Genomic DNA, 288,358 nt, shown 5'->3' with positions numbered 1-288,358 from the left:
ACCAGACAGGATTTGCGGAGTACATCGAAAAAGTTCAAAGAAGAGCTGCAAGTTTTGTATTATAGCGAAGTAGGGGAAAGAGTGTCACTGACGTTATACGGGATTTGGTGTGGTCATTACTAAAAGAAAGGCGGTTTTCTTTGCGTCAAAACCTTCTCACGAAATTTCAACCAGCAACTTTTTCCTCCAATTGCGAAAATATTTTTTTTAACGCCGACATACATAGGGAGAAGTGATTATCATCATAAAATATGGGAAATCAGAACTCGCACGGAAAGATATATGTGTTCGATTTTTCGCGCGCTGTTCGAGACTGGAATAATAGAGAATTATTTTGAAAATGATACCATGAACCCTATGCGAGGCACGTAACTGTGATTTGCAGAGTATCCATGAAGTGTAGACGTAGATGAAGGACTTTTCTGACAGTTTCACATGGTTGTATGAACGTTCTGTGCATTGTCTTCTGGTAGGTGAGGGGTGGAGCGGGGGGGAGGGGGGGGGGGACTTGGAGATTAGAGACTATGTAGATGGTTTTTTGATCACTGGAATTAACTTGATTTTACAGACTTAGGTAACCTGTATGTATAGCGGAATATCAGAAGATACTTCGCATGGTAAAACAGGGATGTTGCCACTACCTTCACAACAGTAGACAAAAGCGTGTTCCCATATAATGAATTGGCACTAAGCATTTTGGTTGGATAGCTGTTCAGTTGTAGTATAATTATCAGCTCAAGCCATTGACTTAAGAGCAAATAATTTCTGAGAGCTCTAACAGACTCGTTAATATACTTATTACACTTCAGTTGTAATTCACTTTCACGTTTGTGAGGAGTCCTTCGGGTCAACCCGCAACTGCTTCTATGATTTCTCGTAATTTCTAGCGTAAGCGAATGGGGAGTTATAAAAGGATACAGATTCTACGTGTCATGTATGGAGGGTTCCGCTGCTAATTTGGCTGTAGGAGACCACAGGAAATAGCTAGCCACTGAGCAAGGGCCAGACCCATCGGAGGCGGCAGCCAACTTGACCTTGGGGTGATGCGGGTCGCCGCCCACCAGGCGCCACTGGATCCGCCGTAAAAGGAGCGCCGCAGAGCCACAAAGAGTTCGCAGCTCCGAGTCACTGACTCAGCCCCCTGGCGCACGTTGTCGGCACTACGCCCACCTCCCAACCCGTGCAGGCGGAGCAGCTAGCGGCAGCAGTCCTCTAGCGCCGGCTGCATATTGAAAGAGTGTTAAAATATTGTCCCGTACAATCCGGAATCAAGTAACGGTTACTACTGCAAGTACGTCAGGAACTACCACTTCATTCATAAAGCACTTACATCGAGTTTATATGACACTATAGACGGAGCTGACCCGCATGCCTCACGTGACACGGTCTTGGGCTTTTATCTGTACAGTCATGTAATGTTACAGTAAATTCCAGTATTTTGTAAAAAGTACGTCCCCAGACCATTCAAGAATTACAAATATTAATAGACAAGGAACTGGAGAAAACAGGAATTAACTGGTGACTCGCAAGTCTCAAGCCCGCAGCTAAGACTGCGGTGGACGACGTACTTCAGGCGAGAATACGAAGCGAAGCTGCGCCTAATAAATGAGGCCTTGAATGCAGCTTAGCGACGAGAACTCCTGGATGCTTCCTGCGCTTTCAAAGCGAATGGCATGAAAGTCTCATCTTCAAAGTTTCTAATCAGGTGGTTCCAGTAACACATGTCCGTCTTTTCTGGTACAGATCTCAAGGAAGAAATCCTTCGTATGCGTCCGCATGTCATCTCTTCACATCGCAAGATGCAGTCTTAGGTGTCGTGAAGGTAGGCGCTGAGGATGAACTTCTCTTTTTACAGCTTACATGTCACTCACAGACGGAAAGCAGCTCATACTGTATATAGATGAAAACACTGGTCATTAAATTAGCCTATGGTTTCAAGACGCCCTTAATCGCATAGTCATCTCGGCCCTGAAATGGCACGTGGCTTACATCGTTACTGTCAAGCTATTTTGTACAATCGTCGGAATATCCCAGCCAAAGTACAGTCCCTTCACGTTCATGGAATCCTGCTTTATTTAGGCGTCACGGACTCTCGATGAAAGATATGTCATAAGGTGAAGGAGGAACTGAGAATTAAGGCTCTAGGTCGCATGAAAAATATTTTCATTAAAGGTAGGTGGGTTTCATCAGTCCTTTGATTGAATTAATTCGGCCCGCTCTATTTCCACGGCACCTTCATCATCTCAGAGTCTAATGCCAATAACCATTTCTGATTCTTCCAGGTCTTACGTATAGTTCCCCATCCAAAGAAAAACGCTGTACCCTTAATCACTATCCGCTCATATGAACTGATTTGGCATGATCCTTGGTATGGCTCATTGAACCAAAAGACATCCTCAATTGTACACTCTAAGACGAAGAAAACGGTGCACACCGAAGAAATTATGCTAATGGAACGGACGTCGGTATAAATATGACATACATGTACAGGCAAACAAATAATTACTATTTCACAAAAATTGAATGATCTACATAAGAGAAAGATCTTCACAAATAGAGCAAGTAAATAACATGCTGGTCCATTTCTGGCCCCTCTGCATTAACTGATGTAGTTGTATGTCCTCCGGAGGGATGTCATGAGAAATTCTGTCCGATTGGCGCGTTAAATCGTCAAAATTCGAAGCTGGTTCGGGGGGGGGGGGGGGGGGGGGGTCCTGCATATAGTACTCCAAACGATCTCTGTTGAGGAGAGATCCGGCCACCTTTCTGGCAAAGGTAGTCTTCGAAGGAAGAACTTGCGAATTCACGACATCCAGTAACAGGTGGCCCCAGTATGCCAAAATCGATAAATTTTTAGAGGTGTACATGGGGACTGAAGATGACATATTGAATTGCCGAAAATAGTAGCGAAAATTAAATAAAAGGACTTTTCAATCTGCACGGCTGTTTGGCGAATTTCTTTGTTAAGTAAAGACTCTTGATTGTTGAACTGTGCGGTAGGCAATACTTAGGTTGGAATCCCAGAGCTGTCCAGGGCCTCACCAGGCATGTCTTCGACCTTAAATCTCATTGGTTGGAGTACAATCGTCTTCAGTGCTGAATCCCGCTTCAAATTGAGACCAGGATCAGCGAAGACGTCTGTGGAGACGTTACTAACAATTGTGGGATACCAAGTCGCCCGCCGTACCGTCCGACAACCAGGAGTGGTGGTCTGAAATGTCATTTCGCTTCACAGCAGGACCGCTTTGGTTGTCATCTGTTGCACCTTTCTCGCACAGCGGTACGTCGATGATATTGTACGCTCCGTTTTGTTGCCCTTCGTGGAAAGCCATCCTGGGCTCACATTTCAACAGGATAATGCCCAACAGCACACGGCGGGAATTTATACAGCTTGTCTTCGTGCCTAGCAACCCCTACCTAGGCCAGCAAGTTCGCCGGATCTCTCCCCAGCTGAGAACGTTTGGCGTGTTATGGACAGGGCGCTCCAGCCATTCCGAGGTTTTGACGATTTAACGAGCCAGTTGGACAGAGTTTGGCACGATATCCCTCAGGAGGACATTCAACATCTTCATCAAACAGTGCCAAGCCGAATAGCTACTTGCGTAAAAGGCAGAGGTGGGCCAATGCGTTGCTAACTTGCTCAATTTGTGAAGCTCTTCTTCTTGAATAAATCTTCCAATTTTTACTGAAATTGAAATCATTTGCTTGTCTGTACATGTACATCACATCTACAGATTTCCATCCCGTTCGAATGACTCCTCCGTGGTGTGTCGTATTTTTATTTTATTTTTGTCTTAGAGTGTATGTTGAATATATTCCAGTCTCTTTCTTCCTGCACTCTTGTTCCTCTATAGCTCTCTCTAGTAGCATGGATGTTAGTCCCTGACGTCTTCACACATGTCCCATATTTCAATTAATGTTCTCCACAATTTTTTTTTTTTGTCATCGATTCGGATGTAAACCTCATTTCCTGTTTCTTGTCCGCATCCATCCGTTATATCACATCTCAAAAGCTTCAATTTTATTCTTCTTCTCTTATTCACTTCTATGTAATGCTTTGCTCCAGGCGAACATTCACAGAAATTTTATAAAAGAAAGCATGTTTCGTAGAAGACTGTATTGTTTTTATTTTTTATTATCTGTGCTATCGTCCGATTTCGACAATTTCGTCGTAATAAAGTATTAGTGGATGAACGCTACATGCTGCATCTAATAAGATATGGCACCTAATTGATATTTTTCTTCAGCATACCTTATGTGTTGCAGCGTGTGATCTTCATCAATGTATACTTGACAACGACATAACGACATAATTGTCGAAGTAGAGAGACATTGGATGTTGCTACGCACCATGCTTTCCTTCATGAAATTTCTAGAGGTTGTGGCCCGGTACAGAAGGATAATTACTCTCAAAAAATGTCTTCTTCAAATTAATGCACATGTTAGACACTGTGTCTTATAGTTCCCTTGCTTTGTCCACCGTATATTATTTTGCTTTCAAGATATCAGCGTGCTCCCCAGTTTTGGAGTTAAATTTATTTCTATTCTCTTTTCTTGTACTTGTCGTTACTTCGGTCATTGTTTGATTTCTTCTCAGTCTGTAATCTGAGCTCAGCTGACTTTTCATTTCATTGACTGGGTTCAACCACACTTTCAGAGAGGATATCAATATCAGCGAATCTCATCACTGATAGCCTTTCAGTCTGAATTTCAATCTCACTCCTCAATCGTTCTTTTACGTCAGCAATAGCTTTCTCGGTGGACACTTGAACAGTATGGGTGAAAGGCAGCAACCCAGCCTTAAGCCGCTTTCAGTGAGACAATTTTGTTCTTGCTATTCCATTTTATTATTTCCTCTTGGTTCTTGTAAATGTTGTATATTATCCGTTTTCCCATATTTCTATTTCTGTTTTCCCTAAGAATTTCAAACATGTTGCTCCACTGTACGTTTATGAAAACTTTTTCTACGTCGCCAAATGCTATGAAAGCGCCTTGATATTTTATTCTACATCTTTCCTATATTACCAAGCACGTCAGATCCACCTTGTGGTGTTTGTGTCCGAAAGAAAAAAAACTTTGCGACTGGGTATGCTCACATAGCTAACAACAATGGAAATTTATTGAGTCTAAAAAACAAATTATGTTAACAGTTTCTTGGAACGGGAGTCTACACTACTCGGTTCAGTGTGATGGTTAATCTCTGAAGCACTCGAGTGTCCTAGCAGGTAATCACTGATGAGGCTATGGACTATCTTAACGGATAATAATTGACATTGACGAAGATGTTCTTATGTGGAAGAAGCCGATGATGATAGTGTTACAGGAGGCAGTGAGCTCGTAAGCGCATCAGTGATCTGTCAGGGACTCCAATGGTTGGACCGTTAAAGATGGTTGGCATAAAGCCCAAAACATAAAGTGTGCTCGGTGAAAATTGCAATCGAGGAACCGCTAGGTGCGTTCAGCATAAAGTCCACAGTGCAAACGACTGCAGAACAGTCATTCGGCAGCCTAAACAGTCATCTAGTGAAAGGTTACCGACGGAGGCATCTGATCGCGGAAGCGAGGTAGTGCCACAATGACAGCGCTGTTTGTGACGATTCTTCTGCCTCTGACAGTAAGGCAGGAGCCACACCATAATAGGGTGGCAGCTAGAGGTTCGCTCGTAAACAATCCAGTGCATTTGTGCGTTGCTGCGAATTGGTTTTGTGTGACCTCCAGAGCAGCAGTCTGTAGCTGCATCAACCCACAGTACACAACTGTAGCGTTGATGGTTGTGTCACCAGAGGGTACAGTATCCCTTCACCTCCGAGGGAAGAGATGGCGTAGCCATCTCGAAGAAAACATGCCGTCGAAGGTAGGAGGTGTCGCAGAATCAGGGAAATGGTCCAGGGGATGGATGCTCGTGAAGGTGGAGGCCTGGACCCAGGAAGTATTGGCTGAAGCCAGGTGGCTTGACTGTGGCAACAACGGATGGATTTGGTTCGGGCGAGGACAGATAGGAAGAAATCCTAAAAAGAGAAATATGCAGTCTAGTCATCTTGAAAAGTCGATCCGGGTGTGAAAGGCAGCGACGGAGACCGTACCTGGCGTGGTCTGAGTTTGCTTCTATATTCCAGTAGTGAGGCCGGCCGGTGTGGCAGAGCGGTTCTAGGCGCTTCAGTCTGGAAATTCGCGACCGCTACGGTCGCAGGTTCGAATCCTGCCTCGGGCATGGATGTGTGTGATGTCCTTAGGTTAGTTAGGTTTAAATAGTTATAAGTTCTAGGGGACTGAGGACCTCATATGTTAAGTCCCATAGTGCTCAGAGCCAGTTGAACCAGTCCAGTAGTGAATACATGGAGGGTCGGAGAAGTGATGCAGATGGCCGCAATGACGTGTACAAAGGAAGAATTGTTGCAGAATACTGGGATCGCACGCGGTATCACCAGTGTGAAGAGGCCTGGGAAGGAGATTAAGCAGGGACAGCAGATGGTGTGAATCGTCAGAAGGCTTCTTGCGTCTTGCGATGCTGCTCTTTCGAAAACAGTGTAAAAGCATGAGACTGTGATCTATCTGGGAGCAAGGAGAGTGGGATCGTAGGAGAAATGTTTAAGATCCGATCGAATGGTGTAGAAGGGACTCACCAAGGATAGCTCTTCGACAGTGTAACCATAGCTAGATGGCTTGTGACAGGCAGACTAGAGGCGCATACGGTCTGAGGCATGTCACCAGAGGCGATAGTGCCATGGGAGTATTGTTCCCACTGGAGGTGACGGTGCTGCTACATCTACATCTACATCTACATTTATACTCCGCAAGCCACCCAACGGTGTGTGGCGGAGGGCACTTTACGTGCCACTGTCATTACCTCCCTTTCCTGTTCCAGTCGCGTATGGTTCGCGGCAAGAACGACTGTCTGAAAGCATCCGTGCGCGCTCGAATCTCTCTAATTTTACATTCGTGATCTCCTCGGGAGATATAAGTAGGGGGAAGCAATATATTCGATACCTCATCCAGAAACGCACCCTCTCGAAACCTGGCGAGCAATCTACACCGCGATACAGAGCGCCTCTCTTGCAGAGTCTGCCACTTGAGTTTATTAAACATCTCCGTAACGCTATCACGGTTACCAAATAACCCTGTGACGAAACGCGCCGCTCTTCTTTGGATCTTCTCTATCTCCTCCGTCAAACCGAACTGGTACGGATCCCACACTGAAGAGCAATACTCAAGTATAGGTCGAACGAGTGTTTTGTAAGCCACCTCCTTAGTTGATGGACTACATTTTCTAAGCACTCTCCCAATGAATCTCAACCTGGTACTCGCTTTACCAACAATTAATTTTATATGATCATTCCACTTCAAATCGTTCCGCACGCATACTCCCAGATATTTTACAGAAGTAACTGCTACCAGTGTTTGTTCCGCTATCATATAATCATACAATAAAGGATCCTTCTTTCTATGTATTCGCAATACATTACATTTGTCTATGTTAAGGGTCAGTTGCCACTCCCTGCACCAAGTGCCTATCCGCTGCAGATCTTCCTGCATTTCGCTACAATTTTCTAATGCTGCAACTTCTCTGTATACTACAGCATCATCCGCGAAAAGCCGCATGGAACTTCCGACACTATCTACTAGGTCATTTATATATATTGTGAAAAGCAATGGTCCCATAACACTCCCCTGTGGCACGCCAGAGGTTACTTTAACGTCTGTAGACCTCTCTCCATTGATAACAACATGCTGTGTTCTGTTTGCTAAAAACTCTTCAATCGAGCCACACAGCTGGTCTGATATTCCGTAGGCTCTTACTTTGTTTATCAGGCGACAGTGTGGAACTGTATCGAACGCCTTCCGGAAGTCAAGAAAAATAGCATCTACCTGGGAGCCTGTATCTAATATTTTCTGGGTCTCATGAACAAATAAAGCGAATTGGGTGTCACACGATCGCTGTTTCCGGAATCCATGTTGATTCCTACAGAGTAGATTCTGGGTTTCCAAAAACGACATGATACTCGAGCAAAAAACATGTTCTAAAATTCTACAACAGATCGACGTCAGAGATATAGGTCTATAGTTTTGCGCATCTGCTCGACGACCCTTCTTGAAGACTGGGACTACCTGTGCTCTTTTCCAATCATTTGGAACCCTCCGTTCCTCTAGAGACTTGCGGTACACGGCTGTTAGAAGGGGGGGAAGTTCTTTCGCGTACTCTGTGTAGAATCGAATTGGTATCCCGTCAGGTCCAGTGGACTTTCCTCTATTGAGTGAGTCCAGTTGCTTTTCTATTCCTTGGACACTTATTTCGATGTCAGCCATTTTTTAGTTTGTGCGAGGATTTAGAGAAAGAACTGCAGTGCGGTCTTCCTCTGTGAAACAGCTTTGGAAAAAGGTGTTTAGTATTTCAGCTTTACGCGTGTCATCCTCTGTTTCAATGCCATCATCATCCCGGAGTGTCTGGATATGCTGTTTCGAGCCATTTACTGATTTAACGTAAGACCAGAGCTTCCTAGGATTTTCTGTCAAGTCGGTACATAGAATTTTACTTTCGAATTCACTGAACGCTTCACGCATAGCCCTCCTTACGCTAACTTTGAAATCGTTTAGCTTCTGTTTGTCTGAGAGGTTTTGGCTGCGTTTAAACTCGGAGTGAAGCTCTCTTTGCTTTCGCAGTAGTTTCCTAACTTTGTTGTTGTACCACGGTGGGTTTTTCCCGTCCCTCACAGTTTTACTCGGCACGTACCTGTCTAAAACGCATTTTACGACTGCCTTGAACTTTTTCCATAAACACTCAACATTGTCAGTGTCGGAACAGAAATTGTCGTTCTGATCTGTTAGGTAGTCTGAAATCTGCCTTCTATTACTCTTGCTAAACAGATAAACCTTCCTCCCTTTTTTTATATTCCTATTAACTTCCATATTCAGGGATGCTGCAACGGCCTTATGATCACTGATTCCCTGTTCTGCACTCAAAGAGTCGAAAAGTTCGGGTCTATTTGTTATCAGTAGGTCCAAGAAGTTATCTCCACGAGTCGGTTCTCTGTTTAATTGCTCGAGGTAATTTTCGGATAGTGCACTCAGTATAATGTCACTCGATGCTCTGTCCCTACCACCCGTCCTAAGCATCTGAGTGTCCCAGTCTATATCTGGTAAATTGAAGTCTCCACCTAAGACTATAACATGCTGAGAAAATTTATGTGAAATGTATTCCAAATTTTCTCTCAGTTGTTCTGCCACTAATGCTGCTGAGTCGGGAGGTCGGTAAAAGGAGCCAATTATTAACCTAGCTCGGTTGTTGAGTGTAACCTCCATCCATAATAATTCACAGGAACTATCCACTTCTACTTCACTACAGGATAAACTACTACTAACAGCGACGAACACTCCACCACCGGTTGCATGCAATCTATCCTTTCTAAACACCGTCTGTACCTGGAGGCAATGAGGCCACTGGAGGTGATGCTGTGGCTGGACATGGTTGTGGCATTGGAAGCGATGTGTTGCTGGATATGATAGTGCCACTGGAGGCCAGGTATCGGTGGTTGTGGGCATGGGTTTGTAAAGACTCCCCTGGAAAGGGTTAATTCCTGAGCCACAATATCTTCATCAGCATTATAGTGGGAGCGATAATGTTGAAGCTTTGACACTTGATGGTGGAGTTTGTGATAAAATATTGCAAACATCGATTCTCATCACCATTGCAAAGACGAGGAGTGCACAAACGTAGATCCTTGTCGTCACTCTAGTGGGATAAGGAAGGAGCAATCGGTGATCCATGTCACTGTTGTAGTGATGGTGGGGAACACACAGGTAGCAAAGAACAATGGAAACTTATTGTCTAATGTTTTCTTGGAACGAGAGTCGGCACTGATCGGTTGTTCACTCTGATGGTTAATCTCTGAAGCACTGGAAAGTCTAAGAAGGTAATTACTGAGGTGGCACTGGAATGTCCTAGCTGGTAATCACTTGTGGTGGTGTTCATATGTGGATGAAGGGAGTGGTGATAGATGAGTTGGTGAGTTAGGAGGTGAGTTGGAGACGAAGCCCTGCAAAGCATTGAGGTACGATGGTGTCTGATGGGTGAACGCCTAGGCGCGACAGACGTAGAGGGAGTGCAGAATGCGGTCATAAAATAACTCTGGTTGAAGGACTGCTGGTTGCGACCATCTCATAGCCCGGAGCATGCGATGTGCTTGTGGAGAAAACTCTGACTGAGAAACCGCTAGGTGCATTCGGCATATCCTGCAGATAGAACTCAACACGTCGCTCTAAACGGAACTACATCGACAGATGTAAAGGTAATATCCGGAGTACACAGAGAAGTATGATGGGACGGTTGCTGTGCACAATATATATAAATAATCTAGTAGAAAGCGTCGGGTGCTCTTTAAGGATATTCGCAGATGATGCAGTTGTTTATGCCAAAGTAGTAACGCCAGAATGTAGTAAGACTTTGCAGAACAACCTGCAGAGAATTGATGAATGGTGAAGACTCTGGCAGTTGACTCTGAAAGTAAGTAAATATAACATATTGCGCTAACATAGGAAAAGAAATCCACTACTGTACAGCTAAACTATTGATGACAAACAGCTGGAGACAGTGACTGCCGTAAAATATCTAGGCGTAGCTATCAAGAGCGACCTTAAATGGAATGACCATATAAAACAGATAGTGGGAAAAGCAGACACAAGACTCAGATTCATCGGAAGAATCTTAAGGAAATGTAACTCATCCACGAAAGAAATAGCTTATAAGGCGCTTGTTCACCCGCTTCGTGAGTATTGTTCATCTATCTGGGATCCCTATTAGGTTGGACTGATAGAGGTGATAGAGGAAATCCAACGAAAAGCTGCTCGTTTCGTCACGGGATCGTTTAGCTGGTGACAGAGCGTTACGGAGATGCTAAACAAACTCCACTGGCATACGTTACAAGAGAGACGTTGTGCATCACGCAGAGATTTACTATTGAAATTTCGGGAGAGCACTTTTCGGGAGGAGTCAGACAAAATATTACTTCCCCTCACATACATCTAGCGTATTGACCACGAGGAAAAATTCGAGAAATTAGAGCCAAAACAGAGGCTTACCGACAATTATTTTTCCCACGCACTATTCGCGAGTGGAAGAGGGTTGGAGGGATCAAATAGTGATACCGAAAGTAGGCCCCGCCACACATCATTAGGTGGCTTGCGGAGTATGATGTAGGTGTGGATGAGTGTGAACTGTCTACGGAGTGGTCGGGTGGTGACATAACCACTCGTCCGGCAGAAAGGTACCATGTGACGTGTTGAACAATGGTATCGCTGCGATGGTGGCACTGTTTGCAATATGGTTCAGTCTTTATTGGAGAGGCTGGCGCCACACAGTTCCATGGTCGCTGCTGTAGGTTTGTTTGCAAACAATCTGGGTTGTTCGTGTGTTGCTGCGGATTGTTTTTGTCCGAGCTCCTTATGAACTGTCGCAGGCGATCCGGCGTAGCGGCAACCCGTGTTACACAACTGTATGGTTGGTGGCTGTGTCAGCAGGTGATACAAGCACTACTCTCTGGTGCTTTTTCCTGTAAGACAAATGTCATGTAATTTTTATCAACTTTCTTTACCATTCTCCTGTAAATTATTCTTGTAATCAACTTGGAGTCATGAGCTGTTATACTGATTGTACAATAGTGTCTTTAGTACCGGCGCTTGCTATCTCTGTGATTGTGTGGTTGACATTCCTCCGGCCGACCGCTGTGGAGGAGCGATTCAAGGCGCTTCAGTCTGGAACCGCGTGACCACTACAGTCGCAGGTTACAATCCTGCCTCGGGCATGAATGTGTGTGATGTTCTTATGTTAGTCAGGTTTGAGTAGTCGTAAGTCTAGGGGACTGATGACCTCAAATGTTAAGTCCCATAGTGCTCAGAGCCATTTGAACCATTTTGATATTCGTCCCAAAAGTTCCATTATATGTCTCCAGTCACATACATTCTGTCCACGAAATTCAATGTTTATTGGGATTTGGTTGCCACTCTTTCCACCACCGTCCCTCCCGACTCCCCCCCCCCCTTCACCCTCCTAAATGATTTTAGAAATCCAGGGCATCTATTCTTCTAAATTTCTGTCAACACTGACTATAATCGTATATCTCCCATGTCTGCCAGATCTGCACCCATCTGTTCTTTCAGCCACCAGACGGTTCCTCCACTTTCTAGAGGTTCTCAATGTACTTTTTCCACTTAACACTCTGTGTTTGACACTGGAGTTCATTTTGTGCTCTTAATGTTGACGCCTTCGCTTTCAAATTATTTCAAAGTTACTACCACTTTCGTATATGCTGAACGTCTCCTTAACACAACTACTTCCTTTCAATTTTTCGACATTGTCTCTGCACTTTTCTTGCAGTTTCTATAGGTCACCTTTGTCTGTTAGGTATACTGCTGCATTCCTTTATCTTCCTGAACGTATTTGTACTTCCTTATTTCATTAATCAATTGAAGTTTATTGCCTATTACCCACAGTTTCTTCATAGTCAGCATTCTTATCCCTCTATTTGTTTCTCCAGCTTCCTTGATTACTTTCCTCAGAGCTGTGCATTCCTTCTCATCTTAATTGCATACTGTGTTATTCATTATGGCAATATCTAGATCCCAGAGACCATCGAAAGCATATCACCATTCATTAACACTTTATTACACTACTCTGATTTTCCCGCATCAGCCTACTTTTCATCATTACTAAATTAGGATTGGATTTCACGCATTCTCCTGGTTACACCTTACAATCCATTGCTAATTTTGAATTCCCTGTCTCGGCATGATGTAATGAAACTAGTATTTTGCTGTTAATTTTTGAACATTGTATCTGTTTTTATATATGTAGACTGAAGCAGCAAGTAAAAATTTGTTCCAAGGCCGGAATTTGAAACCAGGTCTCCTGCTTACTAGGCAGGTGCGCTAGCCACTAAGTTACCTTGGCACAGCGGTTCACACAACTGCACAGATTACTCTGACACTCATGCTTCCTCTATCCAAATCCTCACTGCTGCCCCCGTCTACTTTTAATGCCCCCATACACACAAACAGTAGAAGACCGGGGCAGCAGTGAGAATTTGGATCGAAGAGGGATGACTGTCAGAGTAATCCGTGCAGTTGTGTGAACCGCTGTGTCAAGGTAACTTAGTGGCTAGCGCACCTGCCTAGTAAGCAGGAGACGTAGGTTCGTTTCCTAGACTTGGTACAAATCTTCACTCGCCCCTTCAGTCTATGTACGTAAAATCACATATTTATGACACCAGTAAAGTCTCTGAAGTTGCTGAAAGGTGCTTACACTGAGTCACAGCGCCAGAGATTGCCCCAAAGATTATTATTCCGCCGCCTCCACTGATGCAATAGTAGTTGAGAGGATGTCGAGGGCAGTTGCTGTTCTGTTGGGCGAGAGAGTAGATGCTGTTCGGTTGGTGTAATGTATAGATGGAAGAAGTTGCAATTGTCAGAGTGCATTTCAAGAGATGGGCTTTTGATTTATGATGCTGGTGTAATGGAAAATTTTCGTCATTATATAATGAGGTAATAAGGTATTACAGTTTTCTTTAATGACGATGCCTCTTGCTCACAGGTACAGTCAACAAGGCATCTGACTCGTGTTCATTTATTAGACTTGTAATTCTGCTTTCTATGTGCAATTATAGTATTTCTGGTTTTTCAATTAGTTCACTGTAAATGGTGTTTAAAATATTTTGTCGTATCGAGAAAGAACCGAGCCAAATACATGTACGTTGAGTCACACTACCACACACAGAACAGTTACACTTGTGCTTTGTTGTTTCGTAGCTTTTATAGTTGCAGGGGACTTAATTAATCAATTGTGTTAATGGAAATTCCTTGTCATTCTTTATTTTTATTTTATGCAGTCACATTGCGTGCAAATACTGGTCAGGGCCAACCGGTTACGAGACTTCGTAACCGGTCATTTATTCACTAATATTTTTAATTAGGCCCCCATGCACGTGGCGACCGCTGCTTCGGATCGTCCCTTGGAATTCTTTTGATAGTAAAAATAGTAGACAGTAGTATTGTTGTAGTAATTTGTAGTTTAGTGATTGTAGTCTATATTGCACGTGTAGATTTTGTAAGTGAACATTTGTAGTTGTCTTGTCATTCTTCTGATGGTATTTTTGTAGAATTTAATTTCTGATGTGCCGTATACGGGTTTGACAATTTTGTGCAATTGTGGAGGTTTTAATTGGTCATTAATCGTGTTTGTCGGGAAGCATTTCGTGTGAATGGTATTGTTGGTGATAAAGTGTTATATTGTGTGTAATTTTCGTATAGTGACAAGTTTTGAATGTTTTGTAAATGATTACGCGATCGATGAAGAAGGCAAGAATGATGGATGGTTAGAATAACGAAATTGTTAACATGGCGAACTCGCCAACACAGGAGAACAGTGTAGTAAATAATGAAGTAGAAAACAATTTAATAAGCCGGGAAAATAGTCCAGAACCAGTCAAAATTTTTCATAATTGAAAAATTTTCAGAATACGAGATTGACGATAGAAGATTCTGGAATAGTATCGAACACAGATAGCTTTACAGCTATGACGAAGGAAGTTAGTTTCACGGGAAATGTTAGGGGCGAAAAGAATTTCGAACCAGTTAATATGGAGCAGTTGATGACTGCAATATTAAATTTTGGATCACAAATGGGAACAATGGAAACTCGGATAGAGTCACGAATAGGGATATGTTTTGAATACGTGAAAGATGAATTAAAGAAAGAAATTAGAGAAGAAGTACAACAGATTTTGAATGCTCTCAATAAGAGATTAACTTCAATAGAAATTAGACAAAAGGAACAGGATAGAGAACAGGAAGAAAGAGATCGCGTGATAGTACAAAAATTTTCAGAGTTAAATTTACAACGTGCACACGATAAGGAAGAAGTATTTCAAAGAATCCGTACCAAATGACAGAATAAATAACCTAACACGACAATATGAACAGTTAACAGAAAGAACAAATAGGTGACTTATCGGAAAGAGTTGAGGAGATTTCAAATAAATTGACAAGTTTTAGTTTAAATGTGGACAGAGATTCAGATGATACAGCTCCATTGCCATTTGCAGAAACAGAAGAGTACCAGAATATAAATAAACATGTTGAAAATCAGGGAAAATTTAATGAACGCGTTAAAAGGGAATTTGAAGCTTTACGAAAGCAAGTTAAACAAATTGAAAGCGAAATCGTAGGAAAAGACAGTAGAAGAAATTTAGAATCACCGATAGCGAGGGGTTTTGAAGAAAAGGATTTATTTCATTTACGGGATGCAACAAGAGAGCGCCAGGCGCGCGAACTTGACAATAATCGACATTCGGACTGGGACAGACGCGGTAGGTCTTTGTCAACACGAGGCGAAAACTTTGACTATAAACACTTTTTAACTGTTCGGAAATTTAAGATCTTTTGCAATTCTAATAATGGCATACATCCATGTTCATGGTTAGATCAATTTATGTACGCACTTCCGCCAAATTGACCACTAAGTCACAAACTGGAATTTATGTGAGGATATTTAGAAAACGAACCGGTGACGCGCATGCTCACACTTATTAGAGATTGTAATAATTTAAATGATTTTTATCATGCATTTCTATCGGCATATTGGTCCGAAAACACGCAAGGCAGAGTCAAACATAGTCTTATTATGCAGCGTAATTTTAAACAGTCTGAGTTCCGCACGCCGGCAGAATACTTTGAACACATGATTCGAAAGAATCAATTCCTTTCCAACCCTTACAGCCCGACTGAATTAATTCGTATTTGTTTAACTAAGCTGCCACAATCGATAAGACACATTGTTAGCCGGAAGATGTAAAGACGACATTGAAACTTTTAAGACTTTGCTATAAGAACTTGAGTATGACAACGACGACGGAACTTCTTGTAATTTTTTCAGTAACGGTAATCACAATAGATTTTCAGAGGAAAAGTATAATGATCGGAACGGACGTTAAAGAAGTAATTTTGAAAATGACAGACGAAACAGACAGGATAATAGATACCAGAATTATGACCATAACAGACGTTCTAACAGAAATTACACAGACAATTATAATAACAGAAATTCTTACCGGAATGATCAATCATACGGAAACAGTAATCGGTGTCATCAAGACAGAAATGATGCATACAATAATAGGAATTCTTACTACAGAAATAACCAGGGTAGTAGGCCTAACAATAATTTCAGAAGCGACAGTCGAAATTACACAAGAAGTAGTCATGCAGATAGCCAGGAAAATAGAAATTTTAATAACAGACACAACCAAGGTTTTACATCTAACAGGCAGGAGGGACCTAATTGACATCCTCCACGTGACAGAAATTCAGGGAGACAAGTGCAAATCGTAGAAATTGATCCACGAAATGACGCGAATAATCAAAGACGTGACGCAAACAATCGACAATAACTTGTAGCTTCGGCTTCTGGCAGCAATATAGACGGTTGAGAAAGTAATGACACTACGACTTTACACTACGTGCGCTTGGAAGACATGAGAGATATTTTGCTAGACGAAAAGGAAAATAATGTAGACGCATTTTTACATCCTGTTATTGAAGTATGTGTGAGTAAGAATAAGTTCACTGCGGTTTTAGATTCTGGGAGCCTATTGAATGTTATTAGTGAATCAGTTTTTCGTATATGTGTAAGAACTATTGCTTGTCCTGTGTTACCTGTTTCTAAAACTACAATTCGAGGAGCTATTCCTGGAAAAAGTGTGGAAGTCAAACAACAGACCAACTTAAATTTCATTTGTCAAGGACATGAATTTTCTGCTAATTTTATTATTGTTCCATTACTCAGTACACAAATTATGTTAGGTATGGAGTTTCTTAACGCATAAAAGACAATTTTAAACTTTAAGGAAGGAAGTGTAAACTTGATTGTTGCCGGAATGCCGAGATGTTTGAAATTTTTCGAGTGTGTAACGAAATCTGATTCAGACACAAATTATTTTAGGTTTCTTACTTCTGATGTTTTCGCTGAGTATTATGACGACAATGTGTTCATTCATGACACCGACAATAGATACAGAGACGCGATGGATGATATGATTATTAGTGAAGATTAATTAATGAAAAGGTTAACAAAGCTGAAGTGACAGATGACGTTGCAAGAGAAGAATGCACCAAATTTTGACTTCACATGCTACAGTATTTAGTCATCACACAGGAACTATACAAGGCTTACAATATTTATTTAAAGTAAAAGAACACACACCATTTCGGGGGAAAACGTACGCTAGTCCTTTGGCTTATAGAGACAAGGTTAAGAGTGAACTTCAATACATGTTAGATCAAGGCGTTATTGAGCCAGCAGTCAGTCCTTATACCAGCCCATTACATGTCGTTCTTAAAAAGGATGGGTCAATTCGTTTGGTTCTGGATTGCAGACAGATAAATAATACCAACGTTCCTAAAACTGACCGTCCACAAAATTTAGATGAACTTCTTCAACATTTCCATGGAATTAAAGTTTTATCCACAGTTGAAATGAGCGCAAGTTTTTGTTAAATTGAACTCCACCCTGAATGAGATTTTCACTCTGCAGCGGAGTGTGCGCTGATATGAAACTTCCTGGCCGATTAAAACTGTGTGCCCGACCGAGACTCGAACTCGGGACCTTTGCCTTTCGCGGGCAAGTGCTCTACCAACTTTTTTTTTTTTTTTTTAAGTAAACAAATAAAAACCTCTTGGGTATGAAAATAAAAGACGACGTTCTTCATAAATAACACAATATCCTTTGAAAACGTAAAACATAAAAGGTAGCTATATTTCCGCCACGGCCTTCTTTTGTATTTGTATGTTTTTTTTGGTAACATAAATGAGTGTACAGTCTCACCATCAGCAGCATTTTTTTTTTTTTTTTTTTTTTTTGGAGCACAAGAGAAAGAAAACAAATAGGCTGCAGATAGAGAGCTATGTGTGAAAGGGATAAAATGTGTAAGGAGAAAAAAAAACTTAGAAGAGGAGGAGGAAAGAGAACTGAAATAAAATAGGAATACTTTCCGCGCCATGCTCCACTTTGGCGCGCCAGCAGAACAAAATGCATTCTATCATTGACCATTGAAGGGGAACGTGGGATCGTCCAGCCTTGGCTGGCACGGTTCGTTGAGATTCCAGCTTTGAGGCGGGTTCGTGAAAACGCTCTGTAAATAGTTCGCGAAAGTGGCCCGATAGTGTCGATGCCGGCGAAGGGTGTGGTGATACACTTGGAGGCGTGTCCAAAAGTCCGCCGGATCGACGATATCGTCTCGGAAGAGGTAGTCGACAGCCATGCCACTGATCCATGTGATGGCGTGCCACTTAGCCGATGGAAAGTAGGTCGTGTCGGGATATATCATCATAGTGGGAGAAACGTGATGTGGTGGTACTCGGAGGTAGAAAGCCACAACCTTCTGTACGAGGGTCCAGACAGCTGCTGCTGGCCCACACTCAAAACGATGTAAATCTGTATCTTCGACATTGCACTTGAGGCACAGGGGTGAGTCCACCAGTGCGATGCGATGCAGTTTCTGTCTTGTAGTATACTTGCCGTTGACGAGAAGGTACCACATAGAGGTGGTGTCAGTGGTGTGATATGGTTGGTGGATCGTTTTCCAAACTGTAGGCCATGAAACCTGAGGGTGACGTGTTTCGACGGGGTTGCGGGGTGGAGACTTTCGGAGAAGGCGGTAGATGTCGCGGGTGGTCGTCTTCCTGGTCCTGGGGAGCTCGGTGCATATGTAGCTGTACTCCAAAAAGAAACGGCCGATATGTGACATCGGAGGTGGGATGTGTGCCAAAGACGTCGGTGGGCGTCTCGAAACAGGCGCGAGCTCGGTGGTCAACATTCCAGTAAAACTAGCATTTTGGCTTTTCCATAACCGGATCATAGCATTGGTGTAAAGTGCCGTTGTCCTGGCTCTCACATTAACCAGATCGAGGCCACCGTCCCGCTTCGGTAAGGTGAGAGCTTCATACTGGACTTTGAAGATGTGTCCAGAACAAATGAAATAGCCGAATGCCGCCTGTAACCTGGCCGCCATTGTCGCAGTGATGGGCAGAATCTGCGCTATATGGGGTATCCGAGCTGCCAGATGGGTATTGACGAAGGTGACTCTCTGGCACATATTCAGCGGGCGTAGTATGTGATTTTGTATGTTGGCCCGGATGCGTTGCAGCAGCGCACGAAAATTGATCGCCGAGGTGCGGCGAATGTCTCGCGTGTACACCAATCCGAGACAACGAATGGTGTCTACCAGTTGAAATGGAGCTACGCTGTCTGCGGGAAGGCCGCGGCCGATCTTCATGGCGCATGATTTTGCCACGTTCATAGCGCTCCCTGCCCCTGCACTGTAACGGGTAATCCACTGCATCGCAGCTTGTACTTCAGCCGCTGAACGTACGACGAGGGCCAAGTCGTCCGCGTAAGCTCGGCAGCGGAACATATGATCCCGGAGTGGAATACCTGTCAAACGTCGCCGTAATCCGCAAATGAGTGGTTCCATCGCAATGGCATAAAGTACCGTCGACAAAGGGCAACCCTGCCGTACTGAGCGTTCAATCCGTATAGGTTCTGTAAGTCTGCCGTTGACGAGAAGTCTGGACGTTGCTCGACGAAGGAGCCGCATAATCACTTGCGTGAACGTCGGGGGAATTGCCATTCGGTCCATCACTGCGTTGAGGAATGCATGATTTACGCGGTCAAACGCTTGTTTGAAGTCGATGGAGATTAAAGCGCCTGGCAGTCGCGAGTGTGTTGCCACAGCGATCACATCTCGATATTCACTGAGGGCCGTCTGTATATTACGATCGCCGCCTAAGGATCTTTGTTCGTGGGAGACAATGTCCCGTAATACATGTTTGAGTCGCACTGCCAGAAGGCGTGTGAAAATCTTGAAGTCCGAATTGAGTAACGTGATCGGCCGATAACTGTCGAGTCGTGTTCCTCCTGCGGGTTTCGGGACTGGTACAAGTAAGCCCTCCATGAACATTGGTGGCGGGTTCACCGCGCTGGACAAAAGTTCCCAGTACATGTCCCTCCATCGTGGCATCATCAAATCTTGGAAGGTTCTGTAAAATTCGAGAGGTAAACCGTCCGGGCCGGGAGATCGATTCAGAGACCCCTTGGCCACAGCGCCCTGGACGTCGTCGGTGGTCACTTCAGCAGTCAGGAGGGTTGCAGCTGCTGCGTTTAGAGTACCAAGTGTCTCATGGGCAACCTCAGCAATGGCCTCTGCACCGGCAGGTACTTCTTGATAGAAAAGTCTATAGTGCGTTGTGAATGCATCCGCAATGGTAGCTTGCGAAGTCAGCCGTCGTCCATCAGGTAAGTCTAAAGTTTTCATTAAAGCCTGTCGGCGTCGACGAACATTTTGAACAATATGATGCATAGAAGGTTCTTCACCATGAATCCTGTCTTGGCTGCGGGCTCGTACAATGGCTCCCTCTAGACGGCATCTGGTCAAGGATAGAATTTTTGCCTTGATGCGTTGAGCTTCTTTGAGGCGATCCGGGGATGGAGGATGATCCATGAGTTCACGTAGAGCGCTATAGTAGAAATCAGTTGTATGGTGATTCCACCTGGCTTTTGCTCTGCCATAGTGTGTCAATGTGCGTCGGATGGCCGGTTTGGCGCACAGCAACCACCACTGCAGTGTGGTCTCGTAACGCATAATGCGTTGAACACAGGTGTGCCACGTGTCGGTGACCTGTTGTCGACATTCAGGGTCCCGCAGTAGCGCGACATTGAGTTTCCAGGGTCCTGCACTGCGCCATATAGATTGTCGACGTAGGTTCATGGTACAGATATAGATGTCATGATCCGAAAAGGCAGACGGCCAACGTTCCGCGTCGAGGAGTACTGATTTTAGACCGTTAGAGATGTATATTCTATCAAGTCGGCTGGCGGAGTGGCTCGTGATGTGTGTATACCCCGGGCGGTCGCCGTGTATCACTCGCCAAGTGTCGAGGAGACGAAGGCGGCGGACGAGGAAGCGAAGTTCGGGACATGTGGTGAAATGGGGGTATTGGTCTGTGCGCTCGAGAACACAGTTGAAATCTCCACCTACGATGAGATGATCGTATCGACCGAGGAATAAAGGCGTGATATCTTCTGCGTAGAACTGGGAGCGATCCCTCCGTTTATCAGTGCCCGATGGGGCGTAGAGATTTATGATTTTGAGTCCTTCAACTGTTATGGCCACCCCTCGCGCTGTTGGGAGGTATGCGACATCGGAAACTGCAATTCCTTCTCGGAGGAGGATGGCTGCGCCTGTGTGTTCCATAGCTGCAGGGGCGGCGTACGTCTCATATCCATAACACCCAGTCCAAGTCGCTGTCCTCAGTTCTTGTAACAGGGCGATGTCGATGTCCGCTGCTCTTAGCGTGTCACGGAGCAGTTGAAGTTTAGCATGGGAGCCGATATTATTAGTATTGATAGTAGCTATTCGGTACGCCTGATGGGAGATCCGTGCTGTTGATGGGGTCGTAGCTGGTGAAGATTGTTGTTGTGGATGCTGGAAGTCCATAGAAGTCGCAGGATTCGCCGTAGAAACTTCCCCCATTTTAGTTTTGGTCGAACGGAGAAACAGATCTCATTTCCGGATCAGATGGAGGTGGGAAATCCGTGTCATCCGCCCATGAAAGGTGTCCGACAGGTTTGACATCGGCGAGAGGTGGCAGCGCTGGCCGAGTCGGCTCAATGGCGTCGGTGACAACAGGCGTGCTATGTTCCATGGCTTCTGGGCGCGGGGCTTGCGCACGATCTCTGTCGGACGGTTCACCGTCTTGTGGATGACGCGTCTCCGTGGCAGAGGAGAAAGTGTTATCGTGTTCTCCGTCGGAGTGATGTGGCATTTCTTCGTCCTGCGGAGGGGGCTCAACGGTCGATTCTGATGTCTTGCGGCGTTTTTTTCGTCGTTCGTGCGACTTATGCTTTCGGCAATGAGTTTCGGTGTCTGAGGAAGGAAGAGATTCACGTCGTTCCGGTACAAAAGCCGCGAGTGCTATGATGCGGTCTTCATTCTCCAGAACACTCTCATTGGTATCCTTGTGATCTTCTAGCGTGGGTGTGTCCGGCTGTTGGACATGTTCACGGGCGGCATCGCCGGTGTCAAGGTGCTGGGACGCCTCCGGGTGTAACGGACCAGAGAGACGCTCATGAACGGCGTCTTGTGAGGGCTGGACGTGCAGTGTCGCCGCATAGGTGACTAGAAGGGTGGTCACGGTTCTGTCGGTGTTCGTATCGTCGGGCCTTAGTTGTGTGATGCGGCGTTGCAGGCATTCATTACGGACGTGGCCTTCTTGGCCACAACCGGAACATGTTCGAGGTTGTCCGTCGTAAATGACTACCGCACGGCAGCCGCCGATAGAAATGTACGATGGAACGTGCCGTTTGAGATCGATTCGGACTTGTCTCACACCATTAAGCACCGGATACGTCGTAAACTGTGCCCATGTCTCGGCTACGTGGCTCTGGACTTTTCCGAACGGACTTAGCGCCGCGATGACTTCATCTTCAGCCACCTCGAAAGGCAGTTCGAATACACGGATCGTCCGAAGGCCAAGTCCTGCATGGTCGACATCCACAGGCCCGACGTTTCCGTCGGAGTGCCGAAATTTTAGTCCATGTCGCGTCCTTTGAATGATCTCGTTGCAGGCAGCGTCGGAAGTCATCTTAACATAAACGACGCTGCTAATGATCGATAGGTGTATGCCGATGAGTTCGTCACGCGGGATCTTCACGTCTTCGCGTAGGAAGCGTTCGACGGCCAGTGCTTTGGGTCGTGCGTATTCGTTTGAGAAGGTGAACTTAAGAGTGTTCTTCCTGTAAGAGTTGGCCATTACAGCTTGTTCGACTGAGAAGCGCTGTGACGAGGAAGTAAACAAAACACTCCGCGCGCGCAGCGGCGTGGACGGCCGAGCGCGGTGCGCACTGCTGCCCTGCCGAACGCAGACTGTTCAACTGAGCTACCGAAGCACGACTCACGCCCGGTACTCACAGCTTTACTTCTGCCAGTACCTCGTCTCCTACCTTCCAAACTTTACAGAAGCTCTCCTGCGAACCTTGCAGAACTAGCACTCCTGAAAGAAAGGATATTGCGGAGACATGGCTTAGCCACAGCCTGGGGGATGTTTCCAGAATGAGATTTTCACTCTGCAGCGGAGTGTGCGCTGATATGAAACTTCCTGGCAGATTAAATACACTGCCTTTTTAGCCTTTGGTAACTGTTATCAATTTCGGAAATTACCGTTTGGACTTACTGTATTTTCAGCAGCATTCATTCGTGGTTTAAATGAAATTTTACCTGTTTATCTTCGTAACAATATTACTTCATATGTTGACGATATTCTTATTGCTAAACGTTCTTGGAGTGTGCATAACAGAATTTTGGATTCATTATTACGTATTTTTGCAAGAGTTGGCATTACAGTGAACTTGAAAAAATCTGAATTTGATCGTTCAGGTGAAATTTCTTGCTCATATTATTTCTACAGAAGGTATTCTTCCTGATTCAGAGAAACTAGACGCAATTCGTAATTATGCTGTTCCTACTACTAAACGTGATGTTCGTAGTTTCCTTGGTGTCTGTAATTTTCTTAGACGCTTTGTTAGATTAGACAATTTGGCCACACCTCGTTTATGTGAACTTTCTGGAAAGAGTTCTAATTGGTGTTGGAATGAGGAAGCTCAATTAGAATTTGAACAACTTCGTGATGCTTTAGCTGCTGCTCCACTTCTTTCACATCCGGCTTTATCTAAAGATTTTTGTTTGGCGACGGACTCATACAAAGGCCTAGGTGCACGCTTATTTCAAGAGATAGAAGGAAACGGCGTTGTAGTACAGAAAACTATTGCATTTGGAAGTCGTGGTCTCTCTAAATCAGAGAAGAATTATTCGATTACGGAACTTGAAGCTTTGGCTGTTGTTTGGGCTTTCACAAAATTTCGCATCTTTTTGTGTGGCAGACGTACTAAGGTTTACACCGATCATCGAGCTCTGGAATTTCTTATGTCAACAAAATTAACACATGGAAGACTATCACGATGGGCACTGTATCTACAGGCATATGATTTTAGTATTGTTTACATCCAGGGTTCTTCTAATATTATTGCTGATGCTTTATCACGTGCACCTGTGGGTTTGAAACAAAGTGCTGAGGAGGACTGCAAAGAAAACAATTATTGTTTGATGTATATTCAAGGTGTTGCGTTTGAAAATTTCATTTCGTCTTCGCTCCAGGGCATCGCTAAAGAGCAAAACAACCATCCAATCTGGAAGGGCATTAAGGAGAAGTGGAGGAGAAAGGAAAGCGTAGCGATTAGACAGTATTATTTAGTTCGCAATGATATTCTTCTTAAACGAAAATCGGTTGACAACTCTGTTTGGTTAGTTTGTATTCCTGTTGAGTGGGTTAATAAATTGATTTCGTATACACATTTCAGCTATACACACTTTGGTCCCAGAAAATGCTTTCATAAATTACAAGAAAATTGTTACTTCAGTAATATGGAAAAACGTATTCGATTTGTTCTTACTAAATACAAATTATGTCAAAAGGGTAAGTCGCCACCTATTTCTCACACAGCACCGTTGTTTCCTATCATTCCAGCGAGATTATAAGAGATGGCTGCAGTCGATTTGTTCGGTCCAGTGGTTCGTTCTACTAATGGTTTTGCGTACATTATGGTAGTAGTAGAATTGACATCAAAATATGTGTGTTTTACACCTTTATGCAAAGCAACAGCTCGTTCAGTATCTAATACTTTCATCAAACATTTTCTTAAAGAATTGGGTCATGTTGACAAAGTTACATCAGATAATGGATCACAGTTTCGCTCTAAAATTTGGCTTCATACTCTACGGCGTCGTAAGATTAAACCAATTTTCATTTCACTTTTTCGCCCTCAATCTAACGCGTCAGAGAGATGAATAAAGGAAATTAATAAATTGTGTCGTCTTTATTGTCATCATAATCACAGAACGTGGGATCAGCATCTTCATATTTTTCAAAACATTCTGAATGAACTTCCTAATGATTCAACTTCTTTACCGCCTATATTGAGATTAAAAAATAAAGCACCGACAAATCGAATTTTTGAAATCGTTCCTTTTCCGCCTACACGGAAACTGCGGCATTCTGAAGTTGTCAACCTGGCTCTAAAAAATATTGCATCTGCGGCTGCTAGAAGAGAGAAATCAGTTAAACGTCCTGGTCGTTTAAAAACTTTGTCAGTTGGTCAAAAGGTGTTAATTAAGTCTCATCGTTTGTCTCACAAAGGAAAAGGCTTGTGTCGCAAATGTTTTCTGCTTTATAACGGTCCATATAGAGTTCTCAAAATTATTCATGATAACACTGTTGAAGAAGAAACTCTTAAATCACGGCGCTCTACATCGAACGTTAAAATTTTTGTGGAATGACATACTTTTGAGAAATTAACAGTTACACGTAAACACGCAGAGAATACAGGGATACCGCGCCGTGTTATAGCGGCAGCACATACACAAAGCGACAGTCAGTCCGCGCGCCGCACAAGGTAGCCGTTGACCGCAAATAATTACTTCCTACGTCAAGCTTACGTACAGCTGATCTAGCGCTCAGTGCGAATGCACTGACAGCCGTAGGCAAATACACAGTCTAATTTCTCCGATTAAATTCAGTATAAAGCTGTAGTGACTTGATAACTATTAACGTTCAGTTTTTCCAGGATACAGTTGTATAAAATATTTGAGAACTTCAGGTAAATTATCTGCGTGTCCGACATTAAGAAGACTTGCTATCGAGAAAATTTAATGAAGAATGTAATTTCCAATAAGAAAGTAATAATCTAAAAAGGTAACTAATAATTGAGTTTATTTTTAAGGTAATATATTTCTACTTAGGTAATTTGCTGCTTGCGATCACGTGATTTATACTTTGTGTTAAATTTTATGCTCTATGAATTTACTTGTGAAGCGATATGCTTGCATACATTTGCTGATTTTGACAATGTTTTATTAATGAACGGGATTGTTACTTGTGTATATTATGCATCGCTTGGTTGCTATGCCATTTCACTGATGTCATATTTTCTATTATGTGACTGCCGTGCCTATTTATTTAAATTATATTTGTCACCTGATTAGTTGTGCTGATATGGCTATGCATGTAAGCTATACTTTGTGATTTATCTGACCTATTTATTACGTAAGATATATACTTGCTGCTTTGCGTATGGAATGCATATTTACACATTTCTGTTTTGTTGTCGTAACTACTCTTTAATTTAGTATATAGACTTATATACTGTGTATGAATATAGAGCTTAGGTTACACTATGGTATTAATTACAGATTGTTCACTTGACACAGCCTCGTTGTAGGGATTGTGCTGCATCCACTTGTTGACATTCTGCTCTCTATTGGTATATTTACTCGCTATTGCATGTTTTGCTTGCGCCCAGTGCTTTACATTTTATGATAAGAAAATGAACTGCTATAATTCTACGAACTACATGGGTACAAGAAATTTCGTTGAAGTCACATGAACTGGAGGTTTTATGGAAGCTGTATAGATTTACTATAATAGAAAGGAAGCTGACGACATGAAATACCAACACTACCTTTAGACCATTGACATTTATTACACTGCATTCTTCGTGAGAAATTGAAATAGCAAGTGACACTTGACACAAAGAAATACTCCACATGTTTGCGTCTGTGGTGTACACAGTGTGAAATATTACGATTTATTCATTCAAATTCTTATGCGATCATCAACACTGGGTACTCGCACCTACTTAGTGAAAGTTATTCAAACTGAAGGCTGTTAAAGGCCATGTATGCGTTTCTTTTATTTTATGATGGACATGATAACCAAAATGTATTTTATAATTCATAATGAGTAGAAGATTTGGCTCAGGTGGGTTACACAGAGGTTGCGTGTGGACATTGTGTCTTCGGATTGTATGGGATGATGAACTGAAGTTTGCAATCGGATTTTATCTATACTTGTTCGAGGAGACTGACTAGAGGAAAGAGTTGTTATGGAAGTGAAATGATATTGGTGATAAGGTTTATATGTATCGACGTATTGAAGAGGTATTATTGAAGTATTGAGATTGTGTGATGTTGATGATTATTGGAGTTTTGGTGGATGAGAGGTAAAGTAAGTGAGGAGCATTTTTTTTTTGTTGGTTTATATGGAACAAGAAGGATGAAGATAGAAAACTAGAACACTCCAGTGGAAGGAAGATTGTCTACACACACGCATTGTTAAATCAGTATATACTTTTTTGGGGGGGAAGGAAGTATTTGCTTATCTTGGCAAACTGACAGTTGTTCAGCAACCGTACATTTTGATGTGGCTTGGCAAACATTGATCTTGACATGATGACTATGACGTTGACTAACTATTATCGACTATTATACACTGCTGCCGCTACTAATTGATACACATGTTGAACGTCAAATTTTGACAGAATTGCATTTACACAGTTAACACTATTCAATTAGACAATAGTACTTAGTATGTGGATGAAAGATGACTGTGTTTTGTGTGTTTTCCTTTCCTAATCCCAAATAATTGGTACCAAACTACCTCCTAAATATTATTTTACTTATTTTTTGTGGCTTGCACTGACACCCATAAATGTTATTGGTTTACTGATATTTGTGTATTTGTAATAGTTAATATGATAATTATCTGATATCATTTGTGTGTTTATTATAATTTGTATGTTTAGTGTAAGAGCATTGACAACAATTTTGTAAACGCAATTGTGTGTGCATTCAAACTGTTGTTCGTGCTTACCCCTATTATCATTGGTGGGTGCCACTTGGAAATGTTTGATTTCTGCTGATAAGATCTGATGAACTGTTTAATTATTGCTATTGAATATTATGGACTGTTACCTGCACTTGTTCAACATTGCTGGGTGCCACTGTTGGAGCTGCTCTACCACTGATGAGATGTCACTTGTTGGTGTCTGCACCATTACTGGGTGCCACTGTTGGAAATGCTGCTACTGAAATTATGTCACTTGTTGCTGTCCGCACCTGTTCAACATTGCTGGGTGCCACTGTTGGAACTGCTCAACCACTGATGAGATGACACTTGTTGCTGTCTGCACATGCTCGCCATTGCTGGATGACAATGTTGGAGCTGTTCAAATACTGCTGATGAAATGTTATGAGACTCTTATTTACATCTATTCGTCATTGCTGGTGCCATTGATTGAACTGTTTAACTACTCTGAGAAATGATACTTGCGTAAACTATTCTATTGGCACCTGTTGACAATTGCTGGGTCCGACTGTTGGAACTGTCAACTACTCTGAGGAGTGCTACTTGTTTATTGAACTATTGAAAAGATTTTATGTGAATATTTGTGTAAACTGATTTAATGTGTATTTACTGTTCATGAAATGTTAAGAGACTCTTATCTGCACCTATTCGTCATTGCTGGTGCCACTGATTGAACTGTTTAACTACTCTGAGAAATGATACTTGCCTAAAATATTTTGTAAAATCACATTATGCAAGCCTTTGTATTCCTTACTGTATTTTTATATATTAGGTTATTGAAGCGTCAGTGCAAAGCCAAAATTTATTTAGTTATGTGATCTTTACTTAATAATATCATCTCTTATTTTGGTCTGTGTCTTTTGGACGAATTTGGTGGTATTTTCACCATCAATGCTGGCAAAAATATCACCAAATTCTAGCCCATAGAGGAGGGGCATATCAAAGGTGGCTACACTGAGTCACAGCGCCAGAGACTGCCCCAAAGATTATTATTCCGCCGCCTCCACTGGTGCAGTAGTAGTTGAGAGGATGTCGAGGGCAGTTGTTGTTCTGTTGGGCGAGAGAGTAGATGCTGTTCGGTTGGTGCAATGTATAGATGGAAGAAGTTGCAATTGTCAGAGTGTATTTGAGGAGATGGGCTTTTGATTTATGATGCTGGTGTAATGGAAAATTTTCGTCAATGTATGATGAGGTAATAAGGTATTACAGTTTTCTTTAATGACAATGCCTCTTGCTCACGGGTACAGTCAACAAAGCATCTGGCTCGTGTTCATTTATTAGACTTGTAATTCTGCTTTCTATGTGCAATTATAGTATTTCTGGTTTTTCAATTAGTTCATTGTAAATGATGTTTAAAGTATTTCGTCGTATTGAGAAAGAACCGAGCCAGATACGTGTACGTTGAGTCACACTACCACACACGGAACAGTTACACATGTGCTTTGTTGTTTCGTAGCTTTTATAGTTGCAGGGGACTTAATTAATCAATTGTGCTAATGGAAATTCCTTGTCATTCTTTATTTTTATTTTATGCAGTCAGATTGCGTGCAAATACTAGTCAGGGCCAACCGGTTTCGAGACTTCATAACCGGTCACAGCTACTAAAATTATTGCATTTATTCATTAATATTTTTAATTAGGCCCCCATGCATTGTGTCATTTCAGTGTATTTGTTGATACTGAAATTTACTCAATAGCTGTAGTAATATTCCCACCCTCTCATTTTGCCGGAGCTTTGGCTTCTGTTTTTGCCTCTCCAAAAGAGTTTCATGCTGATTATTAGACTTTCATCTGTCATCACATACTATATTATTTCAAACACACTATTCTGTCATCTTCCAGTTGTGACGTCAGCATGTATACTGGAACTGTTGTTCGTAGCCTTGATTGGGTTTGTTTCAATGAAGTTAATTCTCTTAATCACATTAATTTACTCATTCCTTCGCCTTCCAGTACATAATGACTCTTACCTTCCTACTTCCCGTTATGCCATTTTCTGTTGCTGTAGATATTATCCTCTATCCGTCTGACGAGATGTTTTCACCCACTGTTTTAGTCCACTGATTGGTACAATACATTATTCAGCCACTCAATTTCCCTTTTCAAAATTTTCTAGCTTCCTTACTTCATTCGGAGTTCTGAATGGTAGTCCTCTATGTTTCTGTCTTTTAGATTTTTTGTCTTGGTCATCTTCCAATTAGTACTCCACTCAGTGATCCAATGGAGGACTAACCCGAAATCTTTTGCCAAAGGAGAGGTCGTAACTATTTTTTAATATACAGTCCTTATCAGCTGTCGATAACCATCACGTAACTTTAATGGATTGGGTTCCCCCATATTCTGTATTTACATTCTGTTCACCATGGCTGATTCTTCCAGATTTCAGGGACAATTTCGTATACTAATGGGGAGAGGGTCTCAATTTGCCCTTCTGTCCCCATTTCAGTATGCTGTTGGCAGAATGAGAGTGACTCCCTATGTCATCAGCTTTTGGCCTCAATTATTTACACTAAGTGATCAAAAGTATCCGGACACCTGGCTGAAAACGACTTAGGTTCGTTGCGCCCTCCACCTGTAATGCTGGAATTCAAAATAGTGTTGGCTCACCCTTAACCTTGATGACAGCTTCCACTCTTGCAGGCATACGTTCAATCAGGTGCTGGAAGGTTTCTTGGGAATGGCAGCCCATTCTTCACTTATTGCTCCACTGAGGAGAGGTATCGATGTCGGTAGGCACGAAGCCGACGTTGCAAAACATTCCAAAGGCGTTCTATAGAATTCAGTTCAGAACTCCATGCAGGCCAGACCATTACAGGGACATTATTGTACTGTAACCACTCCGTCTCAGGCCGTGCATTATGAACATGTGCTCGATCGTGTTGCAGTATGTAATCGCCATCTCCGAATTTCTCTTCAACAGTGGGAAACAAGAAGGTGCTTAAAACATCAGTGTAGGCCTGTGCTGTGATGTTGTTGTTATTGTGGTCTTCAGTCCTGAGACTGGTTTGATGCAGCTCTCCATGCTACTCTATCCTATGCAAGCTTCTTCATCTCCCAGTGCCTACTGCAGCCTACATCCTTCTGAATCTGCTTAGTGTATTCATCTCTTGGTCTCCCTCTACGATTTTGACCCTCCACGCTGCCCTCCAGTACTAAACTGGTGATCCATCGATGTCTCAGAACATATCAAACCAACCGATCCCTTCTTCTAGTCAAGTTGTGCCACAAGCTCCTCTTCTCCCTAATTCTATTCAATACCTTCTCATTAGTTATGTGATGTACCCATCTAATCTTCAGCAATCTTCTGTAGCACCACATTTCGAAATCTTCTATTCTCTTCTTGTCTAAACTATTTATCGTCCATGTTTCACTTCCATACATGGCTACACTCCATACAAATACTTTCAGGAACGACTTCCTGACAAATCAATACTCGATGTTAACAAATTTCTCTTCTTCAGAAACGCTTTCCTTGCCATTTCCGGTCTACATTTTATATCCTCTCTACTTCGACCATCATCTCAGTTATTTTGCTCCCCAAATAGCAAAACTCCTTTACTACTTTCAGTGTCTCATTTCCTAATCTAATTCCCTCCGCAACACCCGATTTAATTCGACTACATTCCATCACCCTCGTTTAGCTTTTGTTGATGTTCATCTTATACCCTCCTTTCTAGATACTGTCCATTCCGTTCAACTGCTCTTCCAAGTCTTTTGCTGTCTCTGGCAGAATTACAATGTCATCGGCGATCCTCAAAGTTTTATTTTTTCTCCATGGATTTTAATACCTACTCCGAACTTTTCTTTTGTTTCCTTTACTTGCTCAATATACAGATTGAATAGCATCGGAGCGAGGCTACAACACTGTCTCATTCCCTTCCCAACCACTCCTTCCATTTCATGTCCCTCGACTCTTATAACTGCCATCTGGTTTCTGTACAAACTGTAAATAGCCTTTCGCCCCCCTGTATTTTACCTCTGCCACCTTCAGAATTTGAAAGAGAGTATTCCAATGAACATTGTCAATAGCTTTCTGTAAGTCTACAAATGCTAAAAACGTAGGTTTGCCTTTCCTTAATCTTTCTTCTAAGATAAGTCGTAGGATCAGTATTGCCTCACGTGTTCCAACATTTCTACGGGATCCAAACTGATCTTCCCCGAGGTCAGCTTCTATCAGTTTTTCCATTCGTCTGTAAAGAATTCGCGTTAGTATTTTGCAGCTGTGACTTATTAAACTGATATTTCGGTAATTTTCACATCTGTCAACACCTGCTTTCTTTGGGATTGGAATTATTATATTCTTCTTGAAGTCTGAGGGTATTTCGCCTGTCTCATACATAGCGCCACATAAAACAACAAGGGGTGCAAGCCCCCTCCATGAGAAACACGATTACACCATAACACCACCGCCTCCGAATTTTACTGTTGGCACTACACGCGCTGGCAGATGACGTTCACCGCGCATTCGCCATACCCACACCCTGCCATTGGATTCGGCACTCCACAAAATGTTTTTCCACTGTTCAATCGTCCAGTGTTTACTCTCCTTACACCAAGCGAGGTGTCGTTTGGGATATACCGGCGTGATGTGTGCCTTTAATGTGCAGCCACTCGATGATGAAATCCAAATTTTCTCACCTCCCGCCTACCTGTCATAGTACTTGCAATGGATCCTGAAGCAATTTGGTTCAAATGGTTCAAATTGTGCTGAGCATTATGCGACTTTACTTCTGAGGTCATCAGTCGCCTAGAACTTATAACTAATTAAACCTAACTAACCTAAGGACATCACACACATCCATGCCCGAGGCAGGATTCGAATCTGCGACCATAGCGGTCGTCCGGTTCCAGACTGTAGCGCCTAGAACCGCACGGCCACTCCAGCCGGCAAGTAATTTGGAATTCCTGTGTGATGGTCTGGATAGATGTCTGTCTATTAAATATTACGACCCTCTTCAACTGTCGGTGGTCTCTGTCAGTCAACAGACGAGGTCCGCCTGTACGCTTTTGTGCTGTACGTGTCCCTTCACGTTTCCATTTCACGTTCACACCGGAACCAGTGGGCCTATGGCTGTCTAGTAGTGTGAAAATATCGCGTACAGACGTATGACATAAGTGACACCCAATCACTCGATCACGTTCGAAGTCCGTGAGTTCCGCGGAGCGCCCCGTTCTGCTCTTTCGCGATGTTTGATGACTACTGAGGTCGCTGATATGGAGTAACCTGGCAGAAGGTGGCAGCTCAATACACCTAATATGAAAAAGTATGTTTTTCAGGACATCCGGATACTTTTGATCACATGGTGTATAATTTGTATTCATCGCCTGGGATCAACGACATTTGGATTAATAACCCAAGGCACATGCCCTAGACCATGGATGTTATCGCAAGAAGCTAAGAGTGCTGAAACACTAATTTCACACTTGTTCTATCACGTTCCTCTCTTCATAAAATATAGCTTACAGATCTGACATTTATTTCTTAATTTATTGTAATATACTCATAATCGTGCTTATTTCCACCGAGAGCTGTTGCACTCATATCATCCCATGCACTGTTAGGTGACAATGAATATTGTTTCTAAATCATATGCGGAGTGCGCTACAAGTAAAGTGCTTGAACCTATACAGTTTAGAGAGATGAGAACCTTACAAGTCGTAGAACACAATTCGATGAAGTCACTCACTTTTCCGTTGATTTACAGTTTAGTCCCCTACCGCTCCAGTTCCATACGGAATTAGCAATTTCATTGAACTGCGCAAGTGAAGGCCTTGCAATATAATGTTCCGCATCTCATTAACACACTAGTGAATACATTATCTGAACAAATGTATACGATCACCTCTACGTAATGCGAAATTGACAACTAGAAACCACGAGAGGTCACCCTTCGTTGTCAGTAGAGATGCAACAAAAGCATTGTGGATCGGTCATGATAGCTCAGTGACTTTGAACGTGGACTGCTCACATACTCCGCACACCACCTCACGGTGCGTAGTGAAGGATGCCCTGTACAAATACGAGACATTTGCTTTTCTGTTCCACTCGCAAATACTACAGCGAAGAGAAGACGACTGTCATTTGCCTCCATACGGGTTCTAATTTCCCTTGTGTCTTTGTGGCCCTTACCCGAAACGTACGTTGGTGACAGTACAATCGTTATACCGCGAGCTCTGAATGACTGTACTCTAAATTTTCTCGGTAGTCTTCCTAGAAAAGAACGTCGCCCTCCCTTGAGTTTCTGAAGCATCTCCGTAAAACTTACGTGCTGTTCGACCCTACCGGTAACAAATCTAGGAGGACGCCTCTGAAATGCTTCGATACCTTAATTTAATCCAACCTAGTGGGGGCCCCAAACACTGGAACACTACTCGGGAATGGGTCTCACAAGCGCCCTACATGTGCTCTTCTTTCAAGAAGAAATACACATTCCTAAAACTCTCCCAATACATTGAAATCTGCCATTCCTTTTCCCTACTACAGTCCTTATAATCTCATTCCATTTCATATCACTTTGCAGTGTTATGCTTAGATATTTCATTGACATGACTATGTCAAACAACACACTGATAACGCTGTATGCCTTCATTTTTACTACGCATCCACATTAACTTACATTTTTCTACATTTAGAGCTAGCTACCATTCATCATACCAACTAGAAATTTTGTCTAAGCCATTTTGAATTATCCTACAGTGACTCAACGAAGATGTCTTCCCGTACATCGCAACATCATCAGCAGACAGCTGCTGATTCTTTCGCACTCTGTCCGGCAGATCATTTATGTATAGAGAGAATAATAGCAGTGCTGTCATGCTTCCTTAGGGCACTGCTGATGTTACCCTTGACTCTGATGAACACTCGCCGTCGAGCACAACGTGCTGGGCTCTGTTATTTAAGAAGTCTTCCAGCCACTCATGTATCTGGGAACCTACTCCGTATGCTCTTACCATCGTTAATTCGGCAGTAGGGCTACGTGTCAGGTGCTTTTCGGAAATTTTAGAATATGGTTTTTATCTGTTGACATTCATCCATAGTTCGCAGGATGTCATATGAGAAAAGGACAAGCTGAGTTTCGCACAATTGAAGCTTTCTAAAACGATGGTAATTCATGGACAGAAGCTTTACGTCTGAAGGAAATTTATTATACTTAAAAATATTGATTGTAATTTTTCGCGTCCGTTCTTTTACCCTCATTATATACAGAATTCACCTGTGCCTTTATCAACCATTTCGGGTTCTGTGCTGGCCGAGAGATAAAACGATAAATGCGAGCTAAGTAAGGGGCTATTCTTTGTTAAATCGAATTGGGATTCCATTCGAACCTGGCGACTTACATGTTTTCAATTCTTGCAGTTATTTCTCTGCGCTATTACTACGTCCTCCATACTTCAGTCTGTTCGAGGGTCCAACAACGCTATGTTCGTACGATTCTCCTGCATGAGCGATTTCTTAAACGTGAAATTTAAAAATCTGGCTTTCCTTTTACTATCTACTACTGCGACACCAGACTGGTCAACGAATGACCTGATAGAAGCCTTAGACCCGCTTGGAGAGTTTAATTAGAACCGTAATATTCTCGCGTTCTCGGCAAGATCTTTTCCACGGCATGACGGTGGTAGTTGTTCTATGCTTCGCGCGTAGATCTTCCTTTAGACCCACGAATTTGTGTGTTTTCTTTTGAATCGAGAGTGTTACAGCTTTTGCTTCTTCAGTATTTTCCGAATTTCATTGTTAAACCACGGTTGGTCTTTTCCGCCCTTAATCCACTTACTAGACACATGCTTCTCCTGAGCGCGATATACAATCCGTTTAAACTTGGCCAACAATTCCTTTACGTCCGTCGTTCTGGAATTACATGATGTCAGGTCATTGTCTAGGTGGGATGCTAACAACCACCTATACGCTATTTCTAGCAGAAATACTCTCCTAACTTTTTTGATTGATTTCTTAACTTTAGTGACTATAGTCGCTATGATGACGTCATGATCACTAATCTGTCTCTATATTGACGCCGTTGACAAAGTCAGGCCGTTTTGTAGCTACCAGGTCTAATATGTTTACATTGTGTGCGGGCTGTAGAACCAGCTGCTCAAGATAATTTTCAGAAAACGTGTTCAAAGGTACTTTTCAAGACTGTCTGGACCCCCTGCAGTGAATGCATAGACGTCCCAGTCTATACCCAGTGGGTTAAGGTTGCCTCCAACTAATATTAGATGTTCTGGATGTTTGCACGCTAGTGACTGTAGAATTTCTTTGAAACTGTCACAGCGGAACCGGGTGACCGGTAAAAACATCCAATAATTAACTCGATTTCACCTAGACATGGTAAAAGCAATGAGATAATTTCACTATTACACTCAATTTGGATCTTAATAGAGAATATATTTTTTATCAACTGCAACGAAAACTTCCCCTCTTATGGCATCTGACCTGTCTTTCGCATATAAGTTCCATTATTCACTAAATATCTCAGAGCTCTCTGCTTCGTGTCTCAGCCAGCTTTCGGTCCCGAGAAGAATTTGATCGTGAGAAAATTGCTGGAGGGCAGTAAATTCTAGAACATTATTGTGAATAGTTTAATTTACTGATAACATTTTGACAATTGAAGAGTGCTCTGAATGCGGCCTAGTCTAAAAAGAAACCCATGCGTACTCCACTAGTACTCTGCTACCGAAGTAGCTGCTTACTTTGTGTAGTGCATACCTCGGCTGTCAGTAAGGGTGTTACAAATTTCCACCCGGTAATGCTGGTCCAGAAATCTGCAACCAAGACCTTCACAGAGTCGGCAAAGCTTTTATTTGAGACGCTCCATTAAGCTCCAAACTAAAGGACCGCGACAACTCTGGGAACAATGCTATGAATCGTGAGCTCTGCTTGCACCGTGTGCGCGAGGCCAGCAGCCTACACCATTTCCGGTAGCCACCTGTATGTATTGAGAATAGCCTTAGAACCAAAGCAGCAGGCATTGTTGGAGTCGATGTGAGCCACAATTTGCAGATCACTCCAGCCTGCACAATCTGTAGGCGTAGGCAATGCCTCCTCCACATTTCGTCGTACATTTTGGACGTACGTAAAATCCATGAACGCTAAAAATAATTCAATACCTTCTCTTGCTGAGAGTATGGGTAATGTAACTGATGATGATAAACAGAAGGCCGAAATTCTAAACCTAGCTTTCAAAAACTCGTTTACGATAGAGGACTGCAGCACCATTCCCCCTTTCAATTATCGAACAAACGAAAGGATGGCTGACATAGTGTTTAGTGTATCTGTGATTGTGAAACAGTTAAGATCCTTAGACGCCAGAAAGGCATCTGGCTTAGACGGTATCTCCGTAAGATTTTATGTTGACTATGCTACAAATATAGCACCATTCTTGTCCGTCATCTATCAGATATCATTGGAAGGGCGGAAAGTTCCAAGGGACTGGAAGAAGGCCCAGGTCATAACAATCTATACAAAGGTTAGAAAATCGGATGCACATAATTACCGACCAATTTCACTGACATCTATTTGTTGTAGAATCATGGAACATATTTTGTGTTCAGAAATAATGACCTTTCTAGACTTTGAGAAGCTCATCTGCAAAAGCCAGCACGGTTTTAGGAAACAGCGGTCATGCGAGACACTGCTGGCCCTCTTTGTGCATGATATACAACAGGCTCTAGATACCGGCTCCCAGGTTGATGCCATATTTCTCGAATTTCGAAAGGTGTTCGACTCAGTTCCACACTCTCGCTTGCTACAAAAAGTGCGCGCTTACCGTCTATCCAGTGACACATGCGGTTGGATAGAAATTTTTCTACCAGACAGGGAGCAGTATGTCATCCTGAACGGGGTAACTTCAACAGAAACAAGAGTAACTTCAGGTGTGCCCCAGAGCAGCGTAATAGGTCCTCCACTTTTTACGATTTACATAAACGATCTGGTTGATGGTATTGACAGCAGTTTTAGACAGTTTGCCGCTGATGCTGTAGTCTACAGGAAAGTAGTATCATACGAAAGTTGCGAACGAATCAATGAGGATTTGCAGAAAATAAATGCCTGGTGTAATGACTGGCAGCTATCTCTCAACATTTGTAAGTGTTACCTACTGCTTATAACAACGCGAAAATCCCCGTTAATGGACGAGTACAAAATAAATGATCAGTCTTTGGAAGCGGTAACATGTCAATTATCTGGGTGTGACTATTCGAAATGATCTCAAATGGAATGATCAGATTACAGAAGTAACGGGTAAGGCGAACTCTAGATTGCGGTTTATTGGTAGAATCCTGAAGCGATGCAGTCCTTCAACAAAGGAAATAGCTTACAATACGTTAGTTCGCCACTTACCAGTTGGGTCTGATTCAAGAAATTGAGAAGGTCCAAAGAAGAGCGGCAAAATTCGTGACTGATACATTTAGCCATCGTGAGAGCGTTACAGATCTCATAGAAAGTTTGAAGTGGGACACACTTGCAGGTAGACGACGCGCTAAACAGAAGGGGCTGCTCACTAAATTCCGAAGTCCAGTCTTCACCGAGGATGTAGAGCGTGTATTATTACCACCAACTTTCAAATCGCGTAATGATCATCATTCAAAGATAAGGGAAATAAGAGCTCGTACTGAGGCGTTCAGACAGTCGTTCTTCCCTCGCACGACCCGCGAGTGGAACAGAGGGTGGGGGGGTGGGGGTGGAAGGAATGACTGTAGCGCGAATTGTGCCCTCCGCCACACAGCGCTTGGTGGCTAGCGAAGTATATATGTAGATATAGAGTGCACATCGATTTTTTTTTCTTGGCCCTAAATGTAATTCCCAAAAGGGCTCCACAGCAAGCCTCCCGCTAAGTAGAAAACGCCTGCACCCATACGCCTGCTCGGACCTTGATGGAAGGGCTGAAAGGCGAGTCCAGACGCCCAGACTCCACACTGTCCCTCCGCCAAGGGTGACGCAAGAGCATTATCAATTGCGACTCACATTGGATGTCGACTGAATAAGAAATCCCTCAGAGACATTTGAACTCTCCCAAAATGATCGTCTGTTGCTGATATAACTGTGAAACATAAACTGCAGTAACAACCGCAGCTAAACCGAGACCTTATAGACCTCATGTACTGACTGGCAAGAACCATTGAGAATTGTGGAGGGTAGCTGTAAAAAATCCCGTGAAATCAACTGACGAATTCACTCCCTAGCTGTCCGTCCCAATAGATGAACGGTCAGAGCTTTGGAATATCACGCACGGGGTTCCGGGTTCCATTCCCGGCTGGGGTGGAGGATTTTCTTTCCTGAGGGACTGGTTGTTGTGCTGTCCCCATCATCATTCCATCCCCATTGTCGACGCGCAGGTCGCCCAATGTGGCGTCGCACTCAGTAAGACCTGCACTTGGCGCCCGAACTGCCCGCCTGGGAACTCCCGGCCACTGACGCCATACGATCAGTTCCACTCCCTAGCTGCTACGTGCTACCAGCAGTCCATCTAGGACAATGCATGTTCATAGAGATTTATAAAGAATGGGTTACAATGGTCGAGCAGCTCATAAGCCACACGTTTCTATACTCAACACTGATACTTGAGGTGGCGTGTAGAGAGACGCAGCTAGACAGTGGATGGCTGGAAACGAGTGATTCGGGGTGATGGATAACGCTACACCCCATGGCAATCTGAGGGAACGGTTTGAATTTTGCCGAAAGCTTGAAGAACGCTACCTGTCGTCACGTGTATTTCCAATATTGAAGTACGAAGTAGATGCTGTTACGGTGAGGAGGAGTTTTTCGTGGCTACGGCGTGGTCCGCTAATCGCGCTTAAGAAACCGCTAAAGGCAAAAGAGTATTGTAACGTAACCTAAATTTATGTGCAGTACTTTTCACAGTTTTTCATAATTTTCACGAGAAATTTCTGGTACCAACCATGCACTTGTACCAGGGGAAACCATGACACCTATGGAGCGGCGTCATATCCTAATTAACATGCGCGATGCAGTAATTGTTAGTAGTTTTAAGTTGATCATTAGTTGCCCTTTTGTAAAAGAAAATGACTGACACTAAGTCAGGTTTAATAGTTTTCGATCAGTAAAATCAGGTAAATGCAGCTGTGAGGGGAATCCACGTTGGGTTTCCCTTTTCGCGGATAAGGTGACCTTACGACGCTGAACTACGTGCAAAACGGTGGAAAAGACAGTTGTTGAGAGAGCTCCGTACTCACCGTAGTAATGTTGAGAATTCTGAATTAGTGCGGCCAGTGCTTGTATTCGAAAATGGCAGCAGCAGATAATGGTAAAAAGTCGTCTCTGTTGTTTAAGTTACTACAACTAATGTGGTGCTTGGGTGCGGCTACCACGTGCATAATGGCATTAACGAGCACAATGGCTTATTGCCATAATAGGCACCCATATTGAGACGTGAAGACATCAGTCTCCAGGAATCGCATCTCAACAGCACCAGCTTAACATCTACATATTCAAGACAAGAAAGTTGTTACGTTTATTAACCGTTTCCAGAGTTTTCTGAGACCTTAGGCAGTATTCAGAATATTTGATGCACTTTTGGAAAACAGAGGAGGTTAAACTAATTGTTATTTAGCTTAACAAGTTCAGTTTCCAGTACTCAACTAAATTTAAGCCATAAGTTTGGGTGTATAAATGTTTTTCAGAAGTTTATGACTGCAACAAAAACTTGTCATCCTAAGAACTTGATGTTGAATGCTTCTTCAGAGCTGAAGTATTGTTAATGCATTCATTGGTAGCTTTCATTATTTACGTTTGCTGAGAAAATATTTCAGTTAAAGTAAAGTTTTTTGACAGCATTTTGTAAAGTAATTATTGACATGATAACTTTCTTTGGTCACATTGCTCATCAGAATCTGCATTGGTAGCAAGTGTGTTACAGTTAAATTAAAGTCAGCTTATCCAACTTGCACTTCAGTTACAGAAAGATTATCGCAGGATGCGTAATTATTTGATTTAAAAGTAAAGTCATGTTACCTAAACAAAGAATTCAGAAAAATACAAGTTTCCCAAATTTAATTATATTCACGTTTCCTTCAGAAACTTTGAATGAAATTTGCCTCACCTCAGCTGGTTACCTATTCTCGTATTCTTAGTTCGATTTTGAGGGGAACTCTTACCGTAAGCGACCACAACTCTCGTCGAGTTTCACTGAGGCCAGCCGATCTTGCGGAAGATGACTAGAACCACAAACACACAAAATCTGTGCCTCAGGTAGGTAGTGAACTATTTCACGTGGCTATTAGGACATTGTTATATCGCGGATTTAACCGCCCGATTAACTCTGCACTTTGTTGAGAAAGTTCGGCATTATACGGTGCCTCATCCAAATTAGGAAATTCGTTCGGAACACTGCTCAAGAGTTTAATAAATATTTTGTAGCATAAAAGTCGAGAATGATTTATTTTCGTCAAATGTAGAAATACATATACGCTCAACTGGGTAATTGCAAATGGAAACATGGCGTAACCGGCCTCAGCAGCAGAGAGCTGCTGGACACGCTGGTAAAGTTTGTAGTGCGAACCCTCAACTTCTTTTGACTTCCTCCAGTGCAGAGAAAAATTCATCACTTAATGGAATCCTATAATTCAATATTGCAACAAGCGCACAGGCGAATAAATTACTGTCTTTTCATAATTTGACGTAGAAACAGGTATTACGAAAGGAAAAATTGACTCGCACAGTCATGAACTTAAAAATGCTAACCATTCAGGTACGAGTTCACATGGAGTTTATAGGCATGCGTCACGCAAATATGCTTGGCTGTTACATGTGGCATTATAGTCTAAACGTGAAGACGAAAGGTTTCATTAAATATGAACACGTTTTACATCACTATGTGGCGTGTACAATAAGGGAACAATTCGGAATGACGATCGATTGTACCTGCATCACATTTCTCTGTAACGAGAGTACCACGCGTCCGCAGGGAGGCTACATTTCTGCTCTTTCTCAGCTCCAATGCTGCTCTTGCGTCTGGCCAGCCTGAATCGGAGAGTGTTAAACGGATTGCCGGTCTGCAAGGGCCTAGGAAGTCGTAATGGGTTGTGTCTGTACAGGTGAAATTTTAAAATTCTCCATAAAGCTGGGCGGGTGCCAAGGAGGGGTTTGTCGAAGTAGGGGATTATAAGGTTTCTTTGTATATTTTTGGTACTCAACGATGTGGTGTGAGCTCTATATTTTCATTCGATGGGCCTTATAATTTATTACTGTACACTGGCCATTTTTGAAACAATAGTCTTCAGTAGTCAATATGCTACGCCACAGAGGCTCTGAGTAGAAGCACTGTGGTCTTTGGTTGCCAATAGCATTCCCGCTGCTGTTGCAATCTGCGGGAAGTAAGTGGGTGAATCGAGCGCTGCGCCGGCCGCTGTAGCCGAGCAGTTCTAGGCGCTTCAATCCGGAACCGCGCAGCTGCTATGGTCGCAGGTTCGAATTCTGCCTCGGGCATGGATGTGTATGCTGTCGTTAGGTTAGTTAGGTTTAAGTAGTTCTAAGTCTAGGGGACTGAAGAACTCAGATGTTAAGTACCATAGTGCTTAGAGCCATTTGACCCATTTTGAATCGAGCGTTGGTCATGCTGCTGAAAAGTCTGCAAATTGATAACAGAGCATATAGATACAAATGCAGAGGATGTTGAATTCTGGGAATATGACTTGACAAAGATTAATTTGAGAAGCAAAGATTTTCGTGTGGTGTTGCTGCTGCGATGCTTGCCTGCTCATTATTTATGATGTGTTTGGGCAATGAGAAGTTTTAGTGCAATTTTTCTTTGTTGCTTTTGGTAGTTTGATTATTGAGACGTGATTAAGTAATCAGTTCACATGTCTTGCACTCAGAAGTTATAGATTTACCACATCAATAATTAATTTCACTTCAGAGACGTATTTTAATAAGAAGCAATTTTTGTGAAGAAGTTTGTAATTGTCAAGAATGAGTCTCATTATTCACAATATCGTTTCTAACTGCTAGTATTTCTTCAGTCATTTGTTAGGTGAAATATCTTCGACAGTCTCCTCACGAAAATTTGGTTTCGAAAAATGTGTGTCGCTGCATTGTACTTCGCGGAAAACAGTGGTCGTAATTCAAGCACGATCTGTTTAGAATAGCTCGAAGACCTTACTTTTCACTAAGGATTTCTCTCCTTTTAGCCAGTTTGCTGCTGCCCTGCATTTTCATCCACCGAGTTTACGTTGTCACAGGTAAGCCATGAAAATGTTAGGGCCAATTACATTACAGTAAAGACAATAACACCGTTCAAAGAGAGGTGTTGTATTTCAAAATTAATACCTAATTTAGTTGGCATAAAGTTGAGTTTGCCGGCCGTGTGGCCGAGCGGTTCTAGGCGCTTCAGTCTGGAACCGCGCGACCGCTACGGTCACAGGTTCGAATCTTGCCTCGGGCATGGATGTGTGTGATGTCCTTAGGTTAGTTAGGTTTAAGTAGTTCTAAGTTCTAGGGGACTGATGACCTCAGATGTTAAGTCCCATAGTGCTCAGAGCCACTTGAACCAAAGTTGAGTTTAAATTGTATTTCTTGTCAGACAGTCTCATTCTTTCACAGCAGTGTTACAATCGCATGTGTATCACTCAGCGTGTGGATTTTTATTTGGTCAGCTGCTCATGTAGAATCACAGCGCATTCTTTCGGCAAACCTTTTTGTTATTTATTCTTTCAAAATTCGTTTTTTAATTTCACGAACCATTTTTATTTTGTTTGTTTTTTGTGGTGGAATTGCAAGTAAAGCACTGTAGCACTATCCAATGCACTGCACAATAAAGAGTAGCACATTACAGCTTATGTAACAGGTTTATGTTTTCTAATTTGGTAAATATTAATTCAAATACAATATGAGATTGTTTTGGCGACTCTTTCTTGTCAGACAGCGTTCCCGTAATCGTATTACTTGTGTTTTTCAGCATCACAACGCAGAAATACACACAAGAATTTCAGTATAAGAAACCAGTTCAGTACACGTTTTTTAGTTCACAACAGACTACATTTATTTTTATTCAGGGTCTTACGGGGACCGTTTCCCGTTTTATCCATACATATGTTAACATCGCATCCCCCCGTGAACACGTCACAGGAGGACGGAAAATAAGAGGTGTGGAGAATCATTAACTCCTTAGCTGCTTTGGATCACGCTAAAATTTTGTGAAATTGTTTTGAATGGTCCCTAGTGGCACCAACCTGTACATGAGAGCAGAAAGTACGGTCGCGGTGCGTTCCAATGAGGTGAGATCGTGTATTAAGGGGATACAGCCCCTTAATGTCCTTAGAGAGGGTGGAAACGTCCGAGGGTGTCAGCATTGTCGAAGTTCACCAAGAACGTCCCACTGCCAACTGTCCTTTTTGACAGCGAAATGTGAGGGAATCAGCGCCTCAGTGACAGGAGTGGTTTCATTATTTTTTATGCTACTCCTTGCGGGCTGTTCATGCCGATTCTAAGCGGCAGTGTGGCTAAAATGTTTTCCCAGGCCACTCACAAGTAAACCACGTGGTATCAACCCCGGGCGACGCAGTTGTGATCTCTATCGCAGGGGCTTCAAAAAAGGTGAGATGTAAGATGATGATGACGAGGCTTGGTTTGTGGGGCGCTCAACTGCGCGGTTATGAGCGCCTGTACAAAGTCCCAACCTTTGCTCAGTCCAAACTCTCCACTTTCACGAATTGTGATGAAATTATCAGCTCAACACAAACACCCAGTCATCTCGAGGCAGGTGAAAGTCTCTTACCCCGCCGGGAATCGAACCCGGGTCCCCGTGCTCGGGAAGCGAGAACGTGACCAAGAGACCACGAGCTGCGGACTGTTGGTGAGAGGGGGTGTGGTGACCTTCCAATCGTATGACACGTCCATGGTGTCACTGGGCAAAAGTGTGGCGAAATTTGCTGCCAATGTGCCCTCATTAACCCACCTTACGTGTTACACCTTTGAGCTGTGACCATTTTTTTTTCACAAGTATGGACACCTTGCTGTGTGAAGCGTCGTGAAGACCGAGGTTGACGCTTTTGCGCTATTACAGAGAAACGCTGTACACACGTTTGAGCTAAATTTCAAAGTTAGGCGTCGCAAACGGTGGGAATTGCTGGGTTTCGAAAAGGTGATCCCTTAATTCTGCTGCACGGTGTACACCTCCAAGCCCTGCGAGGAACACTATACTACGAGTAGTGTGGGTAGTTTCACACTAGAAGACAGAAAAAAAGGTTGCATCTGTCTTATTAGCCTACAGCTTATCTCATATTGAGGCAACGTAATTTTCACAGCTTCGCCTGACTGATCCGCGTCGCCAGTTCGTTTGTCAGAACATGAGAGAATCTGAGGACCCATGTTCTCCAAGTAATCGTTAATCTCTGCTCTAAATTTGCACTGTTCTCCTGGAGGCAGATACAGTCTTATTCCCTAATTGTGATTATTTAGATGAAGAAACATCAACGCTATAAGCCAGCTTTGCGCTGGCCACTTACATACAAAAGGGTTGGGTGCAGCTCAGTTAAAAATCAGAAGATATTGTCTACGTCCATTATCACTGGTTACTTTGAAAATCGAGACTGACAAGAAAGACAGAAGGAAAAGTGGTGTTTATCGTCTCATAGACGCCAAGGTAATTAGAGACGAGCTATAGGCTCGAACCCATCAAGGGAATCACCCTTGGTTTTTACCTCCAGCGATTTAGGGAGTCCTAAATCTCTCTTGGTAACGAGTTTGGGAAGCACAGGTAAATTACGTGCGAGTTTCTCTCGGGCAGAAAACCAGAACGACACAGGAATAGCAGGGGCCTTGAAACCGAACAAAGTCACAGCCGAGTGTTCAATGAAAAGAAACGTGTACAACTACAGCTATAATAGCTCAAACTTTAACCTGTGAAACAAGTGGACATACTAGATGGCTAAATACAATTAAACCAAACAAGAAACTCTCAAACAAGCGGAGAATGGATAAAGAATGATTATGTAAAGAACACTTAGTGTCAAGAAATGTGTAAGACGAAAAGCCTTTCTGTAATAAGAAACAGTTACCACAATCCAAACCTATAAGCCCTGAGACTTGAAGAAGTTAATGAAAAGCTTCGTCTGGAGGAGAGTTTGTATTAGAGTGAAACACAGGAAAGACAGAAGTGATTAGAAATTCAGATATTTCAAGTCTGAAGACTAAAATGCCGTTATTGACAGCATATCATATGTTTTAATTAGTTTATCCTTCTTCTTCTCCTTATTCTATTCTATCGTTTGCGCCCTTGTCCCGCATTGTGCGTGGGGTTGGCGTGGTTAATTCGGATTTGGCATGTTTATGTGAAGGGGTGGCCGGATACCCTTCCTGCCGCCACCCCGTAACCCCCCAGGACGGAATCAGAGCGCCCCATCTATCTGCGTCCAGTGTAAATCATGGAAAAGTGCGGATTTGTTTCAAATGTCTGTGAGTCGTGTAACTGAGGCGGGATGTGGGGACCTGCCAGGTATTCACCTAGAGGGATGTGGAAAACCGCCTAAAAACCACATCCAGGCTGTCCGGCACACCGGCCCTCGTCGTTAATACGGCAGGCGAATTCGATCCGTGGCCAGCGCGCCTACCCGAGTCCAGGAAGCAGCGCATTAGCGCTCTCGGCTTCTTCTTCTTCTTCAGCGTTGCCCCCCCCCTCCCACTCCCCCTCCCACTCCCCCTCCCACTCTACCAGTTCCGCTTCCGGGCACACGACACGCTAACAGCTAAAATATCATGACGGACATAACCAACTTCATAGTATTCACAGACAGACGGCACACACGGCTTACCTCCCTCGGGTAACTGACCTCTGTAACAATGGAAAGGGCATCCGGCTGTAGAGTTATATAAAGCAAATTTTCCAAATCGCTTGTACAGTAGAACATGTAGTAGACCGGATTAACGCTAACTAAAACAATAAAACGGAGACGAGTTTTATCATTGTGTCAGACCTATATCCAGCCACACGTGCATTTCAGTGACGCACTAAATACTTCTTTGTGCCAGTCAGTGTGCAGATGTGGTTGGCCACTTGTTTGTCTTTATCAACATAAGGTCGTACCACCACACATGTGCGAGGACTTACTTTAGTTTGTAATATGTGTCATAAAGAGTGTTCTTGTGGCTAGCTGATACTTACAGTGCTACTACTTAAAAAATGTCCTGAACGTTCGACGCCTTGTTCATCTTCAAAAATAACGCAAGATATCCTAGCGGTTTCTGTTTTCTTTTTTTATCATTGAGCCATTCACTCAGTTTGTTTGCTACAGAGGGCAGCTATCCCTCTAACCGAACACACTGAGCTACCGAGCCGGCCGCGGTGGTCTCGCGGTTCTAGGCGCGCAGTCCGGAACCGTGCGACTGCTACGGTCGCAGGTTCGAATCCTGCCTCGGGCATGGATGTGTGTGATGTCCTTAGGTTAGTTAGGTTTAAGTAGTTCTAAGTTCTAGGGGACTGATAACCACAGCAGTTGAGTCCCATAGTGCTCAGAGCCATTTGAACCATTTTTTGAGCTACCGTGCCGGCAGCCATACATCACACTGCCATCGCAGATCTCACACCACCACGGATTATTTTCGTAGGTTTCCCTTCCCTATACAAATTCCAATTCGCAACTCAATACGTTCTATTCCTTACGCTTGGATCATTATCGTAAATAAATGTGAGACTGAATATGTCTCAGGAGTCTAATCTGTATCTGAGTAATAGCAAGTGTCTTTCATGCATGGAGAATATCTAATGCGTAACCGTGAACGATATTTCGCATTCGTCGTTGTGCTTCTACGTGGAGAAAACACAATGCAATTTCGCTTAAGTAGAACATTGTTTATAATAGAACGCACTGGTTGTAATACAGAGACCACCGAATGAAACAAGTGGTTCCGGAAGAAAATGACAGTGGAGATCGTGAAACAGACAGATAGTAAAGTCGACTAAAGTGTACACAGCAATACAGGGAGCAATCCAAATCAGAAACGTAACTCGGGCAAACTCAAGACTCTGCTAATCAATGGCGCGTCACTAAATCCTATAAAGACTAGAAAGAAAGTGTCTAGCCAGAACCGGGCTGCGGTATGTAGCAGTAAACACTCGGCAGAGGGCGGCGCCACCTCAGTGCTTGCCGCGACTGCAGTGCCTCGAGTGGGCACAAGATGTGGCTGTCGCCTGTAGCCGCAATATCTATGACGTGTCCTCCCTACCAATACTAGGGATAGGAGGTGATGAGAATCACCATCACATGCTCCTTGCCCGTAGCCCCTGTATCTGTTCCCTGCAACCCCGGTATCTCTGACATGTCCTCTCTACCGGTACTCGGCATAGGTGACGACCCGAATCACCATCGCATACTCCTTGCCAGTAGCCCCTGTATCTGTTCCCTGTAGCCCCAGTATCTCTGACGTGTCCTCTCTACCGATACTAGGGATAAGTGGTCACGCGAATCACCATCGCATACTCCTTGCCTGTAGCCCCGGTACCTCACCCCTGTATCCCCATATCTCTGATGTGTCCTCCCTACCGATACTAGGGATAGGTGGTGACGCGAATCGCCATCGCATACTCCTTGCCTGTAGCCCCTGTATCTATTCCCCGTAGCCTTGGTATCTCTGACGTGTACTCCCTACTGATACTAGGGATAGGTGGAGACGCGAATCACCATCGCATACTCCATGCCTGTAGCCCCCGGTACCTCTTCCCTGTAGCCCCAGTATCTCTGACGTGTCCTCGCTACCGATACTCGGGATAGGTGGTGACGCGAATCACCATCGCATACTCCTTTCCTGTAACCCCGGTATTTCTTCCCTGTAGACCCGGTATCTTTGATGTGTCCTCCCTACCAATACTTGGGATAGGTGGGGACGCAAATCACCATTCCATACTCCTTGCCTATAGCCCTGGTATCTCTTCCCTGTAGCCCCGGTATCTCCGACGTGTCCTCCCTACCGATACTAGGGATAGGTGGTGACGCAAATCACCATCGCATACTCCTTGCCTGTAGCCCCTGTATCTGTTCCCTGTAGCCCCGGTATCTCTGACGCGTCCTCCCTACCGATACTAGGGATAGGTGGGGATGTGAATAACCATCGCATACTCCTTGCCTGTAGCCCCTGTATCTGTTCCCTGTAGCCACAGTATTTCTGACATGTTCTCCCTACCGATACTAGGGATAGGTGGTGACGCGAATCACCATCGCATACTCCTTGCCTGTAGCCCCTGGATCTATTCCCCGTAGCCTTGGTATCTCTGACGTGTCCTCCATACTGATACTAGGGATAGGTGGAGACGCGAATCACTATCGCATACTCCTTGCCTGTAGCCCCCGGTACCTCTTCCCTGTAGCCCCAGTATCTCTGACGTGTCCTCGCTACCGATACTCGGGATAGGTGGTGACGTGAATCACCATCGCATACTCCTTTCCTGTAACCCCAGTATCTCTTCCCTGTAGACCCGGTATCTTTGATGTGTCCTCCCTACCAATACTCGGGATAGGTGGGGACGCAAATCACCATCGCATACTCCTTGCCTATAGCCTTGGTATCTCTTCCCTGTAGCCCCGGTATCTCTGACGTGTCCTCCCTACCGATACTAGGGATAGGTGGTGACGCAAATCACCATCGCATACTCCTTGCCTGTAGCTCCTGTATCTGTTCCCTGTAGCCGCGGTATTTCTGACGTGTTCTCCCTACCGATACTATGGATAGGTGGTGATGCGAATCACAATCGCATACTCCTTGCCTGTAGCCCCGGTACCTCTTCCCTGCAGCCCAGGTATGTCTGACGTGTCCTCCCTACCGATACTCGGGATAGGTTGGCACACGAATCACCATCACATATTCCTTTTCGGTGTACAAATTCACTGACGTGAGAGAAGCAGTGAGATACTTCCTAACATCGTGGCGGACCTTCTTTTGCCCGGCCTAGTGCAGCATCTCGACGTTATCATTGACTCAACAAGTCGTTGGAAGCCCAATGCAGGAATATTGAACCTTACTACCTCTACTGCCGTCCATAATTGCGAAACGGTTGACAGTGCAGGATTTTGGTGCACGAACTGACCCCTCTATTACGTCCCATAATTATTCCATTGGATTCAAGTCGGACGATCTGGGTGGCCAGATGGTTCGCTTGAAGTGTACAGAATGTTTTTCAAAACTATCGCCATCAATTGTGTCTCGGTGACTTGGCGCATTGTCATCCATAAAAATTCTGTCGTTCTTTAGGAGCATGAAGTTCACCAATGGCTGCGATTGGTCTCCATGTAGCCGAACATAACCATTTCAGGTTAATGATCGATTCAGTTGCACCACACGATCCAGTCCATTCCATGTAGACACGGCCCACACGATTATGGATCCGCTGCCACCTGACATTGCCATGTTGATAATTCCATGGACCGAGCGAGGAGGCGGCGCTCTGGTTTGCACACTAGACTCGCATTCCGCGGACGATGGCTTAAACCCGCGTCAGGCCATCCTGATTTAGGTTTTCCGTTATTTCCCTGAACCGCTTCAGGCAAATGCCGAGATGGTCCCTGTTAAAGAGCGCGGCCGGCTTCCTTCCCCATCAATCCCTAATCAGATGGGACCGATAACCTCGCTGTTTGCTCTCCTCTCCCAACCAACCAACGAAGCAATCAACAGCTCTATGGTCAAGAGCCCATGAGAGGCCCTGCAGGCGATGTCGTGCTGTTAGCAAAGTCACGAGCGTCGGTCGTCTGCTGCCATAGCCCATTAACGCCAAATTTCGCCGCATTTTCCTAACGTAAACGTTCGTGGTATGTCCCACATTGACTTCTGCGATTATTTCACGTAACGTTGCTTGTATGTAAACACTGACGTCTCTAAGCAAACTCCTCTGCTCTCGGTCGTTAAGTGAAGGCCGTCGGCCACTGCGTTGTTCGCGGTGAGAGGTAATGGCTGAAATGTGGTATTCTCCGTACACTCTTGAAGCAGTGGATCTGGGAATACTGAATTCCCTAACGATTTCCGAAATGGAATGTCCCATGCCTGTAGCTCCAACTACCATTCCACGTTCATAGTCTGTTAATTCCCATTGTGCGGTCATAATAACATCGGACACCTTTTCATATGAATCACCTGAGTACAAATGACAGCAGCCAGCTGCGGTGGCCGAGCGGTTCAAGGCGCTTCAGTCCGGAACCGCGCGGCTGATACGGTCGCAGGTTCGAATCCTGCCTCGGGCATGGAAGTGTGTCATGTCCTTAAGTTAGTTAGGTTTAAGTAGTTCTAAGATCTAGGGCACTGATGACCTCAGATGTGCTCAGAGCCATTTGAACCATTTTTTGAACAAATGACAGCATCGCCAATGCAGCGCCCATTTATACCTTTCGAAAGCAATACTGCCGCTCTCGGTGTATGTGTATATCCATATCCCAAGACATTGTAACCTCAGTATAATTCTTTCGGTAGGTAAATTCCTGTAACAGTGCTGTTGAAGCTTTAATGAAACCTTCTTGGTTACTGAACAGAGCCGATTTTTCCGTAATATTTATGAATCCGCAAATTAATCTATGCGAGGAACTTGATCCACAAATTCGGAAAAAAGTGAAAATTGAATATTTTTAGTCCAAAAATCTATGAAATGAGATGCCATTTGAGCAAATATGTGATTAATAAGTAACTTCATCTACCTCTTTTGGATCCTCAAATTATTGAGGCAAAATTCTGTAAACGCTGGCGTTCTGACTTTGTGGAAGTTCTAAGTCATAAACGTAAGGAAAATTTACAATTGTAATGTTTGCTAAGGAAAAAGGTTACAGGATTGTATCTAGCGCTTTTGATTGTACAGACATTAGCAAGTTGCGTGAAATTTTGAAAAATGCTAGAAGATTTTATGCGCAAAAAAGGGAATATGATATTTTTATTTTCTTGCAAGAGGACACGACATGCGGCCGCTTTCACGTCAAATACTGACACAAATGGCTCTGAGCACTATGGGACCTAACATCTGTGGTCATCAGTCCCCTAGAACTTAGAACTACTTAAACCTAACTAACCTAAGGACATCACACACATCCATGCCCGAGGCAGGATTCGAACCTGCGACCGTAGCAGTCCCGCGGTTCCGGACTGCGCGCCTAGAACCACTAGACAACCGCGGCCGGCTACTGATACATCTGAAGTTGTAACCGCGCAGCCAAGTCGTGCTGGGACAACACAAAAATACGGTCTGGAGAACACGACATGGTAAATTTTCAGCGGATGAATTCACTGCAGTGTCGATACCCATTTAGGGCTTATAGATTCTTTGTCTAGTGTGATAGCTTATGGAGCTGTGTTGTTTTGATTGCATAACTTTCCGTACATTTTGCTATCCATTTTTTAATTCTATCGCTTGTTGCTACCTCCGTCTTGGATAACTGATAGCTCTTTATCTTTTTCTTGTTTGGTCGCAGGTATCTTAATCAGTCGCGTAACGTGGAGTGGCTTTTTTATGTGATTTAGGATGACGTAAAGTTTTGTGGATGGCTCTATTGTTGTTGTAGTTTTACAATACGTGGCGAACTGCTGCCTATGATCTCTATTCGTTACTTTTAAATCTGAGAAGCTGATACTCTTTCCCTTCTCTGGATCCATGGTAAACCTTATGTTTAGATTCATATTAATGAGTTGTGTGAACAATGTAGGCAGCCGTTAAACAGAATTAGTGTGTCATCGACATAGCATTTGTAACATATAACCGTGTTCGGTGTAGTGTCGATACCCATTTAGGGCTGAAAGATTCTTTGTCTAATTTGATAGTTTATGGAACTATGGGCCTTGCCGTTGGTGGGGAGGCTTGCGTGCCTCAGCGATACAGATAGCCGTACCGTAGATGCAACCACAACGGAGGGGTATCTGTTGAGAGGCCAGACAGACGTGTGGTTCCTGAAGATGGGGGTAGCAGCCTTTTCAGTAGTTGCAGGGGCAACAGTCTGGATGATTGACTGATCTGGCCTTGTAACAATAACCAAAACGGCCTTGCTGTGCTGGTACTGCGAACAGTGAAAGCAAGGGGAAACTACAGCCGTAATTTTTCCCGAGGGCATAAAGCTTTACTATTTGGTTGGACTTATCTTAGAAAATAGATTAAGGAAAGTCAAACCTACGTTTCTAGCATTTGTGGACTTAGAGAAAGCTTTTGACAACGTTGACTGGAATACTCTCTTTCAAATTCTGAAGGTGGCAGGGGTAAAATACAGGGAACGAATGGCTATTTACAATTTGTACAGAAACCAGATGGCAGTTATAAGAGTCGAGGGGCATGAAAGGGAAGCATTGGTTGGTAAGGGAGTGAGACAGGAATGTAGCCTATCCCTGGTGTTATTCAATCTGTATATTGAGCAAGCAGTAAAGGAAACAAAGGAAAAATTCGGAGTAGGAATTAAAATCCATGGAGAAGAAATTAAAACTTTGAGGTTCGCCGATGACATAGTAATTCTGTCAGAGACAGCAAAGGACCTGGAAGAACAGCTGAACGGAATGGGCAGTGTCTTGAAAGGAGGATACAAGATGAACATCAACAAAAGCAAAACGAGGATATTGGAATGTACTCGAATTAAATCTGGTGATGCTGCGGGAATTAGATTAGGAAATGAGACGCTTAAAGTAGTAAATGAGTTTTGCTATTTGCGGAGCAAAACAACTGATGATGGTCGAAGTAGAGAGGATATAAAATGTAGACTGGCGATGGCAAGGAAAGCGTTTCTGAAGAAGAGAAATTTGTTAACATAGAGTATAGGTTCAACTGTCAGGAAGTCGTTTGTGAATGTATTTGTATGGAGTGTAGCCATGTATGGAAGTGAAACGTGGACGATAAATAGTTTAGACGAGAAGAGAATAGAAGCTTTCGAAATGTGGTGCTACAGAAGAATGCTGAAGATTAGATGGGTAGATCACATAACTAATGAGGAGGTACTGAATAGAATTGCAGAGAAGAGAGATTTGTGGCACAACTTGATTAGAAGAAGGTATTGGTTGGTAGGGCATATTCTGAGGCATCAAGGGATCACCAATTTAGTATTGGAGGGCAGCGTGGAGGGTCAAAATCGTAGAGGGAGACCAAGAGATGAATACACTAAACATTTTCAGAAGGATGTAGGTTACAGTAGGTACTGGGAGATGAAGAAGCTTGCACAGGATAGAGTAGCATGGAGAGCTGCATCAAACCAGTCTCTGGACTGAAGACACACCACCATTAACCTTGTTCACTGTTTGTTTGTAATTCTAAAAAATTGTTTCTCAATGTAAGCCACATTCGTTTACACATTTCAATACACGAGAACCATTGAACAAAAATCGTACTGACCAATTTCAAGATGCCTCAGACGAAGCGCGGAACGAAGCCGAGATCCACTTCTACAGCTCGGCACGACTTCCTTCCCCGTGCCAGATTCATGATGGATACCATTTATATCCAACATCTTTAACAGTTTTTTTTGTGCATAAAACTCTTTTCTTTGTCTTCCTATACAGTTTTCACCTACTACAGATCCCTCTAGTATTCTGGAAGTTATTCCTTGATGTCCAAACAAAAGCCCATTTTCTTGTCAGTTTCTTCCACTCATTCCTTTCCTCGCCAGTTCTGCGGACTATCTCATCTCTTATCTTTTCAGGCCATACCTGTTAGAAAAAATTTCACACATTTCGATTCATTTCTCTTGCTAGTTTCTCCCAGTCAGTTACGCGTTTCCATACATCGCTGTGCTTAAACGTTCTAGTAGATCTGTTGGCGAGTAATGACTTCTTAGTCAGTATTAGGCTGCTTACCTCCACTTTCTTCCTTCCGTCAAGCCTTTTTTTTTGTTTCCAGGGTAGCAGAATTTCTTAACTTCGTCTACTGTGTAGTCTCTAGTTTCAATTTTAATCATATCGCTACTCTCCATTCTGCTACTCTTCGACACTTTCGTCTTCCTTTAGTTTTCTCTAAATCCATAATCTTTATTCAGTAGACTGTTTATTTCACCCTACAGGTCATGTCCGCCCCGATAGCTGAGTGGTAAAAAAAAAAAAAAAAAAAAAAAAAAGTGGTCAGCGTGACGGATTGCCCTCCTACGGGCCCGGGTTCGATTCCTGGCTGGGCCGGGGATTTTCTCCGCTCAGGCACTGGATGTTGTATTATGTTCATCATCATTTCATCCTCATCCGGCTCGCAGGACGCCCAATGTGGCGCCGAATGTAGTAAGACCTGCACCAAGGCGGCCGGACCTGCCCGTAAGGGGCCTCCCGACCAAAGACGTTTAACGCTCATTTACATTTACCCAAGAGGTCCTAAAATTCTTTGTCACTTTCGCTGAGGATAGCAGTGTCATTTTCACCTCAAATTTTAATAATTATTTTAACCTTTCTTTTATTTCTTTCGCTGTTTCTTCGATAAGCAGATTGAATAGTAGAGTAGCAAGAATGCACCCCTCCCTTGTTTCCCTTTGAACCAACCACTTCCCTCTTGAACTTTCAGTGTTCCAATCCTCCATTCTTCAGGCAAGCAGCACCTAATAACAAAAAGGGCAGCATAGAAACTTTTATGTTTCAGCCTATTCACCAAATAGGGAACCGCCCACCTTTGAAAGTAGTTTCTGTTATAAAGTAGATTGCTTGCACCCAGGAACTGTACAGCCTCATCGCAGGTATACGAAAACTAGGGCAAAATTGAAAGTAACACAGACCAGCAACAATTTAAGATAATGTATTAAGGTAAAAACTTAAATTCCGTATCTTGAGTGTGAAGATGGTACGAGGCAATGTTCTAAGGTTTCTACGTTATTTTTGGTGTTCAATGAAAGTGACGTGAGCGCTGTTTTCATCTGATACGTCATGCTTCATATCTGAACGCGGAATATTTTTCATAAAGAAATCTTCAGTAGTCCACATATATCCGACAGAGGTTCTGAGTACAAGTAATGTGATCTTTGGTTTCCAGTAGCATTGACGTTTCTGTGAGAACGCTACTAAGCCCTCTGGAAATTGTTACCAGACCACTGAGATAGAGATGTAGAGGATGGTAATTTCTGGAAATATGTTTTGTAAACTTTCATTTGAGAGGTGTGAACATATTCAGGTAATGAATTACTTTCTTACGCGTAATTTGCGCGTGTTTTAAAAGGGGACCCTTTTAGTGATATTTTACTTTATTGGTTGAAGTTAGTTAGTTTAATTATCCAGACGTAACTAAACAAAGTTATCTGTTTACATGGATTATTCTCAGAAGTTATAGATTTACCACTACTCTACCATTCTATTAACTCACTCCACAGCAGAGTAATATTTTTCACAGGCCTATAAAGAGTGATTTTTGTAAATCTGATTGCAGTTGTTAGGAAATCAGAGTTTGAATATAATTTTTGAATGCTAGTCTCTTATTAATCATTTAGTAAATGCAATATCTTCGACCATCTCGTTACAAAAATTAGGTTTCTAATAGTGTGTCGACGCACTGCACTAAGCGGAATACATTTACGCAAAAGTAAAACTGAAGGTTAACGTTCTTAGCGTAGCCGCTCGTCCTTGTGTTGCACAGCCCAAGGCTTTCTTTCTCTTTCGCTGGTTTTCTGCTGCGCTGTGTTTTAATGTTCATCACTTTTGAGCAGTACCGAGTTTCCGTTCCCACTGCTAAGCCACAAAATTACAGTCAGGACAACAAAGTCACTCACAGTTAAGCAATGAATTTCAAAATTAATATGAGGTTCAGTCTAGGTGGTCAGTTCATGCCTCTTATGCAAGCAGTCTTATTCCTACAGTGCGATGTTATGTTCGCTTGTGCGTAACTTAGTGTTTGGAATTTTCTTTGGTCAGTTTGGTCCTTAAATTTACAGGTCATTTTTATACAAGTATTTTGAACATTTATTTTTTCGAAATTCGATTTGTAGTTTTATATAGAATTTTTGCTTTGTTCATTTTATGTGTTATAACTGCGAATCACGTAGAGTGACGTCACGCGTTGTAACGCAGGAGATTAATGTTTAACGTCTCGTAGACAACGAGGTCATTAGAGACGTTGTCGCGGTGAGAGGTAATGCCTGAAATGTGGTCGGATTATGGAAGGAAGGGAAAAAAGGAAGTCGGCCGTGCCCTTCGACAGGAACCATCCTGGCATTTGCCTATGGCGATATAAGGAAATCACAGAAAACTTAAATCAGAATGGCCGGACGCTGGTTTGAACCGTTTTCCTCTGGTTTGCGAGTCCTCGTTCGGTTCCCATTATAACTCTGTTCATTGTACGTATACAGTGTGGCTATTGATAAAACCGACAAACTATAGGACGAATTTCTGACTGGATATGGAGGAAAAGAGGTCCTATGAACACGTGGTCGGAAATGCATCATTACTACGGTAGATGGCGCGAACGAAAGACAGTTCCTCTGACCACGTGCCATGGTTTCCGTGTGTGTGCGAGCTGTGTGATTGACGCAGTGAATTGTAAACAGCAGAATGGTCCGGAATTCACGTCGGGAACAGGGTGAGATGGTGTTCGAGTATGGACAAGCAATGAAAACGGTCGAGAGACAGCACGGGTGTACCAAAACAAGTACCGTTACGGACACCAACTACATCGCTCAACATATCAAGTCCTTCGTGGGCGTTTGCATTATCTTGGGTCTTTCAGTCAGACGAACGTGGAGGGAGGCGGTGGACTGTGCATACGTCAGATGTGGAGGATCGGGATCTATAGAATGTTCAGACGAACCCTAGTGCAAGCTTCAAATCTGGTGTCCGCATAGTTCACCGCCTCCCTGCACATTCGTCTGTCTCATAGGGCCCATGATAACACAAACGCCCAAATTGTTGTTGTTGTTGTGGTCTTCAATCCTGAGACTGGTTTGATGCAGCTCTATCCTGTGCAAGCTTCTTCATCTCCCAGTACCTACTGCAACCTACATCCTTCTGAATCTGTTTAGTGTATTCATCTCTTGGTCTCCCTCTGCGATTTTTACCCTCCGCGCTGCCCTCCAATACTAAATTGGTGATCCCTTGATGCCTCAGAATATGTCCTACCAACCGGTCCCTTCTTCTTGTCAAGTTGTGCCACAAACTCCTCTCCTCCCCAATTCTATTCAATACCTCCTCTTTACTTATGACATCTACCCACCTAACCTTCAGCATTCCTCTGTAGCACAGCATTTCGAAAGCTTCTATTCTCTTTTTGTCTAAACTATTTGTCGTCCACGTTTCACTTCCTTACACGGCTACACTCCATGCAAATACTTTCAGAAAAGACTTTCTGACACTTAAATCTATACTCGATGTATACAAATTTCTCTTCTTCAGAAACGCTTTCCTTGCCATCACCAGTCTACATTTTATATCCTCTCCACTTCGACCATCGTGAGTTATTTTGCTCCCCAAATAGCAAAACTCATTTACTACTTTAAGCGTCTCCTTTCCTAATCTAATATCTTCAGCATCACCCGATTAATTCGACTACATTCCGTTATCCTCCAAATAAGGACCTGAAATGTTGTCTCATGTGATTGGTGTTTATGAGGGTACTTGTTACGGTATAGCCGGCCGCGATGGTCTAGCGGTTCTGGCGCTGCAGTCCGGAACCGCGGGACTGCTACGGTCGCAGGTTCGAATCCTGCCTCGGGCATGGGTGTGTGTGATGTCCTTAGGTTAGTTAGGTTTAAGTAGTTCTAAGTTCTAGGGGACTTATGACCTAAGATGTTGAGTCCCATAGTGCTCAGAGCCATTTGAACCATTTGTTTCGGTATAGTCGTGCCGCCTCTCTGCTGTTTACATTGCTTGGCCGTAAACAAACACCACTTCAGCTTGTTCCCGACGTGATAACGAACCGTTCTGCTACTTACAGTTCACGGTGTCAATCACACAGTCTGCAACACGCAGGGAACACACGACACGTATCAGAAAAATTATCATTCGCCAGCGCCATCTACCGCGGCAACGAAGCATTTCTGGACACATGTTCATAGGACGTTTTCTCCTCCATTTTCAGTCAAGAATCCGTAGCTACAATTTTGTCGATTTTATTCATGTTCACCCTGTAGAATTTGACAGGACAACGTATTTAGTATGCAGTATACGTTTTCTTGCGGTTTCGATAAAAGTTAATTGAAATACAGTTCCACAGTTTCAGATACATTTGGCAGTTCATTTTATCACGTAGAGTTTTCGTAGCTACACCACTTGCATTCATCAAGATCACAATACAGACACACGAAGCTAAACAATGCGAACAAAGTTAAGTTTAGTTTTTAGTACACAGTAAAAAGGCAAACCTTTTCTTTTATAAACAAGTTGCAATGTTGTTAAAAGTTCATTTACAGTGACACAACTTTGAACGTTTTTCTGGTCCTGAATGCAATGAATGATGACTAATAAAACTTGTAGAATGTCCAGCTGGTCTCTTCTGGGCTGCAACTATTGATACAGTCTTCATAAAGTCTTGGATTCTTATTGATACTCCAAATACTGTCGCTGATGCTGAGCATAGATACTGACTGATTTGAGGCGGTTGTCCGCCTATATCCGCGGTTGGCGGGTAGATGTCCACATTGAAACTATTTGAGTGACACATGGCGGAAACACAACATAGTCGGTGTGGCCTCTATGGCTCCTCACCGTAACAATGTTGCGCCTCTCTGTGACGTCATCTCTATGTAAGGTCGGGTACCATATTTTATGGAGGACACAGCAAAAACGGCCAATGCAACTTTGCTATGGGCGTCAAGTCTCCTGAGATGAGGAGAGGTGAATGACCGCACCATCTGCTGATGGCAAAAGACCGTTAGTTCTCAGTGTTAGGGCACCAACCGCGTTGGGTGTGAGGACCGGTCCACCTACAACAACTTCCCACATCTTCTATGTCCGCGCGTATCAAGACATAACTGCTACGTAGCAGAATGTGACCGTCGTCCTATGCTGTGAGCTCAGCGAAATCCTCACGTAAGCAAATTGAAGCAAATATAACGTGCCCAGACTCGCGGTAGTGCTATGTCTCTTTGTCCATAATTACTTTACAAGTCATTACGGCGTGGTATTTCAGTAAACGCTTAGCTTTTTCTATTTCACTAATGGCGAGAAGCGAGAAGCGACGTGCTTAATACGGTGAAGAAGGTAAGATTTGTTTCGTAGTTTGTGGAGAACATTCAATCACTGAATGCAGTTTTTCGCCAAACGCCATCGTTAGCAGGTCTACACATTACAATATACAGAAAGAGAATATTCTGCCTTCATGCTCTAAGGATGAGTAATCAACAGTCAGAGCATTAATTATGCAGATTCGTAAATCGAGGAAACTACCTTGAAGTGTATTACTATGGAAAATAACTGTCCAACCTCCAGTTGTGATGACTCGAAATTTTCTTTTATTATTCCACTAACTCACTGGGCAATCACAACATCTGAAATTGATTGTATGTCCATTTTCTGTTGCTAAAATGAAACATTAGAAGTTGCCGATAAGCTTTCGGGAATGTGCAAAGTAAATCACAGGGAAACAGAGTCATTGTAGTATTATGATATATGGTATTCCAGTTGCGTTGGGTGCGTTCTTAACGTTATGTAAAAGTTCAAAGATGTGTAAACGACTACTGTATTTGTATTGTGGTACAAATATTGGTAACAGCCCTCTACTAGAGAACGGTCTACAGGTTTAAAAAAATTGTATACGTACCCCTATGTTCGGACTATTTCTTTCGCAATTAATGTAGCGTAAAGTACATTGGTCCACAAATCTGAATTATTATGTTGCAACTTTCGATTCATAAGTCATAGAGTGCTTTCCAGAGCTCTAAACGTACGAGAATAAACGAACCTATTGCGTATTCTGGCAGCAAACCCCTGTATTCGTCTTGCTGAAGTACGAATCACAAATGCTCGGACAGTGCTCAACAAATGAAGATTGAATTGAACATGCTTGCGAGAAATAATCTACCTACACCCGAGAGACAGTTTCTCATAAATTATAATAGAAGTCTGTCTTTACGTCTGTCTGAAACTGAGCGAAGTGCAGAGAAGTGTAACAGATAACGAGAAATTACACATATGCGAGGGCCATTCGGAAAGTAAGGTCCGACCGATCGGGAAATGGAAACGATAGTGAAAATCCGATGAAACTTTCCACAGATGTGTTGGGCAGCGTCTCTAGTTTACCGGTCGACCACGTCCAGCCACTTTTGTCAGTTTTGAGCTCACAGTGAGCACTTAAAGACGCCTAGAAAAAAGTGTCTCCCTCCAAGTATGAGGATCTGGTGAGAGATTTCGCCTGATGTCATGCACCCAACATAACACAACTCTGATGTGTTTCCTTCTTCATGAAAGTTCTCGCCTGCTCTTCGCAGGGGCAATAAAGGTGCTCCTGCAGTGTTTTCGAAGGGAAGTGTTTGATTACCCACAATACAGACCGTAACTGGCTCCAAGTGAGTTTCGTTTCCGCTCACATGAACCGCTGGCTATGAAGACAACATTTTGGCACAGCCCACGAGCTGTACACTAGAGCAGAGATTTGGCAGAAAGCACAAGCGGCTGCCTTCTATGACGAGGGCATTGAAAAGTTGCTACAATGCTACGACAAATGTCTAAGTCGAAACGGCGACTATGTGGAGGTCTATCTAACTGTTGCAAATAAAAAATTTTTGATTTTCATAGTGGTGTCCGTTTCGCGAACGATCGGGTCTAACTTTCCGAATAGCCCTTGTATCCCTTCATGTAATAACTACTAGATGCCACGATAAATGCACAAGAAGAATATTACAACAATGAATAACTATGCTGAAACGTAGATCGTACCATATAGTGATTCTTTTATTACGCGAATTTATCCTTCATTCGAAATGATTTGGTACTGTGATATTCGCTCGTTGTAGTGAGCTCATTTTGATAGGTGTCAAAATCATTGCAAGAGCATTTTCACGCTACATAGGAACGTACAGGGGTCGCGTTTATGACATCTGTCATATTATATCGTTCCACGGGGTGGAAGAGATTACACAATACGTAAGAGGAAGGGCAGACCCGTAATTCTGGAATGAAAGCCATACAGGTTTGTTAAATTATTTATATGACGTAACCGTTTATCTGCTGGACCGTTTGAACACAATTGTTCTGGCAATCTGAGTGAGCAGTAAAATACGAAAATATAAAACAATAGACAAAATTGTCGTCAACAAGCTTCTCTTAAAGAATCAGGTCGGATTCAAGAAAAACGAGTCGTATGAAACCCAGCCAACTGTCTTCATAGACGGCATCTTGCAAACAACAGATGCAAGTTGAAAAGCCTGGACTAGCAGGACAGAGCGGATGAGGTTATATTTGTGGAAAGGGGCCAAAATATGTTACTGTCAGTCGCACTCAACATATAAACCTTATTTCTTAGAACAGACAATCACACAAGCAAGAATCAAAAACTTTCAAGGTTTTAACGAAAGATCTCATTTGATTTAATTTAGATCGGCTGAAGGCCACATCAAAAATCGAAGGCACAAGGCCTAAGCAAGGAATTGAGCTACAGGAGTTCTTCTGGAGGTTCCATTTCTTTAGAAAATTTTTTTATCTTCAATATAAATAGTCTGAAAGCCTTAGCTTAAATTTTTCCCACAGAACTTGACTGAAGGGTACATATTAATCAAGAACAATGTTACAGCTTAAGGCTGAAGCAAAGATTTTCAATGTTTAATATAAATTGGCTGAAAACTCAGCTGAAGGCCGCATATCAACAAAACAATTTAACGGCTTAAGGCCTAGTAAGAAGAGCTTTTAATTTGAAAAGGCTGAAGGCCTTATCTTAAAATATAACTCGGCTGAAGGACTCATACTAAAGAATAACAATCTTATGAATTAAAGGCAAGACAAGGATTTTGAATTTTTAATTTAAGAGATTAAAACTGAACTGAAGGCCGCACACCATGCAGAAAACAATTCTATGGCTTAAGGCCTAAAGGGAAGAGTTTCTAAATTTCAACTAAAATAGACTAAAGGCTTTGTCCTAAAATGCTTCACATAAAATTCGGCTGAAGGCGACATAAAAAACCCAAACAATCTCATGGCTAAAAGCCCAGACAAAGAAATTTCCAATTTTTAATTTAAGCTGGAAAACTCGGCTGAAGGCCACATACAAACTAAAAAATATTTCTTACGACTAAAGGCCTAGACAAAATTTTTCAACTTATGATTTGAAAAGGCTGATAACTCGGCTGAAGACCACATATCAAATTGAAACAAATTTATGGCTTAAGGCCTAGGCACAAGGAATTTTCAGTTTCAATTCTGAAAGGCTGAAACTTGGCTGAAGGCCACATACCAAATAATAAACAATTTTTTTTACGGTTTAAGGCCTAAGAAGAAAAGCCTTGCAATTTTAACAACCTAAAACTCGGCTGAAGGCCACACAGAGTACTTAAGACTAAAAAGGAAATCACTATGTAAAACACAAGGAGAGGCGATCAGAAGTTTCCAAGGGTCGGCCTGGGAAGTAAGACTAACGCACGTTGAGATGAGACTGGCAGCCAGACTGATAACCTCTTAATCGGAAGGCAACCCAAAAGCCAGCCTACGAACCAACCAATGAGATCAGTTCTGCTCCACCCGACCAACAGAACGACAACAAGGTGTCAACAGCACCAAGTTCTGGACACTGGTGCCCAATCCAGCCAAGTCAGAATAAACACCCAAAACTACCAACAACACCTCAGCTGTCGAACTACACGCCGTGCTGGACAGCATCAACACAACGAGGAAAATACACTGCCAAAAACTTCTCAACGACCAGAGTAGGTCACCGGAACATCAAAGGCCACAAGGCAGAAGATACCGCTGGTACACTTCATTAATGGAGGAATGAATTAAATTAAGTTAAACACCAAACAGGAAGACGGCTGCAATTCAAGCCGACTTCAATGCACACACGTTGATGCTTGCGGGAATCTCCGAGAAAGCGACAACCAGGATCAAACGAAGAGTTGTGATAGCAGTTGAGGCTTGATAGTAGGTTAAGTGACCACTCAACTTTAGTGTCCAGGAACGGTGGGCGACGAACTTCGTAGCCCTCACAAGAAGCTCTTTACAACTCAACCGCGCGTGCACGCTGCCAGCGGCTCCAGTCTGACTACGCGCCACGGAGACTTCCTCGCTGCTCTGCCCCACCAGACCGACTACCTAGGACCGGAAATACTGTCGGTCGCTCCAGAGATAGTACGACAGTGCACTATCGATACACGCTGCTGCTGCCACTCACAGGCAAGTAAGGCAGGAAGTTAGTGATGCCAGTAAATGGAAAAGAAAACGAGGCTGCAGTACCATAATAGAAGATGACAAACAATAAATGGCATGAACACGAGCCATGCACTGCTCACAAGTGAACAGGGATACTCCGTCTTCCCAGGTTTCCGAAACCTGTTCGGCACAGTACCGCTTCATGGACTACTAACCAAAACCTGATCACCTCTTCGCAGATAAGCGATTTATTCGCTGAATACTTACTGAGGGAACTCAGTAGGATACACTAGACGGAGAATGTTCTACAGAATAGAAAGACATTTTGGCTGTGGCAAAACGAAGCATAATCGGAACTGTAACCTACTCCGTAATAATAGATTTATTGTATACAAGCGGCAGCACAACAAAGACTGTTCACTGGCGATGCTATTGTCGACATGGACACAGAACCTTCTACACCGGCTATGTTAAATATAAGGAAATTTACTCTTACACTACATGCTCTAGCAAACACATTTTTTAAAGAAGTAGCAAGGTGGATATCTTTGGCAACTTCTGTCGAAGATATTTTACTACATTGTTAATTATTGGAGAGGAAGTCCGTCTTACGTAAAACACTGTTTTACAGTTTTATTTTCACCCAGACATGTTTCAGCACTTTTTGTGCTATATTCACTGAGATTATTTGTTTAATCTCCTTCCGCAAAATTGCTGTCACGTGTTAACCTTTAAGAAGACATTTGTACAAAATATTTACATTTGTAAAATGAGCGCCGGCTGAGCGGTTATAGGCGCTTCAGTCTAGAACCACGCGACCGTTAAGGTCGTAGGTTCGAATCCCGCCTCGGGCATGGATGTGTGTGATGTCCTTAGGTTAGTTAGGTTTAAGTGGTTCAAATGGCTCTGAGCACTATGGGACTTAACTGCTGAGGTCATCAGTCCCCTAGAACTTAGAACTAGTTAAACCTAACTAACCTAAGGACATTACACACATCCATGCGCGAGGCAGGATTCGAACCTGCGACCGTAGCGGTCGCGCGGTTCCAGACTGTAGCGCCTAGAACCGCTCGGTCAGGTTTAAGTGGTTCTAGGTTCTAGGGGACTGATGACCTCAGATGTTAAGTCCCATAGTGCTCAGAGCCATTTGAACCTTTTATTATTATTATTATTATTTTTGTAAAATGAGCGATTACTGTCAAATACTTTACGTTAGTTTGCATGCAGTACAGGCAAGGCCTCACATACGTCTGCGCGCCCGAGAGGAACTCACAAAACGTCACTGAAATGTTCTCCCTCATCCACCTTACAGCCAGAATCTCGCACCTTCCGACTTCCATCTGCTTGTCCCAGTGAAGGAAGCATTCCGTGTCAAGTAGGACGTAGATGATGGGGAGGTTACTGATGCAGCTAGACGTGCTCCGTCGTCGACCAGTAGAGCGGTACCATGAGGACATACAGACCCTCCAGTAAAGTGCTGTAAGGCCGAACCACTGTACGGAGATTATGTTGAAAAATAGTTTTGTAGCCCAGTGGGTGGGGAATAATATGGTGCATTGGAATCCTGAATAAAATCAACCCCGCTTTCAGAAAACATGTTTTGAATTATTTACTGAACGCCCCGCATAGTATCTTAGAACACATTCTTAGCTACAATGTGATGAGGCATCTCGAACAGAGTACCCTTCTACATGGCAACCGGCACGGATTTCCAAAACATCGAAAATGTGAAATCCAGTTCTCACTTTTCTCATATGGATCAAGACAGTCACGTAGACGCAGTATTTCTCGATCTTCGAAGATCAATTGACTCACTGGCATTTGTGTGACTGTCAGTACCATACTTGCGCATGTTATAAAGTACGACCGTGTGGAATGTCAAACGAAATCTGTGAGCGTATTAGGATTTTTTGATGGGAAGGACCCAGCAAGTTATCTTGGATGGGGAATAATCCACAGATATAGAAGTAACTTGGGGCATTTCCCAGGGAAGTGTGTTGGGTCCCTTGCTGTTCATGTTGCATATTAATGACCTTGGAGACATATTAATAGTAACCTCAGATTGTTCGCAGATGGTGCAGTTATCTATAACAAAGAACATTGTGGAAGAAACTGCACAAATATTCAGACAGATCTTCATAAGATTTCAAAGTGGTACAATGATTGGTAACTTGCATTAAATGTTCAGAAACATAAAATTGTGCATTTTACAAAATGAGAAAACGTGATAAGACAACAATATCAAGGAGTCACGGCTGGAATCGATAATCGAAAAATTCATACAAGTGCACTTTGAAAGGATATGAAATGAAACTATCGCAAAGGCTCGGCCGAGGATAAACCAGATATCAGATTTCGGTTTATTCGTAGAATACTGGGGAAATGCATTTAATCAACGGAGACTGCTTACATGCCGCTCGTGCGACCCATCCTAGAATATTGCTCGAGTGTGTGCGACCCATCTCAAATAGGACTAACAGGGGATACTGAACGTGTACAGAGATGGGTAGCACGAATGGTTACATGTTTATTTGAACAACGGAAGTGTGTCACACAGATGTTGAAAGAACTATACTGGTAGACTCTTTAAGAAGTAAACTATCCAGAGAAAGCCTACTTAAAAAGTCTCAACAAGTGACGACCCCAGGAATGTATTGCAGCCACTTACTTGCCGCTCCCATAGGGATCGGAAGGACAAGATTAGATTAATTACTGTACTCACAGAGACATGTAAACAGTCATTATTCCCACGCTCCTTGCATGAATGGAACGGGAAGAGCCCTAATAACTGGTATGATTGTACGTACCCGCTTCCATGCACTTGACAGTGGTTTGCGGAATATGGATGTATTTGTAGATACCTCTCAGTACTCTTTCTCTCACTGTATATTTCTGTTTGTGGTATTTAGTCCGAAGACTGGTTTGATGCAGCTCTCCACGCTACTCTATTCCGTGCAGGCCTGTTCATCTACGAATAACTACAGCATCCTATGTCCATTTGAACGTGCTTGCTGTATTCGACCCTCGGTCTCCTCCTACAAACTTTTAGCCAAGCCATCCTTCCCCCCCCTCCCCCCCCCCCCCCCTCCATCACATACACACACTCTTCCCTCCAGTACCAGATTAATGATTCCTTGATGCTTCAGAAAGTGCCCCATCAACCTAACCCTTCTTTTAGTCAAGTTAAGCCACAAATTTCTTTTCTCCCCAGTTCTATTCAGTATTTCCTCATCAGTTAAGCTGTCTACCCATCTAATCTTCAGCATTCACCTGCAGTATTACATTTCAAAAGCTTCTATTCTCTTGTTGTCTGAACGCCTTGTAGTTCAAGTTTCACTTCCATACAAGGTTTCACTCCATACAAATACCTTCAATAAAGACTTCATAACACTTAAATTGATGTTCGATGTAAACAACTTTCTCTTCTTGAGAAACTCGTGTCTTTTCATTGCCAGTCTATATTTTAAGTCCTATCTACTCCAACCAAATAGAAAAACTCATCTGTTGCCTTTAGTGTCTCATTGCTCAACTTAATTCTGCCACATTCCCTGATATAATTCGACTACATTCCAATACCCCACTCTAGCTTTTGTTGATTTTAGTTTTATAAACACTTATCAGCACACTATGCTTTCCGCTGAAGTGCTCTTCCAAGTCCTTTGCTGTCTCTGACAGACTTACGTTATCGGCAATCCTCAATGTTTTTACTTCTTTTCCCTTAATTTTTCTTTGTTTCCCTTTACTGCTTGCTCAATGTACAGATCGAATAACATCGGGGATAGGCTGCAAACCTATCTCACGTCACCACTGTTTCTCTTTCAAGCTCTTCGACTCTTAGAAAGGCCATTTGTTTTATGTACCAGTTGAATATAACATTTCGCTCCATGTATTAACCCCTCCTACCTACGGCATTTAAAAAAGTCAAAATTTCTCTCTGCAGATGATATAAACTTTCGTTTGCCTTTCTTTAACCTATCTTAAAACTAAGTCGTTGGGTCAGTGTTGCCTCGCGAGTTCCTGCATTTCTCTGGAACCCAGACAGATCTTAACTTAGGTCAGGTTCTTCCAGACTTTCCTATCTTCTGTAAAGGATTCGTGTCAGTATTTCGCAACCACAATTTATTAAACTGATAGTTCGGCAATATTCACGTCTCTCAGCACCTGGGTTATTATATTCTTTTTGGTGTGTGAAGATAAATCCCCCGTCTCATACATCTCGAACACCAGGTGGAATAATTTTGCCGCGGCTGGGTCTCCCACTGGAAATCAGACGTTCTGAGGAAATGGTCGTATAATACAGGGGCCGTACTATGGGTGGGAAATAAGTACGTAATATGCACTACGTCATAGTAGGTGACAATAATATCTCCTTTGTTATATTTGACAGTTGCATTATATAATCAAATGTGTAGGTTATAATTCGTCTGCAGATTTTCAATTTTTGCGTGGATTATGTCCAAATGACCCAGGCACTTGGAACCCTAAAGCTGTTGTGCACTTACTAGTAAGAAAGCCAATTTTCAGATGTCTGACTTTACTGATTTATTGAAGAAATGTCTTCATAAGTGTGCACAGAATCAGAATGAGAAAATTAACCATGTGGTTTAGAGGAGAATCCTGTTCCTCAGATACATGAACCATCTTTGCACTGCATATGGGAGTTGCTGCCGTCCCACACACGACCTCATTACTGCAAGTAGTATGGACCGCATTGTCACAAAAAACGTCATCATTCTGTTACTTTTGTACCATTCTGGATGTATGGAAGTTGGAAGTTTGTGGTAAGGTCCTATGGGACCAATCTGCGGAGGTCATCCGTCCCTAAGCTTACATGCCACTTAATCTAAGGTAAACTAACTTACGCTAAGGACAACACACACACACACACACACACACACACACACACACACACACACACACACACACACACATGCCCGAGGGAGGACTCGAACCTCCGACAGGGGGAGCCGCGCGAACCGTGTAAAGGCGACTCAGACCGCTCGGCTACCCCTCGCGGCTGGATGTATGTTCTTATAAAAAAAAAACTCGATTTACTGCATGGCGCCATGTTTGCACTGAACCAACACAGATCTGAGCGCAATAAAATACGTGTTATGTTGCTCTTGAGACTCGCCAACTGCGCCGGAAACCGTCGCTTGTATTATCAAGTTAACGAGTTGTGGCAACATGTTCCACAATAGATGAATTATAGAACTGCAAAAATTTTAATGACGGGTTCTTTCAGAGAACATAATTATCGTGCGAAACTTTTCTCAGCATTTTTTCAGGAAATATATAAAAACTACTTAGAATTTACGAAAATACCAGACATATGTCATTATATAGTGGAAGTCTACTATTTCAGTAGATAAAAAAACCGAAATCGAAAATTTCGTTATTTTATAAGCTAGCATCACCTTAACAGCGTTCCAACGTCTGTAATTTATTACCTAGACGCATGACGTATTTGAACGAGGCACGTGTACGAGTGAGAAGGAATCACGGCTTCAGAAAGAACGCTCTTTTTAGCCAGTATACGCAATAATATCTAACGGCCGCAGGGGGACATGGACCTCCGCTTGGTCTCACTGTGGCAACTACAAGAAACTCTTGAGTTAAGTAAACGCTTCCAATTCCAGTGCGTAATTGTGTGTGATACCTCACACTTTAATACTGGAGACAAAAACTGTGTGGCTTTTCATACGCAACGTATGGCTTTCCATACACAACGGATAAACGGGGTGGTCCATTGATCGTGACCGGGCCAAATATCTCACTAAATAAGCGTCAAACAAAAAACTACAAAGAACGAAACTTATCTAGCTTGAAGGGGGAAAACAGATGGCGCTACGGTTGGCCCGCTAGATGGCGCTGCCATAGGTCAAACGCATATCAACTGCGTTTTTTTAAAAATGGGAACCCCCATTTTTATTACATATTCATGTAGTACGTAACTAAATATGAATGTTTTAGTCACAACATATGGCTCATAATTTTAGACGAACAGTTGGTAACAGGTAGGTTTCTTAAATTAAAATACAGACCGTAGGTACTTTTGAACATTTTGTTTCGGTTGTTCCAATGTGATACATATGCCTTTCTTATCATTTCTGAGAACGCATGCTGTTACAGCGTGATTACCAGTAAATATCACATTTATGCAATAAATGCTCAACCTCAATGCATTTGACAATAAGTGTAACGACATTCCTCTCAACAGAGAGTAGTTCGCCTTCCGTAATGCCCGCAAATGCATTGACAATGCGCTGACGCATGTTGTCAGGCGTTGTCGGTGGATCACGATAGCAAATATCCTTCAACTCTCCCCACAGAAAGAAATCCGGGGACGTCAGATCCGGTGAACGTGCGGGCCCATGATATGGTGCTTCGACGACCAATCCACCTGTCATGAAATACGCTATTCAATACCGCTTCAACCGCACGCGAGCTATGTGCCGGACATCCATCATGTTGGAAGAACATCGCCAATGTGTCATGCAGTGAAACATCTTGTAGTAACATCGGTAGAGCATTACGTAGGAAATCAGCATACATTGCACCATTTAGATTGCCATCGATAAAATGGGGGCCAATTATCCTTACTCCCATGATGCCGCACCATACATCAACCCGCCAAGGTCGCTGATGTTCCACTTGTAGCAGCCATCGTGGATTTTCCGTTGCCCAATAGTGCATATTATGCCGATTTACGTTACCGCTGTTGGTGAATGACGCTTCGTCGCTAAACAGAACGCGTGCAAAAATCTGTCATCGTCCAGTAATTTCTCTTGTACCCAGTGGCAGATCTGTACACGACGTTCAAAGTCGTCGCCATGCAATTCCTGGTGCATAGAAATATGGTACGGGTGCAATCGATATTGATGTAGCATTCTCAACACCGACGTTTTTGAAATTCAAGATTCTCGCGCAATTTGTCTGCTACTGAAGTGCGGATTAGCCGCGACAGCAGCTAAAACACCTACTTGGGCATCATCATTTGTTGCAGGTCGTGGTTGACGTTTCACGTGTGGCTGAACATGTCCTGTTTCCTTAAATAACGTTACTATCCGGCGAACGGTCCGGACACTTGGATGATGTAGATGTAGATACCGAGTAGCATACATAGCACACGCCCGTTGGCCATTTTGATCACAATAGCCATACATCAACACGATATCGACCTTTCCCGCAATTGGTAAACGGTCCATTTTAACACGGGTAATGTATCACGAAGCAAATACCGTCCACACTGGCGTAATGTTACGCGATACCGCGTACTTACACGTTTGTGACTATCACAGCGCCATCTATCACAAAGCGAAAAAAGTGGTCCAACTAAAAAATTCATATTTCTTTACGCACTACACGAATATATAATAAAAAATGGTGGTTCCTATTTTAGAAAAACGCAAATGATATCCGCTTGACCTATGGCAGCGCCATGTAGCGGGCCAACCATAGCGCCATTTGGTTTCCCCCTTCAAGCTAGACGAGTTTCGTTCTTTGTAGTTTTTTCGTTTGACGCTTATTTCTTGAGACATTTGTCCCGGTCACTATCAATGAACCACCCTGTATATGTGTTATGGAAATGTGCTCAGAGATCGTGTTCGGTTTCCTAACCTTTCTTCCATTACAATACGTACCATGTCCACTGTATGTCAGGGTGGCATTGGGTGATAATGACAAGAGCAGAAAAGAAAAATGTGTTTTTATACGGAAGATCTGTTACGTTATGTACTGTACATAAATCAAAGGAAAGTGGTTGGTTATGAGTCGCACTTGGCGAAGTAGAGTTGGGAAATGGTGAAGGTAATAGTTAAAATTATACAACCTCAAATCTTACCGTCAGATGCGCAACTTAATTTCACGTGACACGAGGCAACAACATGTTGTAATGCCAAGAACGTTAATTAATACACGGTGTTTCAAAACGGACTTAACGACTTTAAAAATTCATATTCCCGCCATCAACAGAAGATGTTCTGCTAATGGTATACTACGCCTCCCACATCGCTGGCAAGGGGTTCTACACAACGCTGGTGACTACTCTGGAGGACAGTAACAGTGCAAAATGTAACTCTTTTGTATCTGTTGTGAATAAATAGTTGCCACTATTTAAAATCCAACCTTCGTAAATTTATTGAAAGAAGGTATAGAGCTAGTCTAGAGTTATTTGGTAGGGAAAAACATCAAGTTTTTCTACCTTAAACTAAAGATGTTGTATATGGCTGCTGTTGGATATCCTGCACACAACCCATAGGAAGTCAGTTTCTCCCCAAACTAACTGGAACGTTGCAGGTGTAACTTGCTCTGTGGCGGCGTAAATTCGTGCTCTAAGTCTAGGTAGAGACGCTGGAACAGGAGGCAATTCGCGAGATGCATGCCGGGTCGATTTCGTAGGGCTGTCGACAAAACGTTGTCTCACTCGCTCAACGTCGTCGTCAGATGTGCTTGGACTACCTGATGATTTCCCATGTCTTACTGAGAACCCTGTTTCTACAAAACATGTATACCACTCATAAATTGTGGGCCTGCTAGGAGGATCTTTAGCGTATTTGGTAAGGAAATTACGCTGAGCTGTTGTCTGCGAATTCGATTCTTCTAACCAAAATACACAGCTGGTACGCTCTGGTCCACTGAAGGCAGCTATCTTTGACGCAACTGCCCCTAGCGCTCCTTACGGTACGATTCGGCACAAGAGAACTATGCGATACAAAACTTGATATATTCCCCTACAAATTGAGACTACAATCACCTCTGTAGATACTATGAATTAATTTGTATGAATTTTCAAAGTTGCAAAGTCCTTTTTGAAACACCCTGTATTTGCCGGTGCTCGACATTTGTAGAATTACACCACCGTCTTGCGCATAGGTTTCTAGCTCAAGTTTCGTCTCCTGCTGCGGTAGAAATTACGGAAGAAACTGAACAGCTTTTTAAAGTCCCTGACATTAGCTGCTTCGAAAAATTAATAAAAAGCACATTTATGTTCAGTTTAATGGAATGGGATATAATAACAGAGCGTGTACTCCCAGGGGTTTAAATTTCATTGCTCTACTCTGTGTCGGCCTGCTTAGCTGGGTGGTGCCAGCACGGTAGCTCAGCGTGTTCGGTCAGAGAGCTGGTTGGCCTCTGTAATAAAAACTGAATGAAAGGATCAACAACGAACTTGAACAGATGTCATGTGACATCCGCAACGACCAAACACAACGATCAACAACGAACAAAATGAAAAAAAAGACAAAAAGGTGGTAACGTGCTTGCCTCCCAAGTGCTGGGTCCGGGTTCGATTCCCGGCTGGGTAGATTTTCTCCGCTCGTGGACTGAGTGTTGTGTAGTCCTCACCATCATCTCAGCCTCATCATCACCCAACGTGGCGCTGAATGAAATAGACTTGCACTTGGCGGCCGAACACGAATGGGACGCCCGGCCAGGAATTCCATCCGATCATTTCATGTCATTACTGCTCTCGTCGCATTTGCGCTTGAAAACGGCGGGATATTCACTTGTCGAAATATCGCCTGTTGTTTAGCGCTTCATTCGGCCGCATTCCCGTAAGATGTTTAACATTTTATACGCAGCTTAGTTATTCTTTTTAGCGCTATCTGTAAAGTGTTTGTAATACTCAATTATGGACGCAGTTAACGTCATGGAATTTAGTAATCTGTTTCCACAAGCTGTCTACTGCTATTGGAATCACAAAAATTAAGGCTGTCGAACATCTTAACCCCCAGAAACACTATATCAACAGCAGAGTACATGCCATTTCTGAAGCACTGCATTATACGTATGCAAACATTGATGTAATGTAACGACGATACTCAATCCCTACTTCACATTTATAACGAACCATAAACTCGCATATAACGCCTAACAGTTTGCTTAACATACCATCGCAAATATGGTTAAAGTGTTAGCTTCATCGAAATAATTCATTTGGTAATTGCTTACACTCAAATGTATTATATTAGATAAACTTACACTTTCGGCTGTGAGAGGAGATCATGGCTGACCGCTATTAACAGAAACAGTTGATTGAATGAGACACACCGGAAACTACTTCTTCCGATCAATATGAGTCGGACATATTCTTCAAGTGCGCAGAACTTAAATAATAGTTCAAAGAGATCTTCATTCTCAATAGGTAAGAAAAAGAAAAATATAACGCGTACGTAACATTACCTTATTCGTACAGCACATAAATTCGAAAAAAAACTGTGTATGTTTCTCTTCATCGACAGTTTCCAGTGTAACAATTACTTAAAACATTGTACGCTAAAACCAAGGCGCCATTTTCCGATTAATATTAGATACTGAACTAGCGGAACTCGATTCGAATGGAGAGAACCAAAGTTGTTACAAACGAAACAAAACACAGCGGAAATGCACGTAATTGGGCAGTTCGTGCCATAGACGCTTGCAAAATATTAGACGAATGTTTTGAATAGATTGATGGAGAATACTGGTCGTCTAGCAAGCAAAACGAAACGTATCAGGAATTCCTGAAAACTCCCCTACACTGACCAGGCAGAGAAACGAATATGAGGTCTTACTGCGAAGACCTACGCAAGAAACTTGAGCACGTAAAAGGGCTCGTAACAATAGATCGTCTGCTACAAGTGTTGCACAAAAAATTTCTGGGAATGTTCCAAGTTACATCATATTTGCGGTATACAATACTGCCGCAGTTTTGCGGAAACTAGGTGAGTCCGGTGTATGGTGGTGAACCAATGATATACAATATGACAGTAATCAAAACACACGCAACCACAATCACAACAACAAAAACAAAAGAGAAGTAATGACTGTGGGGTGAGAGCTACCGGAACAGATCGACCTGGAAAAAGCGTTCGGCAATTTAAAATGGTGCACGATGTTCGCAACAGGGATAAGCTGTAAGGAAAGACGTGTAATATACAATATGTACAGGAACCAAGAGGGAACAATGAGACTGGAAGGACAAGAACGAGGTGTCCGGTTTAAAAAGGTTGTGAGACAGGGATGTAGTCCTTCGTCTCCAAAGTTTTGTCTATATATCGAAAAAGCAATGACGGAAATAAAAGAAAGCTTCGAGAGTGGGATTAAAATTCAAGGTGAAAGGATAGTGATAAAATTCGCTGCTGACATTGCTAACCTCAGTTAAACTGAAGAAGAATTATAGGATGTGCGAACTGGAATGGACTCTCTAATGAGTACATAGTATGGATTGGTAGTAAATCGAAGAAAGACAAAAGTAATTAGAAGTAGCAGCAATGAGAACAGCGAGATATCTAAGATCAGAATTAGGAATCACGAAGCAGACGAACTTAGGGAATTCCGCTACCTAGGAAACAAAGTAACCCAAGATGGACGGAGCAAGGAGGACATAAAAAGCAGACTAGCATTGCTAAAGAGGGACATTCCTGATCAACAGAAGTCTACTAGTATCAAACGTAGGCCTTAATTTGGAGCACAACTTTGTATGAAAGCGTAGACTTCGGCGGCCGTTATCACTATCAAAAAAATTCTTCTGGTCTCTTAACTGCATTGTCAAAATAGAAAACTGTCCGACGTTTCGGCCACTATTGCAAGCGGCCATCCTCAGAGTTTTGTGCTGAACCACGAGGTAGGTCGCTTGTAATACTGGGCGAAACGTCGGACAGTTTTATGAATTGACAATGCGCTCAAGAACCCAGTAGAAGTTTATTGACTCAGCTTTGTTTGATAGTGAAACATGGGGTGTGGGAAAACCGAAACAGTAGAGAATTGAGCGCTACAGAAGAATGTTGAAAATTAGGTGGACTGATAAGGAAAGGAATGAAGAGGTTCAGAGCAAGGAATATATGGAAGACACTGATAACAAGAAGGGACAGATGAGAGGACACCTATTAAGAGTTTTTTTTCCAACTTCGGTGCAGGGGAACAGTAGCACAGACAATACTCTTATCCGTTCCTCATTACTAGTTGGGCATTCTGCTAGTAAAAGGGTGAATGTCCTTTCAGACAATGATGCACAAATTTCAACACTAAATGGCTTTTGTACTCAAACAAATGTCACATACAGTAACAAACTATGTAGGAAAGCTAATCCAACGGCAATAGAGAGTTTTTTAAACCTTGTGAAGGAACAAGAGTGGCAGGTTGTTTATAGATCCGATAACGTAGATGACAAATATAATGCTTTCCTTAACACATTTCTCACGCTCTTTGAGAGTTGCTTTCCATTACAACGTTCTAAGCCGGGTACTAGCAGTAAAAGGCAGAATGGGTAGCCGACTGTTGGGATAAGGATATCATGTAGAACAAAGCGGTAATTACGTCAAAATGTGAGAAGTAGTCACAATCAAGCTACAGTACCCATTACAAACAGTATTGTAAGATCTCAAACATGTTATTAGGAAGGCAAAGAGTACGTGTTACGCAAATAGAATAGCTAATTACAGGATAAATTTAAAACCATATGGTCAGCAGCAGAAGGTCGACGATATAAATTCAGTTCGTAGTAAAAGTATTTCTGTTACTGATAAATCAGATATATGTGCAGTATTTCATAATCATTTTCTGAGCATTGCTGGTGAATTAAATAAAAGTTTAGTTTCTACAGAGAATCATATAACTCTCATGGGGAATACCTTTCCGAGACTGATGTTTGAAATACTCCTCTGTGATACTACCAAGGGGCAGATTGAGTCAATAATTAAGGACTCTCATGGATTTATGGAGTGCCTAGCAGAATATTAAAGTATTGTGCTGCACTTGTTGGCTCTGTACTGAGCCATATTTGTAATTTTTCCTCTAAGAATGGTCATTTTCCTGAACGATTTAAGTACTCAGCAGTAAAGCCGCTTTATGAAATGGTTGAAAGTGATCATGTAGACAATTTTAGACCTATTTCTTTGCCATCAGTATTTGATAAAGTTATTAAAAGGCTGTGTATGATAGGATAATTGATCATATTGTATTACATAATTTGTATCAAATGTACAGGTCGGCTTTAGAAGTCGTTTAACAACCGAAAATGCTATATTCTCTTTTCTGTGTGAAGTACTGGATGGATTAAACAAAGGGTTTCGAACTCTAGGCATATTTTTTGACTTAACTAAGGGATTTGATTGTGTTTATCACAAAATATTGCTCCAGAAGTTGGACCATTACAGAATACGGGGAATAGCTCACAACTGGTTCACTTCGTACTTTAGCAACAGACAGCAAAATGTCATTATTTACAGTAATGACAACGGCTGTGATGTAGGATTTCTGTTTCCTGATAGCACTAGCTTAGGATGTTGTGTGCAACATTAGCTCTGTTTCAAATAGTGCACTTTATGACATAAATTCATGACTTGTCGAAAATAAGCTAACGCTAATTCACAGTAAGACTCAGTTTTTACAGTTTCTAACACATAGTTCAACAAAACCCGACGTTTTAATTTCACAGAATAAGCATATGGTTGTTCAGATAGATAGTACCGTCATGGAAAGCCCACGTTCAGGATCTTGTTCAGAGACCTAATGCTGCCATTTTTATTATTCGAACGGTGTCTGAAGTAAGTGATCGTTCGACACGAAGATTAGTCTACTTTGCTTATTTTCATTCGCTTATGTAGTATGATATTATACTTTGGGGTAACTCTTCGCATTCTGAAAGGCAGAAACGGGCAGTTCGGGCAATAAGTGATATAAGTTCGCGAACCTCTTGTCGACCCATGTTCAGTAGTCGAGGTATTTTGATATTGTCCGCTCAATATATGCATTCTTTACTGTCCTTCTTGTTAACAATATCACATTATTTCCAAGAATTATCAGCTTTCATTCAGTTAATACTCGGCAGAAACCCAATATGCATTTGGATCGCACTTCCTTAACTCTTGTGTGGAAAGTTGTACAGTATACTGCTGCATCCATTTCCAATAGGCTACCACAACAATTAAAAATCTTAGCAGTAATCCACGCGCGTTCAAATCGAAACTGAAGTGTTTCCTCATGGGTCACTCCTATTCTGCTGAGGAGTGCCTTGAAAAATTAAGCTGTTTCTTATGTTATATTGTTGACTGCGTTTACTTAAACTCATGGCTTCACTTTTTTTGGCTCCATAAACATTTGATTTTATGTATTATTACTTTTATGTCGTAATTTCATGTATTCGGTTCATGACCTTGGAGATTTGCTCCTCATATTGGTCCTACGGTACTAGACGTGTAAACAAATAAATACATAAAAAGATCGGGGAGCAACTTCCATCGTATTAGAGGGGGCTGTAGAGAAAGTCAGAGAGACCGGAATACATCCAGGAAATACCTGTCAAAAGAAATACCTGTCAATAGAAATGATAACTCGTGAGATGTAAGAGAGAGGAAAATTCTACTTTTTAAATATACGGCTGGTTAGCACATTCGAATAGAGAGAGAAGAATAAAAATTAATAGGGAGAAAGGTCAGAGTGTGATGTTTCCCGAGCGGTTCTAGCCGCCTCAGTCTGGAGCCGCGCGACCGCTACGGTCGCAGGTTCGAATCCTGCCTCGGGCATGGATGTGTGTGATGTCCTTAGTTTAGTTAGGTTTAAGTAGTTCTAAGGTCTAGGGGACTAATGACCTCAGCAGTTAAGTCCCATAGTGCTCAGAGCCATTTGAACCAGCCATTTTTTTATGATGTTTCTCAGCACGAATGACTCTTGAGAAGTTAGGGGGGAGAGCAATCTAAGAAAGGTGCTATTCAGATACCGCGAAAGTTTTGAGTTTAGCGGGGAGGAAGTGCAGGCGACTGCCACCATTAAACATAGGATAGTTAACGAAAAAGTGTAGACAAGCGGAAACTGTTAAATGGGACAACTAAATTTAATCTTAGATGATCACATCGGGAGGAAAAGGTAGACCGCAATATACACAAAGTCAAGGCGGACATTACTTTTTTATTACCTGAATTAAAAAGAGAGTGAAAATACTGCCGGTGTAAGTTTATCAGAGGTGGAGCACACCCATCATCAGACGGAAGAGCTGCTCTGGAGAGGCTGCAAAACGTCCAGACAAATATGAAGATATAATGCTGTAATATCATTACTGTTACTATTATCATTACTATTACTGTTACTATTACTACTACTATTATCATTATTGGTGGCAGTAGCTACACTAGTACAAGTACTGCAAGTATTAACTTAATTTGTTCACAGTCACTACTATTTGCTGATACTGCCACTTCAGATACTCAGATCATTTTAATACCATTTGTCCTATTAAAATAAACATTTCTTAGGTAACTATGACATAAAAGAAGGTACCGTGTGTGTGAAACCCCGGTCGGGTGTAAGAGAGGGCCTGATGGCCCTAATAAGATCAGGTTAAATACATAAATAGGTAATAAATAAAATAAATAAAATAAATGAAAAGGGAATGGAAAAAAACTCCAGATAAAGAACGAGTTATGCAGATATTTTCGAACATGTTGCCGCCGTAATCACAGAGCGAATTCTTTGTCACATGAAAGTAGAGTATTTATTCGAAGTGAAATTATTTTGAATGATAAACCGAAAAGAATCGTTTAACTGTACACCGCGACTAGAAGTAGACAGTTTAGAATAGGAAGATTCATTGGGACACAGATGCGTAACCGAGTTGAAGCAAGCATTAGTAGAGTGATTAGGATCTCAAACCAGTAAATTTTAAAGTAGAAGTGTGATTCTTTTTAAATCTTGCGAGAAATCGTGTGAAGTCGATAAGGAAGGTACGAAGTTTAACTTTATTTGCAAGGGACCGTTGAAAATTGAGTTTCTCATCGTAATTTCTACTGTCTTACGTTCCCACATCGAGATGGACAACTGGGCGTACGTAACATTATCGATAGAGGGACAACTGATTTTAATACACTAGACTCTCGCTAAAGCGGTCCTCAGTAGTCCCGCCTCTCATTAATCCGGTGCACATCCAGAAACACGTGCACAATGAATTATCGTGCGCAACAATGCTTAGTTAAACAATGCTTTATATACTGTATTTGAAATTGTAGATTTCTTTGCAGTTTGGAATCAGGTCTTCTAAAATGAAACACATTGCGCTACACCTCAAGCAGAAACTCGATGTTTCAAATAAGTTAAATCGAGGTTCTTCGCAGAAAGCCATTGCTGCTGAGTTCAATGTTGAACGAGCAACTATTTATGACATCAAAAAGAAAGAAGATGTTATCCAACAGTACCCAACACAAACGGATAGTGAGTTGGGAAACAGAAATTATGTGAAAGAGTGAGGATGAAGAACTGGACGTAACTGTTTATAGATGGTTCATATAACAACGCAGTAAAGGAATTCCAGTCAGTGGCCCAATTATAAAGAGAAAAGCAGCTGCATTTAACAAACAACTTGGCCTTAGTAACTTGTTTGCAGCGAGCGAAGGCTGGCTGTGAAACTGCAAAGAACGACATGGCATTCGGCAGCTGACAGTCACCGGGGAAACTCGATCAGCTAACTATAAGGATGCTGATGAGTTTGTAAGCAAGATACGGAAGATAATAGAGGAAGAAGATTTAACTACCGATGCCCTATATAATACTGATGGAACGGGACTCTTTTACAAGATGCTTCTTTTAAAAACATTAGCTGCCAAGAGAGAGAAGGAATTTCGTGGTTACAAGCAACAGAAACAGCGCGTAACATTAATGGTGTGTTGTAATGCAAATGGGAGTCATAAACTACCGCTTATGGTGATTGGGAAATCCCAACATCCACATTGTTTTTAACACACTGACATAAATACTCTACCACTGCAATATTGCGCTCAGGAGAAAGCTTGAATGGACAGATAAATATTCTCTCGGTTGTTCCATGAAACTTTTGTACCAGCAATGAGAAAAGAGCTGAAAATGAAAGAGCTTCCACTGAAAGCTATCCTTATAACTGACAATGCTCTCAGTCATCCTTCAGATGTTTCTCTGATGCCCCGTGGTATACATATACAAGCACTCTTTCTTCCACCCAATGCGACAGCCCTAATTCAGCTCATGGACCAGGGAATTTTGGAATCAATTAAACGTCATTATCGACATTCACTTCTAGTCTCCTTGCTGAACGAAAGTGGAAACGACACTACCGAGACTATGCTGAAGGCGTGGAAAGCAATTAACATACGTGATGTTGTTTTCCAAGCAGCCGAAGCATGGGATAAAGTGAAAAAATGGTTCAAATGGCTCTGAGCACTATGCGACTTAACTTCTGAGGTCATCAGTCGCCTAGAACTTAGAACTAATTAAACCTAACTAACCTAAGGACATCACACACATCCATGCCCGAGGCAGGATTCGAACCTGCGACCGTAGCGGTCGCTCGGCTCCAGACTGTAGCGCCTAGAACCGCACGGCCACTCCGGCCGGCGATAAAGTGAAGAGCGCTACCATAAGAGCTGGAGAAAATTGTGGCCATCCGTTGATGCCAAGTTGGATCCAGTAGTGAGTGACAGCGATGAGTCCGTCAATTCGGAATTATCAGTTACTTTGTATACTGACAAGTTCCACAACCTTCCAGGAGGAGAAGACATTGATGATGAAGATGTTACTAAGTGGCTGAATGAAGAAAACTGTGATACAGACCAAACGTTAACAGATGAAGAAATAATCAAAACCGTGCAAGAAAGTAATAATGAAAAAGAGCATGAAGATTTCTCACACTGCTGGTGCTGAAACTGTCGAGGTCTTCCTAGAGTACATTATGCAACAACCGGATACATGCAGCACCGATGTAATGCTTGTAAATCGGTTGCGTCATAAAGCATTCCACCGTCGCGTATATTCATTGCGACAGTTAAAAATTAGGGAAATGTTTCATAGTGTGTAGTACATCTGTATAATTACACTACTGGCCATTAAAATTGCTACACCAAGAAGAAATGCACATGATAAACGGGAATCCATTGGACAAATATATTACACGAGAACTGACATGTGATTACATTTTCACGCGATTTGGGAGCATAGATCCTGAGAAATCAGCACCCAGAACAACCACCTCTGGCCGTAATAACGGCCTTCATGCGCCTGGGCATTGAGTCAAACAGAGCTTGGATGGCGTGTACAGGTACAGCTGCCCATGCAGCTTCAACACGATACCACAGGTGCTGAAAAGCCAAAAACAGATCTGTGTAAGTAGAGATTCAGCTACATTGACACCCGTCCGCCTCGCGCTCAAGGCACGCAATGGATAATTTCTCTTAGTAGTTTACTGTAAACTGTTCTAATTCGTAGTGCCTTCAGTTTTGCCATAGTTTTCCTAAACCTAATTGGCTCTGTGAGGAGACTATATAGTTGCTGCGTGCGAGCAAGCTACCTCACAGCAGCGATTACTATCGGTGGTAGAGGGTTCTCCTCCTGCCGTATACGTATAAGTTTCATGGCAAGAGTATTCGGTGGAAACAACCACTGAAGCCAACAGTAATTCACATATATAGAGTGATTTTCCCCCCGTCTACAGAATCCAGGAATCGATCGATGAAAGGACACGGAACAAAAACGGTCTACTGAAATTATGTGCAGAAATGCACGGTTTCAATCCTAGGGACCATTTTTTCAATCAGACACTGTTAGAGAACCTGCGGCCTAATACGCGCTGTAACATGCAGCTGTTGTTGCGGCCACATGCAGTAATCGTTGCTTCACGCAGTGGAGAATGGCAAAACAGAGGCAGCTGGCGATCGCGGCATTGCGAAGTAGGCGCGGCACAGATAGCCTAGCTGACAGTAGCAGTCTACCAGCTGGCTGACGCAAGGACGCACACAGAACGAGCCCCGAGCGGAGCCTGGAGAGTGCTGAGTAAGGAGAAGTGAGGCCAGCACGCTAAGCTACGCTGCAATATACTGTGGGAGTAATAACAAAAAGCTACCACCGAGGGTAAAAAACGTCCTCCTGCCGGATATAAATAGTGGAGCGCATGCAGCAACAGATAGAAGCCATTAGGAAGCAGTTCGGATCTGAGGACGGACGTGGTCCACGTCCGAATGTTCAATCTTCGTAGGTGACGATTCCGGAAGTCTGTTCCAGCCTGCAGGAGTCATCCGTTCACCAGTAGATCTCAACTTCAGCTCTGGAGGTCTGCCCGAGATTGGTCGGCACCATGGCTGGCTGACTACGGCGAGAACTTCCAAGAGGACCGGCCGCAGCGCGGTCTCGGTCACAGGCGCCGCCGGGAACTGACGCCCTGACTTCACGGCAACCCGGCCCCACGGCGCGTGGTCCGCCCATGATGGGACCTCGTGGACATTGCGACTGACGGCTTCCCAGCCACCGGTGCAGCAGGCGTCGGCAGCTGACCTCACGGCGACGCGGATAGCGGCGACGAGTTCATCTCAACCACAGGGCACCCTGGCTTCAGCGGAGCACTGGTGGCCTGAGGCTCCGAGTGCGATCAGCGGCGCGCGTGGCGCGCATTGTCGGAGAATCTACACAGCAGCAGCCAGGCGAAGGGATCCGCAGGGATGGGCAGCGACGGTGAGGGAGAAATTGTGAAGAAAGTTCAATAAATAATTGTAAACCTCCACGCCGTCTCAGTCTTTGGCGCAGCCACTGTGTCTGCTGCTAACAAGTAGAGAGAAGCTGTAACAAGTAGTAAATGGCCATAACTGTGTTGAAAATAGTTTCCATATGCCTCAAAGCATGCATGTATGTATGCGCCGCAGCAGGCTTTGTCTCACACGTTCACATCGGCCAGGCTGCATCCGAACAGTGGAAAAGGCAGCATGAATACGCTGCTCCATTATCTCCGCACATGGAATGGACTTTCCATACACGATACTTTTGAGAGGGCCCCATAGCACAGGTTGAGATCCGGTGAATGAACAGACCATGCAACTGGACCCCTCGTCCAATCCGACGGCAAGGAAAGCCACAATTGAGATGCCTCTGGATGTTAATGGCGAAGTGGCCTGGAGCGCCATCGTGTAGCAGCCACATAACCCTTCGAATCATCTATGGCACTTCTTCCACCAGGGGAGGCGAAGTCACCGGCGTGAAACGCCGATAGTTCAGACCTCTTAGGCGACGTGGAAGGAAGACTGGTCCCAAAATACGGTCGCCAGTTATACCGGTCCACACATTCCGGATGCACCGATGCTGATGATTCACTGTCACCGTACCTTGGGGTTATACATACTAACCCATTGATGACTGTTATGAAAGTTGAAGACAACACTCTGCGTAAAGATGGCCTCATCTGTGAATAAGATGAGTGACACACATCTAGGAATCGTGGTTACCCAGTGAAGAAACAAAACTGCTGCCGGTGTGGAAAGTCTGTCGCTAGTAAGCCCCGCACACCCTGTAAGTGATAAGGGCAGTAACAATTGTTATGTAGAATGTTCCACACAGTCGTCTAACTTACCTTGTGCTTGCGGGCCAACTGCCTGGTGCTGACACAGCGGTCACCTTCCACAGTGTACATCCCATTTTGCTCCAAGTCTGGTGTCCGAACATTTCGAAAATATCCTTCATGATTTCCTGCTTCTTGAAACGACCCTGTCTCAGACAAACGGCGAAACACCGTTCCAGACACGTCTTCTGATTCCATGCATTTTCGGACGTAAGTTCATTAGACCTTTTTTGTTCCGTATCATCTCATCAATCAATCCCTAGAGTTTGTACAAGGTGAAAAAAATCACCCAATACAACACAGACAAGAACCCATGGGCTACGGTGCCGCTGTAGACCCTCTACACTGAGTGGGTAGCGTAACAGTGTATCTGTGAAAATATGCTCACGGTAGCAGAGCCTCCGTCGATTCTGGCTGAAAAGTTGGTTTGGGGACAGTTCACTACTGATAATGTGGTCTACACCTTTTTGAATTTCACACATTTTTAACTGCTCTTGAATATAACTATACGAGATAGAGTCTCATCTATAACAACTTACGCACAGATAACCGATTAGCCACATATTACACTTGATGGTATCCTTTAACGTGACTGTTCAAATTTAGTAACGTAACACTGAAGTGACACAAAAGTTTACGTGTGGCAAACACACTCGTAAGTTAACGCAATCATTAATTAAAAACTCACCGACCTTCAGATCTAACAGTCAAATCTGTACGAATACGATACGCACAGTTAGTGTGATTTAAAAGTAACACAGTTCATGGTTGGATACTATTATGACAGTGAGAATTATTGAAGTTCGACGCAGTCGGCCATAATGTCCAATTAATCATTTAAACAGTCAATAAAACATGGAATAAAGTCCCGGACATAAAATCTACATAAACTGCGGTAAATTTTCCGACTTTTTACTAGTACTAATTCGTCTGCGTAGTTCTGGGCACAGATTTTGCTCGTATCATAAACCTCCACAGACTGACTTAAAATGACCCCTAAAGGGTGTCTCCTATAATATCACAATAATTAGAGCCAAAGGTAGCTACTATTGTTATCTGTATTTTCGTAATTTACATTTAAAGATTTACATTCTTGATCAATTGAATAGTGGAGAGACATGTGTTTTAATGTCGACTTTTAGATACCGAAACAATTTGTATTGAATAACGCTGCCTAGTTTGTCGAAATATGGAATTAAATTTCAGTACCAAAGTTTTAACTAAGAATGCTAATTACTCTGAGACTAAACGAGTGGAAAATATGCTAAAATATTTTCGTCAATAACTGTATGGATACTTCACTTATTTGTATATTGTTTTTGTTTATTGACACACAACCAACATGGGCTTAGAAAACATCGTTCCTGTGAAACACAACTAGCTCTTTATTCACATGAAGTGCTGAGTGCTATTGACAAGGGATTTCAGATCGATTCCGTATTCCTGGATTTCCGTAAAACTTTTGACACTGTACCACACAAAGAGCTCGTAGTGAAATTGCGTGGTTATGGAATATCGTCTCAGTTATGTGACTGGATTTGCGATTTCCTGTCAGAGAGGACACAGTTCGCAGTAATTGACGGAAAGTCATCGAGTAAAACAGAAGTGATTTCTGGCGTTCCCCAAGGTAGTGTTATAGGCCCTTTCCTGTTTCTTATCTATATAAACGATTTGGAAGACAATCTGAATAGCCGTCTTAGGTTGTTTGCAGATGACGCTGTCATTTATCGACTAATAAAGTCATCAGAAGATCAAAACAAACTGGAGAACGATTTATAAAAAATATCTGAATGGTACGAAATGGCAGTTGACCGTAAATGACGAAAAGTGTGAGGTCATCCACACGAGTCCTAAAAGGAACTCGTTAAACTTCGGTTACACGATAAATCAGTCTAATCTAAAAGCCGTAAATTCAGCTAAATACCTAGGTATATTGGAAAGAACACACAGAAAATGTCGTGGGAAAGGCTAACCAAAGGCTGCGTTTTATTGGCAGACCACTTAAAAAATATAACAGTCCTCCTACTAAGGAGAGTGCGTACACTCCGCTTGTCCGTCCTCTTTTAGAATACTGCTGCGCTTTGTCGGATCCTTACCAGATATGATGATGGAGTACATCTAAAAAGTTCAAAGAAAGGCAGCACGTTTTGTATTATCGCGAAATATGGGAGAGAGTGTCACAGAAATGATACAGGATTTAGGCTTGGAAATCATTAAAAGAAAGGCGTTTTTCGTTGTGACGAACTCTTCTCACGAAATTCCAATCACCAACTTTCTCCTCCGAATGCGAAAATATTTTGTTGACACCGACCTACATAGGGAGCATTGATCACCACGATAAAATAAGGGAATTCAGAGCTCGTACGGAAATATATATGTGTTCATTCTTTCCGCGCGCTATACGAGATTGGAATAATAGAGAATTGTGAAGGTGGTTCGATGAACCCTCTGCCAGGCACTTAAACGTGATTTGCAGAGTGTCCATGTAGATGTAGATGTAGATGTCTAATTTATCAGGAACTCAGGAATGGTATATATGTTTATATAGGAACAATGATAACTAAATTTAAATTAGTGGTGTTGGTATTTAGCACTATTTTAGGCAAAGTAATTAGCTCATTAACTCCTGACGGCCAAAGGAAAGTAAGAAATACTAAAATTAAGTTAGTCAAACGCTGTGTAGATTTTACATTTACAGATAGTGTGCGCATTTATAAAAATAACACTATTGAAGATATTTAAAAAATAATAATAATAACAATTTTTGGGGGAAGAAAGAATCCTCCTCTTTTGTTACAAATGTAAGAAAGAAGTCAAAAAGAAAGGGAAATGTACCCCTGAAGAAGTCTGGGGCAGCACAATAGAACGCCATCCCTGCCCTGCCCTGCCCTGACAAATTGGCGGCAGCATTAGCTGCACCGCGATAAGGTCTCACTTCTCACACCTACTCCCAAAAAAAAAAAGAAGGCGTCCCATCCGGTTACACCGGGGTTGATTTCCCCGGGCTTTGAAGAGGCTGGCGGCTGGCATTCACACCCACGATTAATGACCGCGCTGTCCGAACCAGCTTGTTGCGGCTCCTTTGGCGTCGCTGAATGCGACGGAAATCAAATACAGCGTGCACGCGAGTTTAATTTCACAGGAGATTATTAATCCTTTGTGGTGGCGGGCGGCCTTGGGCGGCCATCCTCTTCGCCAGGTGTTTCGTGTAGCAGCCCCCGGGCTGTCCAGCATGATGCCAAACCACGGATCACTGGCTTCTCTGAGTCGCTCTACGGCCAGCTTATTACGACTCGGGCAAAAATCCGCACAAAAACTTCCAGCTGCAGAGATTTTACGCGTGAGTAACACGGAGGATCACACCAACGAACATGACAAACTGTCAGGTTTTTTAGGCAACAAAACTGTTCTTAGCCATCTTAAAACTAGACAGTTGCTGTATTTGGAGAATAATTCAGCAGAAATGTATCTATGGCATGCTCAGTCACTGCGATAACACTCTCGTTACCTAAATAATATGTAATCACGAAGAATGCCTCTTTTTGCAATACATTCGACCTTAGCTCTGATCTATAATTTAATTAAACTGACTGGTGCACAGGACATTGACTTGCAGACCGAATCCTCTGGATGAGCCGTCATTGGTTGGCGACAGTTATGACGGAAACGAGGGTGAATGGGGGGAGGGGGGGGGGGTGATATTGGCCAGCACATTGTTTTCCCACCCGTTAATATCGGCCTTCCAAACACAGTCACTACTTCTCCTATAAGCAACTGTTCATTATGTAAGTCTGTAGGCTATCATGGCCGTTGTCATTGAAGTTAAAATGTTTTGGGTTGTTTGGCCGCGTCGTATTTCTTTAAACAATCGACATTTAAACCCCTCTGCTGTCACAGACCAGTGTCGCCTTCCGTTGTAAAGGGGCGTTTTCCCCGTGCTTGTGCTGGAGAAGTGCGATTATCGCGCAAAAATCTTAGTCTACCATTGGTAGGCCATCGTCATTGGATAATAAGAGAAGTTTCCCCACGAAAATGACAAAGAAGTGGGTTACTAGCTAAAATTCCTGTGTCTACTATTAGCAAGTCAACGCCATTGGTTTGAAAGGGATTTTTCCCACACTTAAACTGGAGAAGAGCTATAGGATAAAATTCCCTTTCTTCGGAATTAACACGGGAAAACTTCCGTTACCATGTAATGACGTTGGCTTACCAATAGTATCATAAGATCTTACTCAGTATTCCTACTTCTCCAGAGCAAGTGCGGGAAAACTCCTTCTATAAGAGAAGGCGACAGTGGCCTCTGACAGTGCTCCATGCAGTGGACACCACAAGGTCCTGAAGAAATTCCCAGCAGAGGAGTAGAAACGTCTATTGTGTGAAGAAATATGATGCAGCCTAACAACACAGAAGTTTTTATCTTCAGTCTTCAACCGTACATTGGTCAGTTTTCTATGAGAAAACTCTTTCAGTTGTAAATGAAGCCACTAGGGAACAAAGTGGTCATTCAGTCAACCTGTTTGGATGTTCCCTATAAAATGCTGAGCGTGTCATATTTACTCGAGGTCTTTGATAAGTGTAAGTAAGCAAAGTAATATACTGTACAGTTATCCTTAACTATCAACATATAAGCCGAACTATTTTCTTCAGATGAACATTGTACTCTTCTTGACGACATTCTACCGCTTGTAAAACAGGAGTGCAATGATATAAGACAAGTTTACAATGAAAGAGTAACGCATTTTTTTTTTAAAAAAACGATAAATGTGCTGATGTGAGATCAGCTTCCACCAGCGAAGCACAGCTTCGGTTTTAAAATAAGTTTACATGGTACTGGGTACAGGATACTAAGAAACAAACTCGAAAAATGCAAAAATATAAAAACTAAGACATGTAAAATAACTAAGAATGAATTGACCATAAGAGAAACTGGCCTTAGATATAGAAAAGTTAAACAATTTTAACTTAGTTTATATATGTTTCCCATTTTTTCCGTAGTAAGAACAGAGGGAAAAATAGTTCAAATGGCTCTGAGCACTGTGGTACTTAACATCTGAGGTCATCAGTCCCCTAGAACTTAGAACTACTTAAACCTAACTAACCTAAGGACATCACACACATCCATGCCCGCGACCGTAGCAGTCGCGTGGTTCCGGAGTGAAGCGCCTCGAACCGCTTTTTTTTTTTTTTATGAACTTCACGGGTTTAAACATTACTTCGGTGATTACTATATCGAGTCAAATTTACGAAGATGCTTTATTATTCCAGTCTCTGATCACAAACGAATTATTTAGACGATGACCGGTTTCAGTCTGTAATAACCATCTTCAGATCATTTTTACACCATGTCCTAAAGTGATAAGCCCATAGTGGCATCGTCAAAACATATAATCAGCATAGCATCGTCACATAAATTTAAAACATGGTGTAGAATAGGCCACATCGTCCACATAGTGATTATTGCCAACTAGCTACTAGCTCAGTAGCTTGTTGGCAATAATCACTATGTGGACGATGTGGCCTATTCTACACCATGTTTTAAATTTATGTGACGATGCTATGCTGATTATATGTTTTGACGATGCCACTATGGCCGTATCACTGTAGGACATTGTGTAAACAAGATCTGAACATTGTCATTACAGACTGAAACCGGTCATCGTCTAAACAATTCACTTGTGATCAGAGACTGGAATAATAAAGCATTTTACATTATTGGATCACTGTTTGTACACGCGATTATGTCGCAGTTGGTGAAATTTACGAAGGACTCGACAGTATGACCGTACTTATCAGTATGTAGTTGCACCAACTCTGGCCTTGATGCATGTACTAATTCGGTTGCGAAGGGTGTTATACACTCATGTTCATAAATTAAGGATGATGCTGTTACATGGTGAAACAACGCTCTGGTGGGCGGTTTGCGGTTTTATATCATCTCGGGATATGACATGCGGCGCATTTGACGTGTGGTCGTCGCACAGTAGCGCTGCCAGCAGTCCACATACGCAGAAGTGTGTAGATGCATGTCAGAGTGCGGTGCAGCGAGTAAGTGTGCAGACGATTTCAGACGTGCTAATGGTGACTGTGTGTTGAAAATGGCTCAAAGAACACATATTGATGATGTTATGAGGGGTAGAATACTAGGGCGACTGGAGGCTGGTCAAACACAGTAGGTCGTAGCATGGATCCTCCGTGTACCACAAAGTGTGATCTCAAGATTATGGCAACGATTCCAGCAGACAGGAAACGTATCCAGGCGCTACAGTACGGGACGTCCACAGTGTACAACACCACAAGAAGACCGATATCTCACCATCAGTGCCCGCAGACGGCGACGGAGTACTGCACGTAGCCTTGCCCGGGACCTTACCGCAACCACTGGAACAGTTGCCTCCAGACACACAGTCTACAGACGCCTGGACAGACATGGGTTATTCACCACGAGACCTGCAAGGTGCATTCCACTGACTCCTGATCACAGGAGAGCCCGTAAAGCCTTATGTCAAGAACACAGTATATGGTCATTGGAACAGTGGTCCCAGGTTATGTTCACAGACTAGTCCAGATATAGTCTGAACAGTGATTATCGCCGGGTTTTCATCTGGCGTGAACCAGGAACCAGATACCAATCGCTTAATGTCCTTGAAAGGGACCTGTATGGAGGTCGTGGTTCGATGGTGTGGGGTGGGATTATGATTGGTGCACGTACACTCCTGCATTTATAGAGAAACTGTAACAGGTCAGGTGTATCGGGACATCATTTTTTACCAGTACGTTCGCTTTTTTTCAGGGGTGCAGTTGGTCCCACCTTCCTCCTAATAGACGATAACGCACGGCCCCACCGACCTGCCATCGTGGAGGAGTACCTTGAGATAGAAGATATCAGGCAAATGGAGTGGCCTGCCTGTTCTCCAAACCTAATCTCCATCGAGTACGGCTGGGATACTGTCGGTCGACATATCGCTGCACGTCTTGAAACTCCTAGGACACTTCAGGAGCTCCGACAGGGACTGGTGCAAGAATGGGAGGCTATACCCCAACAGCTGCTCGACCACCTGGTCCAGAGTATGCCAATCCGTTGCGCCGCCTGTGTCCGTGTGCATGGTGATCATATCCCGTATTGATGTCGGGGTACATGCGCAGGAAACAGTGGCGTTTTGTAGCACATGCGTTTCGGGACGGTTTTCTCAACTTGTCACCAGCACCGTAGACTTACAGATCTGTGTCGTGTATGTTCCCTATGTGCCTATGCTATTAGCGGCAGTTTTGTGTAGTGCCACGTTGTGTGGCACCACATTCTGCAATTATCCTTAATTTATGAGGATGAGTGTAGATCCGTTGTATCCTCTTCTGACGCACGCTGCTCCACAACGTAATTGGCCATTGATGTTCTAGATACTGGGGCTGGGACGGACTGATGCCTGAGCTAGCCCCATATACGTTCTGTTGAGACAGATATGCGTATGCTGCTGTCCTAAGGAGTGGGCCAACGTCACGGAAACAGTTCATAGATACACATGTCATGTGTGAACAAGCATTGTTCTATTGAAGAATGACGTCATAATACTGTCTCATAACACGTAACATATGAGGATGCGGGGTGTCCGTGACGTGTCGCTGTGGTGTCAGAGTTCCATCAGTCACTACCAGCTGTGACCTGACGTCATAACCGATGACTCCACACACCATGACTCCAGGAGTAACACGACTGTGCCTTTCCAAAATATTGGAAGAAAGGGACTCTCTTCAGGTCACCGCCATAAATTCTGACGATGGTCTTCTTGGGTACGACAGAATCGCGATACCTTGCTGAACATGATGCGACGCGAGTCATCAGGAGTCCACGATTCCCGGTGACGGCGCCCCTCCAGACTCAGCTGGATCTGTTGTGATGTTAACGGCATCCTACGCATGGGACAGCAACTGTCTCGTCCCGCTGCTGCTACCTGCGACCAATTGCGGGAGATGATGCAGAATGTTGCACAGTCCATTAATTGCTGTCGGGTGGCAGACGGAGATGGGTAGGGATTACCATGCGCTTAGTGCACGATTCGGCGATCCTCCCTCTTGATGGTCAAACGGAAACTTGATGACCAGTATACCAGCCCTTGAGTTCCCGTGCAGTCCAAAATCGGGGCACTGGCACTGGATATTTCTGAACGACCAGCAGCTGTTCCTTAAGAATGTGCGGTATCTGACTGAGCACTCAATATCCAAAGCTTTTCATGTTCGCACCGGTAGCTGGTCAGTGCAACAGAATGTCAATCCTAAGGGCCTGGGTTCGATTCCCGGCTGGGTCGGAGATTTTCTCCGCTCAGGGACTGGGTGTTGTGGTGTCCTAATCATCATCATTTCATCCCCATCGACGCGCAAGTCACCGCAGTGGCTTCAAATCGAAAGACTTGTACCCGGCGAACGGTCTACCCGATGGGAAGCCCTAGTCACAGGACATGGCCGATATAGACCCTACCAGGCCTGGTAACAACACTTAACACTGAAAACGAGATAGATAACCGTCTATTAATTCAAAAGTAATCGCCATAACTGCCAACACACTTATTCTAATGTGACACAAGATGGTTAGTGTCTTCATGGTAAAATATTTACGGTTGCATACGGAACCATGATTGAACCCAGATGTGCACCATTTCTTCCAAGGCAAATCAATGGCCACGAATGTCTTCCTTCGGAACTCCAAAAATACAGAAATAGTGTAAGGAGAGATGGAGACCTAGTGGACACTTTGCAAAACCTGAAGCTCGCCACGAAGTCCAACCGTTCAGGAATGTTGTCGGACGGCATCATTCTATGGCAGGCTAATGCCCGATCACCCATTGGCAACGTTGTTTCGACTACGTTGCAAATGGTTCGCTGGGAAGCCCTTACACATCATCTACACAGTGTAAGGAGTGTGTCAGAGCTCTCCATTACATTGATTAAATATTACATTGAGTATTGAAAACAATATAGCCAATTAAGGGTATTTTTTACATTGTGTAAGATTCTGCGATTCTATATGGAAACAAAATAAGCACTCAGATATCGATAGCAGCAATCTGAGGGCGAAATATGGGAGCGAGATTCTAAGCATTGTTGTGAGACGAGTTCCGCTGCGAGAGTGGGAGTAGTAGTGTTGGTCGAGAGCTCGGAGACAGAAGACGTGTCGCCGGCCGGAGTGGCCGAGCGGTTAAAGGCGCTACAGTCTGGAACCGCACGACCGCTACGGTCGTAGGTTCGAATCCTGCCTCGGGCATGGATGTGTGTGATGTCCTTAGGTTAGTTACGTTTAAGTAGTTCTAAGTTCTAGGGGACTTATGACCACAGCAGTTGAGTCCCATAGTGCTCAGAGCCATTTGAACCATTTTGAACAGAAGACGTGTCACGCTGCCCTCACGTCGGTTATGGCAGATCTTACCACACTCAAGGCCTGATTTCATTTATATGACCAGGGGAGATTTAGATGGCTTAACTACGCTTGGAGATGGAATTCAAGGTAAAATTCGCAAGCGTGGCATAAAGCGCAACTGAAATTGGTGTTCTCAGCATACTCTCGAACATGAATACAGAATTCCATAACGATTTCCAGAATAGAATGTCGCATGCGTCTAGCTCCAACTACCATTCCACACCCATTACAAAGTCTGTTAATTCCCGTCGTGCAGCCATAATCACGTCCGACACCTTTTCACGTGTATCACCTGGGTACAGATGACAGCCCTGCCAATGCACTGCCCTTTTGCACTACGAGTAAGCGGTACTACCGCAGTCTGTATATGCGCTGTCGCTATCTTATTGAAACCTTCCCATCTCCTCTATATCTCTTTTGTTACGCAACCTTCCCTTCTACAATAACCCTTAAAATTTCTATCTCGCCGGCCGTTGTGGCCGAGCAGTTCTAGGCGCTTCAGTCAGGAACCGCGCTGCTGTTACGGTCGCAGGTTCGAATCCTGCCTCGGGCATAGCTGTGTGTGATGACCTTGGTTTAGTTAGGTTTAAGTAGTTCTAAGTCTAGGGGACTGATGACCTCAGATGTTAAGTTGGTTGGTTGGTTTTTTGGGAGAAGAGACCAAACAGCGAGGTCATCGGTCTCATCGGATTAGGGAAGGACAGGGAAGGAAGTCGGCCGTGCCCTTTCAGAGGAACCATCCCAGCATTTGCCTGGAGCGATTTAGGGAAATCACGGAAAACCTAAATCAGGATGGCCGGACGCGGGATTGAACCGTCGTCCTCCCGAATGCGAGTCCAGTGTGCTAACCACTGCGCCACCTCGCTCGGTAGATGTTAAGTCCCACAGTGCTTAGAGCCATCTCTTGCTTAATAATAACAAATGAAATCTTCCCTCTGAAATTAATTCTCTTTCTCAATCTTCGCATACAAATTTAAATGCTGCTTATTAAAAGTGATTTTCTGATTATTTCAACGAAACATAGAACATTCGTCGTCGTGGCCCTCAGTCGTTACCTGCAATAGCCCAAAACTGTTCCTTACCTTTTTTACTGTTACTGGATCGCCATCTGACTGCTACATCGAACTGCGACATGAATATACTTACTCTGTTTTACTATACTCTATTAACTGCTGGTGGGCTGTCATAATAATTGGCTGTATTTATTACCAAAGCTGACGTTATTCTTTAATAGTAAAGCTGACGTTATTCTTTAATTAATTTGATTGAATTTACGTAATTCATAGTCAAACTTTTTCTTGACAACAATAAAATTTTGGAAAGTTTTACGTTGATGGTTTTTGGGATGGATTACAATCAGTAATGCAATATTGCTGGCAAAAATTAATTATATTCTCAATGAAATTATTTGACAAACATTTAAATGGGACTTACTTTTTACAATAATCTTACAACTAGCATTGCGCAAACACACCTTCAGTAGTCTTGAGTTTCTCAAAAAAAAAAATTCAGTAATATTAGCTCCTCTTATGATAATAGTTAGCTGATGTCTCCGTACATCCGTTTATAATCTCTTGAAAATAATAGCTGGTGGCTGGCAGGCACACCGCTCCTCTCAACCTCTCGCTTCAGACCTGCTACCGACTCGCTTCGCATCTCGCTTACTACTGACTTCCTACGAACGTTAAAGTGCGGTCTCTCCCGCCAACAATGCTTTCTGGTGGTGACAGTCCCTGCTACCATTACAAAATGTATCAATGCGCGGTCTTTCCCGCTCTTTTGTTAAAATGTATCCATACGCGGTCTCTCCCACCCTTTTTAAATTTATATCAATGTGCGGTCTCTCCTGCCAACAATACTTTGGTGCCGACATTCCCTGCTACCACAATTATTTCCAACATGAGAAATATTAATTATTCTTACTTAATCCTATTAATAACATATAAACATCTTTCATAAATTGTGTTTTGACAATAGACAATAGAAATATACACGTCTTACACTATCACTTTTCTCAGCTCAGTGTACATGATGTGGACAAAAATCTAGAAACACCAAAAAACAACACATTACCATGACAACACGCTGTAGGAAAACCTTTGGTGCTGAAAACAGCTTCCAGTCGTCTAGGAATGGATAAGTCCAGGTCCTGGATTTTTTTCAGCAGAATCTTACATCTTTCTTCCTGAAAAATAATGGCAAATTCAGGCAACGATGATGGAGGTGGATTGCGATCACGCACCCTTCTCTCCAATGTAGACCACAAAAGCCCAATAATATTAAAATCTGATGACTGTGGTGGCCGGGGCAGATGCGACAATTCATCCTCGTACTCACGAAACTGTTCCTGCACGAGGGCACTGTCATCTAGGACCACAGTATCGCCATTGGGGATATACATGGGATGGACCTGATCAGCCAGAATGATCGCGTAGTCGTTGACAGTATTGTGACCTTGCAGAGTAACTATTGAGCTGCGGAATACCACGATATGGCTGCCATGTTGCAACTGAACTGCTGCCATGTTTCACACTTGGGACATAAACTTCGCCAGAAGTTGCAAACAGTCTGCTACAAGAACCGCCCGACCAAATGGCTTTCTTCTATTGAACCATGGTCCACGTTTTATGGCACCGGCACAACGTTTTCCTGTTCCGGGTATTTTAATCAATTATGAATTGTTTTCGAATTCCAGCTCTCCACCCAATTCGCTGCTTATGGAGTTCCCTTCGTTTGGTTTTGGTGTTGACAGGGTTCGCGGGTGACATATTCAGAATTTCAGTTCAGCAGTGACTTTTGCTTCACAATGCTCTTCAATCATCGTCTTGTCATCAGGTTCAACAAACTCTTTCGTCCGAGTTGTGACTTACTCGAAGATGTTTTTCAGCTTTCCCTGTATGCAGTACCAATCTTCGATACGGTACCTCTTGAAACACCAAACATTTGGACTAACTTGGTGAAGGAAGCACCCATCACACGAGCAATTTGTCCACATTCGAATTCACTCTCAACTACACAGAAGTCCGCCCCCGGTAGCCGAGTGGTCACTGCGACCGAATGTCAGTCCTAAGGGCCCGGTTTCGATTCCCGGCTGGGTCGGAGATTTTCTCCGCTCAAGGACTGGGTGTTGTGTTGTCCTGATCATGATCATTTCATCACCACCGGCGCGCAAGTCGCTGAAGTGGCGTCAAATCGAAAGCCTTGCAACCGGCGAACGGTCTACCCTACGGGAGGCCCTAGTCACACGACATCTATTTATTTAACTACACAGAACACTGTTCTTACCACGGCTAACTCATGTAACTTGTTGACCGTTCGTGGTCAAATGCAACAGCGCAACCTGCTTGTTTCCGTATTTTTGTTCAAACCCTGTAATTATAATAAGGCTTCTAGAAAATATTGTCTTCCCAATAACGAGCAAAGCATGATTGTATATGGATGGTAAGTAGCTTGGCATCTGACCCATCAAAATCATTGACCATACTGATATACAAGAGGGCGGAAAAATATTTGTGATTTATTGGAACTGATAAAGATTTTTTAATAGGAACGAAACTTGAAGGGACACGAAATATTTGCAGTAAAATGGAGAAAAATAAAAGTGAGTAGAAAGAAAAATAGCTTATTTAAAAGGTAGAAATTTAGTTCTGTGTTATTTCTGTTGAATCTTTCCTAAGTGTTGATTATCATAATTTCTGTCGATTCTTTCCCTGAGAAGAGGAAAAAACTCAATTCTTCTAATGAGACCATTTTAAATCGTCTTAATAGATTCACTGAAGTCCGTGAATTAAGACGAAAAGTCTGTGATTTTTACGAATAGTTGCTGGCGAGCGTGAGGCCAAATGTGATTATTCTCTAGGAATGTCATTATTACTTCTTATTATCAACTAATTTGTTAAGAAACGAAAGTAAAACACTGAAATTATTTTCCACATCTATAGATATCTCGAAAGTATCTTAGCGCCGCTGCTTCGCTCACGTAGAGAGTATGGCTGCAGAGATCTTTTTGTTTTTATTTAATCGAATTTTTAAATTGTTTACAAGTTGCAACACCTTCTAAGCTTTTCACGCTAATTAAGGTCATATAAGCATGGTCTTTTCCGAATGTACTTCTAACCAAACAGCAGTTCTGGTATCTGAAGTCCAACTTTTTGGTTAATCGTGCCTTTTGTGTTCTTGTGCAGGTATTTAGATAGTAACTTTCATGACCTAACAAACATTTCTTTGTATCTAACCGAGAAGTGAAATACCAGTTTTCCTAAATTTAGCTTTAAAATTATTTTAATGTAACGAAATATTTTCTTAAAAAGTTTCATCCCCTGTTGCACCCTCTTAGGGGTTGAATTTCCAGAAACGCTGAAACAATTATATTTTTATTTCTAACTGAGAAACCATATACTAGTTGTCATAAATGTAGCGTTAAAAATCATTTAGCAGTCCTTTAGCAATTATTTATTTTCAAGAAATCTTTCATCCACTATTATAACACCCTAGTGGTTTAATTTCCAAAAATGATGAAAGAAGTATTTTTTATTTTCTGAGTGAGGAACCAAATACCAGTTTTCTTAGTTGCAACTCGAAAATTCCGTTAATAGCTACATACTTTCAAAACGCCTTACATTCCCTATTTGCAGTGGAATTTCGGACAATTCCTTCTTAAACGATGCCTACAGTATAAGATCCAGATCCTCTCCAATCTTCAAGTCTCTATCCATCGCTGTTTTTGGATGGGCGATGACGAATCAATGAATCAGTCTGACCATATTTCACCTCCTTTGGGGTTGAATTTCCAAAAGCAGTGACATGTGTATGTTTTGTTTCTAACAGAGAAACCAAACATAAATTTTCATCTATTTAGCTTCAAAAATGCTTGCACGATGAAATATTTCCATTAAAATTTTCATCCCCCACTTCGCCCACATAGGGACTGAATTTCCAAAAACAGTGAAACACGTATTTTTTATTTCTAACTGAGAAGCCAAATTTAAATTTTCATAGTTTCAGCTTTAACATTGATTTCGTAATAAAATATTATCATGAAAATCTCATCCCCTACTTCACGTCATTAGGGGCCCAATTTGCAAAAACAGCGAAACACGTATTTTTTTTATTTGTAACCGAGAAGTGAAATACCGGTATTCAAAGATGTAGTTTTAAAGTACTTTAGCAGTTCTTTAATAACGATATATTTTTAAAAAAAGGTTTAACCCACTATTTCACCCCCAGGAGATTATATTTCCGAAAATGCTGAAACGCGCAATGCTTTATTTCTGGCCGAGAAACCAAACACCAATTTTCGTAGGTCTAGCTTCAAAGTTGCCTTAATAGCGACATTTATCAAAAAAACTCTTCATCCGCTATTTCACTCCCTTAGGGCTGCTATTTTCTAAAACCTCTTCTTAACGAACACCTACAGTATAAGATTCACACCTTCTCCAAATTTCAAGTTTCCATCCATAGCGGTTGATGAGTCAGGCAATCAGTCAGGACATTGCCTTTTATACATAGAGATTAAAACATCGAAATATTAGAGGGACAAGATACACATCAACTGTTTTAACATCGCGATATTCCTGATTAGTTGCTCTTGTTCAGCTGTAATAACTAAATACATCCTAGACAATGTACCCCACGTGCATCAAACGATTTAAATACAGGTGAACCATCGAATGAAATGGACAATCTACTTAGCAAAGAATAGGAAACGCTAAAAATTAAAAGAGGTTTTAATAGTGTCAAATACAACTGATTTTTACGAACACCTTAGATGACCCAAACGAAGAATGAAAGCAGGCCAGGGTGGCCGAGCGGTTCTAGGCCCTACAGTCTGGAACCCCGTGACCCCCACGGTCGCAGTTTCGAATCCTGCCTCGGGCATGCATGTGTGTGATGTCCTTAGGTTAGCTAGGTTTTAAGTAGTTTTAAGTTCTAGGGGACTGATGACCTCATAAATTAAGTCCCATAGTGCTCAGAGCCATTTAAACCATTTTGAAGAATGAAAGAAAGAAGGAAGAAGTATCAAATACGAGCACGAGGTATTTGGAAAGTTACTTATTGTGCACAACAAAAAGGGGTCAAATGGCTCTGAACACTATGGGACTCAACTTCTGAGGTTATTAGTCCCCTAGAACTTAGAACTAGTTAAACCTAACTAACCTAAGGGCATCACACACATCCATGCCCGAGGCAGGATTCGAACCTGCGACCGTAGCGGTCTCGCGGTTCCAGACTGCAGCGCCTAGAACCGCACGGCCACTTCGGCCGGCTGTGCACAGCAGAACATGAAAGTAAGAAGTTGCAATGACAGTAGAGAAAAGAAAGAATTTGGGATACTCTTGAGTGGAAATACGTTCCAAATTAAAAGAGCCGATAAAATGGCAAGAGAAAATGTACAAGGAAAAGTAATGAATGAACTAAGGTTATTTAATACGTGACACGAGAATAATAGGTACCGAGATACAATTCAAGTAACGAAGAAGAGTAGAATATGCCAAAGAAAAGATTGGTGCGCAACACGCGCGTAGATTCGTAAAAAAGCACAAGACAAATGATAAGTCAAAAAAGAATCAGGCCAGTTACACTATTGATGATTTAAAAGAGCAATGACTGATAAATGTGAAGTGTGTAGTTAGTTTCACCTGGTTTCATATTCACGACTGTGAGAAGGGTGTTTGTAGGATGGCAAGTCCATTCTTTGATTGATATGCAGCAACGTCAGTGACTCAGAAATGACCTATAGTCGAAAAAGCGAGGATCGTAATAGTCTCTGGAGTGGTATCGGCGTCACAAGCTTCAATGGCTAGCATTTGTGTGGCACTCAGGAAATGTCTTGAGAAAAAGAAACGAAAAATATTGTTCACCGCGTTTTCAAAAAGATACGTCGAAATTATTTATTACTCTACTTGGATTTATATCACTAACGACTGTGTTTCTACTGGCAAAACTTGTCTTAGACAACAGTAGAACCGTCCCTCGGTGCCTGAACAACTGCTATTGTGCCCCACAAAACTACTGTAAAATATCATCGACATCCATCCGTTGACGATTATTAGTACGTATTACCACCTCTAATGGATTCAGAATCCGTTACGTCCAGTCCAACATTCATTTGATTATTTTATACTACGCATGATCTTCACAATACCAGTAAACATTCTAAAAGTTATTTACATATGAAGGAGACCACTGGGCTGCAAGAAAAACTAGAACAACGAAAGAAAAGATATCACTTGAAAAGTGTTCGGCCAAAAACTACGCGAAGTGACAAAACGAAACAATTTCTCTGATCATATAGAAATGTTAGCTAAGCATGCCTGAGGTAAAATTACACCTGCTTGGCAATGGATAAGCAATTACAAATCTGTTGTCTACTCATGAGTTAAAGAGAACCGGCTAGTTGACTTAACAGAAGGAAGGTAAGTGAAACCCGCACATCCTTGAGTTCAGTGAGGCATGACAAACTCGGGCGTAGCATCCTATTTAGCGACGCCGCGCTTACAAAATTTAACACCCGCCATCGTAGAGTGGAGTCGGTTTGTGCACAAGGCAGATTGTGTGCCCAGAGACTTGGAGTGTGTGCCGCTCAGCATCGGCCGCCAGGGTTGAAGACTGCCAGCCCCAAATTCTCGAAGACTGCTCTTCTGACAGTCTTCCACGAGAATATACTGCTGGTCCTCTCCGAGGCTAGCACAAGAATGTTTTTCGTTCTCTCCATCTCAGTTACACTTAGCGGTTCGTAAATAAAACGCGTGGCTTGCTTCGTCATTCAAAATCTATTGTCATCGGTCTTCGAGTGAAGCGAGAGAAACGAGAAGTTGCTGCCTCCTTCCACGTAAGCCGGCCGCGGTGGCGGAGCGGTTCTAGGCGTCTCAGTCCAGAACGGCGTGACTGCTAAGGTCGCAGGTTCGAATCCTGCCTCGGGCATGGATGTGTGTGATGTCCTTAGGTTAATTAGGTTTAAGTAGTTCTAAGTTCTAGGGGACTGATGACCTCAGATGTTAAGTCCCATAGTGCTCAGAGCCATTTGAACCATTTTTTGAACCTTCCACGTAAAGTTTAGGGGATGGCCAATCAGATTTTACCACACTTGTGTAGAAAAAATTTCGTTGATTATCAAACTGTGTGGCGGTAGTTTGTCGCGACAATAACTATTTTGTGCACACAGGAATGCGACCATCAGCGCCGTCTTTCCACATAGCCGTTGTGCACGTAGGCGTGGCTGAAGAAAGGTCGGCACCAGAGAACAGTTCGTGAAGAACAGCTTCACTGAGAACAAGGGCCTCCTTTTCTACTCCACCGATAAGCGCGCGACCTATGAAGCATCACCCCAAGAAGGAGACATCTTTCCAGTAACCACTTCTCTGACACCACCAATTGGCACTGGCTGCTTACGAAAACATCTCCTACATTTGTAATTGACTTGCAGACAAAACGGGAAGACGTGCCTCACTGAAGCATTTCGTGCCCCCGTGGCGCCGACTCGTCACGCACGTCTTAAAGAGTCGCTGGATTTGTAAAGGGTCAACCCTGCCAGCCTTGCGACACAAAGGGGCTCCCGACTAATTTCTGCTGGGTTGAAGAAAGCAGCTCCATGCAGTCGATACGTTCCAAGCCAAATGCTAAGAAGGGGAAGAGAAGCTACTCATGATCGATTAAATTTGCTCAACCATTGCTTTGCAGTCCTATGTATCCAAACTATGGGATGCTCTAATGATCGATTGGCATTCATGATGAATGTTCTCGTTCTTTCTCTGATAGGGCCGCATGAGAAGCATTGCACTGAGCCGTGGTAAAATTTGCTCTTCTGAAGAGCGCGCCGCAGCGCTTAGTGTAAAGCAGTCGCCTTCCGTTTCTGGTTGTGGCGTCGCAGTGGCAATCGCAGCTTTGCTGTCTCCCTCTGGTGGGAAAGGAGAAGAGTTGCCTGTTCACGTGCATTTAAGGGGCACTATGAGCTCGGCAGGGTGCCCCAAGGCTCCATCCTCTCCCCCCTTCTGTACCTTTTGCACACGGCGGACATGCCGCCGCCGTCAGCCCCCGTCCACCTTCTCCAGTTTACCGATGACACCGCCTTCCTTGCCCTTGCCCCCACCCTACAGCGCTCCCAACACCTTCTCCAATCCCATCTTGACCGGTTCACCGCTTGGTGCAACCAGTATTTGCTCAAGGTCAATCCCTCCAAAACCCAGGCGATCATTGTAGGCAAAACCACCCCTTCCTTCCGCCTCCTTGATTTCTATCTCAGCATCTATGGCCGTCCTATCGCCCTCACTCCCACCCTTAAGTACCTTGGCGTCACCCTCGACCGTCGCCTCTCCTGGACTCCCCACCTCCAGACAATCCAAGCCAAGGCATGCTCCCGCCTCAGTCTCCTCAAGCTCCTCTCTGGCCGTACGTGGGGTCTGGACCCCTCCACCATCCTCCACACCTATAAGTCCCTCATCCGCCCTATCCTTTGTTATGCCCATCCGGCTTGGATCTCCGCCCCCCCTACCTTTTATAAATCCCTCCAAATCCTTGAACGTCATGCTCTCTGCCTCGCCTATCGCATCCGTCTCCCCTCCCCCACGCGGATCCTGTACAATCTCATCCCCTTCCCCCACCTCCTCCTTTTTCTTGAAAGGATACGGATCCTGTACACCTCCCGCAAACTCGATCCTCCTCACCCGCTCGTCTCCCCGATCCTCTCCCACCCCCGCCTGCTGCCGCGCCTGTATTCGCACGTCCCACCCGGTCTCCATCTCTCCACCCTCCTTACCCTCTCCCAAGGTGGCTTCCGCCAGCTCCCCCTCCCTGATGATACCCTCCTCGCCTCCATCTACCCCTCCTATCAACTTTGACCCTGACCCACCCCCCACTTGCGGTGTCCTTTCCTTTGGGCACCCTCACTCCCTTCTCTTCCCTTCCCTTCTCTTTCCTTTTCCCATGTCCCCTCCCTCCACCCCTCTTCCCCCGGGTTTCCCCTCCCCCTTCCTCCCTCCCCCCTTTCTCCCCTGCCCGTGGCATCTCTGCTCTCCCCTCTCGCTCTCCCACTCCCCTTCCTCCTCCTCCTCTCTTGGCAGGCCCCCGACTCGCACACGCATAGTGAACATTCGCGCGCCGGAGATCATCGACATCAGTATCTCGTGTGTGTGCTTCGTTTTGTGTTTCGTGCAGTTACGACTCCACTGTTCACATGTTCCATCGCCGTTCTCCGTGTTTTGTGCGCCGTGTCCACAAGTGTTAGTGTTTTTATCGTCCAACGTGAACGGCTTCATGTTTATTGTTTTTTTTTTTTGTATCTCCATTTTTTTCCCGCCGTTTTTTGTATTGTCTGTATCACCTCTGTCTGGTTATTGTTCCACTTAAGGCTGAAGAGCAGCGTAATGTGCTGCTGCCAGCCCGCCTGTATAGGTGATTAAAATTACAATAAAGGAAAAAAAAAACTCGGCATGGTCAGTCTGTCAGTCGGAGCGAGTCTGGTCAGTTGGTCAGCCGGTTCTGTGTGGGGCAGTCAGCATCTGTCTGACGCCAGGAGTGCTAGTATGTGTTAGGCCGCCAGTCTGCTCGAGTTTGCTCAGGCAATGGTCATTGGCGGTTGGATCGATCGGTTGGTCGGTCGCGCACTGAGACACGAGATGACTTGTCCGTCTTGAGTGTCGGCGCATGTGAGGTCGCCACGTCAGTCCAGTTGCACGCGCCGTATAGCGAGGCGTAGTGGCTTCGCGGCCGACACGAGAGCAACAGGAGTCAACCCACGACATCGGTCTGGCCGGCGCGAGCTGCAACGCCGTGAGACGGGAGATCGGCGCGCCTTCCTGCGTCCGTTGAAGCGGCTGGCAGCGGACGGTTCGGGAGAGCGTTTTGGGGGGTGCTGCGCCAGGTCTTCGCCAGACATCGCAGTTTATTAGAAGCTAAGTCATTGCTGATATGTTGTTTCATTTACTTGTTAAATTCTACTTGTTTTCTTGGTCAGTCTCTCGTCCCCAGCTTACTCGTCTGTCTCCCGTCCGCATTTGTAGGCAGTTAGTGTTTGTCTGTCTGTCTGTCGGTCTGCCGTTCTTTATAGCTGCCTCTGTCATGTTTGTCGGATTCGGTGTTCACGATTTTATTTCTTGAAATGAAACAGCCGAATTCCTGAAATATGTTTTTATTTTGCCTATCATCTTGAGAGGCGGTATATGTGTAATGTAGAGCATGTTGGTACATTTTATGTAAGACTGCATTTCACGGGTTTTATTTAAATGGTCATTCCACCGTAGGAGTTCTTCTAAAAACAAGTTGCGCTTTCGGTGGCAAGTACTTTAAATGTGAGTGTTTTGTACCATTTCCATCCCTCCTACGGGGTGCATAGTTTATGTGTTTTGTGAGTTGTTAAAATTTTTAGTTTAAAGGAATCTGGTGTGTTGCAGATTTGCACCAGTGTAGTCTTTCAGGTTGTTGTGAGCGGTCGTGACTACGGCTGTGTTAAAAGGGAGTGGCAAGGTTCTCAGCCCGAAAGCTCATACTACAAACAAACAAACAAAAAAATTAATTTGCTTCATCAGTTACCAACTGGCAACTACTTCCACGCTCACATTAATGTGTGATTAAATGTATTAATGTTCTTGATGAATAGTTAGTAAATAAAGAAAATTCTTAAGAAAGTGTTTTGAAAGTAAATTCACGGTTCAAGTAAGAAATCAGTAGGTCAGTTAGTTGACAGACTTGAAAGAGATGTTCACTACTAGTCACCCAAACCACTGGTGCGAAGAGAAAATATAAGTATCCAGCTCATGATTGATACATTTTATTTTATATGGACTGCAAGGCATGATCTTTGCCAATGGTTCCTAGTGCGGTATTGAAATGATTGCCTGTGTGCGCCCATTACGACTTTCTGCCCAAAATTTACCTTCGGCACAGGAAAACACGCTTCAGAAACCTATTGAGATTTACAAGCAAGGATAACACCAGCTGGAGATGGCGCCTACCAGTAAATAACTATACACTCTGACTGTTAGTGGTAATCAATGAGCAAAATATTAAACCTATCCAAAATAATTATTGAAAGATTTTACACTACTGAAATCAAACAATAGCAAACGGGTAACGAAGGTCTTCATTACCCCAAAGATCAGAATGCACGACACAAACAATTAATGAAAAATTCAGTGGATAAGAATAAACTCTTTTCGTAACAAACATCACAATCTGTCGTTGGTCAAATGAATTAGTTCACTTTCTGTAGACAGGAATTCTGGATAACGTAATCTGACTGTAAATGGAATTCGGAAGTTAACTATGATTATGAATCGACAGAATTGTCTGCTCAACTGAAAACTGGTGGAAATAAGCTCGCTGCAGAAAGTGAAATAAAGCTCGACTCCCCATAACAACAAAATTGCAAATACTCTTACCAAAACAACAGCCGTCTGCCAGAAATGGTGCTGTGGCAAACATCCGCTATTTATCTGTCTTCACAGTGTCGGCAGATACCCTCGTTCGCCCTGCCCAGATGGAGACTAACAACCTGCACCCATCTGGATCAAACTCTGTTGTTCGGCGCCTCGTGCCCTTGTTCTAACAAACTTGCTTGTTCACAACGGAAACTCCCCATCGCACCGCCCTCGGATTTAGTGATAACACAGCTTAGTGCATAGGCCGTCAAAAACTGATCTCAAATCAAGCATGAAAACAAGAAGAAGGTGTACTGAACTGCGAAAAAAGAAGAAGAAAAAAAAAAAAGAAAACTAAACGATCCCAGCTCAAGATATGGAACATCGAGTGAATTTGAGTGGTTATGTGGTGACGGTGTTGCACAGCGAAGGAAGAGATCCGTCCGGTCATTGACGTGTCTGTTCGCTGTATTCAACTCTGTGTCCGTGTCGTGGTGTAAGGTCCGTTTGCAACAAAGAGATGTACGGAAAGGACTTCCAGACGTACATACCTCCTATTTGCTCTACAGAAGTACCTTACGATATGACTCTTGTGTTCCGTTTTGGAAATTTTGACTCTTGAATTCCGTTGTTGTAACATAAATCACACCCGTTTATTTGTTGTTTTCATTTCTGTGAGAAGTCTATGCAGCATTCGCATGCTCTCACTATTCATCACATTTAGTTGCGACGGTAATGTATTCTTACCACATAACTCCAAATGGCTCTGAGCACTATGCGACTTAGCTTCTACGGTCATAAGTCGCCTAGAACTTAGAACTAATTAAACCTAACTAACCTAAGGACATCACACATATCCATGCCCGAGGCAGGATTCGAACCTGCGACCGTAGCGGTCTCTCGGCTCCAGACTGCAGCGCCTAGAACCGCACGGCCACTCCGGCCGGCCACATAACTCATATTCCATAATCAGTTAATAGTATGATAATTGCCAAGACTAGAGAAGGAGAACAGACACATCAGTGACGAGACGGAAAGCCTAGTGAAAAAAAAAAAGGAGCCATCAGGGAGATTTGAGCACGGATCTCCGGCTTTGCAATCTAACACGATCGCCACACTACCACCTTCGCTTGACGTTGTACATCTTTAGCTTGGATAGTTGACTTTTTCTATTTTGCTTCTTTTTTCACAGATCAGTACACCTGACATCCTGTTTTCATGCTAGATATGTGTTCAGTTTTTCACGGGCTATCCACTATGCCATTTTCACACTAAATATTAGGGGTGTGCGATGGGGAGTTTCCATTGCCAGTACACCAAGCCTTTCTGACTATTGAACTTTCCTGCTCATCGCGTCGCATTTGTCTAACTATTTGCCATGGCAAACCTCTGTTCAGCCGCGCGGCTCCATCGGGACCGTAGCAAAAATCTGTTCAGCAAATCAGAGTGACTCCATGTTTTTTCAGCATCAATGAACCATCTTACATCAACACATACGCTCACTCCTACATCTGTGAGCCGTAACTTATCTCTGGAACGATTAGTGTGTCGGCTCCTTCTCGTGGCCGCGCTTTGTCGTGGTGCGATTGGTCGCGATCGCCTGTTTAGGTGAGCGCGAAACGATTCAAAACGGGAGTCGGCGCAGCAGCGAGACGTGGTGCAAGTTGCTCTGGTTTCCGAGAGAGGTCAGTGGCCCTGTCATTCGTGGTCGTGGAGGACTGGTCGTGCCGTGGTCGGTGGAGGGCCGTGAGAACCCGGAGTTTGCTTTGGTCCAGTACAGAAGCAACGCTCGTGAGTGGACGACGTGGCCCGAGACTTCACGCTAATAGCGGAACTGTCTGGAGGACAGTGTAGCCTTGCAGAGGCCTGAATACAACTGTCTGCTTCCTATCACCATGCCCAGATATCTGTCTGCCGCTGCCAATTCCAACTGTGTTAATTCTGTTGGGTAAGGTGTTTTCACATCCAGGATCGTTCTTGTACGATTAACTGTTGGGTGGTCTGTAAAGTTCTTTAAAAATAAAAGTTTAGGATTAGGTTGAATGAATGTCTGATCTGTGGAATGGGTACTGATCTCGAATTACCGTGTAGCGTGTTGTAACTGCAAACGGTGTGCTTATCTGCATCACTGTTAGCAAAAACTTTATTCTAACCGTTTGAGAAATGCAACTCCCAATGCCAATAAAGAAATACAGTTACTGAAAATACATTCAGCGCCTTAGGCACTGAATCATCTTGCCCTGTTCAAAACTGATAACTTTGGTCCCTGTGCCAATAACAAATAAATGAAATTGTCCTATCTCTAAAGCAGCAACGGAGCAACGCGATATATTCTGGTCTCTCATGAAAAACAAATTTGCTAGCTACAGCCTCAGCAGTGTGCAATGCTGGCCATAATACTTGAAATAGACATGAAATTATTTTGACTGCTAAACGAAAACATTATGAAGAATCCAACTTCTTTGAAAAACATATGACCTGAATAGGAAGGCGGTACTGATTGTGATGAATTACTAAACTGATTTTTTTTGTGAAATTATATTGCAAGCTAGGTTTGTTTTGCAAAACATTTGACAACTTAATTTGGTCATAAAAATACATCATATTTGCTGACTGATTCACGAACAATGAGATTTATACAGCAAGTATTATCTAATTCACTAATCCAACATAAATGCAAATCATTAAATTACATATAGCTCTGTTAACAAATCTTAGGAACATTACAAAAGTGAAATATCTGACGGGCCTTTTTATAAAAACTGGATTACTCAACAATTACAAATTATCAGCCAACTCATCTGTACTAACACGCTGGCAAAAACAAAAATCGTAATCATGTAACATCTTTACCTTGCTTGCATGAAGACTTCTGCTCCCATGTTCAACAATATTGACATACCTACATTAATCTAATACTTGGTGGCTTCACACAGCACACGACATAAACTGCCTACTCCATCGTCTTTGGCTCACAGACAGCTACCTACAACTCTCCTACTCCAACACTATAATAATCTCAGACCAGAAACAGTATCTCTGAGTCTGCGGTTTTACACAGTCAGCGATATAAAGGCTATTAAAGACATACATCGTTTATAAAATCATATTAGGATGGGACAAAAAAATGTGCCCCAGTATATTCCTTTCAGCCCTCTACGACTTTTGCGTTGAGCTGTGGCACCTCAAATGTGCTGTCGCGTTTGTGTGTGGGAGTTACTCGCCCTGTAGGTTCCGTTGTGCTAACAAGTACTATCTGGGTGTATTGGGTAATTTACTTTGTCTAACTTACGAAAGCTGTGCAGATTGTTCAAACTGTATAGAGTCTGCGTCCGGGAAATTTTGTTGGACTAACATCTGTTTAATTAAAACCCAATGCCTGGCAATTTCCATAAGCTCGACTGTGGTAGAGTCTGTTATGTTTTTTGGAATATGTAGTATTGAATAGCAGCGTGTGTAGTCTTAATTGTGAGTCAACCAAACTACGGGTAAAGGTTGCTCTTGCAGTATTTGATTATTCACTAGCTATCTCTGCTCAACTGTGTGTGCAGGCAACTCAAATTATGGAGTGCCATTTTAGTTGTAATTCTAACAGTGTAATTTTATCTTAACACTCTAATGATCTGTGCTTTTACTGCTTTGCGCACTGCTAGAGTATTTGAATAACCTTCGTACTTAAATCATTTGATTGCAATTATAATGTCTCACATGCTTTAAAGTATTGCAATTTGCTTTAAGAACTTCGGGCTTATTAGCTGTTAGCAAGGCTGTACGCCAATATCTGATTTAACGTCTTGCATGCAGAAGTTTGGCTGGCTTCACAGCAGGCGTAAGACGGGTAGCCGGCTGGGCTACTCTTCGCGCGTTCCCGCGTTACTAGTGTCTCTAAGTGCGTCTACGATCGCGGAAGGCTGCCAAGTTTTAGCAGTACTGTAATGATGCAAGTATTCTACTACAATTTTTTTCTGATTTTAGAACTGTATTTTGTAAGTCATATTATTCAAAGAATTTCAACCTCTTTCAGAGCCGCCAGGCTTCTTGGTCCTCTGTCAAATATTTTGTCTAAAGTATTCGCATTGAACAAGTAGACTATCTGTTAGCTCCTTTGTTAAAACTTCATGTTTTTTTTTAAAAAAAAGAAGGAAAACAGTATTTTGCAATTAAATTTGGTCACAAGGTTAAGTATAAGCTCCGAGAGAAAAAAAATTATTGAAGGAAATCACTATCATTTTACTTAAATTAAAGTATATATTCTTAAACGTTATGCTTATTTCTTTGCAAGATTATATCTAAACTTTTATACTATATTTATTATTTGAACAATTATTAAGTTGTAATATCATATAGTCTCTGCGCTATTACCAGAGTGGGTTTTTCCATACCAGGTAAATAAGGTTCGTGTTTGAGAATACTGTATGGACTTTGTATTTTCGGTCCCTGTAGCCTTGAGACCTGCTCCGAATACGTAAGTCTGTGCAACGGAGAGTCAGCATATAGGAGCTTTGCCAACGAAAACTAGGCAACTATACCATTACTTCTGATGTTATCAACTCCATAGCCAATCAGAGTGAGTTTCACCGTTTTCAGTGGGAAACATTTCTCATTTGGCTGATGTAAACAGAATGGCGTGTCGCTGTTCTGTTTTGGGAGCCAGTGTTCTGTCGATGTCATCATGGCGTCTGACGGTGTCACCCACACTATTTTCCCCAGACAACGCTCAGCCCTGCCCCTGCGTGAGCAGTGCGTACTTCCACAGGTTCTCCAGCCCTGATGGCTGCGGCGCCAATCTGGCAGGCGTGAGGCGAAGTTAGTGTTCAGCCTTACCTTCAGCTCGGCCAGCTCTCTGAAAAGCCGTCTGTCCCCTCTACCTTTGTGGTGGGCCGCTGCCCATTAGTGAACTTAAAAGCCAGCCTTAGAGCAGGCAGAAATTATTACTGGCCTGAAGATTAACTCATGAAAATATGCTGCTTAATATACACTAAACACTGTCAAGCTCTTACTGAAATGCATTGTTATTACCCTTTCGTGAGCACATATTGGTTGGTTAATAATTGCATAAAAAAAAGGAAATAGCACAAATAAAGTCTGAGAACTGAAATGCAGACGGTACGAAAGAATAGTTGCCTTTCAGACTCTAACTGACTGACTTGTTTCAAAGTGTATTGAGTTACTTCGAATATAACGACCCCCTATACGTCAACCAAGTCTTGCAAAACCAAACTCGTCCATTTGTCATATGACAGTAAAAGACATGGATCAATGAAGTCAGATAGATGCAGTATTTCGTGACTGCCAAAATGAATATAACTAGGTAATAAATCAACATTTAGTAAAAAGGAAAAAAGTACAGTCATGTAGGCTATCAAACGAAATTTGTGAATGGATTGAATATTTCTTTGTTGGGAAGATACAACAAGTTATTTTCGATGAAGAGTCATCGGTAGAGGTAGCTTCAGGTGTGCCCACAAAAGTATGTTTGGACCCTTCCCATTCATTACGTATGTTAATGTCCTGACAGACAATATTGATACGAGGGTTGTCCAGAAAGTAAATTCCGATCGGTCGCTAAATGGAAACCACAGTGAAAAACAGGAACATTTTATTTGCGAGAGTTAGCTATATTTTCCGGTACTCCTCTAGATAGTCGCCGCTCCGACTTAGACATTTGCAACACCATCGTCATAGAAGGCAGCCACCTGTGCTTTGCGATAATTCTCTACGCTGGTCTGTAGCCCAAGTGTTGTCTTCGTATCCAGAGTTTCACGTGAACAGAGATGGTGCTCAGGACGAGCCAATTAGGACTGTTTTGTGGGTGATCGAACGCTTCCCATCAAAAAGGCTGCAGGAACGTCTTCACTGCCCCTGCAGAGTGCGGCTGTGAATAGCCATGATGAAGGAAGTGCGTGGCAGTTGTGTTAGGTGGGCTGCATTCATTAAGGCGAAGCCTCCCAGCGGGCCCTCCTACTTGGAGACATCGTTGTTCTAGGCACCTCAACTCGCTCACAGTGCACTCACTACCGAAAAGAGCATCTTGATGCGATCGACGGTCATACTAGAGACACTACCCAACACATATGCGCAAAGCTTCATCGGGTTTTCACTGTGGTGTCCATTTTGCGACCGATCGGAACTTACTTTCTGGACAACCCTCGTATAAAACTCCTATTTTTCACAAATGATGCTATTATCTGTAGCGAACTTGAATCTGAAAAAATCTACGTAAGTATTCATTCAATTTTTGATAAGTGATGGGTGAAACTGGAGTGGGAAGGTTCAGAAGGTGTCCCCTAATGGAAGAACTGGAGTCCCCTTATCGTTGCTACAGCGAAGAAAAAAATAAAAAATAAAATAAAAAGCTATTCAAACAGCTGCCAGGATTTTAATTACTTACCACGAAACATATATTAGGATACAGACCTTCAACAAACAAACAACGCTTCAGCGTTGTCAGCTCCAGGGGTAAGTTCACAGAGAAGTTATCTGAATATCTCAGACACAGCTGCTATTAATTACCGAAATGCTTGTCGCTATACTGAACCCAAGAGCAAGGTACAGTTACAGTCGGCTAAATGTACTGATGTTTAGGAGAATTTCCCCATATACAATTACTATTTCTTTTAAAAACTACCTGTTATTAGATTAAAATCAAAAGTACAGATTCTTATAAGCAGCAAACAATGTTATTTAAACGGGACAGGCAGGATATCAGCTTTCAAGAAACAGCATTACTCAATTACCTTATGAAACAATCAGGTACATTTTTTCTTTTCTTTTTTTTTTTTTTTTTTTTTTTGAGGGTGGTTGGGGTAGTGGTGTCAGCAACCACTTAATGCACTGAGGAAGCTTAGCAAAATTTCTCATATGCAGTTGCTGTTAGTTATTAAAACACCTGTCATTTTTTTGAAAAAAGAGGTACAGACCTTTATAAACAGCAAACAATGATCCACATAACTACGCAAATTGTCAGTTTTTGACAATATAATGTAATTGGACAGATAAAAAAGCGTACTCACTAGGCGGCGGCTGGAGAGGGTACATTTTTTTGTATCATTTATTTTCTCTTTTTTGGGGGGAGGGGGGGGGTTCAGTAACCACTTACTACACTGAAGAGCTTAGCAAAATTACCCATATAAAGCTGCCGTTAATTATAAAACATCTTTTCATGCGCTGAGGCAAGGAACAGGTTTTCATAAGCAACAAACAGCTATTTTTAAAAAGGGGCAGCCAAAACAGTAGCTGTCAATGGGCGGTTTTAACAAATAATCTTATTAAGCAGCAATATCTAGGGTTTCTAGACAAGATCAGTGAACACTAAATGGACAATAACAGACAATCAATATCACTAAATTAGTTTAGGGTAATATCCCATACGCAGCTGTCATTAATTTTAAAACACCTTTCATATATTGAAACCAAATACAGATTTTTTTCATAAGCAACAAACACATACTTTTAAAAGGGGCAGCCAAGAGAACAACCCCCAATAAACTGTTATAGCAAGTAACCCCAATGCGGTGGGACAGATCATGTCTAAAGGTGACGCAAGACCCACCAGAAGGTGAAAGAGGAGGAGGAGAGGCGACAGGCAAAGGCAGTTCGCTTAGCTTGGGCAGGACTGGGCCATTCTTCCGCTCCTTAAGACGTCAAACCGTCAAACCGCTCAAAAACAACTACAAGTAGCTCCAAACTACGCTAGGATGCCCACTGACAGAAACCACTTGACGGGACAGAAAGCGACCGCTTGTAAACCAGAAGCTACACCGTCATCAAGGTTGACCGTTGGGCCACGGACCATCAAAAGTCTCGAGCCCCTCGCGCTTCCAATACAAAGTCCTCCTCACCGGACTTCACTGATCACAAAGATCCTAAGGGTTCTTCTGAGTAGGTTGCTCCTATTGGTCGTTTCAGTGTAGATTATCACCCGAAACAGTCCCCCATGCGAATCTCTGGGAGGGGACTGCCAAGGGTGAGGTGACCATGAGAAAAAGATTGAGTAATCAACGAAGGGATAACGGTCTACGAGTCGGGGCGTGGAATGTCAGAAGTTTGAACGTGGTAGGGAAACTAGAAAATCTGAAAAGGAAAATAGAAAGGCTCAGTCTAGTACGGATCAGTGAAGTGAAATGGAAAGAAGACAAGGATTTCTGGTCAGATGAGTATAGGGTAATATCAACAGCAGCAGCAAATGGTATAACGGGAGTAGGATTCGTTATGAGTAGAAAGGTAGGGTGGAGTGTGAGTTACTGTGAACAGTTCAGTGATAGAGCTGTTCTTATCAGAATCGACAGCAAACCAACACCGACAACTTAGTTCGGGTATACATGCCGACGTCGCAAGCTGAAGATGAAGAGATAGAGGACGCATATGATGATACTGAAAGGGTAATACATTGTGTAAAGCGAGCTGGAAGTCTAAATGTCATACAGGACTGTAAGGCAGTTGCAGGGGAAGGAGTGGAAGAAAAGGTTACAGGAGAATATGGGCTTGGGACAAGGAATAAGAGAGGAGAAAGACTAATTGAGGTCTGTAACAGATTTGAGCTAGTAACAGCGAATACTCAGTTCAAGAGCCATAAGAGGCGGAGGTGTACTTGGAAAAGGCCGGGTAATACGGGAAGATTTCAATTAGATTACATCACGGTCAGACAGATATTCCGAAATCAGATACTGGATTGTAAGGCGTACCCAGGAGCAGATAGAGACTCAGCTCACTGTGTAGTAGTGATGAAGACTAGCTGAAGTGAAAGAGATTAGTAAGGAAGAATCATTATGCAAAGAAATGACATACGAAAGTACTAAGAAATGACGAGATTCGCTTGAAGTTCTCTAAGGTTATAGATACAGCAATAAGAAACAGCTCAGTAGGCAGTACAGTTGAAGAGGAATAGACATCTCCAAAAACTGTAGTCACAGAAGTTGGAAAGAACAACATAGCTACAAAGAAGGTAACTGCGAAGAAACCGTGGGCAGCAGAATAAATACTTCAGCTGATCGAGGAAAGAAGAAAGTAAAAAAACGTTCAGAGAATTTCAGGAATACAGAAATACAAGTCGCTTAGGAATGAAATACATAGGAAGTTCAGTTAAGCTAAGACGAAGTGGCTGCATGAAAAATGTGAAGAAATCGAAAAAGAAATGATAGTCGGAAGGACTGACTCAGCATATAGAAAAGTCAAAACAACTTTCGGTGAAATTAAAAGTAAGGATGGTAACATTACGAGTACAACGGAAAATCCTCTGTTAAATGCAGAGGCTAGAGCCGATAGGTTGAAAGAGTACACCGAAGGCGACTATGAGGGGGAAGATTTGTCTGATGAGATAGAAGAAGAAACAGGGGTCAATTCAGAGGAAATAGGGGATATAACATTAGAATCAGAATTTAAGAGATGTTTGTTAAGAACAAATAAGGCAGAATGGATAGATAACATTCCATCAGAATTTCTAAAGTCACTGGGGGAAGTGAGCACAAAACGACTAATCACGTTGGTGTGTAGGCTGTGATGGCTAATATACCATCTGCTTTCGGAAAAATATCATCCACACAATTCCGAAGACTGCAAGAGCTGACAGGTGCGAGAATTATAGCACAATCTGCTTAACAGCTCATGCATCCAAGTAGCTGACAAGATAATATACAGAAGAATGGAAAAGAAAATTGAGGAAGTGTTAGATGACGAACAGTTGGGCTTTAGGAAAGGTAAAGGCACCAGAGGGGCAATTCTGACGCGGTTGACAATGGAAGCAAGACCAGAGAAAAGTCAAGACACGTCTATAGGATATGTTGACCTGGAAAAAAAGCTTTTGAAAACATAAAATGGTGCAAGATGTTCGAAATCTGAAAAAAATTGGGGTAAGCTATAGGGAGAGACGACTCATAAATAATATAAACAAGAACCAAGAGGGGATAATAAAAGTGGACGACCAAGAACGAAGTGCTCGGATTAAAAAGAGTGTAAGACAGGGATGTAATCTTTCCCCCTAGTGTTCAGTCTGTACATCGAAGAAACAATGATGGAAATAAAAGAAAAGTTCAGGCGCGGAATTACAATTCGAGGTGAGCGGATATTAATAATACGATTGGCTGATGACATTGCTATCCTGAGCGAAAGTGAAGAAGAATTACATGATCTGCTGAATGGAATGAACAATCTAATGAGTACAGAATATGGACTGAGAGTAAATGGAAGAAAGACGAAAATATTGAGAAGTACGAGAGCAGAAATGAGAACAGCGATAAACTTAGCATCAGGATTGATGGTCACGAACTAGATCAAGTTAAGGAATTCTGTTACCTAGGCAGCAAAATAACCAATGACGAATGGAGCAAAGGGGACATCAAAAGCAGACTAGCACTGGAAAGAAGGGCATTCCTGGCCAAGAGAAGTCTACTAGTATCGCACATAGACGTAGATATGAGGAAGAAATTTCTGAGAATGTATGTTTGGAGCACAGCATTGTATGGTATTGAAACATGGACTGTGGGAAAACAGGAACAGAAGAGACTCATAGCATTTGAGATGTGGTGCTACAGACGAATGTTGAAAATTAAGTAGTCTGATAGCGTAAGGAATGCGGAGGTTCTGCGCAAAATCGGAGAGGAATATGTGGTAAAAATTGACAAGAGAAGGCACAAAATGATAGGAAGTCTGTTAAGACATCAGGGAATGACTTCCGTGGTACTAAAGGGAGCTGTAGAGGGCGAAAACTGTAGAGGAAGACAGATATTGGAATACATCCAGCACATAGTTGAGGGCGTAGGTTGCAAGTGCTACTTTGAGATGAAGAGATTGGAGCAAGAGAAGGTATTGCTTGCCGTATATGACCTATAATGGTAAGTAATATGTACTTCTAAGGTCGTTAGTTTTCTTCTCTGGTGCCTTTTAGAGATATTAACAATAAACTCGCACGGGCCTACTGTCTATCAAGTACGGCAATGGGCATCTTAGAAAGGTCAGCTGCTTCATTACGCCGTGCTAATCTTCGCATGAGGGCGTTTGGTGATGATTGTGTCATCTGGAACAAGTTCGCTTCATGTTCCTGAAATCGCGCGAGTACTGTTGGTTCCTTCGCTGTTTCGAGCAGGTAAGAGGCTGGAAAATTATGTGGGACTTGGAAAACGAGCCGAAGTGCTCTATTCTGGAGGCGTTGCAATTTCATTATGTGTGTTAGCGGATGTCCCACACGCTGGGAGGCATAATCTATGACACTCCGGATGGAAGTTCTGTATATTCAAAGGCAACACAGCACCGACAATGCGGATCATCACTCAGCAGTGAATAAAGAGCTCCGCGGAGCTGACGCCTTTTTCCAGGCGTCGTTCACATGATACTTCCTGGTCAACGGTCGGTCAAGGGCGACTCCCAAATATTTTGCTTTCGGTGCCCAAGGAATGGGGGTGTCACGTAACATGAAGCTGTCCACTACCACACTTTGTCGTCTCGTAATCAGCAGTGTCTGGCTGTTAGTAGCATTAAACTGAATCCTCCAGTCAGAAGTCCATCCTTGATGTCACGGCTGGCTGGCTGAAGACGGCAATGAACTGCCGTCGGACTTCACTGATCACGAAGCCTTCCCGCACCGCGCTTTTATCGTTAGTGAGGGCGCCACTCGCCACTCAAAGTGGTGTAAAGGTTGGCAGCGTCCTTTAAGAATTCGAGAATGTAAAAAATAGCACTCTTCACAAAATGCTGAAACGTAATACAATGTTAATGGAATATCAATGAGTCACAAATGCAAACAGTCAATTGGTACGAATACCTGGGTGTAACAATCTATGGGAACATGAAATTGAACGATCACATACGTTTCAGTCATACGTAATGCAGGAACATGATGTCGGTTCATTTGAGGATACTGGTGAAATGCTAACTTTCTGGAAAGAAGACTGCTGATAAGATCCGCGTGCGAACCATCCTAGAGTACAGCTGAAGTGTATTGAACCCGTAACACAGAGGACTAACAGGAGACATTGAATGAATACAATGAAGGGCAGCACGAATTCTACTGCATTGTTTTATTCACGGAAACATTGATGGACTTGCTGAATAACAGCAAGTGGCAGGCGTTTGAAAATAGGCGGCTATCATACGATTAGACCAACTGCAATACGAACAGACATACAGGGCCACTATACATCATTCATTCGTTTTCAAAGCTCTATATTTTCCTAAGTATGACATGTACAAACATGACTGATGCACGGATAGAACAGTAAACTCACCAAGGCAGCATTTTGCACTCTACAAATGTTCCCCTCTGGTCACACGCCCAAGCGATGTACAGTTTGTTCCATTTCTTATGTAGCAACATCCGGTCAATGGTCATCACAGCAGCATTGATGCGCTCTCTCAGTTACTCTGGTGTCCTTAGCAGTGAGCATACGCAAACACGGTCCTTAATATACCCGCAAAGGAAAAGTCACAAGGTTCAAATGGTTCAAATGGCTCTAAGCACTATAGGACTCAACATCTGTCATCAGTCCCCTGGACTTAGAACTACATAAACCTAACTAACATAAGAACATCACATTCAGCAGTGCCCGAGGTAGAATTCGAACCTGCGACAGTAGCAGCAGCGCGGTTCCGCACTGAAGCGCCTAGAACCACTCGGCCACCGCGGCCGGCAAGTCACAAGGTGTTGGATGAGGAGACTTGGAGAGGGGGGGGGGGGGGGGGGGGGGTGGAAACAGACACAATTGCAACACATGGAGGTAAGAGGTAACTGCCACAGTATTCTCACGGAAGGAAACCTGCCCATACAGCTTTGCCCATACAAAATAGAGGGCACCGGCCATAAGCTTTCGATTTTAACTGTCGCACGAGCTGTAAACTTTGCCGTTTCAAACGTAACCTCCGTAGCAAAATCTTCCACACAGTTTCCTGCCACGCTCCAAATTCTTGTCTTGCACGGGTAGTTGATTTTTTTGGACTGCCTACGAAATTTTTCCTTAACTTCTCCACGGCTGCTTCTAACAAATGGCACTTTTCTCTTTATAATGCCCCTACGTTGTCAAAAATAGCTCAAATGGCTCTAAGCACTATGGGACTTGACATATGAGGTCGTCAGTCCTCTAGATTTACAACTACGTAAACCGAACTAACCTAAGGACATCACACACATCCATGCCCGAGGCAGGATTCGAACCTGCGACCGCAGCAGCTGCGTGGTTTCTGACTAATGCGCCTAGAACCGCTCGGCCACAGCGGCCGGCCCTACCTTGTCGACACCAACGCACAATGCTCTGTTTACATAGCTCTTCTTTTACGTAATGCCTTTTGAATGCACGCTGCATTGTTGTAACAGCGAAATGTGTCGCATATTCAAACACACAAAAACTCTTTTCTTACTTTGTCGCCATTTTGTCAACGCACTGCACTTGAACGACGCTGGTGCGGACAATGCGAATTCGGTGAGTTTACGGTTCTGTTCACGCTTAAATCAAATTTGTACACGCCTAGAACATTGAAACCAAATGAATAATTTATATATAATTCTTTCCAGGCTTTATACGCATATGGAATGGGAAGAAACCGTAAAAGGTGATACAATGGGAAGTACCTTCCGCCATGCACTTCACAATAGTATGCTGGAAGTTGGGAGATAGATACATATTTACATGTAGATTACAACATCATAGCCGTAACGTAAGGAAAAAATGGTTCAAATGGCTCTGAGCACTATGGCAGTTAACTTCTGAGGTCATCAGTCCCCTAGAACTTAGAACTACTTAAACCTAACTAACCTAAGGACATCACACACACCCATGCCCGAGGCAGGATTCGAGCCTGCGAACGTAGCGGTTGCGCGGTTCCAGACTGTAGCGCCTAGAACCGCTCGGCCACCCGGGCCGGCAACGTAAGGAAACAGAGGTGTGTGTCTGTGTGGGTAGGTGAGTGGTTGAATGTATGTTCAGGTCCAAGTCTTGTACTGATCTGTTAACGATTGAAATAAAAACCTATTTCATAACGAAAAATGATGTTCGGTACCAGCTAATTGGATAATTGTTCATTCGTAGTTTGTCGTGCTTTCGCGCCCGACTCCAACAGTACTTTCGTAACCCCACTTCCCAGGCAGTTGACCAACAGACAGTTATGTTGACAGATATTATCTTTCGCATCATGCATTTTTCCTTTAAATTTCACGCCGAAAAACTCAGTTCTGCAACATTGGCTTTCATGGTTCGTTTCCAGCTGAATCCATTGTTTGGAGGTGCAAATATCTCGATTCGGAAGAATTCTCACTCGTTATTGGAAACTGCCCATTTCTTTTAACGACGCTATGGACCATAAGACAAGCACGATTCGTTCCATTAGGTTGTCAGCGACTGATATCGCTTTCCACAGATTCTCGGACTACTGTGTCCTTTCACTCTGAGGGCTCCGGTTGCTCATAAGACGCAGTGAAGCAGAATAAAACAAACTAGTTATCGTTCTTCCCTCGTCTTTCTATACAGGTCATTTGCGATGTACACACATCAGAAAAAGTTTTGCATCACCTCGGTTCCGAGAGTTCCGGAACCTGTACACAAAATTGGGACAAAATTCAACATAAATATCATTTCCACCCTTTTTGTTCCCCATGAAACCCACACAATGCATGTTGTATCACCATACAGAGAGACCTTCAGAGGTGGTGGTCCAGACTGCTGTACACACCGGTATCTCTAATGTCCAGCAGCACGTCCTCTCACATTGATGTATGCCTGTATTCGTCGTGGTATAATATCCACAAATTCATCAAGGCACTGTTGGTCGAGATTGTCCCACTCCTCAACGGCGATTCGGTGTAGATTCCTCAGATTGGTTGGTGGGTCACGGCGTCCATAAACAGCCCTTTTCAATCTATCCCAGGCATGTTCGATAAGGTTCATGTCTGGAGAACATGCAGGCCACTCAAGTCGAGCGATGTAGTTATCCTGAAGGAAGTTACTCACAAGATGTGCGCAATGGGGGCACAAACTGTCGTCCATGAAGACGAATGCTTCTCCAATATTCTGTCGATATGGTTGCAGTATCGGTCGGAGGATGGCATTCACGTATCGTACAGCCGTTACGGCGACTTCCATGACCACCAGCGGCTTACGTCGGCCCTACATAATGCCCCACATAATGCCACCCCAAAAAAACAGGGAACCTCCACCTTGCTGCACTCGCTGGACAGTGTGTCTAAGGCTTCCAGCCTGACAGGGTTGCCTCCAAACACGTCTCCGACGATTGTCTGGTTGAATGTATATGCGTCACTCATCGGTGAAGAGAATTTGATGCCAATACTGAGCGGTCCATTCGGCATGTTGTTGGGCCCATCTGTATCGCGCTGCATGGTGTCGTGGTTGCAAAGATGGACCTCGTCGTGGACGTCGGCAGTGAAGTTGCGCAGCATGATGCCTGTTGCGCGTTTGAGTCATAACACTTCGTCCTGTAGGCGCACGAAAAGCATTATTCAACATGGTGGAGTTGCTGTCAGTGTTCCTCCGAGCGATAATCCGTAGGTAGCGGTCATCCACTGCAGTAGTAGCCCTTCGGCGGCCTGAGCGAGTCATGTGATCGACAGTTCCTGTCTCTCTGTATCTCCTCCACGTCCGAACAACATCGCTTTGGTTCATTCTGAGACGCCTGGACATTTCCCTTGTTGAGAGTCCTTCCTGGCACAAAGTAACAACGCAGACGCGATCTAACCGCGGTATTGACCGTCTAGGCAAGGTTGAACTATAGACAACACGAGCTGTGTACCTCCTTCCTGGTGGAGTGACTGGAATTGATCGGCTGTCTAACGTCCTCCGTCTAATAGGCGCTGCTGATGAATGGTTGTTTAAATCTTCGGACGGGTTTAGTGACATCTCTGAACAGTCAAAGGGACTGTGTCTGTGATACAATATCCACAGTCAACGTCTGTCTCCAGGAGGTCTGAGAATCAGGGTGATGCAAAACTCTTTTTGATGTATGTACTATCCGACCAGACTCTTAGTACATTACTTTCTAGTTACATCTATGTTTTTCTCTTGTCCTCTTTCCTTCTGTAGCTTCTTTCAATTCGTCATTTTGTGCTAAAGTGTCCCCGAGTATTCATTTCAACTGTGAATATGTAGTGCTTCTGGAAGTAAGCACGAGATTCTTCTTCCTTAAATATCTTATTCCGATAAGTTTCTTAATAAGGATCTCGACAAACCGAATATACAGGAACAGATACTAAACCTTGTGGCCCAGTGCTCAATTTACTAACATCTCAACGATCGTCCCATTTATCGAAGCCGAAAGAAACTCCTCTATAGGTGTGTTTCAGGGGCAGTCCGTAAAAACTCACAGAAAAGTGCGTAGGAGAGTATTTCCTGAAGCATATAGAGGTAAGAGAGAAAAAAAAAAGAAAGAAAGACTCACAGTAAATCTCTGGGATTTGTGCTTGGAAGTCGCGTACTCAGTTCTCAGATCCACTAAATATTTATGGGTAATCCGCATGAAGGTATTCTTTCCCTTAAGACCACAAAAATCATCGAGACGAATACCCGGACTTCTTGAATGTAATTCCCTGTCTCGGAAAGTGAATGTTACGACAATGAATTCCAGAGGGTGTCCACAAATCCCAAGGAGAAATTTCCTGGGCAGAATGGTAACTTCCAGAGGCGGAGCGGCAAATCTTAATTCTAAAGAATGTCTGAACTGCTTAACGGATTACCATTGTTTGTCGATATGGTGGCGTAAGGAATTTTTAAAACCTGTTTATAAATGTGTCCAGACTTTGGCTGTAGGTCTGCTCGTCGTTACTCCTTTGTCAACCAGAAAATGGTAAATCAAGATAGGACCGCCCATCATTACTTTCAGTGGTAATTCTGCTGGTTTTGGAGTTGATTGTTGCGTATCTGCCACTTTCATCTCACCACTAATGTTGAACTTATCAAATAGATTGTCACAGTTGTTTCCTTCAGCCCCTCAGCTCTGCAACAGGCAGCAGTGGATCAATTTTTAATTACTTGCAACAAAAACAGTAACGAACAGGCTAGTGTTCCATGTAATACACGGTACCTATCACAGTGTGTGGGATGCAACGCGGGTCATTTTTCAAGAGAGAGAGCCTCTGTCCAGAAATGCACTGCTTCGAAGTTGTGGGACATCGAATTTTGAGGACGATGGTTTTTGATTAGCTATGAAACTTAATCCATCCCGTAGTTTGGTATCACATTACAAATAAGTTCCAACTCACCAGGCACCCCATGTATATACACTACTGGCCATTAAAATTGCTACACCAAGAAGAAATGCAGATGATAAACGGGTATTCATTGGACAAATATATTATACTAGAACTGACATGTGATTACATTTGCACGCAATTTGGGTGCATAGATCCTGAGAAATCAGTACCCAGAACAACCACCTCTGGCCGTAATAACGGCCTTTATACGCCTGGGCATTGAGTCAAACAGAGCTTGGATGGCATGTATAGGCACAGCTGCCCATGCAGCTTCAACACGATACCTCAGTTCATCAAGAGTAGTGACTGGCGTATTGTGATGAGCCGGTTGCTCGGCCACCATTGACCAGACGTTTTCAGTTGGTGAGCGATTTAGAGAATGTGCTCCCCAGGGCAGCATCGAACATTTTCTGTATCCAGAAAGGCCCATACAAGACCTGCAACATGTGGTCGCGCATTATCCTGCTGGGATGTATGGTTTCACAGGGATCGAATGAAGGATAGAGCCACGGGTCGTAACACATCTGAAATGTAACGTCCACTGTTCAAAGTGCCGTCAATGCGAACAAGAGGTGACGGAGACGTGTAACCAATGGCACCCCATACCATCAGGCCGGGTGATACGCCAGCATGGCGAAGACGATTACACGCTTCCAATGTGCGTTCACCGCAATGTCCCCAAACACGGATTCGACAATCATGATGCTGTAAACAGAACCGGGATTCATCCGAAAAATGAGGTTTTGCCATTCGTGCATCCAAGTTCGTCGTTCAGTACACCATCGCAGGCGCTCGTGTCTGTGATGCAGCGTCAAGGGTAACGGCAGCCATGGTCTCCGAGCTGATAGTCCATGCTGCTGCAAACGTCGTCGAACTGTTCGTGCAGATGGTTGTTGTCTTACAAACGTCCCCATCTGTTGTCTCAGGAATCGAGACGTGGCTGCACGATCCGTTACAGTCATGCGGATAAGATGCCTGTCATTTCGACTGCTAGTGATACGAGGCCGTTGGGATCCAGCACGGCGTTCCGTATTACCCTCCTGAACCCACTGATTCCATATTCTGCTAACAGTCATTGGATCTCGACCAAGGCGAGCAGCAATGTCGCGATACGATAAACTGCAATTCGACCTTTATCAAAGTCGGAAACGTGATGGTACGTATTTCTCCTCCTCACACGAGACATCACAACAACGTTTCACCAGGCAACGCTGGTCAACTGCTGTTTGTGTATGAGAAATCGGTTGGAAACTTTCGTGATGTCAGCACGTTGTAGGTGTCGCCACTGGCGCCAACCTTGTTTGAATGCTCTGAAAAGCTAATCATTTGCATATCACAGCATCTTCTTCCTGTCGGTTAAATTTCACGTCTGTAGCACGTCATCTTCGTGGTGTATCAGGTTTAATGTCCAGCAGTGTAAAAAGGTACGGCTTCGAACAGAAAGAGACAATGATAGTGAGAGGAAGAGGGAAATATGCAACGTTAATAGTAAAACACGTGACTATATAGTGCTCGGAATTTCCCGTCACAAACTGCTAGGACTTGTAGCGGGGAGTGAGTACATGATATTTTGAATAAGAACCCGTGTCCGAAAACTTACCGTTTCCGTTCTACGAACGGTTTCAGTTCAGATGTTTAACACATCCACTTTTGCTTGAGGAAATTAATTAGGCATGACGCAGAACATTTATTCGGTAAAAATTCGAAAGGAAACACAACGAAACATCCGTTTATGACTTAAGCACATTCGTTTGTATTACCACTGTAACACCATATGTTTACATTATTCCAAAACAAAAAAGAATCCAGCATATTGTACGTACAGAACAGTACTGATGCACTATAACATTGGCTCGGTGTGGCGAACACCAACGTTGTCAATACAACGACGGTTACTGTTGGTTGCCGGCCGGAGTGGCCGAGCGGGTCTAGGCGCTACAGTCTGGAACCACGGGACCGTTACAGTCGCAGGTTCGAATCCTGCCTCGGGCATGGTTGTGTGTGATGTCCTTAGGTTAGTTAGGTTTAAGTAGTTCTGAGTTCTAGGGGACTAATGACCACAGCAGTTAAGTCCCATAGTGCTCATAGCCATTTGAACCTTTTGAACTGTTTTGTAGATGACCCTGGAGTTGTCGTCCGATGATGTCACATATTTGATCGACTAGAGACAGATTTGGTGATCGACCAAGACAATATGGCGACATTCTGTAGAACATGTTGGGCTACAGCAGTGACAGGTGTTCCAGCGTTATCCTGTTGGAAAAGACCCCCTGCTGTTCATGAATTACAGCACAACAGGTCAAACCACCAGACTGACGTACAAATTTGCATTGAGGGTACGTGGGATAACCATGGGAATGCTCCAGCTGTCATACGAAATCACATCTCAGACCATAACTCCAGATGAGGTCCAGTGTGTCTAGCACGCATACAGGTTGTTTCCATGTCCTCAATTGGCCTAATTGAAACCAACACGCTGCCATCACTGGCACCAAGGTAGAGCCAGATTTGATCAGAAAACACAAGAGACCCCTCCACCCGGCCTCTCACTTGACACCATTGTAGTCGAAAATGGCGGTGCTTTGGTATCAGTGGTATGGTGACTACAGAACCGAACATTTATTTAGCTTTTAAATAATATCCGCGTGATCTGTATGAAAAGAAATTTGAAATGTGGTGTTACAGAAAAAGTTGAAAATCAGATGGACTGTTAGGAAATAAGCAGTTTCTCCTCACAAGGGAACCTCCCCATCGCACCCCACCCCCCCCTCAGATTTAGTCATAAGTTGGCACAGTGGATAGGCCTTGAAACACTGAACACAGATCAATCGAGAAAACAGGAAGAAGTTGTGTAGAACTACGAAAAAAATAAGCAAAATATACAAACTGAGTAGTCCATGCGCAAGATATGCAACATCAAGGAGAACGTGATCTCAGAAGCGCCGTGGTCCCGTAGTTAGCGTGAACAGCTGCGGAGCGAGAGGTCCTTCGTTCAAGTCTTCCCTCGAGTGGAAAGTTTAGTTTCTTATTTTCAGACAATTATCTGTCCGTCCGTCCGTGATTACCATTCCTCCAGGTTGCACACCTCTTGTGCAACAGTTAGATGTGTTTAGTTTTCGGCAAGTGAAATACTTTATGAAAAGATTCTACGATTTTGCGAAGCTGCACAGGTACACAGAGCAGTATTGTTTACGTGATCGTGTGTCAATTATGAAAGTTCAGGCAGTCACACAAATCAACTTCGCTCTCCAAAATTCCAGGACATGTTAAGATTTGCTTGGACATACGCAGGATTTGACGGTCTACACATGGAAAAATTTGAAAGCGTTAAAAACATATGTTTTGACCGAGCACAGGGAAAACTGTGCGACTGTGAAACTGTTGCATTCATTTGTTGCAGTTTATGTAACAAACTCTTATCTTTTCATCACTTTTTTGGGACTGATTATCACATCCACAAGAAAACCTAAATCGGGCAATGGAGAAGAACCTTTTTACCCATTCGCCAAGCGTACGAGTTAAGTTAGGTAGGTCGACAACATATTCCTGTCATGTGACGCACATGCCGTCACCAGTGTCGTATAGAATATATCAGACGTGTTTTCCTGTGGAGGAATCGGTTGACCTATGACATTGCGATCAAATATTTTCGGTTCCCATTGGAGAGGCACGTCCTTTCGTTTACTAATCGCACGGTTTTGCGGTGCTGTTGCAAAACAGAAATACTAAACTTATTACGGTGAACAGAGACGTCAATGAACGAACGGACAGATCATAACTTTGCGAAAATAAAGAAAGTAAAATTTTAGCTCGAAGGAAGACTTGAGCCAAGTACCTCTCGTTCCGCAGCTGCTCACACTAACCACGGGACCACAGCGCTCCTGCGTTCGGAGCATCCATTATGTTGCTTATCTTACGCATGGACTACTCAGTTTGTATATTTTGCTTATTTTTTTCATAGTTCCACACAACTTCTTCCTGTTTTCTCGATTGATCTGTGTTCAGTGTTTCAAGGCCTATCAACTGTGCCAACTTATAACTAAATCTGAGGGGGGGGGGGGGTGCGATGGGGAGGTTTCCTTGTCAGAATCAGCGAGGAGAGGCACATGTGAGGAACACTGACAAGAAGGGACAGATTGGTAGGACATGTTTAGACATCAGGGAACGTGGTAGCCGAGGGATCTTTAGAGGGTGCAAACTGTACTAGACAATTGAGATTGGAATGTGCAAGGGTAAGTCAATAAGAGTCTGCTGTTTTACTCTAAGTGTGTTTGGTTGGTTCTACGGTTTTGTGCGCTCGAAAACCGCTGGATGGCACTGTTCTCTTCGCCTGTGGCAGGTTGCAGCGTTGTTCCATCAGTCTGCTTTGCACTGTTGCGACGTAAATATGGTCTCGCCACTCTCCGTTTGCACCATAGAACAGCCTTTCTTAATCCATTTTTTGTGGCCTGAAGGCATACGAGGAACGACAATTCGTAGAAGACTTTCAGCACAACACGGGAACAATCTCTGCCACGGTGAAGTGTTTACCAGTGGACTGAATAGTTCAAAAGTGGTGAAACGAGACTGAAGATGAGGAAAGAGCGGTTTGTCCCGCTACAGCCACAAGTGATACCAGTATTGAAAAAGTCTGTGCTTTCATTATGAATAACAGACGAGTAACTGTTGATGACGTGGCAAACCATACGCAGATTAGTAATGGTTTTGCATAAGAAATTGTGCATAACAGACTCAACTTTCGCAAAGTCTATGGGAAATGTATTCTAAAACAACTCAATGACGAACAGAAGTGTATCAATGTGAAAATCTGTCAGTATCATTCTAGTAGAATGTTTCTGAAAGCACTACGGTACTTAACATCTGAGGTCAGCCGTCCCCTAGACTTAGAACTACTTAAACCTAACTAACCTAAGGACATCACACACATCCATGCCCAAGCCAGGATTCGAATCTGAACCTGCGGCCGTAGCAGCAGCGCGGTTCCGGACTGAAGCGCCTAGAACCGCTCGGCCACAACCCGGGGAAATGATTCGTCATTGATGGTCCACTTAAAGAGAGCGTCTAAGAGGTGGCTGATCCAACCCCGATCAACAATTGAAGGAAACGGTTAGTGTGCACCAAAAACTTGTTTTTTTTTTTTTTTTTTTTTTTTTTTTTTTTTTTTTTTTTTTTTTTTAAGAGGGTAGCGGAAAGCTTGTGTAACGGTGGACGAAGTAGCGTGACTATGTTGAAACATGACAGCAATAAAAATTGTGTACTCTTGTAGTAAATTTTAAAACTGATTGCAGATACGTATTGACTTACGTTCACGTCCAACAAATAGTCGAGAATACAGGGTGTAAGTGCTACTGGGAGTTGAAGAGAGTGGCACAGTGCCGGAGAAAAATTATGTAAGTCGGCGTCATTGCTCTCATGGGAAACACCCCTGCATTCGCTTTAATCACTTTAGGGAAATCATGGACTATCTAAATCTTTATGATCGGGCAGGAAACGAATTACTTGCTTCCCGAATAGGAGTGTAACATTGCAACTTTAGTATTTACTCCGTTTAATCTGCGACTGTTTACATTTCTATGACTGAAATTCCAGTGACCCGATGTTAATTTTTTAACAATATAAGACGTGCACGGTGACACGCAAGTCGCACTGCCACGCATAACAAACATTACATACAGGAATTTTTGATTTCTCAGAGAATATGACATTTTGATATCAAAATGGTTCAAATGGCTCTGAGCACTACGGGACTTAACATCTATGGTTATCAGTCCCCTAGAACTTAGAACTACTTAAACCTAACTAACCTAAGGTCATCACACAACACCCAGTCATCACGACATTTTGATATCACAAGATTAACTGAAACCAATTGAATTCTTCATAAAAGTATTACGTTGTACTGACATTTAAGGAGTATTGTGTCTTGCTCTTCTACGACGTGTCTCAGAGAGACTGAGAAAGAGAGAAAGGGAAGAGAGAGACAGAGAGAGAGAGAAGAAAGAGAGAGAGAGAGAGAGAGAGATAAATAGAAAGATGAAGGGAGGGCAAGAGAGAGGAGGAAAGAAGGAGTGAGACGAATGGCTCTTCCTGTATTGTATTATAAAAACTATTTCTCCTGCATCGCCTAGTGATGCTGCTGATCAACATCTAGGAACTGGACGCTCTCCACAAACATCACGAGAAGACACGACACGATTTGCCACCCACGCCCTCAGACGCGTACAAGTAGCCATAACTCCGGAGGCAAGCAGCTGAGACCGTGCGTGTGGCGAGTGTAGCGATGGCAGGGACATGGCGTAGCGGTACAGAGCGGCTGGGCCAGGCGCAGCGCGCGTGTCCAGGGCGCAGAGTGCAGAGCCAGGGCGTGTCGGCGGCTGGCGTGGGCCGGCCGCGTGTGGGACGCCGTCACGCCGAGCAGATCGCGACCGCGCGCGGCTCACGGCTCACGGTCGCAGCCTTGGAGCGCCGAGCAGGGGCGACAGGCGGCAGGCAGAGTCTACTGCCCCGCGAGCTCGTACTCTGGTTGCTGGTGAGGCTGTCCCTTCACCTTAAGTCATCTTTTTTCTCTTCTTTATTGTCGTTTCATGCCCCTCACCCCATTGGGACGAGAGGTGGGCTGTCAGCAGATACAAGTTGCAGCTCTTCAACCACGTGAGAGAAAAATGTTTAAAACGGCGTGCAAAATTGGACACGGCGTATTGACAAATAAATGTTTGAAAAAATTTAAAAAAAACTTAGATTCAGGTACATAATTAAAAATACAAAAGGTGGAGTAGTTGATGAATTAAAAGATTGACACGGATGAAATGGCAACAGAGTGTTCCACAAAAGATAAAGGACAGAGACACAAGAGCATAAGTTGAAAGTAGTAAAAAGCCAGTCTGAAGTGAGAAGTGGGCCTAGACTGCCAGGAAGAGGAATGTCATGGGGATGTAGCAGTTGGGGTAGTGCATAAAATGGTGTCTGTGCAGAATCCGGACCAAGACTTAGGATGTGAGTGGAGAGCAGTGGACAGGTATGGATTCTTGATCAGAAGAGATCGAAAGGGTTTATTTAGACCAGGAAGGATGGGTACATACCAGAGAGGATTTCATGGTCAGGTAACGGAAGGCGATCCAAGTTCTGTCGAGGGGAAGTGTAGAACTGGGAGAATGTGGTCGTAGAGGCATGCCGGAGAACCAGTAGTAAAAAGCCAGTGTGAAGTGAGAAGTGGACCTAGACTGACAGGAAGAGGAATATCATGGGGATGTAGCAGTTGGGGTGGTGCATAAAATGGTGTCTGTGCAGAATCCGGACCAAGACTTAGGATTAGAGTGGAGAGCAGTGGAGAGGCATGGATTCTTGATCAGAAGAGATCGAAAGGGTTCATTTACACCAGGAAGGATGGGTACATACCAGAGAGGATTTTATGGCCAGGTAAGGGAAGGCGATCGAAGTTCTGTCGAAGGGAAGTGTAGAACTGGGGGAATGTGGTGGTAGAGGCATGCCAGAGAATCAGGAGCAGAGAGCAGAAGGGGAAACTAAGGGATGGGTAGTGTCGAGTTTGCGGGTAAGCTTAGGTTATTCAGAGACGTTCAAGATGGAATAAAAAGGAGGGAAATTTTATACGTTAGTAGAGGACGCGGATGGGCGAGGGTAATCGGATTCGAAAGGCGAGGGGGAGTGCATGGCGCTCGGGAATCTGTAGGAAGCTATAAAAGAGAGAGGAGCGGAAGTCTGTGCCACAATGGCACAGCAGAAGATGTATCAGATCATGGATTTATACGTGTGGAGGAGCGTGGAAGGGTGCAGACCCAATGTTTGGCCGGATGCTAGTTTAAGTAATTGTAGTCTATTGTGGGCTTTCTCTCCAATGGTTGATAGATGGGGCTTCCACCCTAGTCGGGGATCAAGTGTCAGTTCACGGTGTTTTAGCATGTTAGTTAACTGGATAGAGTGGCCGTAGATGGTAAGGTTAAAGTCGTGAGGCGGAAGCTGCAGGTGGTTCGACCTATAATTATTGAGCCGGCCAGTGTGGCCGAGCGGTTCTAGGCGCTTCAGTCTTGAACCGCATGACTGCTACGGTCGCAGGTTTGAAACCTGCCTCGGACATGGATGTGTCTGATGTCCTTAGGTTAGTTAGGTTTAAGTAGTTCTAAGTTCTAGGGGACTAATGACATCAGATGTTGAGTCCCATAGTGCTCAGAGCCATTTGAACCATTTTTTTATAATTATTGTCTTAGTTTTCGTAGGGTTGATTTTGAGGAGTCACTGGTTGCGCCAGGAGATGAACTGATTGATGTGGTTCAAATGGTTTAAGTGGCTCTGAGCACTATGGGACTTAACATCTATGGTCATCAGTCCCCTAGAACTTAGAGCTACTTAATCCTAACTAACCTAAGGACATCACACAACACCCAGCCATCACGAGGCAGAGAAAATCCCTGACCCCGCCGGGAATCGAACCCGGGAAGATTGATGTGGAGCTGGAAGGATTGTTTCTGGATGGTGGGATAGAGAGCGAGGAAGGCAGTGCCATTGGCATACTGGAGAAGATAGACAGGGGAAGGGGCTTGGGCATATCGGCATTGTGGAGGACATATAGCAGAGATGAGAGGACATAACCTTGGTGCACACCTGCAGTGGGATGGAAATAGGGAGTTGGTGTTGTTGATGGTGACGTACGACAGGTAGTTAGAGAGGAAGGAGGCGATGAGGCAGCCGTAATTTCTGGGAAGGGAATAGGTCTGGTGCTTGAAAAGGAGCCCAGAATGCGTTACACGATCATAAGTTTACTTAAGATCGAAGGAGACAGAAATGGCCGATTTGCGGTTGTTGGTTTGGTCGGAGAGGAGACGAATGAGGTACAGAAGCTGGTCATCAGAGGAAAGGTGAGACGGAAGCCACGTTGATGGACAGGAATTGGTAAGAATTGTTGCAGGTGTTTACGTACACGTCGGGAGAGAATGGACTTAAGGACCTCGCTAAACACGGAGGTGAGGCTGATGGGACAGTAGGTGGCGGCGTCAGTAGCATGTTTATTAGGTTTGAGGAAGAGGGTGATTCGAAAGGTTTCCGACGGCTCAAGGTAGAAACCGAGTGAAGTATTATGTTATAAAAGGCGGCTAGGATTTCTAGGAAGGAAAGGGGACATTCTTTAAGGTGTCTGCCGGCAGGAGTGGCCGAGCGGTTCTAGGCGCTACAGTCTGGAACCGCGCGAACGCTGCGGTCGCAGGTTCGAATCCTGCCTCGGGCATGGATGTGAGTGATGTCCTTAGGTTAGTTAGGTTTAAGTGGTTCTAAGTTCTAGGGGACTGATGACCTCAGAAGTTAAGTCCCATAGTGATCAGAGCCATTTAAGGTGTCTGCAGCTGATGCAGTCATGACCTGAAGTCAGGTTGCGTTTATAGTGGAGTATCTGTTGAATGTCTGTGTTGTTCTTGGAGTAATGAGTTCTTTCCATGGGATATCGTCGAGTTACTAGGAGCGAGGGGTGGGAGAGAAATATAGTAGCTTCCGTGGAGTGCCGGGAATAAGAAGTAATCGAAGTGGGTGAGTGTGTCAGAGAGGTAGGACTCAAAGTGGTTGGTTTTGCTTAGGTTGTAAGAGAGAGGGTGATTATCGTGCAGGAGGGCGTTTGACGGAGCAGGGATGTTGCCAGTAATGCAGTGAAATTCATTCGAGTACGTGGAAGAGTTTATGGGCAGCGGGGCGTTGAGGCTTGTGCATGTTTGGCACAAAACCCGGCGTTCCTTAGCAGTCAGCACAATCAGGATGTGTCGTTGTAGTTGTCAGTTGCGTGTGAATGTGTCTCTGTCACGGGTCTGCAAGAAGGATCGGTAAAGGCAACGGGATTTACGGAGGAGTTTTTGTCATCCTACCTACATATATATCTACACTAATACCCTGCAAATCACTGTCATGTGCATGGGTCAAGGTAATTTCAAATTACACCTTGAATTACGAGGTCCTCCAGTTTCAGTCGCGTATGGAGCGTGGAAAGAATGTTTAAATGTCTTTATGCACACTGCAGTTGGTCTAATGTTTCCACCGTGACCTCTGCAGTAGTGATAGCAGGGGGCTGTAGTACACTATCTGATGAGAAGCGTACAGTTATCAATATGTAATGTGCAAATGGCCACTAGGTGTTGCATGAGGCAGATCCGCCATTATAAAAGGAACCGGGTAGTGTTTTGTCAACAGAAAAACAGTAACGGCAGAGTGGGCCTGTCAGAAGAGCTCAGCGTCTTCGACCGTGGACTAGTCATCGGTTTTCACTTAACAAATCCATCAGGGCCATTTCATCCACTATAAAGCTGCCCACGCCGACTGTGGAGTGGAAACGCGAAAGAACAGGCACAGTTAAACCAAGACCATGCAGGCCTCATGTACCGACGGACGGGGACCGCCGAGCATTCCGGACGATGGCTGTAAAAATGGTATGAAATCAGCGGAAGGAATCACTTGTGAATTCCAAAGTGCCACCAGCAGTCCAGCTAGCAAACTGATTGTGTGTACATTTTCAACTTCTCACTGTGTAATAAGTAGTCAATTAAATTTCGGGCATGCAGCCGCACAAATAAAATTTCCTACACTGATATTTCCGCTGTGTATCGTGCGGCCATCCTGAGTGGGTCACAAGACTGACGACAAGTTTTTTTTTTTTTACTTTATTGTTATTTTAAAACCTGTACAACAGGCAGGCTGTCAGCAGCACACTACGCTGCTCTTCAGCCATAGAAGACACAAGCAGCAAAAACAGTGAGAAGACACAGAAGTCACAGAGCGGTGGGCAATAAAACAGGAGACACATAGAGACAATCACGGAGCCGTTCACACTCGTCGATAATCCACACTGCTAGCTGATGAGACGACGCACAACCACTGAAGATGATGATGGCACTGGTGAACGATGGAGGGGACGGTGAACACTAAACACTAAACACTAAACACACAAAACACTGATGGCGGCGATCTCCGGCGCGCGAATGTCCACGTAACGTGTGCGAGTCCGGGGACCTGCCAAGAGGGGTAGAAGGGGGAGGTGGGGGAGAGGGGAGAAAAAGGATGCCAATGGCTGAGGAGTCGGGGGCAGGAGGAGAGGAACAGGGGAGGGGAGGCCCGGGGGAGGAGGGGGGGAGAAAAGGAGGAGGGAGGGAAAAGGGAGAGGAGGGAGGGAGGGTGCACGGAGGAATAAGTACAGGAGGAGGGCGGGAGGATCAAAGTTGGTAGGAGGGATAGATGGAAGGGAGGAGGGCATCATCAGGGAGGGGGAGCTGGCGGAAGCCACCTTGGGAGAGGGTAAGGAGGGTGGAGAGGTGGAGACCGGGTGGGACGTGCGAATACAGGCGCGGCAGCAGGCGGGGGTGGGAGAGGATCGGGGAGACGAGCGGGTGAGGAGGATCGAGTTTGCGGGAGGTGTACAGGATCCATATCCTTTCAAGGAAAAGGAGGAGGTGGGGGAAGGGGATGAGATCGTAGAGGATCCGCGTGGGGGAGGGGAGACGGATGCGATAGGCGAGGCGGAGAGCATGGCGTTCAAGGATTTGGAGGGATTTATAAAAGGTAGGGGGAGCGGAGATCCATGCTGGATGGGCATAACAAAGGATAGGGCGGATGAGGGATTTATAGGTGTGGAGGATGGTGGAGGGGTCCAGACCCCACGTACGGCCGGAAAGGAACTTGAGGAGATGGAGGCGGGAACGTGTCTTGGCTTGGATTGTCTGGAGATGGGGAGTCCAGGAGAGGCGACGATCGAGGGTGACGCCAAGGTACTTAAGGGTGGGAACTGACGACAAGATGCCAAGCGCGGCCTTATATGCTCCACCGCGGCAGTACTGCGCATGCGGGTCACAGGTGCTGGTCGGCGGCAAAGAGATACGTTTACACATGCGCCGCCTGTGGCGAAGGCGTACAGACATTCGATTACCTTATCGATGTATGATCGGCGGCGGTGACACCATGACGACTTCTCTGCAGTGTAATTACCCCAAGAGCCGGATTCCATGCTTTGTCCAAATTAAAACCATTATCTCTATTTATTAAATTATTAGATAATCTAATCTCTATAGCTTCCATGAAGACAGATTCCCAAAAGGAAGAGGTGGATGTTAAAAACTTCACATCACTGTAATTCATGGAATGCCCTGTATCAATGCAATGTTTTGCCACAGCTGACTTGTCTGGCTGTAATAAGCGTGTGTATCTTCGATGCTGCACACACCTCTCATGAAAGGTGAGAGTTGTTTGACCTGTGTACGACTTCTCACAATTTCCGCAAGGAATCTGATACACACCAGCTTTACCAAGCTGTAAATCGTCCTTCACAGAGCCGAGTAAAGCTGCAGTCTTGGTGGGGGGCCATAAGATCACCTTAACACAGTGTTTCTCAAGAATATGGCCTATTTTCGAGGAAAGAGCGTCCACATAGGGTAAAAACGCACTAGATCTGAAGGAATTACCATCTTCTCCCCCTTCACATACCTGCATTCTAGGTTTTGCATTGAATGCTCTACGAATTTGTTGCTCAGAAAATCCATTCGATTTAAAAATGCTCTTGAGGTATGTGAGCTCTTCTTGCAAATTATCTTTATCGGATATACAGTGCGCCTTATGCACTAAGGCCGTAAGGACACCTATGGTCTGTGAAGGGTGATGGCAGCTACTGGCATGATGATATAGATTTGTGTGTGTTGGTTTTCGATGTATGGTGTGCCTAATGTGACATCAACTTTACGGCGAACGACAACATCCAAAAAGGGGAGGCAGCCGTCTTTCTTTATTTCCATAGTAAATTTGATACTAGCATGGATAGAATTCAAATGCTCAATAAATCGATGTGATTCATCCATCCCGTGCGGCCATACCACAAATGTGTCGTCCACGTACCTCCAGAAGACAGTTGGTTTAAAACTTGCTGAGTCCAATGCCTTGTCCTCGAAGTCTCCCATGAATAAATTAGCTACCAGAGGGGAGAGCGGGCTTCCCATAGCAAAGTCTACACGAGAGTGCGAACACATTAATGCTTCACCTACGGTAACGACTTTTGTGCCACATCCTCTTGAAAAGCTTACGGATCGTTTTTCTTTGCTGATAAAACTGTTGTTTTATGTACTTGGGCATGCTGCCGGTATGTCTTATGCCACAATTACGGCAAGACAATGGAGACTCCGTTTCGTGACAAGACGGTGCTTCACATCTTCTTCCAGACGTTCGTGATTACCTTCATGCTGCGTCAGCGTTGGATCGGCCGTGCTTTTCATCATGATTATCTTCTCCTTCTTCAGTAGCCCCCACGGTCGTCTGACTTAACTCCGTGCTCTTTCTACTTATGGGGATATGCCAACAACCGCGTATTACTGTCTCCACTACCATTTAAATTGGAAAGGTTACAAGGAAGGATAATTAATGTGTCTGCTGATATCGCCCATGACTTGTTGGGACGTATATGGCAAGAAACTGAATACCGTACTGGCATTTGCCGCGTGACTAACAGTGTCCAAGTGGAATACCGGTAAACTGAGTTAAAAGGGTAAGTTGCTCTAACCTCTGATATGAGTCTATTTTCTCTAAACCTTGTTTATTTTTGTCGTTGTCGTCTTCTGAAACCCCGGAGGCACTCATGAATGATCCTTCGTAAGTACAGCTCATTAGGTTCTTAGGAACCGTCACAACTTAAACACAAAATCGGTGCCATTGTGACTAGTGGCTGATTTCAGCATATGCATAAAATCTTCCTTATAACACAAGCACGGATATCCAATACAACCGATATGGAAAGTTATCATTCTGTTATTGTCTACTGGAACAGGAATCGAATCTTTATACCGGCACAGGTATTTCTCGTCTAATGGAGCTATGTGCACGCATCTCACCATATAGTTATTATTACTGGTTTTGCAAAACTTCCAGATAACTACTGACTTAGTGCTTGAGAGTAAACGGTGCAATCTGTATTTTCTGTTCAATTCTCCCTTTCATATTCTTCCAAGGAGTTAAAAAACATACGCTTATTCTCTGTACTGATTTTTGAAGGAATAAATCTTTTGCTCGATGGAGCAGCGTTCGGTGGAGTAGCATATTAGGAGGTGGAGGATGTTGTTTAGAGACCAGGAACTGGGTGAAGTTACAATTTGCAATATGCGCCTAGTTATGCATCTAACCCTCTAGTAGCTCTCATGCATGTCGGTCTGCTGAAAATATAATCACAAGTGTCAGTTACCTGTAACACGTTACTGACTCAGGAAAATGACTACCTAAAGTACGCAGAATTTAGCAATTAAGTGCTCGAGAAACAAAGAGTGAACACGTAAGGAAAATATTCTGCAGTGTCGAAGCAGAATATATTTTAACCGTTTTCTCAAAAAAGAAATTTGCTACAAAATTCCAGAATGAATGAATTTGCTAGCGAACGATAATGACCAAATATCAATGGAATGCATACAAATCTCTAAATTAGCATGGGAAATCTGCAGCGTTGTTAAACTTTTACTTAACTCGAGAAGATCAGTAATCTCTAAGCTAAATACTTTGTTAGGTATACAATAAGCAATCTATCTACAACATGTTGCAAGTAATGGAAGTCTTGAAACTGGTACAGTGTGCTGATAGGTAATTACTCTTGAAAAAAGAATGATGCTTATGTAGGTGAAATTAGAGGAGATTAAGCGAATCGGGATCACAAGGTTGCGCTATCTGGAGACTTCAATGTTCGGTAGGAACAGCAGCCCAGCCCACCGGTGTTTGGGCGGGCTTCAATGGCAAGGTGAGAGTTGTGACCTTCGTCACGGCGCTAGCCAAGAACAATGACGCTCATCTGCATCGATACAATTGCCGCAATTAAGTCCACTTTAACTGTCTTACCGGTATTCATTGTGCAGCACAAAGCATCTGAACCTGCTCTCTAGAATCACTCTGAGTTATGTACTCTTCCTGGATGTAAATTTCTGACGTAACCAGTGACACAAGCTATCTGGCAGTATGAGGTGGAAATTAAACTTCCACTTAAAGTGCACAGATTTTTTTACTGATAGAGTTATTATCTGAAAAAGAAAAATGCTGCACTACCAGCGAAAAAATAAAAATAAAGTAATTATAGAGCTATAAGCGCATTTGTGCAAAATTCAAACATCTCAGTATTTCGTACATTTCAGTCCATTCACCGCACGACCTATTCTGTGCGGTCCCAATTAATTGCGTGATAAAAACGATGGTACGCACACAACAACTTTCGTACTATAAGTAGAATGTGCTCGAGTTATTCGTAATATTAATTAACTATTATACTGCTTTCGGAATACAGGCCTTGCGAGTACTAGCTTTTCTATTCTTTTTTATTTTTTTATTTTATTTATTTATTTTTCTTTTTATGTGACTGTTCGCCCAGTCACCATGACTACGTCATTGAATATTTCACCTTTACTTGTGAAATACGGTACCTTTCCAAACGTGGACCTCTTACTGCTTCATAATTTGAACACTGTGTTGGTCGCAAATACATGACTGGTGCAGCATATTTTATTTGAATGATAAAACTCCTATTTGTTTATTTGATAATTTATTTTAAAAGTTTGATCCTCTGAACTGTCAAAGATTATTCATTATGTGAACACTTATTCTGGGCCCACTCAACCTCTAATATCAAGAGGAGCTATTTGAAGGCCAAATAATGTCTTAGGATATAAAAGCGGACAGCACTGAGCCGCAGAACTCTTTATTAACCGTATAGTCCTCCAACACTACCGTAGAATGGCAGTAGATATAACAGCATTCAGCCAGCCTCGATCGTATCGCAGATCTAGTCACAGAGCTGTAAAGGGTATATACGCTTCTATTTGTACGGGCTTTGTTACTTCGACGTCTGGAACCGCGTGACCGGTACGGTCGTGGGTTCGAATCCTGCCTCAGGCGTAAGTTCTAGGGGACTGATGACCTCAGATGTTAAGTCCCATAGTGCTCAGAGCCATTTGATACTTCGACGTTATCTTGGTGTATTTTTCATTGATATGTATTCATTTTCATTTGGTTGTCTCACATAGCCTTCAAGAGCTCCTAATAGCGTAAATTATATTTAGCAAATACGTTCTCCAAATTCCACTAACGTTTTCGTTAACCGTTTTCATGAGCGTAAGGTTGCACCAAGTCAGCAAGTAGTCTCTCTAATCACTACGTTTTGAGTGCTCTTAATGTCAAGGCTATAGACAGCTTCCACTTTAAGGGCCTTTCAGTTAAATATTTTGTACAAAGTACACCAGGCGCACGCTAATCTTACGCTCTTGTCCTTCGTACCTGTTTCTGCTAAATATGCGGATGTTAGAGAAAGGAATGGCATGTATATGCATAGAGCAAAGAGAATTTGAGTTGTGTTCGTTCGAAGTGTGAATACGAACCGTAGCACTCGTTTCCGCGTTGCCTGCGTAGCCACAGGATGCTCGTTTAGGTGCCAATCAGTCACTCAATAGCATATGTAGACCACTTCAGACAGTTCATCTGTGCTACAGTATCTGCTGATAATGCTTATAAGCAAATCAACAGTTAATACTGAACCGTAATGCCCACCTGAGTCTACATCTACATGACGACGACGCTACATATGTTCTTGGCTTGTAGCACCGAAGACACTTTCTTGTGCGGCTCTGCTAAGGGCAGTTAAATTGAAAATGAGACAGATGTAAAGAAGTAACTAAACTGTTTATTATATCAGAAGTAGTTGTCACATATGTTAATACATTTATCCCACTGTGAGACAAGGCGGTCAGTACCTTCATGGGCAAATGTTCGCCATTGCCTGCCGAACCATGATTGACACCCACGAATACCTTTGGTCAGAGCTCCAAAAACATGGAAACCGCATGGGAAGTGGTCAGGAGTGTATAGAGGATGTGTAGGAACTCCTCAGCAAAACTTCTGCGACATAATGGAAACAATTTTGGGAACATGTGGGCGGACAATTTGTTGACAAATTGTTCAGACTACGCTGCAGACGTTTCACTGGGAAATCGTTACTCGTTCTCTGTACAATCCCGATTATTCCCCATGTGATTTCCATATTTTCGGATCCCTGGAAAAAGACATTCGTGGCTGTCAGTTTGCTTCGGATGAAGAGATGCACGCCTGGGTGCCATCATTGTTCCGTAAGCAACATTTTTGCATGACTGCGTCGACGGACTTGCCTCACAGTGGGTTAAATGTATTGACAGTTACGGCGATTAATTTGGATATAGTACACGGTATACTTACTCCTTCCGTCTCATTTACATTTGACTATCAGTTATGCTTTAGTTCTGGCTGACTTGATGCTGCCCGCCATTAAATCCTCTCGTGCACCAACCTTTTTATCTCAGAGTAGCACCTACATCCAACATCCTCACTTATTTGCTGTATGTATTCCAGCCAATCTCTGTCTTCTCCCGTAGTTTTTACCATCAACAACTCCCTCTAGTGCCGTAGTAGTCATTCCTGATATTTTTACAGATTTCGTGTCATTCTGTCCGTGTTTTACATATATTTCTTTCTTCGACGTTTCTATGGCGAACATTCTCACTTCGTATCTTTATAGGCCCACGTAATTTTAATATATTTCTATAGCACCACACGATTTAAGTCTTTTTTTCGGGTTTTGACGCAGCCCCTGACTGACATGCAGATAATACTGTACTCCAACGAACATTTTCAGAACTTTCTTTTCCAAACTGTGGCCTATGTTTGACAACAACGAATTTTTTTACCAAGAAATGTCCGCTTTTTATGTCTTCTTTGTTCCGTAAATCACGTGTTATTTCGTTTCCACAATGGAAATTTTCATACATAACACAAAGCATGGAGATAACATTCTTAATGAAATAACCAAATTCAAAAATTCAAAATTCTTCAAAAGTCTTAAGCCAGTTCTAACTCAATATATTCAAGATAAGTCAATGTAAATAATTGACTGCAAATCTGTCAGTACCAAGAATATCGATACAAAACCTCGATAATCGATACTGACTCACATGCTACAGTCCGCCATCTTGTGTTGTGTGTATCACATCGAAGCAATTTGTGCAGTGAATTACGTTGGCAATCAGTGACAATATATAATGTGCAATAGTGTAATGTCAATCAACAGCTCCGCCATTACACCAGTGATGCAAGTGAAGCAGCAACATAATAAAACTGTGAGTGATCAACTGTCATATAAAAGCCTTTCACACTATTTTCGTAACTAATGCAAATCTATCTGCATCCTGTACAGGCTGTGATATACATAGTCAACCACAAAGAAGAAAACCAGCAGAAGACATCACTGATTTCGATTTCTAACCATACCCTGCCCCCCTCCTTCCCCCCCCCCCCCCCCCCAAATGCCAGACCAGTGGCTACAGTAAAAAACAATGGACAATGTGTTCTAGATTAACCTAGTTTAAGACTGTTTATTTTTAAGTAACATTTCTCTATGTATGTATGTATAAATGCCTGAAGATGAATAGAACATCTTCGAAACGCGTTGCATTATGTTAGATTAAGTATAAAATAAAAAGTGACTGGTAGCAGAAACTTGAAATAAATAATTGTCGCCGGCCAGTGTGGCCACGCGGTTAAAGGCGCTTCAGTCTGGAACCGCGCGACCGCTACGGTCGCAGGTTCGAATCCTGCCTCGGGCATGGATGTGTGTGATGTCCTTAGGTTAGTTAGGTTTAAGTAGTTCTAAGTTCTAGGGGACTGATGACCTCAGATGTTAGGTCCCATAGTGCTCAGAGGCAAATAATTGTCCCACACAATCCCAGTTGACAAACATATCCATTATGGCTGAAAATAATAATAAAACTCTTACCATCTTCTACATCGTGATCATCAATTTTGATGTTAAGTTTGTCCCTAATCTCATTTCTGCTACTCTTCATTTCTTCCTTTAGTCCTTTTTTTGGGTTATCCTCAACCCATTTGATCTGTTCATTAAACTGCTCATTCGATTCAACAGGTCATGCAAATCTTCTTCACACGCATTGAGGGTAGAAATGTTATCAGTGAATTTTATCATTGATACCCTTCCACTCTTGAACATTCGTTTTATTTTTATCAGCAGTTTGTCTTGTACAGACCGAAAAATAAGGGCTAACGGCTGCATCCCTCACTTATATCGTTTTTGATCAGAGCACTTCTCTCTAGGTCTCCCAATCTTATTACTCCCTCTTTGTTTTTGTGTGTTTTATGCATACCCTGCCTTTCCCTGTAATTCACACATAATTTTCTCCTAATTTAGAACACCTTGTACCATTTTACACTCTCGAACGCTTTTTCTAGGTCGACAAAAATATGAAATCTTGCCTCACTGATGACTTTACCTTCCCGAAAGGCAAACTTGTCGTTATCTAACCCAACCTAAATTTTCTTTTCCATTCTTCTGTATATTTTTATTGTTAGTGACCCGAATGCATTAGCTCTTAAAGTGATTGTGCATAGGTCTTACATTTTTCTGCCCTAGCTGTCTTGGGAATTGTGTCAATGAAATATTTCCGAAAGGCTGACAGCACGAGGGCCTGCTGAAAAGTAATGCCTGCGAATTTTTTATGTGAAAATTCTTAAATTTAAATGAAACGTGTTTTATCAACATTGGTTGGTTGGTTTGTGGGGGTTGAAGGGACCAGACTACAAAGGCCATCGGTCCCTTTATCAACATTCTACATCTTTATTCTTCATACAGCCACCCTCGCGGCGAACAGATTTCTCCCAACGAGAGACTAGTTTGTTGATAGCGTCACTGTAGACTGTTTGATTTTGTTGACGGAGCCACAACCTCACCTCTGCTTTCACCACATCATCACTATCAAAGTGAAGTCCTCGAAGGTGTTGTTTGTTTTGGAAACAGATAAAAATTGGATAGGGGGAAGTCGGGAATATATGGAGGATAGTCGGTGGCAGTGAGCCCAAGGCGTCGGATTGCTACATATGTTCCAGTGCTCGTGTGTGGTCTGGCATAGCCATAGACGAGGGTGCTCCATGTGTGGACGAGTTATTCGAATTTGTACGTTCGGTTGTCTGTGGGTCTCACAGTGGTGTGAGCTTGATTTTTCCCGCTGATGGCGTGGTCGTGAACGTTTCTGGCGTCGGTGATCTTTTGTGCCGGAACGCCATTAATGCTCTCCAGTTTTTGGGATCAAAACGGTGAAACCAGCTTTCATCACGAACAGCCCTATGTCACCCGTTACTGATGTCGATACATTAATAATCACCGCTCACAGCTCACTTGAATGCATGCGAGGTGAAGTAGTTAGCGAAAATTTTGTAAAAGACTGTGTGAAAACAGTGCAGTGAATAGCAGTTGTTCGAGACACCAGACACACGCAAGAGGACGAAAGATTTTGCAGATGACATGCTGTCAAAAAAAACACGCAAAAGACCACAAAAACTAGTATACAGTAATGCAGTTCATTTAGCGATGTAATTTTAAGAAATAAGTCAGAGTTACGTTACACACCGCCATGTTACACGCTGCAATTCGGAGCCCTCTAGCGGCAGAGGGTTCCAACTTGTGTCAGTGAAGCGTGAAAGTTGACCAAATAATATGCGTGACAAGTAATACCTCAACTGATATTGATAATATAATAAAAAATTAGGAGGAATTACTTTTGACCACGACCTCGTATGTTCCCTGATTTATAGAATCTATAAACCAACTTTAATAGTCGTTTGGTTTCCATCCTTTCCGCGCTTCCCCCCCCCCCCCCCCCCGCCACACTCTCTAACCCTCCCCCACCTGTAACTACAGAAATTCTGAAGGATCGTTATTAATTATTTTTGCTTTATTTGACCGCAAGTCTTCCAAAGTTCTTCTACGAGGGCAGTTCAATAAGTAATGCAACACATTTTTTTTCTCGGCCAATTTTGGTTGAAAACACCGGAAATTTCTTGTGGAATATTTTCAAACATTCCCGCTTCGTCTCGTATATTTTCATTGACTTCCGACAGGTGGCAGCGCTGTACGGAGCTGTTAAAATGGCGTCTGTAACGGATGTGCGTTGCAAACAACGGGCAGTGATCGAGTTTCTTTTGACGGAAACCAGGGCATCTCAGATATTCATAGGCGCTTGCAGAATGTCTACGGTGATCTGGCAGTGGACAAAAGCACGGTGAGTCATTGGGCAAAGCGTGTGTCATCATCGCCGCAAGGTCAATCAAGACTGACTGATCTCCCGCGTGCGGGCCGGCCGTGCACAGCTGTGACTCCTGCAATGGCGGAGCGTGCGAACACACTCGTTCGAGATGATCGACGGATCACCATCAAACAACTCAGTGCTCAACTTGACATCTCTGTTGGTAGTGCTGTCACAATTGTTCACCAGTTGGGATATTCAAAGGTTTGTTCCCGCTGGGTCCCTCGTTGTCTAACCGAACACCATAAAGAGCAAAGGAGAACCATCTGTGCGCAATTGCTTGCTCGTCATGTGGCTGAGGGTGACAATTTCTTGTCAAAGATTGTTACAGGCGATGAAACATGGGTTCATCACTTCGAACCTGAAACAAAACGGCAATCAATGGAGTGGCGCCACACCCACTCCCCTACCAAGAAAAAGTTTAAAGCCATACCCTCAGCCGGTAAAGTCATGGTTACAGTCTTCTGGGACGCTGAAGGGGTTATTCTGTTCGATGTCCTTCCCCATGGTCAAACGATCAACTCTGAAGTGTATTGTGCTACTCTTCAGAAATTGAAGAAACGACTTCAGCGTGTTCGTAGGCACCAAAATCTGAACGAACTTCTCCTTCTTCATGACAACGAAAGACCTCACACAAGTCTTCGCACCCGAGAGGAGCTCACAAAACTTCAGTGGACTGTTCTTCCTCATGCACCCTACAGCCCCGATCTCGCACCGTCGGATTTCCATATGTTTGGCCCAATGAAGGACGCAATCCGTGGGAGGCACTACGCGGATGATGAAGAAGTTATTGATGCAGTACGACGTTGGCTCCGACATCGACCAGTGGAATGGTACCGTGCAAGCATACAGGCCCTCATTTCAAGGTGGCGTAAGGCCGTAGCATTGAATGGAGATTACGTTGAAAAATAGTGTTGTGTAGCCAAAAGATTGGGGAATAACCTGGTGTATTTCAATGCTGAATAAAACAACCCCTGTTTCACAAAAAAATGTCTTGCATTACTTATTGAACTGCCCTCGTAAATTGTGACTCTTCTTCTGCCTCTAATATCTCTTCCACGTCTCCTTATATCACGTCATCAGACAATTTCTCCTTCTTTGAGTGTACTCTTTCCACATACCCGCCTTCTCCTCTCCGTTTAACAACGGAAATTTCTCTAAACTCTTAATATCGACGATCTTGCTTTTAATTTCGTCGTAGGTTGAATTGTATTTTCGCTATACTGAATAATTTCTTTCGACGACCATTTATTCTTCGTTTTCTTCACATTTTTCCTGAAGCCGTTTCGCCTTGACATCTCCGCATTTCCCATTTTTTTTCATTCCTACGCGACTTTTTTGCTGTATTCCTGTCTTTCCCTGAACATTTTCACGCTCCTTCCTTTCGTCCACCGATTGAAGTATTTTTTTCTGTTATCCAGTGCTCCTTCGCAGTTACATTCATTGTATCCTTATTTGTCTTTCCAACTTCTATGAGTGCACTTTTTAGCGTCTCCCACTCTTCCTCCACCGAACTGCCTACTGCGGTATTCATTATTGCAGTATTCATAGCCGCAGAGAATTTCAGACAAAACTCGTTATTTCTCAGTATTTGCAGCGTCCCGCTTCTTTCCACACTCACTCTTCCGAAACGTTCTATTAAACATTGGTCTACTCTTCGTCATTACTAAATTGTGCTATGATTCGATTACATCTACATCTACATCTATACTCCGCGAGCCACCTTACGGTGTGTGGCGGAGGGTACTTATTGTACCACTATCTGATCCCCCCTTCCCTGTTCCATTCACGAATTGTGCGTGGGAAGAACGACTGCTTGTAAGTCTCCGTATTTGCTCTAATTTCTCGGATCTTTTCGTTGTGATCATTACGCGAGATATATGTGGGCGGTAGTAATATGTTGCCCATCTCTTCCCGAAATGTGCTCTCTCGTAATTTCGATAATAAACCTCTCCGTATTGCGTAACGCCTTTCTTGAAGTGTCCGCCACTGGAGCTTGTTCAGCATCTCCGTAACGCTCTCGCGCTGACTAAATGTCCCCATGACGAATCGCGCTGCTTTTCGCTGGATCATGTCTATCTCTTCTATTAATCCAACCTGGTAAGGGTCCCATACTGATGAGCAGTACTCAAGAATCGGACGAACAAGCGTTTTGTAAGCTACGTCTTTCGTCGATGAGTCACATTTTCTTAGAATTCTTCCTATGAATCTCAACCTGGCGCCTGCTTTTCCCACTATTTGTTTTATGTGATCATTCCACTTCAGATCGCTCCGGATAGTAACTCCTAAGTATTTTACGGTCGTTACCGCTTCCAATGATTTACCACCTATGGCATAATCGTACTGGAATGGATTTCTGCCCCTATGTATGCGCATTATATTACATTTATCTACGTTTAGGGAAAGCTGCCAGCTGTCGCACCATGCATTAATCCTCTGCAGGTCCTCCTGGAGTACGTACGAGTCTTCTGATGTTGCTACTTTCTTGTAGACAACCGTGTCATCTGCAAATAGCCTCACGAAGCTACCGATGTTGTCAACTAAGTCATTTATGTATATTGTAAACAATAAAGGTCCTATCACGCTTCCCTGCGGTACTCCCGAAATTACCTCTACATCTGCAGATTTTGAACCGTTAAGAATGACATGTTGTGTTCTTTCTTCTATGAAATCCTGAATAAAATCACAAACCTGGTCCGATATTCCGTAAGCTCGTATTTTTTTCACTAAACGTAAGTGCGGAGCCGTATCAAATGCCTTCCTGAAGTCCAGGAATACGGCATCAATCTGCTCGCCAGTGTCTACGGCACTGTGAATTTCTTGGGCAAATAGGGCGAGCTGAGTTTCACATGATCTCTGTTTGCGGAATCCATGTTGGTTATGATGAAGGAGATTTGTATTATCTAAGAACGTCATAATACGAGAACACAAAACATGTTCCATTATTCTACAACAGATTGACGTAAGCGAAATAGGCCTATAATTATTCGCATCTGATTTATGACCCTTCTTGAAAATGGGAACGACCTTCGCTTTCTTCCAGTCGCTAGGTACTTTACGTTCTTCCAGCGATCTACGATAAATTGCTGATAGAAAGGGGGCAAGTTCTTTAGCATAATCACTGTAGAATCTTAAGGGTATCTCGTCTGGTCCGGATGCTTTTCCACTACTAAGTGATAGCAGTTGTTTTTCAATTCCGATATCGTTTATTTCAATATTTTCCATTTTGGCGTCCGTGCGACGGCTGAAGTCAGGGACCGTGTTACGATTTTCCGCAGTGAAACAATTTTGGAACACTGAATTCAGTATTTCTGCCTTTCTTCGGTCGTCCTCTGTTTCGGTGCCATCGTGGTCAACGAGTGACTGAATAGGGGATTTAGATCCGCTTACCGATTTTACATATGACCAAAACTTTTTAGGGTTCTTGTTTAGATTGTTTGCCAATGTTTTATGTTCGAATTCGTTGAATGCTTCTCTCATTGCTCTCTTTACGCTCTTTTTCGCTTCGTTCAGCTTTTCCTTATCAGCTATGATTCGACTACTCTTAAACCTATGATGAAGCTTTCTTTGTTTCCGTAGTACCTTTCGTACATGATTGTTATACCACGGTGGATCTTTCCCCTCGCTTTGGACCTTAGTCGGTACGAACTTATCTAAGGCGTACTGGACGATGTTTCTGATTTTTTTCCATTTTTGTTCCACATCGTCTTCCTCAGAAATGAACGTTTGATGGTGGTCACTCAGATATTCTGCGATTTGTGCCCTATCACTCTTGTTAAGCAAATATATTTTCCTTCCTTTCTTGGCATTTCTTATTACACTTGTAGTCATTGATGCAACCACTGACTTATGATCACTGATACCCTCTTCTACATTCACGGAGTCGAAAAGTTCCGGTCTATTTGTTGCTATGAGGTCTAAAACGTTAGCTTCACGAGTTGGTTCTCTAACTATCTGCTCGAAGTAATTCTCGGACAAGGCAGTCAGGATAATGTCACAAGAGTCTCTGTCCCTGGCTCCAGTTCTGATTGCGTGACTATCCCATTCTATACCTGGTAGATTGAAGTCTCCCCCTATTACAATAGTATGATCACGAAACTTCTTCACGACGTTCTGCAGGTTCTCTCTGAGGCGCTCAACTACTACGGTTGCTGATGCAGGTGGTCTATAGAAGCATCCGACTATCATATCTGACCCACCTTTGATACTTAACTTAACCCAGATTATTTCACATTCGCATTCGCTAATAACTTCACTGGATATTATTGAATTCTTTACTGCTATAAATACTCCTCCACCATTGGCGTTTATCCTATCCTTGCGGTATATATTCCATTCTGTGTCTAGGATTTCGTTACTGTTCACTTCCGGTTTTAACCAACTTTCCGTTCCTAATACTATATGCGCACTATTTCCTTCAATAAGAGATACTAATTCAGGAACCTTGCCCTGGATACTCCTGCAGTTTACCAATATTACGTTAACTTTTCCTGTTTTTGGTCTCTGAGGACGGACGTTCTTTATCAACGATGATAATGTCCTCTCTGGTAAGCCGTCAGGTATTTTATCGTTTCGCCCAAGGGGGGGTCCCTCTAACCTAAAAAACCCCCGTGTGCACGCCACACGTACTCTGCTACCCTAGTAGCTGCTTCCGGTGTGTAGTGCACGCCTGACCTGTCAAGGGGGGCCCTACAGTTCTCCACCCAATAACGAAGGTCGATGAATTTGCAACCATTATAGTCGCAGAGTCGTCTGAGCCTCTGGTTTAGACCCTCCACACGGCTCCAAACCAGAGGACCGCGATCGACTCTGGGCACTATGCTGCAGATATTAAGCTCAGCTTGCACTCCGCGTGCGATGCTGGTTGTCTTCACCAAATCAGCCAGCCGCCGGAAGGAACCAAGGATGGCCTCAGAACCCAAGCGGCAGGCGTCATTCGTTCCGACATGTGCTACTATCTGCAGCCGGTCACACCCAGTGCGTTCAATAGCTGCCGGAAGGGCCTCCTCCACATTACGGACGAGACCCCCCGGCAAGCACACCGAGTGCACACTGGCGTTCTTCCCCGCCTAACGTTGGAGCTCCCTATAACCAATAGGCCCGCCCTCTGTGACTGTCGGGACCTTGCCGGAGAATCGGCCACTGGCTCAACAGGCGAGGCATCCTGTGGTGGCTCGGAAACGATGTCATCACCACTAGGAAGCACCCCGTACCTGTTGGAAAGGGGTAAGGCAGCTGCCACGCGGCCAGATCCCACCTTCGCCTTTCGGCCAGGCACGCGCGAGCCCACCACTGTCCGCCATTCACCCTGGAGTGATGGCTGACCGGTAAGATGCTCACTGCCGGAAGACGCAGCGACATCAGGGGTTCCATGTGATTCCAAGGCCACCGAAGTAGGCATAGGTCTCACCACAGTTGCCCCAACGCCACTACGAGCCGACGCCTGCGCCTCGAGCTCGATGAGCCTAACAGACAAAGCCTCCACCTGCCCCCGAAGAGTGGCCAATTCTCCTTGCGTCCGCTCACAACAACCACAGTCCCTACACATGACTATGTTTACCCTACTCTATACGGTGACAAATTCCCAAGATAATCTTCTGATGAGCTACTCTGATAATCAAGAAACACTCACTGAAATACGAGACGCGAAAACTACGCTAGGTTTTCCCAGAAAAACTATTTAAAAGCTAAGCGCAGCAAATAAGTACAAAAACGCTTTATACAAACAGTACTCGCTGCTGCTGGTGCTCTCGCTCTGGCTGTCACAAGACAACTGCTGATTCAAGTGACTAGTGGCTAACGACCGCGAAACAAACAAAAGACGGTTTTAGGGCGCTTTCTGTTCTAAACGATCAGGAAAACACTAAGAAATCTAACACGAAAACTACGTAAAGTTTTATCAAGAACTGTTAGTTACTATGCAGAGCAGATAAACACAAATAGAATCCCTTCCTTAGTGGAAGGTCGTAAAACAAAATGCAAAATAAACGCTTTATACAAACAGTACTCGCTGCTGCTGGTGCTCTCGCTCTGGCTGTCACAAGACATTACATCCTACCCACGCAGAATGTGTATCATCAAATATCAAAGCAGCAAAAACTGTCGCCGAAACCACGTTCTCTCCAGCGCCGAAATCAGTCACCATGCTTCAATGAATCCATAAATTAGACATTGTTTCCGGAAGGTATCTTCGAGACCCTCTAGCTGTCGTAATTGTCAACTTACTCTCTCCTTTTCGGGCACAATAGCTAAATTCCTACTCCATTCATATTCTTTAGCATCATTAAAACAAAAAAATCCGTTCTTTGATTCAAATCCATTTGTATATTCTCGTTTTTACCATCATTTCATCTTCATAGAAAGTGGGGTTTGGCGGAAGGTGGTACGCTATGTTGCAAATGGTTCAAATGGCTCTGAGCACTATGGGACTCAACTGCTGTGGTCATAAGTCCCCTAGAACTTAGAACTACTTAAACCTAACTAACCTAAGGACATCACACACATCCATGCCCGAGGCAGGATTCGAACCTGCGACCGTAGCGGTCGTGCGGTTCCAGACTGCAACGCCTTTAACCGCTCGGCCACTTCGGCCGGCGCGCTATGTTGCATATCTGTTGCTATATGAGTAATACTCGAAATGTTTATCGAAAGACTAAAGTAATATAGTACTAAATAGCAATCTCCGCTCTTAACAGCTTTCTATAGAGACTGAAACGAAAAGTGCAGTTCCACTTTCATAACTGATGTAAATATTAGAACACCGGGCTAAAATCACAGCGCGCAAGTTCCTTGTTCAAGCTATTATGGGGCAGTTCCGTAGGCTCAAAATTAGTGTTTAAATGCCAAAAGAAAGCAATAAGGTGCATAGCAGAACTTAGCCCATATGAATCATGTCGAGATTATTTTAAGAAACTAAATATAATGACAATGCTTGGCCTGTATATTTACAACTGCCATGTCTACGTTAAAGAGAATCTGAGTAAATTTGACTTAAGGAGAACAGTTCAAGACCATAACATAAGAAGTGGACATACAATTAATATGCCATATTCTAAGCTTGCAAAGACACATAACAGCTACAAATATCTTGGTCCTGTCTGCTTCAACAAATTACCTGAAAATGCCTACGCAGTGCCAATAAATAATTTTAAAACTAGTCTTTCGAGGTGGATCAAAAGTAAAGTAATTTACTCTGCTCAAGAGTTCCTTAAGAATGTGACAAATGACCCACTTTCCTTATGAGAATGAACTATAAATTAACTACGAACTATACATATGCCGCACTAAGCAACTATTTTATTACTATTTCGTGTACTTATTCTTAATTATCTGTTTGACTATTTGTTTGTCATTCACTGAACTATGTAGTTCATTTATCTAGTAATTGATCTATTACGAAACTTGTTGTTGATAGTGACATTTGCACAAATATGTATTGTATCCATCCTGGATTATTATATTGTAGTCAATAATATTTGTCATGTCGAAGTTTATATTACTTTTACTGTTATTATTATTATGTAAACACTGACGACACCAATGGCATGTAAATATGTCAACAGTGGAATAAAACATTGGTATTTGTAATATACACCAGACCCATACTTCATAAATTTTTTGGCCATATTGTAAGTAGGCTGTTTATGTTTTTATGATGGTAACGCCATGTAGCGCTCTATATGAGAATCACTGACTGTGCTGTGTGCAGTCTGTGGCTGGTTTGCATTGTTGGAATAGTCGCCTTTGTAGTGTTGGGCAGTTGGATGTTAACAGCGCGTAGCGTTGTGCAGTTGTTGCTGAGCCGCCAGCAGTGGTGGATGTGGGGAGTGAGATGGCGGAGTTTTGGACAGAGACAGTAAATTTGTAAGACTGGATGCCATGAACTGATATATATATTATGACTTTTGAACACTATTAAGGTAAATACATTGTTTGTTCTCTATCAAAATCTTTCATTTGCTAACTATGCCTATCAGTAGTTAGTGCCTTCAGTAGTTTGAATCTTTTATTTAGCTGGCAGTAGTGGCGCTCGCTGTATTGCAGTAGTTCGACTAACAAAGATTTTTGTAAGGTAAGTGATTCATGAAAGGTATAGGTTATTGTTAGTCAGGGCCATTCTTTTGTAGGGATGTTTGAAATTCAGATTGCGTGGCGCTAAAAATATTGTGTCAGTTTAGTGTTGATCAGAATAAAGTAAAGAGCGAAATGTCTGAGTACGTTCAGTTCTGCTCAGCTGTTTGAAAATCAAATAATGTAAGAGGTTAATCAGCAGAGTAATTCATAAATTTTTCTAAGGGGACGTTTCAAAATTTTTACTTGTAAAATTGATACCCGTTATATTGCTGCCACATCCTTTCTGCACTGACTACATCTTGACTGAATAATTCTGTGGAGGCGTGCTGACCCGTTATACAATTCCCTCGTGCAGTTTCCTGCTCTTTCATAAGTCTGGGAAGGGCTCTCCGTGTTTGGTGGCGGTCCCCAGAGTCAGGAAGCGTTCAGCTGGCGTCCCCAAAACAGACGCCCACCAGAGTAGCGGTCGGCAGAGTTGCTTACACAACGCCTCGCAGTACAGGCCGTTGGGCAGCATAGGCGTATTTCGCTGTCTTTTGAAATCCAGCGCGCCAGCCCCTACGGGTGAGAGAGAAAGAAGGTAAGTTCAAGGTGGCATCAACTTCGTGCCCGTTACAATCGGTTACAAGCTCGGAAAGACAATGATGGAGGAGGAAACACACGAAAGCTATTCAGAACGTACTGGAAGTAGATTAAAGATATTCAGCGAAACTACAAACAATATTTAAGTGCTTTCAAATGCCATTCTTCACTCTGTGAAAGTGTGCGGAACATACAATACACTACTGGCCATTAAAATTGCTACACCAAGAAGAAATGCAGATGATAAACGGGTATTCAGTGGAGAGATATATTATACTAGAACTGACACGTGATTACATTTTCGCGCAATTTGGGAGCATAGACCCCGAGAAATCAGTACCCAGAACAACCACCTCTGGCCGTAATAACGGTCTTGATACGCCTGGGCATTGAGTCAAACAGAGCTTGGATGGCATATACAGGTACAGCTGGCCATGCAGCTTCAACACGATACCACCGTTCATCAAGAGTAGAGACTGGGGTACTGTGACGAGCCAGTTTCTCGGCCACCATTGACCAGACGTTTTCAGTTGATGAGAGATCTGGAGAATGTGCTGGCCAGGACAGCAGTCGAACATTTTCTGTATCCAGAAAGGCCCGTACAGGACCTGCAACATGCGGTCGTGCATTATCTTGCTGAGATGTTGGGTTTCGCAGGGATCGAATGCAGGGGAGAGCCACGAGTAGTAACACATCTGAAATTTAGCGTCCAATGTTCAAAGTGTCGTCAGTGCGAACAAGAGATGACCGAGACGTGTAACCAATGGCACCCCGTACCATAACGTCGGGTGATACGCCAGTATGGCGATGACGAATACACGCTTCCAAGGTGCGTTCACCGCGATGTCGCCAAACACGGAAGCGACCATCATGATGCTGTATACAGAGCCTGGATTCATCAGAAAAAATGGCGCTATGCCATTCGCGCAACCAGGTTCGTCATTGAGTACACCATTGCAGGTTCTCCTGTCTGTGATGCTGCGTCATGGGTAACCGCAGCCACGGTCTCCGAGCTGATAGTCCATGCTGCTGCAAACTTCGTCGAACTGTTCGTGCAGATTGTTGTTGTCTTGCAAACGTCCCCATCTGTTGACTCAGGGATCGAGATGTGGTTGCACGATCCGTTACAGCCATGCGGATAAGATTCCTGCTATCTCGACTGCTAGTGATACGAAGCCGTTGGGATCCAGCACGACGTTCCGTATTACCCTCCTGACCCCACCGATTCCAAATTCTGCTAACAGTCATTGGATCTCGACCAACGCGAGCAGCAATGTCGCGATACGATAAACCGCAATCGCGACAGGCTACAATCATACCATTATCAAAGTCGGAAACGTAATGGTAGGCATTTCTCCTCCTTACACGGGGCGTAAAAACAACGTTTCACCAGGCAACGCCGGTCAACTGCTGTTTGTGTGTGAGAAATCGGTTGGAAACTTTCTTCATGTCATCACGTTGTAGGTGTCACCACCGGCCCCAACCTTGTGTAAATGCTCTGAAAAGCTAATCATTTGCGTATCTCAACATCTTCTACCTTGCCGGCCGGAGTGGCCGAGCGGCTCTAGGCGCTACAGTCTGGAACCGCGATCGCTACGGTCGCAGGTTCGAATCCTCCCAGGGCATGGATGTGTGTGATGTACTTAGGTTAGTTAGGTTTAAGTAGTTCTAGGGGACTGATGACCTCATATGTTAAATCCCATAGTGCTCAGACCCATTTGAACCATCTTCTTCCTGTCGGTTAAATTTCGCGTCTGTAGCACGTCATCTTCGTGGTGTAGCAATTTTAATGGCCAGTCACATTGATGTGTCCACTGCCTACTTTCGACGGCAACGTGGAATAGGTATTCACAGACGGCTGGTAGCAGCACTATCAATTGAGGGTATATAAAGTGTCTTGGGGTCGGAGACACGCGAAACAGTGCACTGTTATCATAATTTATCTGACGTGCAAAATGGCGTGGTCATTAGGTTTCGGGCCAAGGGTGGAAGCATTACCGAAACGGATATGTTTGTAAAATGTTCGCATGCCGCCGTGTTCAAAGTATACTGTGCGTGACAGAATGGTGCAATCCAAAATCTACGCCGAGGCAGCAGTAATGCATCACGCTGTGAACGGTTGCTGCAGAGATGTGTACGGTCGAATATACGAGAAACTGTTCAGCAACTGTCTGCCCAGATGAACTAAGAGGTATGAAACGTCTCTTCGAAGACAGTTCAGTGAATGTTACTAAAATGGTCCACCCCAGCAAGCTCCTGGTTCAAAATGGTTCAAATGGCTTTAAGAACTATGGGACCAGCTGAGGTCATCAGTCCACTAGAACTTAGAACTACTTAAATGTAACTAATGTAATGACATCACACACATCCAAGCCCGAGGCAGGATTAGAACCTGCGACCGTAGCAGCCGCGTGGTTCCGGACTGAAGAGCCTAGAACCGCTCGGCCACCGCGCCCGGCCAAGCTCCTGGTTCATGCACTCAAGCGACAGCTGCTCATCGGCGACGAAGGCCGCAGTTTGCACGCCAGTGCCACAATTGGACATCTGCTGAGTGGTAACAGGTGGCCTTTTCAGAAGACTAGCGTTTTATACCCCGTCGGATACATGGTCGTTGATGTGTACGGCGCGTAACGCCTAAACGAAAATGACCCAATACACAGGAGGGAGCGTTTTGGTCTGGTGAACATTTTCGTAATATTGCCTGGGTGATCGTATCATTCAGGAAGGCAGTTCAAGTACGTACAATGGATCAGCACAAGTGTGCAGTTGTCCTTTTTTGAAAATTTGTGATAAGTTGTATGGGACCAATCTGCTGAGGTCATCGGTCCCTAGGCTTACACACTATTTCATCTAACTTAAACTTACACTAAGAACAACACACAGATCCATGCCCAAGGGAGGACTCGAACCTCCGACGAGGGGAGCCGCGCGAACCGTGGCAAGGCGCCACAGACCGCACGGCTACCCCGCGTGGCCGCACCTGTCCTTGGGGACCATGTCCGCCCCAACACGCAATTTCTTTTGCCTCGGCACGACGACACCTGCTAGAAGCACTACAATGTAGCGTGTCACACGGCTCGCAGTTCGGTTCGAAGAGCACGAATGTGAGTTTACCGTGCTACCCTGGCCACCGAACCCCACGCATTTAAAGCCAGTCGAGAATCTGTAGGATCACCTTGTATGGGCTGCTCGCACCCTGGAGTTTCAACCGAGGAACCTACCACAGCTGGCAATGGCGCTAGAGTCGGCATGGATCCACATCCCCATTGGTACCTTCCAGAACCTAAACGACTGTCTTCCTGCACGTCTCGGAGTGGTCCGCACTGCAACAGCTGGTTATTCAGGCTTTTGACATGTGGGCACGTATGACTGGACAGTCCTCCATAGCGGATTTTTTAAAGCACACTTGGAACCAATACTTATTATTGTGTGCTGACCATTTAGGTTGGATAGGTGCTAGAGGTTCAACAACTGAAATCGGACACATTTAGTGAATAGCCGCTCCAGTTGCTAAAAAGTTATTTGCTTTACTCCACGATCGGTTTAAGCTTTCGTATTCAATGTATATTCTAGTGGAATCTGAAACTTCGATTGTAAACGCATGATATAATTAGTACTTATATACGGTACCGAACATAGATTTTAGAGTTTCGACACAAAAACAGTATCAGAGTAAAAGTGGGGTTGATTCAAAAATTTTATGCTCAACAATATCGTTGGAAAATGGTAAGTCATGATTATAAAAAGTGTAAATTTTGACACGTCAAAGGTAATGGGTTGGTTTAGCGTAATTCAGTATGCATGCGACAGCAAGACTTCCCAATATATTCCAAAACGCCGGGCATAAAAACAGGATTTCCTGGTGCTCATATCAAGGGTTCTATTGGTGATATAAGGGAAGTGTCAAGTGTTTTGGATAGCCCTTCGGCTACGGAACATTTGTATATCCAACAGAATGATAACCTTGGTGTCGCTGTCGTACAGTACAGGGTCAAAGTGTGAATGCTACACACTTCCTCCTGCTTAGGCAAATGGAGCAAATAGATTGGGACTTCCTTCATTTGATGTGGTCAACGGTGGGCTTGACGGAACCTATGGATACACCATTAGTTCATGGGCGGTTCCTCGGAAAACCCTAAAAAAGAATTTTTAACTATATTCCTCCCTCCCCCCTTCCCCACGGTCCCCCCCCCCCCCCCCCCCCCCCCCCCATGAACCGTGGACTTTGCCGCTGGTGGGGAGGCTTGCGTGCCTCAGCGTTACAGATGGCCATACCGTAGGTGCAACCACAACGGAGGGGTATCTGTTGAGAGGCCAGACAAACGTGTGGTTCCTGAAGAGTAGCAGCAGCCTTTTCAGTAGTTGCAGGGGCAACAGTTTGGATGATTGACTGATCTGGCCTTGTAACAATAACCAAAACGGCCTTTCTGTGCTGGTACTGCGAACGGCTGAAAGCAAGGGGCAACTACAGCCGCAATGTTTCTCGAGGGCATACAGCTTTGCTGTATGGTTAAATGATGGTGGCGTCCTCTTGGGTAACGTATTCCGGACATAAAATAGTTCCCCACTCGGATCTCCGGGAGGGGACTACTCAGGAGGACGTCGTTATCAGGAGAAAGAAAACTAGTGTTCTACGGATCGGAGCGTGGAATATCAGATCCCTTAATCGGGCAGGTAGGTTAGAAAATTTAAAAAGCGAAATGGATAGATTAAAGTTGGATATAATGGAAATTAGTGAAGTTCGGTGGCAGGAGGAACAAGCCTTCTGGTCAGGTGAATACAGAGTTATAAATACAAAATCAAATAGGGGTAATGCAAGAGTAGGTATAATAATGAATAAAAAATAGGAGTGCGCGTAAGCTACTACAAACAGCATAGTGAAAGCATTATTGTGGCCAAGATTAACACGAACCCCACGCCTACCGCAGTAGTACAAGATTATATGCCAACTAGCTCTGCAGATGACGAAGAGATTGATGAAATGTATGATGAGATAAAAGAAATTATACAGATAGTGAAGGGAGACGAAAATTTAATAGTCATGGTTGACTGGAATTCGATAGTAGGAAAAGGAAGAGAAGGAAACGTGATAGGTGAATGTGGAATGGGGGTAAGAAATGAAAGACGAAGCCGCCTGGTAGCATTTTGCACAGAGTTTAACTTAATCATAGCTAACACTTGGTTCAAGAATCATAAAAGAAGGTTGTATACATGGAAGAGGCCTGGAGATACTCGAAGGTTTCATTTAGATTATATAATGGTAAGCAGAGACTTAGGAACCAGGTTTTAAATTGTAAGACATTTCCAGGGGCAGATGTGGACTCTGACCACAATCTACTTTTTATGAACCGTAGATTAAAACTGAAGAAACTGCAAAAAGGTGGGAATTTGAGGAGATGGAACCTGGATAAACTGACTAAACCAGAGGTTATATAGAGTTACAGGGAAAGCATAACGGAACAATTGACAGGAATGGGGGAAATAAATACAGTACATGAAGAATGGGTAGCTTTGAGGGATGGAATAGTGAAGGCAGCAGAGGATCAACTAGGTAAAAAGACGAGGGCTAGCAGAAATCCTTGGGTAACAGAAGATATATTGAATTTAATTGATGAAAGGAGAAATATAAAAATGCAGTAAATGAAGCAGGCAAAAAGGAATACAAACGTCTCAAAAATGAGATCTACAGGAACTGCAAAATGGCTAAGCAGGGATGGCTAGAGGACAAATATAAGGATGGAGAGGCATATCTCACTAGGGGTAAGATAGATGCTGCCTACAGGAAAATTAAAGAGACTTTTGGAGAAAAGTGAACCACTTCTATGAATTTAAGGAGCTCAGATGGAAACCCAGTTCTAAGCAAAGAAGAGAAAGCAGAAAGGTGGAAGGAGTATATAGAAAGTCTGTACAAGGGTGATGCACTTGAGGACAATATTATGGAAATGGGAGAGGATGTAGATGAGTATAAAATGGGAGATAAGATACTGCGTGAAGAGTTTGACAGAGCACTGAAAGACCTAAGCCGAAACAAGGCCCCGGGAGTAGACAACATTCCTTTAGAACTACTGATAGCATTGGGAGAGCCAGCCCTGAAAAAACTCCACCATCTGGTGAGCAAGATGTATGAGACAGACGAAATACCCTCAGACATCAAGAAGAATATAATAATTCCAATCCCAAAGAAAGCAGGCGTTGACAGGTGTGAAAATTACCGAACTACCAATTTAATAAGTCACGGCTGCAAAATACTAACACGAATTCTTTACAGACGAATGGAAAAACTGGTAGAGGCCGACCTCGGGGAAGATCAGTTTGGATTCCGTAGAAATGTTGGAACTCGTGAGGCAATACTGACCCTACGACATATCTTAGAAAAAGATTAAGGAAAGACGAAGCTACGTTTCTAGCATTTGTAGACTTAGAGAATGCTTTTGACAATGTAGTCTGGTATACTGTCTTTCGAATTCTGAAGGTGGCAGGGATTAAAATACAGGGAGCGAAAGGCTATTTACAATTTGTACAGAAACCAGATGCCAGTTATAGGAGTCGAGGGGCATGAAAGGGAAGTAGTGGTTGGGAAGGGAGTGAGACAGGGTTGTAGCCTCTCCCCAATGCTGTTCAATCTGTATATTTGAGCAAGCAGTAAAGGAAACAAAAGAAAAATCCGAAGCAGGACTTAAAATCCGATTACATTAATTCTGTCAGAGACAGCAAAGGACCTGGAAGAGCTGAACGGAATGGACAGTATTTTGAAAGTAGGATATAAGATGAACATCAACAAAAGCAAAGCGAGGATGGTGGAATGTAGTCGAATTAAATCGGGTGACGCTGAGGGTATTAGATTAGGAAATGAGACGCTTAAAGTAGTAAAGGAGTTTTGCTATTTGGGGAGCAAAATAACTGATGATGGTCGAATTAGAGAGGATATAAAATGTAGATTGCCAATGGCAAGGAAAGCGTTTCTAAAGAAGAGACATTTGTTAACATCGAGTATAGATTTATGTGTCAGGAAGTCGTTTCTGAAAGTATTTGTATGGAGTGTAGCCAAGTATGGAAGTGAAACGTGGACGATTAATCGTTTGGACAAGAAGAGAATAGAAGCTTTGGAAATGTGGTGCTACAGAAGAATGCTGAAGACTAGATGGGTAGATCAAGTAACTAATGATGAGGTATTGAACAGAATTAGGGAGAAGAGAAATTTGTGGCACACCTTGACTAGAAGAAGGTATCGGTTGGTAGGACATGTTCCGAGGCATCAAGAGATCACCAATTTAGTATTGGAGGACAGTGTGGAGGATAAAAATCGTAGGGGGAGACCGAGAGATGAATAGACTAAGCAGATTCAGAAGGATGTAGGTTGCAGTAGGTACTGGGAGATGAAGAAGCCTGCACAGGATAGAGTAGCATGGAGAGCTGCATCAAACTAGTCTCTGGTCTGAAGACCACAACAATAACAACTATATTTCTAAAACCCAGCCGATTCAAAGATGGCTATGAACAGCAAATGGCTGAAATTGTTATGATATATCCGTCTATAAATAAATGGATGACTGAATGAATGATGCATTTACGTAAATTCACGAGCAGTTCCTGTGAAAAACCCCAAAAAACCGTTTCTCTCCATTTTTTTCGCATTCAGCAGCTGATCAAACCCAGCCTCGGATTCGAAGACGGCTATGGACAGCAAGTGGCTGAAAGTTTTGCAATATATACATAAGATTTCAATCTCGAACTACCTTGAAAGTTTAGATATGTTTACCCTTTCAAAGGAATAGAGGCTCAATGTTACACTGCTTAATATATAAAATGTGCGCGTAAAAATTAAATTAATTGATTGATGATGGCTGCAGGTACAAGAGCCATTGAATGAATGACTGACGCATTTGCGTAAATTCATGGATGGTTCCTGAGGAACCCCAACAAAAAGCGTTTTCCGCCAACTTTTTCTGCCGTTAGCAGCGGACTAAATCCGAGCCACGAACTCCAAGACGGCTATGCACAGCAAAGGCTATAATTTTTGCGACATATTCCTAAAATTCAAATCTCGAACAACCTTGAACATTTTCTAGATATCTTTGTCCGTTTCCGAGACACAGAGGTTCAAAATTACCATGCTTGTGCACGTAAAATGCGGTGTGAGGCAAAAATGTAGTTTCTAAAGTGACATAGCAAGGATAAATATGATGCAGAGTGTATCCTTCATCACCAGAAGGGCTCCAGGAACTCCACGTTGTTGTACTGAACAACGTGCAAAAGTTCTGTGCCCGCGAAATGCGGTCTGAGCTGTAAAATTAATTCTGCATTATTTCAACTTGAGATAAGTAAACTATCAAAATTTTAAGTCACCATCAAGTTCTTTTCATATGAGTGACATGCCTGCTGTTGAAAGGAGTCTACTGGGATACACTTATATGTGGAACCCGAAAATTGTAATGATACTAATGTTAACTATAATCAAACTATTATACTGTAAACGATGTATGTCTTTGATGGGCTCTATAAACCGGATCCCTGACTTTGCACGACCGCAGAGCCAAAGATACTGGTTCTTGTCTGAGACTGTAGTGTTGGAGTGAGAGATTGCTTGGCGCACAGCAGTGAGTGTGTATCAGTCTGTGAGCGAAATAGAATCCAGTAGGCAGTTTTTGTGGTGAGCTCTGTAAAGCCACCAAGTGTTAGATTATAATGCAGGAATTTTCTCATACCAAAATTTCATGTTACAATGCACGTAAAATAGGTAGTTAAAAATAGTGGAATATAAAATGAAAGGATAAAAATGTAAATTTAATTGTAACAGGAAAGGATTACTGGATTGGTATTAAAGAAGCTTTACGAGTACATGTATTAATGGAAATATAAAATTGGAAGCAGAAGTCTTCTCGCACTTGAAGTAAAGAATTTAATTTTTTATTTCTTTCCTTTTGCCAGCGCGTTAGTGTAAATGTGTTCGTTGATAATTGGTAACAGTGAATTCTTGTTGAGTAACCCAAGAACTTACATAAACAGATTTGATGTATAGGTTAGTTAGATATTTACCTTTTGTAATATTTCTAAGATTTGTTGACACAGGTAGACGTAATTTGAAGATTTGTCTTTATGCTTTTTAGTGATGTTAGATAATATTTTCTGTACAAATCTCATTGTTTGTGACTACGTCAGCAAAGAAAGGTTTGATTTAATAAAAAGGATGTAATTTTTCTGAGTAATGTAATTTCAGTTGTCAGATTTTTGAAAAGCCAAACTTGACTTCGAATACATCTTCACTATTCAAGAAGTCAGTGTTAGTAATTCACCCAAATCACCACCATCTCCCTGTCCAGGTCATACGTTTTTTAAAGACATTGAATTTTTCTTAAATATTGTCATTTATCAGTCAAAAGAATTTCGTGTATATTTCGAAGTATTACGCCCAGCATTGCACACCGCTGAGCTTGTAGTCAGTATATTTTATTCTTCTTCATGAGAGAGCAGAGGGAACACAATTTTATTTATTTGTTACTTGCACAGGGACCAAAGTTATCAGTTCTGAACAGGGCCAGAGGATTCAGTGCCTATGGGGCTGAATGTATTTTGCAGTGACTATTACTTTATTGGTATGGGCAGTTGCATTGCCCAATCAGTTCGCATAAAGTTTTGCTAACAATAACACAGAGTAAGCACAGCACTTGCAGTTACAACACGCTACACGATCACTCCAGTTTTGTATGCATTCCCAGTTCAGGCATTCATTTAAGTGTTGCAATAAACTTAAAAGGACGTTACACTGTGACAGGGAGAAGAAGGAAACCAGCGAAAAATTTCACCTATAGAAGCACAAAAAAGGTTAATATGCACCTTTTTAAAAGACTGACTGAAAATTGGGATACCGTCTACCTCATTTTACGTTCCTCAGCACTTTTAAAGGTTTTGACATGCGAACATATTCGCGCTTTTTATGCTGAGACAGAAAAAGTCAGCGGCAGCGGGAAAGGGACGGAAAAGTAATAAATACTGAACGATAGTAGAGAGTGGTGGTAGTATAGATAGAGCGAAGAAGACAGTGGGAACATAGCTGACAGTGACAGAACAGTGCTAGGAAAAGAGTGGAGGAGACGGTACCAGCAGGAGAGGAATTAAAAGAAGGAGCAGGTGGAAACTGGTGAAAACCAATGATAATGAGAGACAAAATCTATGACGGTGACAGCGAGGGAGAGATAGATAGTGACGGTGAGAAGATAAAGAAGCAGTGGGAAGAAATTAGATAGTAGCAGTTAGAGCGAGCAAGAGTTGGGTTGACTGAGTGAGTGCGAATGAGCAAGAGGGAGTGGATGGGTATGAGCGACTTATAAATGGTTCAAATGGCTCTGAGCACTATGGGACTTAACTTCTAAGGTCATCAGTCCCCTAGAACTTAGAACTACTTAAACCAAACCAACCGAAGGACATAACACACATCCATGCCCGAGGCAGGATTCGAACCTGCGACCGTAGCGGTTCCAGACTGTAGCGCCTAGAACCGCTCGGCCACCCCAACCGGCAGAGACTTATAGCGAAGGACTGATGGATGTGAGCGAGTTACAGTTAGGGGAGCTTGTGGGACTAGGGAGTGAGTTGTATGTTAAAAACAGCGCGAATGTGTACGCATCCCAAAAATTCTGGGAAATGTTTTAAAGGTGCTGAGGAGAGCAGAATGAGGCAACTGGTACCCCACTTTCCTATCAGTCTTAAACAAAAGCATATTCATCTTTTTGGTGCTTTGATCGGAGCATTTTTTCGCTGGTGTTATTATATTTTGTCATTCTGCAAATTTTAAATGGCATATTTTACTAATGCGAATGATAGTTTTTTGATTTAATGAAATACTAAAATACAGTGGTTGCAATGGACGATACATGCAGATGAAGGGTAACGCTACGTCTTCTGGCTTCGATGAGAAAACGTTCGAACATAGGGAACTGTACAGGCCCTAGTCTTGGACGCAACGTGGACTTCTTACAAGATAGGAATATGTTTGTTAATCACGAAAGCAGCTGTAAGTTTTCTGAGTCCCTTTAAAGGAAGCTCTCAATAACGTGGTTGCATGTATCTATGAATCTGATGTTTCTCAGAGTACATTGCTCCCTGAGTGTCGTTCCCTGGAATTTTTGCAGGTGGATATAAATGCCTATTTCTTCACACACGTCCGTAAAGTGTCGTTTCTTTGTTGTGAAAAGAATTACGATATTATTTCAAATACCGTGAGCAGTGTATCTCGTTTGAGGTGTGCTGCGAAGATGTATTTACTTCTGTAAGTCTTTTTCCTTCCTAATTCTGTGTGGCTCGTTCGTGTTTTAAACTTCCATACAACAGAAAGAGTTGATGACGATGACGTGGTAACTTCGAAATGTACATTGACATAATAAAACTGATGTTAAGATAGTAGTTGGATTCTTTATTAAGTTTTTCATTTTACACCTGTAAATAGTTCGTACTTTTTACAGTCGGTGTTGTCTTACGCATGCAACAGTCCCTCCAGTAAACGACATCGGCACCAGTACTCCTTTAAATGCCAGGTCGGCTGCACCAGAACAATTTGACGTCTGCGTGGCTTCCTGGATTCAGCGGGTGGTAGCCGTAGCTCGTTGCCGATGACTTCAGCCTAACTACAACATCATGTGTTTGAATTCCTAAGGGACGAAACTTACAACATCACGTCGCGCCCGTCTTATTGCTGCTGTGGTACGCTAAGGCCAAATTCCTTGTGTCGGTAAACGAGATTCGGTGCACTCGATTTAGAATTCTCTCCTTAATTACGGTGCCCTAGAAACCAATCGCCTTCATTGTCCGACGTGCGATTTACCTCATTGGAAGTGGATCCCATGCGCTATGCGTGTAGGTGCCTCGAGGTTATTTTTCATCCTGATACGAACATTTCTTATTTTTGCAGGTGGTCCAAATATTGGCTGTATTCCTTTGTCGGCCAGAATTCAACTTATAAACAGGCATCACCAGGTCCAGATGGAATCCTAGTTCGGATTAACATAGAGTACTCTTCGGAATTGGACCCGCAGTTAGCTCGCGTTTACAGCGGCCCTCTCACCCAGCACAAGGTCCCAAGTGACTGGAGAAACCACAATGACTACAGTTTATAAGAAGGGTAAAAGAACGGCCCCAAAGAAGTACACACTAATATTCTTAATGTCATTCTGCCGCAGAATTATTGAGCGTATTCTAAGTTCGAATGTAAGGAATTTTCTTTAGACACAAAAGCTTTTGTCCACAAAACATCATTGATTTTGAGAGCACAGCTCCTACAAAACTACGCTTGCCCGTTACTCGCATGCTGTACTGCGAACCATGGATGAAGAGCAACAGGGGGATTCCCCTGTCCTAGATCTCCAGAAAGTTTTCTACATAGTGCCCAGCTGCAGACGATGGTTTGAGGATACGGATTAGCTTCAAAGGATGTCAGAGGCTTGAAGACTGTTCAAGTAATACAACCCAACATTTATGTCCATTAACTGGAGATTGGTGAGGTACAACTCGATGACAACCACCATGTTCTGCATGTTTTTAATATTATGGAGGTGAAATTTTATATTTTAATCCGACGCCTTTCGGCCATACACACATCAAAAAGTTTTGCATCACCCCAGATCCCAGAACTCCCGAAGATAGACGTTGACTGTGGATATTGAATCACAGACACAGAACCTTTGACAGTTCAGAGTTGTCACTAAACCCATCCAAAGATGAGTAGCGCCTATTAGACGTAGGGGGTCCGACAGCCCATCAGTTCCAGTCACTCCACCAGGAAGGAGGTACACGGCTCGTGTTGTCTGTAGTTCAGCCTTGCCTAGACGGACAATACCGCGGTTAGATCGTGTCAGTGATGTTACTTTGTGCCAGGAAGGGCTCTAAGCAAGGGATATGTCCAGGCGTCTCAGAATGAACCAAAGCGATGTTGTTCGGGCATGGAGGAGATAACAGGAACTGTCGATGATATGCCTCGCTCAGGCCGCCAAAGGGCAACTACTGCAGTGGATGACCGCTAACTACGGATTATGGCTCGGAGGAACCTTGACAGCAACGCCACCATGTTGAATAATGCTTTCCGTGCAGCCATAGGACGTCGTGTTACGACTCAAACTGTGCGCAAAAGGCTGCATGATGTGCAACTTCACTCCCAACGTCCATGGCGAGATCCATATTTGCAACCATGACATCATGCACCGCGATACAGATGGGCCCAACAACATGCTGAATCGACCGCTCAGGGTTGGCATCACATTCTCTTCACCGATGAGTGGCGCAAATGCCTTCAACCAGACAATCGTCGGAGACGTGTTTGGAGGCAACCGGTCAGGCTGAACTCCTTATACGCACCGTCCAACGAGTGCAGTAAGGTGGAGGTTCCCTGCTATTTTGGGGTGGCATTACGTGGGGCCATGGTGGTCATAACAGGCGCCTAACGGCTGTACGATACGTGAATGCCATCCTGCGACCGATAGTGCAGCCATATCGGCAGCATACTGGCGGGGCATTCGTCTTCATGGACGACAATTCGCGTTCCACCGTGCACATCTTGTGAGTGACCTACTTCAGGATAACGACATCGCTCGACTAGATTGGCCAGCATGTTCTCCAGACATGAATCCTGTCCATCATGCCTGGGATAGATTGAAAAGGGCTGTTTATGGACGACGTGACCCACCAATCACTCTGAAGGATCTACACCGAATCGCCGCTGAGGAGTGGGACAATCCGGACCAACAGTTCGTTGATGAACTTGTGCATAGGATGTCATGACGAATACAGGCATGCATCAATGCAAGAGGACGTGCTACTGGTTATTAGAGGTACTGGCGTGTATAGCAATCTGGACCACCACCTCTGAAAGTCTCGTTGTATGGTGGTACAACATGCAATGCGAGGTTTTCATGAGCAATGAAAAGGGCGGAAATGATGTTTATGTTGATCTCTATTTCAATTTTCTGTACAGGTTTCGGAACTATCGGAACGGAGGCGATGCAAACGTTTTTTGATGTGAGTATTGTATCTCCGCTACAGCATTTAATCCAGTTGCCACTATTTTCCTTTTGGAAAAAAAATTTCTTATAAACGTTGAGACCATGGTCAAGGGTTTTAAGTAAACATTCCATTTACCAACTGTAGCTTGTTTATTTATCTTACGGTTGCTCCAGCCACGTACAAAATTTTAGAACCCAGAAAGTTGTCCTTGACGGCAAGTGTTCATCAAAGAAAATGCTATCGCCAGGAATGCCCCGGCGAAGTTCGATAAGATGTCTCTTGTTCTCCATACACATAAACGATCTGACGCATAGGATGTGTAGCATTCTCCGATTCTTGTTCTTGAAGCTGCTGTGTACGGCAAAGTGTCGTCGTTGTGGAGTTTACAGATTGATTTTGACAGAATACCTAATTGGTGCGGTGAGGGGCAGCTTGGTCTAAATGTAGAAAAAACTAATTCAGATGAGTAATAAAAACAAACTTGTAAAAATTCGAATACAGAATTATTGGTTTGCTGCTTGACACAATCAGAACGATTAAATTTGCAGCTGTTAATTTGCAGAACGACACGAAATGCAACTAGCGCGTTAGGTCGGTTGTAGCGAAGTCGAATGGCGGCTTCGGATCCCTGGGAGAACTCTTGTAAAGTGTAGCTCATATGTAAAGAAGTTCAGTTTCGTAATTCTTGTATGACCACTACTTGAATAGTGCTCGAGTGTTTGAGAGCTCCACCGGATAGGATGACAGGAAGACATTGAAGTACTTTAGAAATGTGCAGCTAGATCTTTTACCGGTTGGTTCGATCAGGAGAGTGTTATGCAAATGGTCCGTGAACTCAAAAGGGAATCCCTGGAAGGGAGAAAACGTTCATTTCACGAAATACTGTTGAGAATTTTTAGAGAAGTGCGAGGCTACAACGGAGGTTTCGACGTATCCGTGTAGACGTCAGAGTGATGCGCATCGGTTGGACTGGCTGATAGTCAGACCGCTCACCATGAACTCATTTACATTGAACGAGAAATATGTCGTGCTGCGGACAACTAATGGGGCAGGAGAGGCTCTAGCATGAGACACGGGCGTTGCACTACACCGAAAAGGGCGATCATCTGACAACGAGATTGAACAGTGGTCCACGTTAATATCTGTTTACTAAAAAGTTTCCTGCTGACATACACGAAAAAGAAATTATTGCAGGGTATGTTAAACGACAATAAATTCAGAGAATAAGAAAATTAACAATTTTTGACAAAGTACAGTAGTAATGTAACGTCCCGCCATAAGATAGATAGGTTAGGTGAATGGAAGAAGACAGTAATCTATGCGTGATTATGGGAAGAAGAATCTGCCACAAGAATGAAGAACTACACATGCGACTAACGCTGCTGCTCGAGTCAAGAGTGAGTCTCTAACTCGATAAAAGTATTGGAGGCCGGCCGCAGTGGTCTAGCGGTTCTAGGCGCTCAGTCCGGAGCCGCGCGACTGCTACGGTCGCAGGTTCGAATCCTGCCTCGGGCATGGATGTGTGTGATGTCCTTAGGTTAGTTAGGTTTAAGTAGTTCTAAGTTCTAGGGGACTGATGACCATTGATGTTAAGTCCCATAGTGCTCAGAGCCATTTGAACCGAAAGTATTGGATACGTCCATGTAGCTAACCCTAACAACGCACCTACAAACTCACGGTGATTCTCACACCCTGCTGTGGTTCCTCACCATATTTAAAATTCAGCTGTAAGGAACGTAGCAAGCGCCGTAATCTGCCGTGGCAACACATCAATTCTCTATCGGATTTCCAGAAAAAATCTCTTGACAAGTTGTTCCCAAACAGTTTCCTCCATTCTGCCCCAAGCTGAAGGGTGTTCTCCTCTGTCACAGAGTCCTTTGTCCTCTCTAGAAGTCACTGCAACTCCTGTGCGCCAATGAAAAAGTCTCTGCAGAACGCTGCTCAATGATGTTTTTGTTGACGTGTCATCTCCCATCCTAATAAATGTTTTACAACGTTAATCAAGTGTTATACACCGATGTACACAGTTCTTAATCAGTTCTGAGTTACTCTCCCACTCCTCAGCAATGATTGTTACGTAATCCAATACGCTCGTCTCCATGTCTGCATTTATAGGAAACAGGCGTCATGGACTTGTCCTATTCTGCAATTCTTTTTAAGGTAGCCAATGAAGAGTCCCCTTAGAACTTTGTAGACTAGCGGATATTCACACAACAGAAAACGGCGCTCAGATGTCGGCTCATCCAATTTCAAAGAGAAAAGAACACCTGTCCAAAATGTAGGGTGTCGCTTTTCACAGGATGCTGAGATCTTTGACTTGTTGGCATGAAACAAGGTTACTTTGAAGCTGATATGGGGTGGGTGGCAATACTTGTAAAAATTGAGACCTTCCCTGTGTTCAGGTTGAAAGGTTAACGTGGTTCCTTTTTCAAATTTCTTTTGCAAAATTCAGACATAGGGCCACGATCAGCTTTTTTTCTGTGATATACTCAAAGCCTTTGGAGGAAACACGGCTGATGTGTAGATATTTATTTAGTCTTTTGCACATCCTGTTCCAACCCTAGTGTGTCCTCATACTCCTTTTTAGATTTGTTTTGTGCGTTGGATAATTTTCTGGTGCTGGAATTGGGTGCATTAATCAGTATTTCTACCTCCGTGAGTGTGTTGTCTGCTACATATGGGGGCAGATGTCATGGATTCTGCTATTTCTTAATTGCAAGTCGTTGCCACCTTATGGCCACCGCCCTTGGGTGCAGAAGTAAAAGATGCGAACGGAACTGCAGTTGCAGTGTGCCATGGTTGGGTGCCCTTAGGAAGTCCGGCTCTCCCCTCCACAAAGACCAGAAGGAGAGTTAAGTGCATTGGCACTGACTGTAAACGAGTGAAGTTGAGTTTTGTATGTGCTCCAAATGATCTCAAAAATATTGGTATTTGTGAGATATATAAGATAAATTAGCCACAAAGCCATTTCTTTCACAGGAAAAGTTTACTTCGGCCGCTGTGGCCGAGCGGTTCTAGGTGCTTCAGTACGGAACCACGCTGCTTCTACGGTCGCAGGTTCGAATCCTGCCTCTGGCATGGATGTGTGTCATGTCCCTAGGTTTAGTTAGGTTTAATTAGTTCTAAGTATAGGGGACTGACGACCTCCAATGTTAAGTCCCATAGTCCTTAGAGCCATTTGAACCATTTGAAATGCTTGCAGAAAGCAAAAGGGGAGATTTGTTATTTCATGCTAGGATTTTCTCCTAGGAAAAATTTTGATAGTTAGGTCTTTGTGTTGAAAACGGGGGTAAAATCTTGGGTGTTCGTAGAGATAAATTTGAATTATTTATTGTGTTAGGTAGCAAAAGTCCTAGATTTCACCTGAGTGTGAAATATTTTCTGCAACGGCCTTCCTACTGTGGTAACACCGGTTCCCGTCAGATTACCGAAGTTGTCGGGCTGGGCTAGCACTTGGATGGGTGACCATCCGGTCTGCCGATCGCTCTTGGCAAGTGGGTTGCACGCAGCCTTTGTGAGGCAAACTGAGAAGCTACTTGATTGAGAAGTAGCGGCTCCGGTCTCAGAAATTGACATGTGGCTGGGAGAGTGGTGTGCTGACCACATCCCCTTCCACATCTGCGTCTGGTGAAGCCTGTGGGCTGAGGATGATATGGCGGTCGGTCGTTATCGCTGGGTCTGCCAGGGCCTGTGGACGAAGTTCACGTTTTTATGTGAAATATTTTGCTCGAGCAAACACGATTTTATTGTGATTAATGGATTACTTTAACTCCAGTAGACATCGAGGTCGGGGTCTGGACAGACAAGGTGAAAGCTTCGTGCTTGCTCTGTATTAGTTCAAGTTAGGAGGCATAGTAAGAAGTTGTAATAATTGCACTTGGAGAAATTGTTGGGAGAACGAGCATGATCCCGTGTTAACTGAGCCATTGCCTCTGGCGGACCATGTGGCCATCAGCCTCAAGAGCCAATCGAAATGAACTCCTAGAAACTCCCAGGAACAGCACATGGTGAGTAAATGCCTTTGTTCCCACAGCCCATAGACGGGCGTGGCACGAGGCAATGTGAAGCGCCGTTCTTGAGGCATGCAAAGAATGATAGTAGGCAGTGCGCAAGTGTGGCATAGTTGAGAAAAACATCGTGTGAAGATTATTCAGCCAGGATGGCAACAACGCGAATGTGATAAACCAGAAGTGGCCTGCTGGTTGATGCACTACATACTGTGTCAGTTTCAGGATTTATAGCATGTGAAAGGATGTATTTAATTGGGGGAATGAATGTTTGTTGAATCTCTTAAGTTGATCATTGGAAGTAGATTATTGTTCTTAGGGGACTCAAGGCTTGTAAGCTCCTTGGTTTATATGAGTAGGACTTGTGGGTTTTATTAATACTTTTGAGAAATTTGAATGCATGATTCAATAAATGTACGTGCGAATATGTGAGAAGTTGTAGAAGAGAGTGAAGAATGAGGGCACATCCTGGCGAGTATTTCCTTACGTAGTTACGATATGTATATGAGACTGCTTCGTTTCTATTTGAAAGAGTTTGAGAGGTGGCAGAAGCCCCCTCTCATATTTCTATCTTAATCTGAGTAATTCGATTTTCCTCTCTAATTGCATGCGGTGAGAAGTTGCTATTCCTTTACACGCGGACTTCCCACGCAGTGTCTCTTGTCACCCGGGTGGTCCAGTTACAGGCGGGCTCTGCAGATCTTGAAAGGGTTAAGCCTACGGGTGTGAGGGAGTCGAGTGAATGCTTTCCAGACGCCGAAATTGTCATAATAGCGGCGGAGACACGCCCGCAGGGGCCTGAAGGAGCGGCTGGGCTAGAGATTCCGTTACTTCGCAGAAACTTAGCGAAAACACTTCCTGGCGGGCTACCAGCGAGGCGTGGGAATGACTTGTGTTCCCAGGCAGTCTGAGCGGGCAAATTCCCGCGTTTTCCGCAAAATAGTAACTGTGATTGGCTTGCTCAGGGCATAGCTCCGTGACGTAGCAAAATAGGCGCAGAAATTGGCGCCAAGAATCTCCATTGGTGGAATGGTAGTGCTTCGGCAATAGAGTGGAATTTTCCGCCGGTTTTCGAGTTGCTGATTGGAACGTTTAACCACAGCCACTGTCGTGGGGATGGGAATGTTCTGTGTTCAGCTTGTACGGGTGCTCTCGAGAGGAGTCTGCTCTCGCCTTTCGGTCGGAGTAGGTTACAAGACTGAGCTCTCGCTGCTCCGGACAGCCTGCCTTCCGTTGGCTGTCTAATACACTTTTATTTAATTGTAACTGTTTGACGAAGTTGCTGAAGTTTCGACTTCAACGTAACTTTCCGAGTACAGTTGGCAATTGAGCGTTCTGTGTACAAGCGGCCTATGTTGTCTGTCTTGAGCAGTTTTGGCTAAAGTTGACTGTATCGGAGTTACTGTATGACTTCGCTTGTTAAAATCAATCACTGTACAATCAGTGAATATGTGGCGAGCCTTTTCGTCTCCCTCAGAGGCGCATTTGTATTGATAGGAAGTCTTTAGTCTGGAAGAACCAGACCAGGATAATTTGTTTTGGGCTATACTCGCGACATTATCATCACCACGACGGGACGTCGAAGCAACCAGCCATCGCTTCCAGTACGCCAGATCGTGTTCTTGCAGTTAAGAAGATAGCTTGATAATGTATGTCCGCAGCACCGGCAGCTTAGGGAATTTTGCTAGGTGATAATCAGAGCTCAGCAGAGCGCGCCTGGTCGTCTTTTCTAACTTTGTTCTGTCTTGGGTGTTCATTGTCTGAGTTCTCACTACTGTAGCAGCAATTAATGTTGGGTTGGCTGTGTGTTTCTCTTAAGATTTGAGTTGCAAGGAATTGGCTCCACATACCACTTCGTCATAAATGTCACAATCTAGTTTATGGACAACTTCACCTTCACAGCATTTATTTGAGTATCCAAGTTGATCCAATTTGATGTACTGTAAATGTTTCATGTGTTTTGTTTATGATTTTGAGTTTAGTCATAATAAATCAAATTGTTATTTTGGACAGAACTTTCATTCTGTTAATTAGTAGAACAACCCTTTCATTTCTCACTACGTTAATGAAACTTTCCTCTATTTAAGTAATTTCTATCCAATTAAATTATTGCAGGTGCCAAACTCTTTTCTACTCCACTTGCAGGGTCGATTACAGTCAGTTCGCGTTTCTTCTTAATCCATGTGCAACAGCAAAAGTCGTAGTTAGAAAAGGGGGGGCTTAGAGCATCATTTACTTATGAAGATTCTAGAAGAATTTAGTGTTAAATACACTGCCAGCCCCGGCATCTTGCAAGTTCGATAGTAATTGATGATGATATTGTTAGGTTAACTTGTAGCGATAAATCTATGTTCTACCCAAGACATTATTCTGACACTTAACTTTATGCAAAATGTAGGTAGCTTTCACGCTGAATAAATCGACGTGTCTTCAGAACTGATTCGTCATACACCCAAGTAAACTACAGAGAAAATTACACCTAAAACGGCCACTAGGGAAAGGAAGGAATTAATACTGAAGAACACAGCTGAACCCGGCAATCATTGACTTTATTAATTACAAGTATCGACTGTTTTATTAATTGTCGAAATACAGTTGAGCTAGCAATGATTTTAAACCAATTATTAATCATACACGAGACATGTCAGCCCTACAATGGACTTGCATGGGTCACTAGCAATTGAGACAAACTCCAGAACGATCCTACACATGTACCTCGGCTAATGACTGTGAAGCCAAGATAAGAGATATAAGGGCTAACACTGAATCTTATAGACAGTCGTTTTACGCTCACTTCATGTGTAGTGGAACTGGAAACGGAATGACTAACAGTGGCACAAGGCTCATTTCACCATCCACCACACAGTTGTTTGCGAAGTATGTATTCAGACATAGTTGTGCACCGAATCTTACGAATGTTCCGCCAGTGTACGGTAAGGAGACAGTTTACTTCTCCCCTTCTTTGCAGTTGTTGTTGCGGGTGGGGAGACGCAGGCGGTGTGTCTCCATGGTTTGATAATACCTTCAATCTCATTACTTTTGACAGAAGAGATTCAGCTCCATTGGTAGAATGCCATCTCATACATCATTCTCGCTCAGTGTTCAGCACTCCATCGGAACATACAGTTTTGGAAAGTTCCAATTAGTCGCTGGAAGCTATAGGTCTGTCTCTGCTCCATGCCATCAGATTTATTCATTACGTCGACATTCAGTAACGGAGGATAGCTATTTTCATCGAACACCATACTATTCTTGATGTTGTCAACATGCCAGGCGTCATCGTGATATCGACATACAATCTCAGTTCAGCATGCTGACATACTACAGGGCTATTACAAATGATTGAAGCGATTTCATAAATTCACTGTAGCTCCATTCATTGACATATAGTCACGACACACTACAGATACGTAGAAAAACTCATAAAGTTTTGTTCGGCTGAAGCCGCACTTCGGGTTTCTGCCGCCAGAGCGCTCGAGAGCGCAGTGAGACAAAATGTCGACAGGGGCCGAGAAAGCGTATGTCGTGCTTGAAATGCACTCACATCAGTCAGTCATAACAGTGCAACGACACTTCAGGACGAAGTACAACAAAGATCCACCAACTGCTAACTCCATTCGGCGATGGTATGCGCAGTTTAAAGCTTCTGGATGCCTCTGTAAGGGGAAATCAACGGGTCGGCCTCCAGTGAGCGAAGAAACGGTTGAACGCCTGCAGGCAAGTGTCACGCGTAGCCCGCGGAAGTCGACGAATAAAGCAAGCAGGGAGCTAAACGTACCACAGGATGGTGCTCCACCACACTTCCATCATGATGTTCGGCATTTCTTAAACAGGAGATTGGAAAACCGATGGATCGGTCGTGGTGGAGATCATGATCAGCAATTCATGTCATGGCCTTCACGCTCTCCCGACTTAACCCCATGCAATTTCTTTCTGTGGGGTTATGTGAAAGATTCAGTGTTTAAACCTCCTCTATCAAGAAACGTGCCAGAACTGCGAGCTCACATCAACGATGCTTTCGAACTCATTGATGGGGACAAGCTGCGCCGAGTGTGGGAGGAACTTGACTATCGGCTTGATGTCTGCCGAATCACTAAAGGGGCACATATCGAACATTTGTGAATGCGTAAAAAAACTTTTTGAGTTTTTGTATCTATGTGCAAAGCATTGTGAAAATATCTCAAATAATAAAGTTATTGTAGAGCTGTGAAATCGCTTCAATCATTTGTAATAACCCTGTACTTATAGTCTTCCAGGTAAGTACTTATCTGACGCCATTAGGGTTTCACAAAAACTTTAGATGTCAAGGGAGAAATAAGTGCGCCTTCAGTCCTTGTTTTTCACAAGCTATAAAAATCCTCCGAACATAAGTTGTCATCCCCAGTTTGTTTGGGCGGTTACCTTGTACAACACCTCACCGTGTATTCGGTATATACAGGTTATTTTCCGTATAATCTCCAGAAACGCTCTTGTCTTAAATATTGCTGCAGTAGAGTGCAAAGCGTTGTTCAAACTGCCAAGTTCAGATAAGGTATTTTCTCTGTAAGTTACAAAATAACAGAAAGGAATATTCATTTAAATCAGCAACCATAAGAGACGTTATTCACTTGATGTAGAATTACAGCTCCTGTGTTTCCTTCGTATTTGCCCCGCAGCTACACAGGGTAAGCATGGTTATTAACAGATATGGCGTGGTTAATTTAAGGGATTGCCGGATTCCCTTCCTGCCGGCAACCCGTTACGCTCCAGGGAGGAGTATTTGTACCGTAACGCGGCGGGGCGTGTTTTGCTCTTACTTTCCTTTAAGCAATCAGTCCACCTACCTGGATAGGTTTCAGGTCGTCTGATCCTTCACTCTGCGATGGTACATATACATATCATACTCCGCAAGTCACCTAATGGTGTGTGGCGGAGTGCACTTCCGGTACCACTATCTGATCCCTCCTACCTTCTTCCACTCGCGAATAGTGCGAGGGAAGAATTACTGTCGGGAAACCTCTGTATTGCCTCTAATTTCTCGAATTACCAACCTTACTTGACATAAACAAAAGTAAAACACGCATGGCACAAACTAAGTGCCTTTGACTGTTTCAGGTGTCTCGATAGTGTAAGGTAATCTTTGCTACAGCGGGCATATCGTCTGCTGAATCGGTAAGAGCAGTGTGATAAAGCTTCATTCACGTATGTCATCTTTCATCCTCTTGTTGCTGAAACTTCTTTCGTCTTACTTCAGGCTGTGATACGACTGTGTGTACGGTGCCACGAGTCGCTCACGAGTTGCGTCCGCTCCGCAGCACGGACGAGGCCGAGCCGCATTGTGGTGGCTGCCCATCAGTCACTGCAGACAGCACGTGCGGCGGCGAGGGCTCACGTTTCTCTACGTCCCACCGCTGGCCTGAGCAGACTGCGGGAAACATGCCCAGCAGAAAATATATTTCTAGGACAGGGAAACGAACTACACTGGCGCAAAAGAAACATCAGTCCGATAGTTATCAAAATCTGTTGTGATTCTCATCATGAAATAGATACTGAATGATTAAACACTAATTCCTATTCGGCGCTGCTGTGAATCAAAATCGAAAACAATGGGTGCGACTACACTCCTCTATTGGTTGTAGTGAAGAAGTAAACATCCTCCGAATGTCACCTCGATGAACTCATTGGCATGCATGAAATGTCTGCTGTGTCATTTCATGAAGGCTGGTAGGAAAGCATAGGCCTTCCCATCGCATCCCAGACAAGCATGTGAGTGACAAATGAGGGGACTGGGCATGCCAGGGAAGGATCCATACGCTCCTGCAGGCGTTGTGTTATCAGCTACAGTGTGAGGTCCTGCATAACCATTCTGCAATATTTTATTTGGTGCCAGGCTGTGATAGATACGAAGACAGAACTTACCATTCTTACCACTTGCTACCGAGTATTCAGTCCCCTTCGATAATACCAAATCAGTCGTCATATACGATGTCTCCCTGTACCATGATTCCATTGGTTAGAGTGGAATAGGTCTCTAGAATCGCTGCTTACTGTGACCTATCACCATACTGCTTAAATTCACTTTTGTCGTTGATCTCATCGTCACAATTAGAAACGAGACACATCGCTGGACACGAGAGAATGCCACTCAATGCCCTGGTTGATCCTGGCTTTCACCATGAAAGTCTTTGTTGTCTTTGGTGAGGTGTCAGTAGTAAACGACGTTGGCGACACAAGATCTGAAATCAGAATCAAGTAATATTCCTGAATAACTGTTACCTGTAGCTGTGCTCGGATATATTTTTGTTGGTTAGTTGATTTGGGGGAAGGGAGCAAACACTGAGATCATCGGTCCCAGCGGATGGTGTAAGGATGGGGAAGGAAGTCAGCCGTGCCCTGTCATATGAATCATCCCGGAAATTGCCTGAAGTGATTTAAGGAAATCACAGAAAACCTACATCAGGATGGTCGGACATGGATTTGAACCGCCATCCTCCCGAATGCGAGTCGAGTGAGCTAACTGCTATGCCGTCTGCTCCGATAGCCGAGTGGTCAGCGTGACGGATTGCCGTCCTACAGGCCCGGGTTCGATTCCCGGCTGGGTCGGGGATTTTCTCCGCTCAGGAACTGGGTGTTGTGTTGTCTTCATCCACATTTCATCCTCATCCGGTGCGCAGACCGCCCAGTGTGGCGTCGAATGTAATAAGACCTGCCCCGTAAGGGGCCTCCCAGCCAATTGCGCCAAACGCTCATTTCCATTACTACTTTGCCTTGGTAGGGCTTTTGTTATGATGAGTGATGGTGGGTATGTAAACTGCTGTTACACTGGTGATGATGTCAGCTGCCCTCACGTGTCTGCCTGCTCCAGTAAGCACAGCTTGTGATGACGCCCTCGCCCCCCTACCCCGCCCCCAGCAAGTGTGACCCAATGCATGTGCAGTATCACTGCCGATAGCTGCATGCGGAGGGGCACGGGTAGGACTGTGCCTTTCAGCATTGTGCTACTGAAGTAACTGTACGTCAGACAGTGTGGACATTATACGACATATTTAATAATTTTTTAAAAATGGCTCTGAGCTCTATGGGACTCAACTTCTGAGGTCATCAGTCCCCTAGAATATAGAAGTCCTTAAACCTAACTAACCTAAGGACATCACACACATCCATGCCCGAGACAGGATTCGAACCTGCGATCGTACCGGTCTCGCGGTTCCAGACTGTACTGCCTAGAACCGCTCGGCCACTCCGGCCGGCAATAATTTTTAGCATAATTCATATTCACTGATGTAAAAACAGATGTTTCATCATCTAATTCACACTCTTAGGCGTCGATAGACTTATTTATAAAATAGCCCTCTTCTTCCTCATGGTTCAAGCTACCTCCATACAATGTTTCATTGAAATCGGCTCTGCAATTTAGTTGTCAAACTTAACAGAGCTATTTTCACATTTAATAATATTAGTTGAATGTATATATTAAACACATTGAGGACTGTACAATATGTGGAACATATCAATCAATAAAAGCACTTTCACAAATATAATACAGTTCAAACGCCAAACAGTATACAGCGTTTTCAAACAGTAAATATTTTTTTCCTAAGGCATGTTAAAACTTTAAATTACAATATCTTCTTTCCGTGGTCTGAGTTTGATGAAAAAAGGCTACACGCTGACCCAAGCTAAGTTCAACTTACCTGTGAAAAATCCATGTAATTCTTCTGGTAGTTTTGGAGATTAGCGCCTTGAAAGAGACAGACACGACGGTTTTACAGTTTTATTTTTATTATTAAATAAATATGGATCTAATGTCTTGCTTGCGTATTTCTAACTTTTAGAATTCTCGGCTGTCCACTCGCGTCACATCGCAATTCTTCCATAGGTTGGCGCCCTCCCGTTTCTCGATAACCAGATGAAATGGAAACCACACGGCAAACGGGAATTCGGTGCGTACAAAAAGCCTACACACAGTGATCGTTCTCTACTTGACTCCAGTACTCACCAAAACTCCCGAGTGCGGATGCTTGTTACGTACACTTGTTCACAGGACGCGATTGTCTGCGACCAAGCCAACCTTCCAACTGATGTGAAACACTTGGAGAAGACATTCCCGAGATATGTGTACAGCAACAGCAAATAAGGCGTGTATAGTGAACAGCTGGAAGAAAAAAAAATGGTTCAAATGGCTCTGAGCACTATGGGACTTAACATCTGTGGTCATCAGTACCCTAGAACTTAGAACTACTTAAACCTAACTAGCCTAAGGACATCACACACATCCATGCCCGAGGCAGGATTCGAACCTGCGACCGTAGCAGTCGCGCGGTTCCGGACTGAGCGCCTAGAACCGCTAGACCACCGCGGCCGGCAGCTGGAAGAAAAACAGAGATCTCAAATCACTTGTGTACACCTGGTTTTTGATATATATCATCAGAAAATTGTGCAGAATCTTGGAGCGACATAATATTAAATGCGTATTTCGTCCACCACCTAAAACCGTAACACTACTAGATACAGAAAAGGTGATCTAGGTCTTCGAAAGTCAGGGGTCTACCAAACCCTCTGTCAGTGCGACAAAGCATACACTGGAAAAAGGTACGTAACGTCCAGGAGACGTGTCGTGAACACAGACAGGATAATGAAATACGCCATACCACCAGAACAACCGTGGCTGACCGTAAGTAAAAGAACTTGCCAAGTTACAGATTACTTCAACAGCAAAATGCTTAGACAAGATTCCTTCTTCTTGACTGCGTGACTAAAGAGGCCACTGAAATTATGGTTCAAGATGGTCTAATCAACAAAGATAGCGGCCTACAACTGAGTCAGGCTTGCAACCCTGCACTCGTGCACTCGGCCTTGAAAAAGAAACGCGTTCCCATACAGTGAGGTCTGCGCCCGACGGTGATACCGCGGACATTGAGGTCACAGTTCGGAGATGCCCCCCCCCCCCCTCCACACAACCACCACCACCACCATTCACCTCGGCGGCCGCACGAGTAGCAATAGGAGCAGAGTGGTGAAGGGGTTGGTTGGGTGATTTGGGGGAGGGACCAAACAGCGAAGTCACAGGTCTCACCGGTTTAGGGAAGGATGGGGAAGGAAGTCGGCCTTGCCCTTTCCAAGGAACCATACTGGCATTTGTCTTAAGCTATTTAAGTAAATCACGAAAAACCTGAATCAGGTGGCTGGGCGTGGGTTTGAACCGTCGTCCTCTCGAATGCAAGTCCGGTGTGTTAACCACTGCACCACCTCGCTCGGTGGTGGAGGGGGTAAAGGCCAGCTATGTAGGACGCCTACAAGAGCGGAGCAACGGTCGTCATGGAACACCTGAAGAAGGCAACGAGTCTTCCTCCCCAAATAGCGTGTAGCAATTACGACATCACCCAGGCGGATACCCGATAATTCTAGAAATATTCATGATGGTTCGTAGTCGCACTGACTCTAACCTCTGCTTAGGTATCAAGTGTTGTCGTCCGTCTATTCATCAGAACTAGCTGAGCAAACTCTCTCGTGGAGCAGTCCTTCTGGTAGGTACCGTTCCTACTATTCTTGCCACGCGGTTTTCGTGAGTCCATCTCGTTACGCTTCGTTCTCCAGTCATTGCGCTACAGCCAAGTCAATGTCTGGTACGTCAGTATGAGGCTCCATGCCCCTCGTGCTGGTAATTCAACGTTTGTCAAAGTCTGAAAGATGTCGATACGCTGCACGTGTTCGTGATCGGTGCTTGCTGTGTTCCAAACTGCAACAGAAAAGTTCCAATAACGTTAAACACACGCGGTGGCCATTATGTACTCACACTATTATCTGAAAATAATGAAAATTGTCTTTCATAAGCATTACATTTTTATCAACACGCCTCACAAGCAGGCAAATGCTGCAGTATCAGTTTTGACGTCAATCGTCCAAAAAGTTCACAGTGTAGAATTTTCGATTTCCGTCAGTCTATTGTCGCTTTGTTTTTTTAAATATTTTTTTTAATAATCGGTCTACCGACTGGTTTGGCGCATCCTGTCCTGAATCAACCTCTTCATCTCAGAGTAACACTTTCACCCAACGTCCTCCCTTATTAGTTGAATATATTTCAGTCTCCGTCTTCCCCTAAGGATTTCACCTCCAACGGCTTCCTCAACTGGCTTGGTGGTTATTCACTCATATCTTGATACATACCGTATCATTCTGTCCTCAATACTTGTCAATGTTTTCGACATGTTTCTCTCTTATTTTCTTATCCTAAGAGTCCACCTTATTCTCAGCGTCCATCTGTAGCACCAAATGTCAAACACTTGGATTCTCTCCTTTCCATTTTTCTGATAGTCCATGATTCACTTCCGAGTAGTGCTGTGCTTCAAACCCACATTCTCAGAAATATCTTTGTTTTACAGGAAATAATTTTTGGAACTTCTCAAACAACAAACAAACAGTGCAACTACCCGCGGTCGATAGGCATTCGGCAGTCATAAATATCGAAACACTCGATCATGTAGCAAATATTACTATCACGAAAGAGATATATACGTCTTTATAGCTCTGTAAAGGAAGGATCATTAGACACATGGCGCCATTCTCTGGAACGGTTCACTTCTGCAAAACAGAGGATAGCCAGACTCCAACTAGGGCGAGGTTACGTCACGTCAAAAGAATGAACTCGAAACTAACACAGGTCCACCTCATACATTTCCATTTCAACAAAGACTTTACTTCTCCGTTTTACGAAGATTACTGACAAGAACTGGCAGATCTAAATCACCAATTCCTCATCTGTTCGCGACACAAGAGTGAGCAGGCTAAGCTTGACAAGTCAGTCGTCAATCTGGGAATTCCTCATAGCCACAAGTACCGCGATACTTCTTCGAACCAAAAATACATGTCCACATCGCATAATATTTTTAAGAAGTAGACAATCAGCTCTCAATTCCAAGATTGGGGCCACAGACGCACACCAATCAGTTGATGCCAACAGATGAAATCGTCTGCATTCATTTGTTCATCAACTACTTATTCGTTCACAGGGCCAATACCTAGTCTCGGCCAGTTACTTAACTCTACTGATGAGTCTCGTAGAAGGCACTGCGAGGGCTCCACTATTGTTAGTTATTGCTGTTCACACTAAAATAATTTTATATTAATTGTTGAAAAGAAAATTATAAAAGTATGTTCGTATTACCTCGATTTACACTACGTAAATGAGTGCAGTTGTAGCGGTTCTTGTAATCTTGACATTTCTTGGCTAGTTGTTAGTGGTTAGTCTTCTTTCTGATCTCAGAGCGTGTTAATCATTAATTTTCTTTGCGAGGAGACATCAGAATTTAGTGTCTTCAGAATTCGTCGTAAAACAGGGTTCGCAGTGGAACTTCGTAGCATCTTTCTCTCTATAGCTTTGACGGATTAATCAACGAATGAAGAAGATAATCTTTAAGTAAGTCCTGTCCAAATTAATTTTTCACTCTTGCAAGCAACTTAAATTCAGGTCAAGAGTTATTATAAAGTCAATGTTCTTTGAGGCTGGCAGTCAAAGTTCCTATTCCAGTGTTAGCTTTCGTTCGATTTGCTGAAGAAATGACGATAACTGCGCTGTAGAATGAGATGATGATGAAGTCCCATACTCCGAGGAGTGTAGGTGACGATGCGGGAGATCCAAACCGCTGTACTGGGCAAGGTCCTAGTGGAGGTGGAATGATGATCACGCGACACAAAGTCATCTCGAGGCAGGAAAAATTCCTGACCGCGTGGGGAATCGAACCCGGGACCCCGTGCGCGTGAAGTTAGAACGCTACCGTAAGACCACGAGCCGCAGACCTGTAAGATGTAGCGATAAAAAATACTTAACATTGTCACAGATTTAGCTTTAAATTAATTACTGCCCATTAAAATTCCCCATATCACTTCCCTGAATTTACTTTAAAAAATTAATCATCAGTTCTTTTTAATAATAAAACTTTTTCCTTTTACAAAGATAAGTTTTTTTCAGATAAGGTGGAAGGTACTTCTGAAATCAAAGTTTTGACTACTTCCACTCTATATATTTGCACAGTTAAGAGTCATATATTGCACTCGAGCTAACACAATACACACAACGTGAGGCAAGATGACCTGAGACAAAATGAAAGCGAGACGCTATTGTCTCGACTATATATAAACTTATACAAAACTAAAGTTGTCGTAACTCTAACTTCTTACGCCTAGATGTTCTTAGTACATTACTTGTGCTTTTGAAATGATTATTCTTAAATAATTCACAGTAATACAAAAAATATTAACGAAAGTATTTAAAATCATGGCTTATGGCCATATAAGAGTGTCTTCATTAGTCCCCCGGCCGGGGGTAGTAAATAACTGTAAATCAAGTCCAGAAGAAGCCACAATGTTATACGAAGCAACCTCACATGATTTTACATTTGCACTTTAATCTTGATGATAAAATACCCAGTATGTCAATGGCAACTCGATACACAAGAATGTTTTCTAGCGCAACAACTGCAGTATTGTTAAATGTTGCTAGTCCATTACTGTTTTACAAATGTGCACATCAAAAATGTTCAGTGTTTATCTATTTGATCTGAAGAATCATACTTTAATGAACATTAACTAGGTGTAATAACAGCAGAATAGAACTGAAGAGTCTTTTAGGAACAAAATAATCCCTCATGAGAGTGAAAACAGTATTAAATTCTGACAGCAGCTTTAATTCGTTTAAAGTTGTAGTTAAGTAATAACAGACAAATATTGTAGCTGCGTGAAAACAATTAACTAACGGCAAGCTGGCTGTCGTGGCCGAGCTGTTCTAGGCGCTTCAGTCCGAAACCGCGCTGCTGTTACGGTCGCAGGTTCGAATCCTGCCTCGGACATTGACGTGTGTGATGTCCTTAGGTTAGTTAGATTTAAGTAGTTCTAAGTCTAGGGGACTGATGACCTCAGATGTTAAGTCCCATAGTGCTTAGAGCCATTTGAACCATTAACGGCAAAATTTTGAATACCAGCAGAAGGCGCAAACTTCATGGAAATTTCACTTAATTTAAGGCCAACACATGAAAAAAAAATCATTTTTAAAAAACAAATGCCTACATTTAGATACCAAAAGGCAAAAGGAATATATTACTTAAAAAGTACTTCATTGCTAGTCACTACATCTGTAACACAAACAAATAAACATTTCTTTCATAATTTTTCACACCCTTATGGAGATATAAACGTTTTATCTTTGTAGTTTCTGGTTAACAAAATAAGTAGCTCCCTTCATGAGGGATATCTAAAATAAATCAATGTCCATAATAAAGAGCTTGTCACTATATGTTCTGTTTATACAATCGGACTCTTTAGGGTGCGTTCTGAGGAGAATCTTGTCTCGAATTTTGAGCTGTGTTATTTACCCTAGCCTTTTATCAAACTACGACTTTCTCTTTTGAGCAACACGTCACAGCTCTTGTAAAACTCAGCGTATCTGCTTGTCTTTGTTGCTGACTGTCTCGGATACTTTAAGTATTGGGTCTATTCAGTCATTCTTTTCTATTTCGTTAAATGTCACCTCAGACAGCACGTGTTTCGTAGACAAATTGGGTAAATTATTAAACACATTTTCAAAGGTAGTGCCGTAGTCAATCCACTTTGACTGCTGTTTTGGAGCATATGATTTTATAAATCTGTTAAATTCTCTAAATAACTTTTCAATGGGGCTGACTTAAGATTAAACTTAATACTATGTTCTCTCATAAAAGATTTACGTTTATGACATGTGAAATAAGATGCGTTATCTGACAAGCTAGCGCCGGGTTTTTCTATCTGTGGAATATAATTTTGTATTATTCTTCTACCTACAGATGTAGGTGTTGCTACTCATATGGGATACAATTTAACATGTTTAGAAAACAAACCATATAATGCTACTATATACTTAATGCCACCTCTGGCAGGCAGTAGGGAACCAACTACATCACAAGATAATAGCTCTAAAGGTTTCATAGGAACAATGGGATGTAATTGCATCCTATTGCATCCTACCAGCCTTTTCACAAACTACACAAATTCTTAGTACAGCAGTTACTTATTTTTTTAGCATGGTATAATATCAATGTGCGACCAAACCGCCGAATCTTTCCATCAGTAAATGGGATATGTTCTCAACTGACTCGGTTGTTTTAACCCCTCCACTGACGGAATGACCCGCTTCCTACTTCCGTATGTATAAAGCCAATACGGACTTGTAACTGTCACGCCTTTCCGTTACAAATGCCAAAGCATTTTAGCTGTGCCTTTATCAGATCCGAAATGTCCCCACACCTAATAGGTAAACCAAATAAGGCTCAAGAGACACTGTGATGGAATGCATGATTTCAAGATTTTACCTCGTAACTGCTCTTATAAAACAATATACCAGAATACAATTTTCATTTTCTAGCAACAGCTTGATCATTGTGCTGAAGTAATGCTTGCTTATTTTTATCCACTTTGGGATCGGCGTCTTGTAACGTTGCCCTGTTTTTGCACATGTTCATGTATTGCAAAATGAAATTTTTAATATCAGAATTTTAAAGTTCGACAACTGTTCTTGTAATTTCGATAGACCTTGAGGACGTCTCGAGAGAGCGTCTGCTACTACGTTGTCATTTCCTTTGAGATGAATCAATCCTATATCATAACACTGTAAAACTAATGCTCATCAAGCAAGCGTGGCATGTAATAATTTGCAAGATTACACGAATGCTGCAGATTCGTGAACGCAGCACACTTTAATTCTTTTCCTGTACACAGAATAATTAAATTTCTCAAAAGCCAATTTTACGGCTAGAACTTCTCAGTTACACTGTAACCTCTGTCACAGTAGCACATAATCTGGCTGGGTAAAACTATCGTTCTAACGTCTTGCTGTTTTTCTACCTTTACCACATGCAAGAGAAAAGCGCTTAATCCCATCAGTGATGTATTAGCAGCTAAACAAAAATCCTCGTTCACGTTCAGATGGTGCAAAATGTCTGAGGATACTAAAGCAGCTTTTATTTGCTCATATACTTCTGCATACCGTGGAGACCAATACCGTGGCTTAATCTTTCTCAACAGACTCAAGATGTGGAAATTATCCAGGAAGTGTTTCAGTACGAATCTTCGACAGAATAAATAATTTGAATTGTTTTTTATTGGCGGGATGTGGAAAATTTCTAATTGCGTCCAACATTTTTTGATCTGGCTTTATTCCTAATGAGGTGATAATATGACCCAAAAACTTACTTTGATTTTTGCCAAACTACGATTTCATCAAATTTGCAGTAGCGCCATTCTCTGTGAAACTTTCAAATACTCTTTCTAATAATTTAATATTTTCCTCCCATGTTTCTATGGCTATTAGCAAGTCGTCTACACATGAATTCATTTTATCAACCGGCTCTGGTCCTAATATAATATGGAGCACTGTTACGAAAACGCCTTTGCTTATATTCATATCAGATGGCATCACTTTAAACTGGTAACTTCGGCCAGAGAAGATGAACGGTGGGTACTTCTTGGATTCTTTGTATAATTTGATCTTCCAGTACGATGATCTTAAATCTCAATAATGCTTTGCTTTTCATCGAATACCTTAACATAATTTTTTGACAGATAACAAAATTCTCTTTGTTGTTCATTTGTCAGATACATGGATTCACGTACTTTAATTTCGATGAGATCTATTATCTCAACTTCCTTGCCATGGTATGAATCATACAAACTATTTTAAGTTGTTATGTGCAGTCCCATTGGAATAACACATCTGATACTAATTAGCTGACAATATTTAACAAACTTCCGGCAGCTTCACTAGGTCCAGCTTTATACTGCTATCGCTACTTTCTAATACTAATACTCCTGCCTAAAGATCCATTATGGTTTTCTTCTGGCACAGAAAATCTCATCCCTAAATACATGAAACTGACAATTTATTTAATACCAAGAGCATGCTTTTTAGTTCTTCCTTATGGATCATAATGTCGACCTGTATTTGAAATTTTATAGTCTGTGACTGCCCCCCAGGAGCTGCAATAACATTGTACTTGTGAACAGAGAAAACCGGAATCTTACTCTCCTTACCGATTTGTTTGTATAAATTGTAACTCATAATAGAAGTAGTAGCCCCAGTAACTATAATTATATCAGTACATGTATCATTAATTGATGCCTTAACCATAGCTTGTATAATTTTGCCCTTTCCTGGTTTATATTCCAGATATTCTTTACTTAATTCGTCCTAGATTTATTCCCGTCATTGCATCTTAGCATTAAAATTTGACTTCCACATTTGTCTCCCTCTCCATCTGCGACTCAGCCTCGGAAGGCAATGATTAGTCGACTATTCTCACACTATGATTATTCTGTGGCCAAGACTTCGACGGGTCTGGCATAGGTGTAGGATTATATACACGTCAATTCATCTGATGTTGCATTTGCAAAAGCTGTTTGATTACAACAGCACCAGCAGAGGGTTGCCAAGAAGCTGGATTATTGTTATTATGCCACAGAGGATTCATATTTCAGTTATCATTATTATAATTACCAACGTTGTAATTGTCATTATATTTTTTTCTCGGATTGTTATTCTTCTGTGCATATTGATTTTGATTTTGGTGGTCTTGCGGAAGTTAGGTTTGTAAATTATGGCTCAAATGGTTCAAATGGCTCTGAGCACAATGGGACTTAACAACTGAGGTCATCAGTCGCCTAGAACTTAGAACTACTTAAACCTAAGGACATCACACAAATCCATGTCCGAGGCAGGATTCGAACCTGCGACCGTAGCGGTCTCGCGGTTCCAGACTGAAGGGCCTAGAACCGCTCGGCCACAACGGCCGGCTGTAAATTATGGATGGACTTGAATTATATGTAATATTTCCATTCCCGTTCCCATTGCCATTACCCCGACCATTTCTATTTCCCTTGTAATTTTTATTATTGCTGTCGGAATAGAAACCATCTTTACTGTGATTATGATTATTATAATTATTGTGGCTATCTTTAGAATTTCCATGATGCTGGCTGGCCGCTGTGGCCGAGCGGTTCTAGGCGCTTCAGTCCGGAACCGTGATGCTGCTACGGTCGCAGGTTCGAATCCTGCCTTGGGCATGGATGTGTGAGATGTCCTTAGGTTAGTTAGGTTTAAGCAGTTCTAAGTCTACGGGACTGATGACCTCAGATGTTAAGTCCCATAGTACTTAGAGCCATTTGAACCATTTTTGAACCATCCATTATGGTTTTGGTTATTTACGTTTCCATTCGGTTGTTTGATATCCTTTTGAATCAGATCAAAGGAATCTACGATTGATAAGAAATGTTCCAGATAGGTATCAGGAACGTAGATAATTTTTCCCTGATATTGATTAGTAATTTAGCTTTCAAAATTCTGAGTACTTCTCGGGGTGAAATTGGTTCATCTCAATATCGGGTCTTATTTACGTAGCGCTCAAAATATTTTCGCAAGCTACCTCATTTCGGATATAATACCCGGGACTGTGTACCTCCTTCCTCAGTTTTTCTTGTTTTCTAAGGGACCAGAATTTGACGATAAATCTATGTTCGAAATCTTTGTACATACTGCATAAATCCACAACTTCATCGGCCCACAACGCGACATCGCCTATTATGCGGGACACAACGAACTGGAGTTTATGATACTCATCCCAGGATCGTCGAAAAATATTCCTATGACTTTCGGTGAATACTATTGGTGCGGAACAACGTTTTCCTAAAGAGTGTGTCTGGAATTGCCTGTTTTTCAATATGCTTTTCTCAAGTTTTAGTAATGATAAAGACGGAAATCTACTATTGAATTGTAGTTCTTTCAGAATATGGTCTGAACGTTGTGTGTTGATTAACATATCTGTAGCTAGGTGAATCATTTTGAAATGATTTGTATAGATTTGGAAAGTCCCTCTGTTCTTTGTTGGTTCCAACAGGAACATTGTTTTCGTGTGCGGTAAAATTACGACTAATTTCACTATGCCATTTAGGGATTCGAGTATGACCTTATCTTCTATTTGTTTGAACTAAGCTTTCATTTATTCGATCATTTCCTGCGTACTGGTATTTGTATCTTTCTTTGCTGTTTGAACTGCTGCAGCTATTTCGGAAGTGAGCTCAGTACTAATTTCGGTATTTTTGGCTTCCATCCATTCGGACATATCCGTTTCCCACTTTTTAGATTGTTTGACTAAATATTCATGCCTGTATTTTTGATTGTCGCTTCCAAGTTCTCGATCTTTTGCATAACTGATTCTAATGTATTATATCTAATATATTTAAGATCTTAATTTCTTCCTTTACGTTTTCAGCTGTTGGATGATGATGTTTGGTTTATGGGGGTCTCAGCTGCGCGGTTACCAGCGCCCCTACAAGTTCCCAATCTTTGCTCAGTCCAATCTCGCCATTTTCATGAATAATGATGAAATGATAAGAATTACATAGATATCCAGACATCTCGAGGCAGGTGAAAATCCCTGACCCCGCCGGGAATCGAACCCGTGATCCCCTGCTTGGGAAGCGAGAACGCGACCGGGAGACCACGAGCTGTGGACTTAGGTGCTGGAGGCAAAAGACTACTTTGCGGTGTAATTATATGACATGAGGTCAAAGAAGTTAGTGTTCTAACAGTCATACTATATGCGACAAAACTTCCCACTGTCACGATGTATATTAATTATTTTATCGTTTTAAGTCCTATAAGCAAACTTAAAGGAAATGAGAAACAGATTTAAAGCTTTACAACACAAAATATCTTGTAATAGAAGATGAGTGTTTTTATGTTTGTTCTTCTTGTTAAGATGTGAGGAGAAGACGATTCTTCGTAGCCACCAAGAATGGGTAACAAAAGGGGCTAGTGATTCTAAATAAACACTCGCCTCCGTAAATGAGGGCGGTAGCGTGTGCCTGTGCAGTTGCACTCGATTCGGAGGTAAGCCGGCTAGAATTCTGGTGCCAGATATAATTTTCACTGCCAATATGTAGCCGGCAAGGGAAGACGAGGTGATCAGTAGTTTTTGGGCCAATAACCTGGATTAAATTTCCAATCTCTCATCAGTGTCTCAAACAAGTAGGGCACGTGCCCGCTACTGTCTGATTTTCCGTTTACCTGAGGGCCGTCCTCACCAAAAATACATCGTTCTTACGCGGTACAGGCATCATATCACTCAACTGGACCCGTTCTGGACTAAACTAATACATCACAACACTATATAAATAAAGAAATGTTATAAACATTCGGTCACATTCAGACTATTCATAATAAACATAAATAAACTTTTCTCCATAAATAAGCCAACATTCTTGTGTAAATGTGCTCACAATAAATGACAGCAGAATGTCGTTAAATAATATTTAAACAATGATTCATACTTGCTTGTCAGAAGTGTCTCGTGGCACTCTTTTAGAAATGTGGTGCCAGCTAAGACATGTGACTCTCTACTTCTTAAATTACCATGATTTTGTACTATCAACTGTGACTAATATTTAAACAAAATTATTGGCAAAATAGTAAACTGTTCATTAAATAAATACACAAGTATGGAAAAATGTGAGGTAGTCATGCTGTACTCATTTGCTGTGTAATTGTGGAAAATATGATTTTCCGACAAACATTTGCATAATGAAAAGATGTAAAAAGAACAATAAATCAATTGATAAACTAGATGTAGATACACAGACTTCAGTGCTATAGTTCAATGCTCTTAACTGGGTATCATATGTTGATATCGCGAGAAGCATTTTGGCGTTGTTAATTCAGAGGTTCACTGTGAAAATGTTTATTCACTGTGAAATGTTAACTTCCGTGGTTTTAAAGATAGAAAAATAGTATTGTGTCGCTGGGTGTGCCCCATGTTTCTGAGAACGAAGAAGTATTTAGATTTGCTTTAATACTTGACTGTGAATTATTATAGATGTTTGAAGATCTGTAAGAATCCGGCTTTCAACATGTCTAACACTCCCCCATTTCTTGGAGCACTATTACTGCACAAGGACCATGCGAGCAATAGCTGTCCAGATTCGCAGCTTTGGGATTTACCCATTTTCGGAGACACTGCTCGCCTTTCGCAGGTACCTGTCACGTAGCTGGACCTGCTGTGGCATTCCCCGCCTGAACCCTGGGCCCGCGGGCGTTCAACTGTACAACAAATTCGTCTCCTCTCATACCACTTCCAGGTGGCAAAATCGCTCACCTAAATGCGCGTAATGTTGCATGACTTCCAGAGGAGCTGGTATGGACCAAAACAAGAAAAAAGTCTCGAGTTCATATGAGTATTAATGTGTACCAGAAGAGATATGGGCAATTCTTCAGTAGAAGAGATGTGTTTCACCATATCGAAGATGATCAAGTGCTCAAAGCTGCCGTAGGTGTTAAGGTACACATTTTAGAGTCCTTTTTTTCTTGTTTTGGTCCATACTAACACCTCAGAACGTTGCCTAGCCTACAATCTCAGCAGCAACAGTACAGGCAGACGTTGTAACGTTCTCTGGCAGCACGCATCCAAAGTGAAAGTTAAAAGAACATTTCGATGTATAATGCTCACTGTAACAAATAATTTATATGTATTTTTGTTAGTTGAATTTCAAAAGGACACTTAATTTTGCGAGCGAAAAGATAATTATGAATTTTGCTATTATAAATTATTCAAAGAGTGTGAAATACTATCTCTGGCGGAGGATGTGAAAACCGCCACAGGAGAAACGATATGTAGTCAAAACTGACAAAGACTGTACAAGAATTAGTTAAGATATAAATAGGCAATATATTGTAATAGAATCGTTTGTCTTCTGCACGGACTGAATGGGTGAGGAACCCGTGACATTGCATTAGGCCCTTACGTAGTCTTCATTTGTCATAAGTCGATGATCGACGCCATTTGTTGCTGGGATTGTAAAAGGTGTGTAAAGATTTTAATTGTTTCTGTTAAAATATATTTATCTAGTAAAATTTGTTTGTCACAATTACTGCAACTTTCGCACCGGACATCCTTGTTGTTGTGGTCTTCAGTCCTGAGACTGGTTTGATGCAGCTCTCCACGCTACTCTATCCTCTGCAAGCGTCTTCATCTCCCAGCGCCTACAGCAGCCTACATTCTTCTGAATCTGCTTAGTGTATTCATCTCTTGGTCTCCCTCTACGATTTTTACCCTCCACGCTGCCCTCCAATACTAAATTTATGATCCCTTGATGCCTCAGAACATGTCCTACCAACCGACCCCTTCTTCTAGTCAAGTTGTGCCACAAACTCCTCGTCTCCCCAATGCTATTCAGTATCTCCTCATTAGTTATGTTGTAAGAGGTCCATGATTAAGGAATTTCTTGCTAGCGCACTCGAGCAGATGTAATTTCGATGTATTGCTCAAGCGCTGCCTGCGATATGTAAACTATAAGAGAATCTGAGACCAGAGAGCAGTGTTGACTGCAGTAGGAACTGCGTGTTTGTAGCAGTAAGTAGTTGTTAGCGAGCAGTCTGGTGTATCGTGTTGGCTGGGCCGGTTTTGGTGCAGCGATGGCGGAGCCTCAGCGATATAATGTAAGGTAAAAGCAGCCTCGCGCATATGTAGTATTGTTATATCAAGTCCCAAGTAAATGTTTAAAAAATCTCTTAATAATAATCATTCTCATAAAATTTTTGACACTCATTAATTTCAACTTAAAAAATTTACTAATTTCTCCAATCCTTGGTCATCCCGATTATTGCAAAGAAAAACCAGTTGTTCCTTTCATATGTGACAAATCAATCGGCCATCATTGCTCTGGGCTGTGCCAAAAAAATTTATTGTAAGAGCAGATATATATATGCCTTATCCAGCGACCTTATTGAAGTAAGAATTTTCAATTTTTTTCAGAATGATCTTTCAGGGCCATGACGCAGCACTGCTGACGTCCAAAATTTACCAGTTTAAATTCACAGTCATTATTGAAAGGTTATAAGTGAGCGACAATTTTATTGAGAGATTAGTCGAATTTTATTATTGATAGGTTACGCAGTTTGTCTGTTAGTAGGTTACGCTAAATGTCAATGTTATGGTTATATTTTTTACTGTTGGCAGGTTTCGGAACTTTTACTGTTGAGAGGTTACATTAAATGTGAATATTATTTATATTATATTTTTTAGTTTTCGTGGGGAGGTTACACTTGGCGACAACCGGCCAGGATCGTATTTTTGTGAATTTCTGAGAAGTAGTCAGCTATATATCTGCTCTTATTTACTTAATTTTAAATGTAGTTTGCATCTGGCGCAACGAATTTACTAACTTGTCACTGTTTCTTTCACAGGTCATCGGCAATTTATTGCTCTTTGTTGTAATTGTATTTGTTCCATTTTTGCCTAGACTTTGATTTATTTTGTGCTTAACTTTGATTTATGATAATGCCGCGAAATACTGCTAACAGTACATCGCGATGTGCAATGAGTGAAAAAACCGACTCGAATAATTTGACCGATAATACTAGCGACACTCAGTGTCATAATGATAATCCTCTAATTAAAGATAATCAGTGCGTACCGATCACTAGTAATGATTTTAATCCTAATGATGAGCAAACAAATTGCGTCTACTGTAAATTTAACGACAACTGATGACGCGGCACGTTCCGTTACAATGAACGCTGCCCATTTTGAAACACCTGATTTGCAAAATTTACACAGTGAACAGACAAATGTTTCTAACGAAGGTGAACAATATACACAAAACGCGTCCGATTTATTTGATTCCGATGCAGTGACCAACAGAGCACATCCAATTAGCAAACCTTTTCGTGAATGAGACAATGACGAAATGGTTACACAAAACGTGACACATGCACATACATCATCACACAGCACAGAAAATAGAGTCGCTAATTTTGGCTGGGATCAAGTTATCGCATTATTACTACAACTCAATGAAAAATTCGACAACCATTTCAAACAACTTAATGAAAAATACGACAACCATTTCAAACAACTTACTGAATCGTGCAGACAACTTAATGAAGGTTTCAAACAGTCAAATGAAAAACACGACAACCTTAACGAACAGAACAAACAACTTAGTGAACAGATTACAGCCGTTACCGTGCAACGTCATGATACTAAAGAACAATTACGTGAGGAAATTAAGGCTTGTGCTAGGAACAATAGTGAAGAAATTAGATCTGTTGCACAAGAATTAAGTAGTACACGTGTAGCCACAACGAAATTACTTAGAGATGAAAGTAGTGCAATCACTGAACAATGTTCTAAAAACGCAACACAGTTACGCGACGAGTTTAAATTAATGTCAGCAGAACTTTCACACACGCTGGATGCGAAAGTAGATACGAAATTTGAACAACAGAACAGCCAAATTGACGAACGTTTTAAAGTGACAGAGATGAAAAATGTTGCAGTCTTTAACACGTCACAGCATACGCCACTTTCCGAACATTTGTCATACTCACACAGCCAGTGTAACTTAGGTAATTTACAGAGAGTACGTGACTTGGATTCCGGGCAGACACAGACAAACGGATTATCATACAATCCTGAACCTGTTCAGATATTCGGATACGATAATTTTGATTACAAGCACTTTCTATCCGTAAGAAAATTTAAGGTATCCAAGAATTGCAGAACACAGATACTCTCTTTGGACTGGATACAACAATTTCCTTTTGAATTTTTACCGGCATTACCTGTAACGCAGAAACTAAAATTTATTTGCAGTGCGTAAGTGACCTCAGGGGATTCATTACACTTCGATGATTATGTGCCGTAGCGTGCACAGGGCCCCGAGCCGTAGTAGTGCTATTTCATCTTTAGTTTTCTGCACTGCTGCCTACTCTTCTACTGTCCTTAATATCTATCAAAACAGCTCTTCAACTATCGATCTATCTAGAATTAAGAATGAGTAAAGAAAAACCAGATATGAAAAGTTTTTTTTCTGAAAGTGACAATTTTTATTAGACACTCCAGAATTGACAACCACGAGAACTTTAATACCAGACAAAAGTTTAATCACCAATATGTACAAAATTTTCAGCAATCGCAAACACATTTTGGTAACAATAGAGGCTTTTCACCGCAACAGCATCAAAACCAGCCGGTTAGCATATCTAACCAACAATGTAGTCTGCAAGGTCAACCAAGCTTTAATATTTCGCCGCCTACACGTATAGCGTCAGCTCCACCAAATAGTAACGCACCGCAACAAGGAAACCAGTACGTACAGAAAACACACCAATTCAACTCCTGTCGCAACGCGCCGTATAGCAATGACTATCATGACAGACGTAAAAGTAGTGAGCACAATTTTCAGCGTACATTTAATAACAGTAGGTCTTAACAGCAGCAGAATCATCCGCAACAACAGATTATCATGAATGAACCAGACAGTAGGTATCATCCCGAACCTAATGCGTCAGGACGAAATAGCAGAATAGTACAAATAGTTGAAATGCCACAGCATCCTCCCGCAAATAACGGCACGTCAGAAAGAATTTGACTAGATACAGTGCAGAATGAATCTTCCAGCAACGTAAGCAATACTTTTCTTACACAGACTCATGTTAACGAAAATGTTGTTACTTTTGACGACATCCGAGACACTCTTTTGCATGAAAAACCAGTTATTCAAAAAACCATTTCCCACCCCGTCATTGAAGTAAAGATTGGATCATCCACATTTTCAGCAGTAATCGATTCTGGATCACCTATGTCAGTTATAAATGAGGAAACTTTCAACGAATGTAACAAAGAGAACACCTATCCTACGTTACCGTTAGGCAAAACTAAAGTAAAAGGAGCAGTGTCTGGTAAAGGAGTAGATGTAATGTTACAGACACACTTATCATTTTGTATTGCAGGTCATACGTTCCACTCAAATTTTTGGATTGTTCCCTTATTGACAACAGACGTTATTTTAGGTACGAGTTTTTTGGTACAACACGACGCAATTATTGACTTTCAAAATTCCTGTTTAATGTTGAAGGATGAAAATGTACAACTGGCATTAGAATTTCAGCACGCTTTATCTGCAGAAGAACAAGCAATTAATCGAACAGAGGTCATTTCGACATCGCGTAACATAGACTGTCATTCCACATTGTTCACAGATACGTACGTACACAACTATAATACACCAGACGAAGCCGACTATGACGTTATGCAAATGATTTCTGATAAAGTTAAACAGAGCAGTGCAAATACAGACGACGAACGTACAGAGCTACGCAAAATTCTTTTACAGCAAGCTCCAGTTTTTGACAACGTCCGGTTTCATGTATGAATTTCAAGTTAAACAGCACGACACATTTAAAGCTAAACATTATCCTATTCCGTATATCTACAGAGAACAAGTTAAGAAAGAATTACAAGCTATGCTTGACCAAGGTATTATTGAACCGGCAGTTAGTCCGTACATAAACCAGCTCCATATTGTTAAGAAAAAGGAAGGCTCACTTCGCCTCGTATTTGATTCGCGTCATGTCAACGACATTATTATTAATGAAACAGATCGCCCACAGACACTAGAAGAACTTCTACAGAAATTTCATGGTACTGCTGTTTATTCCACATTAGATTTGAAATCGGGATTTTGGCAAATTCAGCTCCATCCGAACTGCAGAAAGTACACATCATTTCTCTGTTTTGGTGACTGTTATCACTTTCGCAAATTACCGTTCGGCTTAACAATTTCTTCAGCTGCATTTATTCGCAGTTTGAATGCTATACTTCCGACAGAACTTAAAGACAGAATCACAGCGTATGTAGACGACATCCTTATTGCAGAAGCTAACTGGTCTGAACATAATCTGATTCTGGAACAACTGTTGCAAACTTTTCGTACACAAGGACTGACAGTTAATCTTAGCAAATCTCACTTTGGCAAAACTTCCATAAAATTTCTTGGACATGTAATTTCAGCAGAAGGTATTGCGCCTGACCCGGAAAAACTTCAAGCTTTACGTGACGTTACTGTTCCAACGACGAAGAAACAACTACGCAGCTTTTTGGGATTAATTAACTTTTTCCGTAAATTTATTCATTACTCTGCTTTAGATACACCTAGATTATGCTAGTTGACGGGTAAAAACGCTATTTGATCCTGGGATAGACAAGCACATTCTGAATTTGTTAATTGGAAACGTGCCTTGTTGAATGCACCACTTTTATCACACCCAGATCTTACTAGAAATTTTTCAATTGCCACCGACAGTTCTAACACCGCTTTAGGCGTACACATTTTTCAGGAAATTGAAGAAAATGGCACTACAGTAATTAAAAACATCGCCTTTGCAAGTCGCATTCTGTCGCCTGCTGAACGCAATTATTCTGCTACAGAACTTGAAACATTATGTGTTGTATGGGCATTTACGAGATTTAGGCATTTTCTTTATGGAAGACATACGACCGTTTACACAGATCATAGAGCTATACAGTTTTTACTTTCAGCTAAATTTACACATGACAAGTTAAGCAGATGGAAATTTTATTTACAGGAATTTAATTTTACAATTGTTCACATTCCCGGTACATAAAATATTGTAGCAAACGCACTATCCCCGTTCTCTCAGCAACAATCAGCAAGACATCGCAACCAACTTCTGCCAAGCAAATTCTAGCGTCATGTATATTCAACAAGTCGCATTTGAAAATTTCATTTCGTCGTCATTACGAGACATAGCACAAGAGCAGAGCAAAGACAACGTGTGGAAAGAAATTGAACACCTTTGGCACGATAGGAATAATGTTACCATCAGAAACCATTACACTGTACGCAATAACATTCTGTTTCGCCACTCTCACCCTGACAGCAACAGTTGGTTATTATGTATTCCTGACGAGCTTATTAACAAATTAATTTGGTATACTCATTTAAGTTACGCACATTATGGAGCCAGAAAATATTTTCTTATACTGAGACAGAACTGTTATTTTGCCAACATGGAGAAACGTATTCGACGAGTTTTAGCGTCATGTAAAATCTGCCAGAAAACTAAATCAGACACGACTTCACACATTCCTCCATTACATCCCATCGTACCCGTTAAATTGAGACACATGGCCGTTGTAGAAATTTTTGGACGGATTCCCAGAACTAATAGAGGTTTTTGTTACATCTTTGTCGTTGTTGAACTCACTTCGAAATTTGTTACCTTCACTCCCTTACGCAAAGCTACTGCTAAAACTATTTCGAATGCATTTGTAAAAAATTTTCTATTTCATGTAGGGCATGTATTGAAAGTAATTTCCGACAATGGACCACAATTTCGATCTGCGATATGGACCCGTATGTTACGAGCTAGAAACATTTCTCCGATCTATATATCCAAGTATCACGCGTCTTCGAACCCTTGTGAACGACTGATGAAAGAAATTGGTAAACTATGTAGAATATACTGCCATAAAAAACATATTGATTGGGATACACACATAGTCTCATTCCAGGATGTAATTAACTCCATACAAAATGAATCTACTATGCTATCTCCGACTGTTATATTGAAAAATGTTGAACCACCTAACAAAATTAAAGAATTAGTATTCTTTCCTACATCTCGTCGACTACGCCACCATGAGATAATTGACATTGCACTCAACAACATCAAACGTGCCGCAGAGCGCCGGAGAAGACAGCAAAAACAGGTTTGTACACGCCGTGACTTTCACATAGGACAGAAGATATTAGTACGTACACACTATTTATCTAACAGAGGAAAGAGTAGATGCAGTAAATTTGAGCTTCTATACGCAGGTCCATATAGAATTCGCACCATTCCTCACCCCAATGTAGAGCACGTCGAAACTTTGAGAACCAGAAGAAGCAAGGGCAATCACCATGTCTCCAGTATTAAACCCTTTATTGAATGAACATACTTTACGGTTTATCACACTGTAATGACATTTCCTGATATTTATATGAGCACTTAAGCAATTATATTTATGTGACTACTAACTGATAATGATCGTATTTTTTTTTTTCTTGGCAAGTGCCCGGCAAGAGAAAGTTAGCAGGTCGCTTTTCTTGTCATTAGACATCAGACTGTGCACATTTTCCATTTTTTGTGTATGTATGATTGTTTTCCTATCTAAAGTAGAATTTTTCTCTGTATGTACTATGAAATCTTTAAGATGTAACAAACACCAGTTGACATTGACATTTTGCCTTATGATATCTCAATATCGTGACTATTTTACATTTTTTTGCTACTACATTATGATACTGAGTGTACATTTTTTCACTTGAAAACTGTCTATGTTTTTGACCTATTACGTTTCTGTCATGCTATGCTGTATGCTTAATTACATTACTAGAAACAAGTTTTTATTTAATGGGTATATGATTTAAATGCAAGATATTAATTCATATTCATCATTTTCAGAAAGCAATGACGTGTAAATGAGATAAATTAAACAACCACAGTGGTTTACTATGAAATGAAAATTTTACCATCAGAATGAAGGAAAGAAAATGCAATATCTTATCATGAAGAGTAAATGGATCAGAATTAACAAGCATTAACAAGAATATACTATACACATCGTATGATAGCAGTCTTGACTAATTATTTTTCTTTCAGAATACGAGGCGATTGGGCAAGCTGTCAGACAGAACTACACATGTTAATTTTAGTGATGAAATATTCTAGAAATAAGAAACTCTATACTATGAATAGTTGTATGAAGTAAATGGTAATATGAATGTGAATAATGAAGTGTCTATTTTTTGCAGATGATAATAAATGATGATGAATAGTTATATGAAGAATATGGTAACATGAGTAATGAAGTTTTTCTTTGCAGGTGATGATAGTGATGAAGTTATGGTAATATGAATAATGAAGTTTTTCTTTGCAGATGATGATAATGATGACGTTTATATATTAACTGTTAGTTAAGAAATGCTATGTAGTTATTTAAGTATTTGTTGCAGTTCCTTTTGACAGCATGTCTTATGTCGCATAGTATAATGACTGAATGTTTTGAGAAAGACAGCTAGAGTACATACATATTAAGTACACGTTTCATTACCTGTTAATTAGAAGTTTACTACTTTTCAGCATAATATGAATACATTTCTTCTTTCAGCTCAATAATCCATTTTGTATTTTTTCCAGGAGAAGCTTTTCATGATATTAATATGCTATAAACACTTAGTTATGAAACCTGTTCTAATACTTGCATTTTCTTTACCCAGTTGTGTATCATTCATGAATGTGATCACATATACTCTACTTGTTTGATAACCTTGGTACAGCTGACTCATGACGAATGACGTTATTAATCCTTATTTCCAGCAATAAGTCAAAAGCATATATTTTCATGCCCCAGCAATTATCGATCCCAACGCAATGCATTGCTAGCACAAAAAAAACTTATTACCAGTCCCAACTATTACCAGTATACAACCAAATAATGCTGCCAGTTGAAGATATATTTCTAGTCCTAAATATAATGCAAATATCTGAGATGTATTCAATCCATTATATCTATGTATTATTGGACCGCAGACCTTGAGTAATAGTGACAGTGTGTTACATTTTAAATATGTCATATGTCACTTGAATGATGAGTTCTGAGTAATACTGAATGATGTTTTGTAATTATGCATAAATGCTATGCCAATAATTTCTGTAAATAATATTTTGTTATACACTATAAATGAATGCCAATAATTAATGTAATGAGTTGCCTAATGAATGCGAATGATTAGTGTTGTATGACAGCTTATGTATAAATGCTATGCCAATAATTTCTGTAAATAATATTTTGTTATACTCTATAAATGAATGCCAATAATTAATGTAATGAGTTGCCTAGTGAATGCGAATGATTACTGTTATATGATGGCTTATGTATAAATGCTATGCCAATAATTTCTGTAAATAATATTTTGTTATACTCTATAAATGCTATGCCATTAATTAACTCTTGCTTTGAATGATGACTTTTGAACAATACATAATAATGGTTTGTAACTGGCCAATGAGTGCCAATAATTACTGTATATAGATGACTTATGAATAATGTTCTGTAATACTCCACACATACTACTTAAATGCTCTGTAAATAGCCAATGAATGCCAGTAATGGTCCAGATCGGTTGATAGACTAGTGTAATTCTCAATGATGACTAGCATAAGACTTAATGTCCTTCACCTTCTGACCTAATTACCAGAAATTACTGCAATATTCGTTTGTCCTGTCCATCCTCATGATCATGGAGCACTATATTTGGTTTTTGCACTAATTCTACGTTGATGTAAGAGTATGGATTCTACAAGAATGTGGTGTTGACGTACCAAGCTGTCCACCACCTTGCACGATGGAGATGTTATTACGGTCCTACCGTTTGGTGTACCTAATGTACTACCAAAATGATAACATTGAATATTAATACAACATGTCAGTGTCTCGGCTACACTGATTAATACTTCAGGGAAGAGAAGTTCAGATTGTCTCACTTGGTGTTGTGCTTCTGTAGAAAGATATGGACTTTCAGTGCAGTTACGTGCAACCTACTGTGCTACAACCATGATGCAATCCTTTCCATTCCTTTCCTAGTTCTTGTAAAATGGTAAAGACTTATACAGTGCGTTTAAATTCTTGTAAAATGATAAAGACATATACAGTGTGTGTACACTTCATTTCATTTGTTAATAATATCAGTTGTCCTAAATATGCTAAAGACTTCTACAGTGCGTGTGCACTTTATTTCACTCCTTGATATGTTTAATTGTTGTAAAAATGCTAAAGAGTTTTACAGTGCGTGTGCTCATTGTGCCATTTGTTAATATATTTTCCACTCAGTGCGTGTGCACTTTATTTCACTCCTTCATATGGCTAATTCATGTAAAAATGCAGAAGACTTTCACAGTGCATGTGCACTTTATTTATTTAGTTCTTGTAAAAAAATGCTAATGACTTATACAGTGTGTGTGCACTTCATTTCATTTGTTAATATGATTAGTTGTCCCAAATATGCTAAAGACTTTTACAGTGCATGTGCACTTCATGTCATTTGTTAATATATTTTGTACTCACTGCATATACATTTTGTCATGTTCTGAACTCAGTGCTTGTGCACTCTATTTCATTTTTATTATGTTCTGCACTTATCAGTAATATACTCTGTGACTGAAGACTTAGTAAACTAAATAGATTATAGAAAAACTTGTTGGTCATGGCAAGTCCAACAATTGACTCACCATGGCTGCCAAATTTTTGCCCCCCCCCCCCCCCCTCAGTGGAGGGTTATGTAAGAGGTCCATGATTAAGGAATTTGCTGCTAGCACACTCGAGCAGATGTAATTGCGATGTCTTGCTCACGCGCTGCCTGCGATATGTAAGGTATAAGAGAATCTCAGACCAGAGAGCAGTGTTGTCAGCAGTAGGAGTAAGTTGTTGCTAGCGAGCAGTCGTGTGTATCGAGTTGGCTGGGCCGGTCGTGGTGCAGCGATGGCGGGGCCTGAGCGATATAATGTAAGGTAAAAGCAGCCTCGCGCATATGTAGTATTGTTATATCAAGTCCCAAGTAAATGTTTAAAAAAATCTCTTAATAATAATCATTCTCATAAAAAGTAATTTTTGTCACTCATTCATTTCAATTTAAAAAATTTACTAATTTCTCCAATCCTTGGTCATCCCGATTATTGCAAGGAAAAACCAGTTGTTCCTTTCATACGTGACAAATCTATCGGCCAGCATTACACTGGGCTGTGCCACAAAAATTTATTGTAAGAGCAGATATATATGTGCGTTATCCGGCGACCTTATTGAGGTAAGAATTTTCAATTTTCTTCAGAATGATCATTCAGGGCTATGACGCAGCACTGCTAACGTCCAAAATTTACCAGTTTAAATTCACAGTCATTATTGAAAGGTTATAAGTGGGCGACAATTTTTTATTGAGAGATTAGTCATATTGTATTATTAGTAGGTTAAGGAATATATTTTGTGGGAAGGTTACAATGTGATCTATCCATCTAACCTTCAGCATTCTTCTGTAGCACCACATTTCGAAAGCTTCTATTCTCTTCTTGTCCAAACTAGTTATCGTCCATGTTTCACTTCCATACAAGGCTACACTCCATACATATACTTTCAGAAACGCCTTCCTGACACTTAAATCTATACCCATTGTTAACAAATTTCTCTTCTTCAGAAACGCTTTCCTTGCCATTGCCAGTCTACGTTTTATATCCTCTCTACTTCGACCATCATCAGTTATTTGCTTCCTAAATAGCAAAACTCCTTTACTGCTTTAAGTGTCTCATTTCCTAATCTAATTCCCCACCCGACTTAATTCGACTACATTCCATTATCCTCGTTTTGCTTTTGTTTATGTTCATCTTATACCCTCCTTTTAAGACACTGTCCATTCCATTCAACTGCTCTTCCAAGTCCTTTGCTGTCTCTGACAGAATTACAATGTCATCGGCGAACCTTAAAGTTTTTATTTCTTCTCCATGGATTTTAATAGCTACTCCGAATTTTTCTTTTGTTTCCTTTACTGCTTACTCAATATACAGATTGCATAACATTGGGGAGCGGCTACAACCCTGTCTCACTCCCTTCCCAACCACTGCTTCCCTTTCATGTCCCTCGACTCTTATAACTGCCATCTGGTTTCTGTACAAATTGTAAATAGACTTTCGCTCCCTGTATTTTACTCCTGCGACCTTCAGAATTTGAAAGAGAGTATTCCAGTCAACATTGTCAAAAACTTTCTCTAAGTCTACAAATGCTAGAAACGTAGGTTTGCCTTTTTTAATCTAGCTTCTAAAATAAGTCGTAGTGTCAGTATTGCCTCACGTGTCCCCATATTTCTACGGAATCCAAACTCATTTTCCCAAATGTCGGCTTCTACCAGTTTTTCCATTCGTCTGGTAAGAATTCGCGTTAGTATTTTGCAGCCATGACTTATTAAACTGATAGTTCGGTAATTTTCACATCTGTCAACGCCTGCTTTGTTTAAGATTGGAATTATTATATTCTTCTTGAAGTCTGAGGGTATTTCGCCTGTCTCATACATTTTGTTCACCAGATGGTAGAGTTTTGTCAGGGCTGGCTCTCCTAAGGCTGTCAGTAGTTCTAATGGAATGTTGTCTCCTCTCGGGGCCTTGTTTCGACTCAGGTCTTTCAGTGCTCTGTCAAACTCTTCACGCAGTATGATATCTCCCATTTCATCTTCATCTACATCCTCTTCCATTTCCATAATATTGTCCTCAAGTACATAGCCCTTGAATTGACCCTCTATATACTCTATCCACGTTTCTGCTTTCCCTTCTTTGCTTAGAACTGGGTTTCCATCTGAGCTCTTGATATTCATACAAGTGGTTCTCTTTTCTCCAAAGGTCTCTTTAATTTTCCTGTAGGCAGTATCTATCTTACCTCTAGTGAGATAAGCCTCTGTATCCTTACATTTGTCCTCTAGCCATGCCTGCTTAGCCATTTTGCACTTCCTGTCGATCTCATTTTTGAGACGTTTGTATTCCTTTTTGCCTGCATCATTTACTGCATTTTTATATTTTCTCCTTTCGTCAATTAAATTCAATATTTCTTCTATCACCCAAGGATTTCTATTAGACCTCGTCTTTTTACCTACTAGATCCTCTGCTGCCTTCACTACTTCATCCCTCAAAGCTACCCATTCTTGTTCTACTGTATTTCTTTCCCCCATTCTTGTCAATTGTTCCCTTATGCTCTCCCTGAAACTCTGTGCAACCTCTGGTTTAGTCAGTTTATCCAGGTCCCATCTTAAATTCCTACCTTTTTGCAGTTTCTTCAGTTTTAATCTACAGTTCATAACCAATAGATTGTGGTCAGAGTCCACATCTACCCCTGGAAATGTCTTATAATTTAAAACCTGGTTCTTAAATCTCTGTCTTACCATTATATAATCTATCTGATACCTTGTAGTATCTCGAGGGTTCTTCCATGTATAGAACCTTTTTTGATGATTCTTGAACCAAGTGTTAGCTATGATTAAGTTATGCTCTGCGCAAAATTCTACCAGGCGGCTTCCTCTTTCATTTCTTACCCCCAATCCATATTCACCTACTACGTTTCCTTCTCTCCCTTTTCCTACTGACGAATTCCAGTCACCCATGACTATTAAATTTTCGTCTCCCTTCACTATCTGAATAATTTCTTTTATTTCATAATACATTTAATCAATTTCTTCGTTAACTGCAGAGCTAGTTGGCATATAGACTTGTACTACTGTCGTAGGCGTGGGCTTCTTGTCTATCTTGGCCACAACAATGCGTTCGCTGTGCTGTTTGTAGTAGCTTACCAGCATTCCTATTGTTTTATTCACTATTAAACCTACTCCTGCATTACCCCTATTTGATTTTGTATTTATAACCATGTATTCACCTGACCAAAAGTCTTGTTCCTCCTGCCACCAAACTTCACTTATTCCCACTATATCCAACTTTAACCTATCTATTTCCATTTTTAAATTTTCTGACCTACCTGCCCGATTAAGGGATCTGACATTCCACGCTCCAATCCGTAGAACGCCAGTTTTCTTTCTCCTGATAACGGCGTCCTCCTGAGTAGTCCCCGCCCGGAGATCCCAATGGGGGACTATTTTACCTCCGGAATATTTTACCCAAGAGGACGCCATCATCATTTATCCATACAGTAAAGCTGCATGCCCTCGGGAAAAATTACGGCCGTAGTTTCCCCTTGCTTTCAGCCGTTCGCAGTACCAGCACAGCAAGGCCGTTTTGGTTAGTGCTACAAGGCCAGATCAGTCGATCATCCAGACTGTTGCCCCTGCAACTACTGAAAAGGCTGCTGCCCCTCTTCAGGAACCATACGTTTGTCTGGCCTCCCAACAGATACCCCGCTGTTGTGGTTGCACCTACGGTACGGCTATCTGTATCGCTGAGGCACGCAAGCCTCCCCACCAACGGCAAGGTCTATGGTTCATGGGGGGGGGGGCACCGGACATTACTCATTTTATTTAAGAAATTTCAGCATGTTATTGGATATCGCTGGCGGGGCGGAGCTACGCCGCGAGCGAGCAGTCTGCAGCAGCAGCAGATTTAAATAAACAATCGCAACAACTACCACATCCTAAAAAGGTACAGGTAGAGGTGAACAAAAATAATAACGTGTTTCTTCTCACAGCATTCCAGACGCAGAATAAAAGGAGATAGTAGATTTTGTCTTGTGCATTCACAGGTGGATACAAGCTGCAGCTTTTGTAAATTTTCATTCAAAAAGTGATAAATTCTGAACATATCGTAAGGTGTATTTAAAAGTGGATAATTTTTCAGGAGAGTTTAGCAATACAAAAAAAAAGTTTTCATATAGTAAAGATAGCCTTATGCTTCAAAGCTAGTCGGGGTATATCCAGTTAAAAATCTACTGCAACGTGAAAATGTTTGCTAAGTTCGATGGACAATAATATTTTAATTCTTGCACAAACAGCTTTAGTAGTTGAATAAAAGTAAAACTTGAATAATTATTTGGGAATATTCAAAGAAATTCATTTTTATTAATCTGCAACAGAATATTTCATACGAAAGGTAATAATCACAGATGTAAGATTTATTGCAACCTTTCATGCCTCATGTCCATCCATGTATATGTTAAGTTCAATCTCAACGGTTTCCCAGTCAAATTAAACGCAAAAAGCAAAGAAAGTTTAAAACCAGATGGTCAACTCCCGAATAATTAAAACAGACAGAATCGTATTAAAAGGTATTTCAATGTCGAAGGTACTAGAAGGATTTTCGCTAAAAACTTTCGACTCAGTCTTTCCCAGAGTACGGTCACTTACTTCAAATTGTTACATTTACCCTTCTCCATGATGTTTGTAACATCATCATGGAATCGCCCTGTCGAACCAATGAGAACGAGCAGGCCATGGACGGATGTTTCCATCATACCCATTTTGAGGGTTAACCGCCGCACTGCCTCTCTCGGCGTCAACAGCAGAGACTAAGTGACATAACGCGACAAGCAGTCGCGGTAACTGGGCGGTACTGGGAACAGACCTGGGAATCCTAATGCCGCTCTGCGCCGAATACAAAGCGCGCTCCTGAAGGACGCGCTACTCATCGCCGCCTGCAAGGCCGCAGGCAAATGACTGAGCCCTACCACGGTTAACGCCACCCCGCACTCGCGAGAACTCGGACCGGCGCGGCGAAGACAATGCGGCATTACTCACGTCCCACTCGCTGTCCTGTAAACAATGGCAGAGCCCGACGGGCGTCACGCTGGGGATCTGCACAGGCCGCCGTTCTTCCCAAAATACCGCGTTTACGCTCTTGTCGCGGCGCAAAATGCGATCCTCTTTGTCTTGCAAAAGCTCATACTGGCTACAGACTAGCTACACACTATGTGAGCGTAGAAGTAGTTGCCAGTGGGTAACTGATGAAAACAAATTAAATTTCTTTCAATAAACGGAACTTTTATTCCTAAAAGCCTTTTCTTATAGCAGATTTAAAATTATAACCAGAAAGCACCCTGTAAATATTAAGTTAAAATTTATTCAGAGGCAGAAATAGAAACATTTTTCTTTCTTGTTAGTATGAGCTTTCGGGCTGAGAATCTTGACGCTCCCTTTTAACACTGCCGTAGTCACGACCGCTCACAACAACCTCTGAAAGACTACACTGGTACAAATCTGCAACACACCAGATTACTTTAAACTAAAAATTTTTACAACTCACACAAACACATAAGCTATGCACCCCATAGGAGGGATGGCACTAGTACAAAACACTCACATTAAAAAAAAATACTTGCCACAGAAAGTGCAACTTGTTTTTAAAAGAAAACCCTTACGGTGGAAGGGTGACAACTTTATACACTAAAATGACCATTTAAATAAAAATTGAAACGTCCCCTTGGAAAAATTATAAATGACTGTGCTTAAACTGACACACAATATTTTTAGCGCAACGCAGTCTGACTTTCAGCAATCCCTACAAAGGAATGGCCCTGACTAACAATAACCTATACCTTTCATGAATTCCTTACCTCACAAAAATCTTCGTTACTCGAACTACTGCAATACAGCGAGCGCCACTACTGCCAGCTAAATAAAAGATTCAAACTACTGAAGGCACTAACTAATGAAGGCACTAACTACTGATAGGCATAGTTAGCAAAAGAAAGATTTTGATAGAGAACAAACAATGTATTTACCTTAATAGTGTTTAAAAGTCATATATACGCTCCTGGAAATTGAAATAAGAACACCGTGAATTCATTGTCCCAGGAAGGGGAAACTTTATTGACACATTCCTGGGGTCAGATACATCACATGATCACACTGACAGACCCACAGGCACATAGACACAGGCAACAGAGCATGCACAATGTCGGCACTAGTACAGTGTATATCCACCTTTCGCAGCAATGCAGGCTGCTATTCTCCCATGGAGACGATCGTAGAGATGCTGGATGTAGTCCTGTGGAACGGCTTGCCATGCCATTTCCACCTGGCGCCTCAGTTGGACCAGCGTTCATGCTGGACGTGCAGACCGCGTGAGACGACGCTTCATCCAGTCCCAAACATGCTCAATGGGGGACAGATCCGGAGATCTTGCTGGCCAGGGTAGTTGACTTACACCTTCTAGAGCACGTTGGGTGGCACGGGATACATGCGGACGTGCATTGTCCTGTTGGAACAGCAAGTTCCCTTGCCGGTCTACGAATGGTAGAACGATGGGTTCGATAACGGTTTGGATGTACCGTGCACTATTCAGTGTCCCCTCGACGATCACCAGTGGTGTACGGCCAGTGTAGGAGATCGCTCCCCACACCATGATGCTGGGTGTTGGCCCTGTGTGCCTCGGTCGTATGCAGTCCTGATTGTGGCGCTCACCTGCACGGCGCCAAACACGCATACGACCATCATTGGCACCAAGGCAGAAGCGACTCTCATCGCTGAAGACGACACGTCTCCATTCGTCCCTCCATTCACGCCTGTCGCGACACCACTGGAGGCGGGCTGCACGATGTTGGGGTGTGAGCAGAAGACGGCCTAACGATGTGCGGGACCGTAGCCCAGCTTCATGGAGACGGTTGCGAATGGTCCTCGCCGATACCCCAGGAGCAACAGTGTCCCTAATTTGCTGGGAAGTGGCGGTGCGGTCCCCTACGGCACTGCGTAGGATCCTACGGTCTTGGCGTGCATCCGTGCGTCGCTGCGGTCCGGTCCCAGGTCGACGGGCACGTGCACCTTCCGCCGACCACTGGCGACAACATCGATGTACTGTGGAGACCTCACGCCCCACGTGTTGAGCAATTCGGCGGTACGTCCGCCCGGCCTCCCGCATGCCCACTATACGCCCTCGCTCAAAGTCCGTCAACTGCACATACGGTTCACGTCCACGCTGTCGCGGCGTGCTACCAGTGTTAAAGACTGCGATGGAGCTCCGTATGCCACGGCAAACTGGCTGACACTGACGGCGGCGGTGCACAAATGCTGCGCAGCTAGCGCCATTCGACGGCCAACACTGCGGTTCCTGGTGTGTCCGCTGTGCCGTGCGTGTGATCATTGCTTGTACAGCCCTCTCGCAGTGTCCGGAGCAAGTATGGTGGGTCTGACACACCGGTGTCAATGTGTTCTTTTTTCCATTTCCAGGAGTGTATATATCAGTCCATGATATCCAATATTACAAATTTACTCTTTCTGATTGGACACACGTCCAGATCGTCCGCTCTCAAAATTCCACCATCTCTCTCCCCACATCCACCACTGTTGGCGGCTCACCTCCAACTGCACAATGCTACGCGTTGTTAACAGCCAACTGTCCAACACCACAATAGCGATTATTGCAACAATGCCGACCAGCCTCAGACTGCACACAGCACAGTCAGTGATTTTCATACAGAGCGCTACATGACGGTGGCGTTACCAATATAAGAACCTAAACAGCCTACTTACAAAATCCGTGAAATGCAGTTTTACATAAAATGTACAAACATGCTCTACATTACACGTATACCGCCTCTCAAGATGATAAGCAAGATAAAAACATATTTCACGAATTCGGCCTTTACCTTAAGCAATAAATTCGTTAACACCGAATCCGACAAACATGACAGAGGCAACTATTAACGTACGACAGACCGACAGACAGACAGACGCACAGACACTAACTGCTTAACAAACGCGGATGGGAGACAGACGAGCCAGCTGGGGACGAGAGACTGACCAAGAAAAGATGTAGAATTTAACAAGTAAATGAAACAACATATCACGAATCACTTAACTTCTAAAAAAACTGCGATGTCTGGCGAAGACCTGGCGCAGCACCCACAAAACACTCTCCCGAACCGTCCGCTGGCAGCCGCTTCAACGGACGCAGGAAGGCGCGCCGACTTCCCGTCTCACGGCGTCGCAGCTCGCCCCGGCCAGACCGATGTCGTGGGTTGACTCCTGTTGCTCTCGTGGCGCGAAGCCACTACCCCTCGCTATACGGCGCGGCCCACTGGACTGACGTAACGACCTCACATCCGCCGACGCTCAAGACGGACAAGTCATCTTGTGTCTCAGTGCGCGACAGACCAACTGATCGATCCAACTACCAATGACCATTGCCTGAACAAACTCGAGCAGACTGGCGGCCTAACACATACTAGCACTCCGGACGACAGACAGACACTGACTGCCCCACACAGAACCGGCTGACCAACTGACCAGACTCGCTCCGACTGACAGACTGACCATGCCGAGCTCATAGTGCCCCTTAAATGCACGTGAACAGGCAACCCTTCCCCTTTCCCACCAGAGGGAGACACCAAAGCTGCGATTGCCACAGCGGCGCCACCGCCAGAAACGGAGGGCGACTGCTTCACACTACGCGCTGCAGCGTGCTGTTCAAAACGGCCAATTTTACCAAGGCTCAGCCCTCCTACTGCTTCTGCTCCTACTGCAGTACTAGATTCGAACACTTGTGGCCTACCGAGCAAGGTGGCGCAGTGGCTTCCAGACTGGACTCGCATTCGGGAGAACGACGGTTCAATCCCGTGTCCAGCCATCCTGATTTAGGTTTTCCGTGATTCTCTAAATCGCTCCAGGTAAATGCCGGGATGGTTCCTTTGAAAGGGCACGGCCGAATTCCTTCCCCGTCCTTGCCTAATCTGATGAGACTGATGACCTCACTGTCTGATGTCCTCCCCCAAACTTGTGGCCTTCTAATATGAGGGACGCACGAGGATCAGATACCTTGCGTTTGCAGTTAAATACCACATACCAAGCCACACCACACCATTCCTCTAAATTAACCGTCGTTATCAAAAGTACATACCAACTCTCTTCAGCATCTACACACAATGACCATTAGTGAACTATATGAAAAAAAAACTAAGTAAAATGAGTTAAAAGCTACGACGTGCGCACACTGTATTCAACACGTAAACGTCACTACAGATATTCGTATTTAGGTTATGCCGTCTTCGATATGCCTGCCATCATTAGTATTGAATTGGCGCAGACGAATAGCGAAATTTTGCATGATCGACTGAAGTGTCGGAACATAGATGCTGTCGATGACCTTCTGAATGGCTGTTTTCAGCTCAGAAATGCTGTTGGGTTGTTGCTGTACACCTTATCTTTAATATAGCCCACAGAAAGGAGTCGCATGTGTTCAGATATGGAGAATATGGTGGTCAACCGAAGCCCATGCCAGTGACCTCAGGGTACCCCCAGAGCCAAAATACGGTCGCAAAGTGCTCCTCCACAACTTCAAACACTCTCCTTCTTCGATGGGATCGAGCGTTGTATTGCGCGAACCACATCTTGTCGAAATCAGGGTCACTTTGAATAATGGGGATGAAATCATCTTCCAAAACAGTCAGGTATTGTTCAGTACTCACCATGACATCAAGGAATATCGCAGGGAATATTCCGTGACTGGACATTTCACACCACACAGACACCTGTTGAGGGTGAAGAGACTTCTCTATCACAAAATTCGGATTCTCAGTCCTTCAAATGCGCCAATTTTGCTTATTGACGAACCCATCCAAATGGAAGTGGACTTCGTCGCTAAACCAAACCATATTCACATCAGAGTTCTGTTCGTCAATTCTGTGGACAATAGTGGCGACAAAACACAACCGCTGTTCCATGGCGTTGGGGCTTACTGGCCGATGATTCTGTATTTTATGTGGGAAGAGATGGAGTTCTGCATCAACAATTTGTTGCAGTGTCTGCCGGTTGATTCCCACGTGTTGCGCAGCTCGTCTGAGCGATTTCCTGGGGATGGTTTGAAACACAGCGCTTGTCCTCACGATGTTTTCATAGGGGGAGGGGGTAAGAGGTGGTTTCCTGATCACCAGTCCTTGCGCCCACGTTATGAGTTAAATTCGAAAACTTCCCACGTATTGACTTTGTCTGTCATGGCTACGATACTGCGTTCATTGCACTGTTTGTAATAGTTAATTCCCCATTCGCTTTTTTCTCATTCATTATTAAACCGACTCCTGTGTTATGTATATATGATTTTGTAATTATGATGTACTCACCAGACCAAAAGCCTGTTCTTTCTGCACTATACTAATTCCCACTTCAAGCTATCTGTTTTTTTCTTTTCTAAGTCTCTAACATACTTACATAATTAAGGGAAGAAACATTCCGCGCTCCGGCAAGTAAATTGTTAGTTTCATTTGACTGATGACTCTGTTCTTCTGAATACTGTCCACTTTGAAGCATAATTATGCGGCATTGATAGCAGCCGCGCAGAAGTCAGGACTGTAAGCGAATACGGGTAAAACAAAGTATAGGGGGATTACAATTAAACTTTCAAACTGCTGTATAAATAGCACCACTGGTCAGAATGACGTCAAATTGCAATGGAATATTACCTGAGAAGGGGGAAAACTAATGTCAGAAGAAAAATAAATAGTTACAAAGTGTACAATAGATGGCGCTGTAAGCATCATAATTTAATAGTGGTAGACAACAAATAACAAATGAATCATACAACAATGTCTAAGGTGTACATTTGACGTTAAACAAATTGTACTACTCAGTGTGCGCGGGTGTACAGGTGTGATATTGTTAGTTACGTAAGCCTATCCACCACGGCAAGGTCATATCACATCGGATAGGAAGAATCGGTTTTTAACTGTCCTGAGGCCCAAAATAGCATAAAAAGCATCAATGACATCGATTTTTAACTGTCCTGAGACCAAAAACAGCATAAAAAGCATCAATCAATGTAAAATCGGATTATTAATTTCCGTGTGACTGGCGCAAAACATGTTCAACATGCTGTCTTCCGTTTTCTGCAACATGTTGAAATCGAGAAATAGCATGTTCTACAACTGATAGAAGTGTTTCCAGGGTCACGTTCAGAACGTGTTGCGCAATCCAATGCCTTCAATGCAACTAAGTTTACAATCGGAACACTGAACACAACATCTTTCAGATAGCCCTACAGCCAGAAGCCACACGAATTAAGAACAGGTGATCGGGACGCTCAGGTTGCAGGCACGTGGGGGCTGATAACTCTAGCATTTCCGAAATGGCGCTTCAGCAGCTGCTTAACTGGATTTTCAATGTGCGGAGGTGCGCCATCTTGGATAAAAATGACCCCATCCACGCTTCCACGCTGTTGGAGAGCTGCAATGATGTGGTTGCACAAAAGACTCTCATAGCACTTACCAGTGATAGTAGAGGTAACAGTACCGGAAGCACCTGTCTCTTCGAAAAACAAATGGCCCTATTATAAATGATGTCGTAAACCCGCACCACATCGCTACTCAACAGTGGGCGAGTCCTCCACAGCTATGCTGAGTGGAGATATGGGAGGTGCGTGTGTACATTAAGATTACGAAAGTCAGTTCCTTTATATCGCCTTTCAAATAAATAAAACAAACCCAAGCACTGTTAAGTTCACAAGGCATCTCGGAGAGAAATCTCAGTCTCTGGGCGCAAGTTTTGATAATTTAATTTGTTTCGCTTTCATTCACGGTAGTTTGATCTAAATTCCGAATAAATTAGAGATTCCGATGTAACCTTACATACACATGCACTGAGGTGCCGGAGAAACTGGTATAGGCATCCATATTCAAATACAGAGATATGTAAACAGGCAGAATACGGAGCTGCGGTCGGCAGCGCCTATATAACACAACGAGTGTCAGGCGCAGATGTCAGATCGGTTACTGCTGCTACAATGGCAGATTATCAAGATTTAAGTGAGTTTGGAGGTGCTGTTATAGCGCAAGAATGATGGGACACAGGTGGCGATGAACTGGGGATTTTCCCTTACGACAGTTTCTCGAATGAACCGTGAGAATCAGGAATCCGTTAAAACGTCAAACCTCCGACATCACTATGGCCAGGAAACGATCCTGCAAGAACGGGACCAAAGATGACTGAAGACAATCGTTCAGTGTAACAGAAGAACAACCTTTCCGCAAATTGCTGCAGATTTCAATGCTGAGACATCATCAAGTGTTAGCATGCGAACTATTCAACGAAACATTGTCGCTATGGGCTTTCGGAGCCCAAGGCCCACTCGTGTACCCTTGATGACTGCATGACACAAAGGTTTACGCTTCGTCTGGGCCCGTCCACACTGACATTGGACTGTTGATGACTGGAAACATGTTGCCTGATCGGATGATTCTCGTTCAAATTGTATTGAGAAGGTAGCCATGTACGGGCACGGAGACAACCTCCTGAATCCAAGGACCATGCATGTCAGCAGCGGACTGTTGAAGCTGGTGGACCTCTGATGTGTCTGTACAGGACTCCCTGACTGGTAACACGTACGTAAGCATGCTGTCTGATCACCTGCATCCATTAATGTCCATTGTGCATTCCTACAGACCTGGGAAATTCCAGTAGGGCAATGCGACAACCCACAGGTCCAGAATTGCTACTACAGAGTGGCTCCAGGAACACTCTTCTGAGTTTAACCACTTCCGCTGGCCTCCCAACTCCGCAGATATGAACATTATTGAGATTATCTGGGATGCCTTGCAACGTGCTGTTCAGAAGAGATCTCCACCCCCTTGTAGTCTTAAGGATTTATGGATAGACCTGCAGGATTCATGGTGTCATTTCCCTCCAGCACTACTTCAGACTTCAGTCGAGTCCATGCCACGTTGTGATGCAGCACTTCTGCTTGCTTTTGAGGACCCTACACGATATTAGGCAGGTATACCAGTATCCTTGGCTCTTCTGTGTAGTTGGAAAGTATAAGTGGTACTCAAACGGAAACCAGACAAATAGAAGAAAAACTGGTTATTCGTTCAGAAATACTCGGCATAACTGTTAACACATTGATCCTACTGTGAGACAAGGCGGTCAGTGCCTTCATGGAAAAATGTTTGCGGTTGCCTACGGAACCATTATTGCACCCAGGCGTGCGAGGCAAATCAATGGCCACGAATTTCTTTCTTCACGACTCCAAAAATATGAAAATGGCAGTGGGAGGGATCGGGAATGCACGGAGAATGTTCAAGGGCTTCCGGCGAAAGTTCTGCAGCGTAATTGAAACAATGAGCCAACAAAATTCCCGCTCACAGGTTGCCAGGTTGTTTCGAATACGCTGCAGATGTTTCAACATGAAGCCATTACACATCCTCCACACAGTCGCGATGCCATTTCCATATTTTTGGAGCCCTGAGGAAAGACATTCGTGGCTCTCGATTTGCTTCGAACGAAGAGGTGTACGCCTGGGTTCCGTAGGCAACCGCAAGCACTTTTCCTTGAAGGCACTGACCGTCTTGTCTCACAGTGGGATAAATCTATTAACAATTATGGCGATTACTTTTGAAATAATAAATGGATTACCTACTTTTTCCATCTGTCTCCTTTCAGTCTGACTGTCCCACAAACAGGGGAGAGGCAAAATAATGTGAACACTTGTACTTACTTGAGAATGATTTATTAATAAGGTGTTGGACCTTCATTTGCCCGTAATACAGCTGCGATTCTTCTTGGAATACTGGCATATAATGATTGTATAGTCTCCAGTGGAATGTTATGCCACTCTTCGATCAGAACCTCTTCTAACTCCTGTAGTGACGATGGAGGAGGAAATCTGCTCCGGAGTCTGCGATCCAATACCGCACACAAGTGTTCGCTAATGTTCAAGTCCAGAGATTGTGCTGGCCAAGAAAGACGTTGCAGTTTAGTTGCATGCTCCTAATACCACAACTGTACTGTCCTGGCTGTGTGAACGTGTGCATTATCGTCCCGAAATATGGCGTCATTGTTGGGGAACAACATCTGAATATTGGAATACACTTGGTCAACTAAAATGTTCACTTAATCGTTGACTGTAACATGGCTTATGAGTAGTGAGGGGACCAGCAGAATACCAAGCAATCAGGATTGTAGGCTTCTTTTAGCATTCCCCAGACGTAAAACCGGCTCGATGTTGGAAATAACGAAAACGTTGACTCGTTGCACCATATGACGTGTTTCCACTGATCTGCCGTCCAGGATTTATACTCCTGACACCATGTTTTACGATTCTTTGCGTTGGTTGTCATTACTGATGGTTTAGGTATAGCAATTCGTCCATGAATATTCGCTGTATTGAGTTCTTGGCGAACAGTGTCGATAGATACAGGATCACGAAAATGGTTATTGAGTTCTGCAGTCACTTTAGCCGCCGTAGTTTTGAGTTGTTTTGACATAATTCGTGTTAGCGTACGGCGATCTGTGCCATTCAGTTTTGATTTGCGCCCACTATTACGTTCATACGATAACGTCTTTCCATGTTTTGTGTTGGCTGTCTTGACTGTTGAAACAGTTGCTCTTGAAACATTCAAGTTGGCTGTCTTGGTTACTGATGCTCCAGCTAATCGGGTCCCCACAATCCTTCCTCTTTGGAACCCCATTAGGTCTTTCTTTGCACGTCGACATCGGTCTCTAAATGCAAATACTAAGTGTACACTACTAGTAAACAATCTGCACTGATGCCTGGCCCGCACTGAACAAACAAACTCCAGCGCGACACGTGCCTTACCTGCGTTGTTGACCGTCAGACACAACCATCCCATTACTACCCGTTCACATTATTTTGCCTATCCCCTGTATTTGGATCGATATTTTACACATCGTCCTCAATAAGACTCTTAATTCTATAGTGGCAGTAGAAATACATAACCGAATATCATTGATTTTTTACAAATAAAGATACGAATCAATTTTTAAGCAGTTGCATTACTTATGTTCACGAATTTGTTCCAGAACTATGTAACAGTAAAATCCTAGCCGAGGCAATCGGCTTTGTGGTGTTCGCTACTGTGAATGCCGACGGCGGTATTCCGGTTTCTGGAGGACGGGAACCGTTCTTCGGCTGGGAGAGGATGGACCACACGTTCTTCAATCCCACTAAACTGCTCACAGTCTGGGCCGACCATAGCCTTTTTGAAGGCGAATGATTTCCACAGGGTGGCCGGTGTATCCTTACACCCTTTGGAGGCCGGCCTCTGTGGACGAGCGGTTCTAGGCGCTTCAGTCCGGAACCGCGCTGCTGTTACGGTCGCAGGTTCGAATCCTGCCTTGGGCATGGATTTTTGTGATGTTCTTCGGTTAGTTAGGTTTCAGTAGTTCTAAGTCTAGGGGACTGATGACCTCAGATGTTAAGTCCCATAGTGCTTAAGCCATACACCCTTTCGAAAAGAAACTTCTGAAGCACTGGCAGGAAACAGCACTTTGCCGTTCTCACACAGCGTTCGTAGACGTGGAGCTGGTCTAGTTCTGCGACGTCACAGTGTGAACTTCTGAAGCGTGAAAGACTGATTAAGACACATCAGATGGACAGAAGAAGTTCACAGTGTTAAATTCTTGGAATCACAGCTTGACAATAAATTTAACTGGGTGAGCATAACACAGAACTACTGAAGACCCAAAACAAATACGTATTTGATGTGTGAGTGTTGTCTGAATACGTGATATAAGAGTAGAAAAGCTAGCGTACTATGCTTGCTTTCATAATGTCGTACGGAATTATTTTCTGAGGTAACTCACCAAGCAAAGCTAAAGTTTTCTGGTCCCATAAACGGAACATACTAATTATCTATGATGTGAACTCATGAACGTCCTGAAGAGTGCCGTTTAAGGAACTGGGGATAGTAACTATTGCTCCCCTATATATTTATTCCTTAATAATAATGTCATTAAAAATTATCTTTTATTGCAAACCAACAGCTCAGTTCATGGAATCAGTAGTGGAAAAGATGGAATCTACATCGACATCCATACTCTGCAAGCCACCTGTCCGTGTGTGGCGGAGGGTACCTTGAGTACCTCTATCGGTTCTCCCTTCTATTACAGTCTCGTATTGTTCGTGGAAAGAGGGATTGTCGGTATGCTTCTGTATGGGCTCTAATGTCTCTGATTTTATCCTCATGGTCTCTTCGCGAGATATATGTAGGAGGGAGCAATATACTGCTTGACTCCTCGGTGAAGGTATGTGCTCGAAACTTCAACAAAAGCCCGTACCGAGCTACTGAGCGTCTCTCCTGCAGAGTCTTCCACTGAAGTTTATCTATCATCTCCGTAACGCTTTCGTGATTACTAAATAATCCTATAACAAAGCACGCTGCTCTCCGTTGGATCTTCTCTATCTCTTCTATCAACCCTATCTGGTATGGATCCCACACTGCTGAGTAGTATTCAAGCAGTGGGTGAACAAGCGTACTGTAACCAACTTCCTTTGTTTTCGGATTGCATTTCCTTAGAATTTTTCCAATGAATCTCAGTCTGGCATCTGCTTTACCGACGATCAACTTTACATGATCATTTCATTTTAAATCACTCCTAATGCGTACTCCCAGATAATTTATGGAATTAACTACTTCCAGTTGCTGACTGCTATATTGTAGCTAAATGATATGAGATCTTTCTTTCTATGTATTCGCAGCACATTACACTTGTCTACATTGAGATTCAATTGCCATTCCCTGCACCATGCGTCAATTCGCTGCAGATACTCCTGTATTTCAGTACAATTTTCCATTGTTACAACCTCTCGAAATACCGCAGCATCATCCGCAAAAAGCCTCAGTGAACTTCCGATGTCATCCACAAGGTCATTTATGTATATTGTGAATAGCAACGGTGCTACGACACTCCCCTGCGGCACACCTGAAATCACTTACTTCGGAAGACTTCTCTCCATAGAGAATGAAATGCTGCGTTCTGTTATCTAGGAACTCTTCAATCCAATCACACAATTGGCCTGATAGTCCATATGCTCTTGCTTTGTTCATTAAACGACTGTTGGGAACTGTATCAAACGCCTTGCGGAAGTGAAGAAACACGGCATCTACCTGGGAACCCGTGTCTATGGCCCTCTGAGTCTCGTGGACGAATAGCGTGAGCTGGGTTTCACACGATCATCTTTTTCGAAACCCATGCTGATTCCTACAGAGTAGATTTCTAGTTTCCAGAAAAGTCATTATACTTGAACATAATACGTGATCCAAAATTCTACAACTGATCGACGTTAGAGATATAGGTCTATAGTTCTGCACATCTGTTCGACGTCCCTTCTTGAAAACGGGGATGACCTGTGCCTTTTTCCAATCCTTTGGAACGCTACGCTCTTCTAGAGACCTACGGTACACCGCTGCAAGAAGGGGGGCAAGTTCCTTCGCGTACTCTGTGTAAAATTGAACTGGTATCCCATCAGGTCCAGCGGCCTTTCCTCTTTTGAGCGATTTTAATTGTTTCTCCATCCCTCTGTCGTCTATTTCGATATCTACCATTTTGTCATCTGTGCGACAATCTAGAGAAGGAACTACAGTGCAGTCTTCCTCTGTGAAACAGCTTTGGAAAAGGACATTTAGTATTTCGCCCTTTAGTCTGTCATCCTCTGTTTCAGTACCATTTTGGTCACAGAGTGTCTGGACATTTTGTTTTGATCCACCTACCTCTTTGACATAAGACCAAAATTTCTTACGATTTTCTGCCAAGTAAGTACATAGAACTTTACTTTCGAATTCATTGAACGCCTCTCGTATAGCCCTCCTCACATTACATTTCGCTACGCGTAATTTTTGTTTGTTTGCAAGGCGTTGGCTATGTTTATGTTTGCTGTGAAGTTCCCTTTGCTTCCGCAGCAGTTTTCTGACTCGGTGGCTCTTTTCCATCTCTTACGATCTTGCTTGGCACATACTCATCTAACGCATATTGTACGATGGTTTTGAACTTTGTCCACTGATCCTCAACACTATCTGTACTTAAAACAAAACTTTTATGTTGAGCCGTCAGGTACTCTGAAATCTGCTTTTTGTCACTTTTGCTAAACAGAAAAATCTTCCTACCTTTTTTAATATTTCTATTTACAGCTGAAGTCATCGATGCAGTAACCGCTTTATGATCGCTGATTCCCTGTTCTGCGCTAACTGTTTCAAATAACACTGGTCTGTTTGTCACCAGAAGGTCTAATACGTTATCGCCACGAGTCGGTTCTCTGTTTAACTGCTCAAGGTAGTTTTCAGATAAAGCACTTAAAAAAATTTCACTGGATTCTTTGTCCCTGCCACCCGTTATGAACATTTGAGTCTCCCAGTCTATATCCGGCAAATTAAAATCTCCACCCAAAACTCATTGGTTCTGAATGGTGTCCACTGTTCAGCAACATTCATTTAAATTAGGAGCCAGCATCTATAAAATGTTTAACTAATAGCAAAGTTTATTTTGGGAAGGGTCTGAAGGATTTGTGGTGGCCAACTCCTATTTCGTTGATGAATTTCTTAGCAGAACCGATTGATGCGTGTGTATTATTAATATTATCAGGTATTGTGAATACTGCGTACAGTCTGACTTCTGTACAGATTTTGAACAGTAATGCGATCATTGTAAATAAGAGCTGTAATTTTTTTTAAATTTTATTTTATGATTTGTGGCTCCAATAGCCCAAGGTGTCCGCCCCGATAGCTGAGTGGTCAGCGTGACGGATTGCTATCGTACGGGCCCGGGTTCGATTCCCGGCTGTGACCGGGATTTTCTCCGCTCAGAGACTGGGTGTTGTGCTGTCTTTATCATCATTTCATCCCCATCCGGCGCGCAGGTTGCCCAATGTGGCGTCGAATGTAATAAGACCTGCTCCAATGCGGCCGGACCTGCCCCGCAAGGGGCCTCCCGGCTAATGACGCCAAACGCTCATTTCCATTTTTTTTCTACAGCCTAAGGTTATCAAGTGCACCTTGGTGTACTGAACATTTAATATTTGATGACAAGTTTTCTATCCTTTTAAATGTAAATGTGCTTTAGATTTATTATTTTCCAGTTCCACATCCACAGGGGAAATTTCTTTTGGGGTCTGTGGAAGGTATATTATCATATTTGTTCTTATTTTGTAAAAATTTATCGTGTAGTCTTGTTTTATGATATGCTCCACATCCCAGAGGACCTCCTCCCTATGGATCAGCTGGAACGAGAGTTACATCTAGTCTACAGAGATTTTTGCTTTGTAGAGAAGAATGTGGCCAGTGAGACACAACATCGCTTTATACGTTACATGCACTATCTTGGAGATGCCTTATTGAATTATTCGGTTTGCAGTTGAATCCGTATTTGGTGGGATTTTTATATTATAACTTACGTTCCATGTTTCAAAACACCTACACACTGAAGGTCTTGGCCGGCCGGAGTGGCCGCGCGGTTAAAGGCGCTTCAGTCTGGAACCGCACGACCGCTACGGTCGCAGGTTCGAATCCTGCCTCGGGCATGGATGTGTGTGATGTCCTTAGGTTACTTAGGTTTAAGTAGTTCTAAGTTCTAGGGGACTTATGACCACAGCAGTTGAGTCCCATAGTGCTCAGAGCCATTTTTGAACTGAAGGTCTTCCGAAAATCGCCGTTTCTGGTTCAACTTGCTGTAATAAAAATTACGGGAAACGATATGTTGGTGGTAAAGAATTCTCCTATTTGATTGTTTTCGTGTTATAACTGGTGTGTTATGACTGTATGTCGTTTAAAAGCAATGATGCATTCAAGGTCTAGTATAAACGCGTAGTTTTTGGTACGATGTGTGAAAATTAAATGTCAGTTAATGAGATATCAGTAGTTACAGTCTTCGGGACATCATAACATAAAATAAATAGCCATATTCATTACCTTTGCTGATACTTCGTTATTAATTTAATAGGATTATGTTTTGTAATATTAGATGTTATATATAAGAGCACTCTCTCTCAAGCATGAGTTTGTTCGATCTGTAAACGATCAATCCACCCTGGCTCCTCGTGGGGAGCACAATCTACAACCGGACGACCTTTATGGTGGAGCGGTAATTCTGTTTACGGCGTATTGGGTGCAGTTATCATTGAAAATGAGAGAACAAAGCTTGTGTAGTGGTAGGAGCGGGGAGGAAGTGGTAAGGTGTGGGGTCGCAATTAAATTGGACATTTTACTTAAAACAATTTATTACACAGATATTCGAAATTCAATATTAAAAACTGAGAAACTTTGTTTTGACATTCATAGGATCAATTTTTAAGATATCGTGCTACAAGAAATAACAATTTGACGGTGCAAGGTGATCCGCATGAGACCAAGATGAAGCCATAATTTTACACACTAACTATAGCTCAGAAAAAGGTTTGAAAACCGAGATCAGTTTCATAGATCTTGAGGAACAACTATATAGGTTAAAGCCTGAGATAGAAAACTTAGATGCGCTTTCTCGGAGTTCAAAAATGGTTCAAATGGCTCTGAGCACTATGGGACTTAACTTCTGAGGTTATCAGTCCCCTAGAACTTAGAACTACTTAAAACTAACTAACCTAAGGACATCACTCACATCCATGCCCGAGGCAGGATTCGAACCTGCGACCGTAGTGGCCGCGCGGTTCCAGACTGTAGCGCCTAGAACCGCTCGGCCACTCCGGCCGGCTCTCGGAGTTCAATTCCAGAAGAATGAAAAGAATGAATTTTTAATTTCCACACAAATTGTTAAAACCAGTAAAAGAAGTAATAGCAAAGTTCACTGAAGTATAAATATTTTAAAAGGAGCAACAATGATTACATAACTTCATCTAGTGAACACCTTAGAATTTAACGATTAGATACACAAATACCAAATAAGATAAACCTCAGGCTTTTGAAACAATACGTTCCTATAGGAGCTGACGCATCTGGTTCAAATGGCTCTGAGCACTACGGGACTTAACATCTATGGTCATCAGTCCCCTAGAACTTAGAACTACTTAAACCTAACTAACCTAAGGACAGCACACAACACCCAGTCATCACGAGGCAGAGAAAATACCTGACCCCGCCGGGAATCGAACCCGGGCGCGGGAAGCGAGAACGCTACCGCACGACCACGAGCTGCGGACCGCTGACGCATCTCATTAGAAGCAGTGGTAGTGCCAAGAAAAGACAGCCTAGAATGAAACTGCGATTTTCTGTTAATAACCTCAAGCAATAATTAGCACTGACTATGTTACAGCATGACAAACTAAAACAGTGACTAGCTTACAACACAGCAGATTGAACCCCAGAGTCTGATAATACACAGGTACAAGTCCTACTGTCAAAAGATTGCTTCCTGGGTTTTTTAACAAAATATCAGTCACCAAGGTAGCCTTTACAATGCGTTAATAAAAAAGATTATTCAGGTAGTATACCTGAACACAGATTTGTTACCACAAGCAACCAACATAAAGGATGCCAGACACTTGTTACGTACAATTGCTGTTTATTAGAATGTTAACAAAACACGACTGACTTGAGGTAACAGCATTGATGTGAGAATAAACGAAACTCTGCTTCAGATTTAACCAGGGCGAGAGAACAGTGAAAGTAGTACAAAAGTTCTCACCCCTTTGTAAAGGACTCAGTAGAAGGAAAGCACCGGCACAGCTAGGGGACGTCGGCAGTCGACTACGGCCAATTGCGCTCGCGAATTCAAAACATGTGACGTCAAGCCAGTGCGCGGAAGCTCGCGGAAGCGGAATTTTGCTGTAGCCAGTAGTGAGCCAGTGTGTGAATCAGCCATTCAACAAAGCTACGATCCCCCTTGAAAATGTCCTTCGCAGATGGGGACGAAACGTCGGGTTTTACACTGAAATCCGTTGGACCACGGCATAATAGACCGGAATATTTTATTGACTGTGACAATCGAATTATTCAATAAGTTAGAAGGCGTAACAAAACCATTGCACAAGAATTTGATAAAAGCAAGTCGGACGGCTCAGGCGGGTAAGTGAATATCACTACCTTCATACAACTGAAACATCAGTGACGCGACAGTGCAGTGACCGTCCCGTTATTCCGCCGACATGGTTGGAAGGAATTCAAAGGGCAGTGTCCACACTTGTCCGTGGCGTGACAGTGACAGTGCAAATCGTGCTCTCGCAGAAGCCGCACCGTGACCGTCATATTTCTTGCGGCCGGTATTTTCTCACTCCACGGTCGCGACACCGTCAGGCCGATTAGTCATCGTGCGTTACTTTATCATCACAAACGTAAATGAGAAAAAACTTATTGAATCTCCGCTCAACTACCCTGTGTTCTATGATCTCTCTAATCCTAAAATACACAGACACAGAGCTCAAGAAAACAATCTGGCATAAAATGGGAGCAGAAATAAAAACAACTGGTGAAAATTATGTATATATTTCTGATTTCACATCAATGAATACAACAAATCTACGTTTTTTTTAACCTTTATAATGTTGGCTGTAGATTAAGCATTTCCCTATAGCTGTGTTGATAATCAAGGCAAAGAGCAAATCCCAGAACAGAAGCATTCAATGACTATTTATCGTAGGCAAAATGCATGGTCTGTCGTGGCATACCCTCCTTGCAGACATAAATTTTGTAATATGTTACCCTGCTGCTCAAATATACTTGTTGAGTGACTAATTATATGAATTTCTACTGTTCTTTATTGTAAAATTATGCAGTAAGCAACTCGCCATAAGTATGTAATCCGTTATACTTTGGAGCGGTTTGAATCCACCTATTATAAAGACTAAATTCTTGAGACAATATACCAAAACTATTTTCTAATGTCCCCCTGGCACGATTCAAATTTGGAGTTACGCTTACGATCGTTCAAGTTTTCTCCTTTATATGTTCGCATTAAGTACGTATTTTAGAGGAAATGCTTTAGCTACAATAACGTATGGAACTTGAGTATGCATTGCATAATTATTTTCGTACTCCTGCCGAATGGAAACGAAGCTACAAGGAAGTCTTATATTCAGTTACATCTTCAGTTTATGTCAATGTTATCATTCATTTGAGTGTCTAAATAATTTTTGAACAAGCTTTCCCCATACTTAAATTTACAAATGAATCAGCTTTTTATTTCTTGCATAATCCTACTTGTTGTAACACATATTTTATTTGTTACAAGCATGTTTTCTTTATCGGTAATGGATGATTGTTGATTTCAGATATTTAGTTAACAAACAATAGTGAAAATTTGCTATTACTTATGTGTGCGTTAATTATATTATATACTAAGTAACCTCAAACAAACGTTGAGCCGTGCTCTGCGTGTGATGGTACGTCTCCAGTGTGTCTTTCGCTATTTCAGATGAACTTCCAAATTGTTCAATATTAATTTGAATGAATTTTCTGACATTCTGAAATACTCCTAAAATTTTGCCCCATAGTACATCAGTTCACTGTGCACAGTGGTAACTTTCCCTTCTGTTCCTCTATTTTTCCATTGCTGATGGACCTACTTCAGTTTTTTTCATTTGTCTCCCGTTTCTTCATCCAAAATCACAGCACACAGCCAGACATAGTCACTTCGACTTCCCGGCCACTCAAGTGCACTGCCAACGTCGGAAGAAACAGTGACCACTGTGACTAGGTATCGCTGTGGCATCTCTGCTGGTCCATCACGGGCCGGTCACGACACTGTAACGCCATTGATGTGTGTCAGGCCACCTTTAACCCTCGGGAGGTGTGGAGGGGAGTAGGAGGGGATGTACTTAATGCCGACATGTGGGGAAATATTGTAATTTACTCAGTTATCTTTATTTTCATGTTAGCCCTGTTGTCACTTTAAACAATAAATGCCGTAGACCATATTTTCTGGTTCAGGACCTTACTTACACATCAATATAATCTGTAAAAAGCATGCTGAATGTGAAAATCAACAACAATTAACGAAATGTGTATTTGTTAATTTTTTTGCTTGTGGCCGCAAAGTACCCCTAGCCTGGAAATTCACATTACTGAAAACGTGTAGGTAATTCTGAGAGTGTTCTAAAAGATATTTTCAGATTTTAGACCCTACTTACACATTATTAAGGCTTTAAAAAGTATGTTGTTAATACAGAGTATTTCAAAAAGAACGGCCTGACTGCAAAACTCCGTATTTATTGATAAGTACAGCCTACAAACATGGCTTGAATTGGAAAATAATCGCAAGATCTTGATGTTTTAGCTACGCTATTACAAATGTTCTATGTATCCACCAGAACCAGCACGCACAACATCTAAACGATAGCTAAATTCGTTACAGACTTTCACAGTGTATCTGCTTTTACATAATTTATGACAGATGTTATTCTGTTCTTCACTTCTTCTATGTCTTGAGGTAAAGCGGAGATAAAATCACTTTCCTTTACATATACCCACAAGAAAAAAAAATCACTTAATTCACGCCTTGCGATCTCAGAGGCTAAGAATACTCGGCAGTGTCTCCGGGTCCTCCTGAAGTTGTGGAAGAAGCCAATTCTGAAGCATCTGAAGAGAGCTCACACTGTGCTTCGCTGAAAAAAAAAAAGAAGGGACCGTACACTTTCTCACGAGAAATGGTGCAATAAACGTTCACTTCAGGTGATCAGTTTCGTACTCAGTAACATCTTGAGGGTATTGCAGTCCCCCATATGGGCACGTTACATCGGTTTACTTTACCCCTAACATGAAATTTTGCTTCATCACTTAAAATTAACCGTGATCAAAAGTATCGCCTTCCATGTCTTCTAACAGAGCACTATTGCATTCGGCGTGTTTCCTTTTATCACCAACCAGAAGAGATTGCACTAGTTGTAAATTTTCGGAAACTCTAGGCAACAGCCATTCAAGGGACACACATTTCCTTGCCGGCACGTCTTGTGTTTCGTAATTATTAACGTCCAAAGCACCCTGTCTAAGTCAACAATAGATAACGAATTGTTAAACATTTTTTGGGTGCGCAGAAGTCCCCCCCCCCCTTCCTCCCTCCGTAATGCGTGTTGTGGGAAATACGTTGGTATTGCTAGGGTACAGCAGCACACGGCTCTTGCCGGCGTACTGTAGTCCCTAAGGCTTGACCGGACTCCCCGACAGCAACGTGCTAACAATGCAAGTCGTGTATCAAAGCCACCACATCTCCGAGGCCGCTCTCTCGTCGGCAAGGCGGTCGCGCCAGTCTGCCGTGAGTGTCAAAATCCGTACAGTACTAGGAGCAGCCTTCACATGCAGGCAGAAAAACGTCGTGGGGGACTGCAATTTATCATAGTTCAGCTGATTACCACCAAATTTTTAAATTATTTGCACGAACCTTCCTCGTGACCCAATATATATATATCAATGAATCACTGAAAACGTTATTAAAATCCCTACAGCAGTCCCTCAGGTTATCCTACATACAAAGGAAGAAAAATGGTGGCGATGAACTTTGATTTATAACACATATAGAAGACGAATGTATGTACGAGGGGCGTTCAATAACTAATTCAACACTTTTTTCTGAAGGTGGGTTGGTTTGGTCAGGATTACAATATACTATATTAATCTCCACTCTTTCTGCTACAAATACCTATTTCTCCATATATTCTCCGTTCAACGTGACGACCTTACGGCACCATACTGGGAGGACCTTAAATGCATGCCCCCGTGGCACCACCCGATTGGTCGTGTCAGAGACAACGTCTTGCAGCGTCAATAATCTCCGCACCGTCCACGTACTGCTTCCAGCGGAGTGCCTCTTCACTGGGCCAAAACTACGGAAGCCGAAAGATGTAAGCTCCGAGCTGTAGGTTGAATGAAGAATAACAGTTCAATGAAGTTCCGTGAGCCCCTCTCGGAACCGCAGACATGTGTGAGGCCTTGCATTTCTACAGAGAACGAAATTTCGTTTGCATTTTAGTGGGGACTAATACGCTCAAGTCGTTTCTTAAATTTCCTGAGGTTAGCACAGTACACCTCACAGTCGATCGTCGCACCATTATGGAGGATATCACACATAATAACGCCTTCAGTGTCTTAGAAGACCATAGCCATGATTTTACCGGCTGAAAGCGCAGATTTGAACATTTTCTTCGAAGGAGAGGTGGTGTGACACAATTCCATGGATTGCTGTATCTGAGCCGTGTGTACTTCCATCTTTACACGGCTGGTTTCCTGAGCGTCGTGTGGAGCCAATATTTTTGGTAATCCACAGTGCTTGGGCGTGATCGGGCTCTACCATCTCGTTGCTGTCTTTTATTGCTTCGCTTCTATTTCGTTTTTCCGCGGTTGTTCAGGGTTGGTCTTTTATGAAGCTCTGTCATTTGAACTCCAGCCCGTAGTGTACCCACTATCGATTGCGAGCTCTGTCTTTGGCGTACTTACAAAACCGTAGTTTGGTAACACGACCGACTCACGTGTTTACTGCAGCAGACTCTGTGGCCTGTACTTTTTGTAGGCGAGCGCGGTCACGCTGGAGGAGGTTGTGGCGCAGTGGCCTTCGTGTCTGCTCTGGTGACGTCGACATCCTGCCTTCCGCGTACGGGTGTTGTTATCGAACCCGCACTTCTACCCGTGGAGGAACGCCGGCCTGGTTGGGCCCCTCTGTCCGCTCTTCAGTGGTTGTCCGCGGGAGGCGGATGGCAGTACAATCATCGCCTGCGCCGACGAAGGCAAACAGTAACCATCATGGGGCGGTGGAGCCACCGTTCGGCGAGGGTCCAAGTCCGGGAGCAGTTCGGCTGGGTCGGTGTCTGCCGGGACGACTGGAGACGGCTCAGAATTGTGCACAGCAGTCCCGGACAAACGTCGAAGTACGCCGAGGGAAAGGAAAAAAGAAGTTAAGTGTGAATGTTTCAAGTTGATCGTCCTCTGGGATTGAGTCCATCCAGTCGTCTTTCCCGCCTTGTGGCCACCGCTGTGGCAATTCTCTGTTATGTTCTGACAGTGCAGAGTCTTCCGCGCATCGTTGTTAAAAGGTGTAGTGGCGTATTTTGGTAGTTATTTGTGTACGTTTGCACTTCTATGTTTTGGTAGTTCATCCTCCCGCCCTGTGGTTGCAGAATTTCGGGTGGGGAGTTAGTTCCTTGTCTCCCAAGATCTAGTGCTGTATTATTAAGGTTAATTCTAGTTCAGTCTAGTTTTCTGTTAATCCCTGGGTATAAGTTGGGGTTGGGTTGTCTAGGGGAAGAGACCAAACTGCGAGGTCATCTGTCTCATCGGGTTAGGGAAGGACGGGGAAGGAAGTCGGCCGTGCCCTTTCAAAGGAACCATCCCGGCATTTGCCTGGAGCGATTTAGGGAAATCACGGAAAACCTCAATCAGGATGGCCGGACGCGGGATTGAACCGTCGTCCTCCCGAATGCGAGTCCAGTGTGCTAACCACTGCGCCACCTCGCTCGGTTGGGTATAGGTGTCCGCCATACTATTTGCGCTGTATTTATTGTAAGTGAGTTGCATTGACAGTGGTTGGGGGTTCGAGTCCTGTCACGGAGCTGATAAGAGGTCTCATTGGTTTCAGCTTGTCAGTTGGAGGGTGTTGCCTTAGAGGTTTGTTAACATTGGCATGTCAGCGTTGTCTAGCGCTACCGGGACCTAAAGAAGAACATTGTGCTGATTAGGGGAGGTTGTTACACGTTCTTGTTTCCATTTCGATACATGTATTTGTGAAGGCAACCGCATGAACTAAGATCTGTTCTGAAGCTATGCTGGATGTTGCGCTCTTGGGATTTTTGGTTTTGTTTTGATCCCGACTGTTGGGGTGCCAGGAATATGGAACTGTGTTGTTAATGTTTGGCTTGAACAGCGGATACGCGTCTAGTTTAGTACGTGTGTAGTGGCATAGCGTCCTCGTGAAGGCGTGCCCGCTAGATTGCTATTGCGTCTCCTCAAAGTGTAATTTCCACCTTACTAAAACCCGCTTGTTAAAAGGGAGGAAGGAAAAAAAACTTTAGAAATACCTTCTATTTGCATTAACTATCTTACCTGTCGTTTAAGTAAATATCTGCTCAGTGATTAAGCTAATGGGAGCGCCTATCCTAAAAGCAACTAGCGCACTTCTGTTATGGTGGCCCTCGTGCCTATTTTGGTCCGACAGATTGTACAAACAGGCTTACATGCTCCGTGTCGAACTTCTGATGTTGTTTTTTGAGTGACTGTTGATTATTAAAATTGATATTAGTGCAAACGTTTGTGTTTTACGAACCGTGCTCATAAGTTATTAATGTGATTGGTTGGAATGTAATACGAAAGTTTTAGGACCATAGGTTGTCCAGGTAGAAACTTAGAAACCCATGCTGTGTTGTGAATTTATATTTTATATTGCAATGAGAATTTAAATGTGGTAAACCCAAGCTTTGTGATTAATAATTAAAGATTTCAGAGAGCGTTCACTTAGCGCTTACTTAGGTGTTGTGTTATTATTATTATTTTTAAAAATTATAATAGGCGTTTTAGTTTCTAACATTAAAGTCTTTCCAATTCGAAAGTGGTGGCCCTCCCATTTTGGGCAATTGTAAGCATCGAAGTAGGATTTACGTTGTTGGTGTTATGTATTGTATGTTATGAATAAATTATTTATGTGGTAAATCACGTCTAATATGTCAATTCCTTGGCCCTGTCCACACCTTGGGCGTAGTCTTTTAATATTAAATGATCAGACCACCGTTCCAGTATTGTTTCCGCTTCGAAGTGGTAAACTCTTGTTTCATACCCTGTGACACTGTTGGATACAAAAACGTCATGATCAGCCTTGTAATGTGTAAACAAGTCTGCACAGATTGTCCTTTGTTACTCTTTATGATCTTCTGTTATGTGGCTAGGAAACCAGGTGGCACACATCCATGAGTACCCCAACTGGAGGACAGGAGTGTCAGAACAACCAGCAGAGATGTCGATTTTTGCAGAGAGATGTTTGACTGTGATCCATCAGTCACCTCAAATAAGAGTGTCCACAGTAGTAGGGTAACGCCAGTACCACCCAACTCTGCATTGTTGCCAGATTTATTCAAGATAGCGGGTTAAAAATGGCGGTCATAGATGAGGCAATGTCGAAGGAAGTACAAATTTTGGAGGGAAAATAGGTCAATTGGGCTACCTCCACCAACTTAATACCCCTCCCATCGCCCCTGCCCACTCCCCACTCCCACAGGGAACTTATCTGGAAAGGACTCAGTACGTGCTGGGCTGCCAGATAGGATGGACATAAGTCTTCATTTTGTATGCATTATTTATTTAAGCAATTTGATTTGTCATAGAGAGTAGCTCCATCCTGTAAGGTCACCTTGAGGTCCAGAGTCCAACTGATGCAGTTCAAAACACCAATGGACACAGTCAGTCCTCCCCCTCTCTCCACACATGATGTAATCCAAGATCGCAGTCTGGGCGAAAAATGGTGGATAAGGACTCTGTGTCTAGCTGCTGGATTGGAAGGACAGATGTAATAGTTTATACTGTGCGTACTATGTGTTCAATGTCTCGATGTCTGTGCTGGAAAAGGAGTAGTTTAATGGGTATATCAGCCGTAATCATGCAGCTGAGAATTGTATCAACAGTCACCTGCAAGATGTTTGAGCAATGATACTTGATGAAGACAACTATGTATATCAAAAAATGAAGATGCAGCAGGATGGGACTAAGCTACACTTCACAACTTATCATACTGTTAAATGCTCTTGCTGTAACTGTAGATCATTTGATAAAAGTTCAAGCAGTCTTTCGAGGTGCAAGAAGCAAGTCATTCAGCAAGAAGTCTCCACAACCTGCTGGGACACAGGTCATGCAATTGGATCCATGGAACTGCCATGGGGTGGCCATCCTCCTTCCCATCCCCAGTGCATGGATACCCTATGTTGTTGAACATAAACTGCTTCAGGAATTATTTCATCTGGTGTTTAAGGAATGTGAGGAATACTGTCACATACATAACTTGAAGATGTCACAGGAACTAAATGTGCTACTGCAGAGAGAGAGAGTGAGAGATGTTTTCAGATGACGCAAGAATATTTAAACATTTTTTGATGTAAATACACGTTTTATCCTGAGGAATATCACCGCCACACACAGTATAATAACAAAAGCCTGGTGGTCGCCAGCTATATGGAGGATCGAGAAGTGATGGTTTTGTATGGTGCAGTATATGAATTCTGCTTACTATATCGATATCGTATTTGGTGATATAGCTCAGTTGGAGACCTGTTATACGTTGAAAAATTCAAGCTTTCCTTGACTGTAGCAGGGCAGTGTAATTGAGGAAGTGTCTTTGGCGATGGTTTCCATATTTCATAATCCATAGGCCACTTTTGCAGGGTTTAACTGTCAGTGCTGTATGGTTTTTTTAAGCTCTGTGCAAAACAGTTTTTTCGCTGAAAGTCTCGTAGTTTTTGTGTCTACAGAAAATGGGGAATAGCTGCGGCGATGCAGTTCCTTTCTGGGTTTAAACCAAAACTTATTTCAGCAGATCGCTGGTAGGAAAGGCGAACAGAAACCTACCGTACTGCAACTCGCACAAGGCTGCATACAACGTAACTATTTCAAGAATCGGAGAAAGGTCTTAAGTTAATTGTTCAAATAGCTCTGAGCACTATGGGACTTAACTTCTGAGGTCATCAGTCCCCTAGAACTTATAACTACCTAAACCTAACTAACCGAAGGACATCACACACATCCATGCCCAAGGCAGGATTCGAACCTGCGACCGTAGCGGTCGCGCGGTTCCAGAGTGTAGCGCTTAGAACCGCTCGGCCACCCCGGTCGGCACTTCAGTTTAAATGAAAGGTGAAAATACTGGGTAAACTTCGGTATATTCTGAAGTCAAGAATTACACGTTCACTGCCAAGCACATGCTAATCCTATCACGATCCTGCACAAAACCTTCCATTCACGTTAGCAAGTTTATGGTAATGTATTTCCTGAAATCTGAACAGCTACTAAGCACGGATTGTTCTTATAAAAAATGCTTGCCAACTGTTAAATTTATCGGTGTCTAGTGCACTCAAATGTTTGGCCACCGACCTGCTCAATATGCCATTTCTCATACACAAAATTACTTCAAAAATACGTACTTTCTAAAAAAAAACACGCAGGAATAAATATGCCTTCACTTTAAAGCACTTTTGAGACATGTAGCAAAACTAAAACCGGCAAACTATAGCTTCCTTCGGAGCTCATACTACACCCGAAAATACCGTTGAAAGGCTGGGCTCCGACTCTTTGGACCGTCGTAAGCATTCTCTATCTCCAAGAGAAAAGACGCGCAAAGAATACTCCTTTCTGATTGATCAGTTTTCTTTAAGGCCAATAGAAAAAATTATTCTCCCACATTAGTCCGCGCTCTTCATGACTAACCAGTCAACAAATAACACACTTCCGAATTGTACTTCTTCCAGAAATAAATATTTAAAATTTTAATATTTTATTTATACCTTACGTTAGTAACTATTTTCATTTGCACTCGAGTTAGCCTTCCTTTCACCATAAACTTACTTTACATATTATGATAAAAAATTCCCTGTAATCTGCATTCACAGTATCTTAAAAATTTCTCATGCTAGTTCGTACAGCGTTTGTCCATATAGCAATGATCTACATATTTGCTTTTGACCACATTCACGCTTCATTCACACTACTAAAAGCATATACAATACCGTACAAACATAAGTAAACAAAAAAAGCCTTCAAGAAATAAATAGAAAAATTCACAGAAACATTCTCTTGACTTGTTTCTGGAATGTCTCCCTCCGCTACTGTATTCTGGTGGAAGGAAATTAGAACTACGTACTCGACATAACCAACGCCACCTAGAAACAAAGCCTCACAACGCCTGCTGTGACGTCATGGCACTGTGACTGAGTTCAGAAACTAGCACTGAAGTAGCGCAAGGGAATGCACATTCGCTATTTAACTAACGATAGAAGTAACGAAAACAATGAAACCTACAATTAATGGAGTACTGCATACTGTATCGCCTAGTTCGTAAATGATAAATTGTGGCTTAACACGATCGAGTGAAAAAGATTTATATAAATGTTGGAACCTGTGTCTTCAAAGGCGGTTTATATAATCACCACTAACTACTTTTTAGAATTTTTAGACTTACAGCATCACCTTGCTGCTGATTAGGTCTTACAGTTAGGTAACCAACACAATATTTAGACTACCTAAGGAATAATGATTTTCCTTGAATACGAAAAAAAAATACACTAGGACCTTCAAAATTCATCTACAAATAATATAAACCATTTATCCTATTTTTCAGTCACCACTACCTACTTTTTAGGCGACATAAAATTTTAAGCACTTACAGCATTGCCTTGCTGCAGATTCGATTTTATAATTAGGTAACCTTCCACATGATAGTTTAGACTACATAAATAATAATGATTTTCCTTGAGTATGAATAAAATTACACTAGGACCTTCAAAATTCACCACAAAGAATGTAAACCATTTATCAAACTTCTTTCATTTAATGACTTATGAAAATGGGACATATGATGCTTAACAAGCTTCACTTTAATAAGTAAATTTTGATTGTAAAAACTGTAATTACACACACACACACACACACACACACACACACACACACACATGGGGAGATCCACAAAATGTTTGACAAGTACTGAGAGAAACAAAAAATTTCCAGATAACATTTATTTCCCAATTTTTTGGGACAAACTTACATTTTTTTGTCACACTCACATCATTTATTCGTTTTACAAAGTTGTTTAACAAAATATTTGCACTGAAAGTCAATATACAATGTATGATAGATTCAATACTGTGACCTTTTAAACAACAGAAACCAAGAAATAAGTCTTTTGGCACATTAATGGCTGCTTCTTTCACAAGCACATTTCTTTGATTTACTTGTTGCAGGAACAAACTTTCTTTTTCGTTATGAATTTTTTTGTACTGTTAAGTATACATAGGAAACACATGTGACTACATCACTGCTTGGGTATGTTAAACCTCCCCTATCATTTGCCACTATCAAATCATCTGCTTGTCTTGTTTCTTCGGATGTTACAAACTCTTTACAATATGGACAATTTATTTTTCGAATTACTTGGGGTGAGCAATAACCTGATATATAATGGAGTAATGGCCAAGTGTTTTCCTCTATTTCATCAACATCATTATCATCTACTGCTACATTTAATAGCTCTGGGTCATCGATACCTTGGAAGTCTGGGATTCTACAACGAGCAGCATCAACATCAAGAGGCCTTACAACAACATCACCAATCACTTGGGACTTTAATACAAGAGAAAACATACTCTGGGCCCTTAATTTTCATTCTGTTTCAAATACCTGCCTTAGCGATACATGGTAATTTCCGCCATTAAGTTGGCGGTATTTCCCAAAGCTGTCCTCCAATCTCTCTGTCGGTATTTTCCCAAGGAGTAAATATGTTCTCTTTTTCTCACACAGCCAGTATTCATTAAAATAAATCAAGGCTACAGTAGTATGTTTGAGAGCAAAGTGTGTTTCTCTGGTCAATTTCCTTCCTCCATTGCAATCTTCCCATGAACACAACCATGAGAGAAAGTTTCTCAAAAAGTCATGAATATGTTTTGAATTGAGAGTAATCGGTTATTGGTAAACATTCCTTAGCCTTTTACCCTTGAGCAACGTTTTAGCATTAACAACATCAAACCACTGACTTATTATTTTTACAAATGTGGCACTACTCTCCCAGTTATCAACTTCTTTTCTTGCACATAGTTGTTGCACATACACTGTCATGTTATTAAAAATACGCAATGCTAATTTCACATTTTGCCATTCAAAAGAGTTTGGATACAATGACTTAAGTGTTACAAGTGCTGCCATACTGCAACAGTTCACCTTTTTCTAGTAAATGTAGTTGCTTCAGAGCTGTCACAGAAGCAAGACCTCCCTTCAAGCTATCACTAAAAGAAGGAAAGCACATAATCTGGCGCTTTTCATTAAACCAGTTGTTCTGTATACATTTTAAAATGTGTACAGTATCCACAAAATAGTAAAGTGGGCGGTCTGCAGAAGTCTGCACAGGATGAACATATTTTATCTGTACAGTAGGGGGGGGGGGGGGGGAAGGGAAGGAAAGTATGAAATAGCTTTCTTATTAATAGCATTATTGTCAGCTACTACTACTACTACTACTACTACTACCTGATATCCCACTGCTTCTAGTTTAATAATTAAATGTTTAATGTCTGAGAACAGAACATTACCTTTGAATTGTGTGAACTGGGAGAATATGCACTACATCTTTGTACACTGAATCCATACTCTGGATCATAAAAACATAAGCACTAGTTGCGTACAAAAACACATTTGTGTTAAAAGCACCACATACGACATTGCCACCTTTATAGTCAAGTTGTGACTTTAAATGACTCTCATCCTTCAACAGGAGGACAGTTTTGTCACTCACAGATAAAGCACCAACTTTTTGTGATATGTAATTGAGAAACTGCTCACTCTGCTGCGCAATGATTGGGTTAGTTGGAAATTTACTGCAAAGTTTTGACAAAGTACTGGGACTTAGGAATGGAAAAATTACTAGCACTTCTCAAAAACCTGTGTGCATGTGGACTGATAGAAGGAACTAATGACCATAGAATCATTGAATCACTCCCGTACCTAATCTGTGTTGGACTTTTAAATCTTAGAAATGAAACTTGTCCCTTAAAAAATTTAATTTTATGCTCACTTTCTGGTAATTTTTCTAACAGGTTGTCCAAAATGTCTTCAATGCAAGACAAACTTGCCTCAACTGGAGCCTCATTTATATGAAACATCACACACAACTCTTTCAAAATATTACTAACTGTATCAGTATCACTTTCTTGCTTTGGTAATTTAATCTTACCAGCACACTTTAGCTCAGCTTCCTTTACAAATACACTTAACACTAAATCACTATTTATAACGGCATGACACACAACACTTAGATAAGGAATATCGTTTAACAACACAAGACACAAATTGTTTGATTCGGTTACTGTGACCCAGTCACTGTGCTTTTCACAATCAGATAATTTTGATTTAAACTCTTCTAAACTAGCAAATTAAATCATCTCCATCATTTTTGTGTGTGATTCCACACTCTGCTCAATAACTTTCTCAAGTGCTTGGTTCTCCAAACGTTCACGACGACTCTCTGGATCTTCTCGAGCTGGTGCTTGTTTTTAAGATAAATATGTAGGGCATCCGGGTAACTTTGATGGTACAGCACCTTCAAATAGAGAGATATATACATGAGATTCGTATAGCAATTTTTCATGATGTACTTGTCTGTATTAGATATCTAACAATATCGTAAGAAAATTAAGGAACCTGTACATTAATCTGTAAACTGATTACAAGTATTCTTTACGATAAATTTTCACAAACCTTTCTTTAAATGTGGACGGTCCAAAGGTGCTGTAAGGAGTTTGCCAGTTTTTGGGTCGCAAGCACTGGTAATTTTCTCAATGTCGTCTGCATTGAAATGCAGTTCACATATCTGAAAAGAAGCATATATTTTACTGTTAACTTAAAGGCAGAATGTAAACTGACAAATGAAATCTAACTGAAGACTGCATAAAGTGAGCTTAAAAGTATAATGCTTCGTTATAGTTAGGCTATTAATTTGAATTTTCAGTTCTGTAGCATAACAGTATTAAAAAGAGAAACCATATAGAAATAAAAAATTACAGATACTTACAACGGACTGTTCACTGGGTTCCCAGTCTTTCCTATGAACTGCTTCGATGCATTTCTATCTTAAGGCTTCATCAGACGGGAATGAAAAGACTCTAACTTTTGGACCGTTGTCGTAGTTTCCCCTACAATAGGGCATACAGCACTTGCGTGGCATTTTGAGCAGATGCTCAATAACACTCCGAACCGTATATAACAGTGAGAACAAGATTTCCGCCATAAATGTTACCAAAACAAAGCCATGCTTTCAAACACTGCTACGAAAACAAACCCATACCATGACCACGCTTCCAAACACCGCTTCAACCACAGACAGCACTGCTCAGCCGCAGAACGCTGACGTCGCAGCTCCCACAGAATTGTGTGCGTAGGCTTTGTTTCTAGGTGGCGTTGACTGAACCCGCTTCAGACCATCTGTCAATGTGCACGCATGAGTCATTCTCCTGACACACAGGTTCTAGGCAGGAGCGATATAAAGGCGCCACACCTCATAGCGTTACCACACCAGCAGCAGTAAGAGTTTGGCGAGTAAATGCAGAATGCGCCATTCGCAAGACGTTTCATGACGTCAGAGAGTCACAACACATCCTTTGTGCGGTGCCTACGAGCCTCTACAGACTGTTTCGAAAAAGACGGAGGCAAGGTATCTACAGAAAGTTCTGTGACATCAGAGAGTCACGTGATGTCGTCTTTGTGTGAGTGTTCAGAGCCAAGTCCAAGCAGACCATCCTCCTCTGTTTCGGACAGGCGGCATGCTGTTCTTCACCCGTCATTGCGGTTTTATAGCATCTCCAGACCAGCAGCTATAGGACACTGAAAATTTACAGAAAATTCCAGCCATTTTTCTAGTTCGTAGGACAGTGCCTCGAATTCTGTTTGTGTAATTGTTCTGATTTTTCTGTCTGTGCTTAGACAACAGTGTGTGCTTCGAGAAGGGAGGAAAATAACGTCCCTGACTCCATCAGGAAATATAAAGTAAGCCCACTCACCGTTTCAGAAAAATGATGAACACCATAGCACCTGTAGGCCGCAGAAATTTTTGTCTCTCTGGAAGCGCCTTCAAACAAGCAGCCGAAACTCGAAAGGTGGGGAGCGTGCTGTATAGAGTTACAGAGATATTTATTTCGACTTCCAAATATGGATGTTTTGGCGTGTAAATCAGATATTGCAGCTGATACCTGTTTCAGGATCATTTCCCAACAATAACGTGTGATGTGTCTATGAACAGTTTCACAAATGTCTGTCGATCATTTTTAGAGTCCATATTCGAGTTTGTGAGTATACATAGCAAACTAATGTGCAGTGATCTTTTTGAGAGTGTATTTAGAGGCATATTCAGTTGAATTTAGTAACTCTTGAAGCGGCTCGTGCTCAAAGACAAGGGTGTTTCCCACAAAAGAGCGCGAAGTGTCTCAGGGGTAATTTCACAAATGTGCCGCAATTTTTTCGTAGTCTGTGTTGAGCCGGGGAAGTATACATCGCAAAATTGGGGAGGATTACTGTGCAATGATATTTTTGAAAGACTATTTAGAGACATATTCAACTGGACTGAGCAACTCGTAAAGCATCTCATTCTCAAAGACAGATATACTTCACAAGTATATCCCGATCTTTCTCCAGAGTCCGTGTTCAAGTGCAGTGGTGGTATTCCTCGAAATAAAAGGTTTATTTACATCTAAAACTGTTTAAATATTATTATCTTATCATCAAAGCTGTCTTTCTGTCTTGGTGCAGTGGTACATTTAGTTCCTGTGAATTCTTCAAGTTATGTATGTGATAGTATTCCACACATTGCTTAAATACAAGATGAAATAGTTCCTGAAGCAGTTCATGTTCAATGATAAAGGGTATCCATGTGCCGGGGATGGGGAGAAGGAAGGCTGCGAATATTTCCGATGCGACAAGAAGTATGTGGCTGCCCCTGTGGCTAAAGCATGGTGGTACCGTGAGCCCAGCACATGGCCTCTTTTCCAGCGGGATATGGAGACTCTGGAGTGAACGTCTTGTCTCTTGCGCCTCAGAAGACTGACTGGACTTTTATCGAATGATCTACAATTACAGCACAAGCATGTATCAGCGTAAGATGCAAAGTGTAGCTTACCCACATCCTACCTCATCTTCATTATTTGATGATGCATATTCGTCTTGACCAAATATCATTGCTCAAACATCGTGCAGATGGCTATTGACACAATTCTCAGATGCATGATTACGGCTAATATACTCATTAAACTACTACTTCTCCAGCACAGATGGATCATCCACTGAACACAGTAAACAATTACGCCCATCCTCCCAGTCCACCAGATAAACACAGACTGAGTCGCCAACTTGGATTACATCATGAGAGGGGATAGTGGGGGGGGGGGGGGGGGGCCGACAGTGCCCTCTGATGGCGGTGTTGGGAGCTAGGTCAGTTGGACTCTGGACCTCATGGTGAACTTACTGGGTGGAGCTAACGTCTATGACAAGCAATGCACACAAAATACTTACATCTACCCTATCCTGCAGCCCAGCACAGACTGAATCCTTTTCCTATCATTTCTAGATATGGGTGGGGAGGGAAAGGGGGAGGGGGCTCGGTTAGTGGAGGTAGCAAAGTTAATTTTTTTTTCCCGCTAAGATTTGTACTACTCACCATGATATCACTGCAGCACTGCTCTGCTACATCTATGGCCATCATCTTAGATCCACCATTTTGAATAAATTTGGCAACAATGCAGAGTGGGGCGGCCTTGGCCTTGCCCTACCACTGTCCAACATGTTCCAACATTGCAGGAGTCACAGCTGTGTGTGGCATACAGTACGCCAGAGATCGGACAGGTTTGCACAAACTTGTTGCGATGACAGTCGCCTCGCCCAATGACTCACTGTGCTTTCGTTTGCTGCCAGGTCTCTGCAGACATTCTGGAAACGCTTGTGGATATCCACAATGCTCTCGTTTTCCTCCAAAAGATACTCAGTGGCAATTCTCTCAACACACCTCCATTACAGGTGCCATTTTGAAGGCAATTCATTGCGCTGCCACCTATCTGAACTTAATGATATTACATCGGCTGAAACAGGGACAAAATGGTTGAAATGGCTCTCATCATCATCATTTAAGACTGATTTTGCCTTTCAGCGTTCAGTGTGGAGCATAGCCCACTTATAAAATTCATCCATGATCCCCTATTCAGTGCTAACATTGGTACCTCTTCTGATGTTAAACCTATTACTTCAAAATCATTCTTAACCGAATCCAGGAACCTTCTCCTTGGTCTGCCCCGACTCCTCCTACCCTCTACTGCTGAACCCATGAGTCTCTTGGGTAACCTTGCTTCTCCCATGCGTGTAACATGACCCCACCATCTAAGCCTGTTCGCCCTGACTGCTACATCTATAGAGTTCATTCCCAGTTTTTCTTTGATTTCCTCATTGTGGACACCCTCCTGCCATTGTTCCTATGTACTAGTACCTGCAATCATCCTAGCTGTAACCTCAACCTTGTTGATAAGGTAACCTGAATCCACACAGCTTTCACTCCCATACAACAAAGTTGGTCGAAAGATTGAACAGTGCACAGATAACTTAGTCTTGGTACTGACTTCCTTCTTGCAGAAGAGAGTAGTATATATATATATACCCGTTTATTATCTGCATTTCTTCTTGGTGTAGTTGCCCCATATATATATATATATATATATATATATATATATATATATATATATATATATATATGTGGGGGGGGTGTTTGTGTGTGTGTGTGTGTGTGTGTGTGTGTGTGTGTGTGTGTGTGTGTGTGTGTGTGTGTGTGTGTGTGATGCTTGTTCGTATTAGCAACTGCAAAACATCTCACGCATCTGCAGAAAATGGCTCTAGTCGCCAAAGATCCTGTTCCTTCAGATATGCATGTATGCCTGAAGGGGCATTGCATAATTCTTCTTAACAACAGACACTGCAGTATCGTATTTTCAGATGTAATCTGAGTGATGGATAAAGATCAGGTATGTTTACAGATTTAGAGGAGGAGGGTTTTCAACCTGAGTGAACTGAGGTGTGGAAGGACGAGGAGGAAGTTATGAAGCTTTTTGTTGGATGGTGCTGATGGAATGGCGTGGCTGTCCATAAATTTCGAACTTTCTGTTTTGTCTCGGGTCTTTTTGGGGTCAGAGGTAGGAGCAGAGTCAGTGCTGAGGAGGTTCGATGTCGTTTTGATGGGTGTAGGTAGAAGTGCTTGGTGGGTACAACTGGGGATAACTAGCGACAGGACTGTTTGGAGTTGCTGCTAGATTTGGTGGAAGAGGATACCACAGTCTACAAACATGATGTGGAGTCAGTCGCCTGAATAGATGGAGATGCTGTAGTTGGGTCGCTTGTGGTAGCAATTCAGGCTTATATGCTGCTCTTCATTATGTCAGTCCTTTTGTGCTACTGCTTGAGGATCCAAAGTGTAGCGTTCCCAGAGGAGGAGACTGAGAGAGGGAGATACACCTGGTGGAATGGGGAGAAGCTCCCTGTGATGACTGTAGGGGATGATGAAGGTGGGGTGTACACGATGGTGCACATGGAGACAGGGGAGGTGGTTGCTGGGGAAGTTATCAGCTGGTGGATGGTTGGTATTATCGACAGTGATGATGGCAGCGTCGAGGTGGCAGCGGCGATGACGTGGGTGGAGGTGTGACAATGATCCACAAAGTGAGACCTGACGCAAGGCATATGGGAGTACCCAAACCGGTCTACACAGGACGGTATGGTACTTGAGGGCAAACGATCGATATAGCGCTAGATAGTATACCAGTGAGTCTACTCCAACAGTAACTGGAGGATGTGCTGCTATTTTGAGCAGAATTTTTAGATCATGTGAAATACAATACTTGCAGAAACCAAATGGAAAATTTACTACTGCAAGTAGTGCAAGTGCTCTTGTAGAAAATGCCAAAAAAAATCATTTATTGGTTCCTCCTTTCCCTGTATTTGTAAATATTTTGTAAGATGTAGCTGAACCTTAATTCTAAAGCCTGCCAAGACTGCGAAGACGACTGCATCGCCATCTAGCGGTACAGTCGCTGCAAGTCCAGACGGCAGTGAAGTTCGAGCAGAATACAATACTGGTTTGTAGGTTTGGCGTGTACCTGAAATCAGAAAAGTAGCGGCTCTGAGTCCCGGTTCGAACACAGATTATTGTCTCTGCTTTTTAACGTAGTAGTCACCTCTGAGAGTTATGGAAAAACCTAAATCGATAACTAAGTAGGGAGTGCATGTCGCCCAAGTGACGTCCAATTGAAACCGTGACACTACCAGACGAAATTTTATTAATATTATATACAAGTGGCATCCAACAAGTAATACAGTACTTTTTTCTCGGCCAATTTCGGTTGAAAAAAAAGTGCATAATTTATTGTGCAATACTGTGATGTGTCCCTGCTTAGCTGGCCACTGTGGACGAGTGTTTCTAGGCGCTTCTGTTCGGAAAAGCGCTGCTGCTGCAGTCGCAGGTTCGAATCCTGCCTCAGGCATGTATGTGTGTTGCTAATACGAACAACCATCACACACACACACATGCACACACACACACACACACACACACACACACACATATATATATATATATATATATATATATATATATATATATATATATATATGAGGGTTGTTCGTATTTGCAACTGCAAAACATCTCATGCATATATATACCGGGTGTACCGATATGAAATGAGCGTTAAGATACAAATGTGTCGACAGGGAACATTTGTTGTGAATGAGCCTTAATTTTTTTTGTTTGGTTGGTACGACATCTGTCAAAGATATTTAGTATACATCAAGTAATGGAACAAACAACATCACATGTTTTCATCGTGTTAACAATGTCGAATTTTGTACCAGAAAGTGATGATTTGCGGAAAGCAATAATTTTTTGTTTTCATTTGAAAAAAAGTGCTGCAGAGTCGCATCGAGTGCTTGTCGAGGCATATGATGATCATGCTCTATCAGAAGTTACATGCAAAAGTTGGTTTCAGCGGTTCAGAAATAATGATTTTGATGTAAGAAATAAAGAATGTGGAAGACCACCAAAAAAGTTCGAAGACGTCGAATTGCAATCAATATTGGATGAAGATGATACTTTGAGACAGAATCAAATGGCAGCAATGCTAAATGTAGCACAACAAACAATTTCTGACCGTTTGAAAGCAATGGGAAAGATCCAAAAGTGTGGAAAATGGGTGTCACATGAATTGAATGAAAGGCAGATGGAAAACCGATAAACCATTTGTCAAATTTTGCTTCAAAGACATGAAAGAAAATCAATTTTGGGTCGAATTGTTACTGGCGATGAAAAATGGATTTATTTTAAGAATTCTAAACGGGAAAAATCATGAGTTAATCCGGGACAACCATCAATTTCGACTGCAAAACCAGATCGATTCGGCAAGAAGACAATGCTCTGTGTTTGGTGGGATCAGAAAGGTGTGGTGTATCATGAGCTTCTAAAACCCGGTGAAACTGTGAATACTAATCGCTACAGACAACAAATGATCAATTTGAACTATTTATTGATCGAAAAAGACCATGATGGGCCAGAAGATATAGCAAAGTAATTTTTTTACACGACAGTGCACCAGCACACAAAGCAAAACTTGTTCAGGACACAATAAAACACTTGACTGGGAGCTGCTACCCCACCCGCCGTATTCACCAGACTTGGCCCCTTCCGACTACCATTTCGTTTCATCGATGGGACACGCATCGGCTGAGGAACACTTCGATTCCTACGAAGAAGTCGAAAATTGGGTGTCTGATTGGTTTGCTTCAAAAGACGAACATTTCTATTGGCGCGGTGTCCACAAATTACCAGAAAGGTGGTCAAAATGTATAGAAAGCAATGATCAGTACTTTGAATAAAATGTTTTTACTTTTCAATTCAAAATTAGTGTTTCATTTTCACAAAAAAAACGCTCATTTCATACCGGTATATATATATATATATATATATATATATATATATATATATATATATATATATATATATGATGGTTGTTCGTATTTGCAACTGCAAAACATCTCATGCATCCAGAGAAAAGACTCCGTCCTTATAAAATTCCCTGACCCGGACTTCCTCACCAAACTCCTCCAGAAGATCCCTTGTTTCATCTTTGCGCCTCACACAAAATTCGCACCCTTTCCCACAACCAACAAAACCAAGCAACCGCATCATCCTCACTGTGCCTCAACACTGACTGCTTTGATCAAGGATGCTGACTAACAAACGATGGCAGATGTGGTGAAGTCTGAACCATATCTTCACTGAATTCCCATCCAATGTCGTACACCTTCTCAACAATGGAGCCATAATCTTCAGCTCAAAAACTAACTTGACCTTCGAAATCTTGTCCTCCATCCTACCCCTGTCAAACATGCCTCTGTATAATGGTCCTGCATTAACCCTGTACCAACTTACCTAATTCCCCAACCTACTCTTCCGTCTTGAATACTTCCGAGTATCTTTTGCTACCAGCAACTCGACATTAAACACTTACTAGTTTCCTCCCTGCTCTCTGAACCTAGTACGCTGCAGCGTCTGTCCACCACATACCGATAGCAATACGCCTCGGACTTTCCACATCTTCTGTCAGCGAGGCTTCAATCGCCTCCTCTTAATTGACCCTGACGTCCGCCTGTGCTACAGGATCCAGAAGAATCCACACGTTCTTCCCTCGTCAGGGCTCCATTCCTCACCGATCCCCACCACCCACATCCTAAGGCTCTCTTCGGAACTGCGTCTCTCTTCACTCTGCCGAATGCTTCCACCAATTTACCCACGCAAACCCCACCTTGCACACTACCACAAACGCTATGATCCAATGATACACGTTCCCCCTTCTCCTGGCATTCTGCATACACTTTTTGTTTCATTCACCTGCGTATACTTAACGGCAAAAGCCCGAAATTGGCCAAAGCGGAAACTGGCCGGCCAAGTCGCAAAGTTGCCAATGTCACTTTAAATTGGCCGGCCGAAACCCGACCTTTCCCTGATTCCGGGATTTGGCCGGCCAGTTCACGAAGTGCCTAGGACGGATCGCCCACAGTCCGAAGAAAGAAACAAGGCAGATTTTATTGAACAATTTCAAATTGTGCAAGTCAGGAAATAGCCAATACCGTCGTAAATTGTCCGGCCAATTTCCTCTCATTTCTTGAGTTCGGGATCTGACCGGCCAGTTTGCGAAGTGACGTATACACATTGGCCAGAATCGGGAGATAAATAAAGAATGGATGAATTTGTGTAATTTCAAGCTGTATGGAATTTATTTTTTATCAATCTCACTTATAAAAAATATAAACTTTATACAATCTATTCACTATATAAATCATTTAATACAACCGGTATTCACCTATTACAAGTTAAGCTTTTATGACATTTGGAAGTATACAATATTTTCTTAGTTTTGCATTTGCAGCGATTTGTGGCGCATTTAATATAGCAACTGCATCAACTGTATGCTTGGCCACTGTTCAGTAATTGTAAAGATTGCAGCGTGAGCAGTTTCTCGTGCAGGACAGGAACTCGATCCTGGCATATAGTTGCTTGAGAACACCACGATCCTTTCCCAGCTTATGGAAAGAGCCTTCGACATTCACGACAACTGCTAGATCGCTTCTGGGATAGGATATACAACAATGAGGTGCACTACACTCTTCTACACAAATCACGGAGAATATTTTCAGCTCGTTATTATCAGGTAAGTGGTCTCGACTTTCCATTGGCTCGACCTCTACGGCGGCAGTTCGATTGTTGGGCGTAGCGCGTACGTTTATAGCATCCTCCATTTCTTCTTCGACTTTCTCGAAATCTTCCTCTGTCAGTATGTTATCAATAATTTCTTTAGGCTGATTTGAAGCAGTCAGGGCCACTTTTGTTTTACAGCCAAACATGGCCTTGTATGGCGACTGCTGAATCCCTTAATGGAAAGCACAGTTTTTCATGAATTGGATGAATAGAAGACTCTCAGCCCAATGTACTGAGTTATTTGTCTGTATCCGTGTCAGCATCATACTCTATACGTCCTGGTAGGTCCGTTCGGTGGAACCTTGGTTTTGTCTATGTCTAGGTTTCCCATGTACCAGTTTCATTTCTGACCTCATATTCTTCAGCTCATTTATAACTTTGTTGAAAACTCTCTAGCATTATCTGACTGCAGCATGCTTGGAGAACGTATATTGGTAAAGATGTCAATCAAATGGTAAGCAACTTCTTCTACTCTTTTGCTTCTCAGGGGTCGCAATAACATGAACTTTATTAAGTGATCTTGGTAACTGGATATGAACTTGTCAGGACTACTTTGTATGTCTATCAGATCTACTTGGCATCTTGAATTAAATTCTTTAAATAGTAGAGGTTTGTAAACTAAACCCATCTTTGGACTAGACAGTTTAGTCTCACAAGGTTTGCATAAGCGAAGGTACAAAGTAATGACCTCTTTGATGACGTTTTCGTATTTAAACCGGTTTCTTTTCCATTAGTGTGCGACCTCCATGTCCTATTTTCATGTGATTATCATGCAGTATATCGAACAGTTCTTCTGTATGGACATAGTACAGAGTAGCGCAGTTGTCTCCTGTTATGGTGGAATAATCTTTTCTTATCTGTCTGTCTGGGGAGAAGAGAAGTTTGTGGCACAACTTAACTAGAAGAAGGGATCGGTTGGTAGGACATGTTCTGAGGCATCAAGGGATCACCAATTTAGTATTGGAGGGCAGCGTGGAGGGTAAAAATCGTAGAGGAAGACCAAGAGATGAATGCACTAAACATATTCAGAAGGATGTAGGTTGCAGTAGGTACTGGGAGATGAAGAAGCTTGCACAGGATAGGGTAGCATGGAGAGCTGTATCAAACCAGTCTCAGGACTGAAGACCACAACAACAACAACATCTGTCAACTTCAACTACGTCATATTTTCTTAGTCGACGATAGTCAACACACTGTTTTCTCTGCTTTGCTTTGGTTTGTTTAACGTCCTCTTTAAAAGAACAGTATCTGTCTCTTGTGATTATTCCGCTACTTGCTTTTTCTTGCAGCAGCGTATTCAAAGTGTCCAGGAGCGTGCATTTCGTATCAAATGTCGTTTCCGCATTTGCATGTATCCTACCTTGATCGTGAATATTGTTCCCATGTGAAGTTGCCATTTGTCACCCTACGGAAGACTGATACAAACAATTGCGATCGAATGCCATTATACTATTATATGTGATCAGCCTAGGTACTAACACCAAATATTTCTTAACGGTATGTCCGACTACTTCACCAGTTCTCATTTAAAGGGGGAGGTCACTTAAACTCTCAGGTTAACTTTTTAATTCAGAAAACCCCATTTATTATAAAAGATAACATTTTGTTTTATTAAATTAATCCCAAGGATAGACAGTATTTTAGTATGCACCAATCTTTACATAGACTGTGATTTGAACTAAATGCATCATAGGTGCGCACGCTTGGGATTCCCTGATCTCAAAGGCGTGCCATACAAGATCCGCGTTTCATCTGGGAAGTTCCCTCCCAGAGCGGCCGAATTCGAATCGTAATAATCTGCAACTCGCAAATGAGCATTATTGAGTTTAAAAAGAATTTGTACAAAGCTTTTATAATATGTAAGTGTTAATTGATCTGCTGACAAGTCGAAACATAAGTCCCAGAGAGAGGTTAATCTTTTGTGAAATGAAGCTGAGCTCAAGTTCACTGACAATAATTACCTTAGCGATCATATAAATATAGAAACTGAGAAGGTATGCAATGATAAGACTCGGAAGATTGTACAAATATTGTTATCTTTCATATGAATAGTAAGGTTCTGTGACTGTCTACACCAATAAAAGGTCAATTTTTAGCGATCTGTTAAAACAGTTGGGGCTGCTATTTTCAGGAACCTTTATGTCAGTCTGGCCAAAGGTTATAAAAATGGTTAAAATCGCCTATTCAGGATTGGTGTGTTTAAAGCAAGGTGTTTTCACGTCTTAAAGGAGTGTTTAAGGCATTTTCTCTATAAAAACATGGTTTTATTGAAGTTTTTTTTAATCAGTGCTTGAAAAAAAAAATCTTTTCAGTTTGCGTGTATGTTTGTCGTGTATCCGACCTTTGTATCAGCACAGTGGGTGTACTAATGTGTGCAAACTTTGTTTACCACTTAGCGCGCAAATGGACCAAATATCTAAACTGTCTTCTCAAGCCCAGGATGTCAAACAGACGTTCTAAATAAATATGACCCTGGCCCTGTAAGGCAGCTAATATCAGGTGCAGATCATTAAAAAAAATTATAAATTCTGCTGTCACGTACCTAGAATGCATTAATTAATAAAAGTGAAAGTTTGGGGTCTATTCCAGAAAGACAACACAGCTGTTCCCTTTTTTATTCTACATATAATTTATCAACTGTTGCTTTCAGGGGTCAAGTGATAAACAACAATCATGTTCAATTACTTTGGACACTCAGTAACAAAATATTTCTAGGACATATTGAAATGACGATTATTAAAATCGTTATCTCTGTACGTGAAATTTTTTTATCACAGGAAGGAATGGTTATTAAAAATCCTCATCAGCTCATTTAAATCTGCATTATCGTAGATGGTCAATGCACTCCGTTGGTGGAGAATAAATTTACTTTTTGAACCAATGAAAAAACTCTCATGTACTCAATGTGAGGGTAGGTTAGTACCCTAGCTTTTGATATTGAATGGTAAAAGCGTACACAAGTTGGAGTGAGCAGAATCTAGACTCAACACTTACTGTGGCTTAATGCGCGATGGTACTTTACCAATCGGCATCTGCAACGGCATTGTCTCCATGCTGGATCTGAACCGCTAATTCCGTGCTCTGGCCTCGACTGAATTCACTCAGTCGCAACTTTCCTCCATTCTGCAGAACGTTAATTTTCCCCTAGTCAAAATAATGGCTATTGCACACTCGCTAAGGATTGGAGCGATATGCACAATTTCTTTGCCCACAAAAATTCCTGCGGGATTAATTAACTGCCGCTTTGCTGTCTGTCGCCATGATATGTAAGTGTATGGTGATATATAAGTGTATCGTCCCCACTTTGTAGAAAGCAAAGCTCTCAACGCCCTCGCTTATTTCCACACACTTGTGTGGTCCGCCGCGAGACGAGAGAGAGATAGGGCCTTGTTTCAAAATGCTTTTACATAATGGGCATCTCCCCTACCGCGTCGCGTCTGCATCGCCAAGAATGGCTTCAGACAATCACCTTCTCGCTAGAGGTGAATACACATTTTTATTTTTCTTGCTGGGTCACAGTCTAGCCCTGTTAATGACATGCAGCCACTTACTCTCGGTCCTGGCCTTATTTATGTTAAAAATAATAATGTATTGTTCTGGCCTTATCCCTTTCTATGCAGAAGCTCGCCGTTCTCTTGCTAAATGGGATTTTTACGATATCATTAACCACCTGCTTGGTTCGTATCCAAAATACGTTTCACTTTAACTTGTTTGTTCATGTCAGTCCATATATTGGTAGATACTGTTCTGTTTGTTTTTGGTACATGAGATTAACTGCAATTGCCTTTTGTTGATATAATATAATTATTATTTTCTGAGGATCTCATACTGTTTAGTCCTGTCATTATGGATCAAGCTCATGTAAGGTCCATAAAATCCAGATGCCTTACATGTTCTAAGTTTGTTAGAAGTGTGTTTTATACGGGTTACACTAGAGGGAGCACACGAATGCTGATGGAGCGGGTGAGGAATTAGGGAAGGTGATAACGACACCTAATATGTATTTACTTATTTGTAGAAATTATTTTCAGGAAACCACGACTGTATAGAGCCATTTGGTAGCTGTGAAAACAATCAGTTTAATTAATTCGTTATAATGAACCTCAAATTAATGTAGTTATCATTTTCTCGGCCTCTTTCACAGAAAAAAGTATAAAACTAGAAAGGCAAACTTAAAGTATGTTTAGTAAACATATTTTCTATTTAAAATGTCTACAAAATGTCTACAAAACCATAGAAAATATCGAACTTAACACAACATCAGGAGACAAGAAGAATCGCATTCCAGTCAAGAGTGTTGCAGCCAACGCCCTCGTCGATGGACCGTGTGTATTTCTTGGATGTTCTCTTAATTTTAGCTTGGATATAAACGACACTTTCTCACATGGAAATGGATGGTTCACCGTTGCATAGTAAGAGGTGGTAGCGGAGTTCCAAGTGTAACAGGACTCGAAATTTTTAATGATAGAGATGTAATTGCGTATCAGACCTATCATATGTTTGAAATTGGTAGTAAAGATTTTGGTAAATCAGCTTATGACTCAACCTCTCCACTTGTCTTGTATACTTGTAGCAAAAGAAAAATTAATCGAAATGAGTCTGTATTTATTTGGGTTAAAGGTAAAGGATAGACCTCAGGTGAGTGCGGAGGGGCTTCATCACATATCAAAGAACTTCACAAATGGGCGAAGTGGGAGCAAAAGAATCAGAAAACGTAACAGTACGCACAATTAATCCAGTTTGTGAGGAAGACAAACAAGGTGCAGAGGCAGGACCTTCTCCAAAAGTCAGCAGCAACCACGTGCACAGCTCAGTTAACACTCAATGTGAGAGGAGTGCTACACATTGTTGCCTCATCACAGTACTCAGTGCATTGTGGCCCAGGGATTTCCTGACGTGTGTGCAATCACATCACGTTTTGGCTAGGAATCTCTTGCCAATTAGTGAAATGACTGCCGAAAGTTTGATACACGCCGATTCTTTTAATAATCGCACTTTGACCAATCCTCTCTGCCAATGTGCAAAGTGACCGGCCAATTCGCGATCTGGTCGGTCTTCGAGCTTTGACCATAACGTACGTACATTAAAATTGCTAAACCAAGAAGAAACGCAGATTATAAACGGGTATTCATTGGACAAATATATTATACTAGAACCGACATGTGCCAACATTTTCACGCAATTTGGGTGCATAGATCATGAGAAATCAGTACACAAAACAACCACCTCTGGTCGTCATAACGGCCTTATTACGCCTGGGCATTGTGTTAAACAGAGATTGGATGGCGTGTACAGGTACAGCTGCCCACGCAGCTTCAACACGATACCACAGTTCCTCAAGAGTAGTGACTGGCGTATTGTGACGAGCCAGTCTCTCGGCCACCATTGACCAGACGTTTTCAATTGGTGAGAGATCTGGAGAATGTGCTGGCCAGGGCAGCAGTCGAACATTTTCGGTACCCAGAAATGCCCGTACAGGACCTGCAACATGCGGCCGTGCATTATCCTGTTGCAATTTAGGGTTTCGCAGGGATCGAATGAAGGGTAGAACCAAGGGTCTAACACATCTGAAATGTAACGTACACTGTTCAAAGTGCCGTCAGTGCGAACAAGAGGTGGCCGAGACGTGTAACCAATGGCACCCCATACCATCACGACGGGTGATATGCCAGTATGGCCATGACGAATACACGCTTCCAATGTGCGTTCACCGCGACCATCATGATGCTGTAAACAGAACCTGGATTCATCCGAAAAAATGACGTTTTGCCATTCGTGCACCCAGGTTCGTCGTTGAGTATACCATCGCAGGAGCTCCTGTCCGTGATGCAGCGTCAAGGGTAAGCGCAGCCGTGGTCTCCGAGCTGATAGTCCATGCTGCTGCAAACGTCGTCGAACTGTTCGTGCAGATGGTTGTTGTCTTGCAAACGTCATCTGTTGACTCAGGGATCGAGACGAGGCTGCACGATCCGTTACAGCCATGCGGATAAGATGCCTGTCATCTCGACTGCTGGTGATACGAGGCCGTTCGTTCCGTATTGCCCTCCTGAAGCCACCGATTCCATATTATGCTAACAGTCATTGGATCTCGACCAATGCGAGCAGCAATGTCGCGATATGATAAACCACAATCGCGATAGGCTACAATCCGACCTTTATCAAAGACGGAAACGTGATGGTACGCATTTTTCCTCCCTACACGAGGCATCACAATAACGTTTCACCAGGCAACGCCGGTCAACCGCTGTTTGTGTATGAGAAATCGCTTGGAAACTTTCCTCATGTCAGCGCGTTGTAGGTGTCGCCACCTGCGCCAACCTTGTGTGTATGCTCTGAAAAGCTAATCATTTGCATATCACAGCATCTTCTTCCTGTCGGTTAAATTTTGAGTCTGTAGAACATCATCTTCGTGGTGTAGCAATTTTAATGGCCAATAGTGTATTATAATCAATATTTTAACTTATGCAACTGTACATCTGACTTATTATTGTGAAAACGTTCCTCTTCTAATGCTTTGTGAAAATTTTTATTGTTTTATAAATATTTACAACAGTTTGCCTGAAGAGCGGCAAATTGTATCTGCTGATAGTCCACCCCCGCCTGTATGAGGCGCGGGTTGTAAAATAATAATAACGAAACAAAAGAAAATAAATAGCAGCAGTGGTCCGATAAGAATGTCCTAAGAGTCTTACTCAAAATGGAGAATGATGTTGACAGGTACAGCTTCAGCTTTTGTGCCATTTAAAGTGGATTTGCACTGTGATGACAAACGTTTTTAATGTGCTGGGTTTTATACACTTGACATTTTGTGCGTGAGGTTCTGCACAAAATGAACATGTTTTACAACTAAAAGATGTTAAAGACCTGAAGATAATAACAATGATTGCTGAAACCGGTCGTCTTAAATAAAGAATTTTTTTGTGATCTTCGTTTTTTAATGGTTTTTAACAATTAGGACAGATCGCCCATCAGTCTTCTAAAAACGAGAAATTTCATCACGGGCTATGCATATCCATCGCCTGCTGGTATTAGTGGGTGGTGGCTGACCCTAAAAGGCTGGCATGTGAGGGTAGCTGGCGTTAATGTACGTACAATAGCTTACTTAATTACCATCACTCGTCGTAACCGAAATACTGATACGCGAGAGCAGCCACAGGTAACAGTAGATGCTGTAAACTGCTTGAAGGAAGTGTAGCGACTGTCTGTGGTGATCGTTTGGCAGTCCAGTGGTCGGACCTGAGAGTCTGTTGAAAGCACCTGGATTGCTACAGGGCACTGACTAGTGGTATTGGAGTAGATAAATAGGAACAATTTGAACCCTGGTTAATGGGTCAAAGCGAGGCTGGTATGTTTACCTACAGTTACTGTGTAGAGTATACAAGCAATACCGCTTGTACATCGTCTTTTGCGACTGTAATGAAACTCTAGTTTAGACGATACGCTTTTCGATTTAGTAGCGTTAACGTCCAGAGTAGGGGGTGCATGATTTCCGTGCGTCACAGCGCCACCGTCCATTTCCAACAGTGGCCACCGTGTGCCGTGATCAGTCATCGTGATTCATAGTCTCACACATCTGACCAGTCGCAGTGTTCTCGATGATGAGCTAGGACAAAAGGAGCAGAGCATTATCAGTGAAGCTCTACTATCAGAACAACAAGTAATGCTGCACCTGCACTTCGAGAATATCGCTAGCTGAAAGGGTTACGGAAGGGTCCTCTTTCTCCACCTGCTGTGCGGAACATAATGGAGAAGTTTGAATCAACTGAAAAATTAGGCGTCGCTCCGGGAAGAGGCCAACGGCTGGTTGCACCACACGTGATTTATGAAATTGCTGTTGCTATGGCAGACAACGCTGCGCGCAATTCCCGATCGTCAGACATTGCGCGTGCTGTGTCACGACATTTGTACATCCTGTCCACCATACAGAAGGTTCTTCTAACTATTTTTGAACGGTATCCGTGCAAGGTCCAAATCATACAACAGCTTGCACCACAGGACGCACGGCGACACGTTGACTTCGCTCTCCACTGTGTCGCAAGGGCTGAAGTTGACGAGGGCTAGCCCTGGACATGCTGTGGACAGATGAAGCTTATTTTTCTCTGATGGGTGACCTGAACACACAGAATTGCCGAGTGTTGGCATCCTCACCTCCACTCACTGTGCACCAAGTTCCTCTGTATGGTGAACGTGTCGTCGTATGTTGTGGCTCCACGGCTATATTCATCGTTGACCCATTCTTTTTTAAACCGGTTGGCGCTCAAGGACCAAAGACGTGCAGTGTGACTGGCCAGCATTTCTGCGATATGATTTGACAGCATCTCATTCCCGCCCTACAGGAGACACATTGAACTCAGCAGTTTTCGTGCAAGATGAGGCCGCACAGCACATCGCTCGTGAAGTTCACCTACTTTTCCGTAACACATTTGGAAACGGTCGAATTATTAGCCGATCGTTTCCAAATGCTTGGCCGGCACGACCACATCATCTCACTCCCTCTGATTTCTGGTTGTGGGGCTACCTGACAGGTTGTACCAGGGGAAGATTCACACATGTGCTGATCTGAAACGCAGCATACCAATAGAGGTAGCCAGCATACCTACGGAAATGCTTCGTTCCGCTGAGCAGAATGTAATCCTGCGCTTTCAGACTCTTCTGGGCACTGATGGGCGGCATAGTGAGCCCCTTTTGCAGCAGTGATGGTACCAGAATGTAATGGTATTATGTACCTTAGCAGCACGTTAAAAGTTTTTCAATTGAACTGATTCTGCATTATTTTTCTTCCCCACGTCCTCGACATTAATGCTACCGAGTTTGGTCCTCATACTGTATTTAGTTTTCGTGTTGTAACGTGTTAAATAGGCAAAGTTTATAAGATACCACGTGTGGGAGGGAGAAAGAGGTGTGAATTTTATTTAGATGCAAGGAGTGCTGTTCAACATATAAGTGGTTTATTCAGTGAAACTGCATTAAACGGCATATGCAATAATTATTGAAATTTTATCAAATTCATTTAACACTCACAAATTATTCAAATAATGATAAACAGAAATAAAAAGTTTGGGCCGCCAGATATTGTAGAAAGTATCAAATAAAGAAACAACAAATAGAATTGAATTGGCACCAAGAGCTCACAACAACTGACTTATGTAAGCTGCCTGCCCTGGTATTTGCCTTTTAACATGAGCATTGTATGACTTCATTCTAATTTAACATATAAATAAATTACACGAGACGGGTTGACCTGGTGTACCAAATGAGGAAGGAATAATTATAATAAAAAAAAAGAACATATGACTCTCTTAACGGGCAAACGGTGAATACTGTGCCTTGCGTCTGTATGAGCATCTAACACATTGCAAAGAAATTGAAAAACAGAGCACCTATTTGTGGAAGAAAATATTTAGAATGAAGTAAGAAGCAAAAAATATGACCACTATATACGCTCTTAAATAAAGTGATACACTAATGGTTTAAATAAGACTTTTATTACAGCCATAAAAGACAAGATATAACTTATATTACTTCTGTAAGTGCGACTGCAGGAAAAAGGAGGCCTAAAAACAGAAACACATTATATATCCCTACTAACGCGGAATTTACCACTAGATGTCGTAAGAGGTGGAGCTGTCAGTATAAAAGGAGACGGGGAGTATCGTTTTGTCAGTGGAGAAGCATTAACAACAAGGGTCTCAGTGAGTTCGAACGCGGGCAAATCACTGGATGTCATTTGAGTAACGAGTCCGTCAGGGATATTTCCATCCTTCTAGAGCTACTTTAGTCGATTGTTGGCAAGTGATTTTGAAGTGGAAACCTGAAGGAACAGCCGCTGCTAAGTCAAATCCAGTCAGACGTCATGATCTGACAGGCAAAACTGGTAGTGTGTTGTGGAAGGTGGCTATAAAAAATAGCGTGAGATCAGCAGCAAAAACTTAAATCAGGATGGCCGGACACGGGTTTAGACCGTTGTCCTTCCGAATGCGAGTCCAGTATGCTAACCACTGCGCCACCCGGTTCAGTGAGTTAAAAAGAACGGGGTCCAACGGTGCTCATAAGCCAGAAATTTCTTTAGTCATTGCCAAGCAACGCTTCATGTGGTGTAAAGAGCGGCGCCCCTGGACAGTCGATGACTGAAAACGAATGATTTGGAGTGATGAACCACGGTACAACCTGTGGCAATACGACGGAACTAATTGGGTTAGCCAAATGCCTGGAGAAATTCACCTGCCGTTATGTGTAGTACCAACAGTGGAGAGTAGTGGTGGTGGTGTTATGGTATAGGGGTGTTCTTCGTGCATATGTCATCCGCTTACTGCCTTTAATAAAACGCTAAATGTGCAAAGATATGAACGCACTTTACGGCGTTGTCTAGTGTGTACAGTAGAGCAACAGTTCGGACACTATGTTTGTATCAGCATTACAGTGCACCCCCTCGTAAAGCAATACGCCCACAGTGGCCTAGCGGTTCTAGGCGCTTCAGTCCGGAACTGCGCTGCTGCTACGGTCGTAGGTTCGAATCCTGCCTCGGGCATGGATGTGTGTGCTGTCCTTAGGTTAGTTAGGTTTAAGCAGTTCTAAGTCTAGGGGACTGATGACCTCAGATGTTAAGACCCATAGTGCTCAGAGCCATTTGGACCATTTTTGAAAGTAATATATATGAAGGAGTGGTTTGTGATCAACAAAAATCCTGAAAACCACTGTCCGATATTTTTGACTTTCGAACCCTAATAATTCATCCCGAGATTCATTCTATAGTTTGTTGGATTGCAGGAGCTGAGGCACGATGTAAGAAGGAGGTGGGAGGCAGACAACAGGTGGTACAGTGTGTACTATTAGCGTGAGAAACTGTAGTAGGAGGATAATTCGATTTGTTGTGAAATGTGCCCTCTCAATAGAGAAAGCCTACAATGCAACGATTCAACGATTCAACGATTCTCCAACTAAACGACATTAAAAACTGCGAATGATTCAAAGTTCCGCTTGCGTATACTGGTCGCATTAAGAACCCTCTTTCCAACATCGACGGGATTTTATTTGTGGCCTGTCAACGGCATTAGTGCCTTTTATAAGCAGTCATGATCTGAAAAATAAGAGATATCATTAATTATTCTCATCACTGGAAAAAAACAAGTGACTGCGTCTCAGGCCAAAGTATGTGGGTTGTCTGCCCTCATTTCTCAGTGAGACTCGACCATGAAAGTTTCATAAAATTCTTCCACTTAAATAATGTATGAATTATTATATTGACGAAGATAGAATCTTCCTGTGTTAAGAAAGTGATTAACGAAAGAGCACGAATGAAGCTCGAATTGTTTTTTGATTGAACAATTGGCTCCAGTCCTTTGAAGATGGCCTCTAAAAATCATAAACAATGCAAATAATCCAGAAAATGTTATTTCAAATAAGATACAGCATCCGATCTTAAAATACGAAACATAATTAAGTAATTAGATTTTAACTTCTTGTTTTCTAAGCAAGCAGTACAAAGGACTTACACGTTGTTTCCACCACGATTCGACAGAGAAACACAAGTGAACAGTGAAAAGACAATTTGAGTTGAAATACCAGTTTTTTTATTTTTTATTTTTTTAAGATAACGTAGAAGATGGGTAACTTCTCAGGGTCGACTTATTAATAATATCCATTGATATTTAGGGGTCGTTGGATTACAGTTTTTTATTCTTTTGACTTTAATGTTGTGTGTGCAGAAAAAGAACATTGTGTCACGTAATACAAATTTGTGAATAAAAAAGTAATGCTATAGTTCCCGCTATAAGAACCAGCGCAACAAATTTCTAAGATTCGTTTATTAATATTTGATAAAGAATAATCAAGCTGAATACACCAAGCGTGGTGAAGCAGTGGTTAGCACACTGCACTCACATTAGGGAGGACGACTATTCAAACCCGCGTCCGGCCATCCACATTTAGGTTTTCCGTGATTTCCCTAAATCGATCCAGGCAAATGCTTCGATGCTTCCTTTGAAAGGGCGCGGCCTATTTGTAAGTAGGCTGTTTAGGTTTTTATGTTGGTAACGCCACGTAGCGCTCTATATGAAAATCACTGACTGTGCTGTGTGAAGTCTGTGGCAGGTTTGCATTGTTGGAATATTTGCTATTGTAGTGTTGGGCACTTGGATGTGAACAGCGCGTAGTGTTGCGCAGTTGGAGGTGAGCCGCCAGCAGTGGTGGAAGTGGGGAGAGAGATGGCAGAATTTTAAGAGCGGACGATCTGGACGTGTGTCCATCAGAAAGAGTAAATTTGTAATACTGTATATCATGAACTGATAAATACATGATGACTTTTGAATAGTTTTAAGGTAAATACATTGTTTGTTCTCTATCAAAGTCTTTCACTTGCTAACTACGCCTATCAGTATTTAATGCCTTCAGTAGTTAGAATCTTTTATTTAGCTGGCAGTATTGGCGCTCGCTGTATTGCAGTAGTTCAAGTAATGAAGATTTTTGTGAGGTAAGTGATTCATGAAAGGTATAGGTTATTGTTAGTCATGGCCATTCTTTTGTAGGGATTATTGAGGGTCAGATTGCGTTGCGCTAAAAAATATTGTGTGTCAGTTTAGTGATTATCAGAATAAGTAAAGAGAGAAATGTCTGAGTACGTTCAGTTTTGCTCAGCTGTTTGAAAATCAAATAACGTAAGAGGTTTATCAGCACCGTAATTCATTAATTTTTCAAAGGGGATGTTTCATATTTCGTTACCCATTCTTGACACAATCCTAGCTTGTGCTCCGTTTCTAATGATCTCGGTGCCGACGGGACGTTAAACACAGTCCATCTCATTTTATAACAATTTTTATTAACATTAGAGCAAAACTATTCAGACAAAGTGCTTCGTGCGCCTTCGGCTCCAGCCAAAATTGCACTACGAATCGAAGTGATTCGGGCTGTCTGGTTAGCTGGTGCGAGTGGTTGAATGGTACGGTTCAAGAAAACTGTGTTTAGGTGTTGCAACTCCGCGTACAAAGCAAACAAGAATAGAACAACAGTGTGTCTCAATTTTGTGAAAGCGTTTTCTACAAGACTAAATGTAATAAGATTGTGATTCGTTCTGAAACGATTTACTTGATCCACATCCCAACCTCCAACATCACCACCTTCTACGGTTTCGTTTCCTGAAGAAGAATAGGCTGTAGTTCCTACGCAGACGTCAGGACACCTCATTGAAAGCGTCCTCAGCAGAGTTACAGTCATCGTAAATGCTGAGGGGTAGCGCTACAGTCTGGAATCGCGCGACCGCCACGGTCGCAGGTTCGAATCCTGCCGCGGGCATGGACGTGTGTGATGTCCTTAGGTTACTTAGGTTTAAGTAGTTCTAAGTTCTAGGGGACTGACGACCTCAGAAGTTAAGTCCTATAGTGCTCAGAGGCATTTGAACCATTTTTGAGGGGTAACGCCGTATACCGATCCTGCCTTGAAGTCGGTTAAGTGGGAGATATGTCTCAGAGCTGGATAGTGGGAGATGGTGACGCGAGACTGGACGCGCACGTAATTTATGTATCAGCCAATAGAGGACGGTATTGGATAGGGGACTGTGATTTAGTTTATATTGTGCCCACTAGAGTGCACTAAAGTAATAGAACGTTTTTCATAAAATTTTCTAGTATTTTGATAAAGTGTTATCATGTCTTTTTGTGTATGTAAAATGTTATAAATGTGTTTTACCACTATGAATAATGGGTGAGTGTGGTGTAAGGTTAATATGAAGATAATTGTTTAACGAGTTATGTAGTGGGATTAAGTGTGGGAACATATCGAAGAAGTATGGATGTGGAGAAAGGAGATTTTTGTAGAATGGATCTGTAAAGTAATGGTAAAGTATGGTAAAGGGAAAGTTAATTCAGGTATAAATAGCAATAGTAAATAACTTTATGCATAAACAAAACTTCAGCATATTAGATAATTAGGTCAGTAAAAAGTGCAGTCGTTAGGTTTACTATTTTGCGATTGGTTATTGATGAAAAGCGCGGACTGACGCGGGAGAAGGTTGTTTTGCTATTGGCTGTTGAGTAAACTGACCAATGGTAGAGCAATATTCTTCGTGCGCCTTTCTCTGCTGGTAGAGAAGACTTCGAGTATTCTAGAGAGGAGTCGGAGCCTAGCCATGAAACAGTTCAGACTTGTGTAGTAGTAGCTCCGAAGGAAATGATAAGTTGCCGGATCTAGCAGTGTTTCATACATCAAAAGTTATGTAAAGTGACGGCATAATTATTCCGATGGGTGTATAGAAATTTCGGAATTTTTAAGTGAATTTTGTGACGAGAAAAGACATAAATTCCATGTGGCGTATTGGGAAGGTCGGTGGCTAAAAACTGTGACTGCATTAAGTACCGACAGGCTTAATATTTGTCGAGCAGCCGGCTGGTGTGGCCGTGCGGTTTAGGCGCTTCAGTCTGGAACCGCGTGACCGCTACGGTCGCAGGTTCGAATCCTGCCTCGGGCGTGGATGTGTGTGATGTCCTTAGGTTAGTTAGGTTTAAGTAGTTCTAACTTCTAGGGGACTGATGACCACAGATGTTAAGTCCCATAGTGCTCAGAGCCATTTGAGCCATTTGTCGAGCATTCTCAACCAAAAAATATATGTATTTTTGTAGCTATTACGTTTTTGGGAAATGAAACACCATAAACTTGCTAACGTGAGTGAAAGGGATTGTGAGTGACTGTGTTAAGACTAGCACAGGCTTGGCAGTGTCTAATGCCACAACAAAGCATAGCCAAGGCGCAGCAGTTGAATAAGTGAACGCTCATGCCAACTGTTGGATAGTTGCACAAACGAAAGCACAGGTGCTTCCGCCTGGCGGCGGTCAAATGAAATAGCGCTACGAGTAAGACAGTATCTGAATAGTGCTGCACTCGGACGATGAAATAAAGAAGCGTTAAACTAGGATAATATTATTATGTATAGTAAAAATATTAATTTAATGGTAGTTTTATATATATATATATATATATATATATAAAACTACCATTACATATATATATATATATATATATATATATATATATATATATATATATATATATATATATATATATATATATATAAAACTACCATTAAATTAATATTTTTACTATACATAATAATATTATCCTATATAGATATATATATATATATAATGACTGTAATTGAATATGGTAATGTTATGGTATGTCCATTTGTAAATAGAGAACTTGGCATAGAGTAAATTAATGTTTAAATGTGAGGGAAATCCGCGAGAACGCGGACAATGCAGGTTGGCGCGTGAATTTGGCAGTAGAGAGAGATATGTGTTCTGGAACTGTTCAGATGCAGAACAGAGATTACGCGGAGTGAAAGTGACGGTTTAAGGATGGTACGGTAACGTTGCTTATAGTTAAAAGTGAGCTTACAACAAACACGAAATGGATTTATGGTGTGTCAGCAAGTCAAATGGACAATAAAGCTTGCAGGATGCAAAATTTCGACGGAGACGGCTTGTGAGCGATATAGTTACTGTTCCCGCTCAAAAAGTACATGGCACGCCTTGTGGAAGTCTGCATAATTTACGACGGACTGCAGCGACCAGCAGCAAGGTATGAAGTGACCAGTGTCTGCAATGTGATCTTACTACCATGTGAGATCCATTGATGAGCTCACGCCAGCACACGCAACAAACTAGTAGTTATCGTACGACAGTGTTTTTATGAACAGTGCATTTTATACCGCCGCCATAACAAGTACATTTATCCGTAGCGAACCAGTTTATGTATTTATCAAGTCAAGTTCTCTACAGTGTAATGTCTGAGTGAAATAATAAGTTCGTGATTCAAAGTGCATTCCATGAGTGTCATCAATTATTTACAGAAAATAGTTCATTATTATCCCAAATCCATCACTGTGTGTGCAGCAATACCACTAAAAGGCTATATTACGTGAGTATCGGCGTATTAATGCAACAAGAGGATATAATCGGAGTTAACGCCGAAAATTTCCAACAAACGACGGATTATACAACTGACAGAAGACGCCAGGTACTGTGCTACCTTAATTACAGTTCAACTCGACGTGGTGGCTTTTCAGTATATTATCAACGTAAAAACTCATTCAGTTTCATTAGAACAAAATGATTCTAAAGTAAGCATCTATTGTAACCATCAATTCTATAGTGTTCACTGATTATTCAATTAAAGAATTTATTGCCACCACAGTACTCATTGTACCTTCAGTGCACTGCAAATTCAGTAACATTAAAATCATTACTGACAGTTGGTGTAGATCAATCTAACTTACAGCAAGTTCAAGTGTTTATCATATGTGTGTGTATATTGTGTTACGTAAATGTTGTTCGCCTGCTAGGTGTGGTTCAAATGGCTCTGAGCACTATGGGACTCAACTTCTGAGGTCATCAGTCCCCTAGAACTCAGAACTACTTAAACCTAACTAACCTAAGGACATCACACACATCCATGCCCGGGGCGGGATTCGAACCTGCGACCGTAGCGGTCTCGTGGTTCCAGACTGTAGGGCCTGCCAGATGTGATTAACGTACACCAGTTAGTGCATTCTGTTCAGTCACTTCAAAGAGGTTGTTTTTATTAATGAAAATCAGAATTAATTTACATTCGATTTCTTGTACGCCATCGCCAATATTTATTCAGTAATTCCGTGTTGTAGTCTGAACTACCTAGCAAAGCTATTCAGGCTTATTACACGCGATAGCCGCTTTCCAGACGTCCGATGCCGCATGGTCTAAAAATATTACAGGACATTCGGATAGTGGCATCGCAAGTGATACTTGTTCACCTAAGTTTCAGAATACATTAATTCAGGACAACATTTCCAACTTTTCATTTCATGTGAAAACTTTCTCCCGAAACGTAGATTAGTGACTTTAATTGCAGCCTGGTTCACGTCGCAGCACAGTAGGTTTCGCTCGGCTTCCCTACTGATGATCTGCTGAGACAATGTTCACAGGTAGTTGCAGGTTCGTCGTAAAGGGACGGGAGGAACCGCGCCGCCGCAAAGCGAACGGTTGAATACCCTATATTAATGTCCACTTGTAATATTTGCATAGTCTTGATCAGAGAGTGCGCCAATAAACGTTACCGAGTAAGTCTGCAGAGTAATAAGTCGCGGTTTGATCTCGATCGCCAAACATCGCCAGGAATGCGTGGATTCTGGACGGCGAGGCCGCCAAGGGTAATTCCCGCGACGCAACGGAATCTCCTTGGTCTAGAAAGTAGAAAACTTTCCATTATGTTACGTAAGTTACGTCTTAATTAACATACACAATCTCACAGTTAATTAAACGTTATTCGTCTTTCTATCAAGCAAATTCACAAGAGACTTCCTGATCTTGCCCACTTTTATTTCCACGTTACCAACTGCTCGGAACAGTTTAGCACTACCCTCAACATTTGCACAACATTATTTTTTACGGCATACCTGCTTGTCGATACTATTTTCGACTAGAGGAGAACGCTACGTTCAGCCATGTGTGTTAGGGAGGCAAAACTAAACCTTCAGTTGGTGTTTATCAGAACATGATAATAATGTTAAAAAGGAAAATAGTTCCATATATTCTTCAGCTTAGAAGAGCGCGCAGGATATCCAGTAGTGAACGAGGTAATTCAGCCTGCGTTCACTGTTAGATTGTCAACAGACGTAAATGCGTTACTCCACGTTTAGGTCGTGCACTGTTGCGTGTGTTTTCATTTAGGGCAATAAGGGTTGTTAGCTACGGAAGATGTCCACCAAAGTGGCATACGCCACTAATAAACATTAGTCAAGCGAAATAATGTTAATGGAGATGCCCGTTTAGAAGTCTTTTCGTGGCTGAATCTTATTCGAACATCTTTTTGTTGTTAGCCCTAGAAAAATTTCATTTCACCACCAATGAAGTAATTTACACCTTGCCTGGAGACCACTGGCGTAACTGGATTCAGTTATTGTATTGAAGTGAATGGTAATAACGTTAGCTGAATTTTACGTTGGTGTTTGGCAGAACATGATAATAATGTTAAAAAGGAAAATATTTCAAAGTGTTCTGCAAAAGTATATTTTTTTGGTCACAAACGGGTTTTCGGCTTCTCACACTATCTTCAGGTGGCAATTGATTGTCGCGGACACTGAGAAACATGATGTGCGACTTCCATAGATATTATTTGCACAGAAAATAAAAAATGACAAATCGTTTACATACGAAAACATTACAATACTTACATTAGAAAAAAAAGTGGTAAACAATGTTTATAGGTGGAGATACATTTAACAGATGATGCGAAATAATATGAATTTACAGTCGTAATCTAGTATTTGAAACTAAAACTTAATTTAACAAAAGTGTTTGAATCCAAAGGGACCAAACCGCTTAGGTCATCGGTATCTAGACTTACACACAACTTAAACTAACTTATGCTAAGAACAACCCACACACCCATGCCCGGGGGAGGACTCGAACCTCCGGCGGGAGAGGACGCGCAATCCGTGACATGGCGCCTCAAACCGGGCGGCCACTCCGCGCGGGACACAAGAGGAAAATGATAATCGAGTGATCATTTGATAGTAGGCTGGCATTTTATGTCTTGTGTGTGTTGATTTCCAGTGGGGTCATCTTTCTTGACAGAACGTAAAACTTCGCTTTCTGCACCATATGAATTGTTTTCTGCTAAACGATGATCAGCAAATCTTTCTTTCTTAATCGTCGGCTTCTCTCGTGTTCACGTAACCTAATCACCACAGCTCTGCCTCTGTGATCAGTACACACTTTTATACATTGCTTGAAAATGATTTTATGTACACCACGCCGTGCCAAGGGTTGCAATTTGTCTTTACTTTTCAGTGAATTTTTTATGTCTGACGGCTATTATAAAATGCAGGTCTGTAGTTGCGAGATTAATTTTTTTGCAGTATTGTTTGAAATTTTGAAATGTGATAACAGAGTATATGTGTACAAAGGATGCTAAAGACCTATATATTAAACTGCAAGCAGAGCAACTGATGATGGTCAAGAAATTTAAATACCTAGGCTCTTAAATGCAAAGTGATGGAGCACTGCAGGCTGAAATACAGCACAAGATAAATAGTGGATGGATGAACTGGAGGAAACTGAATGGAGTACTGTGTGATAAGAAGGTTAGTTGCAGAATGAAAGGAAAGCTTTACAAGTCTGTGGTGAGGCCTGCGATGCTGTATAGCGCAGAAACATGGCCAATTACAAAAGCCCAAGAGAAAAAGATGGAAGTGGCAGAAATGAAAATGTTAAGGTGGATGAGGGGGTGATACGAAAGGATAAACTAAGATATGAGTACATCAGGGGAACAGTGAAAGTGGGGCCCATAGGGAAGAAGATCCAAGAAAGTAGCCTAAGATGGTATGGACATGTGCAGAGAAGAGGGGAGTACTACGGGGGGAAAAGAAATGAAGACCTAGAAATCGAAGGATCAACGAAAAGAGGAAGACGGAAACTGAGATGGAAGGACAAGGTAGCAGGGGACCTACGCACTTATGGAAGAGAAGGATCCAGCAAAGCAACACTGACCCCCCATGACGTGGGAAAAGGCTGAGATGATGATGACGATTGTCTGAAGTTTTGGCAGTATATGGAATTTTGTACCACGCTTTGTAACTACTGAGTGGGTTCTGTTGGCCATCGTACAGAAGTGGTGTGATTTTATTCAGTTTCTTTTTTCGTAGGGTAGGAAGTGTTTTCCTTTTTAATATTGTAATGGTAATTATTAAGTTGAGACAATAGAAACAATAGCCAGTAATATGTGGAATACCTTCAGCTGAAGATGGTACAACTCAGTGTGACATGTGCTAAAATATCCAGGTTTATTACAACTTTGTGCTGAACGAAGCAGAAACAAAGAAAACTGGTAGAAACAGACAGATTGGAGTAAACAAAACGGATTATAGAACTTATGCTGAAAAGAGAGGAAGGAGGGGGGGGGGGGTGAATACTTCGTACGTCACTCACTTTTGTTTGCCTGTGATGTCATCTTTTTTGCTCATTTCATTCACATTTCCACTCAAATGAATTCTTCTTAGGCGCTGTTTGTATTTAACGCTTCGCTGAAAGGGTGGAGTACATCACGCCTTTCCGAAAAAGATGTTGCGGAATTGAGAATAAACGTTCATCAATCAGCACTGCACCTAAATCAAGAATGTGCTTTGTCTTCAAAGCTGAAACGTAGAAAATTACATTTCATGCTGGTGTTTTGGACAGAGGTTGAATAGTACAGCAGTGACTTCCCTGTCTCCAGACAGCTTGTAACTACGTGTTTCTACGGCTGCTATTCGTCTTCTGCAAAAACAGTTCCTTGACAGCAGTCAGTGACTGCTTCCCACGCTGACATTGGAAGGTCGCCGGGCAGAATCAGCTGTGAAGGTCGCACGCCCCGCCCTCCCGCCTGGCTGCAGTCAGCGAGGAATCAGGGCCGACACACAGCAGCTCGCAGCCGCCGTCACTCGGTCGCTGCGTTAATGTGGAGAACGAAAGCCTGAGTTAGTTCGACACCTGATACATGAGTATTCTTTTTATCTGCTGCTGGCCTTTTTGGGATTGTGGTATTGCTGTGTGGTTTGAAATAGAAAGCTGACAGATTTAGTTGCTAGTTAAAGGATTCTGCTTCATTTTAAAATTAAATTTCGTATTACTAAAGATAATAATGTCAGGTGAAAGTATGCAAGTATGGGACATTCCATTGTTTATGTAATGTAAATTCTGAAATTTCTCTTTAAGTTCTGCTTTTTTATAAAGAATTAACACACTTCTACGTTGAATTGCTGAATTTATGTGGGTAATTTTTGAAGCCCAGTATTAACGGAATAATTCTTGCCATCCCTGAAAATTGAAAACCGGACTCAAATTATGATTTTCAGTGTTACTACAGTTTGTAAAAAAAGAAAAATGTGAGTTTCGGAGAAGATCAGAAATCTATCGGGCTGTAATGTTATACTCAATGAAACTGCTGTAATATGGAAAAAAAATACTGTGAATGAGCTATCCAACAGTTTACAATGTAATGCTAATTGTTACACCATTATGAATTGGAATACGATGAAGGTCGTCAGCAGTTGGATGGTTCTTTGTTTTAGACTGAGATAGTGGAGACAGATATTCTATAGTTTCTGCCTAGCGCAATAAATGAAAATCGAATGAATGTAGTGTCTACTAATTCCAGGAAAGAACCTGACCGAACAGATATCGCAAGCTAAAGTAAGTACTGTAATTAATTTTTAACATTGCCTCATCTGTCATTGCCATGTGAAGCTAAAATGTGGCTTTATGCGTCATAAAATCATTGTTGGGTGCTCAGTTTACATATGATTTCCAAATATGAATGTATTTCGATGCGATAGCAGAAAATGCAGAGATTCAAAGCGAATTAGATACCTGTTTTGATTCATAGTAACAACGTTTGTGTGGAAGGACCTGTATTGATTACGAAAAAAAAATTGTTCAAATGGCTCTGAGCACTATGGGCCTTAACATCTAAGGTCATCAGTCCCCTAGAACTTAGAACTACTAAAACCCAAATAACCTAAGGACATCACACACATCCATGCCCGAGGTAGGATTATAACCTGCGACCGTAGCAGTCGCGCGGTTCCGAACTGAAGCGCTTAGAACCTCTCGGTCACCGCGGCCGGCATTGATTACGAAACATTCCGCGTTAGGCAAACAAAATTCCAGTATTGATAATGAGCCGACTTTGGTATAGACATTTACTGCACCTGATATATCTTTTTTTTTTTAATTTAGCCACCGAGTGTCAGTGTCACAAAATGATTCAGCGATCACTTTCATGAATTGCGATACTTACTGTTCTATTTGACATAGACTCTCTTGTAGATATGATTTGCCCAAATATGTTGAACTTTTAAAACACAGGTCATCATGAAAAAGTAATCCAATTTAATACATCTGGAACAACATTTTTGTCGTCGAACTTTTGGGAAACAGCAATTGCCCTAAATATATCGCAATTTATTCTCGCGCGGCTGCTCACTTAATACCTGTTTAAATTGTAAAGGAAGAGTTTCCCAACCGGTCGACAACATGCCATTACAGACAGAGTGCAAGCGCAGATTGTTAAGTTGTGTGGAAGTAAATCCGCCCTGCCCTTGACAGAGAAATCAGTCTGGCCTTTACCTTATGATATTTTGGTAAATGATGGAAAAATTAAATATATGCAGCCAGAAGGGGAGTCGAACTGCTGTCTGTCGGAATGCGAGTCCACTGTGCTTGCACCTCTATCAGGTATTAAACGTGAAGACTAAATTGTAGAGCAAGGGTTCAATAGCGGTCACTTGGCACTCCATCGTACTTCCTCATCGTAATTGGCAAAATGCAGTCAGAACTATTACGTTGCTTTAATCTTTACTGTGCAAAATTGGTACCCAGACAGATACGAAAGATTTACGGAGAACTAACACTTGATAATGCCATGTTGAAACCTCAATAGACCGTTCAACACAGTGCAGCGCTCTAGGATTCGTTTCATCATTCCACTTCATTATTAAGCAAAGAAGAAGAAAGCTTACTTCACAAAGTCTGGCCCCCGTCGACACTGTTGAAGAATTGGTTGGATCGGTTTACATATATCTTCTCGTCAGGTATTATTTATTTTTGACTTTTTTATTGTGCAATCATAACCTGTTTTGGGATTCAAAGGCCGTCTCCAGAAGCAGCAGTAGAGAACAGAATATCTTTTATTATGATCTGAAATAATTTTCACTAGATGCACTCGCGATCTTAGTAACGTGACATTGTCACGTATGTAGTTCACACCTATGGGTGGCGGGATCGGGCTGACCCAATGGTGCGTGTCCGCCAAAGCACACCTCAAGTATTAAGAAGAGTTGGAGAAGAAAGAAACATGCTGAAAGTCATCAGAAAGAGAAAACTGAACTGGATTGGACATTGTTTGAGGAGGGACTGTTTATTGAAGGAAGGAATAGAAGGAATGGTGGAGGGGAAAAGGGGAAGAGGAAAAAGAAGATATCAAATGCTGGACAATATAAAAGGAGGCAAATATTCAGAAATGAAAAGACTGGCTGTGGACAGACAAAAGTGGAAGAGGCATAACCCATGACAAGACCTGCCGTAAGGCAGAATACCAACTACTACTATAATGAACAACATACGTTTGTAAGAGCATAGCTGCTGTGTGACTAGGTGGAACAGTTTGTATGAAATAGAACACAGCATGTTGTTCTCAATGGAGAGAAACCTTCAGAAGTGCGTACCTCAAGGCAGTGTTACAGGACCATTACTTTTCACAGTGTATATATAAAAGACCTAGTGGATAATGTCGAAAGTTCCGTAAGACACATAACGGATGATGCTGTTATATACAGAGAAGCCGCAACGATAGAAAATTGCACAGGGATGAAGGAAGAGCTGAGGAAGATCGACACTAGCGCAAGGATTGGTAGTTGAAGCCGAACATAAACAAATGTAAGGTATTGCTCATAAATAGGGAGAAAAACCGGTTTTTGTTTGATTACAGGTTCTTAGAGCAATCATTGGAAGCATTCACAACCGTAAAATATCTAGGCGTATGCGTACAGAGCGATAGCAAGTGGAACGATCGAAAAAAAGTAATCGCAGGTAGGGCAGATGTCAGACTGAAATTCATCAGAAGAATCCTCAAGAAATGTAGTGCACCCACAAAGGTGGTAGGTTACGAAACCCTCGTTCGACAAATACCTGAACACTGCTCGCCAGTCTGGGATCCGTGCCAGACAGTACTGGCAGAGGAAATGGAGAACATCCAAACAACAGGAAAGCATCACGGAGACACTAAGCCAACTCCTGTGGCAAACGCTGCAGGTAAGGCTGCTGCATCACGATGTTAACGTTCCATGAGCTGAAATGTCTAGAAGAGTCAACCAATCTCTCGCGAAAAGAACATGAAATTAAAATTGGAGGGATTCGAGCCCACACAGATGCCCACCAGCAGCCGGTCTGCCTGCGTTCCATTCTCGACTGGAACAGAAAAAGGGGGGAAATGACAGTGGTGCACAAAGTACCCTCCACCACTCGCCGTAAAGTGGATTGTGGAGAATAGATGCAGGTGTAGATGTATAAATGTAGCTCAGTTGGAGAAGAGTTGGAAGAGGATTAAAAATCGGGTGTGTTAGTACTTAGTGTACGATTTTGGCACGAATCCCAAGCGATTTTTAGGAAAACCTCACATCTTAATCATCGATGGAAGGTTCTTGAATACCTATTCCGCAATAAGAATTCAATCCCTTACCAACTATCCTATCTCTTTTTTTTAACTCAAAAGGATTAAAGATTGTGATTTCTCTTCTTCCTGCAAAATATAGATGACCAATATGTGCAACTCCCCAATAAGTACGTCGCCGGTTATAGGAAACTTACAAAAGTCATTTCAAATGGAATTCTAGCCTAGTTTCGAGATACTGTTTCCATAAATGTAAGATACATCCGTAAGCGAAGGACGCATTATGAAATACATTAAAGACGTCGATTTATCAATTCCTGTTCTTAAATTAGAAATAGCTGAGGTATCGATCTTTATAGTACTGTTTATCCATGTACTGCTCATTCCTACAGTCTTGAGCTGTGAGTATTGCCTACAGCTTGAAAGTCAACTAATTAGTCTGCCTTGGGCGCAAATATTGTTATATCTCACTGTTAATCTAAATTACAGGATACATTGTATTTGATTCAGCTGTGACATAATGTCTGACAATACGACAATTGAAAGAGTTCAAATTACATACACCAGCAGCCCTCATCAACTATGGATCAGGCAACAAAATTAGTTAATTTTTTATTATTTTTACATGACGACTTCTATATACACACACACACACACACACAAACGCGCGCGCACATACATGCACCCTATGTCCAAGAGTGCTACGAAGTCTTTGCATAATTTTGTATTTTTTTCAAATTGTAAGTTACATTTCTATCAACTTAAGCTGCAACTGCTCCTAGAGATCCAAAATCACATTTACACATACAGAACAGTTAGGTCTGGTAAACAGAAATCTAGTGTTTGAAGCAAACAATAATAGAGGGGTGACATTATATTATGAAAGAAAGAAATTATTTGTAAATGTCTTGGAGAAGACGTGAGATAACACTATGAAAATATAGATAGTGAAACATCAGCAAACAATAAAAGCATGAAGGAAACAAAACAGAAGCTTAGGTAGATTCCAAATCTCATCACTTAAGAAGCCATATGATACAAAAACTAATACTGTACAGGTATTGCGAGGATTAATTAAATTTTTGTGCGGTGCAAGAAGACATTGATAGGTAACAATGAAAATAGTGACATTCCAGATTTAATGCCAGATGAAGTATATGTACCTTTTCAAGATATGAAGAACTCAAAGATGATGATAGTAGTAGGGTAATGGTGCTCTGGGTGCAATTTTATGATCAAATTGGTATTCAAATTAATTAAATTGAGAAATTAATAATGCCCTCAACCTCTCTCTTGCTACCACCGCCAGATGATGTCAGGTATTTTCTCCAGCCAGCACATGGTTCCCTGTCCTTTCCCCCACCACAGTGCTCCAGCTCATCCTCCCCCATCTAGCACATTGGTGAGAATTCCGAAGTTTAGTGGGAATTTCGAATTTTAGCAGCAATTATGCATTTTTCCAGGTCTGTGCTGACGTTCCAACCCACCCCTCCAACCAGAAATTGGGGGGAAATCAGAAACTACAGTGACATTTCTGGGACTTGAACCTTGGTTCTTCTGGACGGAAAGCACAAGTCCCCCGCCCCACTCATGCAATCTGCCCAGATGCAGGAGAGGAAGGTTAGGTTAGTGTACTTCATTTAATTTGGTTGGGAAACTGAAGTAAAGAACGTTCTTAATTACGTAATTAATCATAAAGATGAGTCTTAATTACAAAACTATATGCATAGCGCTACACAATAAGCGCCTAAAATCGCAATGCGTCTCGAAACTTGGCGATTCCATACAACTGGTCTTATTCTGCTGGAAAAAAATTTCACAACGCCACTCGAAACTAGTGGCGGACATACTCAACCTACTGACTGGCAGGGAAAAGGCTGGAGTGGAAGGTACTATCTTTATTTCTTGGCTGGAATTGTGTCAACTGACGAGATACTGGTGTTTAATAGAGAGGAGGTTGATAAGTGTATTACCGTTGAGCACACGACTGAGGTCTATGTCTATTGCCGTTTAACGTCAGAGTCCGCTGCAGTCGCCTTAACTTGCATTGCTCGTCAGTCACCCTACATCTCAGGTAATCGAAATTCAGGAAAGCCAGTACACACTACCACAACTGAAGGAAAATGCTTCACTGTTATACTCACACATCGACATTGTCTTGAAAAAACAACAGCACTCATGATCAACAGGCCAGAATGCAACATATGTACTGGGGACTAGGGAAAACCGTTGTCCTATGAGATATCACTACGAGAGAGGAATGTCAGTAGAACATGCATTCTCCTTGATGTATTGTCAGGTACTAACGAACTTAAAAAAATATGGCGTTTCAGTCTTCGATCGCTATTCTTTATTTTCAATTACCGGTTTCGGGCTAGCTGCCCATCTTCAGATCTGTTAGACAAAGTTAAAAATGTAATTATTAAGAGAGATACAGTTAGTGATAGAAATATCTTAGTTTACAAAAAATGGGGCGATTAACTATTTAGATTCGACCGTCAGAAAGAAGAGAGGCAGGCACGTTTTCGGCGTCTATAGAAAAGACACTTGCTCCGACAACATCCTAGAAGCGACGTCGCACTACATGGCACAGCATAAAAGAGCGTACTTTCATACAATGTGCAACAGAGCCCTCAGATTGCCACTAAAGGAAGATGAGTTGCAAAAAGAACTAGGTATTATTAAGCAAGTAGCAGCAGCTAATGGATACAGGACACAAGATGTTACACGTATGTTTAACAAGATCAAAAACAAATCCGCGGGTATCAGTAGCGATTGTAGGAAAATTAAAGTTAAGAAGTTTGTCACCCTGACATACAAAGGGCGTGTGTCAGAATTGCTAAATGCTTTCCAAAAAACATCGCAGTGGCATTTCAGAATGAAGAGCAAATGGCACATAGACTAAGACATAAACCAGCAACGACAAAACAAATGAAATACAATAATTCCGGAGTATACAAGATTAAACGTGCTGAACGTGACAGTTATTATATAGGACAAACAGGGCGGAATTTTGAAATTCGATACAGGGAACATTACAGTCATAGCAATCGAACAGCATTTGGAACACATGTAAAAGAGAGTAGACATGAAGTGAGTAATATAAATGAACAAATGGAGGTGCTACATAAAGCTCCAAAAAGTCTCTATCTCAACGTGCTCGAAGAGATTGAAATACACGCTCATCAAAGAAAAACCCCAGGCTTACTACTTAATGAGCAAAGTGATTTTATGCACAGGAATTATTATGAGTTTTTTAAAGACCTGTTCTAGGCTTACTCTTGAATGCAACAGCACGCCCCAGTAAGAAACAGCTACAGCTGAACGGCCCTCAGCGTACTGACGGCGAGGTGAATTGGGCGCGGCGCAAGAGGACTCGGCGTGGCGTTGTGTACGTTCTGACGTAGGGAAATCCACTCCACCACCAATCAAAACAGAGGAAACGCACATTTTCGAAAGAATATCTACATTTTAATTATTTTTTATGTTTCTTTGTAAAGAAATTTTAAATTAGTGTAAATTTTTCGTTTCATGGTCCACTAAAAAAAAAAAAAAAAAAGATTATTCATGTGTTATTACCTTAAAAATTGTTTCATTAAAAAGAATATTCGCCATTAATATATACGGTGAAATAATAACAGATGCACAATTGTTATAGGTAGAGGGCACTTATTACTGTTACCAATCAGGTTACTCTTAAAAACTGCAATATAAGGTTTTAACAGATTGAAATTTACTCTAGTTATGACAGCGAACCGAGTGTTCTGTACGGACAAGTTACTCTGTAACTACAATATATGGTATGTTGGCATTTAATACGTTCCAAAATTTCTTTTTGTAAACTAAGATATTTCTATCACTAACTGTATCACTCTTAATAATTACATTTTTAACTTTGTCTAACAGATCTGAAGATGGGCAGCTAGCCCGAAATCGGTAATTGAAAATAAGGAATAGCGATCGAAGACTGAAACGCCATATTTTATTTATTGAACGATGGCGGAATTCCCATTGAGACAATCATGTCTAGTTTTGATAAACTAACGAACTTCGCTCCACTCTCACCCACCCTCATCCCTCCCTCTCCCTCCCTCCCCAGGCTTTTTCAAATGGCCAGCTGCTACCGCTTCTGCACAGTGCCAATGTTGATCGCAGCCTCCCGCCACCCTGGTGGCGGTTTTTGAAGAGCACATGGCTGAGTGCTGCAGGTAGCGGCCCTATACTAACATAAAAGTTTGTAACGCCCCTTAAACAAAGGGAGATAAATGATGGACACCTTGAGTACAACTTGCTTTGTTCGTCCAAAATGTAATTGCGCCCTGGCCAGAGTATAGCTGACTTGTATGACCACACACACACACACACATACACACACACACACACACACACACACACACACACACACTCGACTAGCCCCCCGCCCGCAAATGCAGTACACGTGTCCCCAGCATATGTGTTGCATATGGCCTGTTCATCATAAGTGCATTTTTTTTAAGACATTGCCGATGTGTGATTATAACAGCGAAGCATTTTCCATATGTGACGGAGAACAGTTCTATATACCATCAGCACACCTCCTACAAGGGAGCATCTATTAAAAAAAGAAAACACAAGGGCGACCATAATAAATGTCCTCTTCCCATTTTGTTTTAGTTTTATGAGCAAACTCTGTATAGTTTTTATCTTCGACTGCAGAATAAAATTTGCATCTCTCTTTCCCCTTCTCCCGTATTTTACGAAACCCAACAAAGTGAAAAAAAAAACCACAGCACTGCCGCCGATTACAGATCACCTATCTGGAAAGGTCAGAGTGATTTCCTTCAGTTTGATGAAAAAATTACGTGGCTTGTGAGTGTCACCCCACATTCAAATATGTGTCTATAAGTAAATTGTCATGCACACGTGTATTACAAACATTTCAGACATGTGAAATTACGTTACAGAATACAGCATTCCCTGCCATTTGCTCACATATCGGAAAAAAACACTACCATTTTATGCTCAACAAGAAGAAGCTATAATTCAAGAAGATGTTGCTGTTTTGTGCACTATGGCGGATCCCGTTTTACCAACGGTAACACCTTTTTTTTAAACACGCAATCGTGATGATAATAATAAAAACATTCATGATTCCACAGGAACAGATACAGTACATTTTTGTTAATTCTGTGACCAAAATCAGTATAGTTTGATAGCATTCTGCATGTTCAAATTACAAATTGTCATTCACGAGGCCATTACATTCATTTCAGATATATGAAATACAGATACAGATCTGCATCTCTACAGTCATTTAGTATATTTGACAGGTTTCCTTGTCATATTTTCTAACGTCCAGAGTAGGTAAAAAACTGTGAAACATCTGCATCCAGACTTTAACCAGTCATACCACTCCTTGTAATAGAACTTCCTGTAAGATTTTATTGTGTCTCTCTCTTCCGATCAAAAAACAAATACCATATGCATGCTGACATCAAACGTATTACATATACACATATTGCTCCATTGGAGAAGTTCGCTTGCATAGACCTGTGTAAAGCATTGGCCCCTATATTGGAAGAAGCCCATATCTAACCGAATATCAGTTACAAAAGAGGTTTCCGGAGTTGTTCTTTCATAAGCAGTTTAATACATTGTCTTTTCAACTGTAGCACATCAAGGCAGTGTATGACTACAGCTTTATACACTGCCATATAATTTGTACTTCTACCATGATTCGAAGTCTGTATCAGGTGCCAAACTGGCATTAACATGTTTCGATTCATTGGCTCTCACAAAAAGCTGAACATCGCATGGTGTAAGCTATGCTGCTCCCACAGCACGCAGGATGGTAGAAATAAAACACAGAGGTGAAGTTTGTCATTGCCAAAAATGTAGAAGACTTGGCAACATACGGAAACTTAGAGAGTCTGTGGATTTATAGAGCACTTCCAAACAGCCATCTGAAGGTGATGACCTATACAGTTAATCTCGATTTCCGGACAGGAAATGTCTTGATGTTCCATTTCAAAGACCACTGTTTCCTCATTTCGCAGTCATGTTCATGATTACTGTTCCAGTGTTGACCGAAAGGCGCTATTCACAATGTACATAGGGTAGTAGAAATAAAAGGAGGTACTTTTGTCTTATTTTTATGGCTGTGTGCGCCGCCTTATAGGCGGGTGGCCTTGAGCGGGACTTAGCCGCTGGGCGAGTCAGTAGGCAGCCGCGAGCTCTAGTATTACTTAGCTCGCGGCGGGCTAAAATCAAGTTTATCAGCGGAAGTGACGTATTGATAAGACGCTCGTGAATGGAGCGCTCGGCGCGCTTCCTGTTTCTGCATCAGTCGACTGCAGGCAGCAGCACGCAGCACACAGCCATGCCTTACCGTCGTCGCAGATACACTAGGAGGAGCAGAATGCCAGTTTATAAAACTGTTTTTAGTTTTGACGAGACACCAAGCCCTGTGTCTCAACAGGAGATACTGTCTGGTCCAATAACATTTGTTGGTTGTAAAATTACTTTTTCTTGTACCACAAATGAAGTTGTTCCAGGTAATTCGTGGATGACAGTTGCTTTGGTGAGAGGAAGTGAGAAGCCCCTACAAGGATTGGAAGCTTACTATGACAGAGATATTATCTGCTTTCAGTTTCGTTACTGTCATTAGACGTTTGATTTTCTTTCTGTGTTAGTATTTTGTTATATTCTCATTTGTTGTTGATTAATACTGTCAATAATAGTAGTTACTTCCCTTGTAGAGCAAGTTTGTGATAATTGTAGTCAGTTTTTAACATCTTCTTATCGTAGTAGCGGAACTTAGATAAAGTTGTTTTCTTGTTTCAATAATTGTAAAATTTTACCATGAGTGAGAAGTGTGGGCTTTGCCGTAGGTTCGTGAGTAGTGGATTGCGGTGTGAGACTTGTTCGAAGTATTTTCACTGGGGGGAATGCAGTGGGGAAGCCAGTGGGCATTCTGGTGAGATCCTCTCCTGGAACTGCAGGTTATGTAGCAAGAGTAAGTTGATAGAGGAGCAGGAGCGTAAGATCTGTGCCCTTCAGGTGCAGTTGAAAAACGCACAGGAGGAGCTAGATAGGATGAGGAGGGAGAAGGGGGTTGGGGAATGGGAGCTGGCTGTTGGCAAGAGATCTGCTAGGAGAAGGAGATTTTCAGATAGTTTTACTATTGGTGTTTGTAATAGATATGACCAACTGTCAGAGTCTAGTGGAGAGGAATCTTTAGTAGCTGTAGATGTAGGAAGTATGCAGCAGACCTCAGCAGTTACGGTGGCTAGGACAGTTGCAAAGTCTAAGAGAAAGAAGAAGGTTCTGCTGTTAGGTAGTTCTCATGGTAGAGGTGTAGGCCAGCAGTTGCAGGAAGTTTTGGGGAGTGAGTACCAGGTCACCAGCATTGTGAAGCCTAATGCAGGATTGGCTCAGGTGACTTTTAACATAGGGGGGTTATGTAGGGATTTTACTAAAGAGGATCAGGTAGTGATTGTGGGTGGGGCTGGTAATAGTATTGATAGGGATGGGAAGTATGACATAGATGGTGACCTGGAAAAGATAGCCACTCAGACTGGCAACACGAATGTGCATTTCGTGGAACTGTTTCAGCGTCACGATCGGCCTCATCTTAATATAGCCGTCAGGCGTAATAACATGAGACTTGGGGGTGCGCTGATGACAGAAGGCATGAGTCACATTTCAGTGGTGTCGGTGGAGTCTATCAGTAGGACGGGTTTCACTAGACATGGCCTGCACCTCAACAGGTATGGGAAGGGGAGGTTGGCAAAACATATAGGTGACAGTATAGGTGGGGGTGGTGGGATCACTCATGGGAAAATTCCGGTAGTTGTGGGTGTTAGAGCTGTACCTTTTTTAGATTGAAGTCAGCTGATAGGTATTCCTGCTTAAGGGAAGTCTCTCTAACAAAGAAACCACTTTCTACAAAGCTTGGGTATCCGATTAATGAGGGAATTAGTATATTTCATCAAAATATACAAGGTATTCGAGATAAAGTTAGTGAACTGCTTATAGATGTTGACTCTGAAATTATTGGTATATCTGAACACTTCTTAAATAAGGAGATAATTCAGAGGCTTCCTTTACCAGGATACAGGTTGGCTGGCAGCTTTTCTAGGAGCTCTTTGCGGTGTGGGGGAGTAGCCATGTATGTGAAAAACGGTATCCCATTTGAGTCAATTGATGTTTCAAAGTACTGCACTGAAAAGGTGTTTGAATGTTGTGCAGGTGTGGTTAAATTTAGTGGAGCTAAACTTCTTACTGTTGTTATTTATAGATCCCCAGACTCCGATTTCACAACATTTTTGCTAAAGCTAGAGGAGGTTCTTGGTTCACTTTATAGGAAATACAAAAAGTTAGTTATATGTGGTGACTTCAATATTAATTGTATAAGTGATTGTGCAAGGAAAAGGATGCTGGTAGACCTCCTTAATTCATATAATCTTATGCAAACCGTATTCTTTCCAACGAGAGTGCAAGGGAACAGTAGAACAACCATAGACAATATTTTTGTTCATTCGTCATTATTAGAAGGGCATTCTGTTAGCAAAAAAGTGAATGGACTTTCAGATCATGATGCACAAATTTTAAGTCTAAAAGATTTTTGTGCTTCAACACATGTTAAATATAGTTACCAACTTTTTAGGAAAGCTGATCCAGTTGCTGTACAGACTTTTGTAAACCTTATCAAGGAACAAGATTGGCAAGATGTTTATAGTGCTGATACAGTAGACGATAAATATAATGCTTTCCTCAAGACTTTTCTCGTGCTCTTTGAAAGTTGCTTTCCGTTAGAACGTTTAAAACAGGGTACTAGCACAAACAGGCAGCCTGGGTGGCTGACTAAAGGGATAAGAATATCTTGTAGAACAAAGTGGCAATTATATCAAAACGTTAGAAACAGTCAAAATCTAAATGCAGCAGCCCATTACAAACAGTATTGTAAGGTGCTTAAAAAAGTTATTAGGAAGGCAAAAAGTATGTGGTATGCAGATAGAATAGCTAAGTCTCAGGATAAAATTAAAACCATATGGTCAGTCGTAAAGGAAGTGGCTGGTCTGCAGAGACAGGTCGAGGATATAGAATCAGTGCGTAGTGGGGATGTCCGTGTTGCTGATAAGTCGCATATATGTACAGTACTTAATAATCACTTTCTGAATATAGCAGGTGAACTAAATAGAAACCTAGTCCCAACAGGGAATCATATAGCGCTCTTAGAAAAAAGTGTTCCGAGACTGTTACCTGAAATGCTCCTCCATGATACTGACAAGAGGGAGATTGAGTTAATAATTAAATCACTAAAGACCAAGAACTCTCATGGATATGACGGGGTATCTAGCAGAATACTGAAGTATTGTTCCACGTATATTAGCTCAGTACTTAGCCATATCTGTAACTTTTCCTTTAGCAGTGGTCGGTTTCCTGACCGATTAAAGTACTCGGTAGTGAAGCCACTTTATAAAAAGGGAGACAGGGATAATGTTGACAATTATAGACCTATTTCTATGCCATCGGTGTTTGCTAAAGTTATCGAGAGGCTTGTATATACAAGGTTACTGCAGCATTTAAATTCACATAATTTGCTGTCAAATGTACAGTTTGGTTTTAGAAATGGCTTAACAACTGAAAATGCTATATTCTCTTTTCTCTGTGAGGTTTTGGACGGATTAAATAAAAGGTTGAGAACGTTAGGTGTTTTCTTTGATTTAACGAAGGCTTTTGACTGTGTTGACCACAAAATATTACTGCAGAAGTTGGAACATTATGGAGTAAGGGGAGTAGCTTACAATTGGTTCGCCTCCTACTTTAAGAACAGAAAGCAGAAGGTAATCCTCCGCAATATTGAGAGTGGTAATGATGTTCAGTCCCAATGGGGCACTGTTAAATGGGGCGTTCCCCAAGGGTCGGTGCTGGGGCCACTGCTGTTCCTTATTTATGTAAATGATATGCCTTCTAGTATTACAGGTGATTCAAAAATATTTCTGTTTGCTGATGACACCACCTTGGTAGTGAAAGATCTTGTGTGTAATATTGAAACATTATCAAATAATGTAGTTCATGAAGTAAGTTCGTGGCTTGTGGAAAATAATTTGATGCTAAATCACAGTAAGACTCAGTTTTTACAGTTTCTAACCCACAATTCAACAAGAACTGACATTTTAATCAGACAGAATGGGCATGTTATAAGCGAGACGGAACAGTTCAAGTTCCTAGGCGTACGGATAGATAGTAAGCTGTTGTGGAAAGCCCATGTTCAGGATCTTGTTCAGAAACTAAATGCCGCTTTATTTACCATTAGAACAGTATCTGAAATAAGTGACATTTCAACACGAAAAGTAGTATACTTCGCATATTTTCATACGCTTATGTCATATGGTATTATTTTTTGGGGTAATTCTTCTGATTCAAAAAGGGTATTTTTGGCTCAAAAACGGGCTGTTCGAGCTATGTATGGTGTAAGTTCGAAAACCTCTTGTCGACCCCTATTCAATAGTCTGGGAATTTTGACATTGCCCTCACAGTATGTATTTTCTTTAATGTCGTTTGTTGTTAGCAATATTAGTTTATTCCCAAGAGTTAGCAGCTTTCACTCAGTTAATACTAGGCAGAAATCAAATCTGCATGTGGAATGCACTTCCTTGACTCTTGTGCAGAAAGGAGTGCAGTATTCTGCTGCATCCATTTTCAATAAGCTACCACAAGAACTCAAAAATCTTAGCAGTAGCCCAAACACTTTTAAGTCTAAACTGAAGAGTTTCCTCATGGCTCACTCCTTCTATTCTGTCGAGGAGCTCCTGGAAGAGATAAAAAATTAAGCAAATTCCAGTGTTACATTCTTGATTTTCTTTATTTAAACTAACGACTTGTTTCATTTTATCTGTTTCTACAATCGTGTTATAATTTCATGTATTGACTCGTTCCATGACCATGGAGACTTCTCCTAAATGTGGTCCCACGGAACAATAAATAAATAAATAAATAAATAAAATAAATAAAAAATGTGGAGGGGATCACAGCATATGGAAATAGGATGAGTCTGCAGCATTGGTGAATGGTTTCAAACAACTGTCTGAAAGTAATGTTCTCCACATTTAATCCAATGCCCTACAATGACAAGTAGCAGGTGTCCAGTGCTCTGCCAAGGCTCTCTCGTCTCAAACAAGTGGTGTCAATCAATCATTATGTGGTAATCAACAGCATACTGGTGGACAGATGGGATGTGAAAGACATCGTCGATATGGGATGATGTATTGAAATAAGCAATGCAGTTGATATCATGATCAATTTGAGCAATTTTACCATTGTACCGTAATTTCCATGCACATCCAGTGACAGCAGAATGTGTCCCAATTTCTGTATCATCACTAAATCAACCCTCCACAACTTTGCAAGCACCATATACCAGATTGCAAATGCAGATGTATGACTGTGCAGTACATCTGCTAGGTCATATACACCAAAGTTTTTATAGGTACGTTGAGAAGAAACACTCATGTTTTACTGTTATCGAGATTGTGGATCAAGTTATTTCTTAAGTAAAATGAAGGTATCAAAACTCGGACCAATGAAAATCAACATTTTAGTCGTGTGTGCAATACAAGTGCAAAGAAAACAAAGTTTTCGAGTGTATTTCTGATTCTTCAAAAAGATTAAGGGCCTTGAGTCACCTCACAGGTGACGATCGAAACTGCTTACGATTTAGACGTTTTCAGAATGTTCCATTTGTGGAAATGAATTGATTAATGAGGGAATTCAATGAAATTGATGTCTATAATATCCAAATTGCTTCCTATGACACACTGACAGTGATTCGAAAAAGACCAAAGAAAAGCCCAGATGAAGCAGCATGTCATGTCTTTTCCAATTTTTATAAAGTGCGTACTAATGGAGATGGACAAATACAGGATGTTAAGGTATGTAAATCAGTAACCTTGTCATTGCATGGTATCATAAACAGATGTTTTATTACTACTGAGAAGACATTGGCTATTAAAGAGGAACCACAAAGGAGATAAGAGGAAAACATGACACTAGATTGAACAAACTTAAAGAAGACGATGTATATAAAGTGTATCAACATATGCAGTCACTGAAAACCCGCAAATCACATTATAGCATTTATATTCGCAAAAGGTTGTATTTAACAGAAAAACTTAATATTTGGAAGTTATACCTGTTATATTCAGAAAAAAGTCCATCAAATCCTATGTCATACGAACAATCTCGACTGATTTTTGTCGTTAACTACAACATAAGTTTTAGGTACCCCAGAAATGATACTTCTCCAGTGAAAAATTTAGAGCCGAATATTCTAAACTAGATTTACAGATACAAAACGAGAAAGATGCAACTCAGATACAAACTCTGAATAAGCAGAAACAACTTTTAACTGAAAATGAACTGCATAAGAGGAAGTCTTACGAAGTTAAGTGTTTCGAACGTTTGAAGTCCAGAAAATTGGTGATTTTGAAAGCAATCTGTATAGATTATCAGAAGCATCTTGATCTTCCTAATATTTCAATCAACGAAGCACATTACCGCAGCCAGCTGTCATCTTATTAATTCAATAATCATTTGTTTTCTTCTGGAAAATATGACGAAACACTTTCCAACGAAGGACCTCATGAAGTGTGTTCAGTGTTGTACTATTTCTGTTCGAAAATTTTGTACGATTATGCGTTTCAGAGAGAGCATTAGGGAACGATTGACAAGAACGAGGGAAAGAAACACAGTAGAAGAAGAATGGGTAGCTTTGAGAGATGAAATAGTAAAGGCAGCAGAGGATCAAGTAGGTAAAAAGACGAGGGCTAGTAGAAATTCTCGGGTAACAAAAGAGATACTGAATTTAATTTATGAAAGGAGAAAATATAAAAAATGTAGTAAATGAAGTAAGCAAAAAAGAATACAAATGTCTCAAACATGAGACTGACAGGTAGTGCAAAATGGCCAAGCAGGGATGGCTAGAGGACAAATATAAGGATGTATAGACATATATCACCAGGGGGAAGATAGATACTGCCTACAGGAAAATAAAAGAGACCTTTGGAGAAAAGAGAATCACTTGTATGAATATCGAGAGCTCAGATGGAAAACCAGTTCTAAGCAATGAAGGGAAATCAGAAAGGTGGAAGGAGTAAATGGTACATACAAGGGCGATGTACTGCAGTTCAATATTATGGAAGTGGAAGAGGCCGTCGATGAAGATGAAATGGGAGATATGATACTGCATAACGAGTTTGACAGAACACTGAAAGAGCTGAGTCGAAACAAGGCCCCGGGAGTAGACAACATTCCATTAGAACTGCTGATAGCCTTGGGAGAGCCAGCCCTGACAAAACTCTACCATCCGGTGAGCAAGATGTATCAGGCAGGCGAAATACCCTCAGACTTCAAGAGAATACAATAATCCCAATCCCAAAGAAAGCAGGTGCTGACAGGTGTGAAAATTATCGAAATAATCAGTTTAGTAAATCACGGCTGCAAAATACTAACGCGAATGCTTTACAGACGAATGGAAAAACTGGTAGAAGCCGACCCTGGAGAAGATCAGTTTGGATTCCCTAGAAATGTTGGAACACGTGAGGCAATGCGGACCCTACGACTTATCTTAAAAGATAGATTAAGGAAAGGCAAAACTACGTTTCTAGAATTTGTAGACTTACAGAAAGCTTCTGACGATGTTGACTGGAATATTCTCTTTCGAATTCTGAAGGTGGCAGGGGTAAAATACAGGGAGCGAAAGGCTATTTACAATTTGTACAGAAACCAGATGGCATTATAGGAGTCGAGAGGCATGAAAGGGCAGCAGCGATTGGGAAGGGAGTGAAACAGGGTTGTAGCCTATGTCCGATGTTATTCAATCTGTGCATTGAGCAAGCAGTTAGGGTAATTTGGAGTAGGAATTAAAATCCATGGAGAAGAAATTAAAATTTTGAGGTTTGTCGATGACGTTGTAATTCTGGCGAAGACAGACGAGCAGTTGAACGGAATGGACAGTGTCTTGAAAGGTGAATATAAGATGAACATCAACAAAAGCAAAACGAGGATAATGGAATGGTGATGCTGAGGGAATTAGATTAGGAAATGAGACACTTAAAGTAGTAAGTAAGTTTTGCTATTTAGGGAGCAAAATAACTGATGATCGTCGAAGACGAGAGAATATAAAATGTAGACTGGCAATGGCAAGAAAATCGTTTCTGAGGAAGAGAAATTTGTTAACATCTAGTGTAAATTTAAGTGTCGGGGAGTCTTTTCTAACAGTACTTTTATACAGTGTAGCAATGTATGGAAGTGAAACATTTACGATAACTAGTTTAGACAAGAATTGAATAGAGGCTTTCGAAACGTGGTGCTACAGAAGAATTAGATTGATAGATAACGTAACTAATGAGGAGATCGTGAATAGCATTGGGGAGAGGAGGAATTTGTGGCACAACGTGACTAGGAGAAGGGATCGGTTGGTAGGACATGTTCTGAGGCATCAATGGATCACCTGCTTAGTATTGGAGGGCAGCATGGAGAGTAAAAATCGAAGAGGCAGACAAAGAGATGAATACACTAAGCAGAGTCAGAGGGTGCAGGTTGCAGTAAGTACATTGAGATGAAGAAGCTTGCACAGGGTAGGGTAGCATGGAGAATTGTATCAAACCAGTGTCTGGACTGCAGACCACAACAACAATGACATGCGTGAACGCAGTGTATTCTGTGATTCGTGTTCTAAGCAGAATAAAATCACATGAAGGTAATATCTCGGGGCGGCTAAAATGGCGCAAGTCAAAAAAATGGCTCTGAGCACTATGGGACTTAACATCTGAGGTCATCAGTCCCCTAGAACTTACTTAAACCCAACTAACCTAAGGACATCACGCACCTCCATGCCCAAGGCAGGATTCTAACTTGCGACCGTAGCAGTCGCACGGTTCCTGACTGAAGCGCCTAGAACCGTTCGGCCACACCGGCCAGCGGTGCAAGTCGGCTTCAAGTTTTTGACGTCTTGACAAATCCCCTTCACGGAGGTGAAAAAAGGAGTTGTCTTTAATAACAAACTTGAAGCCGACGTCCGCCATCTTAAGTAGCCCAAAGCATTTGGTTCACCGCATTCACACCTCCATGGTTCACGGGGGCTATATTTCCCCTTGACGGAACTCTGACGTGCCCATGCCCAGTTTCGACCGTCTTGGCTGCTTTCATTGTGTAGAGAAGAAGTTGTTTCATCAAAAGTGTCAGTTTGTCTTGTTTACGGATGTGCTAATCAATTCGATCATAATTTAAAGGTTAAAAGAATCATATTCCGTTCGTAAATGGAGCCGTTCAAGCAATATGTTCCTTTGTGTAGAGGAAAGGTGCCTAATATGTGACTTACTTTTGTAAACCCATTTGAAAGACCTAAAGTGAGTGCAGTTGTATTTTTTATGATGGTAATATAATCTTGCATCATTTAATTTTATCACACAATTATCGTATTTGCAATAATAAACAATCTTTCAGAGTAGTTATTAAATCTCCACAAAAATGGCATTTCGTAGAAATGAGATCAAGGTTTCCTAATATGAGACAGTAATTATATTTTGCTTTAATTATTTTGTTACATAATAATGACATATGGATATACAATTTTTACATGTTCAATATTTCTGTTATCCTTCACTCATTTCACACTACTTAGGTTTATATTTAAGACATCCGGGGCAAACAAATTTGTCTTCTGTGACACCGAAATATTCATGAGCCCAGCGATTACATTTCGTGCACTGTGGCCATTTCTTCCCGTGTTTGCCTTTAGAAAAGCGGCCAGTACAGAATAGACACTCTGCGTCATCGTCATTACTACTGTCTCAATCCCCACTGTCATCAAGATGGACATCGGATGCCGAGTCACTGGTCGATTCTTCTGCTTTAGGTCTACGACTGGAAGATTTTCCACTCTTCTCCCCAAATAAATTTCTCGCTGCTTTCTTAGCTTCAGCCTCTGATTTCTTCTGTTTAGATTCTTGCAATTGCTTTACGTAAGGAGTTGAAGTTAGTAACGCAGCAGAGCACGAACGCGATGTTTGACCTATTTGACTACCTCCAGGTGGTTTTGCGATGTGTGGGAGAGGTCTGATGTCTGCGGGGTTGACAGCTTGACCATCACCATCAGTAGTTTCATTTTCGTTTTTGGCATCTCTTTCTTGAAGAGCGTTAGCGTGGCGATGAATTGAAAATTCATGTTCCCTAAAGATGTTTCTGTTGCATGTGATGAGACCTGTTTTTCTGAAGGCATTCACAGATGCTTCCATTGTTGCTGCTCGGTTGTAAGCTGCCCCAAATAACTTGGCTATTAATAATGGGGTGATAACACGACCTGGGTTACTTGCCAACCACGTTTCTACCTCTTGGACATAGTAGGTTTTCAAAGGCCCCAGAAATCCGACGTCAAGTGGCTGCATTTTATGCGTTGAGTGAGGTGTCAAACATACAATATGAACATTATTTTCACGTGCTTTATCTAACACATCGAGATTCTTTGTGTGGAAATAATGCCCATCAAGAATCAAAATGAAAGGGTCATTTGGAGATGGCTTTACATGACTCACAAAACGATCAAACCACTGAGTAAAATTTGTGAGTTTGTATCCAGCCACTTGCATGACAAGCTGATATTGATCCTGCAGGTGCACCGTCCATCAAGTTCCAGAAAACATTCCAATTTATGATCATAAGACTAGTCAAAGTAATCCCTATTTATGATAATTTAATCGAATTAAAATAAACGCAGTTGCCAAAATTTTACTGCAATAAATGATGAAAAATTGATATCTCATGATAGTATTGCGTAAATTACATATAAAAAATCGAGAGAGAACGAGTTCCCCCAATATGCGAGAGGTATCGTAATATACGACACTGCCGCGTATTTGGATCCCCGTATTATCACATATTAGGAATTTCGCCATCTTACACAAAGAATCACACACTTGCTAACAATTGTCAATAATTATAGGTAATATCGTTACAAATAACAACAATAAAAGAGTGCAGTAATATCCACTCACCTTTAAGCTGAAATATTGTCTGAACACCGATGTCGCAAAAACTCCAAACACAAGAAATTTTGTATCAATCTCTATGTACTGCGTCCGGCTCAACTATGGCGTCCTACTCACTGTGTCGTCGTCTGGCACACAATAGACGTGTTTACGAAACTCTCCACCAGAGTGCAACCCCTAACATGAGCACAGTTGGGGTGTCTCATATTAGGGAACTATCGCATAATAGGCACGTTTCCTCTACATAAGTTACAGCTGCACTGTTTACTTTTATTGTAGTGGTTTTATTTCAGTCATTTGATTTTAGATTTGCCTTACTTTAATCAGTGTGCGTTCTTTGTTTCCTGTGTTTTTTCACTGCCTTCCAAGTCGTAAACGCTCCGACATCCGAGCCACACTGCATCAACGGTCTTTTCCCAGCACAACGCACGGCTACATGACAGCGCTGATTGTTGGGGCAGCATCTCATGCCCTAAATGCCTCCCGGCGATAATTATTCATTGTTCACATTTCCTCCCACTTTAAAAAATATTCTGGCTACAACAGCCGCAGACAGCGGTCACCAGTGGATGAATTTTGTGTGCATGACTGTATGAGTACATATGTGTGCTTTATTTCCTTTCTGAAGAAGGCTTCGTTTGAGAACTTACGTGAACACTCTTGTCGTGTCTTTCTGCTGCTCGGATTGTGA

Source organism: Schistocerca americana, chromosome 8 (genome assembly GCF_021461395.2).
Source record: "Schistocerca americana isolate TAMUIC-IGC-003095 chromosome 8, iqSchAmer2.1, whole genome shotgun sequence".
NCBI classification, from domain to species: domain Eukaryota; kingdom Metazoa; phylum Arthropoda; class Insecta; order Orthoptera; family Acrididae; genus Schistocerca; species Schistocerca americana.
Note: the sequence above shows the minus strand (reverse complement) of the source record.